This window comes from Ictidomys tridecemlineatus, chromosome 10, assembly GCF_052094955.1.
Source record: "Ictidomys tridecemlineatus isolate mIctTri1 chromosome 10, mIctTri1.hap1, whole genome shotgun sequence".
Taxonomy (NCBI): domain Eukaryota; kingdom Metazoa; phylum Chordata; class Mammalia; order Rodentia; family Sciuridae; genus Ictidomys; species Ictidomys tridecemlineatus.
The window spans coordinates 2,401,925-2,672,598 of NC_135486.1; the positions used below are offsets into that span (position 1 = coordinate 2,401,925).

At 49.4% G+C, this 270,674-nt stretch overlaps 5 protein-coding genes and 1 long non-coding RNA gene across 13 annotated transcripts; 3 read left to right on the plus strand and 3 right to left on the minus strand.

Moving 5' to 3' along the window:
* Window positions 1–25,951: 25,951 nt before the first annotated feature.
* LOC101955749 (flavin-containing monooxygenase 5) lies at window positions 25,952–39,549 on the plus strand. Its single transcript, XM_005319852.5, has 9 exons — window positions 25,952–26,199; window positions 27,582–27,736; window positions 28,996–29,184; window positions 30,013–30,175; window positions 31,546–31,688; window positions 33,035–33,234; window positions 36,066–36,418; window positions 36,532–36,604; window positions 38,894–39,549. The coding sequence occupies exons 2-9, from the start codon at window positions 27,602–27,604 to the stop codon at window positions 39,264–39,266; spliced, it is 1,629 nt and encodes a 542-aa protein (XP_005319909.3). The 5' UTR covers window positions 25,952–26,199; window positions 27,582–27,601; the 3' UTR covers window positions 39,267–39,549.
* Window positions 39,550–57,312: 17,763 nt separating this feature from the next.
* Window positions 57,313–149,159, minus strand: LOC110597626 (uncharacterized). The gene is made up of 5 exons (XR_013426319.1): window positions 144,312–149,159; window positions 99,903–100,075; window positions 65,021–65,216; window positions 61,161–61,333; window positions 57,313–58,212 (listed from the first exon to the last, which is right to left on the minus strand). It is a non-coding gene; the product is annotated as an uncharacterized LOC110597626 (long non-coding RNA).
* LOC101973493 (flavin-containing monooxygenase 5) lies at window positions 86,242–100,053 on the plus strand. Its single transcript, XM_078022231.1, has 8 exons — window positions 86,242–86,376; window positions 87,461–87,649; window positions 88,098–88,260; window positions 89,506–89,648; window positions 89,725–89,924; window positions 94,867–95,216; window positions 98,169–98,241; window positions 99,690–100,053. Exons 1-8 carry the CDS (start codon window positions 86,242–86,244, stop codon window positions 100,051–100,053), a joined length of 1,617 nt encoding a protein of 538 aa, XP_077878357.1.
* Pogk (pogo transposable element derived with KRAB domain) lies at window positions 149,094–162,119 on the plus strand. 3 transcript variants are annotated; one of them, XM_078022227.1, is made up of 7 exons: window positions 149,097–149,291; window positions 149,826–149,985; window positions 150,446–150,579; window positions 155,382–155,508; window positions 156,193–156,291; window positions 157,639–159,108; window positions 160,428–162,119. In XM_078022227.1, the coding sequence occupies exons 3-6, from the start codon at window positions 150,448–150,450 to the stop codon at window positions 159,078–159,080; spliced, it is 1,800 nt and encodes a 599-aa protein (XP_077878353.1). In that variant the 5' UTR covers window positions 149,097–149,291; window positions 149,826–149,985; window positions 150,446–150,447; the 3' UTR covers window positions 159,081–159,108; window positions 160,428–162,119. The 3 variants fall into 3 exon arrangements, with proteins under 3 accessions (XP_077878354.1, XP_077878353.1, XP_077878352.1); XM_078022228.1 differs by lacking the exon at window positions 149,826–149,985 and having other exon boundaries at window positions 149,094–149,291; window positions 160,413–162,119; XM_078022226.1 differs by lacking the exon at window positions 149,826–149,985 and having other exon boundaries at window positions 149,099–149,291.
* Window positions 162,120–163,569: 1,450 nt separating this feature from the next.
* On the minus strand, window positions 163,570–175,971 carry Tada1 (transcriptional adaptor 1). Its single transcript, XM_078022229.1, has 8 exons — window positions 175,817–175,971; window positions 172,742–172,833; window positions 172,442–172,507; window positions 168,719–168,816; window positions 167,333–167,542; window positions 166,047–166,198; window positions 165,099–165,261; window positions 163,570–164,748 (listed from the first exon to the last, which is right to left on the minus strand). The coding sequence occupies exons 1-8, from the start codon at window positions 175,888–175,890 to the stop codon at window positions 164,596–164,598; spliced, it is 1,008 nt and encodes a 335-aa protein (XP_077878355.1). The 5' UTR covers window positions 175,891–175,971; the 3' UTR covers window positions 163,570–164,595.
* A 37,815-nt stretch (window positions 175,972–213,786) lies between these two features.
* Window positions 213,787–269,515, minus strand: Ildr2 (immunoglobulin like domain containing receptor 2). 6 transcript variants are annotated; one of them, XM_078022232.1, is made up of 10 exons: window positions 268,817–269,515; window positions 254,098–254,430; window positions 253,168–253,287; window positions 234,997–235,053; window positions 232,447–232,593; window positions 231,261–231,437; window positions 222,963–223,076; window positions 219,271–219,487; window positions 217,813–218,422; window positions 213,787–216,768 (listed from the first exon to the last, which is right to left on the minus strand). In XM_078022232.1, exons 1-10 carry the CDS (start codon window positions 268,860–268,862, stop codon window positions 216,733–216,735), a joined length of 1,857 nt encoding a protein of 618 aa, XP_077878358.1. In that variant the 5' UTR covers window positions 268,863–269,515; the 3' UTR covers window positions 213,787–216,732. The 6 variants fall into 6 exon arrangements, with proteins under 6 accessions (XP_077878358.1, XP_077878359.1, XP_077878360.1 ...); XM_078022233.1 differs by lacking the exon at window positions 234,997–235,053; XM_078022234.1 differs by lacking the exon at window positions 231,261–231,437.
* Window positions 269,516–270,674: the final 1,159 nt, after the last annotated feature.

Genomic DNA, 270,674 nt, shown 5'->3' on the forward strand with positions numbered 1-270,674 from the left:
TTGGCAGCCATTCATTGAAAACCCCCACACTGATGGAGGAAGGGGTTGCCAAATGCACGGTGACGAGGAGGAGTTCTGAAGTCGGGCAGGCAATGGTTTGCACCCCAGCTCCGCATTCCTCAGGTAAGTAGTACCCTTCAAACCTGTTCTCATCTATGAAATGGAGATGATGCTTTTTGTAATTAAGTCTTCATGAGGATTAAATGAGTTGATGCTCACAGTGGGATTATTACATTTGGCACATAGTTAATGCTCAATAAACAATAACTCCTCCCTTAGCTGAATGAAGCCAAAGTACATCAGCATAATGACCCATGCCTCAGAAAGATCTGCCAGTACCTGCATAAAGCACATGGTCTGCCGCGTGGCAGTTTTTTTAAAAGTTGCTTCCAAAGGTTTCCTTGAGACAGACTTTAGGAAAAGTAGGAAATTTTTGGAAATATTTGTGGGGGGGGGAGTAAAAGTTATTATGAGACAAAAAGTGTGCTTTATGTATTAAAGACAGAAAAGAGACAGAAGACTTCAAAAGAGGTCAAACCACCCTCTAAGCAAGCCTTCGCCACCAGAGTTCTGGGCAACGGACAGTCAGCAGAATGCTCGCCCCCGGGCCTCAGGAGCAGGGCCACGCAGCACCCACCCTGCAGACACCTCCTGTGGAAAGCTGTCCTGCCCCAAGGGACAGACCAGGGTGTCATCCCACACAGGCTGAACATTCCAACCTGCTTTCAAATGAATAAAAATATGTCCCGACTCCCGACTCAAGGTGCAGGGACTATCAATAAAGAAATCAGAGCTAATGAAAAACTAAAAAAAAAAAAAAAAAGTCCCGAATGGAAAGAATTAAAATTTAGAGCAAAAGAAAGATTAAAAGAGGATAAACAAGCACTATTAGACCTTGACTCTGCCCCGTCCCCACTCCTCCCCACGGAGGTCCCCCGTGAACAGGGAGCACGTGCTGCAGGGAAGGAAGGCAGGTCCAGCCCCGTTGGGCTGTCAAATCTTGGTCAACATACAAAATTAACATGTGGGAACTAAATACCCACGACGTCAGGGCTATAAATACCAGACGTGGAGGACTTGGCCGCACACAGGAGTGGATGGCACCACGCCGCAGTAGGAACCTGGTGTCCAAGAAAGAAGCGGCTGCCTCAGTCACAGGGGACACTGCGTGGGAGGCTGGGGCTGCTGACCCGGGGAATCTGCGCCAGCAGCCCCGGGCCCGCAGTGCTTTATCCAGCTGTCTAGTGACTTCCGTGTTCTGCTGAAACCGCAATCCTTCTGTGCTGCCAACGTCCGGAAGTGGAACCCCCCCAGCAGGACCCTGCAGTCTGGGGGCCTTGGGTTTGTTTTCATGCGGTTCCTGCCACTCACCAATGTGTGACTTTGGGACTTGGGCACACTAGTCAAGCTTTTCTTATCTGTAACACACAGACGACAGTAGCTACTGTTAGAGCTGTGGGGACGTCTAGATGAGACTCCAAAAGCAGGAAGAGACCTGGTTGGCAATATGTCAGACACGACAGCTGCTGTGTGGGTGATGTAGATCTGCAGCGCTCTGGTCCCTCGGTGTCTGGATTTCTTCCCAGGGGACTCGGAGCATGGGGTAGCGCTCAGGGGCTGCAATACATTGGTTTCAACATCCCAGATGATCCTACTGCTCAGACAGGTTGGAAGCCACCAAAAGGGACCATTGTTTAAGTTACAAGCTGAATTTGTAGTTCGGGTTTGATTCTTTACAATACCCTTTTATGCAAATCGTATAATGACTCGATGAGGTAGGTGTTCACACTCTCACCCTACGGGGTCAGTGCTGAGTCTCCCACAGGAGACAGCAGCACAGGCCAGCCGTTCTGACCTCTGGGCCAGTGCCCAGGATGCTGCCCACTGCTTCACTTGGATATTTACTATCTGTTGAGATATCCCAGACGGGTTTAGTGGTCTTTAAGGTAAGACACTTCATGTGACTACCAGTGATTTACAGATGGTGTATTTTGTAGTGGAAATGTGTACATGTGTCTGTGTTGTGCGTGTGCATGTGTGTATGTGCGTGTATATGCATGTGCATGTGTATGAGAACTGGGCACTTAGGATATAATATAAAATAAGCTTCCAGTCTGTACCTTTGTGCATTCAATTTGGAAGCTCTTAAAGGAGCTGAAGGTGGGATATTAGACCTTACCTTCTCCGTCTCCCACAAACCTCCATATCCCTAGTGACTTTCACCTTGTCTTTTCTTAATTAATCATAATAACTACATTACCAGGTAGATGCTCAAGTTTTAATTAACCGAAGAGATATTGGCAACAGGTTTAATTAAAGAGCTCATGAGATGGAAAGCAAAGTTAATTAAAATGTGATTATAATGTCACAGTTATCGTGAAATCGAGTGTATTGGAAACAATCAGATAAGCCTTCAGCTTATTTTCATCATCTATGAGGCAAACCTGAGTCAGGTAGAGGAATTTGGGGTGGCTTCAGTCCCTAGAACTGCTTTCGCAATTAGACCTGCTGCCAGAAATCTGTGCTTCTGCCCAGGGGGCAGCCAGAGGAACTGGTGAGCAGGGCAGCTGGTGTGCTTCCAGAGAGCCTGCCTGCTGGCCGGCTTCTGCACTCATTCTGCCCCTGAGACTTGGATCTCTAAACCACATGGCTTCCCCCAGGTCTGGTTCCGAGGGGCCTCTGCCCTGCTGAGTCTCAAGAGCCCAGTGAACACTTGCCCAGTTCCTGTGTCCCAGGGTCGGCTTCACCTGGTTTCTGCTTTAAGCTTGTTGGTGCCTTCTGCATGCCTAAGGCCTTCTCAGCTGTGCCCTGGGATTCACGGACCTCAAGATCAGTCAGTGGGGTCTTTTCTTCTGTTCTGAGACCTTCATTTTGGGGAATGGTCGGAGGATAATGAAAACAGCACAGTTACTCAGGTTTAAGAAAGCTCGCCTAGCTCCCCCAGCCGGGCCCGTGGCCCACAGCTCAGGCCCCTTAGATGCAGTGAGGAGTCCCAGTGGGCTGCGGTCCCTGGAGTGGAGCACACCACGGCACGCTGCCCTTACTCCAAGAGCACTGCTTCTCCATCAGCTGTGAGTGCTCGCTGCGCAGCAGGAAGACGGTGCACCACCTCCCATGGCACTGCTAGGAGGGAAACCTGTTCCTGAGTGGCTTGATATTCTCTCAGGTTGTTTTCTGATGATTTAATTTCACATATTTTGGGGTTTCTAAGACTTTAGTTCATTATAGAAATGGATCTTTTAACATTTTTGTATCTCATATACCTTAAAAAAAAAGATGAATGCCCTGGATACCAGCCCCCGAAAGATTCACATGGCATGTACACAACCTTGGCACACAGCCCCAGGAGGCCCTGCACCCTGAGCTCTTGGGTGCACCCCACAGAGCATGAGCTTGTTTAGTACCACCTGCGTCCTGAGTTCTAACCACCTGAGTTTTAACCACCTGCGTCCTGAGTTCTAACCACCTGCGTCCTGACTTCTAACCACCTGAGTTCTAACCACCTGCGTCCTGACTTCTAACCACCTGAGTTCTAACCACCTGCGTCCTGAGTTCTAACCACCTGCGTCCTGAGTTCTAACCACCTGCGTCCTGAGTTCTAGCCACCTGCGTCCTGAGTTCTAACCACCTGCGTCCTGAGTTCTAACCACCTGAGTTCTAACCACCTGCGTCCTGAGTTCTAACCACCTGAGTTCTAACCACCTGCGTCCTGAGTTCTAACCACCTGAGTTCTAGCCACCTGCGTCCTGAGTTCTAGCCACCTGCGTCCTGAGTTCTAACCACCTGAGTTCTAACCACCTGCGTCCTGAGTTCTAACCACCTGAGTTCTAACCACCTGCGTCCTGAGTTCTAACCACCTGAGTTTTAACCACCTGCGTCCTGAGTTCTAACCACCTGCGTCCTGACTTCTAACCACCTGAGTTCTAGCCACCTGCGTCCTGAGTTCTAACCACCTGAGTTCTAACCACCTGCGTCCTGAGTTCTAACCACCTGCGTCCTGAGTTCTAACCACCTGAGTTCTAACCACCTGCGTCCTGACTTCTAACCACCTGAGTTCTAACCACCTGCGTCCTGAGTTCTAACCACCTGAGTTCTAACCACCTGCGTCCTGAGTTCTAACCACCTGCGTCCTGAGTTCTAACCACCTGAGTTCTAGCCACCTGCGTCCTGAGTTCTAACCACCTGCGTCCTGAGTTCTAGCCACCTGCGTCCTGACTTCTAACCACCTGCGTCCTGAGTTCTAACCACCTGCGTCCTGAGTTCTAACCACCTGAGTTCTAACCACCTGCGTCCTGAGTTCTAGCCACCTGAGTTCTAACCACCTGAGTTCTAACCACCTGCGTCCTGAGTTCTAACCACCTGAGTTCTAACCACCTGCATCCTGAGTTCTAACCATGGAATGGGACAGGGGGCAGGGAAGGGTGGATCGCAGTGAGCCGGGGGACACTTACATTTGAGTTTCTGGTTCTGGAAATGTCCTGGACAGTGACTTGGGTGCCATACGGAAGCCCAGTGAGTGTGTGTCCATCATTACAGAATTCAGTTAGCAGGTGCTCTAGAGAAGACGGCGGGTGTGAACCCAGGTGTGGAGCACCACTGGGCATCAGTGTCGAGTCGCACTCCTCAGAGACGGAAAGAAGGAAGCCTCACACGGAAACTGGTGTGTCAGGGGCCAGAGGACAGCACTGAGGGCCAGAAAGTGTAAGACCAGTTGGGAATGGGGTTGGTGGTAAGGGCTGTAGGTAGAAGAGGGACGTACGTGACTAATGCTTTCAAAGGGGAGTGGAACGACTGGTCTCAGCAGGGTTTCTCGGTCACCATCACCACCCATCCTTGGGACAAGATTTATGGCAGGTGACTCTGCCAGGCTGTCCTGCTGTGAAGAGTTCTGGAGTCTGGACCTTCCACTCACTGCTGGCTTCGACCCCTTTGGGGAGTCTCCTCTGCGTCCCTTTGTGGGAGAACGTCAAAGCCGACGCAGCCCCCGGCACCCTCTCCACCATGGTGCCTTGCGTTGGACTTCAGGCGTGGGCTCTGGTGGCCACCGGACTTATCCACGGCTTTCTGAACTTCAGTCGTAGACTCAGGCACCTCCTTCCTTAATTAACAGCTCCCTCTTTTGTCAAAGTGGGAAGGTTAACCTGGGCTTGTGACATCAAGCACAGGTTGTCCTCAGGGCTTCCATGCAAATGGAGATTGGCCTCCTTGTGATTCTGTACCACACCTTTCACTCTAAGGTCAAGAGCCAATCAGTGGATTCCGTCCAAAATCCATTGTTAGGAAATGGTGTCAACCACATTGCAATGAATCTCTCATGCGTCTCCCTTAAGAAGCTTCTCACATTGGCTGGAACATTCTGTGTTTCTCAAAAGGAGGAATGTCACCCATCTGGAGAACAAATAAGAGTTGTAGGAATGAGCTTGCTAAATTTTGTCCAGTGAAGACAATCACGAGGTGAAGTGGCACCCCCTTTCTCCACAGAAAAGCCCTCTTCCCCATGGCTGATTTTAGGACTGTCAGCAAAAGAGTCCATGTAGATAGACTTCCTATTTTCATGTCGCCCTGTTTACCTGGCCACTGACCGAGAAGATACCTGCACTCCAGGTGCTGGACACCCCCTTACTAGTTATCACAAACGCATCCAGTATAGTACTTTGTAGAAATGTGCAAACAAGGCTCTGGCCTTGAGCTGGGCTTCACAGAGATGCCTACATTTTTAAGATAAGTTACAATTGGGCCCATGGTAACAGCTGGCAGGGGAGGAAAGAAGGGGAGAAGAAGCTCCCCCCTTCTCAGGTGTGGTCCTTGAAGGGTTAACTTGCCCAGAACAGTGAAAGAAAAAAGCTGCTTTTATGTGAACTTCTGCAGACTGCGAACTTCTGAGCCCCTCCCTTACACACTGGGTATAAAACTGTAACTCCCTGAACTCGGGGTTCAGGGGATTGATTGATTATAGCAAAGGCTGTGCCCTCTGAACCTGGCTGCAGCCCAATAAAACTGTTTCCTGCTGTCTTTGGTGCCTGGCCTCGTCTGTCCCTACAACAGAGGTACAGAGTTACCATTAGCCAAATCCGTCTCTGTAAACTGAGTCGTGGTGTAAGGGGGCTGCAGTGGATGCTCTGGTGATGCACGGTGGGCTTCGCGGTGTGCTACTGAACGCTGTAGGTGAGTGACCAGGACACGGTGTGCATGTGGCAGGATTGTGCACCTGATAGAGCCCAGGTGGAGGGCGCTCACAGCCAGTCGCCCCCAGCCCTACCACCTCACCAGAGGTGATCTCCAAGACTCCCTCAGGGCACCCAATTCAAGTGGAATTTCTTTCCTAAGACCAAAAAAATTACCTTCAGTGACTTGCATCATGGCTGACGTAAGAAAGAGGCAAAAATCATTTTAAAGGGTAACCTGTTTCCTGGTGGAGCTCGGCCACAAGTCTTCAGGTGGAGCTGACCACCCATGGATACCCGCTGGGCATTTTTAGAGACTCTGGGTCCCTTTGCCTAGATGAGTCTCACGTCCTTCACCCGCTCACTCACTCTCTCTTAACCTTGCGTTTCACATGGTACAGCGAGTCCTCCACAGAAACTTGCAAGTCTCATTTAAAAAGCCAAAGGAAACGAGACAACATGCAGGTACAAATTTGTTGTGGCCTGAGAGACAGAGGCATAGGAACACGGAGCAGAGAGTCACTCTCCATTCTTTGTGGAGTTTGAAAGATAAATCAACCTGAGAAATGAGTTGGCAAATCACGGCAGGATCTGGTTAAGAGTGTGATGTGGGGCCAGAAGCTTGTAGATTGCGCCAAATCTTCTTCATGGAAAATTGGTCTCAGCCATTCAGGCTGGGAATGAAGTCTATTTCTGTACAGTAAACACCTGCCCAGAATCTGCACCGTGTGCATCACAGCCCGGTCTCTAAGGCCAGAGGACTTTCGACCCAAGACGGTCAGTTATCCAGCGAGTCTGGTCTAAGAAGATGGGCTGGGAATTGCCCTCAGTAATATTCGAAAGCAAACGTCACATGTGTCTAAATAACAGACCGATGCAGTCCACGCGGCAAGTTCTCACCACCAGCTCACCAAGATGAGATTGCACTCTGACTGAGAACCAAATGCCTGGCAAAAAGACAGAATTTAGAAAAAGAAAAGAAAAACACCGCTAATAATGATCTCCCACCTGCTACTCCTCAGAGTCCTTCAAAGGACTGGAGGGGGAAAGTACACCTGCCGGAATATTTTGTTACAAATCTCTGGGGTCAGAGCATCTTGAAAACGAGGGACTCGTCCTCCTCTTGCTGTCTGGGAGCCGCCCTCAGCTGACCTTCCCTCCCTGTGGGCGGCCCTCGCCCAGTGTGCCCCAGGCGTAGGAGAGCCACGTTTGCAGGGAGGAACATCTTCGTCGGACTCGGGGTTTGGGACGCTGCCCTTTCTGTTTCAGATTCCCAACTGATCCCCGTGCTACCCAGAGCGCAGCACGGGGTCACACAGGCGAAGTGGTCTCCATCAGCCACCTGCTCTCATCCTTCCTCCAGACCCTGGAGCAGACAGCTCCCAGCGCTGCCTGCAGGGTCGGGGCCCAGGGAGCCACCCTGACCCAGAGAGCCCTGTTCACCAGGCCTCTGGGGGCTGCCTCCTGGGACCAGCCTCCACGGCCTGGGCCACTTTGGCTGGAAGTGCCGGGCTAGCCTGCTGCGCCTGTCCTCGAGCTACCATGTGCAGCACCTGGCTGTCGGCACAGTGGCACAGCTCAAGGCAAGGGCTGGACCCTGTGAGCATCTTCCTCTATTCAGGCTAGACAAGCAGAAGCTCTCATCTGCAAATATGTTGGCCAAACTGGCAATTTCTTGGACAGGGATTTCAAATGTAGTGATTTGCATAAAGTTGTCTTTTGAAGTCCCCCTTCAAATAAAAATAGAACCACCGTACGTTCCAGCAACGCCACCTCTGGGCATATGCCCCAAGGAAGCCAGCTCAGTGCATCCAAGAAACATCTTCATTCGTGCCTTTATATAGAGAGCAGTATAGCAATATTCACAGTAGCCAAGAAGTGGAGTCAGCCTGTCAGTTGATGGACGAATGGAACCAGAGAAGGTGGTATATTTACATAATGAAATGCTGTTCAGTCACAAAAGGGACGGAATCCTGCCATTTATGTTAATATGGGTAAGCCTGAAAAAACAACAAAGTGAAATAATCCAGGCACAGAAAAACAAATATTGCTTGCTTCTACTCATTTGTGGAATCTAAAAATCAGCGGTCTCAGAAATAGAGAGTAGAATAGTTTTTGGCAGAGGCTGAGCCAGGCGAGTAGAGGCCAAGGTCAGCCCACAGGTGCAGAGTCACGGGAAGAATAAACCCTAGGGTGCGGTGGCACAGTAGGAGGACCACAGTGACCAAACAGATGATTGTGTGTTTTGAAACAGCTGGAAGAAACGACTTTGGAGGTTCTCATTACAAAGAAATGATCAATGTCTGAAAGGATGGGTATGCTAACTGCTCACATCAGATCACTGCCCACTGTGGACGTGTGTGAAGACACCATGCTGTCCCCCATGAATTCCACAGTGACTATGGGTCAATTAAGAGTTAAAAAATCAAAGGTCTACCTCTGGAATGCACATGATTTCTAGAATATGAACATGTTCTTGGACATACCATGTCCTCCTAGGCACCTCTTTATAGCAACACTCAGTTTGTCAACTATTTACAATTAGCAAATTTATGGTTTTGCCTCTAAAGCACAGTCTAGGAATGTGCTTTAGAGGCAAATGATCCAGAAAAATCAAGCGAAGAGGGTTACATGGCTGCCATCCTCAGTTCCAGTGGCAGTGGGAAGCTCCGGGCCTGAAGGAGATCGGAGGTAAAGGGGGCATTAGTAAGTGAGGCTCCTTGGAGGTAGGAATTCACACTCCTTCGAGAGAGCAGGTGGGAGAGAAGCAGGTGGACGGGGCATTCAGAGTCAGCGCAGACATGGAGGGAGGCTCCCTCTGCCACGGTGAGGCTCTGGAGAGGGCGACCAGTTCAGCCTGCTGAGTGTGTGTCATTGCGGAGGGGAGAGACCGTAGCCTACCCTACTGGCAAACTCCCTCCTGAAGGAAGAAGCCGTCTGTCCACCAGGTGCACGTGGCCTGGAGCGGGGGCCTTCCTGTGAGTGGGAGGGGAGTGGAAGGAGCCCCTCCAGAGTCTCAGTGCATGAAGGGGTGAGAGGAGGAGAGGGGGAGAGTCCTGAGCAGGGGAGGAGAGAAGCAAGGTTTAAGATGAGCACGTGGAGAGTAAGACTGGATCTTCCACCAGGGAAGGCGACGGGGGTAAGAAATGTAAGCCCTGGTAGGTGAGGAGATCCTCTAGATGATGGAGTGCAGGATGGTGAGTGGGCCCCAGAGGTGAGTTTCTTTGACTCCTTACTGAGTAGAGAGGCTGCGGAAAAAGTTCGTAGGCAGGGGGCCCATCCTGAACAGTAGGGTCAAGACCTGTAGGGCATGATGGAACGTGGGGCATGTGGCATCAGAAAAGAGGAAACCTAACTTACTGGCCGCTACCCACTTCCCAGGCCTGGGGCCACCTGTGGCTAAGAGAGCACCTAGCGATTAGCCAGAAGGCATTGCCGTGAGCTGTGATGAAGAATGGGACCACCTCTAGGAGAGGCTCAGAACCCCTCTGCCCTCACGGACGGCTTGGACAGCTCCGTCTCCCATGACCGCCTGTAGGATGGGTGTAGACGCGAACTCCCCCCACCCTGCTGACCTTTACCCGATTGGCTCCTGTACATCACATTAGCTGTGTGTGTTTTCTCATTAAACGAGATCCTGCTTCGACTGTTCTCCCTGGCGGGTCTGATTGTCCTCCTGCCAGGGAGGGCTGGGTGTGGGCGGCCAGTCGACCTTTACCTTTCTTGGTTCTTCCTGGTCGGGACGTGTTCCCCCAATCTCTCCCACAGGTCAGGAGGGAACTGGGGGCCAAAAACCCGCCAAAGTCCCTTGGATAGATAAGCCATAGGGGCAAAGGTTGGCCCCAGCAAGTATCCGAGGACCCCTAGAGCAAATCCCTGCTTTTCAGCCACATAAAGGTGAAAAGGGCGTGTGAGATCAGGGAGACAGAGAACGTCTGTGTGGGAGCCAAGAGAAAAGTTAAATAGCACTTTTTTCCCCTCCTTTTTTCCCCTTAGGCCTCTTACCAAGCCTGCTGAGGGTGTCCTTTGTATTTCAAAGTCAGCTTCAGTGTGGCCGTGGCCAGGGAGATTGCTGCCCAGGGCTTCACGATGTAGGAGAGCTCTGGGTCCCTGTGTGTCTAGGAGTAGGGTCTCTGGAGGAGTCCAGAGCTTTAGTGGCAAGTAGAAGGTGGGCGGGGAGCAAGAGGAGCCAAGGGAAGGCTTAGAGAGGAGAAAGGAGAGAGCCTGCTCCCACGGGAGGGATTTCCTTCCGTTTTCCTAGTGCTCCCAAGAGTCATGGAGATTGGAAGGGAATCAGTCGACGGGCCTTCAGATCAGGAGCCAAACGGAGTGGGGCTAAGTGGGCGAGGAGGCAGCCCAGAGGAGAGTCAGGTGGGCAGGCCGGAGGCGAAATGACCGCCCGCGGGAGCTGGACTGGACTGGCCGAGGAGGGCCACGGGGCTGCCCTGGAAGGCGTGTCCCCCACCTGCCTCCCCTTGTTCTCTGACCCCACCCTGAGCTGAGCAGGGTCCCCCCCAGGCCCAGAACAAGAGTCAGCATCTGTGGATGGAGGCTCTGAAGCTGCGAGCCCCACACAACGTTCCCTCCAAGTCCTTCCTGTCTGTGGTTTGGCCACAGGGAGGCGGAAGCTCTCTCTACTTCATTCTTACACTGGATGATCCTTTTTAAGCTGCACGGGGAACCATCACAGCTCACCTATTTGCAGTGTATGTTCTTGTCTTTGAATGTTCTGGAAGGTTCTGCCCTGGTCTGAAGGGAGAAGTGGGCTGAAGTGGGGTCACCTGCCAGGAGCCATGCCACTCCTGTCCTGGAAGAAGCCTGTGACTTCGGCACTTCAGCACAGAGAACCGGCTCAAGCAAGAAGGCTGCTGGCCTGAAATCGGCAGGACGGCCAGGAGGCTGGAGACGGGGAGGCTGCTGGCTGGACCCCATGGCTGGCTGGAGGCAGGGGGCTCCTTATCAGGCAGCTCAGTCTTCTTTTGAGGCCTTCAGCCTACTGAATGAGGCTCGCTGATAAGGAAATGTCACCTGCTTCACTCAGAACCAGCTGATTTAAATCACTTCTTAAAGAAGTGATTTATCACTAGACTGGCAGACCCCAGCCACGCGGGCATGTAAAATCTCCCATCACAGCCACAGTCTGTCCTGCACCAAGGACCGACAGTGAGCAGGGTGGCCAGACTCATCATCTTAAGCCACACACACAAGGTGAGGTCAGAGAGCATCACCGAGTGCATCACGCACAGAGAACAGACAAGTGCGGACACCAAGCACAGAGGAAGCACAGGCCTGGCAAGTGCATGGCCGCCAGGCCTCGGGGGCTGGTGGGGACTGGTGCGCCCCCACACAGGCTCAGCAGCACCCTGTCCGGCAGTGACACGGCTGAGGTCCTCCTTGCTGCTCACAGCTCGCGGGTTGGCGGGGCTAGCTCCCCGCAGCGAGCACAGGCTGACCCCCAAGCACCTCTGGAAAGGTGCTCAGCCGAGTGGCTTTGAGTCCTTTCTGCGTCGCTGAGGTCCTCACTTCCTCCTACTTCCACCCTCTGCAGGACTCACTGAGAGAATAAAGGGAGATGCACTCCCCTAAGTGCCATTTCAACTTAGCCACCAAGGTTTGGCCGCAGCCCCTGCCTGCAGTGCTGGGGTCAGCTGACAGACTCGTATCGCTGCCCGTCCTTTAGGCCAAGCATGTTCTCTGGTGGGGCTCGAAGGTGAGCTTTCTCATGACATAATCACCTTAAGCCCTTTCCAGATGGCTCAAGATGCATTTATGATCTCAGAGGAGATAAAGTGCCACGTTGATCCACTTGAGCAACAATTAAGGAATTACTCAAGAAGCCCGGCGACTTGGTCCTGGGAGTTTGAGAGTCAAGGTCTGTGGGAACACTCTCACCCGGCCAGACGCTCCCAGGGTGCCCCTGGGCCCAGCGGCTCCACACCCTGTGATCTGGGGGTGTGCCTCCTGCCCGCCTCCTCCTCCTGTTCAGATTCTGGCTCTCAACCGTACCTCATGTGACTTCATCTACTGCCCCCAGTGCCAGCCCCTGCTCTCTAACCCCCCCATAACTCTCTCTGATTCCTACGGGATCCCGTCATCCCAGCTGTTTCTGTTCATCCAGGACTTAGTCCAACTCCTCAACATAGCCATTCCACATGAAGAGCCCACGCTCTTGCTTTTGTCAAATATCTTTCCAAGACAAACACTGATGCTTGTACACAGAAAGGAAGAAATAGAAACAAGTTAAGCTGACTTCCTATCAGATTTACTTCGGTCCTATACAATATGCTTATAATTACATTAGACAACTCTATTTAAATCATGAAATGGTCTTTCAAGCTTAATTCTGAAACATTTCCCTCTTCATATTGCCATCATCTTAAACATATTTAAATCATCAGGACAACTTGACACCTTTGCAAATTTGGGCACTGCACGCTATCATTGAAATGATCAAGGCGGGAGAAGAGTCAGCTCAGAGGCCCATGGAAGCTCAGACTACCTGACAGTGGCACGTGGTTGTAACCAACAACACTACTGGCCTACACAGAGGTTTTTAAAATAGTGAATCAAAAACTACATTGAAAAAGCAGAAAGGTGCAAGTGCCTGCTTTGTGCATAGTTATTATTATTAGTGGGTAGTTCTGGTGTGTTCTTTTTCTTGGCAAGATAAACAGCACATGTTAGTACTTTTAAATTAAGGGGATCAAAAGCAAAAGAAAAATTGCAGGATCAGAAATGCCTGGAGCACAGAAATTTGAGTATTTCTTCCAAAATGCAGTCATCAAGCATGTGGATCCTATTTCTGCTTTTATCCTTCTTGCATTTTTTTAATTGTTCATTTGTGTCTTTCTTAGTCCTCCGTTGATGGCATCCATCGGAAAGCACTTATCAAGAGACTACCACGGGAGGTCCCGCCAGGCCCAGAACTGTCCACACTGGCCTGCGTGGGACCCAGGCTCACAGTAGGCTCGGGTCCATCCTGCCACCAGAAGACACCCACCCGAGCCCAGCCTCTGGCACAGGACCACCCCTTCTGACCAGCGGACTACCACAGGAGGTCGGGCGTGGACCAGATCTGCCTTCACTCACTTGCGTGGGGTCCAGGTCCAGGTCTGAGTTTGTACCCCACCCCCTGACCTGGGAGCCCAAGCCTAACCCACTTCCTTCTTGGGACACTGCAGTCATTGCCAAAGCCTTCCCCACACAGTCGCCCCTACTTTTTGACAACAGACAGGGTCTAGAAGCAGCTGCATGTCAGAGCAGGCATCCCAAAGCCAGTGTAAGGCCCACCCATTCAGCCCCATCTCTGTAAGACACTGCATCCACCTTGGGGCACCTCCACTATTATCTCAAGTTACCTCGGCTCTTGCTGCCACCACCTGTAGTTGCAATGGAATACACTGAAGGACACCAGCAGGGTCTGGAAGCCCAACACCAAGGTGAGGTACAGACAATCTGCGCAGGTACTACAAGAACATAGAGCAGAAACTGTGATACCTCAGATCCACACTGCAAGGAAGGAAGACACATAGACAACATGAAAAAACAAGGGAGGAAAGTGCCCCAAACAAACCAGGACACCACAATAACAGGACCCAGCACAGCGAAGTTGATGAAATGTCAGAGAAGGTTTCAGAAGGCTCATAATTAAAATGATCTGTGAATTAAAGAATGACCTAAATGAGAAAATACAGGCAAAAATGGATCACTCCAACAAAGAAATAAGAGAGCAAATATAGGTAGCAAAAGATTACTTCAAGAAAGAAATGAGACTCTGAAAAAAAACGGTCAGAAATCCTTGAAATGAAGAATACAATAAGTCAAATAAAAAGCTCAATAGAAAGCATCACCAACAGACTAGATCACTTGGAAGACAGAGCATCAGATAATGAAGACAAAGTACACAATCTGGAAAATAAAATTGATCACACAGTGAAGATAGTAAGAAACCATGAACAGAATAGCCAAGAATTATGGGACAGCATCAAAAGATCAAATCTAAGAGTTATTGGGATACAGGAAGGCACAGAGTTTCAAAACAAAAGAATACACAATCTCTTCAATGAGATAATATCAGAAAATTTCCCAAACATGAAGAATGAATTGGAAAACCAAATACAAGAGGCTTACAGGACACCAAATATACAAAATTACAACAGATCCACACCAAGGCACATTATAATGAAAATGCCAAGCATGCAGAATAAGGAGAGACTCTTAAAATCCACAAGAGAGAGGAATCAGATCACATCTAGGGGGAGACCAATTCATATCTCAGCATATTTTTCAACCCAGACCCTCAAAGCAGGAGATCCTGGAATGACATATACCAAGCCCCGAAAGAAAATGGATGCCAACCAAGAATCTTATATCCAGCAAAACTAAGTTTTAGATTTGATGATGAAATAAAAACCTTCCATGATAAACAAAAGTTAAAATAAATTACAACTAGAAAACCTGCACTACAGAACATCCTCAGAAAAATATTTCATGAAGAGGAAATGAAAAACAATGATGAAAATCAGCAGAGGGAGGGATTACACTAAGGAAAATCTAATCAGAGGAAAAATCTAATCAGAGGAGAAAACAAGTCACGTTAAAATGCCTGGGAATATAAATCATATTTCAATAATAATCCTGAAAGTTAATAGCCTAAACTCACCAATCAAAGGATATAGACTAGCAGATTGGATCAAAAGAAAAAAAAATCCAACAATATGCTGTCTCCAAGAGACTCATGTCATAGGAAAAGACATCCACAGACTGAAGGTGTAAGGTTGGGAAAGAATCATACCACTCATATGGACTGCGGAAGCAAGCAGGGGTGTCCATCCTGATATCAAATAAAGTAGACTTCAAGCTAAAGTTAATCAAAAGGGATAAAGAAGGACACTACCTAATGCTCAAGGGAATTATATACCAACAAGACTTAACAATTATAAATATATATGCCCCAAACAACAGAGCAGCTATGTTCATCAAACAAACTCTTCTCAAGTTCAAGAGTCAAATAGACCACACACAATAATTTTGGGTAACTTTAACACACCTCTTTCATTCCTAAATAAATCTTCCAAACAAAAGGTGATCAAAGAAAATATAGAATTCAATAATATAATCAATAACTTAGACTTAACTGATATATATATATAATATTTCATCCTTCAACAAGTGAATACACTTTCTTCTCAACATCACATGAATCCTTCTCTAAAATAGACCATATAATATGCCACAAAGCAACTTGTAGCAAATATAAAAAGTAGAGATACTACCCTGCATTGTATCAGATCATAATGGAATGAAATTAGAAATTAATGATAAAATAAGAAATAAAATCCACTCCAACACCTGAAGACTAAATAATATGCTACTGAATAAAGAATGGGTTACAGAAGATATCAGGGAGGAGATTTAAAAAATTTTAGGGGAAAAAGAACATAGACACAACATATCAAAATCTCTGGGACACTATGAAGGCAGTTCTAAGAGGAAAGTTCATTGCATGGAGTTCATTCCTTAAAAGAAGAAAAAGTAAAAAAATAAATGACTTAACACTATATCTCAAAGCCCTAAAAAAAGAAGAACAGGTCAACACCAAAAACAGTAGAAAACAGGAAATAATTAAAATAAAAGCTAAAATCAATGAGATTGAAACAAAAGAAACAAAAAATTGACAAAGCAAAAAGTTGGTTCTTCAAAAAAATAAATAAAATTGACAAACCCTAAGCCATGCTAATAAAGAGGAGAGAGAAAACTCAAATTACAAACATATGGGATGAAAAAGGAAATGTCATAACAGACACTACAGAAATATGGAAGATAATTAAAGATTATTTGGAAAACTTGTACTACAATAAAATATAAAATATCAAAGGCATCAAAAAATTTCTAGAGTCATGTGATTTGCCCAAATTGAATCAGGATGCTATATACAATTTAACCAGATCAATTTCAAGTGACAAAATAGAAGACACCATCAGAAGTCTACCAACCAAGCAAAGCCCAGAACCAGATGGATACACAGCCGAGTTCTACAAGACCTTTAAAGAAAAACTAAAACCAGTACTCTTCAATTTATTTCAGGAAATAGAAAAAGAGGCAGCACTTCCAAACTCATTCTATGAGGCCAATATCACCCTGATCCCAAAGTCAGGCAAAGACACATTAAAAAAAATAAAACTTCAGACCAATATCCCTACTGAACATAGATGCAAAAATTCTTGATAAAATTCTGAGAAATCGATTACAAAACCATCAAAAAGATAGTGCACCAAGATTAAGTGGGTTCATCCCAGGAATGCAAGGTTGGTTCAACATACGGAAATCAAGAAATGTAACTCATCACATCAATACACTTAAAGATAAGAATCACATAATCATCTCAATGGACACAGAAAAAGAATTTGACAAAATACAGCACTCCATCATGTTCAAACCACTATAAAAACTAGGGATAACAGGAACATATCTCAACATCGTAAAGGCTATGTATGCTAAGCTCCAGGCCAACATCATTCTAAATGGAGAAAAATGGAAAGCCTTCCCTTTAAAAACTGGAACAAGACAGGGATTCCCTCTTTCACCACCTCCATGCAACATAGTTCTTGAAACTCTACCAGAGCAATCAGACAGACTAAAGAAAGTAAAGGAATACACATAGGAAAAGAAGATCTCAAATTGGCACTGTTTGCTGATGACATGATTCTATATCTAGAAGACCCTAAAAGTTTTATCAGAAAACTTCTAGAACTAGTAAATAAATTCAGCAAAGTAACAGGATATAAAATCAACACCTATGAATTAAATGTATTTCTGTATATCAGTGACAAATCCTCTGAAAGAGAAATGAGGAAAACTACCCCATTTATAATGCCTCAAAAAAATAAAAAATAAAATACTTGGGAATCAACAAAAGAGGTGAAAGATCTATATTATGAAAACTAGAGAACCCTAAAGAAAGAAGTCAGAGAAGACCTTAGAAGATAGAATGATCTACCTAGCTCTTGGATAGGCAGAATTAATATTATCAAAATGACCATACTACCAAAAGCACTATACAGATTTAATGCAATTCCAATCAAAATCCCAATGATATTCCTCATAGAAATATAAAAAGCAGGCATGAAATTCAGAATAGCTAAAGCAACCCTTAGCAAGAAGAGTGAAGCAGATGCCATCACTATACCAGACCTTAAACTATATAGAGAGCAACAGTAACAAAAACAGCATGGTATTGGCACTAAAACAGACTAGTAGATCAATGGGTCAGAATAGAGGACACAGAGACTAACCCACAAACTACAATTATCTTATATTAGTCAAAGGCACCAAAAACATGCATTGGAGAAAGACAATCTCTTCAACAAATGGTGCTGGGAAAACTAGAAATCCATATGCAACAAAATCAAATTAAACCCCTATCTCTCACCATGCACAAAACTCAACTTAAAATGGATCAAGGACCTAGGAATTAAACCAGAGACACTGTGTCTACTAGAAGCAAAAGTAGGCCCAAATCTCCATCATGTGGGATTAGGCCCCAACTGCCTTAATAAGACTCCTATAGTGCAAGAATTAAAACCAAAGAATAAATAAATGGGATGGACTCAAACTAAAAAGTTTCTTCTCAGCAAAAGAAACAATCTGTGAGGTGAATAGAGAGCCTACCTTTTGGGAGCAAAATTTTACCCCTCACACATCAGATAAAGCACTAAATAAATAACTCAAACAAATAGAGGACTCAAATAAATAAAGAACTCAAACAGCTAAACATCAAAATAAATAAATAAATAGCCCAATCAATAAATGGGCCAAGGACCTGAGCAGACACTTCTCAGAAGAGGATATACAATCAATCATCAAACATGAAAAAATGTTCATCACTGCTAGCAATTAGAGAAATGCAAATCAAAGCCACTCTAAGATTTCATCTCACTCCAATCAGAATGGCAGCTATTATGAATCAACAATGAGTGTTGGTGAGGATATGGGGAAAAAGGCACACTCATACACTGCTGATGGGACTGCAAATTGGTGCAGCCAATATGGAAAGCAGTGTGGAGAGTCCTTGGAATATTGAGAATAGAACCACCATTTGATCCAGCTATCCCTCTCCACGGTCTATACCCAAAGGACTTAAAAGCAGCATACTACAGGGACACAGCCACATCAGTGTTTATAGCAACACAGTTCACAATAGCTAACCCATGGAACCAACCTAGATGTCCTTCAGTGGATGAATGGATTAAAAATGTGGCATATATACACAATGGAATTTTACTCAACAATAAAGAAAATAAAATCATGGCATTTGCAGGTAAATGGATAAAGTTAGAGATGATAATGCTAAGTGAAGTTGGCCAATCCCCAAAAAACCAAATGCCAAATGCTTTCTCTGATATAAGGAGGCTGATTCATAGAGGGGTAGAATTTTAGGAATAGACGAACTCTACATAGGGCAGGAGTGGGAGGGGGAGGGAGGGGTATGGGGTTATTAATGATGGTGGAATGTGATGGACATCATAATCCAAAGTACAGGTATGAAGACATGAAGAGGTGTGAATACACTTTGTGTACAACCAGAGATATGAAAAGTTGTGCTCTACATGTGTAATAAGAATTGTAATGCATTCTGCTGTCATATATAAATAAAAATAATAATAAAAAGAAAGCACTCATCAAACTGTGAAAGTGTGGGTCACAAAGATGAGGAGAGGTGTGTGGAGCAGAGCAGACCAGCCAGCCTGCCTGGCCCAGCCCTGACTTTGGATACCTGGTGTCATCATCCTGGTTACGGTGCTTGCCGGAGGTCAGAACAGTTCTTACAGAATGTTCTGAGGTGCACTGTCCAAGGGATTAAAGGAGGAAAGCCGAGTTGCTGATGCGTGCCAGCCCGAGAGTGGCTCAGCTGCTCCATCAGCTCTGATTACTGCTGACAGGATAGCTGGGTGTCATGAAAACCTTTGCCCACTTCTCTTTGATCCTTATTGGAAAACTGCTGACCCTGCCCAGGTCAGCAGTATTCTGTGTTTTCTCTTTTTTCCCAAGTAACTCAGGACACATAAGCTCCGCAGACCATTAATTCTTTGTTCCTTATATTGTATCTTTATTCAGAAATACTTAAGGCAGATAATTGATTGGTCCTGCATTTGCAACACTAGTATGGAGAAGGAAAATGGTAACAAGTTACTGAGGTTAAGAAAACAAATTAACTTTCTCGGCGTAGCAATCATTTCATTATGGATGTGTATATCAATACACTATGTCAGTCTTAACTATATTTTTAAAAAAGAAATAAATTATAGAATAAGGCACACACAATACACCCGACCAGTTGTACTTTAATCACGTTGACTATTTCTTTTTCCAAGCACTCTGTACCTACCCACGTGCTATGTGCTTAATTTCTGTGTTGATGGATTGCTGACAGATCCCTCCGGCATGTGACTCCACAGGGAAGGCAGCTTCGCCTTCGGTACTTGTGTGTTCCAGGGTCCACACCAGTGTCCATCACACACTCAGGTAACCAGTTTTGTATAATAATGGAAACAGATCTTTTATGTTGAAAATTTATTTTATATAATATATGAGTTACACAATCTGTCTTCAAAAGCCATAGGGTGCCAAACTTTTGCTGTGAGGACCAGGCAATGAGTAATTCAGGACTTGCGAGCCCTACGGCTGTAGTTGAAGTGCAGTTGCAGCTGTAGGTTACAGGTACGAAGTCAGCCCGGCTGTGTTCCAACACAACTTCACCAATAGCTATCACATGTAATTTTCAGGTGACATAAAATATTCTTTCCCCAGCTATTTAAAATATAAATGTCATCCTTGGCTGATGAGTTAGAATGGGCCCCTGGGCCACAGTTTGACAATCTCCATTATAAACCATGCTTTGGGGAGACCAGTACAATTAGAGGAAAGGGTGGGGGGAGGAGAAGAGGGAAAGAGAAGATGCTGGGGGTGACACTGACCAAACTTTGCTGTGACATTGTGTGCATACACATACATGACAGCAAATCGCACCTTTAGGTATAATAATAATGCTCCCAAAATACGGAAAAAATAAACCACCCTTAGCAATTTAAATCATATCATGAAAGAAAAAGAAGCTACTGTGCACTCTGCACCGTGGGAGGGTTTTGTTGAGGTAGGAGACCCTGTGAGTGGCTCCCCGGGGCCCCTCTGTGATGACCGCTGAGGCGGACTTGAAGAAATGGGTGACAGCTCCATCACTGCTCCCTCTGACCAGGGCCGAGGATGAACGTTTGGCATCAGAGCGGAGTCAGCTCGGACTTCTGGTCACTTGCCTGGGATCACCACTGACCTCACTGAAGATCACTAAGTACAGGAACCAGAAGCTAACAGAACATACAGGGAACCGGAAATAATTCTCCCCCGGGCTGGGGCTGTAGCTCAGTGGCAGAGCACCTGCCTGGCATGCGTGAGGCACTGGGTTCAATCCTCATAAAAATAAACAAAGTAAAGGCATTCTGTCCATCTACAACTACAAAAACAAATTAAAAAATGAAGAATCCTCCCTTTCAAACTACCCCAATTCGTTAAAATCTCCTGCTAAAAGCACGTTCCTGCTTTGCGGCTCTCTTCCTTCCCTGGTCAGCAGTGCTCAGGCACGGTGCCACCTGCAGCCTCAGTGGAGCTGAAGGGCATGTGGAGTGCACGTCTGTGCAGCTGGACTGCCCTGCGCACTGGCCACTGGCATGCTTTCCCAGTCCCATTCACACCACACCCTGCCAGAGGTCAGCTGGACCAGGTGATGCTCACCCTCCTGCAGCGTCCATGTGGCAGAGTCTTTCCCCAGGACTCGGCCTGTCCCCACCCCCTCCTCTTGAGGATCGCCAGAGTGAAACCCCACCTGTGGATATGGAGGCCTGGGCAGAGCTCGCTCGGTGTCCAGCCTCAGGGCTGCCTGGCCATTCACACACTCATTCAACAGCTAGGTACCAGGGCCTACCGTGGGCAGTTTCTGCCCACAAGGAGAGCACGGCAGTCAAAGCAGGTGGAGGAGGAGCTGCGCGTGGGGGGACCAACACTGGATGGACCAACCTCAGCTATTGAGCAGGATGCGGTAAGCGGTGTGCAAGAACGTGGTGAGCTAAGGGCTTTGGAAGTGAGGACGCTGGGGCGTGCAACTTCAGACAGTCCTCAGGAGCAGCCTCGCTGGGGACACCAACGCGCCTCTCGTCACAGCCCCCTTGCCTTGCTCTCAGGGACACCCGTCTCCCGCCTCTTCCCTCGCATCCCAGGTGAGACCTTTCCCCAGCGTTGCCAGGACACGGCCTTGTCCCTCGTGTTGTTAAGAGCCTGGCTCCGCTCCTCAGGGTCCCCAGACTGTGAGCAGCCCCTCTGACCACCACCTCCTCGGCTGCTCTCCAAGCAGGCTCCTTCAGCCCCGGCCACTCCGCCTCGCTGTCCCTCACGCTCAGACCTGCAGAAGCCTGCTCCTTGCCTGCTTCTCCTTTGGAACCTGGAGCAGTGAGGGTCCAAACCAAGAGGAAACAACACTGGCCTAACTCAGAGCCATGACTGATGACGGCTAAATCATCGTGAGGCTGGACGGAAAATAAAAACGCATGGAGAGTTGCATTCATCAAACACTGAACCCCGAAGCAGCCCCTGCCCTGTGCGTCAGCCCAGGCCCACACCTGGGAGGCCAATTCTGACCAGACCTTCCTCGCTGGCCCTCTGTGACCTCTTGCCCGTGGATCACCATTAGCCTTTCTCTCCCTGGCACAGAACAGCAGGGTGAAGAGATAACTCAGGAGCATCTCACGGTTCCCACGTTGTGACGCTGTGTGTGTACAAACCTGCAACAAGAGATCCCATCAGTACCTACAACGACAAGGCTCCAATAAAAACAAGGAAAGACCAAAAAGAGAAGAAGAGCAGACGCTTGTGAGAACCGTGGAGATGGTCTGAGGCGGCCCGAGGAGTGGCCATCTTCAGGAGTGGCCGAGTGGCAGCCAGCCCTGGTGGCACCATGGGTTACGCTCACCCTGCTGCCCTGCAGTATGAGAAATAAGGTGATGAACACATTGAAGAAAAAGTGAAGGCGCCGTGGGGCTGCGTGAGAAAGCTGAACGTGTGTTCAGCAGAATGTTCAGAAACACAGAATCAGGAGAGTGACCGAGGCGCAGCAACCAGAGGAACGACCAAGAGTCTTTCAGAATTTCTCAACACGGATCCTCAGATGCACAAATGGTTTTAGCAGAATAAGTTTTAAAAGGAATTCAACTCAAACATATTACAATGACAATCCATAATACGAAGGACAAAGGGGAAAAAGATTGATACACACGGACTGGAAGAAAAGAGCCACTATCACCAAAGTAATCACGATCATCTCGATATGTTTCTTATCGATAGAAAAAAGGAGGGAAAAATCCTTACTGAGGGAAAAGCCGCTGTAAATCAACCTCTACTGAGCCAGACAAATTCACCAGGGAAACCCAGCTTTGCTTTTTGCTTCTTGCTTTTCTTTAACCAAGATTAAGAATTTACTATTCACAGATCCTTAGAAAGACTTGGAAAGATGTCTAACGCAAATCTTCAAAGTAAAGGAAATTTAACCAGAAGAAAACAGTAAGACACAAGAGACAGCCGTGTTAACACACTGGTGGCCACTTTACCTGATGAACAGTTCACCACAAGTAATGTGAATTATAACCTAGGAGGAGGTTTAATAGGTGAGAACAAAGTTTTAGAAAACAAAGTTGGAGTAAGTGAAAACTGGAAGAGTAAACAGTAATTGGAAATGAGGTTTTCTGAGGTTTTCACATTATTCATTAGCTGCCTTGTTATGTATTCATGTTAAAATTCAAGAGTGGGCTGGGGATGTGGCTCAGGCGGTAGCGCGCTCGCCTGGCATGCGTGCGGCCCGGGTTCGATCCTCAGCACCACATACCAACAAAGATGTTGTGTCCGCTGAGAACTAAAAATAAATAAATATTTTAAAAAATTCTCTCTCTCCTCTCACTCTCTCTTTAAAAAAAAAATTTAAGAGTAATAAGTGAAAAAGTATAAAGAGAATTTTATCTCCCAAGTCAGCAGAAGGAAAGCATGTGTTGAAAGAGAAATGCCGTAACCTGAAGGGTGAATGGGAGACAATAATAAAGAAAAGATACGCGAAAACACAGAAAACACGAATTTATACAGCAACAAGAATACATCAGTGACTCTAAAAGTGCAGGTAAGTCAGACTTCAGTTCTAGAAGTATGAGACCTGAGTGAACGTGAGCTGTGAACACGTCCTTGCAGGGTGGAGCCTACAGATGAGATCCACTGGCACAGCACCTGCGTGCGTGCGTGACACCATCACGCACAGGAAGCAGCACACCACTTGCAGGAGGCGGTCCCTCTGGGGAGGAGGAAGAGGGGGAAGAACATGGAGCTGGAGCCCTCTCGTCAAGAGGTGTTCTAGAACAATCATGGCAAAATGGCAGTGCACGTCCAACCTGGCTGTGCCTGGGACAGGGCTTCCCGACACTAGCACTCCAAGGCACACCCCAGCTGTGTTTACGGCACACAGAGGGCACTTACCAGGCTGCTGGGAGCTCAGTGAGGCTGGCCTGGGAGCCCCAGGACCCTGCCACCAGCAGCACGAACTGCGAAGAGCCAAAATGTCCCAGCACACCCTGTGTCCCCCACAGTTGGGAACCTCTGCTCTGTGTCCTGATCAGCAGAGATGCACTTCTCTGGGTCCTCAGCAGCAGGCTGGACACGACAGGTGGGTCCGACATGGGATGCTGGAAGATTCTCCCAGGCCGGGCACAGCTGGGGCCATCACAGCAGAAGCGCCTGGCTCCGGCCAGACTGGGTGGGTGGTCACATGTGACACAGAGGGCTACAGGGAAAACCACGGGGGCCCGGATGCTGACAGACCACGCTGACAGACACAGGCCCTGGGCGCAAAGCCTCGAGCCGGCTCTGCTGCTGGGATGCACGTCTCCCTGGCTTCTCCAGAAGGGCCTCTTTCCTTCCAGTGACACAAGGTGCAGCGGTAGGTCACGCCGGAGGGGAGCAACGTAGACAGGCCTATGCAGAGCGCTGAACACTAGCCCGCCTGCTCAGGGAGCAGAGCCTGCCCTGGCTGCTGCTGCAAACTCCCCAGGTCCCTTCCCCTCCACGTTACACCACCGGGGAGCCGCCTGGACTCTGTGGTCCTGCTGGAGCCCATGGAAGAGGAGCGTGTAAAGACGTACACACACATGTAGACACAAGAGACAAGAGGTTCGCAGACTCAGAGAAAGTTTCACAAAACAAGCTCCGCCCCAGGTGGACTGGCAGCTCAGTGCGCCCAGAGGTGACTCCAAGAAGACTTCCTGAGTGTCGGTGATGGTGACCTGGGACCAGAACAGCACAGCAGTTGTGACAACATCCTCAAACAAATGCGCTCTCGTGCTATTTCTTTCGGCTCTTCTCATGAGATTAAACTCTGAATTCACGGATTGCTCCTTCAGGCCATACCTGTAGCTCACTTCTGTCCTGCCACCCATGATGCTGGGTCCAGACGTAGTGAGAGCGAGCTCGTTCCTACAGGTGTGTCGGACTCAGAACCAGGAGGAGGTCCTCATGAGAGAGGATGAACTGAACCCAGGCGAGAACACCGTGGGAAGCCCACTCTCTCATCCCACTCGGGCAGGAACAGAAGTTCATTCTCTGCCATACCAAGGGCTTGGAGTCAAGTTTCCCCTCTCCAACTTAGGGTTAGCTTGCTGCTTTTTAGATTTCAGAATCAAGGGATTTGCACATGCTTCATTAAACAGTCTCCACCTGTGACAGCCATGCTTCCTTCTCTCCCCGCAGCTACTTCCTCAAAGGAGTCTTGGCCGCAGATGAGAGAAACAGCGCAGAGGAGGGGTGCTATACCAGGGCAGGAGCAGGGGAGCCAGCAGGCTGGGGGTCTGCAGGACTTACAACCTCAGGGGGTAGAGTCCGCCACAGATGGAGAGAGAGCTGGACCATGTTTTTGGAGGCAAGAAAACCAAACTCCGAAAAAGTAAGAAAATAAGACATGTTTCCAAACAAGAAACCAGGGGCTGGAACAGACCTGTGGGCCCACCTCCTCCCCCACAGCTTGCCTCACAGACCAGGAGGACACCACTGATGTCACTGGGGACGTTAGGACATAAGGAGTCAAGAGCTCCCGTGCAGGTGCCCTCTGCCTTCTGCTCATTTCTGACTCGCCAACTGTTCACACGTTGACATCATGGCCACCACAAGGTTTCCACTCTGCTGTTGGGTATCCCCAGAGCGCGAGTGACGGGAGGTCGTCCGTCAGGATAAGGTGTAAAACGCATTTACAGGGTCACTGCGGGTCACAGAAGGTGGGGAAGGAAATTGGGGTAAGCAGAATTCTATGCTGACCCCAGAGACTGAGGCCTCTGTAGAAGCCCGTTCTGCAGATGGTCAGAGCCAGTGACGGGTCTCTCTTCCAGGGCAGCTCAACAGACACCACAGCAAAAGTAGGTACTGTAGTAAGTAGACGTTGAGAACAGTGCTATTGAGAAGAGTTGTTTTTTCCTTTCTGTAGTTTATTGTTTGATATATCTCTTCTTGTCATTTCAACCTGTTTGGATTTTTCTTAAGGGTTATATTCTCAGCATTAACTAAATATTATTTTCATTTTCTACAAAGTTTTCTTAGCATAAGAATATCTAAACTGATAAAAATGTTTGTCCTTGGAAATAGTGATTTAACAGCATTGCTTATTTCCTGAAATGTTTGTTCAGCTTTCTCTAGCCAATTTCCTTGTGGGATGATGACCTTTACACTGCATTAATTGGCATCAGAATGCACTGCACACCAGTTGGTTCCTTTCCTAAAAGGCTCAAGGCAATTTTTAAGTCCAAATTGGAAGAGTCAAGGGAAGGGTTCATCCATTAGCTAATTCAGGAAGCTATAAAAGTCTTCGAATTGCTGCAGAATAGCTTTATTTTCAAAACAGGAGGAGCATTATTGTCTGCTTTAATTGAGAAGCTGAATCTAAACTTGAATTTCCTTCTTTTCAAAGGTTAGTCTCTTATCTTTTCCTTACACTGTTTTATGTGTGGAAATTTTTGGATGGTCACTAATTTTTGTTATGTGATTATAATTGTATAGAATAATGCCCAACTACAGTAACAAGTTGAAAAACAGATAATCTTAGAAATTAATGTATTCACTCATTTCAATCCATGGATATTCACTAGGTATCAACCAGGCAGCTTAGACCTTCTAGGTGCTTATGACTCGGCCAGTGTAAGACAAATTATAGAAGTTTGTGGTAAATGCGTGAACAGAGATCTGGCCGTCACTGGTCACCAAGAAGGATGGTGTAAGCCTGCCTGAGAAGTCCAGGGAGGGCTTCACACAGGAGGTAGCCAGTGGGAAAGGGAGGACCCTTCCCCAGGGGAAGCAGCCTTTGTGACAATTGGCACGTGTGTGCAGAGGCCTGGGTCTCACAGTCGCCATGAGGGTTCAGCAAGACTGACACACAGCTTACAGGTAAGTACCTGCCCTGAAGTCGTCATCTTTACCTGCAGGACTCCCCATTCGACTGAGGCTTCAGGGCCCAGGACTCTGCCGTTTCCTCCCGTGACCTCAGCGGGAAACACAGTCCTGGTGCACAGTTTAGAAGCAGTCAGTGTTTGTTGAGCAGACAAATAAGGGGAAAATGAGGGAATGAATGCAGCCTCAGACTCAGAGATGCTGAGTACTGATGCTTCCTAATAATTCTGAAACAGCCAGGGACTTCCCAGTCAGCTTTTATTTTGCCATTAAAGAAGGGGGAGAAGGTCAATGTGGGATTCCCTTCCGTAGGCTTCTGTGGCCCGTGATTAGCAGTTACTGTTTCTGTGTTTACGGGCCTTATTTCCTCCCAGACTTCTATAAGAATGTCCCTGCCCACCACTGGAACCCCTGTCGGAGGTCGTGACTGACCACAGCCCTCTGCAGGAGGGCCCTCCCGTCCTGTCTCCCTGAGTCGGCGTCACGCACCCCTTGGGCCTGCACACCCTCTCACTTCTGCCTTCTTTTCGTCCCCTCTGGACACCCCAGACGTGCAGAGACCCTCCGCTCCTGGCCCACACCTGGCCGTTCCCCCCAGTCGCCTTGTGCTCACACCTGGGCTGCCCCTCCAGCAGGCCGGGTATGGCCTCCCTGTGCCACCTACTGGAGCCACGGGACACAGGCATCACTGCATTCACCAAACAGCCTGCAATTCCGAGTCTGTTTCCCTGACTGTGAAGAGAACTGGGGCTGGGGAACAGATTTGTGTCCCAGCTCTGTGTCCCTTGATCTCTCCTAGTCCCTGAAAGGTGATCAACACACTGGTAATCCGTACACGACGTTAGTGAGAATAACAAAATTTAGGGCAGCAAACTGCAGACCGTTGTGACAAGATGGTTTGTTTAGAATCGCATCCAGCTGGGGACATGGCCAGGAAGCGGATCGCCGTGATTGGAGCTGGGATCAGTGGACTGGCTGCCATCAAGTGCTGCCTGGATGAGGGTCTGGAGCCCACCTGCTTTGAAAGGAATGACGACATCGGAGGCCTGTGGAAATTTCAAGTAAGTTTGGGTTTTATCTGACTTTAAGCCGTGCTGTCTGGAACTGTGACAACCAGGGTAAAGTCTGACTAGGTGGCATGGACAGCACTCTGCAGGTGAAGAACTGGCAACGACCTCAATCTTGTTTGCATTCTGACTGAGGCAACAGCTCTGGAATAGGCACTGGGTGCCTGGCCAGCTGGGAATATGGTTTCTTTCTCTTCTTAACTGTTACTTTTTACTTTATGTATTTGGAAACCATGTCACCAGGTTCATTTCAATGTACTATCTTTGTACCTCCACGGAATGGCCCTGTATGTCGCTGTGCTCTCTGGCTCATTATCTCCCTGGTTGCCTCCCAAGGCAGCCACTCCCGTTGCTTCTGCCTGGGGTTCTCCCGTGCAAGCGTCTCTGGTGCAGCCTTCTCTCTTACAGCTGGCCTAAGGAAGGTGTGCCTCTGTGGGAGGGCCCTTCCCGTTAGTGCTATAGGAGGGCCACATGTCATGGGGTGTGAATACGTGGAGGTCAGACTCGCTGTCTTGCATCTTTGTTTCACACCTTTATCATTTTTATTCCCCCGTTTCTTTCTTCTGGTTGTATCTTGGTATGGTTCAGCCTCTGTTTTCTTCGTGCACTGGTCTTTAGATGTCCAGCCTCACTCTCTGGGGAATGGCTCCCTGGATATCACAAAAGCACCCTGACAGTGCTTTCCACTTTGTGGGTGCTTTCCCCACTTTCTGAGCAGAGCAAGGATCTTAAAACAGGGTGGCCTCCTTTCCCTTCCTACCTTCCTGGTCTGTTAGGAACCCCATGAGCAGGATCAGTGGTGTTCACGGCCTGCAGTCTCCGCGGCGCTGCCCTCAGCCCTCCGGCGTGCCCCTGTGCTTGCTCCCCTCAGTCCTGCCCCTTCCCAGTCAGCCCAGGAGCTTCCCCACACTGTCCCTGGTGCTGGGCCACCGCAACAGACGCCCAGCTTTCCTCCTCAGGAGGCGTGTGAGCCACTGCCACTTCTGAAGGGCGTGTCGCTGGGCTTCCAAGTGGACGTGGACATTCTTATTTTAGCATTTTAAAGGCACGTTTCTGGCTTCCATCCTGCTGAGAAGTCTTGGGGGTCTTCCTGCCGACTCAGGGTAACTTGGCTCCAGCAGGAGGGACTTAGAGAGCTCAGAGGAATCCAGGGCCAGGTACCACTTATTACCTAGGAGGCCATTTCTCTTTAAGATAGTTTATTTTGATTGTCTTATAAATTTCATTATATCAAGAGAAACTTTCTCCTGTAGAAAAACCCTTCAGAGAAAATGCCGAGTATCTACAAATCCGTGACCATCAACACGTCCAAGGAGATGATGTGCTTCAGTGACTTCCCCGTACCGGACCATTTCCCCAACTACATGCACAACTCCAAACTCATGGACTACTTCAGGATGTATGCCAGCCACTTTGGCCTCCTGAAATACATTCGCTTCAAGGTAGACACACAGTGTTCATTGTGTGTGTGTGTGTGTGTGTGTGTGTGTGTGTGTATGCACGTGCGCACCCACACTCACTAGCGCTGGCTGGGCAGTTAACCTGGCCTCTTCTGTGGTGACCAGAGGAAGCCATCCTCCCGAGTGTCCCCTGGAGGGTCACAGCTTGTCATGAAACGGTTTCCAGCCTCTCCCTTGGATGCGAGATTGGAAGGTTCTGCCGTCAGAGCCTGTCCTGGTGACACTCCAGCATGGCACGGTCACGGCCCTCTCTTTCTGTCTCCCATTCGACATGTGTAAGAACGTGAAATAATGGCAGCACTGCCTGGCAAGTCACGTCCCTGTAGAGTGGGACCACAGCTTATCACAAGGAAGGGGCTCCTCAGGACCCCGAGGCCCCCACCAGGGAGCAGCCCCTCTGCTTGGGTGCAGCCTGGTTCCTCTCTGAAACCCTGAGCCACAGGCTGGGGCGAGCACAGGCCTGGGGGAGCACAGCCAAAGGAGGACAGATCTGGGGGGCACAGGCCTGGAGAAACACAGCCTAGGGAGGAGCACAGGCTGAGAAAGGACAGGTCTGTGCTGAACCTGCAGAGCCAGCTGCGTCCTGGGCCACTGTGGCTCCATCACCCCCCTCCATCCACAGCCAGGCTCCTCTGTTTCTGTTCCCTGGAAAACTAGGTTTTAGAGAAATCCTCAGAATATCTTGAAGATGTGCTGCAGAAAGTGGAGAGGGGCCGGGAGGGCAGGAGTGCCGCAGGTGACTGCGCAGAGCTGGGGCTTGGGCAGGGACTGGGCTGGAGTGACAGCGAGTCCCCCTGTGCCTGTTCTCAGACCAGAGTGCAGAGTGTGCGCAAGTGCCCGGACTTCCCTGTCAGCGGACAGTGGGACGTGGTGGTGGAGGCCGAGGGCCAGCAGGAGTCCCTGCTCTTCCATGGGGTCCTGGTCTGCAGTGGGCACCACACGGACCCCCACCTGCCACTGCAGGCCTTCCCAGGTGCGTGGCCGAGGCTGGGTGAGAAAGTGCTTTCCATGTCAACGAGGGGCACAAGGACGGGACGGATTCGGTGAGTCTCAGTGCACTTTCCCTGGGAGGACACAGCCACGGCTGCGCTGCGCTCTGTTGGGGGACAGGGGAGCTCCCGAGACAGGAAACGGGTGACAAGCGGCTCCTACTCTTGGCTCCTATGGTCTCCTGCAGCTTCAGATTCATGGTTGACATAAAGTGGCCACATGGAAGTGGTTTAGTTTCACGTGTATTTGTTTGATTTCACTCAAAGAGAAAGTGAACTCAATTTTTTAAAAAGGGATAAACGGCAAGCGCAGCCGAGGGCCAGAGCCCCTCAGACCAGAGCCCTGAGCCCACAGAGGGCCTCCACCAGCGCTCTTGGCATGGGCCTTCCTGGGGACTCAGACCCAGCGGGCTCCGGCCTCCCCCCCCCCCCCCCCGCATGGCAGTGCCTCCCAGGACCCGCTTCAGCTCCCCCCAGCCTCCTCGCCCCTGCCTGCTCGGCGCCCTCTATCCCCCACTGCCGCCAGGACCCAGCAGGACCAGCTGCCCTCTGTGCCTTCCCAGGGCTCAGGAGAAACTCTGGAGGACTGAAGAAAAGTAGAGGGGGATTCAAGTTCAGTCGAGCACTTGAACGTGGATTTTGGTTGTTCAGCTGACGAACACCAACCTTACCATGTCTCCCCACAAACATTTGCAATATAAACCTACTTGGCCTTCTGAATGCTAACACGCAACGTATTCTGGAGACCCTCCATAATCACGGCATGATCGTGGATTCTATGACCCGCTATCATATTTATCAGCCTCCTTTTGACTTGCTTCCTGGCTGAGAAAGAGTACCCATGGGGAGACACGTGGGTGTGCATGTTCGGACAGTTGAGGGGAGAGACACAAACTGTGCAGAGTAGGACGCAGCCTGGGAATGCTGGCAGGGAGCGGGCCGCTGTGAGAGTCTCGGCCCAGCCAGCTCTAGGCACTCGGAACAGCGGAGACAGCCAACGAAGAGAGGGCCTCTGTGCCCCCAGAGCCTCTGTGCCCTCTGTCCCCCCAGAGCCTCTGTGCCCTCTGTGCCCCCAGAGCCTCTGTGCCCTCTGTCCCCTCTGTTTACTCTGTGCCCTCTGTCCCCTCTGTTCCCTCTGTGCCCTCTGTTCCCTCTTGCCCTCTGTCCCCTCTGTTTCCTCTGTGCCCTCTGTCCCCCCAGAGCCTCTGTGCCCTCTGTCCCCCCAGAGCCTCTGTGCCCTCTGTTCCCTTTGAGCAATCCACTCACCCAGACTCTGATCACTCATAACTTCTCTGCGTGCTGAGTAGGCTGTGAAATTCCTCCTCACGTGAAGCATTCTCTCCTCCCTCCACAGGCATTGAGAAGTTTAAAGGACGTTATTTCCACAGTCGGGAATACAAAAGTCCCGAGGACTTCTCAGGACAGAGGATCCTTGTGGTTGGCATAGGGAATTCTGGTGTGGATATCGCCGGGGAGCTCAGTCGAGTAGCTAAGCAGGTGTGTTTGCTTTCAGTGGCTTCACTACTGGAACCCTGCGTTTTGGGGGTGGCATCCAGAATGTAGGTTAGGTTTGTGAAGGGCCCTGGCCTCAACGGGTCGAATTCATGCAGAGCGGAGGGTGGGTACAAATTAGACCCCTCCTCTTCCCAATGGGGAAGGCACGCAGACGGACTACTGAGGACGGGGCCAAGTGGGTGACGGCAGCACAGATAAGGGAGGTGTGGAGCAAATAACCTGACCTTCCCCACTTACCACAATAGACCCTGGTCCTGGTAGGCTTCAACCAGCAGCAAGGACCAGAAGGAAGAAGTCCGCCCAGGGTCAGCAGATTTGGGGGATGGAATTAACAGAGAACTGGGGACGACGGTAAACATATGATGGTCTTTAGCTAAAAGTATTGATGGGGAGGGATGCAAGGAAACAGCAAGTGCTGCATGTTTCACTTGGTACGAAAGCAAGTTACCCAAGAGCTTCATTTGTGTGCTCATTCAACATTCTTTTCTGTCAGAAAATTAATGATATTTGGAATTTAGAGGGAAGAGAGAAATTTTGCATTCGTTATTGTTGAGCACATTTCATAGTCTTAATTAACGGAATGCCCACTAGACTGTTCCAGTATTCCATCTTATTTTCTTTTTTGTTATCTTTTTAGGAGAAATTGCTGATAACAAAGATACAAAACATTTAGTTTTTTAAAATAATATTTTCACAATAATGTAAAGAAGTAAATACTTGACCTCTTGCACCCATCTAATTTCTCTTGTACTTTACAGACTGGACCAGTAAGTACTGAGATTCAGCATCATGATCTGACGTGTGCAAAAGCACCAATAATCTACAATATTAATTGCATCAGAATGAAGAAACATGTACAAATACTTTACAGAAAGATTTGAAAAGTGATTCTGGCCATGTTCAGTTCAGTGGACACTAGTTCTGAATAATTTGATTCATTAAAATTTTTAATGTCTATTTTTATTTTGGAGCAAGCAATATAGAAGTATATGGTAGTTAATATGATAGCTAATTTCTAATCCAAATCCTTATTCATGCATGAAGCACAGCTGGGTCAACATCCAAGTCTACAGACAACATCCAGAGGCATAGACCACCGAGTAAATATTCTGATTTTCATTCACAAGTTTGGTGTCACAGGAGCAACTTCTTTCTGGAAACTAGTACACAACTCTGGCAGAGCACAGCACGGTGACCACTGCACAGTATCTCCCTTCCTCGCCCTCGGAAGTCAAGCTCTAAAACTGGAGATGGGCGAGGCCTTACCAAAATAATATCCTGCACGTTTCTGACTCCTCTGTGGGTTTGCTTTCTGTCTCCCTCCTCAGGTATTCCTCAGCACTAGACGGGGATCATGGATCTTGCACCGTGTTTGGGATAATGGATACCCTATGGACAGCTCATTTATCACTCGATTCAATAGTTTTATCCAGAAGATATTTAGTACAGCATTAGTAAATAACTATCTGGAGAAGACACTGAACTCAAGATTCAATCACGCTCACTATGGCCTGCAGCCACAACACAGGTGAAACCCCGGACTTAGGGCATGGAGCCAGGTGTGGGTGTGAAAGGGAAATTGCTTTAGGGACAACTGCAGTTCTTGCAATTAACATGCATTTGCTCAATTAATCTCACACTTCATTAACATAAAGCCCTTGTAATGCGAATATAGCGCATAAACATGAGAACTTATTTCTAAATTTTTTATTGTTGCATTACAATTATACATAATAATGGGATTCATTGTTACACACTTGTACATGCACACCATAGAACAATATAATTTGGTGGATTCCATTTCCCAGTATCTCCCCCCACACACACACACTCATTTATTCAGCAATCATTTAAAATTTGATTGCTAAGTGTGCTGCGTGCACACGCGCGCGCACACACACACACACACACACACACACACACACACACACACACAGAATAACATTGCCCCTCCTCTCAGCTGGGTGTCAAGTTTAGCGGGGTTGGAAAGACTTGAAAGCATGTTAGAGCAAGGAAAGCCAACGGGTGCGGTGATGGCCACCAGGCAGTGTGCATGAGGCCCAACAGGACACGGTCAGTGTGGCTGATGTCGTTTGGAACTGTCAGGAAAGTGCACCTGGAGGAGGAGCTCTGGGGCCTCCTTAGTGAGCACACCCCTGTGACTGCAGGCCACCCCACAGGGTTTCTAGCTTCAGAAATCGCCTGCAGCTTCCAGTGAGAAGGTGAAAGAGAAGTGGGGTCCACACTGGGTGGAGTTAAGAAAAGAGAAAGAGCAGAATGAAAAAAATATACTTAACAGAACAAAGTGCCCCCGGATTCATGTACCAGAAATCCCCAGTCACATGTCAATGGTGTCTGGAGGTGGGGCCTTCGGGAGGTCATCGGGACTGGGTGAGGACATGAAGCTGGGGCCCCTGATGGCTCTGTGGCCTTATAAGGGGAGGAAAGGGGACCCAAGTCCGCATGCTTGCTCTGCCGCAGCACACGTCCTGAGCTGCCTCTGCACTCTGCTGTGTCCCCAGCAGCTCCAAGGCTCTCGCCGGATGCGGTCCCTTGACATGAACCTCCAGAGCTATGAGCTGTTATTTAAGAGAGAGAGAGAGAGAGAGAGAGAGAGAGAGAGAGAGAGAGAGAGAGAGAGAGAGAGAGAGAGAATTTTAATATTCATTTTTTAGTTTTCGGCGGACACAACATCTTTGTTGGTATGTGGTGCTGAGGATCGAACCTGGGCCGCACGCATGCCAGGCGAGGGCGCTACCACTTGAGCCACATCCCCAGCCCACCTTATTTCTTTATAAATTACAGTCTCTGATACTATGATAACAATGGAAAAGAGACTAAGAAAAAATATTTCATGTTCCTTATATGAGTAATTGATTGTCTCTAAAGACAATTCTAAAACAGAAATCGCTCAAATGTTCATCAAATGTGGCAAAGGCATATGGCATTTATTGACTCATTCATTAAAAATATTTATGGTAGTCTACTAAGCTGTGGACTGGGAACAAAATCATAATAGCAAAAACAAAACTCTTTCCTGGAAAGTTCTTCAAGCCAACCTTGGCTCCACTGGTTTTCTACGTGCAGACATAGGTGGCTTCATGACAGGGGCATGTTCTGAGAAAGTCATCTTCAGGGGACCTGCCATTGTGCCCACATTATAAAATGTGTGACAGAAAGCCAGGTACCAGCATGGTTCATAGACACAGTAGAAAGAGAGCAAACACAAGGTTCATGGGCCTGCACAGGTGGGATAAGACTTACTGGTGACATGGACTTTGTTCTAAGCAGGAGCACCCTCTAAGGCTAGGTCTAGTGGAGGAAATGCATAAAATGTGGTCACCTATTATCATTACCAAGGAATGTGCCCTGTGGCATTGTACATGCTCTGCTTTTACTGACCGAGAGTGCAGGAGGCTGGTTGATGCCAGCATCTGTACACGCCCATGAGAAAGTACTGTATTGTGCTGGCTAGAGATCGCTGAGAATCAGGGTTTTTCCATGTTTATCTTACAGGAAGACTGTGTTTCTGCCGCCACCGTTGCCCTAACGGTTGGGCACGGTTGGGCCATGGTGCCCGACTGCCTGGCTGCCAGCCACCTGAGCTTTGTGCATCTCCTTCTCTGCCTCTCCTTCTCAGTCCAGACCTCACCATCCTGCACAGACACCCCTGGTTGTTAACCACAGAGCTCTCTCTTCTCCAGCAGAGACTGTCTGGGCAGAGTGGTTGGGTGCCATGGTTTTCCTCCAAGAGAGTAAATGGATGTCTGTGGAATGGAGCTTTGGGAACGCCAAGGTTCCCTAGGAGAAGAGTCACACACAGCAAACCCACATCTTGCCCTACCCATTTCTTCTTCTTCCTCTTTGAAACATGGATCCTTTGGGGTACTTACTTGAACAATTTAGTCATTTAGCAAATATTGTGTTAGATAGTGTTATGGCCTATTGTTACAAGTGTTTCTACCTCTAGCCTGGAGACTGATTTGCCGACAAGTGATAATTTGGCAGAGATTGAGATGGAGGAAGACTAATAATAGTCGAAGACTTGTATTCCAAAGGAGTCGTAGTCAAACATCGTCTTTCCTAATTTTAAGAGGTGTAAATAACTTAATACTAAAGCAAATAGGAGTATATGGTACAGACTGTAAGATATAAATGTTTTCAAGCTAAAATATATGAGAAAAACATAGAACTGAGATGACCACACTTAGGGTACAAAATCCTCACCTCTGCCATTAGAGGCAGATGGGGGACCAGCGCAGGGTTGGGGGAAGCCTACCGCTGGCTTTGATTCCTTCCCAGATGCAGTGCTTTCTTTCTGTATATTTGCTCACTTGGGAATTTTGTTTCTACCTCCAGACCTCTGAGCCAGCACCCAACCGTCAGCGATGACCTGCCGAACCACATCATTTCTGGCAGGGTCCAGGTGAAGCCCAACGTGAAGGAATTCACGGAGACGGACGCCATCTTTGATGATGGCACCGTGGAGGCCAACATTGATGCTGTCGTCTTCGCCACAGGATACAGCTTTTCTTTCCCTTTCCTGGATGGGCTGATTGAAGTCGCTGATAATGAGGTGTCCCTGTACAAGCTGATGTTCCCTCCCAACCTGGAGAAGCCCACACTGGCCGTCATCGGCCTCGTCCAGCCCCTGGGCATCGTGCTGCCCATAGCAGAGCTGCAGTCTCGCTGGGCTGCCCGGGTGTTCAAAGGTGAATGAGGAGAGGCCAGAGCGAGACTGGCAGCTCACCCTGCCTGCCCTCGCTTCTCTTGGCCCTGGTTGTCTTGCTAGAGATCCTGACAGGCTCTGCATTTTGTCTTGCAGGGCTGAGCAAACTACCCTCTGCCAAGAAGATGATGGCAGACATTGCCCAGAGGAAGAGGGCGATGGAGAAAAGGTAAGTCAAGTCAAACCAGAGTTTGAGACAAAACTCCGTGCTCTACCTGGCTGGTGGGTGGGTCTGTGTGAGCTGCAGCCCTCCACAGCCCCTTCTAGCATCAGCAGCTAGCCACAGCAGGAACGCTCCTGGCGTCAGCGCCAAGGGTCGCAGCCAGCAAAGCTGGATTCTTCTCCACTACCACAGGGTGGCATGTGGCAGCTCTTGGGTGGCAGGCTGTTCCCCAATGTCACAATGGACTTCAGCAGTGCACCTCCAACTTCTTCCTGGGTTCTTGCCTCACAAATCCAAGGAATGAAATTCACAGGACAATAAAGACAAGAGTGAAAGAGTAGAATTTATTCAAGTGTGAATAGAAACAAAACTCTTCTAAGGCCAGGAAGAGGCTCAGAAGGGGCTGCTGGTGGAGTGTGCGAGTCTAAGGTGTACAGAGCACTTGGGCCAAGCTATTGGTCCCAGTTTGTCTAATCAGGGGTTAGAAAAGCACCAACACTACAGTTAATCCCCGACTCCGAACCTCCATTCAGGTCTGTCCTACTTCCATTTTCCCACTGCTTGTGGGGAAGCAGGAGGTTGAAGCTGTTGGATCTTGGATGCTAGGGGGTTCTGCTGTGCAGAGTGGGCATCTCCCCTTGGTGGGCTGCCTGGGCGTGCCGGTCACAGGCCCTAGCTGACGGGCTCTGTAGGGCTGTGCCCCTGCTCACTGCCTGCGCTCCAGCCCGCCTAGGCCCCTGTTCCACAGCTCTGGGACAAGGACTCGGCTTCAGAAGCATCAGGAACAGCTACTCAGAGACCTCTGCAGGATCTGCAATTCCTCACTGGGGACTCTAGAATCATGCTTCCCCTACTCAACCTCATTTTTCTCCATTTCCTACACTACATTGTTGTGCAGCACAAAACATCCCACTTCAGTTCTTCAGTAAATACCTTTATTTGTCCTTTTTAATTCACATGAAATTTAGAATCATCCTCTCCCTCAGCCTCAGTGGGAACTAGTGTTTCCTGAAGACTCACTGCAATCCAGGAGCCTCGAGTGCCTGCGTGGCAGTGGATGGACTGCCCCAGGTGGCTCCGCTTGCTGACATCCGCGAGGCCCAAGTCGGAGCCACACTTACAGGCTGGAGGCTTCTGCTGCTCTGTCTCGAGTAGGGTGCAGGACTCTTTGCTGAGGGTGGGTTCTGGGGAGGGTGGGCTAGGGGTCCAGACTCCCACACCTCCACGCAGCTTCCCTATGAAGTCTGCCTGGGTTCCTGGACTTTCATCCCAGACTTCCCCACACTGAAATCCCTCCCTCTCCTCCTTTGTTGCCTCAGAGACTTGCATCTTATTCTCTTTCATGAGCCAAGAGTTGAAGGAAACAAGCCAAGAAGGAGTCCCCTGCAAGTCAGGCATTTCTTTGGTCTTGTAACAAAAACTGTTTGCAATAAGGGAACCAAAGGCTTGTGCATGTCTTCACACAGGGAAGGAAGAAGAGGGAACATGCAAATCCGTAACCCAGCAATCTCCTTGCACATTTTTGTCAAGATTCTAAAGACATTGTGGTGTGTGTGTGTGTGTGTGTGTGTGTGTCCATAAAAAGAAATGGAATTCATTCCAATTCACCCCCCACACAGAGACACATACAAATACACACGTACACTATAGTTTCACACATTTTGTAGCACAAAGAAAACTGTTCATTGACAAATTCTGAAGGAGAGATGGAAAGTGTCTAGTTCACTCACTAAACGCCCATGTTACTAAGCATTTCCAGTTCGCCTGTGCAAAAGGCAAGAGGAGAGCCATGCGAAATGGCAGCACTGCCGTTTCTTGTAGGCACTGTACCCGAAACAGCCTTCCAAGCACAGGTGGAGGCTGCTGACTCCCACTCTGGGGAGGCCCCACGGCATGGAAGGAGTGCTCAGCTCATGCAGCAGAGGTGCCCGCTCCCACACCTCTGCCCTCGCCCCCTGTTGTGCAGCCAGTGCACACAGGCTCCTGTCAGCCCACAAAACAAGTTCTTGTGCAAAGGAGACAAAAGAACTCCATCCTTAAGACACACCATTTCCAAACACTGGAGGTGCACTGCCACGGCAGACATCAGGTCCACACCACCCACACGAGGAACAGATGTCCTGGGCTGTGCAGTCCCTGCCACTGCCCCTCAATACCGAGAAGTGTGGGTGTGTTGGCTTTCTACTGTTTCTGCATCTTAAAGCTGCAGAACTAATTTCTTTTGGCTCTGGGACGATGTGAATCTGTCCTCTGCCTGCCTGGAGGCTGCTGGCCTCACTTCCGCCTGTGTTTCAGGTATGTGAAGACGGCCCGCCACACCATCCAGGTGGACCACGTGGAGTACATGGATGAGATCGCCTCCCTGGCCGGGGTCAAGCCCAGCCTGCTGCTCCTCCTTCTCTCAGATCCAAAGCTGGCCATGGAGGTTTTCTTCGGCCCTTGTACTCCATACCAGTTCCGCCTCCAGGGACCAGGGAAATGGGATGGGGCCCGGAGAGCCATCCTGACCCAGAGAGAGCGTATCATCAAGCCCCTGAGGACTCGGGTCACCAGCAAGGACAGCCTCTCGTCCTCCTCGGGGCTCTCCTTGGTAAAAATGGCATCGTTAGGCCTGGCGTTGCTGGCTGCTGGCTTGACGTACATATTCAGCACGCAGAGTGCGGAATGAACACTGAGCAGGGAAGCACGTATTTCTGCTCATCTGGGATCGTTACAAAGCTTCCATTACTCAGTGACACGTGCGAATATTATTTGGGATACCATACTGCTATGGAAAATGTTTAGATATGCTCTGCAAGTAGGCACATTCCCTTAGGGAACACAACCTGAGATGGGTACCACTGCTCCTACAAGATAGTATCAATGCACAAGAAAATCCTATCATTTAAATGGAAACTGTTTAAACCTTAGGAATATTTTTCAACATAAAGTTCACCCAAATGATTTGACAATGCTAGATTATCCTTATAGGAATTTATAAATAAAAATTTGCTTTCCACTGATTATATTTTCTACATTATCTTTTATTTTCTTCATTATCCTTTCTTCTTTCCAAGTAATTCTATCAAATTCTCATTTATGCATAAAAGCTTCAGTTTACAGGATAGAATTTAAAAGGCAAATTAAAATATTTTATGTTTCACACAAATGGTTAATACTTAAAAAAATGTTCAACATCCCTAGCAATCAGGGAAATGCAAATCAAAACTACACTGAGATTTGATCTCACTCCAGTCAGAATGGCAGTCATCAAGAATACAGACAATAATCAATGCTGGCGAGGATGTAGGGAAGAGCGCACTCATACATTGTTAGTGGGAATGAAAATCAGAACAACCACTTTGAAAATCAATGTGGAGATTCCTCAAAAAACACGGAATGGAGCTACCATATGGCCCAGCTATCCCATCCTTTGTACTTGTCCAAAAGAACTAAAATTATATACTATAGCAATGCAACCACATCAACATTTACAGTAGCACATGCACATTAGCCAAGGTAATGAACTAGCCCAGATGCCCACTGATGGATGAATATTTTAAGAAGATATTGTACATATACACAATGGAGTTTTCCTCAGCCATAAAGAAGGATGAGATCATGACCTTTGCCAGGAAATGGATGGAAATGGAGAACATCATGCTGAGTGAAAGAAGCCAGACTCAAAATCAAGAATCAAAAGTTCTCTCTCTTATGGGAAAGCTAGAGCGAAGTAAAGGGGACTAGGGGTGGCAGGTGATATTGTAAAGACATAGGGGAGGTCAGCAAGGCAGAAGAGGAAACTGAGGGGAAGGAAGAGGGACGGGAAAGGGGAGGAGGAGAGCGATGAACTGGCAAAACCACGCTACAACATGTATGAACACACCACAGCGGATCCCACCTTGTGTACACATGTAAAACACCAATTAAAATGTAGATAATGAGTGCAAGGTAGACCAGTGGACTAGAAGAGGAAGAGGGGAGGTAAGAGGAGAGGGAAGGGGGGCTCTGGGGACCAAAGTGGACTAAATCAGGTTCCACGCAGGTGTAATGCTGCCAGAATGAATGCAACTAGTATGTACAATTATAGTGCACCAGTAAAAGAAAATGAAAAATATTTTGTTTCAACTTATTAGAAACAGTAGAAATGCTTTTTAAAAAATTGTTTGCAAAATATTGTTTTGAAGAAACAAAGAAAAAGTGCATCTATTTCAGGGCTTTGAACAATCTACTCTATATTTTCAATGTTTAGAAATGAGGATCACTACAGAATGCTCGCCTGGGGCTGTTCCCCCACCTCGGTAAGAAGGCAGCTGCACATGGCAGTTCTCCTCACCCCACCAGCCTCGCGACCAGCCCTCTCCCTAGGGGACAGCTGGCTTCCTCACTGTTGGTACGAGAGCTGCACCAGAAGGTTCTCTGCCACAAGCTCCTTCTCTCCCTCCCCCTGTGTCTTGCTAAGGACGGTCCTCCCTGCCTCCCTGTTAAAGGCCAGGCCACCGTGGAGTGAGGACGGTAGACTGAGGGTGTGCACTGAGAGGAAACACCAGTAGATACCCTCAAAACATCACAAAGAAATGTCAACATTTAATAAAGAAAAACTGAAAGTTCATTATGCTCAGAAAAAGAAAATCCACCCATCTCCCCGGGACTTCCACGTCACAGAGACATCTCTAACCACAGGACCCCCGTGGCCACCTCCAGGGGCACCACCAATGCACCTGATGGGACCACTGACAACTGCCTGTGGTGGTGCGGATGTGAGGTGTCCCCAAAGGCCCGTGTGTGAGACAGACAGATGGCTCAGAGGAGAAATGGTCACATTGTGACAGCCTTAACCCAGGCACTGAATCAATCCCCTGACGGGATGAACTGAGTGGTCACTGAAGTGGCAGGCTGTGGCTGGAGGAGGTGGCCATTGGGGGCGTGGCTTGGACGTATCATATTTGAACAGCAGAGTCAGTGTCTCTCCCTCTCTGTGTCTCTCTCTCTGTCTCTCTCTTTCTCTCTCTCTCTGTCTCTCTCTCTCTGTCTCTCTCTCTCTGTCTTTCTCTGTCTCTCTCTGTCTCTCTCTATCTCTTTCTCTCTCTGTCTCTCTATCTCTTTCTCTCTCTCTGTCTCTCTCTCTTTCTCTCTCTGTCTCTCTATCTCTCTCTGTCTCTCTCTGTCTTTCTCTCTCTCTGTCTCTCTCTATCTCTTTCTCTCTCTGTCTCTCTCTATCTCTTTCTCTCTGTCTCTCTATCTCTTTCTCTCTCTCTGTCTCTCTCTATCTCTTTCTCTCTCTGTCTCTCTTTCTCTCTCTGTCTCTCTCTCTCTGTCTCTCTCTCTCTCTCTCCCTCTCCGTCTCTCTCCCCCCTCTGCTTCCTGTTCTTCGTGTGAGCTGCTTCCCTCCACCACACTCTTCCGCCATGATGTTCAGCCCCACCTGGAGCCACAGATGGAGCCAGCCTTCCATGGGCTAAGCCCTCTGGAACCGTGAGGCCCTAAACAAACCTTTCCTCCTTTACAGTTGTTCTGGTTGAGTCCTTTCGTCACAGCAGCGAAGAACCCAACTAAAACATGCCACAAGACCAATTGTGAGGACCTGGGCATGGGACCTGTGGAAAGAGGGGACCTTGCAGAGGTCGTGGTAAGGACCCTGGGATGAGGAAAGTGCCTGGGTTTTCCCCGGGGGCCCAGGGTAGCCACACAGGTTCTCACAAGGCAAAAGGGTGCAGGAGAGTCAGAGGAGATGTGACTGAGGAAGCAGAGAGCAGATGCCATCGTGAATTTGAAGAAGTGTGGTGGGTGGACCAAGAAAGGCAGGCAGCCTCGGGGCTGAGAAAGCGAGGGGTGAACCGGCCTCCCCCACTCCCTCCCAGACCTTCCCCAAGGATCCAGCTTCCCACCTGGAAGGATCAGGAAGGATCAAGTTTGCTCTGGACCTTCTAGAAGGATTGCAATCCCACTCGATAAGGAAGACAAAGGGCTCTTTGAATCTGATTGAGATGTATGCTAGTGTTAGTTCTCTCAAAGGTAAGTCGGGAGGGTTGCGACACAGGAGGCCTGAGAACCATCACCAAACGCTCCGCCTCAGCCACAAGTTTGTTCTAAGTCAGCTGTGACTGCAGATCTTCCTGCCTCCTTGTGTTCTTCACTGGCATTGTTTAGCGCTGTAAAAGATGTAATGTGACACATGGGAGCTCTAGCCAACTTCTCCAAGGAGCCCTTGCCATGAGGCCCTTCTTTCCACAATGCCAGAACTTACTGAACAATAATAAATCCACAAGCTTCACCACTTTCCTTAGTGGTCATTCACTCAGTACTTGTGGGTCACCTGGTAGTCACTGGTGGGCAAACCCAAGTTCTCTATTCCCATCTTAATTTCTAATACCTGTAACATTCAAGTCACATATACTTTACACAATGAAACTTAAGCAGGTCACAGAAAGACTAAGAAAGGGTTAGCGTGGCCCCGGGACCACAGGATGCTGAGCCAGGAGCACAGGCAGAGATATGAAGGCAAAGAGTCAAAGAGTCACTATAGGTGGTCAGATGAGGACTTTAACCAACCAGTTCCACAAAGGTGTCAAAGCAGAGGGCTGGGGTGGACGGATGTGTTTCGGTTCAGAGTGTTAGCCTGAGGTGTCCTCTTGGAGTGGGCCTTGTGGTCATCGCAGGCAGGAGAAACCACGTGTGGCTGACTCTCCATGGGGACAGGTAACTGGAGGTTTGTTGCAGATTTTCCTGGACAAGGCTCCTGATGAGCGACCGGTGATGGAGTCAAGGGGTACTGCCTCCAGCCTGGGTAACTCCCCATTTTATGGTCTCAATTCTCACCTGATGCGCTTGCCAAGTTCCCGTGTCTGGTGTTCTTGACATGATTTGGAATGCCCATGTGTCTAGGTGTTCCTTGATTTTGTTTGATAAGTTGACACATATAAATTATTTATTGATTTGTGCTTTGTGGTGGAGCTGGGCAGACAATGGCTGTTTACTTTTACAAACACGGTGTGCGGTCATCCCACCTTGGAGCTGGACTAACACTGGAGTTTAAACATGGCAAGCTACTGCCTTCCCAATGCAGTAGCTCAGGTGCAGGCACAGCCTGAAAAGTGCCCTTCCATACATCACAGAGTGATTCGGAGCAGGACACAGCCTGCTGTCCACAGCTACCAGACACCCTAAAGGGATCCCTCTACCAAAGAGGTGACACCCGTGAAAAAGCCGTTATACAAAAATCAGACCTTATTAGCTGTCTTAACTACAGCTCGAGAGAATACTTAAAAGACAGTCTAGAACCAAACTATGTGTATGTTTCTAACAGCGCTGCTCATGTTTCCGAAGTCTTAAACGGCCCCCACGCACACATTAGTGCCACGTTACACCCCACCTAAGCTTGAATAAGTTACCTGCTCATGGTTTTCAGGGACTGGCTGGTAACACTGAGTGCTCCTGTGCTAATTGCTTTTAGAAAGCAATGCTTTGCTGTCTTGTTCATGATGTCTTAGCATGATCAGAAGCTTCTTAGGAGGTTGGTTTTTTTGTTTTTGTTTTTCTTTTCCTGCCAGATTTTCTAACCATCATCCCACTGTTCAGGAAAGCGCAAATTAATATGTGTAACACATTTTTCTCCAGAATTAAAAGTGGGACCTAAATTTAGTACAGCAAATTATGAAACAGTTTAAACATCTGGCATAGTCATGTTGTAGGTGATAAAGAGTGGGATTTTTTTAAATTAAATAATGCACTTTTGAATAAACAAAGAACAACCACTTTGTGGGGGAAAAGCCAAGACATGGCCAGGAGACAGGGCGGGAGGCCAAGTGTTGGCTGGGCCAAGTGTTACCTCTGTGTTTCAAGACGATCTCAACCCAGTCACACCGGACCTCGTCCCAGGCCCTCTGCGTTCTCCGCTCTTTGTGTTGACGATGCACATTGACTCAGTTATTTATTTAGAATTGTCAGAGAAACGCTGGACACTGTCCCTTGTTCTAAGCCTCCCTCTACATGCAGTGAGCCGGTAACCCTACCAATGTGCCTCCCAATCGTTGGTCAGATCCGTTCCCTTATTCTACCTACAATGCCCTTTTATGTGTGTGTGCGTGCGTGTGTGTGTGTGCGTGTGTGCGTGCGTGTGTGTGTGTGTGTGTACTTTTGAAGTAGCCCACCACTCTGGCTGTTCCCTCTCCTCTGAAAGCAGAGTTGTCTTGACATTTTCTGTCTGATCACCTTCTCTTGCCTCAGTTCTTCCCTGGAGGAGGCGCCCCGAGGCCCTGGCCAGGACCCTGATAAGGCTCTGGTGATGGCCCCGGCTTCCTCCCTGCACCCAGCGCACACCCAGCCCTGAGATCCATACTGCTCCGGGCTCTGGGCGGTGCCACCTGCCGGGGACCCTCCTGAGGTCTGACTTCCTTCTGTCCTCCTGGTGGTCTTTTGAAACTCTGCAGGTATGGAGCCCTGGATCTCTCACATTCAGAGGAGCTCACCACTTTCTCCCAGTGCCACTTCTGAGCCTGGCCCCGGTCTCTGGCGGGTGTAAAGCTGTCTGCAGTCTGCTGTTTGCACGCCTTATCCTCTCCGCCCTTTAGTTCCTGAGGCATGGAAGACGTTTTAATTCCTCGAATCAGAACTTCCCAGAGTAAAGCCCCATAGAGGGAAGTGCCCGGTGGAGTGATGCCATTCATTAATCACACCAACTCAAGTGCGGCAGAAAGCCTGAAAACCCCTAGAATTCCCAGGTGGGGAGATGAGCCAGGCGGATGGAGGTGGAGGAGCCTGGCGCACAGGCGCTGGTCTCAAGCACTCTGCTCCAGGAGTCCAGGAGGAAACTGGTGCCCGAGGGACTTTTTCTCCTGGTTGGGATGACCTTCATGGGTGGCGCGTCATTCCCTGATGCGCCCAGCACAGGTGGCTGGCAGTGCTCCTGCTCCCTCTGTCCCAAGCCTTAGGGAACAAGCACCTGGAGACAGAGTGGTCCCCACACCCAGGCTGACGCACAGCGCTCGCTTTCCCTCCCCTCGCAGGCCCACGTGGGTGAGTCTAGCTCCTATTGGGCAGAAGAGTAAAGAGCCCATCCACCCACAGACAGACTTTAGAAAGCTCCAGGCACGGGTATCATCGGCAGATCTGAAATAATCCAGATGGCTCTTCATGGAGCCTGCAGACAAAGGGCGGGCATGGGGAATGGGAACACGAGAGCCAAGTGCAGGCGGCCAGGCCACCGCCAGGGGAAGTCACTGCTGGCTTTTGACCTGAATCACTGGATGAGCTTGCCTGTCCCACTCCATGGAGACTGGGACCTAAGATCCCGGCACTCTAGAGATGATCATGAACGCTACCCTAATCTGTCGGGCTCAATGGCTGTCTGCCTGGTCAGATGTTGTCGTCCGGCTTTTCGTTTGTTAAACCCATCTCTATCATCAGGCAATTTGCTCCCATTTGCAATTATGGTAATCTGCATAAGGACCCCCCAAAATGTCCAGGTCATAATCCTTGAAATTTGTGAACATGATATTTGACACAGCAAAAGATACTTCCAAGTTCTAACTACATTAGTTCTGGGAAGTGGGGAGAGAGCTTGGATTGTCAAGTGTGATCCAAGGTAACAGCAGAGTATTTGAGGCAGGGAGTCAAAGTGGAGAAAGGGGTCCTGAAAACAGGGGCAGGCAGGGGGGACATGCAGGGCCACAGCTGAGCACCCTGAGTTTTTCTTCCTTGTTTGCTCAATGGGGTGGGGGATCATTGAGAGCGCAGGGAGATCAGTAGAGGAAAGGGACCAGGGGGTGAGAGGAGGGGACAGAGGAGGATGGGCTGGGAGTGACGCTGGTCAAATTACATGGTCATATTGTGCACACCTACTAATATGTCATAAATCTCCCATCATTTACAGTACCACCACCAACAGGAAAATGGGGAGGAAACAATCAAATAAAGTGAAATGAGGATGTGAAAAAAAATAAAACTTATGTACATTTTCTGGTGAGAAAAAAGGGAGTGCAAGGTAGTTATACACACCAGCAACAGCCACGTGCCAGTGAGGGAAACCAGCCTCTCCTTCTTACATGGTTAAGACAGTTTTCCTTGACTAAGTTTTCAGTGGGTGCCTTGCAGTCACACAGAGTGGAGCTCACTGCGATGTGTTTAGGCACACGCAGGACACCACCTGGTCAGGGTCACTCTGCCTTCCTCCCTTTCCCTGCCTCCTCCCTTCCGCTTCTTCCCCCTCCTCTTCCTCTCTGTGCGCCCTCCTGTTTCCATGGACCCCCTTTCTAAATCCTTCTTTCCACCTGCCTTCCACATAGGAGAAGAGAAGCATCTGCTCTGCGTCTTCCGGAGTCTGGCTTGCTTCACTCACATGAGCTTCTCCAGTTCCAGCCACGCACCAGCAAATGGTGGACTGCACTCTTTAAGGCTGAGTGAACTCCAAGTGTCCGCACAGCAGGTTTTAATCCACTGCACCAAGGTCTGTAAGTTGGTCGTGTGGATGACCCTCTGAAGACACTGCTGTGCCTGCATCACTCTAGGATGCTGATTTTAGTCTCCACGGAGCTGCTCCCCAGCCTGGGCCGCCTTTCAGAGCTGCACAGGGGAAACGGCTCTGCTCCTGCACTCCCACAGGCAACCCGCCTCCCTGGCCCCTGAGGCTTCCCACCGCCAACTCTGAATCTTTAGGAGTGGGGCTGGTAGATGCTGTGACGGGATCTGTCATCTGTGGAAGTCTTGGTCCTTTGTAGCAGCAGTAGGAAAGAGAACAAGTCAACTTACGTCCCACTAGATCTGACTCTTTGACATAGCTTCTCCCCAGATGCATCCTGAGCTCCTTAAATGGGGCCGTGGGACTATGAGTGGCCCTGCCTAGCAAGCCGTGACACTGCCAGTCAGAGCCTCCGGTCACACTGACTCTGCACACGTCTGTAAGGGTGACACCACAAAGCCCAGGGGCCTGAGTCCAGGAGCCCCTCGCTGAGACCCCTGCATCCAGGTCTCAGTAGGGCTGGGAGAGTCCTGGTGAACTGGCTTCACCTGGCATCACCCTTAAACCGTCTGTTCGCCCAGAGGCAGCCTTGCTGCCCGTCCAGCTGTGGACGTCCCTGAAGAGGTGCCCTCAGCACGAGGCCTGAAACTTGAGGTGACTGACACTTCTGGAGGAAGTCTGCACGGGGAGGGAGTGAAAGGGAGTCACAGGACGGGGCGGAGGGACAGGGCTGAGAAGAGGCCAGCAGCGAGCCCCAGTGACAGACGCCGAGGACGCACACCTGCTGGAAGGTCCCCACCACGCTGGCTCTGGCCAGGGCCCTCACCACACACTGGGCAGGGCCAAGGGAGGGCATTCTGCTGCCCCTGACCTGCCAGCTGAAGTGGGCACGCTGGGCCTCAGGTCCCGGAGCCTCACGCACTACAGAACACGCACTGTCCAGACCTGCCCCTGAGAAGACACGCAGCTCCCCAAAGGCCAAACGGCAAGAGGACTCCAGGGGAGGAGCGTCCAGCCTCTGCAGGTGCACCCCCATGGCCGCCTCTTCCCTCTTGCCCCCGTCCCTCCAGCAGCGAGTGCAGTCCCCACTCTGGACACGCCCCGTGCCAGCCTGGAACAGACGGGGAGGCCATGCATTCACTCCAAGGGAGTGGGGATAGGGCAACGAGTGGGGACAAGTGTCTGCGGGTGACTTTTCAAGAATTTCGGGAAATGTCTGGGCGAATGTCACAGTTCAGATGACGCAGATGAGATCTAATGCCATAAAAGCCCTCCCCCACACCAAGCTACAGGTGGTGACTCCAGGAATCATGAAGAAAGTGACTCACCCAAACTCTGCACCTCTGGCTGCAGACTTGGAATGTCTCCGCAGGTAAGACAAAGTATTTTAAATATTTCTGAAAAGAAGATGTCCAAGTGGCCACTAAATATATGGAAAATGCTCTATATCACTAATCATCCTGGAGAGCAAATCAAAGCCGCCATGAGATATGACTTTAAATGTCTATAATCAAAACGCCATAAATAAGCATAAGGGGAACTTCAAGACACTGCTGGGGTTTGGTACGGCCCCGTGGAAAAGAGCATGGACGTGCCTGAGAAAGTCAGAGCTGCCACGGGTGCCACGTCCCAGTCCCGGTCACCTCAGGGAACGAGATCCACCATCAGGGATGCCCACTCCCTGCCTTTTGTAAACAGCGAAGGCAGGGAATCGCTCGAGGTGCCCATCAGTGAAAGAGTGGATACAGAAAGGTGGTGTTTCTACACTGTGGAGTAACAGTCGACCATAAAAGGAACATAACCCTGTCATCTGTGACCAGGTGAGTAGAATTGGAGAACATGAGGTTACGTGAACTAACCCAGGCCCAGAAAGACAAATGCCACCTGTTCTCACTTGTAGGTGGAAGTTTAAAACTTGATACCATAGAACTGGAGAGAAGATCAGAGGAGGCCAGAGGCTGGGCATGATGGGAGGGGGACACGAAGCTGCAGAGAGTGAGACACAAAAATACAGTTCCTCATTGAGAGGAACAAGTTCTACTTCTCCAGAGCACGGTTAATAGTAACTTGCTGTACATTTCAAAATAGCTAGAAGAAACATTATGCATGTTCCCAAGACAAAGAAATGGTGAACTTTTGGAATGATGAATACGATTTCTCTGATTTGATCATTACTTGCATACACATATCAAAATATCACATCCTATCTCACACATGTGTGCAATTCTATGCCAATTAGAATAGTAAGAAATTTCAAAAGGAAAGAAATAAGTTTACATAGTGTGGACCAAGGACAGGAAAACTCAGCCTGTGGAGACAAGAATTTCCCCCATGGTTCAATGTGCCATTAGTGCAGGGTGGAGAGAGTGACTGTCCCCTGTATTTCCACGACAGCACATCTCTGCACTGTGAACCAATAAGAATTTTTGTGGTCCATGTTGGTTATGCGAATCCGTAATTACAGATTCTCCTTCTGAGGTCTGATGGTGAATTTGAGGTGTCGTTCTGTCTGGATTAAGGAGTTCTCAGAACACTGGAAGAGGAATACTTTGTGCATGTCGGTAGGGTGTGTGTGGAGGAGACTCTTCTGTGAATCAGTGGGCCCAGTGGGGAGACCCTCCCTCCCTGTGGGCAGCACCATCCGTCCATGCGGCCGAGAGCCTGGAGAGAAGAAAGGGCAGAGCGGAGGTGAATTTCCTCTTTCCCTTCTAGATGTGGGATCCTCTCGTAGGCAGCAGGCTCAGGCCCTCCAGGGGACAGCAGGACGTACACCAGTCCTGGGTGCTGCCCCGCCTGCGGCACCAGACAAGTTGCCACTTGAGAAAGCCAGGGCTGGCATCACCTCAAGAGCCCGGGGCTGCTCTCCAGACAAGAGTAGGCAGGCCCAGGCTGAGGGCACCTTGGTCACCTGTCCCAAAGGCAGCAGACTACGTGAGCCCACAGTGCAGAGGATGACTGGGCCCTGAGAAAGGACCTCTGTCCTAACCAGCAAGTGCCCAGCAGGCCTGGGCCACCAGCCCCTGTCTAGGCCTGTGGCCAGCACAGACAGCCACCACAGGCCCCCAGGGAAGCACCCTGGTTCCAGGTGAGCCCTTCAGCATCAGCAGGTGTGGAAGGCACGCAGACGCAGCAATCAGGGGAAGGAGCAGAAGGGCCAGTCAGCTGGACTCCAGGGCTCTGGACTGTAGCAGGCCGAGGCAGGACTCTGGCCAGCACCCGCCAGGCCTTCAGTGGCTCACAGTGGCCCTCGGCCTTGGCCCTTGCTCTCCTGTCACCTCCCAGAGTCAGTTATTTTGCTGTGACCTGGTAGAGGTCTGGGGGTACCTGACCTCTAGACCCAGACCGGCCCCCCTGGCCTGAGCTCATCTCCAACAGGCTCCTCCAGGCAGGGGAGGCCAGGAGCTGACTCACTGCCCAGAGGGCCAGTGAGTGCAGACGAGGAGGCCACAGTGTGCTGAGCCTTGGGCAGAAGGGAGGCTTTGCTGTGGTCTGCGTGGTGTCCCTGGATCCAGGCGCTCAGGCTTGGTTCCCAGACGGCGCACTGGGGAGGTGGTGAGATCCTTTCCAGGTGGGCCTGGTAGGAGGTCCTCAGCCCACAGGGGCATGCCCCGGAAGGGGGCGGTGGGACCACAGGCTCTTCCTTTCCCCTTTGTTTCCTGGCTCATGAGGGGAGGGGTTTGCTCCACCAGGACATGCTGCCCTCAGCAGAGGCCCAAAGCCCTGTCAGAGGTCCAAAACAAAGAGGTCACTCCATGTGGCACTGGAACTTCCAGAGCCCTGAGCCCAAGGGGACCTGTGAAATGGCCTCGGGCTAATATTGCAGGTATAAAGTGTGACTAACACAGCTGTTTGGCTTCTAGAGGCTTCCCTCCAACCCCACTCTGCTCCCTCACAAGCCCCTTCTGAGCACAGCCCCCCCTTTCCCAAATATCCCTCTGCACGGATCAGGTCAGCTCTGCTCCCGATGTCCCCAGATCAGGTTCATTCTCACCAGGGGCCCACCTTCTCCTGGAGAAACCTCAGGGTCTGGGGTATCTCCAGGCCCCGACTTGAGTCACCTTTGGTCCCAGTGCCCCACACTGGGACCCCTTATTGTTTTTGTTTTACCTGAAGAATCAGGGACAAATGGTCACCAATGTCACAAATTTTGGACCTGCAATGGTTATTTTGGGTGTTAACTGGACGGGATTAAGAGATATTGAGATAGCGGGTGAAGAAGCAATTATCCTCAAAGTTCAGTATGCACTGTGCATTCCTCTTTTCCTGAAATGGAAACACAGATAGTTTGCTATTTGATGGGAAAGATAGGGTTGCTTCGGTGGGTGGGTGTGTGTGAGGGTGTTTCCAGAGGACACAGGCCCGAGACTCAGGTGACAGGGAAAGGAAGACCCACCCTCTACGTGGGCAGGCCCAATCCTACAGGTGGGAGGTAAGAACAGAATAAAAGGCAGAGAGACACCCACCTTCTCTCTCTCCCTAGAGCTGGGACACCCTTGGGCTTGGACGTCAGAAGGCCAGGCTGCTGGGCCCAAGGACTCCAGGACTCGCCCCAGCTCTTCCCGTGGCCCCAAGAGAGGTGCCCCATCCCCGCCCTGGGTCTGCAGCCTCCATTCCTGGACGGAGCCACACGACCAGCACCACAGGGTCTCAGTCCTGAGGACAGGCTGTCCAGGCGCTCCTGGCCTCCAGCAGCACGTGAGCCACTTCCCCGGGCACCGCCCTCCATGTCTGCCCCCCCCTCTGTGCCTCCTGCTAGGCTGCTGGCTGGGTCTCTCTGCAGGAGCCTGACTAATGCGTGGGGGGGGGGGGGCATGGCACTGGGGGATGAGAGCCCAGACTGCACTTTCTGTGGGTCTTTCTGGAAGATCGCTGGAGGGGCTGCCCCTTGTGGAGCCCCAGGGGAATGGAGGCTGACCTCCTGCACAGGGACAGCAGCAGGCATGTGGGAATGGGCTGCGGCATCTCACTGACCCACTGGAGCAGGAAGTGGGCCTCTGGAGCAGCTCTAGGGGACCTGCCTCCCAGAACAAAGGGCCCAGGCTGAAAGAGGGGGGGATGGAGCAGACCACAGGCCAGGCTCCTCTGGAGGTTGGGGGACTCCGGGGAGCCCAGAGACGGCTGGCCAGCAAGGAGGGTGGACTGGCTTCGGAGCACAGGCCTTGGCAGCCAAGCCCCACACCCGGGTTAGGACAGGAGTCAGCAGCCCGGCTGCTCACAGGGCCACTGCAGACAGGACGGGCCCTCCTGGAGGGCCTTCCCTCTGGGACCGCAAAACTGAAAGAATTCCCCTTCATTTCAGAGACCATGAAAGCAAAAAAAATTGCAGTGATTGGGGCCGGGGTCAGCGGACTAGGGGCCATTAAGAGCTGCCTGGAGGAGGGACTGGAGCCCACGTGCTTTGAAAAAGGCAGCGACATTGGAGGACTGTGGAGATACGAGGTAATTCTGTGCTCCTCCCGTGAAGTGCAGCCGTGTGTGAGAGACGCTTCCTCTCTGACAGGACCCAGAAGGCCGTCCACTCTGAGCAGTTCCTCCTTCACTCCTTGGTGTCCCTTACAAGTGGCAATGTCTACACTGAGACGGAGCTGAAACTCCGGGGCTTGCAGGACCCTCTTCCCTGCATTTCCTGACAGCCCCCAGGAGCACTGGGCTTCTGCACATAAAACCGACATGTCCTTCTGCTTGGCAGACTTGGGGACAGGCCGGAGGTCCCCTGCATGCGGACTCTGGCCCTTCCCTGCACACCACGGGTCACCTTCTCGCTGCTCTGTGGGCAGGTTGGATGCAGTTGAGAGCGTTCACTATGGGCCCTCTATGATGCACAGAGGCAGCTCACGCTTCTGAACAACAGCGAGACTTTAAGCACGTGGCACACAGTCTTCACACAGTGTCCCCTTCGTGGCCCTGCCTGATTTCACCTGGTGTGTCAGTTAGTGAGCTGAGCACACCACGTGTTCATGACTGCTTCCTCCCAGGTTATGTGGTGCCTATCTCCAGGGCCTCCTCCTAATCCATGTTCCTCCAGCTGCGAGGCTGAATCTCTCCTTGGGAAACTTCTCTTCACCACTCGGTTTTATGTTGCTTCCTTTTTGGTTGGTTTAGAATTTGTTTCTTGGGTCGTGTTTTGATTACTTTTAATGTTTTTATTAGGGTGTTATATTTACGAATAACAGTGGGTTCACAGAGACATATCCATAGGTATAAAGTACATCATTTGCTCCAGTTCATTCCCGATACATCCCTTTCCCTCTTCCCCTCCTCCCCCTGTCCTTCCTGGGTTTTCTGATCTGTCTGGACATTTTCCTGTTGGGAGACCATCAGGGCACACTCAGGGTCCATCATCATGAAGAGGATTCTACTCGTCTCATCTCCACACGGGCTGACTCCAGCACCTCCTTCCTGCTCAGCTCCATTGTAGAAACCCACAAGGACCACGAGTCCCAAACCCACAGGCTGAGAACCCCCCTCGTTCCCCACTGTGTGCCTGAACACTGGAGGCCATGGCCGGTTTGCTTCCCACAGGAGACCCCCGACACTGGACGAGCTGGGATATACAAATCCTTGACCTGCAACACCTCCAAGGAGATGACAGCCTTCAGCGACTACCCCGTCCCTGACCATTTTCCCAACTACATGCACAATTCCAAAATGATGGAGTATCTCAGGATGTACGCCAGGCACTTTGGTCTCATGCAACACATCGAGTTCCTGGTAAGGAAGGCAAACCCTGCTCAGCACCTCCACGTGGGTCCTGGCAAGTCTTCACCAGCCAGAGCAGGCAGAGGCGCCCATCCAGTGTGCATGTCCACCACAGTTCTAGAGAGACCTGGTGTCTCGGCACATTCTCTACGTTAGTGAAGACATTTCTAAATCAGGTCCCCTCCAAGGTGCACTGTGTCCACATTGGTCCCTAAGCTGAGGTTTCAGTTAATTATATTAGACGTAGAATACAGGGTTAGGAATGGAATTTTATGTATTATGTTGCCCAAGGTACCTCGATCCTAGGGAAGAAACAATTCTAGGAGGTTGTTGTGCATAAAATTATAAACTCCCAGGAGCTATGGAGAGAGAGCCACCACCCACTTTATTGTGAACCCCAGAGTTCTCTGGGGAAGGAGATGAGCAGTGCTCTAGCACTAAGGCTGCCTTGGCCCCTTGGTTCCCAGGCGAAGGTGTGCAGTGTGAGGAAGCGCCCTGATTTTTCATCCTCTGGCCAGTGGGATGTGGTGGTAGAAGCTGATGGGAAGCAGCAATCCTACATCTTCGACGGGGTCATGATCTGCAGCGGCCATTACACTGAGAAGCATTTGCCCTTACAGGAGTTTGCAGGTATTTAACTGATGAGTGTGAGGGAAGATCTTTGGATCCAAGAATCTCGGTGCCCACGCTATCATGGGCACAGGACAGAGCCTTTTCTGGCACAGTGGGGTGCAGAGAGGAGCGCTCAGATGATAGAGGTAGCCCTGGGACTGGAAGCCCAGCCTTCCCCAGGCAGCCAAGGCAGGGGTCTGGCCTTCCAGGAAGAAGAAGCAAGTGAGCAATGGAGTGTGGCCTGGCCAGGAGAACACACCCTTGCTGTGGGAGGAGCAGGTGTGTGGGCAGGAGAGGTAGGCGGGAGTCAGTGAGCAACCAGTGCAGTGTGTGAGAGTGTGTATGTGTGTGTGTGTGTGTGCGAGTGGGTGCATGTGTGAGTGTGCATGTGTGTGTGCGTGTGAGTGCATGTGTGCCTGTGTGTGTGCACCTGGTGCGGACTGCTACCTGAAGCATTTGTACTTACACAGGTCTGTCTTGCAGTGGTGGGAAGATGGTTGGACAGGGAGAAAGACCAAAGCAGACACATCAATAACGAGGAGTTCTTGAGAGTCCCCAAGGAGAAGTGAGGGAGGGCTGAGTGAAGACGGGGAAAACACACCTGTAGCCACGTCTGTGATATGTGTGGAATACAATCAGAATTGTCAAGAACCTCTGAAACTACTCATTCGCATTTGTCCTAGTCAACAGAGCTGCTGGACTGTGACACACACACACACTCGTTTACAATATACGCGTTGTAAAGACGTGGCACAGGCGGAAAAGCCTAGGAGCACCTCTGTGGGCTGATTATACACTAGCCTGTTAGATTACGCCAGTTAAATAAATATTCCATTAAATCTTCCACACAGTATTCTGCTGACCACTCTAACCTCTAAAGCTGCGGTCAGCTTCCTTGGACAGCACTCTGCACGCTCACCTGGCTAAGGACCTTTGTGCATAATTCCTTCTCAGTGTTACAAGAAGGGAAGGCAGTTCCTCCTATATCAGTGGAGAATCAGAAAAAGACAAGAACATCCTAAGGTAGCACCAGTGAGCACAGTGAAAAAACTTCAGGTTGGGTTTGAAGGGACATTCGTCTGCTGGACTTTGGTCTCAGCCTCTGGACCTTTTGTTCCCTGCACAGTCTCGTTCTGTCATTTCGGCAGTGCCTGACCCACAGCAGCAAAGGGGGTGGAAGAGACACAGCCTCAGCTTGGAAGCACATTGTGCCAGGTCCCGTTCCCGTCTGTGCTGCTGACATGGCTGGGTCTCTCCTCCCAGGCATCCAGAAGTTCCGGGGCAGGTACCTGCACAGCTGGGAGTACAAGCATCCAGACGCTTTTGCGGGGAAGAGAGTGGTTGTGATTGGCATCGGGAACTCTGGAGCAGACGTGGCTGGCGAGATCAGTCGTGTTGCTGAGCAGGTTGGCATTTTACCCTCATTCTGACATCAAGGTGAGAAGACACAGTTCTTACTGGGCGGCTTCTCCTCTCTCGCAGGTTTTCCTCAGCACGAGACGAGGCGCGTGGATTTGGAACCGGGTGTGGGATGACGGCAACCCCATGGACACCGCCCTCTTCACCCGGTACAATAGGGCACTCCAAAAACTACTGCCCTCATTCCTCATCAACAGGTGGACAGAGAAGAAACTGAACGCAAGGTTCAACCACGCCAACTACGGGCTGCAGGCTGCACACAGGTACGTGCACCTGGGCTGGGACGGCCAGGCAGCTCAGCAGAGTCTGTAAGTTATTTGCAAAGAACCAGGATCAAAGGAGACCATTCTAACTGATGTTAGAATGCACTTTGATTGATAATATTCCAGTTATTTTCTTCCAATGTTCTTGGAATTCCACTAAGGTATAATTGATCTGTGTTGCGGGGAGGGGGACAGAGACTCAAACATCTGCCTTATTTGAGTCCTGACCATGTGACTCTGCCTTACATCCTCTGTTTGCCATCACCTGTCATCTACTCTGTTTGCTCTTGAATTCAGAACTGTCATTTCACCGGGCTTGGTGGCCCGTACCAGTAATCCCAGCTAGTCAGGGGGAGAAAGCAGGAGGACTGCCTGGGCACTTAGGAAGACAGGTTCTCAAAGTAAAGCATAAAAGGGCTGGGGCTGTCGTCAGTGGCAGAGAGACTGCTTAGCACACACCAAGCCCTGTGTTTGACCTGTGGAACCCCAGGGCTGCCAAAGCCCCAAGCCGACTGTGTTAGGATCCCAAGGGGAGGTTGGAGGACTCAGTGGAGAAGGCTGGGACATTTGATCACTTACTGCTCCGCAGGCAGTGGGCAGAGACACGATGAAGGGCCACCCTCACAAGCAAGGGGCAACCATGGGACTCGTCACCTGCCCACTGCACAGGTGGTTTCCTTCAGAGGTTGATGGTTTATGGGTGCTTTCCATGACTTTACCACCAGGTCACCCCTTTCAGATCCCCTCCAAAAGATAAAGATGAGACGGGTAGCCAGCCCCCCTCTGCATCTCCCTCATTACTATGTTAAGTGGAATCTGGCCTCACTGCAAGCTCTCCTAGGCACTGAAGAGTATTTGATGCAACAGATCCCCAGTACTACCAAAAGAAAGAAAGAAAAAATTCCATTTCACCCCGTAGATCCTTGAAAAATATTAATGACCAACTAACATCAAAATTTACATATTATTAAGATGAAATAAATATGTTAAAAAATCAAAGCAATACTTAAGTTTTATCTAATAATATTTAGTATATATTATCACCTGATTGGCCCAATCTGATTTTGCTATCGTATCATTTTGTTTTCGCAAATTTAGAAACTGAGACTGAAGTGTTTTGGAATTTGACCAAGGTCTCAGTGGCTAATAGGTAGAACCAATACAGAAGCTGACTTCTGACTCTGAAAATCAAGTTCTTAACCAATAAACTAAACTACCTTTGTAAGAATAAAATAATTAACATTATTGAAATACTGGGGTGGCTTCCTGAGTAATTCCAAACACAGTTTCTTGAAGGAGGAACTTTATTTTCACTTCCTTAAATTTCCTTCCTTGTCGTGCAGAATTTTTTCATATCAAACAGTTGTCAGTGACGACCTGCCAAATCACATAGTCACGGGAAGAGTGCGGATGAAGCCAAACGTGGAGGAGTTCACCGAGACGTCCGCCCTCTTTGAGGATGGCACTGAAGAGAAGGTCGACACTGTCCTCTTTGCCACAGGATACACCTTCTCTTTCCCCTTCTTGGAGGATGACTTAGCAATCCTGGACAGCCAGCATTCCATGTATAAGTTGGTCTTCCCTCCTCAGCTGGAGAGGCCAACGCTGGCTTTCATTGGCCTCCTGCAGCCCGTGGGGGCCCTCATCCCCACAGCAGAACTCCAGAGCCGATGGGTTGTGCGCGTGTTCCAAGGTAGGCCGGCTCTCCTGGGTGAGCAGCCGGGTTCCTAATTATGCACGAATGGCAAGGCACCCGGAGCCCCTCTGCCAATTTACCTCCTACCACAGCACCTGAGATTTCACCATAAGAAATTACTTTTTTCCATAAGAAATCTAGAAAGTCGATTTTTCATTTCTAAAAGAACTCTGTTGAAAAGGAAAGCATCCAAGGGAAGAACAGGGGAATAGCTTAGAGTTGTGTGCCTACTTCTCTTTGTTCTGTCCCTCATGTTGCTGTGTCTTTTCACACTCAGACCTTCATTCTGCCGTGTTCCCTCGGCCCCCGACGCTCACATTCACACCCAGGCCACTTTGGATTTTCACTTCTTACCAAAAGCATCATTGCAGCCTTGGGATGTTTCCCCTCACTGCACAACTCCTGAAGATACAGTGAGAAGAATGATTTCCCACCTGCTCTGAAGCCTGAGGACTTGCATTTGAGATGTGAGCTCCAAGCCAGGCAATGTCTAGAGAGAAGATTTTGAGACGTATCAGTATCGTCTGAGTATCACTGAAAGATTAAAAACACATTGGGGAATTCTTGCTATTCACAGATTTTGTTATGAGTTTAAAGTGAGGAACAACTCAAAGCCTGTTTCTCTTAAGGGAAGTTGATTCCTCTCCTGACTCCTGAAATTGATAGGAAATTCTCTTCCTTGGGATTTTATACAAAGTGCTTTAATTATGAGTTCCATAAAATGATGATTATTACAACTCTTCTCATTCAAAATTTCTTTTTTTGTTGTTGTGGTTTACTCCTCTCCCAGCCCTCCTTACATTTCTCTCTTGCTTTGTCTTAGGACTGAAAAACTTGCCCTCAGAGACTGACATGCTGGCTGAGGTCAACAGAAGGAAAAGGAGAATGGCCAAAGAGTAAGCACACCATCCCTGGCTGAAGGACACCAAACTCGTTCCGCAGGTCCTACTGGACCTCTGTTTTTGAACAAGGCACCCTAACAAGACCCCTAAGACAATTGTAGCCTGTGACATTATGGTGACAATGCACATGGGGACAGGTGTGGAAAGCCTGGCCAGAACACCAGTCTCATAGGGTGTCCAGTCCCTGCCCTGAGCAGCCTCAAAATGAGGACACGAGAATATGCCAGAACCAAAGTCAGAACACAAGAGGAAACCAGCTCAGTTCAGAATAGAGAACACACACTGCACCAGCGCTCACCCAGAGCAGCCTAGGGAGATGCGTGCTCCTTCAGTGTGGTAAACACAGACTCTGTGCGCTTGGAGGAAGACCTATGCTCACGAGCACACTCGGGGAACTCTGGAGGATGTGTCCTTCCTGCAACTTCCTAACTAGGCTTTCAGTTAGGCATAAAATTAACAGCATATGTGAATGCCATTCATGTCTACTTCAGTCTACTCTTGGTAGTTTACAGCTTTGTTGCTAAAGGAAATGGATTTCACCTGTGTTTTCTAATTGATTATTTCTAGGCTTCATTAAAGTTATTATTTCAGGTACCATTATGTGGTGATGAGAACACTTTACTCCTTTATTAATTTTAATGATTCTTTACTTGGTTATCTTAGGAGGGTAAGTGACCATGAAGTTGGTTCTAATTTTCACTCTTCCTTTCCTATACCTGGATCTTCTTTCTGGTATCTCTTCCTTGGCTCTACCTTAGGAGATGACCATAGTGTATAAGGAGGATCAGATGTTCTTGTTTTATTTATGGATTTATTTAAACTATTATTAGTGTTTTACTATTGAAGATGATATTGACTACTTTACTTAAGAAGGTGTCCTTGGATTCCAACTTAGGAAAAGAAATGCATGTGGATTTTACCAAAACCCACTTGAACAAATTCTAAAATGACAGAGATTTCCACCATTGTCATGTTAATGGCATGAATTATAGGAGTACATTTCCTACATTAAACATGTCTTAATTTCTAGGGATAATTACTAATTGGTCATTGTGTGTGATTATATTCCAACACTGTTAACTGTTGGAGAGAAGTTCATTTGTGATTTTTTGAACTTTTATAGATGGGAATTGTCTGAGATTGTCCTTTCCTCACTCACCCTGTTTCTAATTTTGTTATGTTGTTTTGAGGCTTAGAAACTAACAAAATTAATGAACAGTGCTTTTATATGCTAAATCATAGCTAATGATTAAGACTTCAATAGGATAAGGACTTCATGCTACTTGAAAATATCACATATATGTATGATATGTACATATCATTGAATAACATATGTATCATCAATGTAGATGTTTCAGTTAAACACTTAAGAAAAAATTCTCGGGCTACATTTTTCCATTGTTTCCAGCATTATTGGTCTAAGTTAAACACTTAAGAAAAAATTCTCGGGCTACATTTTTCCATTGTTTCTGTTTTCATGAGGAAATGTATTCATGAATTTTTTAGGAAATTATCATTGTCATTTAATTCTGCAAATCTTAAGAATCTTCTAACATTTCTTCCCAACATTTTGAAACATTTAGATATTTTTCAGATTGTCAGAAATTCCAGTCTTGTTTTTCTTTAACCCAAGAGTGATTTACTGGAGTGGCTTTTGTTTGTTTTGTTTTGTGTTTTGGTTTTGGGGGGTGTTTTAGTTGTAGATGGACACGGTACCTTTATTTTATTTTTATGTGGTGCTGAGGATCAAACTTAGTGCCTCACACGTACTAGGCAAGTTCTCTACCAATGAGCCACTACCCCAGCCCTGGAGTGATTTTAATTTCTGAGTAGGTGGAAGAAGTCCTAGGTAGGAAGCAAAAAGTGCATCCTGACTGTCTGAGAGTCCCAGGAACTGATGTCTAGAGTGAACACAGGCAGAGACAGCTCCCATGGCCTGAAGATAGCTGTGAGCCGGGCCGTGACGCTTCCCGCACTCACTCCTTGCTAGTCAGAGCTATGTGGCGGGAATGGGGGCTCTGGGGTGGAGCTGTGTCTGCCAGGGAAACGGACATCTCAGCTTCCCCTGCGCTTCCCTCAGCCTTCCTACATACATGTCCCCCTGCTGGGCACTCGGGGAAGTTTACACACCTCAGGCATTTACCTGTGAGGCTAAGACCATAGCACCCTAAGGAGGCCACGGCATGTGCAGGACATCAAGATGGTTTGATAAGCAGAAGACAATGGAGTCAAGAAAAAAGCAGAAATAAAGTCCCTTAGAAACTCGGGATGATGCTGACAGAAATGTGACATCGGGCTTCCAACGTTGTCCTTCTTATTCCAGGTTTGTGGACAGCCCAAGAGATGCATCTCGAGTGAACTACATCGACTACATGGATGAGATTGCTTCTGAGCTAGGCGTCAAACCCAACCTGCTCTCCCTCTTCCTCTGGGATGCCAAGCTAGCCAGGGAGGTTTTCTATGGGCCCTGCACCCCATACCAGTACCGCCTACAGGGGCCCGGCAAGTGGACCGGGGCCCGGGCAGCCATCCTCACCCAGAGAGCCCGGATCCTCAAGCCCCTGAGAACACGTGTGCTCCAGCACTCTGGCTCCCGTTCCTCTAGGTGGCTTTGGGTCACAAGTGCATGTGCTGTCATCTTTCTCTCTGCTTCCATGGTCATCATCTTGCAGATGACCGGTCATTAAGATCACGTGGACACAGATGGGCCTGGAACCAGAGAAGAACAAAGCCACTCAGGTTTGAATCTACCAAAGGAAAGCAGTCAGTGGTCTGGGGAAAGACATCCTTGGACAGGCCAGCTCACACACAGATTTTTCAAAGGAAACAGAATTGCCCCAATGATGTTTTCCACGTGCTCTACATGAAGGGAGGTGTGAAATGCACAGCTTTGCTCCCCTTCGTTTCAGTAGGAATTTGAAGGTTTGACAGGTTTACCCAGAGGACAACGAAATGACAAGTGGGGCCCCATTGAAAACCAAGGGGTGAGACAAAGCGAAGCCAGCAGGAAAACCCAAAGTGTGTCCTGCAGCCTCCAGCCTCCCCCAACCCCGTTCCTACTGCACATGGAGACCTTGTGGCCAACAGAAAAGCCCGACGGTCTCCACCTTCACCAACTGACCCAGCAGCCCTGTTACAGGAGAGTCGACAGCCCCCGGAACTCCAGGGTTCCACCCTGCCACAACGAGGGGCCAGCCCACCTCCTGGTCCAGAGGCCAACATTCTTCCACTGAGGTGCAATGGAGGAATAACAGAAATGAAGAAAGAGAATGTTCTCAAGATATTTTCCTTGCAGTCTAACAACTGCAATGTTACATCCACCTACACTTTAAGAACAACAAGCAGAATCGACAGTGTTAATAGAGACTCGGGGGACAGAATGACAAGACCCTCTGTGGGCACTGACTGCTGGTTTAGCGCAGAGGGAACTCAGCCTGCACTGCACGGGAGATGGTCCTTCTAACTCACGACACCGCTGGCTGGCGGCATATTGTGTTATGGCTGTGTAATAAGACACGCTCAGTTTCAGAAGGTACATACAAAAGCAGGAATAAAGTACCATGATATCCACAATTTATGTGCAACAGACACGAGAATAACTGTGTGCCTGTGAGTGTGACAAAGAGGGATTGCGTGAGAAGGATCAAATATCCACAGCAGGGTCTTCTAGGAAAAAGGGATTCAGGAGCTCTTCACACTTCTTCTTCAAATCCTGTCTATGTCACTTTACATTTGGGAACTTCAACACAAAAACCTTAGAGAAACACTTATTTTCTAAAATCACTTATGTTTGTGCCATCAATAGCCCACAAATTTGAGTTTAGCCTTTTATTAATCAATCAAAAAAGGGAACTATGGAAAAGCAAATAATGAGCTAATTAGATAAGATCACACCCACAACACTGTTAGGGATTTAAGTGGAGGAGGGATTTCACCATGGACTCCTTAAAAGCCATGGCGGCTTGGTAATAGAAATATCATCTGTGACATCTATACTCTATATGTGCAGACTCTAAATTGTTTGGGAGCATCCCCATCATAAATTAAGCATTTTTGCCATGATATGTTTTTGAATAGCTGACCTGCTATTTCTTGGAGACTCTGCTAATTAATATTTCCATCAACAGAAATCACCATGAATATTGAGAGTTTACTTTCAGAAAGTGTCTGGAGAAGAACAACTTTGTAGGTAGCCACTTTGATTGCCTGAGATCCTTACCCAAGGGGACCCACTCTGGGGGCCAAGGATTTTTTAAACTTGATTTTGAATCTGTTCCACACTGTGAATGGCTGATCAAAGCCCCTATTTAGTGTGACCAAAAGAATTTTAATCGGAAAAATAATTATCATTCCTCTCTGAATGCCCGCTGAGCCTCCGAAGGCAGACTGTGAAATATGCCCCAGTGTAAGTGAGCGACCTTAGGGGGACACCACAGTGTATAAGACAGTCAAAAGCTGGGCTGGAGCCTCCAAGCCTGCCCCTGTCCCTTCCCTCCCTCCCCTGGCCCGGCTCCTACTCTGCCTACTGATGCTGTGTCCCTCTCAGTCACAGCTATGTTACCTTCTCCCAAAGCCCCGCTGAGGCCACCATCTCTCCCTCTCCCACTCCACTACCAAACTACCCAACAGCCGAATCCAGCTGCAGTCTGGCTGGGCACAAATCACCGAACTGCCACCAAGCACTTGTATTTTCAAACAGGACACTTTATTGCCTGAACTCCAACAGCACTCCACACACTCTCCTCGGGAACTCTCCCGAACGCTACCCACATGGCTCCTCTCTGGCACACCACACCAACTGGAATTCTCTCCACAGGAACTTCCCCAACCAACTCGAACTGCAAAATAGCGGGCGCCAAGGCGAACAACAGGGGTCTATATTCAATTGAATCAATCCAGCATCATTTTAATGGCTCGCCTCTCACCCATTGCTTCTGGCAAAATGCCAGGGGCCATTCCGACTCAGCTGTGGCTCTCAACATCTCCCCCCTTCTGTTTAATTAAACAACAAGCAATGTGGCTTAGGGACCGCGCCCGTCTTAAGTTGTCCAATATTACATATGGTCCTTACCAGTCATCAGATGAGCTGACCTCTAGGTGTCAGCCTCCTGTCTTAGGTTGGTACCGTTGCATTTGGATCTTACCTGTCATTGACTACCGGTCCAGCATACAGCCACACCTGTGGATAGGCCTTTGCACCAGTGGGGAGATGAGGTTCTTTGCCTCACCTCTGTTGGCCCCCAAATTTGGCCTTGGTGCCAGTGGGGGGAGTGAGGTTCTTTGCCTCACCTCTGTGGCCCCCAAATTTGGCCTTGGTGCCAGTGGGGGGGTGAGGTTCTTTGCCTCACCTCTGTTGGCCCCCAAATTTTAGACCATCACTAACAGAAGGGAGGAGGATGCAAAATACCACAACACCAAGCCAAATGACGGTTCCTTTTGGAAAAATTGTACCACCGATGACACCATCCAGAAAGATACCCCAGCAATACCACAATTTGCTGCACCAACAGATACTTCACAATGCATACAAGTGATACATAGTCCAGGCAAGTTCTGAAAGCAGTTCAAAGCAGAGGAATCCATTAAAATGTCCATTTCCTCCCAAAGTAAATGGACTCCTTGATTGAGCATTACTTGTTGAGTTATTATTCATTGATGCATCAGTTTATACAGTTTGTTGTAATAGCTATCATAGAAGCTATAATTTGGTTTTCTCTTTGTCTTCACTGGCACTGGGATGAAGATAGGAATTATGGCAGTGATGGCTAAAAAAAAAATATGTAACATTCCAACAGGTACTAAGAAAACAATTTTCTGAACAATTGACATTATCCTGAACAGAATTATTAAATATAATGAAAAGGAAAGGTGAAAGTAAACAAACAGATCTGTTAACCTCCTTTTTTGTTCACAGATTAAAATAATCCTCAACAGCTGTTTACCCAATTTAAATTAAACCATTTAAATCACGTGAATAAAAAAAAATATTTGGAACCATTTTTTCATGAGCGCTCCTCATATATGATATATGACATACGCACATACAGACATACAACACAAAACACAAGTGTGCACACATGATACAATACATACAACACATAACATAATAATAAAGGCCTTGTAGCTTTTCACAGGTGAAATCCCCATTGCAATGTTTAAAAACTCCACAGTAAAAAAATAGAACTGATCAGAAAAACATTAACCTAGGTCTGTATGAGCTCAAAAAATAAAATAGAACTTCATGATGTGGGAAAAGGCAATAATAAACTAGATATTGAAAAAGGCATCCTGGTTACCACCTGGGTTTGACTCTTCTGTGGATATCCCATCCTTTTTCCTGTAACTTGCATAATGGGTCTGAAGGTATTCCCACAAGCAAGCCCCAAGGTTTCTTACATTTGAAATAGGCCTTAATGGTGTTCATTATTCATTAGCCTCCAGGTGTGGGAGAATCACTGTCGCAGATGTAAGAATAGCCAAACTGGAGTTCTGAATATCAGCTGTTATGGATTTGAGTCAAATCATCTTCTTTTTGGTCTGTAGAAATCGCTTTGGTTAGTCTCTCTGGAATCCAAATCGGCTGCTGTTCTTCCTGTGGAAACACACAAACAGATTCCCAACTCCAGACAATCACTGGGTCAGAACCTTTCCATTGTCCTGTTAGAATATCCTTCCAAAGTACCTTGGGCTTATGTACATTTTTTGGACACATATGCCTTTCCGTAGCACTAAGCCCTGATGAATCCAAATTTTAAAAGTTTAGAGTAAAAAAAGTTATTTTAAGTTTATCTTTGGGGGATATATACCCCTCCCCAATTCCCTCTTTTTGCTTTAATAAATACATTTTAATAATTTGATGAGCTCTTTCAACTGTGCCTTATCCCTGTGGATTGTATGGGATTCCTGTTATACGAGTAATGCCAAATGATGAGCAAAATTGCTTAAAAGAGGTAGAAGTATAGCCAGGACCATTATCTGTTTTTAACTGTTTTGGAACGCCCACAGTGGCAAAATTTTGTAAGCAATGAGCTATAATATCTTTAGTTTTTTCTCCGGCATGTAGGGATCCCATCAAAAATCCACAAGAAGTATCAACTGTAACATGCAAATATTTTAATTTTCCAAATTCTGGCAAGTGTGTGATGTCCATCTGCCAAATATAGTTAGGTGTCAGTCCTCTAGGATTGACTCCAAGATTAACTTGTGGTAAAAAGGTCACACAATTTTGACATTGTTTTATTATTTGTCTAGATTATTCCTTAGTTATTTTAAAACACTTTTGTAAAGTATTGGCATTGACATGGAACCTTGTATGAGAATTTGTAGCTTCTTCTGGTGTAGAAAAAATATGTATGTCATGTGTAGTTTCATCTGCTAAATCATTGCCCAAACTAAGGGCTCCAGCATCTTCAAGGGATACTATAGCATTAACTATATACTGACTAATAGAAAATAAATTAAATACAGAATCTTTAAACATCACAAAAGCTTGTAATACTGCATTAAGCTTTTGAGCTGATTGTTTGGGTACTAAAAATGTAAAAGTTTGATCAGGGGTAACTACTGCTGCTGTACCATTATTTGACCCATCAGTGAATATATTTGGAGTATTCATGATAGGTGTTTTTCTTGTAAAACCTGATGGTGTTGTTGGGTTCCTCCATGGTTTTGCTGGGTTCCTCCAGTGCCCCGTATATTTGTGGTCATGGGCTCTGGAGCATTGGGTCCCCCGTCCTTTTTTGGCAATGGAGCCTGATGCCTTTCTCCACAATATTGTGGGTAAACACCTGGTCCTTGTCCATTTTTTGATAATGGAGTACCCTCTATGGTGGTTTGAGAATGGCATTCATTAGCCCAATGTCTCCCTCTACGGCATCGTGGATAAATACCCGGTATTCTATCCCTTTGATACCTAGTTTTGTTAAACCCTCCTCCTATGGGGCAATTCCTTTTAAAATGTCCTGTTTGTTCACAATTGTAGCATGTTTTTGGCCTGGCATCTAAAGCCTGTTGTACTGCAGCTGCCAAGACTTGCCCTTGTTCATTAATGTCTCTACATAATTTAATATATGTGTTTAAATCTTCATGTTTCCATGGTCTAATGACTTCTCTGCAGCAACGATTTGCTTGCTCATAAGCCAGTTGTTTTATTAATGGTATTGCTTGTTCTGTATCCCCCAAAACTCTGGTAGCTATTTGAATATGCCTATCTACAAATTCAGCATAAGGTTCATTAGCTCCCTGTATTACCTTAGATAATTGACCTTTTAAATCTCTATGTCCTTGTAAAGTCTTCCATGCCCTAACTGCATCTGCAGCAATTTGTGAGTATATAGCAGGATCATATCTAATTTGTTGCTGCTGATCCTCATAAGGTCCTTTTCTTAACAACATATCTAGATTTCTCTGAGGATAACCAGCTGCTGCATATCACTTAGCCATCCTGTGCAAAATTCCTCATTGGCAACCTTCCATAACAAATATCGCCCTCCATTTAGCACAGATTTACACATACTAGCCCAATCTGCTGGCGTCATGTCCAAGTTGGTAATGGTTTAGACCATGCTTACCGTGAAGGGTGCTTGGGGACCATAGGTTGTTGCAGCCTCCTTTAACTGCTTCACTGTTTTGAAATCTAAAGCACGGTGAATTTGCTGCCCTCCTGCCTGCTCAAATACAGGGCATGCTAATCTTTGAGGTCCTGTCTCAGGATCCTATCTATCAACTATGGGGGTTGGGGGCCCCCCAGCGTATTGTCTCTATGGGTGGAGCTGTTGGTTGGACACTTACGCCCTCTGGTGATAGAAAGGTGTTAGTAGCAGCCTCCTGTTGTAACTTATCCCCTGATAGTTCTTCCTCCTTTAAATTTTCTTCCTCTGTCTGACTAGCTCGAGAGACCTTCTCTTTTACTTGGTCTTCTACTATAGTCTGAACTGAAGGCTTTGGACTAGGCAAACAAAATCATACCAACATCCATAACGGTAATGTGCCAACTGGCAGAGTTCCTGGGTTTTTCTTTTCTTCTTCCCTTAAATCTTCACCATGACGGTCCCACTGTGATATATCCAACAACTCCTCCTTAAAAAGCCATGGGCTACATTTTAGTATTGTATCAACATATGCCCTGACTGTTTTTGGTTTTACTGGGGTGCCTCCTTCCTCTAACAATTTACTTAACAATCTTTCGGTTTGTTTTTTGCTAATTTCTGACTCCATATTTCTGCTACAAGGATAACACAACTCAACAAGATAACTCAAAACAAAACCGAAGCAAAACGAAACAAAAACGGAACAAAAAATCATTGTATCAATTTTCCTATTTTCTTGACATGTATTTTCGTGGTCTATCTCTATCTCTTACTCAGGGCTGAACAACTTCAAACCTTGAGCCAACCATTTTTCCCAGTTTGCCTGAGAAAGTTCTAGGGACAGGCAGCTTGAAACAAAAACAAAACAAATCAAAACAAGAACACACTGTTTTTTGAAATGGTCACCCATTCTTTCGCTCTCCTTCAGGGGTGAGCAATTTCACTTACCCCCAAGCTTAAGCGTTCCCTGTACCGGCCACCAAATGCCGCAGTCTGGCTGGGCACAAATCACTGAGCTGCCACAAAGCACTTGTATGTTCAAACAGGAAACTTTATTGCCTGAACTCCAACAGCACTCCACGCACTCCCCCCCCCCAACTCTCTCCGAATGCCATCCACGCAGCCCCTCTCCAGCACACCACACCAAACAGAACTCCCTCCACAGGAACTTCCCCAACCAACGCGGACTCCCCAGGAAATCCCCTCGAGAAGTAGCGGGCGCCCCAGGCAGACAGCAGGGGTCTATATACAATTGAATCAATCCAGCATCATCTTAATGGCTCGCCTCTCAACCATTACTTCTGGCAAAAATGCCAGGGGCCATTCTGACTCAGCTGTGGCTCTCAACATAATCCAACCAATATTATTACTAAGGACAACCTAAAGACGTCCCTGACCCCATCCCCATCCTTCTGGACCTTTCAAAGCCAGGCTGGTAACAGCACAGGAGAACCTCCCACCATGCTCTCTCCTTGGACTAAGGCTGAGCCAAGGCCTTCCCCAAAAAACTCCTGATGTGGTCACAGACCCCTGGGACATGCTAAAGGGTGTCCCATGGTAACACACACCTACAAACCAAGTTTTCCTCATTTTCTTCATCTTTTCCAATGTTAGTGACCAAAAGCAGAGCAAATGAATGGATTTCTGAAGTCAAATGGAGGAATCCTTCGGGACATTTTCATAAACATACACTTGGAGCTTTAAATCAGGCCCAGAAACCAGCCCAGACCCCTTTCCAGATAATGCCTCAATTTTTCCTAAGGTAGCTGATTGGAGTAAAATCCAATGGTGCTCAAATCCTGAACTCTCCATGCTTGACTATTCTGAAAGGTTTGCAAATGCTTTCAGGCACGGAAATCATACACTTCCAAGACACCCACCAGGTCTCTCTCTTTAATGTCACCTTGAACTGGTTAGGTGAACCAGCTACCAAAACAAGACGGGCCCCACTGAGCCACTCTATAATCCCTGACCTTTCTGACCTGGCACACCAACTCTAAGCCCTTCAGAAGTCGGCAAAGAAGAAACACCACTCTGACTTTGATTCGCCACTCCAGCAAACTGTTCATCAGGTGACAACTGCCATCCTCTCCGAGGGACGTGCAGCGACCTCACAAAGTCAAAGGGGTGCTTCTCTGATCAAAGCCCTCAGCCGCTTCAGGAAGGGCTGCTGTGAGCTCACTGCAGCTAGAGCCACCAGGAGCCCTCCTCAGCCCCCGAGGGCTCTCCTCTCCCTGGTGGCTCTGGAGTCCAAGGGGAAATCGGAGCACCTGGATGGAGGACGAAGCAGGCTCCAGGAGCCCCTGCAGTGACGCTGCCTGTTCAGGCCACCTCCTGGAGTCCCGCCCTGGGAGCATTAAGGCTGGGTCGGTGGTGGCAGCCTCTCACTGCCTGGACAGTTCACGAGTCTCACCTGCAACACACTAAGCAGGGCCCCTTCCTGGCCCTCCCCCTTTCTGCTCATTCCCCCACACCGACTCGTGTCCCTGGAAGAGATGCTTCAGAGGCTGTTGGAAGGGGAATTGTTTCCAACCCTTGACCCACCAGGATGGCAAACAGAGCAAAAGCTGAGCAATTAATTAGAACAAGTAAAGCCACAGGTAAGCCTCTGGGTCCTCTGGATAGATCCACTTCTCAACGACTCTATTACCCAATATTCAACATCAAAGTCATTGGAAGATGGTGTTTTCCAGGCCCACTAAGGTCATTTTTGTTCCGGGTCCTCACAGACATTGGGAGAATTCACTCAACCACCCAGATTAGGAGGGGAGGAAATCCAGCTCAACGCCTCCCTGACATCAGACAATGTTCCTGTAAGCAGGGGCTATTTCTGGAATAAGACCCACTAAAAAGGCATATAAAGCGTTGGTAATTCCATGCACCAGTCCCTAGAGATCCCAACTCTTCATGTTAAAACGTCTTCCATCAGAGGATGCGTTCTGATCAAGACTTAATAGTTAACTATGCCCCTACCCTCAGCACCCAGTGGTGCCCGCGTCCAGACTCCTGGCTGGGACCCCAGCAGACAGCAAGGCACTCATGTCGTCCCACCTGTGCAGCACACTTCCAGCCAACATCCCTGCTTTTTCTTAGGACAACCACCAATATACTGGGACAGTCATGCTCCTGGGCTGCTCTGAGCCGCACTTATTTTACCCGGATCTTCAAATCCAAGAGATGCCTAGAGATGATGCTAGGATCATCTGGTTCACTGAAGATATTTTTATTTAGAGCATTATACACATCAGTGGGTTCATTTGGATGAACTCATGCATGCATGGGATTTGACTTCCTCCATTTAAATTCCACCTTGTTTTACCTCCTCTTCCTTCCCCTATTCTCCTTTCTCTTCTCTACTGATCTCCCTTTGCTCATTTATTTGGATTGGTGCTTTCAACATATGCAGAAAGGTGGAACCCCTGGGACATATTACATACATAGCATGATTTCGATACACTCATCCTGCATTTCCTCCCTTCCCCATTTCTCTTCCCTCCTTCTTCCACTCCACTGATTTCTGTATCTTCAATCCCCCTCCTCTTTTTCATCCTTATTTTGCTCTAACTTCCATATATGAGAGAAAACATTTGACCCTTGGTTTTCTGAATCTGGCTTATTTCACTCAGCATGATGTTCTCCATTTCTATCATTTTACTGGCAAATGCCATAATTTTTCTTCCTTTTTTATGGCTGAGTAAAACTCCATGGTGTGTGTGTGTGTGTGTGTGTGCGTGCGCGCGCGCGCACATGCGTGCATGTTTGTTTTTGTATCCACTCATCTATTGAGGGCATCTGGGCTGTGATCTCTCTACTGTGAATTGTGCTGCTATAAACATTGATGAGGCTGTATAGTATGCTAGTTTTAGATCTTTCAGATAAAAACCAAGGATTGGGATAAGTGGGTCATAGGGTGGCTCCATTCCCAGTGTTTGGAGGAATCTCTACATGGCTTTCTGGAACCGTTGCTGTTATGGTTTGGATGTGAGGTGTCCTATAAAGGCTCATGTGTGAGAGGAAGCAAGAAGGTTCAGAGGATAAATGGTTCGGTTCTAAGAGTCTTAACCCAGTCAGTGATTTAATCCCCTGATAGGGATTGACGGAATGGTAACTGAAGTGGTGGGTGTTGACTATAGGAGGTAGGAATCGGGGCGTGGCTTTGGTACACATTTGTGTCTGGCCAGTGGAGTCTCTCTGGGCTTTCTGATCACCATGGTGTGACCTGCTTACCTCAGCCTCCCTCTCCCCGCTCAATATTTACCCTGACTCAAGCCCTGAGGAATGGAGGAGGCCTTCTGAAGACTACGGAGACCTCTGAAACAGGAGCCCTCCAATAAACTCTTCCTCTTGGACAGTAGTTCTGATCAGATCCTGTAATCAGAGCAGCGAAAAGCTGCCCAAAACACTTGTTCTAATCTGTAATCTCGCCAACAAAGTGCATTTTCCCACAACAACTGCCAGCGTTTACTATGTGTACCCTTGATAACTGCCAGTCTTGTTACCGCTGTTGACCGGTGACGAGTTCTTGCTCCCCGATGTTGAAGAATAACACCAAAGAAGCACGCCGAGGCAAGGCCAGAGTAGAAATTAGAAATTTATTAAAGGACAGAAGAAAAGACTTCTCCCGGAGGAAGAAGGGGACCCAGAAGGTGGAATCCGTGGAAGTGCGGTTGTTTCCCCTTTTTATAGTTTTGGTGATGGAATGTAGGTTGGAAGGCCTGAGGGGTGGGACACAGGTGGGCCTAATTATCACCTTTTGGGATGGGATTATCACTTCTCTGGGATGGGCTATTTCCAAATCTGTTGGAGCTGTTGGTTAACACTTCTTTGAGGTGGACTTTGGCCTAGGGCCTTTTCAGGACTTCATAAACATTCCATGAGTTGTCCTGTTTTCCCTGAGTCATTCCCAGCATGGCCTCCATTTTAGATTTCACTCGATATTAGACCCGATTTACCTAACTACACTGACTACCTAACTTTAAATCTGGCTTCAGTCTGACTGGAGGTGAAACTCTAGTGCAGTTTTTGTTTGTATTCCTCTGATTGCTAGAGATGTTGAATACTTTTTTATATATTTGATGCCTATTTGTGTTTCTTCTCTGAAAAACCGTCTTTGCCCACTTATTGCATGGCTTTTCTTTCTTTTTGGTTCTACCGTTTTTGAGTTCTCTGTTTATTCTAAATCGTAGCCGTGTTAGAGGAGTAGCTGGCCAAGCTGCTCACATCTGGGGTCGCTCCGTTTACCCTCGGGCTTCCTCCCTGTGCAGAAGCGTCTTAACATTACGACACCCCCTTATTGATTCTTGGGGTAATTCCTGAGCTTCAGGGTCTTGCTGAGGAAGCCCCTTCCTACACCTGTATGATGAATTGGTGACCCTGTGTTTTCCTCCAGCAGTTACAAAGTTTCTGGTCTCATTTCTAGGTCTGCCTTCCAGTTTGCTTTGACTTTGTGCAGGGTGAGCAGCAGGGTCCTAGTTTCCTTCCTCTCTGTGTGGATACCCGGTTTTCCCAGCACCACTGGTTTAAAAGGCTGTCTTTTCTCCAACATGTGTTCTTGACGTCTCTGTCACATGTCACCTAACTGTGTCTGTGTGGGTCAGTCTCTGGATCTTCTACTCTATTCCTCTGCTCTTCATTGCCATGACCAGCACAGCAACAGCAGAAGATCACAAGTAGAGGGCCAGAGGTCAAGAAAAGCACAGGGACAGCTTCAAGGAAAAGTGGGGCCAGGTGGGACATCCTGGACAGAGGAGCAGTGACCCAGAACTACTTGGCAGGTTTAGTACATAGGGTCTCACGATCAGGAAGTGGAACTACAGAAGTCTGCAAATTGTTCAAGGCCTGTGAGTTGTCCAGGGGCTTCTTTGTGTACTAAAAGTTACAACAGTGTTAGGCACCCCTTGTGGCCCTCCTGCTGTGCCTAGAAAAGCCCCGGTACTGGGATGTCTGATGACGGCTGGCGTCAGAGCCTCGCCTCCTGGCCAGCAGTGTTTCCCCGGCTTGACTCCTGCCAGCTCCACAGGGTGGGCCCGGGATGGAGAGGCACCCACCCTCCGCCCGTGCTCTCTAGGAGGTGTCAGTTCCACGCTGTTGCTGCACCACACCCCTGTGGAGTGACTCGAGGGCAGGTGTCGGACACTCCACCTGTTCTAGCAGCTCAGGAGTGCCCTGCTCATCTGTTATTCTTTCAAATGAATTTGATTACTGTTTTTTCTATTTCTGTGAAGAATATCATGGACATTTTGATGGGATTTCAATGACTCTGTATGGTTTGGGTAGAATGGTCATTTTGACCATTTAACTCTACCTGTCTAAGAACACAGTCTCGTCATCTTCTGAGGTCTTGTTCAATTTATTTTTTCAAGTTCTGTAATTTTCATTGTAGAGATTTTTCAGTCCTCGATTGGGTCAATTCCCAAGTTTTTTATCGAGGCTATTGTGGATGGAAGATGATTTCCTGACTTTATTCTTAACAGAATCACTGTATTGATTAATGAATGTTGATACCATATCCTACCAGTCTGCAGAATTTATTTATCAGTCTTTGTTTTTGTTTTTGTTTTTTTGTGGAGGGATCTTTTACATATAGGATCATGTCATCAGGAAACAGACAATTTGACTTCTTCTTTTCCTATTTAAATCCATTCATTGGTTTTCTCTTATGTGCCTTTTTTCTGATTGCTCTGACTAGAGTTTCAAGGACTATATTAGAGAGGAGTAGTAAGAATGAACATCCTTATCTTCTTCCTGATTTTATAGGAAATGCTTTCAGATTCTGTATTCAGTAAGATGTTGGCTTCGGGTCTGTTATATATACCCTTTATAATATTGAGGTAAATTTCTTCTATCCCTAATTTTTTCCAGATTTTCAACGTAAATGGGTGCAAGATTTCACCAAAGCCCTTTTCTGCATCAGTTGAAATAATTATGTGATTCTTGCCTTTCATTCTATTTAAGTGATGAATTGCATTTATTGATCTGCATTTACCACGTGCCAGTGAGGGAAACCAGCAGTGTACTGTGGCCTCTCCTTCTTACATGGTTAAGACAGTTTTCCTTGACTAAGTTTTCAGTGGGTGCCTTGCAGTCACACAGAGTGGAGCTCACTGCGGTGTGTTTAGGCACACGCAGGACACCACCTGGTCAGGGTCACTCTGCCTTCCTCCCTTTCCCTGCCTCCTCCCTTCCACTCCTTCCCCCTCCTCTTCCTCTCTGTGCGCCCTCCTGTTTCCATGGACCCCCTTTCTAAATCCTTCTTTCCACCTGCCTTCCACATAGGAGAAGAGAAGCATCTGCCCTGTGTCTTCCGGAGTCTGGCTTGCTTCACTCACATGAGCTTCTCCAGTTCCAGCCACGCACCAGCAAATGGTGGACTGCACTCTTTAAGGCTGAGTGAACTCCAAGTGTCCGCACAGCAGGTTTTAATCCACTGCACCAAGGTCTGTAAGTTGGTCGTGTGGATGACCCTCTGAAGACACTGCTGTGCCTGCATCACTCTAGGATGCTGATTTTAGTCTCCACGGAGCTGCTCCCCAGCCTGGGCCGCCTTTCAGAGCTGCACAGGGGAAACGGCTCTGCTCCTGCACTCCCACAGGCAACCCGCCTCCCTGGCCCCTGAGGCTTCCCACCGCCAACTCTGAATCTTTAGGAGTGGGGCTGGTAGATGCTGTGACGGGATCTGTCATCTGTGGAAGTCTTGGTCCTTTGTAGCAGCAGTAGGAAAGAGAACAAGTCAACTTACGTCCCACTAGATCTGACTCTTTGACATAGCTTCTCCCCAGATGCATCCTGAGCTCCTTAAATGGGGCCGTGGGACTATGAGTGGCCCTGCCTAGCAAGCCGTGACACTGCCAGTCAGAGCCTCCGGTCACACTGACTCTGCACACGTCTGTAAGGGTGACACCACAAAGCCCAGGGGCCTGAGTCCAGGAGCCCCTCGCTGAGACCCCTGCATCCAGGTCTCAGTAGGGCTGGGAGAGTCCTGGTGAACTGGCTTCACCTGGCATCACCCTTAAACCGTCTGTTCGCCCAGAGGCAGCCTTGCTGCCCGTCCAGCTGTGGACGTCCCTGAAGAGGTGCCCTCAGCACGAGGCCTGAAACTTGAGGTGACTGACACTTCTGGAGGAAGTCTGCACGGGGAGGGAGTGAAAGGGAGTCACAGGACGGGGCGGAGGGACAGGGCTGAGAAGAGGCCAGCAGCGAGCCCCAGTGACAGACGCCGAGGACGCACACCTGCTGGAAGGTCCCCACCACGCTGGCTCTGGCCAGGGCCCTCACCACACACTGGGCAGGGCCAAGGGAGGGCATTCTGCTGCCCCTGACCTGCCAGCTGAAGTGGGCACGCTGGGCCTCAGGTCCCGGAGCCTCACGCACTACAGAACACGCACTGTCCAGACCTGCCCCTGAGAAGACACGCAGCTCCCCAAAGGCCAAACGGCAAGAGGACTCCAGGGGAGGAGCGTCCAGCCTCTGCAGGTGCACCCCCACGGCCGCCTCTTCCCTCTTGCCCCCGTCCCTCCAGCAGCGAGTGCAGTCCCCACTCTGGACACGCCCCGTGCCAGCCTGGAACAGACGGGGAGGCCATGCATTCACTCCAAGGGAGTGGGGATAGGGCAACGAGTGGGGACAAGTGTCTGCGGGTGACTTTTCTTCAAGAATTTAGGAAAATATCTAGATGAATGACGTAATTTAACTGATGAAAATAAGATTCTAAATACTGTAAAAGACCTTCACCCCTGAAAGAGCTTTAAATATGCAGAACTTCGTGTCCTGAATAAATGACCCACTTCAACACTGCACAAATTGACTTGAAGATTTTATGTCCCTTTAATAATAAAAATATTTAGGAATTTTTCTTAAAAGAATGCATACAAATAGTAAACACTATATGAAGAAATGCTCACTGTCACTAATCATCAGAAAAGTGCAGACCAAGGTCAGAAAGAGATCATCTGGACCCATTTGGAGTGGCTGTGTAAAGATGCAGTGAGGGTACAGAGACCCACTTCTTCACCATAGGGCAGCACACAAACACTGTGCGTGTTCCTCAAATACTCCACACAGAAATCCCCCCAGGACCCGTGTGCCCCCAGGAGGTACACATCCAAGGAGAATGGGACAAGTGTAGCAGAGACCCCTGTATGTCATGTGTTCTGCAGCACCATTCACAGCCAGCCAAGATGGGAACCAGCCTGGGTATCCATCAATAGTTGGATAAATAGAGAAAATGTGGTAGAAATACACAATAGAGAGTTATTCATCCCCCCAAAAAGGAGGGGGTCACCTTGTCATTTACAACAATAGGGATCGAACAGAGGATATAAACAACACAGAGAAAGGTAAATCCTGCAGGTTTTTATGCCAAAGCCCTAAGAGGCAACTTCACGGGGGGAGAGGCAAACAGTGGTCACAGAGTCCACAAAGTGTGAGCACAGAAAGAACTCAGCTCCTGGGAAGAACACTACATGCAGCTAAGAGGAGAAAGTTCAGCTTTCTGTAGCACAGGAAGGCATGTAGAGCTGAGTTACTGTGTCCTCAGTCAGAAGGAAGGACTGTGGGTAATCCTAACACAGGGAGGAGAGACTGTAAGATTAGAGATATACCTACTACCCTAAATTCGTCGTAACACATTGAATACATGTGTCCAAATCATGCACTGCACCCCATATGTATGTATAATTATGTACCAATAAAATAATAAGAATTTTTAAAAGAAAATAAATCAAACGAAAACAAAGTATTTTGAAATAGCATCCCTGGGTGAGCGCTGGAAGCTCACTGCTGGCCAGACGACATTCTCCGCCCGGTTTCCGCTGTGCTGCTGGTGGAGGGAACCAGAGGGCGTGCCTGGCACGTTTCTCCCTGGAGCCTATTGCTACATATAGAACCAACAAAATAAGTTGTGGTTCCGGGTGGGATTTTGGGAATCCAGAATTTCAGAGTCCACCTAATGAGTGGAATAGTTAATCTCAGCCATCAGCTCACATGGAATTTGGAATGCAAGAAAAAGCTGAGAAGGCCATCTTCCTGGGTGTGGCTGTGAGCATGTCTCTAGTGGACTGAGCAGAGAGGACTCACCCTCAGGAGGTCGAACAGCTGTCAGTCAGTCTGAGACTCGGAGCAGAACAGGCGGAAGAAGGGTGCTCTTCCCTCTCCGCTCCACCCTCAGCTGGGTGCTCTTTTCTTATGCTTTTGGATATTCTACCTCCTGGACTCCAGAGTGACATTAGCCCAGGACAGGGACCCCCAAGGGAAAGGACAGAGGACTCCGCAGGCGCTGGGCATTGAAAAGCACTGGTGCCGAGGTGCCTGAAGAACGTGAAGAGGCCATCTTACAGCTGGAGTGAGAAGAAAGGCAGCCGCGGGACCCCAGGAGTGCTGCGATCCCCTGCTCTCCCTGCTCAGCCCAGCTGCTGGACAGGACATTCACGACGTCGGGGAGGCTACAGCACACCCTTGAGAGACAGGATGTGGTGTGGTGGGGCAGGGCATGCCCCTCACAGAAACTGACAGGAAAGAGGGAAGAGAAAAGACACGGGGGCCATTGAAGCAAGAAATGGATGTGGAACGGGCTGCTTTGTGCCCGCGCCTCCAGAGGAGAGATGGCTAAAGCCCCGATGCAGTGCTGGCACTTCGCAAAGGGAGCTCACCGGCTCCAGCACTCCCGCCTGCCCTTCTGATAGAGAAAGGTGGATGCCCAGTGCACTGGCACTGCCAGCTGTGAGGCAGGGTCCCCTCCCCATGATGAAGGGGGGTAAGGTCACACCAGAATGAAGGACACAGGGGGTGCATGAGGTCTCCCCTGGAAATCACTGTTTGCTCATCCTCCAAGGACAAAACCATAGATGAAAACATTTCCTAGTCCTCCAAGGACAAGGAGATGACCAAGAGTAAAACCGGGCTGTCGCACCTGGGACTGGGAGAGTGCACCTGCTCCACTGGAGCCCATCTCCAGGCCCTTGAAAAGTTCTCGGGATGGCTGCTCTATTAGGAAAGACACTACAGACCTCTGTGGGGAAGTTCAAGCTCAATGTTTGGGTAGTCAAGGTCATGTTAAGGGGGAGAAATAGGGTCCTGAAAGCTTCTTACTCCTAGTGAGTGGCTTCTTCCTTCCTTCATACCAGGAAGGACAAGCTGGCCTGTGGATATGCAAACATGGAAGCAGAGGAGTGGGAACTGTTCAGTGCACACAGCTTCGATAACCTTGTATGCCTGCTGAACATGCAGATGGGACCCAGGACTAGCTATGGACTCTAGGAGCTAAGTGCTGCATCCTGTCCACACCACAGTACCTAAGATCACTCAGGCGCCGGAGAAAAGCACACCATCCCTCAGCTCTGCTGACGGCACTTAGCTAATGCCCTTTCCAGCGCCCCTCACAACCAGACTTGGCAAGCCAGCTTGCCACCCCTTGGGAGGGAAGACAATGGGCATTACAGCCACTGCCTTAGAGATGCCGACCCAGCCGTACTATCCACCACAGCATGGTGCCTAGGACCTCACTCTGTTCTCATTCCCTGCTGATGTTACGTGGTCCCATTACAACATTGAGGTCATGCTAATTGGTGAAGATTAGACTCTTGCAGCATGCAACAGAGTGTGCACTCACCTGTGCAGGAGAGGATGGGCTGCCAACCTCAACAAGATTCAGGGCACGGAGTGCCCATAAAGCTCCTGGGTGGTGTGCATGAGTACATCTGAGTTCAGGTGCAGTGAAGACCTCCCCGTACCCACTGGTGGCACACAGGCGTTTACAGGACTCCCAGGTTGGTGGAGGGCTTCATTCCTCAGCTAGCCCAGACCTACACCTGCTGCGCTGCTTCACAGGGAGCCACACAGGGCTGATGTGGTGCCAGCAGGAAGCCTGTGGAAAGGCCAGGACTTGCCAGCCCAGGTGCATGTGCTGGACACCTCTAGCAGGCATGCTATGAGACGTAATTAGATGTCACCTGTACATCAGAAGGCATGCACTGGGCTTGCTGGAAGAACAACAAAAACAAAAGTCACCTCTAGGAGCTTAGTCACAGCCCCTGGAGGGGGCTGAAACCACATACACCTAGAACAGTATTCTCAGCAGTGCACAGAGCCCCACCACAGGTGGAGCACGGACCAACACCGCCGTCAGTGCGACAGCTCGCTGGCAGGGCTGGGGAGGCCGGTCTCCATCCATCGCTCGTGCACAGGCTGCTACCCTGGATAAGGGCTTATTCTCAGTACTGTCCTCCCCACAGCTCATTCACTCCTGACCCGTGGATGACATCAGCCTCAGTCACCTACAAATCACCTCGTCACCCCAGGTGGTCACCCCTGTGCATGGGACCTCCCAAGTGCAAGAAGAGCAGTCCCCATCCCTGAAAATGTGTGGCATGCAGATGTCCACAGGAACCTGAGTTGACCTGCAGCTGTCAACCCACCCCTGGTCCAACTGTAATGTAAAAGAACCAAACTAACGCCATCTTGTTCTGACCTGACTCCACTGTGGGCTTGCTTAAAATATTTTCTTTCTAGCCTCCTGACAGCTGTATCTATGCCCTGACTACAGCAAAAATGACTCTGAAATATATAATCAAAGCAATTTTCTTATGTAATCAAAATATCTGTCTCAGCAAGGATGACCTACATCCTTATGGTTTTTGTGGTTTTGGACTTTATAACCTCTGTACTTCCAAAATTCAGGCACTGGAAGTTCGCTGAGGCACCAGCCTGCTCCCAGTCACTTGCCTGGATTGCTCATTAAAGGACTTTTTTCCCTTTCAATTGGGCTCAATAAGTGTGGTGGTCTGCAGTTCTCAGGTACTCTGTAACAACCTGGACAGAGACAGGCGAAAATGAGAGCAGCAGTGGACACGGGTGGATGGCTGGTAGAAATGCACGCACACTCTCTGGCTGTTTGAACTGACCATGTGCAGTGTCCCGAGGCCTTACTTTGAGGATGGCACAATGGCAAGTGGACTGGCCTTGTGCAACTCTTTTCTCACAAGAGAGGTATACAAATAGCCACTATCAGAGATCTTTAGAAGTGAAGTATGATCAAGGGAACCTGTGCTGGATTGACAGTGACCAAGGCACAACATGTCATAGGATGTGCTGCCCAGAAATGGACCCACATCCATGATGTATCATGGCCCTTCATCAACCATATAATCCTCAAGCAGCAGGTTGGTGGAGACAAAGAATATTTTCTTTTTTCTAAGCATGAGATACAGGGTCTATTTGGCAAACCTACCCTGACAGCTGGACTGAAGTCCCTGAAGGAGCATTAACAAATGTAAATAATCCCTATGAATGTCTGAAAGAACCCAAGCTGTACATCCAGCTCTGCACCTACAGACCTGGCTGGAGCTGATCCATGGACACAGAGCCCTGCTCTTTCACACTTTGTAAGCATTAATCCAGGGAGGGGACAATTCAGCAGGTCTCAAGTGGCTTGCTCCCTCTGGAGAGTGGCTATTTCTTGCCACCATGTGAGGAATCTCTGGCCCTCGACTTGGTCCCCATGATCCTGTTGGACTCTGGACCTGCAGTCTAGGCTTATGCTGAGTGGGATGCAGAAATACAGGACAGTCCAGACCAAGACTGTCATTCCATCAGGAGTTCTGGGAATTACACGACCCTGTTCTGTCCTCTGAGCAAACATGTGGTCTCCCCACTTCACCTGGCCCAGCTGCTATTGCTGTGATAACGCCAGCAGCACGGCCTGGCTGGGTTATGCAGGCTTGCCTGTGCAGGCCAGGCTCAACATTTATTCTCCATCCACAGCCGCAGTCTTCTGCTCTTTTCCCTGGAAACTCCACTGTTATCCAACCCTTGTTACCATGTCCCATCTGATCCTGTCCCTTCTGGAGGAGAGATGCTAAGCTGGTGGCCTGATTTCTGGGAGAAATCAGGTGGAAAATGTTAGGAGTCGCCCTGGCTCCAAAGACTAACTTCCCCATCCCCCGAGAAGAGCCGTCCAATGGTGAGCCCTGCTGGCTCACATGATCCTTACCCACCAATCAGACTAGCCTTTCTGGTTCACATGATCCTTACCCACCAATCAGACTAGCCCTGCTGGTTCACATGATCCTTACCCACCAATCAGACTAGCCCTGCTGGTTCACATGATCCTACCCACCAATCAGAAAGCACCCCATGCCAACTGTCAAACCCTTCAATCATTAAACTGTCCTAACTGTCATAACCCCCGGCTCTATAAATATGCAGAGCTCTTCCTCAATAAACGGGCATTTTCTCCTACGACGAGCCTTGTTCGTTCTTTCAGAAAACACCGATTGTTATTTCCACCTGGATAAGTGCTCTGTCTTTTGGTGCATGTGCCTCTGCTGTGGCGGTGGACTCTCTTCACAAGCCAGGCAAACAGGGTCACAGCACCTGCCTACAGAGTGCTAAATCCTGGCAGCATCAGGGTCCATCTCAGAAGAGGGGACAGGTGATACTGTAAAGCCAGTTACAAGAAGCGCAATGTGTGGGTTCAGCTTGACATGCCTAGAGCCGTCCTGGCACATAACCACCGTGATTTCCCCTGGCAACCCTGGTGGTTCTTCCCTGCACAGTTCTCCATCCGAGTAATAGGTGGCACTCACCACTGGATCACGGTGCCAATATCTTTGGTGTTAGCTTGGATAAACCAGGTACACTACGGCTTGGATAAGGTCACTCTTCTCCTGACCACTTCATAAGCCCCCATCTTCTGACCCAAATCACAAGGATGCACTTGGTTTGCTCCTGCCTCTGATGACGCTTCCTTCAGTAAGTCCTGCAGCAGTTGCCCTCAGCACAACCCTGGGCCTGTCCACCTGTTCCCTTGTGCCTCACACTGCCTTGCCGTGGTTGAAGAGCACACCCCGGCTGTAACCTCCCTGTATGCCGCCTTCTGCTGGTGGACACGCTCAGCCCTGCGTCCCTCCTTCATCATCGGTGACCCAGGTCTGGGGGAAATGGTTGCGGCAAGCTGCTGCAACCAGGGCCTGCCAGCTTACTGCTGTCTTAGGAAACTAAGACACACTAAGGCGTGATTTTTTTATCTTTAAATTCTTTTTCTTTTCTGACTAAACAAATGGTTGTAGAAGAAAGTAGTTATGAATACCAACTCCAACCATGTGGTCAGTTAGCAAAACCATGGCTGCGATTGTCATGAACACACTCTCCTAATTTTGACTAAGAATGTGTTCTTGTTGGACACCAGAGGGAGTAAAGGGACAGGATGAAAGTGACAGGGAGACCCATGGGGCAGAGGAAGGGGGCAATGGGAGGGAGGCTGGGGGGCAAGAGGGAGGGCTGGAGGACAGAACTCATCAAATGACCTCACAATCACGTCTGAAGATGCCACCGAGACGGCCACAACTAAAACGCAACAGTACAAAACACACACCTGTGGTGCTGGTCCTGAATCAGACGTGAAGACCAGCGGATGGACAAGAGGACACAGGCCATTATGAAACAGTCACCTGGCCCTTGACAAAGGAGCCACAAGCGAGCGCTGGAGGAAGGATGGCCTGTTTAAAAAGTGGTGCTGGGAAGACCGCAGAAGAATGAGACCAGACGCCCACCCTCACCCAATGAAAATCAACCAAAGACTTAGGAATTAGACCGGAAACGGTGACGCAGTGGAGGAAACATACAGGCAGCACTCCAGCCCTGGTGCAGGCACCAACAAGACCCCAAAAATCCCCCATAAAAAGGAGAATCGATAAGTGGGACGGCGTCAATTTAAGAAGCTTCTGCACAGCAGTGGAAACAACTGAGAGTTGCACAGAGAGCCTCCAGAGCGGGAGAAATCTCTGCCAGCCAATCCTCCAACAATAACCAGAAAACACAAAGAATTCAAACACAAAATATAAAACAAACAAATAAATAACTCAATCAATAAATGGGCAAATGAACTGAACAGACACTTCAGAGACAAATAACCAAAACAAGTATCAATCAGTGAGATGGAAATCAAAACCACATTGAGACTGGGTCTCACTCCAGTCCCAATGGCAATCATCAAGAACACAAGTTACAATAATTGTTGGCAACAATGTTGGGGGAAAGGTACACTTAAACATTGTTGGTGGGACTGTAAATTAATACAACCACTTTGGAATGCAGTATGGGGATTCCTCAAAAGACTAGGAACAGAATCACCCTATAACCCGCTCTTCCACCCCTTGGTATTTATCCAAAAGAACTACAATTAACATACTATGGTTAACCACAATTAACATACAAATAACATACTACAATTAACATACTATGGTGATACACGCATACCAATGTCCACAACAGTCAAGGTATGAACCAGCCTCAGTTCCCACCAACAGATACCTGGTTAAAGAAAACATGGTTCCTATACACAATGGAATTCTCTTTAGCAATAAAGAAGAATGAAGTTAGGTGATTTGGTGGAAAGTTGATAGAACTTAAGAACACCATGCCAAGTGAAATAATCCAGACTCAGAAAAGCCAAGGTTTGACTATTTTCTCTCATGTGTGGAAACCAGAGATAAAAAGGAAATACAAAGGAGGATCTCAGTAAAAGGGAAAGGAAAGCAACAGAGTAGAAGCAGGGGTTAGAGTGGGGAAGGACCAAGAGAAAGGGGAAGAACTTCACAATGAAGCTGACCAGATCACGCTGTGATGAATATACCACAGTGCGTCACAACTTAATATAGAACTGCAAGGCACAGGTTTAAAATACTCCAGTTAGAATGCCAATTATCAAGAATACAAACAACGTAAGTGTTGGTGAGGATGTGGGGGAAAAGGCACACTTATACACTGCTGGTAGGACTACAAATTGGTGCAAACACTCTGGAAAGCAGTATGGAGATTCCTTGGAAAATCTGGAATGGAACCACCATTTGACCCAGCTATCCCTCTCCTCAGTTTATACCCAAGGAACTTAAAATCAGCATACTACAGTGATGCAGCCACATCGATGTTTATAGCAGCTCAATTCATAATAGCTAAACTATAGAACAAATCTGGGTGTCCTTCAAGAAATGAATGAAAAAAGAAACGGTTGTATATATACACAATGAAATATTACTCAGCCTTAAAGAAAACAAGTCAATCCTCAAAACCCAAAGACCAAATGTTTTCCCTTATACAGATGCTGAACCATAATGGAGAGGAGAATGGGAAGAATGGAGGAACTCTGAATTAGGCAGAGGGGAGTAAGTAGAGAGGACAGGGCATGAGGGTAGGAAAGATGGTAGAATGAAATGGACATCATTACCCTACCTAGATGTAGATGTATAATTGCACAAATGGTGTGACTCCACACTTGGTACAACCAAAGAAAGGAAAAGTTGGCTCCACTTGTGTTCAAAGAATTAAAATGCATTCTGCTGTCATGTTTAACTAATCAGAATGAATGAATGAATGAATGAATGAATGAATGGAAGGTCGGCAGAGCAGAAGAAAGGGACCAGAAGGAGAGGAAAGGAGGCAAACTGGGGAATTAAAATGGAGCCAACTATGCCACATGAATTCACAAATATGTCAGAAATAAGCCCATTATTATGTTTAAGTAAAATGGGCTAAAAATATTTTAAAAATATGTTGTTGCTATGATGATTCCTGGTGGATGTGCACATGTAATGTTTATAACACAAACATTACAATTGTTTCCATACTTTTTATTTACTTATCGTGTAAAATAAGATTTTTTTCTTCTAAGGCAGTATTTAGGAACATTCCGTTGCATTTCATGATAGCTGAGTCTGAGACATCATGAGAGCAATTCACCACTCAAGGCCTTCTCCTCCTCTTTGGAAAGGACCAGGGTTCTTTAAGTTGTATGCAGGAGACCTCAACTGAGGTGGGATAGAAACCTCTCCATGACTTCTATTTTAAGATTAATCACGGTTTAAGGAGACATATAAGGTGTCACATTAACAAGGGTGAAATTATGATAATTTTACGTGTCAACTTGACAGGATGAATGAAGACCCAGATACCTAGTGAAGTATTAATTACCATCAAAGATTGGTACACACTGTGCCCATTCCTTTTCTGCAGGAGGAAAATCCAGTGGCTTCGCATCTGATTAGAATGATAAGCTGTCCAGGTGTGCAGGTGTGTCTGAGGTGTTGCCAGAGATTAGCATGTACTCAGGGAACTGAGAAGGGGGACCCACCCTGGACATGGGCAGGCCCAATCCTACAGGTGGGAGGTAAGAACAGAATAAAAGGCAGAGAGACACCCACCTTCTCTCTCTCCCTAGAGCTGGGACACCCTTGGGCTTGGACGTCAGAAGGCCAGGCTGCTGGGCCCAAGGACTCCAGGACTCGCCCCAGCTCTTCCCGTGGCCCCAAGAGAGGTGCCCCATCCCCGCCCTGGGTCTGCAGCCTCCATTCCTGGACGGAGCCACACGACCAGCACCACAGGGTCTCAGTCCTGAGGACGGCCTGTCCAGGCGCTCCTGGCCTCCAGCAGCACGTGAGCCACTTTCCCGGGCACCGCCCTCCATGTCTGCCCCCCCCCCCCGTGTGCCTCCTGCTAGGCTGCTGGCTGGGTCTCTCTGCAGGAGCCTGACTAATGCATGGGGGGGACATGGCACTGGGGGATGAGAGCCCAGACTGCACTTTCTGTGGGTCTTTCTGGAAGATCGCTGGAGGGGCTGCCCCTTGTGGAGCCCCAGGGAATGGAGGCTGACCTCCTGCACAGGGACAGCAGCAGGCATGTGGGAATGGGCTGCGGCATCTCACTGACCCACTGGAGCAGGAGGTGGGCCTCTGGAGCAGCTCTAAGGGACCTGCCTCCCAGAACAAAGGGCCCAGGCTGAAAGAGGGCGGGATGGAGCAGACCACAGGCCAGGCTCCTCTGGAGGTTGGGGGACGCCGGGGAGCCCAGAGACGGCTGGCCAGCAAGGAGGGTGGACTGGCTTCGGAGCACAGGCCTTGGCAGCCAAGCCCCACACCCGGGTTAGGACAGGAGTCAGCAGCCCGGCTGCTCACAGGGCCACTGCAGACAGGACGGGCCCTCCTGGAGGGCCTTCCCTCCGGGACAGCAAAACTGAAAGAATTCCCCTTCATTTCAGAGACCATGAAAGCAAAAAAAATTGCAGTGATTGGGGCCGGGGTCAGCGGACTAGGGGCCATTAAGAGCTGCCTGGAGGAGGGACTGGAGCCCACGTGCTTTGAAAAAGGCAGCGACATTGGAGGACTGTGGAGATACGAGGTAATTCTGTGCTCCTCCCGTGAAGTGCAGCCGTGTGTGAGAGACGCTTCCTCTCTGACAGGACCCAGAAGGCCGTCCACTCTGAGCAGTTCCTCCTTCACTCCTTGGTGTCCCTTACAAGTGGCAATGTCTACACTGAGACGGAGCTGAAACTCCGGGGCTTGCAGGACCCTCTTCCCTGCATTTCCTGACAGCCCCCAGGAGCACTGGGCTTCTGCACATAAAACCGACATGTCCTTCTGCTTGGCAGACTTGGGGACAGGCCGGAGGTCCCCTGCATGTGGACCCTGGCCCTTCCCTGCACACCACGGGTCACCTTCTCGCTGCTCTGTGGGCGGGTTGGATGCAGTTGAGAGCGTTCACTATGGGCCCTCCATGATGCACAGAGGCAGCTCACGCTTCTGAACAACAGCGAGACTTTAAGCACGTGGCACACAGTCTTCACACAGTGTCCCCTTCGTGGCCCTGCCTGATTTCACCTGGTGTGTCAGTTAGTGAGCTGAGCACACCACGTGTTCATGACTGCTTCCTCCCAGGTTATGTGGTGCCTATCTCCAGGGCCTCCTCCTAATCCATGTTCCTCCAGCTGCGAGGCTGAATCTCTCCTTGGGAAACTTCTCTTCACCACTCGGTTTTATGTTGCTTCCTTTTTGGTTGGTTTAGAATTTGTTTCTTGGGTCGTGTTTTGATTACTTTTAATGTTTTTATTAGGGTGTTATATTTACAAGTAACAGTGGGTTCACAGAGACATATCCATAGGTATAAAGTACATCATTTGCTCCAGTTCATTCCCGATACATCCCTTTCCCTCTTCTCCTCCTCCCCCTGTCCTTCCTGGGTTTTCTGATCTGTCTGGACATTTTCCTGTTGGGAGACCATCAGGGCACACTCAGGGTCCATCATCATGAAGAGGATTCTACTCGTCTCATCTCCACACGGGCTGACTCCAGCACCTCCTTCCTGCTCAGCTCCATTGTAGAAACCCACAAGGACCACGAGTCCCAAACCCACAGGCTGAGGACCCCCTCTCGTTCCCCACTGTGTGCCTGAACACTGGAGGCCATGGCCGGTTTGCTTCCCACAGGAGACCCCCGACACTGGACGAGCTGGGATATACAAATCCTTGACCTGCAACACCTCCAAGGAGATGACAGCCTTCAGCGACTACCCCGTCCCTGACCATTTTCCCAACTACATGCACAATTCCAAAATGATGGAGTATCTCAGGATGTACGCCAGGCACTTTGGTCTCATGCAACACATCGAGTTCCTGGTAAGGAAGGCAAACCCTGCTCAGCACCTCCACGTGGGTCCTGGCAAGTCTTCACCAGCCAGAGCAGGCAGAGGTGCCCATCCAGTGTGCATGTCCACCACAGTTCTAGTGGTGTCTCGGCACATTCTCTACGTTAGTGAAGACATTTCTAAATCAGGTCCCCTCCAAGGTGCACTGTGTCCGCATTGGTCCCTAAGCTGAGGTTTCAGTTAATTATATTAGACGTAGAATACAGGGTTAGGAATGGAATTTTATGTATTGTGTTGCCCAAAGTACCTCGATCCTAGGGAAGAAACAATTCTAGGAGGTTGTTGTGCATAAAATTATAAACTCCCAGGAGCTATGGAGAGAGAGCCACCACCCACTTTATTGTGAACCCCAGAGTTCTCTGGGGAAGGAGATGAGCAGTGCTCTAGCACTAAGGCTGCCTTGGCCCCTTGCTTCCTAGGCGAAGGTGTGCAGTGTGAGGAAGCGCCCTGATTTTTCATCCTCTGGCCAGTGGGATGTGGTGGTAGAAGCTGATGGGAAGCAGCAATCCTACATCTTTGACGGGGTCATGATCTGCAGCGGCCATTACACTGAGAAGCATTTGCCCTTACAGGAGTTTGCAGGTATTTAACTGATGAGTTAAATGAGGGAAGATCTTTGGATCCAAGAATCTCGGTGCCCACGCTATCATGGGCACAGGACAGAGCCTTTTCTGGCACAGTGGGGTGCAGAGAGGAGCGCTCAGATGATAGAGGTAGCCCTGGGACTGGAAGCCCAGCCTTCCCCAGGCAGCCAAGGCAGGGGTCTGGCCTTCCAGGAAGAAGAAGCAAGTGAGCAATGGAGTGTGGCCTGGCCAGGAGAACACACCCTTGCTGTGGGAGGAGCAGGTGTGTGGGCAGAAGAGGTAGGCGGGAGTCAGTGAGCAACCAGTGCAGTGTGTGAGAGTGTGTATGTGTGTGTGTGTGTGTGCGAGTGGGTGCATGTGTGAGTGTGCATGTGTGTGTGCGTGTGAGTGCATGTGTGCCTGTGTGTGCACTTGGTGCGGACTGCTACCTGAAGCATTTGTACTTACACAGGTCTGTCTTGCAGTGGTGGGAAGATGGTTGGACAGGGAGAAAGACCAAAGCAGACACATCAATAACGAGGAGTTCTTGAGAGTCCCCAAGGAGAAGTGAGGGAGGGCTGAGTGAAGACGGGGAAAACACACCTGTAGCCACGTCTGTGATATGTGTGGAATACAATCAGAATTGTCAAGAACCTCTGAAACTACTCATTCGCATTTGTCCTAGTCAACAGAGCTGCTGGACTGTGACACACACACACACTCGTTTACAATATACGCGTTGTAAAGACGTGGCACAGGCGGAAAAGCCTAGGAGCACCTCTGTGGGCTGATTATACACTAGCCTGTTAGATTACGCCAGTTAAATAAATATACCATTAAATCTTCCACACAGTATTCTGCTGACCACTCTAACCTCTAAAGCTGCGGTCAGCTTCCTTGGACAGCACTCTGCACGCTCACCTGGCTAAGGACCTTTGTGCATAATTCCTTCTCAGTGTTACAAGAAGGGAAGGCAGTTCCTCCTATATCAGTGGAGAATCAGAAAAAGACAAGAACATCCTAAGGTAGCACAGTGAGCACAGTGAAACAACTTCAGGTTGGGTTTGAAGGGACATTCGTCTGCTGGACTTTGGTCTCAGCCTCTGGACCTTTTGTTCCCTGCACAGTCTCGTTCTGTCATTTCGGCAGTGCCTGACCCACAGCAGCAAAGGGGGTGGAAGAGACACAGCCTCAGCTTGGAAGCACATTGTGCCAGGTCCCGTTCCCGTCTGTGCTGCTGACATGGCTGGGTCTCTCCTCCCAGGCATCCAGAAGTTCCGGGGCAGGTACCTGCACAGCTGGGAGTACAAGCATCCAGACGCTTTTGCGGGGAAGAGAGTGGTTGTGATTGGCATCGGGAACTCTGGAGCAGACGTGGCTGGCGAGATCAGTCGTGTTGCTGAGCAGGTTGGCATTTTACCCTCATTCTGACATCAAGGTGAGAAGACACAGTTCTTACTGGGCGGCTTCTCCTCTCTCGCAGGTTTTCCTCAGCACGAGACGAGGCGCGTGGATTTGGAACCGGGTGTGGGATGACGGCAACCCCATGGACACCGCCCTCTTCACCCGGTACAATAGGGCACTCCAAAAACTACTGCCCTCATTCCTCATCAACAGGTGGACAGAGAAGAAACTGAACGCAAGGTTCAACCACGCCAACTACGGGCTGCAGGCTGCACACAGGTACGTGCACCTGGGCTGGGACGGCCAGGCAGCTCAGCAGAGTTGGTGGCCCCAGAGGCATAGGAGCAGGGCATGCCCCAGGCTAAACCTGTCAGGACTTTTTACTCCTTTGGTCATTCCTGCTCCTGTGCCTCTGGGATGCCACAGCAAAGCCAAGGAGGGGGGACGCAGGGAGCTCAGCGCTGGTCTCATGAGACCTGTGCCACCTGCCATGCCACCTTTCACAGCACGTGCCCCTTCACTCTGAATTCTAAACAAGATCCACAGCGACCCTCCGGCTGACGTCCACCAGGAAGACTCCACTATCCACACGGACAGGCCCCACACTCAGGCCCAGCCCCCCCTGGCCCTCCTCACTGCTGTGGCCTCTGTCCTGCTCCTCTAGGACCCATGACCATGGCCACCCTAGAACTCACCCCCAGGCGTGCAGTGCCCCTGGATGTCCCAGGACCCTCTTGCTTGGGACATCTCACCCCAGCAGTTCTGACCAGGAGCGGCCCTCCCCCCTGGCCACACTCGCCTGGCTCTTCCCCCTCTGGGGCCACTCCTCCTCTGTGGCCTTTGGTCCCTCCCCCACCTGACCCAGGAGCTTGGTGTTGTCCCTGTCTCCATTCCTGCTCCTCTCCCCTCCTCCCCGACAGGTTCCTGGATTTAAAAATAATCAAGTAAAATATTATAAAGACTTCATCTAGGCCAAGCAGGCAGCGACAGCAGAGAATCAGTTCTCACAAGTGTGTGCAGGAAAAAATCACGTAGCTCAGGGCTGGGCTCACGAGGTGGGTGTGCGACTCCAGCTTCTTCCAAAACACGGTGTTTTCAGGATGTAGAAGACAGGTAGTGACAGCAAAGGACGCCTGGGAATAGAGGGACTCACAGCTCAAACCTCCTGTGCAGTCACCAAGCGTTGGCTGTCTCTGAGCCCACTCTCCCCCCGAGGGTCACACTGTTTGAGTAGCCTTGGTTTGGGGTTTTGGCCACACCGTTTTTCTGTTTTGTCTTTTTTTTTTTTTTTTTTGTTCATTTGGGAGCAAGTCTTAGGAAAGGATATATATGAAAGAGTACGTACAAATATGCTTACTCTTTTATCTGTATTCTCATTTCTTTCTTGTCCTTAACCCACAGGAATCCTGCAGATGTGCATCTCTCTGTGCGATCTGCACACAGGCACGTCTTGTCTTGACTGTGGCTCCCCTCCCTCCCACCCTATCTTACCCTACATCTCTCCCCTTCCCATGGTTCCCTTTCCCTTCCCTCACCTTTTTTTCCAGTGTATGAAAGAAAATATGCAATTCTTGGGCTGTTGTTTTTGTTGTTGTTGTTGGCATATTTTTGCTTAACATGATGTCCTTCTGTGCCATCCATTTTCTGACAATGACATGATTTTGTTCTTCCTCATGACTGAGTAATACTCCTTATATAAGTGGACCACATATTCTTGGTCCGTTTATCTACCTCCAGGCTCCCAAGCTGATTCCATTACTTGGTTAGTTTGAATAGTGCCAGTTGACATCGGTATTCAGCTTGTAGTAGACTTTCAACTAAGATGCTGTGACGTGTCCAGCTTGGATGTTTTGGCTCAGGACTGTTCTGGCTGTTGAGGGTCTTTTGTGCTTGGGTCTGAATTTAGAATGTTCTTTCTAGTTCTGTGGACAATGTCACTGGATCTGTAGATCATTTGGGGTGGGACACTTTAACGCGACTGTGTCACTCCATGAACATGGGAGGCCTTTTCACATTCTACCGTCTCCTTCAGCCTCTTTCTTCAGTTTGGGTCATTTTGTAGAGGTCTTTACGTTTTGTTGGTTGGGTTCTAGAATTTTTTTTTTGAGGCTCTTGTGAATGGCGTTAATTCTTGGAGATCTCATTACTGACATATAGAAAAGCTCCTGAGTTTCACAAGGGGCTTCTGTGTCCTGCTGCTCTGGTTCTAAGTGTCTTGAGAGGAGGCTCAGCGTTTCCTGGGGGCGTGATCCTATCAGCTGCAACCAGGACAGTGTGGCTTCCCCCTTCCCTGCTGACCTTCAGTCTCTTCCTCTCACCCAGTTTCAGAGGCTAGAATTTCATGGACTGATGCATAAGAGTGGTGAGGATGCACTCCCTGGGGTAGCTCCTGGTTCAGATGAGAGGCTTCCACTTCTCCCATTTGCCATGTGAGGTCTGTCACGTTGCAGTGGGACCCTCCATACCTAATTGGTTCAGGACTTTATCCTAAAGGAATATTAAGTTTGTCCAAGGCTTTTCCTGCTTCTGAAGATTCTTCAGTTTTATTTTGACTCTGCTTTGATTCCCTATTACATTTTCAGTTTGTATATAGAGAGCGAGCCTTGCATCCCTGGAACGAAACCGACTTACTGTGATGGAGATCTTTTTGACGTGCCGCTGACTTCACTTTGCAGCATTGAGGATATTTTCATCTAAGTTCAACAAGGATGCTGGTTTATACCTTGCTCTCTTTTTCTTTTTGTTGTATCTTTATCAGCTTTTCACACTAGGATAATCCTGGCTTTGCAGAATTGGAAGAGGCCCTTCGCTCTGTGTCTTAGGAACACTTTGAGGAGCACTGCATTAGTTCTTCTTTAAAAGTTTGGTGAATTCACAGTGAGTCCCTCCAGTCCTCATCTTGCTTGTTAGAAGACTTTGTATTACTGCTTCAATCTCAATGCTCCTTATTGATCATTTAAGTTTTTACATCCTCTTGGTTCAATTTTGGAAGGTTTTATGTGCCCAGAAATGTGTGCATTTTTTTTGAGATTTTCTACTTTATTGACATATCATTACTCAAATTTTCCCTGGTAACATTTGAATTCCAGCAGTTATCTGTTGCAATGTCCTCTTTTCACCTCTAATTTTGTTTTGGAAGTTCTGGCTAGTTAAGGGTTTGTCAATTTTGTTGACCTTTTCAAAGAATTCTTTGTTTCATTGATCCTTTGTGTTGTTCTTTTAGTCCCTATTCTATTTATTTCTTCCATGATCTTTATGATTTCTTTCCTTCTACTGACTGAGTTTAGTTTGCTCTTTTCCTAAGACCTTGAGATGCATCCTTAGGTTTCTAGTGGAGGTATGTTTTAATGCAGGCTCTCGTGGCTCCAACCTCCTCTTTGTGCTGCTCTGCTGTTTCCCACAGTTTCTGCTATGGGTTGTGTTTTCATTCAGTTCTAAGAATTTTAAATGATTTTTAGTGATCCATTATTCGTTCAAAAGTGTATTATTCCATCTCCATGTGTTTGTATAATTTCTGCAGTTTCTTTTGCCTTTGATTTCTAGTTTTATTACATTATGATTTGATAAGGTATGCAAATTTGTTTCAATTCTTTGTTTGGATAAGACTTCCCTATGGCCTAATATATAATCTGTTTTGAAAAAAGTTTCATAGGTTGACAAAAAAATGTATATTCTGCTGATGTTCGATGGAATTTTCTGTAGATGTCTGTTAAGTCCATTTGATTTATAGTATAACTTAGATGTTCATTTGCAGTATTGTTTTTCTTTTGGGGGGGGTGTTGAGGTTTTGTTTGGGTTGATTTGGTCATGATGCCCTGTGGGTGAGAGCGGGGTATTGGATTCACCCTGTTCTTATTGTCTTGGGCCCTGTCTCTCTCCCTTTATTGTTAATAGTGTTTGTTGATAAGATTGGGAGCCCCAACATATGTTTATAACTGTCATATCTTCTTGATGAGCTGCTCCCCTTATCAATATGTAGTAGCTTAAAGCCTGTTTTGTCAGGTATGAGTAGGGTGGTTCCTTTTAGAGTACATTTTCTTGGAATACCATTCTCCATCATCGTTTTCAAGGTGTGAACTTTTTTGCTGATGAGGTGAGTTTCTTGCAGAAAGAAGATACAGGCTTTTCTTTTTTAAACTAATCACACAGTTTGCATATTTTAATTGGAGAATTAAGACCATTTATATTCAGGAAGGTCTTTTTTTCAGTTGTAGATAGACTTTATTTTTATGTAGTCTGAGGATTGAGCCCAGAGCCTCAGACCTGCTAGGCAAGTGCTCTAACACTGAGCCACACCCCAAGCCCATCCAGGGTTATTTTTGAAAGGTATATATTTGTTCCTAACGTGTGATTTTATTTTGGGTATTTTACATATCCTATATTCATTTCTTCATCTCTTATTCTTCTTGGAGCTTGAAGTTTTTGTGCATTAGTACTGTTTGATCCTTTACTAATTCTCCTTTGCTAATCTTATATTCCAGTGAACTCCACTTTTCGTCTATGCCTTCATCATTGTCTACTGTTCTTCCTCTTCAGGGTGTATGATCTCCTTAAGTACTTTCTGTAAAGCTGGTTGACTGGTCACGAGTTGCCTTACCTCGAGCTTCTCTAAGGACTTCATTACTTCCTCTATTCTGTGTGGTATCGACTTCCAGTGCTGAGACTCAGTCCCTCACCTCCAGGAGAGTAACAGCTGTGGTTTTATTCCCATCCTATGGAGCAGCAAACTAGTGTTGGCTCTCTCTTCCACCTTCTTTCTGTTTTCAGAGATTCACTGTTCAAGTCCTTCAGTAGCTCTTTGTAGATCACTGATAAAGATTAATGATGAATTCATGCAGATCTTTATTTGGTATCGAGTAAGTTAAAATTGAAGGACTTTATTCCTGATGAACAGATAAATAGAGTTCATGTTTATTATCACATACTTAGCACAGTCTCATCTGGTTGTTGACATCATTCTAATTACAGATTAGGAAACCAAAGATAAAATGTTTCTTGCCTTTTCCAAGATTTCACACCTGGTAAGTGGCACGATCAATGCAGAGGTAAAATTCTGTATCTAAAACCAAGTTCTTAACCAAGAAACTATATTTCCTTACCTTTCTAGAGATATCAATTAAAAATAAAACAGATACTATGGTGCATTTGAGATCATTTACCACAACTTCTTTATAAGCAAAATTCATGCACACTTCTTCATATTACATTCCCTATAATGCAGATTTCTCAGCCATCAGTCTACCTTCAGTGACGACCTGCCAAATCACATAGTCACAGGAAGAGTGCGGATGAAGCCAAACGTGGAGGAGTTCACCGAGACGTCCGCCCTCTTTGAGGATGGCACTGAAGAGAAGGTTGACACTGTCCTCTTTGCCACAGGATACACCTTCTCTTTCCCCTTCTTGGAGGATGACTTAGCAATCCTGGACAGCCAGCATTCCATGTATAAGTTGGTCTTCCCTCCTCAGCTGGAGAGGCCAACGCTGGCTTTCATTGGCCTCCTGCAGCCCGTGGGGGCCCTCATCCCCACAGCAGAACTCCAGAGCCGATGGGTTGTGCGTGTGTTCCAAGGTAGGCCGGCTCTCCTGGGTGAGCAGCCGGGGTTCCTAATTATGCACGAATGGCAAGGCACCCGGAGCCCCTCTGTCCACTTTACCTCCTACCACAGCACCTGAGATTTCACCATTAGAGATTCATGGCTTTTGGACTCTCTGGAAGTTTTAGTTTGATTTTCTAAGAGAATTCTGTTAAGAGGAAAGTAACCAAATAATAACAATAGAAAACATGTAAAACTGTCATCAGGCTACATTTGAGTACTGGATATCCATTCACTTAGTTCTTTTCAGTAGAAAGTTGATTTAAGGGAGAGCATTATGGAAGCAGAAATTGGCCAGGGCAGAAGGCCAGCAGGGAGACCCTACCTGTGAGCAGAATGCAGAAGGTTAGAGAAGTCACTGTATGTTTCAGGTAAACTCCAAATACCTGGCTCTTATTCTGGCTCCCTTCCCAAGTCCTTACCCAGGCTGATGCCCCTGAACCCAATAACCCTGGGGCCAGACAGAAGCCAGGCTCCACTGGCAGAGTGGCATGACAGCTTCTGAGAGCCAGAGAAGCTGGCTGAATCCCATGTGGCCCCCTCCCTTGCATCCCCAAATAACTTTGATATCTTCCCCATGCTCCGAAGAATGAGAAGTCAGGGTTCCATCTTCTCAGGACATGTCTTCCCTGATGGGTCACCATGGGCATACAGAGTGGCTGCCCTCACCGAGTCCTCTGCCTTCTGAGCCATGCACTTGCCAGTTAGGTGAGTCAGGAAGCTATCTACTGCCTGCTTTTCACTGCATGAGGCAGGAATGTGATCCAAACTTTTTTTTAAGACATGAGCCTAAGGTAAGGATCTTTTCAGACAGACCTGCCTCTGTGATCCTTCTCTGTCTAACCTCATTTCCTGAATGAGGATGTGTGATCTGGACACATATACTCACAACTTGTCCATGCCATGCCGATGGCCACTGAGGATGACTAGAAACAATGATGCCATCAACAACCTAACACCTGTGATTAGTTGAGCATGTGCATCTCTTGGGGACTTACCTAGAAGGAAAACTGATGCTCCACAAGGTGTGCACATGTGAAACAGCTTTTAATGAGAGATGCCCTTCCATTTCCCAAGTCTGCTCATGCGCATACACTGCATCCTCTGAAGTCTGTGTTGTAGGACATTTCGTGGTTCTCATGAGGAGATCACACTTCTGTGCTACATCTGTGGCACCCGAGGGTTTGGAGAGAGCCCAGGTAAACGGGGTTCCAGAACCATGTGGCTGGCAGCCTGGCTCTTCCTGGACGTGCATGGGAGCTGGCCGTGGTACCTACCACCTGCCTTTCCCAGGATGCTTCTTGACTGGATCTCCAGCTGTCCATCAAGGGGGCAGGGAGGCACACACAAGACACCCGTACATGATGGCAGACACCCCATGGCTCCAATCTGACTGGCATCCAGTTTATACCACCTGACGCTGCTCTGGTGCTGGAACCCAGTGTTGTTTCCTGTTTGGAACCTAGGACAACCAGGCCTGGGTGGCCCCTCGCTCCTCTGAGAGATGTTCAAAGACTTACCACTTACACTTCCTGGCAGAGGGCGGAGGAGGGAAGCCTGTACTTTGTGTGCAGGTCACCGCAGACCCGACGCACAGTAGGACTCAGCCTTTAGAGTTGGTGGGACCCAGCAGTGAATATGAAGGAACGGGGTGACTGCAGGCCAATGCCTAAGGGTTCCCTTAGAGGAGGCAGGGGGAGCACAGAGCCCAGACTGAGAGTGGGAGGAGCCTACAGGTCCCTGGTCTGCCTGCCCTGGGTGGAGCTGCTTGCTTTAGTGGCTCCCTCCAGTGCCTGAGCAGCAACCTCACCTGCTGTCCCTGTAACCCTGACGAGGCGCAAAGCATGTAGTTTAGAAGTCAGTGCACCTGCTTCTCCTGTGCTGTCCCCATTCCCTGTCTCCTCCTGACCTGACCTGCACTTCCTCACGCCTCCTCTCCCCCACGTATACACGCACACGCCCCACCTTTCACTTTAGCCACTTGTTTCCTTATAAAATGCAGCAGCTACTGTTTGTCCTGGGAGATTTTGCATCAGCGTATGTTTGTGAATACACATAAGAGGTGACATTTTTCCAATGCCTCTGGGGACTCAGAAAACTTTTTTTTAAGACATGAGCCCAAGGTAAGGATCTTTTCAGATAGACCTGCCTCAGAAGCTGGTCACAGTAGAGTTTGAGGATCTCTGGAAGATAAAAGTGACCCAGCAATCTCATACTGGGTATATATATCCTTCAAGGAAATGAAATCAACATGTCAAAAAGACCCCTGCACTCCTGTGTTTACCACAGCACTGCTTACAATACCAGGATAAGGAAGTAGTCTTGAGCAAAATAAATCAGACCCAGAAAGACACCCATGGAATGCTCTCTCATGAGAGGCACCTCAGAGGTGATCCCACAGAGGCTGGGAGATGAGCAGTGGTGGAGACCAGAGAGCCGTGAAGGGCTGCACCCGGATAGGAGAGGAGCTCTGGTGCTCTGTGGCACACCAGGCAACTGCAGTTGACAAGATGCTCTGTCAATCTCAAAGTAGTGGAGAGAGATCTTCAAAGTACCCACTTTAAAGAAATGACAAAGATGACGGTGACGCATACCCTAACTTCCCTGCATTGAGGACCCCGCACACACGGATGCAAACCTCACACTTTAGCTCATAAATCTGGGCAAACATCATGTGTCAACCACAAGCCACATGTTTGGGGGAATTCTTGGCATTCAAGAACTTTCACTGTGTATTGCAACTGAGAACCACTCAACAGCCTGCGTCTCCTGGGGAAAGCTGACTCCATCCAGCCCAATCCTGAGAATGCCAGGAGGGAAGTTCACAGGGGTCCCTAAGACCCGATTATGACAACTCTCCTCTTGGAAAACCTCTCTGTTTACTCCTCTCCCAGCCCTCCTTACATTTCTCTCTTGCTTTGTCTTAGGACTGAAAAACTTGCCCTCAGAGACTGACATGCTGGCTGAGGTCAACAGAAGGAAAAGGAGAATGGCCAAAGAGTAAGCACACCATCCCTGGCTGAAGGACACCAAACTCGTTCCGCAGGTCCTACTGGACCTCTGTTTTTGAACAAGGCACCCTAACAAGACCCCTAAGACAATTCTAGCTCTGTGACATTATGGTGACAATGCACATGGGGACAGGTGTGGAAAGCCTGGCCAGAACACCAGTCTCACTGGTGAACACACAGGATCTCCAGTCCCTGCAGTGAGAGGCCTCTACAGTGAAGACCAGAACACGCAGACCAGCCTGTGCTCACTGCCAGAAGCAAGTCAGAAAAACAAAGGAGAAATAATCTGTTCAGAATACAGAAAACACAACACACTCCTCAAGACACAATCAAGAGTAGTTCATCGGGGCTGGGGTTGTGGCTCAGTGGTAGGGCGTTTGCCTGACACATGTGAGGCACTGGGTTCGATTTTCAGCACCACATATAAATAAACGAATTAAATTAAGGTTCATCGACAACTAAATATATTTAAAGAGAGAGAGAGAGTAGCTCAGGAACAGGCGTACTTACTTCAGTGTGGTAAAGACTTACTCTGAGTGCTTTGCAATAAACCTGTGCTCACTCGGGGAACTTTGGAGATGATCAGGTGCCCTTCTTACCATTACCTAACTAGACCCACAGTACAGGCCATACAACTAAACAGGACATGTAAATGCCATTTGTCTACTTGAGTCTATTGTTGGTTGTTTATATTTTCATTGCTGGAAAAAATGAATTTCCTTTCTGGATTTTGGTTATAGCTTCCTGTATATTTATTTGTAATCAGAACTTGATTTTTTACTATTTTGTCAGTTATAATAGATATTTATATGTTTTTAGATTTAATATATAGACTAAAAAATTTGACTAGATGATTAATTCACATTTTTATGATTTGTTTCTTCAAAAGAAATTAATATCCACCAAAATTTGAAAAGTTTTGGTACTTTTAAAATAGTCTTTAATAGTTTTTATCACATATCCCCAAAAATACCTTACCAGCATTGTTTTTTGGTTGTTTTGGTTTTTGCTACTAGGAATTGATCCCAGTGGCACCTAACCACTGAGCCCTATCCCCAGCCTTTTTTTTTTTTTTTTTTTTGTATTTTATTTGAAGACAGGGTCTCACTGAGTTGCTTAGGGCCTCACTAAATCGCTAGGGCTGGGTTTGTACTCATGACCTCCAGCCTCAGCCTCCTGAGCTGCTGGGATTACAGGCATGCACCACCATACCTGGCTACCAGCATAGTTTTTAATGTCCAAAGTCTGAAATAGTTTGCAGTTGTTCAGTGTTCAAGGATACAGTTACTGTACAGAATCAATACATGGAAACATGCATTAAGAAATTTAAGAAAAGTGTTTTAAGAAATAAGTAGAAAAGAAGTTCCCTGGAAACTCAGGGGACAATATGGACTCAAATATGACATAGGGCTTCCAACATTGTCCTTCTTATTCCAGGTTTGTGGACAACCCAAGAGATGCATCTCGAGTGAACTACATCGACTACATGGATGAGATTGCTTCTGAGCTAGGCGTCAAACCCAACCTGCTCTCCCTCTTCCTCTGGGATGCCAAGCTAGCCAGGGAGGTTTTCTATGGGCCCTGCACCCCATACCAGTACCGCCTACAGGGGCCCGGCAAGTGGACCGGGGCCCGGGCAGCCATCCTCACCCAGAGAGCCCGGATCCTCAAGCCCCTGAGAACACGTGTGCTCCAGCACTCTGGCTCCCGTTCCTCTAGGTGGCTTTGGGTCACAAGTGTCTGTGCTGTCATCTTTCTCTCTGCTTCCATGGTCATCATCTTGCAGATGATTGGTCATTAAGCTCTCGTGGGCACAGATGGGCCTGGAACCAGAGAAGAACAAAATCATATAGATTTGAATTGTAGCAAAGAAAATTGATTAATTATATGTACACTGGGGCCAATTGGTTACATGGGGAAAGAGTTTTATCACATATGCCCATTTAAATCAGAACCAAATAACTCCAATAATGATTTCCCGGGGTGCTCTTGTGAGGAGGTATTTGTAAAATGCATAGCTTATTTCTGCTTTTCCAGAAACTATCTGACTTTCCTGACAAGCTCACACACAATGTGGCAGCAGGGCGTGATAAACTGTGGGGTCAGTGAACAAACAAGGGTACAGAAAACAGCGAACCAAGCGTGGGTTCAAAATGGCACTCTAGTCTCAGAGCATCTCCTCACACATACCCCGAGTTCCACAGAGACTATCTCTTCAGTGGGAAACGTGACGGCTAACCTGTCACCAGCTGATGGAACAGCACTAGCAATGGGATACCAACCTGAAATTTTGCAAGTGCAGACAGGATGCAGTGAGAACATCACCTATCTGGTGTTTTTGCTAAAAATGTTTAACTTGAGCTAAATCACGAGGAGCACTGAGAGAAATGAAGAAGAGCTCCATGCACAAGACATCTTACATGTGCTCAAGGAAAGTCAATGTCCTTGAGAAGTAAACTAAGGAGACTAGGAAAATTCCCTGCCTCAATGGAGACTAAAGAGACTTGATAGCCAAATGTATGTTCTGGAAAACTGGTGGTTTAATCTAACACCATGGGTAGATGGTCTTACTGAGTTACTGATAGCATTATCTGGCACAGCAAGGGCTTATGCATATATAGTGAAATGAACTTGCACTAGAGGGTGTATATAGAACTAGGCAGAATAAAGCACTGTGAGATCTACAGCTCGTCTGCAAAAGGTACAGAAAGAAGTGTGTGGGGGTTCTCCAGGAGCATACAGGACGGACCACAAAAGGGACAAGGTTCTAACAGCTGGCAATGGCAGGTAAAAGGCAAGGCACGTTCATTGTTGTATTACTTCTGCTCTTTTGCGAATTTGAAAGGTTGAAAATAAAACATTTTAGGAAAGAATTTCTTCTCTGTAATGATTTAAGTCTGTGCCAAAGGCAGCTCACAAATTTCACTTTAACTTTTAGTAACCAAACCAAGGAGGAAATCTTAGGTCAGCAATGATAGGGCTTAGGCAATAAAAGCAGACCAACTGCTAAGAAGAAGAATAGCCACATTAAGTGTTAAAATGAGACGGGATCTCTACTGGGATTCTTATAGATGAGGAGACTATTGTTTAACCAAAATGACTTCTAGAGTCACAGCCTAACCCGGAGTGGTGGCACGTACCTGTAATCCCAGCCACTCAGGAGGCTGAGGCAGGAGGACGGCAAGTTTGGGCATTTTAGTGCAACCCTATCTCAAAAAGAAAAAGGGCTGTGGGTGTAGATCAGTGGCAAAGTGCCCTGGGTTCAATCCTTGATCTGGAAGGCAGGCAGGCAGGCCAGCCAGCCGGTCAGCTGGCCAAGACTGACTGCACGGCTCTCAATATGCATGAGAACTTTCATTGTGATCTTTTCCCCATCCTTTTTTTTTAATGATTTTGTAGTTGTAGATGGACACAATGCCTTTATTTTATTTATTTATTTTTATGGGTGCTGAGGATGGAACTCTGGGCCTCACATGTACCAGGCAAGTGCTCCACCACTGAGCCACAGCCCAGCTCTGTTTCCCCATCTTTAACCAAATTTTATTACTACCATACGTTTAGAACAGCTGATCTAATGTCTTGTGAACAATCTTTAAAATACTACTCCAATCAACAGAAGTCATGGCAGAGACGGGGTGTGGTTGGGAGAGTGCCTGGAGAGCAACGTTTAAGGCAGTTATTAGCAGATGATGGGTGGGCTCATGCCCTTTTGTGCTCCCGGGAAGCTGGGCGCTTTCCTCTAAGGAAGCTCTTCTCTCCTATTTGAGACCAAGCCCAAGGGGGAAACCACTCTGGGAGCCACAATCTGCTCCACACTGAAAAATGGCCGAGTAAGGCCCTCTGCACTACTGCGTTTAGCCCACCCTAGAGTTTTAACCTGAAAGCAATTTTTATCAAGGTTCCTGAAGAACTTTCATCTCTGAATTTTCTGTTGAACCCTTTAAGGCAAACTTAAATGTAACCCAATGTAACTGAATAACTTGATAACTTACTGTGAGAAGTTACATTAAGACGTGAGAAACACCTGTCAAACAGTAAGTTCTGTATAGCTGGCCTGCATCATTTTTTTCTAGCAATAATCAACTATCAGGGTCATTTTTCTATTTAGCCCCCTTGAATTTAGAAATTTTAACATTGCCTATACTTGAAAAATACTTAAAATTTAGAGAGAAGTGGGGGATATGAGAGAGTGAAATGTTCTGGGATCCAGGGTAAGGCTCCAGTATCACCTTCTAGAAAAGTCCATGGCTTTGCTGAGTTGCTCTCACTTTGACCTTTGACTTGAATCAAAAGGGCCAGTGGCTTGGAAATGCACAAGGCCTGACTTTTTTCCTTATAAGGTATAATGAGCTAAATACAATCTTCAAATGAAGATTATTTCAGGGTAAGCTGACTTTGGGGGTAACAGGCATAGCCTTTTTCTCACATGGGTGGAGACTTGACAGCATCAAGAGGAGACCGACGTTCTGCTGGCCTCCTGCTCCATTGGGAAGCTTCCACTAGAGGACTTCCACCTCCTCCTCCCTTTCCCTGGGCCCATCCTTTGCTCACCTGTCAGATGTGAAACCTCTCACTTTCCCCACCCCTTGGGATCACAGGTGTGAGGCAGCCACTGGGGGTAGGAGCACCTGCTGTGGAAATCTAAGCTCTCCCTTCCTGGGCACTGCAGGCTCAAGAGAAGCACAAAGGAGCCCAGGGCAGCTGCCTGTCACAGCCAGTCTCCTCCACTTCATCGCTATTCAGCTGACCTGTCTGGGCCGTATACTTGTCTCCAGTATCCCACCCCTGAATTGTTTCTGACTTCAGAAGGGAACTAAGGATGTGGGCAAGTATGACTCAGACTTCACAAAAACGTGCTATCATGAGGAATATGGAGGCAAAGAAACAGGATGAATAGGAGGCCACAAACAGGAGTGGAATTGGACCAGCACTGCGACACAAAGCAGGTAGGAGACGATGACTCTGTCAGGTCCCAAATGAGGAACCATGATGCCAGAGGAGACCCTCCAGCCTCACACCATCCACAGCACCTTTGCCAAACCTTGGAGGAGAAGAAAGGGGACACTTCACTACCAAATGGATATGAGTTTGTCTTCATGTGAAGCATCAAATCCTAATTTTACTATTCTAGGAAGTCTGCCAGCACCCTGCCCTTGAGGGTAGTGGTAAAGTTTACTAGACAAGATCCTCCATAACACTCCACTGTCCTTAAGATTCCAGTGACAAAAAGTGGGATTCCACTAATTCTTCCTATGCACTCCAAAAATCAATGCCAAGAGTCTACGCATGTACAAGGTTTCCCCTAGAAGTCTACAAGTGGGCGACCAGACCACAGGCTCTGAGTCACCCTTTCTCGCCCCACTGAAGCAGCAGTGTCCACTGTCCCCAAAACCACCAGTGCATGAGGAAGCAACAGAATCTGGTCAGCAGCTGCCCACAGGAAGCCAGGCCCCGACCCCATGTGGACTGCAGAGGGCACCAGAAGGCTGCAGCCCGTGCTCCCCCAGGACTGCCTGCTGCACTGCGGCCGGCTCCTTCCCCTGAAGGTTCGAGCTCAGGCTTCACCCCAGGGCTGGCCCTTCAGCTTTTCGTTTGGCTTCTGCAGGGAGCACCCCCCCTCCTCCCATTTGCTTCCCCAGGTTTACACAAAGTCCCCAGGGGCTCTCCCCTGAGCTCTTCTCCACCCAGGCAGCAGGTTCCCAAACCTCACAGCCCAGAAATCACTTCAGATAGCAGTGCCTTCTCTTGGTCACCTTGCCATGGTTGACAGCATAAAAGAAAGTGGAGCAGAGCCTTGGCGGCCCCGGCCCCAGGCTCGTCCTACGCCCCGCACGCACGGGTGCCCATTTCTCAGCAGCCACCTTTCTACAACTTTTTGTGAACAGTTCAGAAATGTTCTTCAACACCTTTCCTGACTTCTTCAGAAAAACACATAAACGAGTAAATGTCCTGGAACTTCAAAATTAAAATGCTGGCCCCTGACTTGTTTCTTTCTCTGATGATATCAAAAACTCTCAGTATTTTGGAGAAAATCACCTATCAAAATTCATTCTCTTGGGCCTCAGGCAACTGGAGTTCATAACATTGGTATAACTTTTCTAAAAGAGGAAGACGGGCAAGCTGCCCTGGCACTCGGCCCGGAGCGGCCGCCCAAGGGCGTTTCCCCACACCTGCACCTTCAGTTGACAGTACTTCTGTCACAGGGAGCGGCAGGCCTACAGCCTAGAACACCTGAAGCCTGAGACCTTGAGAGACTCTCCTGGGAACGCATCCTTTTCCTGGCGTGTCCTGCTTCCCCTTCTGCGTGCAGCTCTCACAACCCTCTGGGTGCTCTGGCTCCAGGGTCTGACACCTGTGCTCTGGAGACAGACAGCTGACGAGATGGAGGCTGCTGGCTCTGCCTGCCAGGTCTGCCAGCTCAGGCAAGCTGTGCAGCACCACCACGCTCAGTCTCCTTTTCTGAAAAATGGGGGCAATGGCAGTGTGTGACAATAAACTCAGCGACATGAGTTGATACACACAGGGGTTTAAAACAGCACCTGCCACATCCTGAGCAGTCAGAAAAGCAGCTCCGTTACCAAATATCAGCTTTATTTTCACCTACACTTATGTGACATGTGGCCAATTTGTTCCACACAAGGTCTGATATTCTTTGTGTGTGTGTATGGTACTGAGAAGAGACCCCAGGGCCCCCTTCACACTCAGCAAGCATTCTACCAGTGAGCCTCACTCAATTGCCCAAGCTGGCCTCAAACTTGTAGTCCTCCTGCCTCGGCATCCCTAGTAGCTGAAGTCATGGGCATATACCACCACTCCTGGTGAGGATATAGTATTTTCTGAGTGTAAAGAAAATTTCAATGAAACCTAGGTGGATCAACTTAAAAGCAGTTGAAAAGTTCATTTCTATTCCCAACCAATATCATGATTCTGTGCACTGAGTTCTCAAATTCCTTCAAACACGACCCCTCACCATGCTTGCCCTTGGCATGTGCTTGTGCACTAGGTCAGCAGCTGTCAAACTGCACACCTGTCTTTGCAAGACCCCCAACTGCTGTCTTGACCTTGGCCCATGTCCCTGTCCACTGGGTGTGCCAGAGTCTCAGAACAGAAGCTGAACAGCAGGTCCATCTGCAGTTCCCAGGTAACCCTCCAGCTTCTGGCCATCAGTCACGTATTTTAACTCCACTTGGCCACATTTTTTCCAATACTGACTCTTCAAAGTTGAATCTATGAAGACATAAAAAGCCATGGTGCCAATGGCCCAAGTCCACTGTTTTCTGAAAATTGTGGTTTGTGAATTAGCACAGAAAAATTAAAGTTCTGCCTTAAATACATCTCAAAGTTGATGCTGGTTTGGCTTCCAGGTCTGGGCCAGAGCAGTGGAGGGGGAAAAAGGCTGCCTGAGAGCTGCTCAGAGCCAGGCCAACACGCCAGCCAGGTGCCAGAGGGCTGATCACCAGCAAGCCCTCTCTCATGCCTTTTTGACATCTTTATTCATCAAAAAAGTACTGTGTTCAACTTTAAATGTTATAGCAAATATGCTTGCAGGATACGGTATGTCCTAAATTGCTTTCAGCTGCTCTATTTCTTACTTCATTGAATCAATTTTAGCCACGTCCTCCTTGACTCTTCCTTCAGCCTCAATACCCAAAAAATGTTAGCCGTGGAGGGCTCTGGAGACACCTTTCTGAAACCTCAAGGCTCCGTGTCTGATGGACACCGAGGCCCATCACAGTCCCACCTCATTTTGCCAGTAAAGCTGGACCAGTCACCTCGCGGAGTCTCCATGTCCTTCTTAGGGTTTTCCCGAGGGGAAAACACACACACACACACACACACACACACACACACACACACACACACACTTAACTTTAAGAGGCATTTTATTACACTGTCTCGCAGGACCAGAGACTAGTAGTTGCACAATGGGCATCTGCAGGCTGGGGAGCCAAGGAAACCAGTAGCGCTCAGTCCAAAACCCAGTAGCCTCAGAATGACAGGCCAATGACTCAGCCTGAGGGTGAAGGCCTGAAATGCCTTGGAGAGCCATGGTGCAAGTCTGCATTTGAAGGCTGAAGAACCTGAGTCTTCACGTGACAGCTGCAGAGAAACACACCTACTGGAAAAGTGCCAGAGCGGCGAGAGCGAGCTGGTCCCTTTTGCTTTGCCATTACACCTGGGCCCCCATCTGTTGGATGGTGCCACCCACTTTCAGGGTAAGAACTACTCTGCTTCCCATCAGTTCACAGACCCACAGGCCAATCTTCTTAAGGAACATCCTCACTGACACACCCAGGGGTATGCTTTACCAATCACCTAGGCATCCCTCCATCAAGTTGGCAACCAAAATCATTCTGGTCCTCAGCTAGGACAGGTGGGAAACAATATTCCCTGTGCCCACAGAGAAGAGCATGGGTGGAGTGCCACACTGTGCCTGGCACCAGACTTCCTGACACTGTGGTCTGGATCTGGAGTGCCCCTGAAAAGCTCGTGTATTGAGAGCAGGGTCCCAGTGCTGTAAGGTTCAGAGCTGGGGCTGCTGGCAATGGTCATCAGGGCCCTGACCCTGCCATCATCAACGAATTAGTCAATGCGTTAGTCCACTGCGAGCTGGATGAACTCCTGAGAGGTGGACATCTGGAGAAAGGAGTCACCACGGGAATGCCCTGGGGGGATTCATCTTGTCCCTCGTCCTCATCTCTGACGGCTGTTCTTTCTCTCCCCTCTCCACAGAGCAGTTCCATGCAGAGTGGAATAGAGCTGCCCACCTCCTCTCATCTGCAGTGATAGGCCAGCAACATGAGGGGCATGCATGTTCCTGCAACATCTGCTGCAAATCCCCATGAGGAGTGTGGATGGTTCGGCTTGGGTCAAACTCTCTCAGAACCAAGCAACCACGGTTTTCTAGAGAGGATGGAGTTATGTTATATGCACATGACTACTTGGAGCCCACCACCCGAAGCAGGAAGGAACAAACAACAAAGTTGTTGAGAATTAGGCAGGTTCTATCCAAAAATATTCACAGTAAATAACACAGAGGATCTCCGATTGTCATGCAGTACACAGAGACAAAAGTCAATTTTCCTCTTGCAAAGCCTTGTAACTGTGAGTCCCTGTCACAGGAAAGCAGTCGACTCTTAGTCCATGTACTTGCTCCATCTCCTGAGTGTGTGCAGTCTCCTTCAAACATACGCTCCCTCTGCGCTCTCCAGACACTGCCTTCTTCCACCCCAGAGGACCTGAGAGGAAGAGGAGCCATACAGCTCCTGTGTGACACCTCACGTCCTGCAGTCCTGCTCCTCAGCGGTAAGCCACGTGTACAGCAGAGGCCTCTGGCAGATGGAGGCACGGCTCTTCTTGAGCCCTTCTCAAGCACCTTTCTATTGGCTCTGGAGCATCAGACGGTGACATGGGCAACGTGTTCTTTAGGCTCATGACCTTCTGAATCTGGCTACTTCTATGCCACGAACTACAGAAGCTTAAAAGCTGAGAAAAAGGACAATGTGGTGCTTTAAAGAGGTTGTCATTTCAGAGCACTTTGATAAATTTTCCAGAATGAATTGCTACAAGTGATTGGTTCTGCCAAGCAGTGATGGGTGACTGGATGGCACCAGGTGGGCAGACCCCCACCACAGAGCAGGTGCCCGGCCTGTCCCACGGCATGTTCCATCTCTAGGGCCCTAGTTCCTCTCTTGCTCTGTCTCGCTATTTGCTACCCATGATAGGACAGAGAGCCCTTTATCCCATCACCTAGAAAAGCAAGCCACACACAGCCGCGTGGACTTCTGGTGAGTGAAACAGAGCAAGCGCTCCAGCTGCAGAGAGGAGTCCTAAGACAGGTTCCAGGGGCTCAGCTCAGCAGAGGGGCCGGAGAGCCCTGTGGGCAGCGTGAGGCGCCTTTCTCAGCTGCTCTCTGATTGGCAGGAGGGCTGGGCACGCGCCTCAGAACACAGGTGACCCGAAGGCTTCACAACGTGACAAGGACACTTTTTCATTGCCGGCAACTGTTTCCTCTTTGCACTGTGAGACTGATCCAATGGGAGCCTCGCCATTCTCTCCTGGAGAGGCAGACTCTGTCTGGAAGCACACACAGCCGTGATCCAGGAGCTGTGCAAGGACAGCTGGACACGCAACGAGAGCGCAGTCGAGGGACAGTACACAGCACTGACAGAGTGGCCGACAAGGAGCACTCGAGGAGCGTCTAACAAGACTCGATTAAGAGAAAAGAGACTCGACAGCTGAGGAGAGTATTCCCAAGGCGGTTTGCTAACCATGAAGCAGGACTTAAATCTACAGACAAATATTAGAGAATATTGGTTCCTGGGCCCTTTCAAAATTAAACAAAGAAATCTGAGCTTAAATTGCTGAGTGTAATCAATGCCAGTTAAATCTCTGTGGCCTTCTTTCTAAGTTTTTATAGTGTTAGAAAACCTGGAATTAAAAAATGACCAGAAAATGCTAAAACCATGTTTTACATTTAAATCTTCCAGGAACTATGATTATGAGCTTACAAAATTCTAGACACCCTTGAGCCCTGGAGTTACAGATGGGACAGGACGTGGCCCTGCTCTCAGGAAGCTTACAGTCCATTTTTATACTAATTCCTTAAAATTGAGGAAGCCTGGACTATCACAGACCTCTAAAGTTTACTCCCTATCCCTTATGGGTCTCATCAAAGCCATTCCACTTCTCTGCACATGCTCATTCATCAAGGCAAGAACTCTGAAGGAAATGTCTACCCCTGCTGTTAATATCATGTACCTTTAATAATCCATAAAGTACACCAGAAAGAAAAGTCAAGTCTGGTGAGAATCAGTGTAAACAATAAAAATTCATCAGTCTGGTATCAAATGATTAGACGTTCACATATTTGCAGTCAAGTTAGAATTTCCTTTAAAACTTTCTCAGATAGCTCAGAAACTCTGTGGTGCCCCTGAGGTCTAGCTGCATGCCTTCATGGGAAGACCTGAGAGATCTCTCATGTCCCTTGGCCAACTTCCATGTCTGGAGCCACAAGTGGGTGCTCAGGGTCTCATGAAATGTCTTGTTTACAATTTCTTCACTAAATTCAGTGTCCCTGCTAATGAGAGTTAAAATGCAAAATCCAACTCCAGTGGTTTAAAGAAAATATGCCTAAAACAAATGACCTGAAAAATTAAGATTAAAATTATCTGATCTATCAGACATTTGTATAAGAAAAAGCAGACTGGTTGTATTAAAATTAGATAAAGATTAAACAAAATATTAAATTGTTTAAGCAGCACAATTCAAATGGACTAATAGCTACATATGAAGATTATTTTAGTCCATATCTTCATTTCAACACATAAGGCAAAGTTAGAAATTAAGAAAAATAAAATGCTACACTTGTTGCTACTTTTCACTATGTCTCAGTCGATAATTAGTAGGATCCCTAGATAGTTTGACAAAAATCAAGTATGAAATCAGACCAGTGGAAAACATCAACAACCTAGTGAGTATACAGAACTACAGAGGAAAAAAGTGACAAAGTCAGTTTCACATAAGAGGAGCAGAAAATAAAAAGTTTTGAAACAACCCTCAGGGATGAAGTGTGAGGAAACATCAGCTGCATTACTAATATGAAGGTGAATGGGTACAACTGACACATGACCAAAGTTGAAGAAATATGTACTTTACCACCCACAAGCTCCACTCCTGGTACTCAGCCAATGGAAGCCTACAAATCACAACAACACATAATAGAATGTCTACAAAAACATGCTCTGAAGTGTGAATTTATAAGGGAAACATTCGAAGTGGTATGAGTAAAGAGACTATTTAAGTTCACACTCTCCAATACCATACTAAAAGAGAAACTAGAGTACATTTGTCAAATGGGTCCATGTGTAGGTTTATATACAAGCTTAAATTAATCTATGTTCTTGGAAGTCCAGCAATTCATCACTCCTTGTGATAATGTTCTGTATCTCAATCAAGGTTTTGATTACAAAAGTGTGTTTAGTTATGAACATCTATTGAACTGATATGTATTATTCTTTTCCATATATATTTCAATGAAAAGTTGTTAAAGTGTATGTTATTTACCTTACCTAGCTGACTTGCAAGATAAAAAAAATTGGGGGGCTGGTGTTGTGGCTCAGAGGTAGAGCACTCACCTAGCATGCATGAGGCACTGGGTTCGATCCTCAGCACCACATAAAAATAAAAAATAAAAGTATTGTATCCACCTACAACTAAAAAAAGTGTAAAAAAAGAGATACAAAAATTTAATAATGCACTTGCCTAACAAAGATATGGAAAAATAGGTATCCTTGTGCTTGCTGGCATGAGAATAATATAGTACAACTTTAGGGTAAAGAGCAAACTTTGTTCCAAAAGCACCTCTTGGCCCAGTAATCTATTTCTAGGGATTGACCTAAAGATGCATGTTTGTTGAAAGAACGAACAAGGCTCGTCATCAGAGAAAATGCCCGTTTATTGAGCAACAGCTCTGCATATTTAGAGAGTCAGGGGTTATGACAGTTTAACAGTTTAATGGTTTGACAGTTGGCATGGGGTGCTTTCTGATTGGTGGGTAAGGATCATGTGAGCCAGCAGGGCTAGTCTGATTGGTGGGTAAGGATCATGTGAGTCAGCAGGGCTCAACATTGGACGGCTCTTCTCAGGGGATGGGGAAGTTAGTCTTTGGAGCCAGGGCGACTCCCAACAATCCCCCCCTCTTTGTTATTAATTGAGGGTGGGCTTCGACTCATTCTGGCAGCTTCCTGCTGAGATGGCACAGTGTGGGAGAATAGGAGGGAAGTAGGGAGCCCCCATAGGAGAGCAGAAAGGACCCGTATAACAGGAACCAGATCAACAAAGGTTCCTTGCCACCACAGATCCATGATGACGTCAGTCCATTCGGCATAGGTCTCGACTGGAGGTATCATCAGTAGCTGGAGTTGGTAATCCCTGAGGAGAAGCTGGTTAAAAACTTGATTAGAATTTTTTTTTACCCTCCTGAGTCTGAATGAACTTTATGATGGGGGAAGGAACAGGCACAGGGAGTTTTTGTTTTATAGCCCAAATCTAATGGGGTCTCTGGGTCTGCAAGCTGCCTTGTTGGCCCAAGGGGGGTTGAGTGTTCAGCCTTGAGTGGGGGCTTGGGCGTTTGGGCTTGAAGCAAACAGGTGATAAAGAACCAGACAGAGGGTTTGAGCGGCCAGGTCATCCTGCAGCTAACTTTGTTTGGCATGACCTGCAGACCAGCCTGTCCTGCACCTAACACCCTCAATTCCACTCTTCCTTCCTAGTCCAATCTAGCTAACTCCCCTCTCTATTAAGGCTGCTCTTCAAACTCTCTCCTACCTGGGTGTCTCTGAAACCAGCTTGCTTCTCTCTTTACCTTTCTCAAAATATCCCAGCTTTCCAAACCTGCTTGCTTCTCTCACTTATCACAGTTCCCAGCTTTCCCTAGTCATACCAAGAAAGCACAGGCTTTGTAATAAAGAAGGCAGCTTCTCCCACGCTCTGAACAAAGGTGGCCAAGGAGGACGGTGGCACATTGTTACCAGATTTCCCTTTGAGAGCAGTCAGCGCTCTCCAGGTTTTATGTGAAACACCTCAACTTTAAATACTGATACTTGGAATTCTTATGAAACTGGGAGGGTAAACAACACACATGTTCCTCCTTAGGCTTAGAAGGCACCTGGTACAGTGCTCTCCTATGATAAAGGCAGTTCACACTTATTCAGGGGTCACCATGCTCCAGACACCTAAGTGGTTTGTGGTTATCTTCAGAAGGACAACACACAACGGTCCCGCTACCGGACAGATCCAAACAAGTGGGGGGCTGTAAGAAGGAGAAGGGGGTCTGGCTGGAGGGGGCCCTTAGAGTTACTTGCTTTGAATCTCCAGACATAGGGCAAAGAGAGGACCCAAGAAGGGCCAGAAATGAGGGGGAGCATTAGGTACTGGGCTAAGAATGGAGACATGGGAGAAGCGGAGCTTGAGGGGATCTTGTGGGGAGGAATGACAAGAGTAGTTAATGACAGGTGATGAGGGTTGGCTCTTCTGATGAAGGTGTAGGAGCACCGAGCTTAAGCCTGGAAATGTGAATCCACGGGGTAAGTTGGTTGTTAGACAGCTTGAGTTTGGCCGCCAAGGGAGTGCACATAATCATGAGCAGGACCCTCTCGTTTGGCTTTAGAGGGGGCTTTTCCCCCAGTGGGTGAGAGTGAACAAGTTGACCAGGTGTTAGGAGGTAGGGTTTTGAGAGAGACTGGGGTCAGGAAGGAGCCTGGCTTGATAGCGCCAGAGTTCAGAGCGTAGATGGAAGAGGAGGGGCAGGGCATAGGTTTCGGAGATGGGTAGGGGTTCTGTAGGCAATCCGGGAGGAACGAGGGGACGGCCATACATGACTTTGAAAGGTGAGAGATTAGAAGGCTTCTTTGGCAAGGCCCTAATGCGCAACAAAGCCAAGGGGAGCACCTCTACCCAGTCCAGGCTTAATTCCATGGTGAGCTTGGTGAGGGTCTCTTTAAGGGACCGATTGGTCCTTTCAACCTTTCTGGAAGCCTGGGGGCGGTAAGGGCAATGGAACTGCCAAGGGAGTGATAGTGCATGAGCCAGTCCCTGAGTTATCTGCGAGGTGAATTCTGGGCCATCGTCTGATGGGATAGAAGTGGGCATCCCAAAACGGGGGATTATGTGAGTAAGCAACAGATCGACCACCATAGAGGGAAGTGGGAAAGGCTTCAACCCATCCCAAAAAAGTATCTACTAATGCAGGGAGATATTTTATGTTGTTTACTTGGGGCATGTTGGTGAAATCAATCTGCCAGTCTGCAGCCGGGGTACGACGGCGGGCCAGATGAGAAGGGAAAGGTTTAATGGCGTATTGGTATTGGTTCTCTGGCAGATCTGACAAGCGGAAGTGATCTGTTGTAGGAGGGTCTTATCACGTGGGGAAAGGGTGAAAAAGGAGTGAAGGAAAGTAGTGAGACTCTGTGGACTAGAATGGAATAGAGAGTGAGGAACTGGAAGAGTTAACTGTTGGGGATTCTCAGGCCGATCCCTGTGGTAACCAAGAGTAGCGGAGAGGAGGTAAAGCTCTGTAGATGGCTGATGGAGCCGCTTGATCGGCCTTGGAATTCCCCATAGTAGTAAGGGAGGAGTCAGTTTGGGGCCTTGCAATGGATCATTCCCAGTTGGGAAGGCAGCTGGAGGCTCCTAGTAGGCCAGAAATAAGTGTGGAATTAATGACTGCCATCCCTCTGGTGGTCAATAGCCCCTTTCTTTCCAAATGGCTGCGTGGGAGATCAGGATATGGAAGACGTAGTACATAGGGAGAGGGTTTTTCCCTCCACTACCTCGCATGCCCTGGGGCAGCTCTGAGTTCAGCCTGTTGGTTGGTGGTATTGGGTGGGAGAGGTTTGCCTCCATGATGGATGAGAAGGAAATGACAGCATACCCCGCCACTCTAACCCCTTCGTGTATAAAGGAGCTACCATCTGAGAACCAGATGAGGTCCAAAGAGGGCAGGGGTCCCCAGAACTGGTGGCAGGGCAGGGTAAAATCATCTCTAATACCTCCAGGCATTTGTGGATGGGATCTTGTGAGGGAGAAGATGGGAGCAGGACTGAAAAGAGATGGAGGATTTTCAAGGAATGAGACAAGGAGGGATAGGACCCTGGAAGGAGGAAGTGAGTGTCTGTAGCCCCTTGTAAGTGAGGAAATCCTTTAGATGGTGAGGAGATGAGATGGTTATCAGGGAGCCAAAGCTAAGCTTGTGTGCGTCTTTCTGGAGGTCATGGGCTGCTGCTAGGGCTCTTAGGCATGGGGGCCAGCCCCTGATGGTGGGGTCGAGCTGTTTGGATAGGTAGGCCACTGGTGCAAATGTGGGGCCATATTCCTGACACAGAACGCCAAGACTTTGTCCCTGTTTCTCATATACATAGAGGGTGAAGGGTCGAGAGAGGTCGGGGAGATACAGGGCGGGTGCCCAGAGGAAGGCCTTTTTAAGGATTGTCTTTCCTTCTGCTGTGGGTGGTAGGGGTTCATGCTGGGGGCCCTTGGACAGATTACATAGCGGCCTGGTGAGGAGGAAGAAATCTTTGGTGTAGGTATAGACACAATAAGCTGTTTTCTGTCTACTGTAATGGCCTTTTTCCCTTGAGAGATCATCTGTTGAGCACCCTTTGGATGGGCTAGAGAATTTGTAGAGGTTTGCAAGAGGTGCAGAGAGCAGGATTGGATCGGGGCAAGAAGAAAGCCTGGACATGAGCAATCTCTACCCTTTTTTTTTTTTAATGTTCGCAGTAATTGTAGAGATCCTTAGAATGGAGGGATCCAGGGACTCAAAAAGGGGCCATCTGCTTTGGTTGTCTAAGGGATAAGTGGGCCAGGCCAGGGTGCTATATTTGATCCAAGAGGCATTGTAGGGGAGAGTCGACTGGCAGAGAAGACACATTACCCATGTAAGGAGGAGGGAAGAGGACACAATCGTGGTAAGAGAGAAGGAGGAAATTGATTTATTGGCAAAAGGGGCATCCCCGCTAGAGCCAAAAAATCAGGAGTGCCTAAGTGGCAGGTTCGAGCTGCAGAGATTGGTCGACACTGAATCCTGACAGTCGAAGCTCTCATCCTGGACGGAGACGGAGCAGTGGAAGACCTTGGCCAAGGCTTTTGGGACCCCTTCTGGAGAGGCCGGATACTCCCAGGGCCAGAAAGGGGAGAGGCAGGGCAAGAGAGAGGAAGGGGAGGGTAAGTGTCTCTCTAGCGGCCGAGTCTTAAAGGTGAGAGGACTGGGACTTTCAAATCTGCCCAAGGAAGGAGTGCTTTAATCAACATATTGCAAGAGGGTGGATTCAGGGCACTGGGGGTGAAAAGATTGCAGGTCGGAGGCCAAAGAGGTGTGGACTATCTCAAAATCCCTGAGGAAGGACAGTCCAGGTTAGTTATCGAGAATATCTGGTGGTGGGATCTGACCAGGTAAAGGCAAAAAGATCTTGTGATTTGGGGGCAAGGGGAATGGAGAAGAAAGCATCCTTTAAATCTATGGCTGAGAAGTGATGGCACTGTGGGGGATCTGAAACAGCAGAGTGTATGAGTTGGGAACCAAAGGACCTATGAGCCTAACGGAGGTGTTGATGAGTCGTAGGTCCTGAACTAAGTGATAGGGCCCGCTGGGCTTTTTTACTGCTAGTATGGGAGTTCTGTAAGGGGAATGAGCAGGTTGGAGGTACCCCTTGATAAGAAGTTCCTGAATAATAGGTTGTAGGCCCAGAGAGCTTTTGTGGACAGGGGGTATTGAGCCTGATTGGGGAAGGTGTTGGGATCTTTGAGATGAATGTTAACTGGTGGGCAGGAGGGCTGGGTATGTGGATCAAGCGGTAGCACCCTCGCCTGGCATGCGTGCGACCTGGGTTCGATCCTCAGCACCACCTACAAACAAAGATGTTGTGTCCGCCGAAAACTAAAAAAATGATTAAAAGTTCTCTCTCCTCTCCTCCCTCTCTCTCTCTCTCTCTCTCTCTCTCTCTCTCTCTCTCTCTCTCTCCCTCTCCCTCCCTCCCTCCCTCTTTCTCTTTAAAAAAAAACTGGTGGGCAGGAAACAGTGGAGGGGGTGTGGGTAAACTTCCAGCTTCCAGCTGATGATTGGCTCACAGCAGCATCAGCAAACTTCCAGCTGCCAGCTGATGATTGGCTCACAGCGGCCCCAGCAAACTTCCAACTGCCAGCTGATTGGCTCCTCTGCAGTGATGCTCATTGGGCTGTTTCCCTGCCCTTTCAGACCACGGAGCTGCTCATTGGGGGACTCTTTTGGCTCTGCCCACATGACCCAGCCAATCGGCCTCAAGAGCAGGAGGAGTAGGGGGGTTGAGAGGCTTGTGGGAAGCCAGTGGTGGCAGTTGGGCTCTGAGGGAATTCCTGAAGAGCTCGTGTGGTGTGGCCTGTGTGTTCTAAAAATAAAGTTCATTTCTGCTTGATAAGTGGGCTCCTGAATTGTGCCCAGCCAGACTGTGGCAAATGAGGAATTTGATTTTAGTTTTATCTTTGCATACTCTCATAATTTTTCAATGAGCTTGTGGTTTATAGGTAGAAAATTCACTTCCATTTATAAAGTACATAAATAAGCACACTTTGAAGGTTAGGGAACCTGTTGAGGATCCGAGTTCATCTTTGAGTGAAACTTACACATGGGGTTTCTGCTGTGAATTGTGACTTTTCCTTGACAACACAGGAGCAGAAAGGAGGTCATACAATTGACTACACAGCCCACAGTGCCATGCGATCGCTGTATCTCTCCACCTTATCTGATTAGAAAGTCGCTGCGTTACACCACTTTCACCCAAGATGATTTGTAGGATTCTCAAACACTTTCAGGATGAGACATTTCTATTTCAGGAACAAGAGCTCCCCTAGTCGTCTCAGATATTCACCAGGACTAGGAAGCTCTAAATATTTACACAACATGATCTATAATGTGCAAATATATCAGGTGTGGGCAATGACTATGAAAACAATTCAGAAAAGTAATTTCTGAAATGCTGTCCTTCTGTAGCCACATGAAATCTTTTGACAAGACACAGCCACCAGCATTCAGACATCAGATTTAGAAGTCGAAAGCAGCTCCCACTGAAATGCAATGAAATCCTCCTCTCCACTGCAGAGAGAGGCAGGGCTTTGAGCAAACAAATAATAATGAGAAGTTTTGTGTAACTGCAAAGTTAAAATGCAAAATTAAATTTAAAATGACATATGTGTCATCAGGGGATAAATTCTTGCCTGAAAATGCCTCCACTTCCCATTATGCCTATTGAAAGCTAAGATGAAGCTCGTCCACATTCAGCAGGCTTCCAACTATTTTTATGACATAGACAAGGGAAATTTTAAAAGATCCACAAGCAGCTATTTACTGAAGTCGAAGGACAGCAGTGAATATTAATCTCAGAATCAACCAATAATAACATATTTACTATACAAATGCTACACATGCAGGAAAGCTAAGTGCTCTGAAGTTCGGGAATGGAGAGGACGGAACAGCCTGAGGTCACAGCCCTTGGCTGCTCCTCATCTGATGGCACAGCAAAAAACACTTGGAAATTCTCATCAAAAACGTAAACAGACACTTATTTAGGAGAAGCTACACAATATGCAGAACTGAGAAAGTTTAATTGCAGAAGAACTTAGTGTAAGGGAGCCTGTCTTGGCCTTTAGGGATGCAGGTGCTGGGGAGCAGGAGGGCTGAGCCTCAGAGTGTCTCCACTTAACTGAAGGAGCGCTCACCGTCCCAGGTCTTCCCAGACCGACCTGGAGCGAGGGCAGAGGTGACCTTCCACAGGAGCCACAGCCTGTTAAGAACAGAGTAGCATTTTTTAAAGGCAAAATGTACTCTAGCCTGAAGCAATTTCTGAAATGCTGTCCTTCTGTAGCCACATAAAATCTTTTGACAAGACAGAATTTCAAGTCTAGCTCCATATTTTTACCTAAACTTAACAAAATCTGAAGAAGCCCCTTCCTGCAGCAGACCACTGACTGTCTTCCCAGCTGCAAGCCCCTCCTGACAGCCCTGAGCTTCTTCTGCCTGATTCCAAGGGCACAGTGTTGGGTGGGCAGCTTGGGAGGGCACAACAAAGGAAGCTAAGCCAACTGGGTACATCCCCACTTGGTAAGAGCGGTGCAGCTGTTGTTAGGGATACATTATAAATTAAGTCTTTTTTCTATAAGTTTTTCTATTCTCTATTTTTGTGGTTGATGCATTGTTTGTTTTTAAACCATGGATTTTTATTAACCAACATATTACCATTAGTTGCAGTTCAAATGTTATTTCATTCTTTCTGCTGTATTGTCTGTCTTTAAATTTTTCTCATCTTATTTGGTTTATGTCTGCTGATTTTGGTCTCTTTCCTCATTTTAAATCTGCAGGCTCAAAGCATGTGCATAAGAGAAGGGCGCAGAAGAGAAGCCGTGGGCACCATCCTGAGCATCAGATACCACTGTGAACAAGCCAGAGGAGAGAGTTAAACAACACAACATGGGAGTCTTCACAGATACCAAAGATGCAAACACAAACCTCCCTACAGCCAGAATATTAAAATGTTGACTCTGGGTTGTTCAATTAAGTATCCAATGTCTTAAGAATAAAGTTCCTCTACACAAAGTAAGAGAAAACACAAACAAAATTGAGAGAAAAAGGATATAAAAACAGATACAGCAAAGCTCAAAAAGTTGTGCAACTACTTTTATTCATTAATAAATATTCTTAAAATCTTAATTAAGAATGATAATTTTCTGAGAAAATAGTAATTCCTAGAATTTAGAAAGACTAAATACTGGGACTAGACCAATAACCAAAATTCAGGTGGAAACACATCAAGGAATTATTCTTTAAAAAACTCTGAAGTCAGATATCTATACAATTGCTTTAAGCCTTTGCAGATGATAATTCCAACCCTAATTATGACCAAATATTTAGAATGTACAATATGTAGTTCCCACATAAAGAAAGTAATATAACCTCCTAAAGCAACCTAAAGAAATATAAGAACATGAGTATTCCAGGAGGAGAATCTATTCGAATGCATGTCTGAAACCCAAGATCTGAGAAGAATGGGTTGCTGCTGCTGTGGTATGCATTCAGAGGGCGAGTGGAGCCCTGAGAAGAGAAATTACATTCACACTAGTGCACACCGCGCTGCCTCTACAGCGCATGGAATAAAAATCATCACTCAAAAAGACATTTGTTGGCCAGACGTATACAAAGCTGGTTCAACATTTGAAAACCACAGATCAACTATGTAATTCTTCACATCAACTGTCTAAAAGAAGAAAAAACGCATGGTAAGATTATCAATGGATGCAGAGAAAGCATTTAAAAAGATCCAACAGCTACTCCCAAGAATGGGAAGACCTGGGACGGTGAGCGCTCCTTCAGTTAAGTGGAGACACTCTGAGGCTCAGCCCTCCCACTCCTTTTATTATTCTTAATAAACCAGGAATAAAAAGGAACTTTCTCAAGTTGATAAAGATCTACAGTGGGCTGTGGATATAGCTCAGTTGGTAAGGCAAGTACTCTACCAACTGAGCTATATCCCAAAAAAACCCTATAGCTCCAACCTACCTTTCCATTTTGAGAAACTATGAGACTGATGAAGAGTAAGGAAATATGGGAAAACACAATGTGCAATCACAGTTAGAATTCTGAAGGAAGGGAAAAAAGAATATTGGGTGTCTATGCAACTACAAAAGTGCAGTATATTAGTGAATAGTATTGTAAACATTTTTTTCTTGATTTAGTTAATTTTTCTATGATTATATATGCTGTTAACATTAATGGGTTATGAGAAGTTCACATATAGATAGTGCATTACCAAGTGTAAATTTTATTTTCAAATAAAATGATTTAAACAATCACAAAAAATTACAACTAACATTATATTTAAAAGTGAGAAACTAGAAGTTTCCCCCCTAAAACAGGAAGGCAAAGACTTCCCCTCTCCCCACTTCTTTTCAACATCAGACCTTAAGTCCTAACTAATGCAATACAACAAGAAAAAAAAAGGATTGGAAAGGAAAAAATAAAACTATCTTTGATCACAAGCGACACGATTATTTATGTAAAAATCTGAAAGAATAGACAAACTGTGGTTTGGCTGTGACTTGATAGATATGACTCCAAAGCCCAATCTACAAAACAATCAATGAGCCGGTTTTCAGGAAAAATAAGAAATTTGGCCTGAGAACGATGCAGTCAAGATAATGAGAAGACAAGTCACAGTCTGGGAGGAGATGGTTTCAAAAGACTATTATTCAAAATATATAAAGAACTAGTACAACAATAAGAAAACAAGTGAATCTTTTAAATGGGCCAAAGACCGTAACAGACTCCTCACAAAGAAGACATAGAGATAGCAAATGAGTATATGAAGATATGCAGCACATCATATGTCATTTGGGAAATGGAAATTAAAACTCTGAGATACCCCTGAATGCCTGTTAGATAGTCAAAACGCAGAGCACTGACAACACCCAGCTGCGGGACACCTAGCAGTGGAATATTATCCAGTGCTACCAACAAATGAGCTACTGAGCTCAGAAAAGACAGAGAGAAATGGAACAACATGTCACTAAACGAAAGACACAACTTGAAAGTTACACACTGTAGAACTTCAGCTACATGACCTTCAGTAAGGACCAACTATGGAGACAGTAAAGAAAACTGGTTGCCAGGAGGCAAGTAGGACACAGAAGATTGTGGTAAACTTATCTATGTGGCACTATAACATTATAAATTTGTCCAAACCCACAGAATGTACAAAACCAAGAGTCAACTCTAACGTAAACTCTGAACTTTGAAGAATAATTATGTGTCAATACAGACCCACAAATCACAGTGAATGTTCCACTCTGGTGAGTAATGTTGACCATGTGGGCAGGAGATATGTGGAAATAGATGTCCCTCTGCATCTGAACCTCCTGTGCACCTCAATCTGCCCTTAAAACTTGAGTTTTATGTATATATTATGTCTATTGTATAATATATGAAAGTTACATATATTTGTTGAATGAATGAACGAACCTAGGATGATGCCATCCCAAAACTACATGCTCCTAACTCCAGCTCCAGGTGCTGCTGCCATATCACCTACCCAGGTGCTGCTGCCATATCATCTTGCTGGGAACGTGTGTTTACCTTTGTGAGTATTAACTGAACCTATTTAGAACAAGAGTTCTCTGTGGTTTGGGGATCTCCTATTAGAAATACTGGAAAAGTTACAGACTGAGAGTTACTTGAAAGACTAACAAAAATAGGTTGGTGACAGATACTGTTCTTTGGAAATAACAGAACCATCTGAAAATTTTTCAGACCATCATGAATTAAGTTCCTAATGCATTAATAGCACTATATATAATTAAAAATTAAATATAACTAAATATTTGTAACTGAGTCCAATTTCTAAGGGAACTTGCTATGAAAAGGAACACACAGTGCATCTTTTTTAAGAGAAAAGAATCCACTTGAAAGATGAATATTTACTTCTTAAATTTTGTAGGATCAGGTTCTCCAGGGCTCTCTCACCCCTTGTTTCCTAAGCTCTGGGATGCCTGTTGTGAAAGGAGAGACACATTCCACATGTTGGGAGAGAATCAGCTTGCCCTGTGGGCCCAGGAGGTGCCGTGAACTGTGCGAGGCCTTGGTACAAAGACAGCTTCAAGCCTGCTAGTCCAGAACAGCAACCACCGATTTTAAAAAGAGGTGTGCAGTCACTGCACAGGGATCCAAGATGCAAACCCACTGCCCTCTGCCTGGGAGGAGTGAGGAGGTGCAGTGTCCTGGAGAGCTTCCTCAAGAGAAGATTCCTTGAAAGGCAGTGTGGAGGGTGAACAGCAGGAGAAGCAGCTCCAGCTGACTCTAGCCAGACACTGTGGCAGGTGCTAAATGCAAGCATGTGACCTAATTAAATTCTCATTACCTGTAAGATGGATGTCACCATCCTCATTTCATAGAGAACACAAAGTGACAGAAGTTAACTTGTCCAAGATCTTATAACTAGTGAGACCACACAAACCCAAATCCCTAGTGCCACTCAGCACATTAAATCACCCTTCCAACAACACTCTTCTTTCCACTATAATCCAACCACTGTATCTTTTTAATTTTTTACTTTTTTTGCCATTTTTCTTCCTTTTTATGAGAAGCACTGCTGGATCAGTTTATTTTCTCTTATTATACATTGTATTTAAAAAAAACTGGCATTGAGGGATTGCACATTAGTCCCAAGACTCAAGGAAGTTAGTTAGAAAATATGAATTCTCTGCCAGGCGCAGAGGTGCACACCTGTAATCCCAGTGGCTCGGGAGACTGAAACAGGAGAATCGCAAGTTCAAAGCCAGCCTCAGTAAGAGCAAGACACTAAGCAACTCAGTGAGAGCCTATCTCTAAATAAAATACAAAAATAAGGCTGGGGTCTGGGGCTGTGGCTCAGTGGGAGAGCACTTGCCTCCATTTATGAGGCACTGGGCTCAATTCTCAGCACCACATATAAATAAATGAATAAAATAAAGGTCCATCGACAACTAAAAAATATATATATAAATAAATAGGGCTGGGGATGTGGCTCAGTGGCCAAGTGCCCCTGAGTTAAGTCCCCAGTTAACAAAAAAAGCAAAGAAAAAGAAAATGCGAATCCTCTGGAGCAGGGTCTCATAACAAAAAATGTGAGGACAAAGAGGTCTCTGGATTTTTGAAGTGTTGAAAAAGAGTCTGAAACTATACACACCACTATTCAAAATATATCAGGGTAACTACTAATATCTCAAGGCACAAGTTTTTGTTTTTGTTTTTTTAATTGAGGATAAAAACAAATAATCTGTTCTACACAAAGAAAAAGGGGATATTTGCTTCACAACTCTCACAAAGAGCCAGCTCTGGGTCCTTCCCCCGAGAGGGCAGAGACAGTTCCCTGTGCGAGTCCTTTCTCTCTAGCCCTCTTCTCTTGACTGAGTTCTTTGCCTGTAAAATTTTCTCCAGATTCTGGGGCTGGGGCTGGAGCTGGGGCTGGGGCTCAGTGGTAGAGCGCTTGCCTCGTACACGTGAGGCACTGCGTTCGATTCCCAGCACCACATATAAATAAGCAAAATAAAATAAAGATATTAAAAAACATTTTTTTAAAGTTTCTCCAGATTCTGAATATTCTTTCCCAGGGCTGAATAAATTACCCTTTGAAAATGACATATGGGCCATCATCAGACAGAAGAGAAACAACCCAGGAAAACTAAGAATGTTTTCGAGGGTGCGGAGTGGGGGTGGTGCTGGGCATTGAATCCAGAGCCTTGAGCAAGCAAGGAAGTGCTCTGCACTGAGCTCAGAGCCAGCCCCAGAAGTTCAACAGAACAGAACTGAATCAATTTCTTTATAACCCTCATGGAGAAATCAGAGAGACTGCTGACACTTGATATCCTCAGAAGTCACGTTCATGGTGAGTAGCACCATGCATATGAAGGGTACCTTAACTTCAGTGCTGCTTTTGACACCCAGAGACTGAAAATAAGCCAAGCAAAGCTGGTAACAAAACCTACATTAAGAAACAAAGGAGGACATGAAGCAACAATTTATTCATTTGAAAGCCTGACCTCTAGCCAAAGAATGAGTAGATAAAATTATTCAGAAAAAAAAAATGTGGACTGAGTTGGAAAAGTTTTAATAGAGTTAATCACAACAAATTTTTTCTCAAAGATCAAAATCAAGAACAGGTTTAGTAACTCAGTAGTAGAGGGCTTGCCCAGCAGGCAAGAGGCCCTCCCTGGGTTTGATCCCCAGAATCTCTCTCTCTCCCTCCCTACACACACACACACACACACACTCACACCCACACACAAGCCTCCAAGACAATAGGCGGCTTTGGTTTTCCTCCTTGGTCTGGCTGGCACAGCACAGAGAAGCTGGCCCGGACTACTGAACCGCAGAGACCGTGGGGGAGAGGGAGGGCCTGTGAGGAGCTCCGGTGCCAGAAGCAGTCCCTCCAGCCAACAGACTCTTCACACATCAAATTATCTGTACTTTGAAATCCAAATCATGGGAACATATGGTAACTTTGATTGCAGAAAGGAAAATTCTATTTCACAGAAATCTTAAACAAGCTAATTATTCGCCTATGCTGAGCTAACACAGGCATCTGATTTCTGTTACCAAAGCTGTTTCTTACGATTCGCATGTCAGTGAATCACCTAATGGCCAAGTCAGTCAATGATACAGTAACAACCAACTTTGCAAAAGCAGACAGATGGCCTAAAATGCAGAAACTCTCAACGAATATTCATGAAAATGCCAAAAATTCACATAAATGCCTGTGACTATGTAAAAACTGCAGTTGACAGAGGACAGAAGACATCTTTTAAGCCAACACCTGAAATGTGTGGTTATTTCATTGCAACCAATTCATATGCACAAAGATGAGGCTAAATTCAGCTAAGCTTCTGCATCTCTCCAGTTCCATGGGTGCAGGACAGGGAAACAGAAAGAGAACATTGCCAAGAGCTGGCCACAGGTAGACCGCTTTTCACTCTCCCTAACAGTCAAAGAAGCACATTTCTAAGATGCTCATCACTTGTTCAATAGACATTTTTTTGAGTGTGCTAGGCACTGACGTCATAGAAGAAAGTGAGACAGAACTAGCCCTTACAGCATTTTAAGGACTCTACTATGCAAATGACGATTTTTTTTTAAAGTAGTGACAAGATTTCACATCCAATCCAAACCCTAGTGAGAAGTGTGCTGTAACCCACCGTCTTAAGGACCTGGAAGCAGGCACATGAAGGAGGTTCAGTGTGCTGTGCCAGGCAGGCCCGGCGAGGCCAGCGGGAGGCTGGAAGGCCGTCCACCACAGCCCTGCGGAACGGCAGGTGGTCTAGACTCTGTGATCAGGGCAACAGTGCACTGCTAAAGGTTTAGGGCAGAGTAATGACACAATCGGGTATTTGGGGAAAACGACTTTAAGCTAAAAGAGAACCGACTGGCACAGGCAGAGGCCAGCTCCAAGGGTCCACAGGGCTCTAGCCAAGGGTAAGGGCTGGGGCCCCTTAGCTGTAAGCTCAGCCAGACGCTGTTTTCTCTATTGCTCCTGCTGCTGGCCTTCACATCCCTGCTCCTATCAAATCCCTGATCCTACAACTCCCCAACATTCTCTTCCTCCTGATTTATTTCCACTGGTTTTATGATTGTTACAATACACGTGACTTTTAATGTAGTTTCTACCTAACCCCAAAACAAACACATTTATATAGTTTCCCAACACCAAGACAATGGCCAACAAGCAAGACAGTTCAGCTACCCAGACACGGCAGATCTTTTCCTGCCCGTGTTCAATATACAGTTCTGTCATATGTGTTTAACATTTCTGCATTTCTATAAAAAGCTATTAAAAGGTTCTAAACATAATCAGCCTCACTTCAGTAGTTATCTTACACAAATTCAACAAAGATTACCAAATTTTCATTCTAGTAAAAATTGAAACTCTCACCACAGTTTTGCTTTTCATTCAGCAAACATCATTTTCAAGCAGAATACTCCCCGTGCATCTCCTGGGTTTTAGACACAGGCTTCTGTCTTTACTGTGCAGCAGCAACTCCATTGCCCTAAGCTAACCGGAAGCAGTCCCCCCGGCCAACAGCCTGCCTCTTCTCTGCCTGTTAGTTGTTTCTTGGCCTGAGGAGCCCAAACTGCTCAGTGTCAAATGCTATGGGACCACTGATATGTCCAACTATTTCTGTGCCACAAAGCACCCCAAACTTAATGGCTTAAAACAACAATGATCCATCATGTCCCACAAGGCAGGCTCTTCATGTGGCATCAGCTAAGATCACTGGGCTCCATTCACCTGTGGGTGGCTGGGATGGAACATCCAGAAGGCTTCACAACAGGCCTGGCACCCTGGGGCTCCCCACAGGCCCTCCCCTCTCTCCCACGGTCTCTGCAGTTCAGTAGTCCCAGCCAACTTCTCTGTGTGTGAGAGCCAGACGCCAAGGAGGAAAACTGAAGCTACCTATTATCTTGGAGACTGGGCTTGGAAATCCCAGAATATCACTTTTGATACATCAACTGGTAAAACGGGTCACAAGGCCAGCTCCTATAGCTCCGATTCCAGAGGAGGGAACGCAACTCCAAGTCTTGGTGAAAAGCAGAGTACACAAAGGAAGACCACAACAGTTGTGCTGGAGGCCATCTACCGCGGCCCTGTGGAAGCACCAGGAATGAATCTCCTCACCCCAGGATGAAGTTTGCTGAAGAAACATCACCCATTCTATATTTCAAGCTACGGTTTGCTGGCCTAAGAGTTTGGGAGGAAAACACCAGTTTTGTGCTGTTGCTAAGCCTCCCTTTGTCCCAGGCTTAACTCAAACCGCGCAACTTGACTTGGAAAATAAGATCACAAAGGCATCCCCGCACGTGGTGTAGTGGTGTACATTGCTGCAAAGTCAAACAATGGCTCTTTCCCCACAGCACTGTGCCTCGTCAGCTGTAGGCACGAGCAGATGGAGCAACTTCTTTTTCACTTTAGAAAGGAGGTCCTGACATGCCCTGGACCTTTTTGCCAAACCTTCACCAATATTTCATGGGTTCATCCCTCACCAATTGGCACCCGAGTCTTGCTAAAGCATTGAGGGTACATACTACTTTCCATTCACCAGGTGCAATCAATGCGTGTTCAGCACTCAGACTCTACTATTCTGGGATACTGTCATCTTGAAATCAGGGTCACTAGATCAATGGTGCCCTCTGCAGTTGTCCTCCCTGGCCTAGAAAGAATCATATACAGCCCCACAGGGATGCTCATGTTTCCCTCCCTAATGCATCATCAGTGTCTTAATGACTTTTTCTCTGGCTCTCCCAGAAACCATAGTGGAAGTAAGCCAAATGTGCATATAATAAATCTTATTTCCCTAGGTCCTTAGATCCCTTCTTCCACATCATGTCAGGGAATGCAGGATATTGGATCCACACTTCAGTAGTCAACCAACTAAACATGAGGGCTTTTCCACATGCAGGAATGACTGCATTAAATCCAGGTGTCAAGCAAGAGCACCCACAGTGATAACCCAACAAAACACTCTGTTCACCATAGACTAACATTTCTAGAATCCTTTCTTACACGTTTTCAGCTTTCTCCTTTCAACACAGATTAGCAAGACCTTTGTGTGTGCATGTGTGTGCAAGCTCAGAGCAGAAGGAGATGGAATTCCATTATGAACTGGGACGCAATGAAAAATATTTAGGATCTTAAGCTTTGATTCTAAGTGTGATCACTTACTAGAAGCAGCATAATTGCCTGAGAAATCATTAGAAATGCATTTTTGGGGGGCCATTTTGCTTTGGTTTAAGTAGAAAAAGAGAGTCAAAGGCTTGGGGAGATCAGAAAATTAGGGTAGATTTGCCATTTATGACCTACTCACCCATATTTGGGTTCCAAAAACATTCCTTTCATCATTACTATGGGAAATAAATTTGTGAAGCAAGCTGCAACATTTTTTAAGAGCTCTGTGATCACTCTTCTGTGTAGTCCAGATAGAGGTGTGGGAACTCGGTCACCATTTGGGAACCCTAAATGCAGTGAGAGTCACTGACCCCACCTGCAAAAGAGGCCAAGTGGAAGCACTCAGCTTCCAAAGGCAAGGTCACTGTAGTGGGCGATAGGGGCATGGCAGCCAGTATTCATGTGGACTCATGGCATTGGCTAGAGGAGGAGGAGGAGACCAGATGCCTACTAAGTTCCTACATGATCTGTACAAGTGAAAAGTTCTACGTGGAGTTAACAGTCTATCCAGAATCATAAAAACAGCCATAGTCCCTCAGTGTCCACACCTGAAGGGGCTAATTATAAGATATACTTCAGGGAATGCCCCTCCCCAGTGAGTTACTTCCACCGACTAGTCCCCACCTCCTATAGTTTCCACCACCATGCCCCCAAAATACCATCAAGTTAAAATCCATCAATGGAAGAATCCACTGATGAGGTCAGAGCCCTCATGACCCAATCAGTTCCAAAAGCCCCACTCTGAATACTGCCACTTGGAGAAGCAAGCCTTCATCACGTGAGTCTGGGGGGACATTCCGGATCCAACCATAACGGTACTGCATCTCAAACAACCCAGCAGCCCCCTTCACAGAGAAACTATTTTTCTATATTATTATCACCATTCTCTTTCCCTGGTTTCCACCAGATATAGAAATGGACCGGGTGAGTCAAAGGAGGAGAAAATGTTAGTTGTCTGCTGCCATAGCACCTTCACCTGCACCCACGCTTAAAACTTCCTGATGACCAGAAGCAGAAAGAAGCCTTATACTTCTTATTTGCTCCCCTCCCCATCCTCTCAGCTGTCGGTATAGTTATTCCCCTCATTCACCGTACAACCACTGGGACTCCGCTGCGGCCTCCACATTACAGCCAAGGAAGCAAGCTCCTGACTCTCCATACAATCCCCTTTCCTCTGCATCACGTTTCACCCTTTCACACCCATAAATTCATGTTTCTGCTCTAAATATCTTCAACTGAAATAATTCTCTAGAAGCCAAATCTAGAAAATTAGGGGCAAAAACATAACTTGAGTGTTCAAAAAAACAAATTTCACAGGCAAAAACCTTAATGTCAGGAGTAATTTAAAACTTGGATTATAAAATAAATAAGCTTGGGTTCTGCATCGTTTTCTTTGTGTATGAATGTGAGAAGCACATGGAGCTGAACAGTGCTTTAGCAATGATGCTCGTGCAGAATCCCTGAGTCACAGCTTCTTTGGAGGCCCCTGCACAGTGTCTCACATTCCATGATAGATCCAATTCGCTAGAGAGCTTCTCAAAACATGTACTCCTCTGTGTAGAAGCTGAGGAGAGGACGGCGGTAATTTCCACTGGGAAATTATACCAATAATATCCTTCATAAATACTGTTATTAAGAGGTTGTTGTGCATCACACTGAGATGACCACTCAAAACTGATGGTCCTTTTTTATATGCATAGTAATGACTACCAAAATGCCCTACCCCAATACCAAGAGCCCAGAGAGGTCCTACCTAGACTCAACTGTGCCTAAAGGAACCAACTCCAAGTATGACTTCACTTGGGGCTGATGGTTTTCATAACTCTGCCAGTAGCTCTCTTTTAAAGTTGAAGTTTTATATACACAATACAAATCACTGTCACATAATATAGACCTGAGATGTTGGCAATTATTACGGTTCAGATACAAAATGTCCTTCAAAAGCTCACAGATTAAAACTGTAGTGTTCAGATAGAATAATGTATCCTGTGCAAGCACAGGAGTCCCCAGCTGAAAACTATTGCAGTTCCTAAAGGAAAGCCATGCCCCACATCCCCAAAACTCACCCTCAATTTCTTTTTTCCAGATTCTTGGACAAGTAGTTCTTAAATGTGTGAATTTAACTGTGCGACTTATCCAACAGCAGAACAAAAACAATACTCCTGCTCACAACACAAAACCCATTAACAGACTCCCCTGCTATATAACTGGCTCTAAGGGTTTATATAGCACTTGGTTCACTGCTATTGGTCCAAACTTATGCTAATTAGGGTTTGAAAAAGCGCTAATGCTATTGGTCCAAATTTATGCTAATTAGCATTGGAAGCACACTAACGCTATTGGTCAAAGCTTATGCTAATTAGGGTTGGAAACAAACTAATGCTATTGGTCCACTCTGGAGTCCAGACTTTCTTTTAGTTCTGCCCCACTTCCAGTTTCTGCGGGCAGGTCTGGAAGCGGCAGACTGAAGTTCTTGGGCTGTGCTGGAAGGTTCCTGGGCTATAGCACTGTGTGGAACGGGCTTCTGCGGCAGGTGTCCTCACCAGGTCCTGGCCACCAAAGGGTGGCAGGTCCAGGCACCTTGGCTCCCAGCGACTCAGGCCTGCCACTTGCATGGTGGGCTCCTGCCACCCTCCAACCCACAGGAGCCCACTGCACTGCCCTCCCACCACTTCTGGGCAGGGCAGTCAGCAGGTAGCCTGGCTTGGAAGCCCCAGCGCATTGTCAGTGTGAGAGAATTCAAGAATGTTCGGAGGATTGGTGATTGGATCAGGAGAGGTGTAACCTAATTAATCCAGTGAAGATGGATTAACTGGGTGGTAACCACAGGCAGGAAGGGTGTGACTGGAGAATGGAGACCGCAGGTCCCTGAGATGTGCCTTTGGGTGTCTATTTTGTCACAGTTAAATTGCCAAAGGTACAAGACAAAAAAAGAATGTTAAAATCTGTGAGCAAAGCACCAAAGTCACACTTAAAGGAAACCCCATCAGATTTCTCGGCAGAAACCCTCAAAGAAAGGACATGAAATGATGTATTTCAAGACCTAAAATGGGGAGATTCAAGGTGGCAGATTAAGGAGCATGTCCAGCTGCTCCGTGGCTCAGGACTCAAATGGCAGGAGTACTGCTTCTCACTGAGCTGCATTTGCTACCTCTGAAGCTTTGCTCCTGTTTCTGTCCTCTCCTTGGGAATGCTTGTCCTGAAGGCCTTTCAGTGCAGTTCTGTAGAGTATCCTGGGGCCTCCAAGCCACTGATAAAATGGTCCTCCATTAGGAAATTTCACTTAGCAACTCTTGTGTGAGCAGATGCAGAGCAGGAGCGCAGGAAGCAGCAGCAGAAACTGCAGGCCCCTGAGTTCCAGCAGCAGAGAGTGCTGCCCCTGGACTCGAGACATAAACATCAGCCTGTTCTTCACCTTTTTCTCTGCCACCCAGGTGCCCATGGAGTCATTAAGATCAGAGACTGCCAGGTGCAGGGGTGTATACCTGTAATCCCAGCTGGCCAGGAGACCAAGGCAGGACGATCACAGGAGTTCAAAGTCAGCCTCAGCAAAAGCGAGGCACTAAGCAACTCAGTGAGACCCTGTCTCTAAATAAAATATAAAATAGGGCTGGGGATGTGGCTCAGTGGGTGAGTGCCCCCGAGTTCAATCCCTGGTACTTCCCCCCTACACCCCCCCAAAAAAAAGATCAGAAACAGAAGAAGTGGACAGAAGAGGTTTATAACTTTGGGTAAACAGTGGCATTTTCAAAGCTACAGATGCATACAGAACGAAAAGTTAACTCATAGGCTGGGAATGTGGCTCACGCGGTAGTGCGCTGGCCTGGCATGCGTGCGGCCCGGGTTCGATCCTCAGCACCACCTACAAACAAAGATGTTGTTTGTGTCCGCCGAAAATTTAAAAATAAATATTAAAATTCTCTCTCTCTCTCTCTCTCTCTCTCTCTCTCTCTCTCTCTCTCTCTCTTAAAAAAAAAGTTAACTCATCATGATCTCCTGCTTTGTCTCTTATTAAATATTTCCCCATTTTCACAGCCATTGCTGCCCCTTTCCTCCTCTCACTGGACCGCCGTCTCTGCTCCTGTTTTCTTCCAATCCCCTGGTCCTGTGGCTACCGGAGGCATTTTCTTAAATGTAAGGCTGATGGTGCACTTACCTCTTTCATTGGCTCAATGGCTACCCACTGGCCTTCACATAAACTTCATAAGTTGAAGGATAACTTACAAGGCCCTGTGTGACATGTCGTTGCCACTCTCGGGTGGTGCTCTGCCCCCTCTGTGGTTGACAAACACTGGGTCGTGCCTGCATGACCAGGTCTTTGTCTTTCAACTCTTTGGATGGACTCGTGATGCCTTCCCTGACTTCCCACTTCTGTGAAACTTGGCCTCTCCCCTCTGTGCGTCCACTGCCCTCCATTTTCACGCTCACTGAAGACCTCATTGATGTGTGACTGTCCGTCCTCCATGCTCCACAGCTGGGCGAGAGCCTTCTTGCCATTGAATCTCCACGTCTGGCCCCAGTAACTGTGCAGTAGTGACTCTTGAGCAAACAAAAGCTATGATGTATGGACTGTGGCCTGAGGAAAGAATGAATCCGGGTCACAGTTTCTTGGGAAATCTTCAGTATAATTACTAGATTTGGTGCATTCCCTAAACATCTCTAAGAATTCAGTTTATGTAGTCATTGATTCTGATGAAACATTAGTCTCGTGAATCATACCATAGTAATAAAATTTTATTACAAACTAAATCACTATTATTTAGTTTTCTCTTATGATTAGTATCCTTAAAATGAATAAATGGGAGAAGCAATCAATTAATAATCTAGCACTTATAAATCCACAAGCCTTGACTAGAAAGTTCTCTGGTTTTACATTTTACTAGCAATATTTTATCTAAAAAAGAAAAGCAGCCTAAATTTAAGGATGACAAGGATCAAAGGGAATGAAACAAATCATTTTTTTCCACTGTTATTATAGTTCTTTTACCCAAAGCCCCTCAATGTTCTTGCTTTCAGAAATGGGTCTGGTGGAGAAGAAATGTAGAGTTATCTGAGATAAAATTTTATTATGATGTTTTATTCTTTTAAATAAAATTTCTTCATTAAGAACTACCACCTAAAAAAAAAAATCTGAACAAATAACTGATAACCAAGATTTTTGTACCCAGCAAGACTAACCTTCAGAGTGGAAAGAGAAATAAAGATCTTCCAAGATAAGCATAAACTAAGGGAATATATGACCCCTAAAACAGCCTTACAAAAGATACTTAAGGGAACCCTACACCCAGAAGAAATGGAGCCACCATCATGAGAGTTTGTGGAAGTGTAATCCCCGCTGTTAGGAGAGACACACAAATGAGAAATAAGAAAGACTCAAATGTTATCAATATAGCAAACCATCAGCTTGAAAGATGATTAGGAAAAGAAGAAACAATATTTAAAACAACTCAAAGGAAAACAAGATGCCTTTCAAAGAAAAAGTACATACCTTTCAGTAGTAACTGCGGATGTAAATGGTCTTGATTAAAAGACAAAAACTGGCTGAAAGGATTAAAAAAGAAGACCCAACAATATTGCCTACAAGAAACTTTCCTCACCTGCAAAGATATTCACAACCTGAAAATAAAAGCAGGAAAAAAGATATCCCAAGCAAACAAAGTCCAAAGGCAGCAGGAGTATATCTACATCTGACAAAGTAGATCTGGAGACAAAACCAAGAGAGATAAAACAAACCATTTTATGTTGATCAAGAAAACAATTCAAAGAGACATAATAACTATAAATTAATATGTATCCAGTGTGGAAATTTCACAAAACCAAATTCATAAAACAAACACTAGTATATATAAAGGGAGAGATAGGCCCCAATGCCATAGTAATGGGTGACTTTAATACCCAACTCTCACTATAGGTAGAACATCCAGACCCCCCCAAAAAATCAACAAAGAAATATTAGAATTAAATTAGACTACAGATCAAATGGACACAGTTACAGAATGTCCCATCCAACAGCTACAGAATGCACATTCTTTTCATCCACACCTGAATCTTTTTCTAGAATAGACCATATATCAGGCCACAATGCAAGTCTTAACAAAGTCAAAAAACTTGAAATGATATCCTTCATCTTTGATCAGAAACTAGAAAGCAATGGCAAGAGAGAACTTACAAACTACACAAACACATGGAGACTGAACAACACACTACTGGATAAACACCGAGTCCTTGAGGAAGTGACGGGAAAGGTTAAAACTTTTTGAACCAAACAACAATGAAAACACAACATACCAAACCTATGGGACACAGCAACAGCAGTACTCAGATGGAAGACTGTACACACACACACACAAAAATGGAGAGATTTAAATAGCCTAACTGGAGGTCTCAAAGTCAGTAAAAGGAAAGAAACAATAAAGATCAAAGAATAAATAAATGAAATAGATGCTAAAGAACAATAAAAAGGATCAAAGAAACAGAGTTGGTTCCTTGAAAAGATAAACAAAATTGACAAACCTTTAGCTAAACTAACCAAGAGACAGAGAAATAAGATTCAAATAAACTAAATAAAAAATTAAAAAAGATATTGCATGTTACAACACAAAATCAGAAGGACCAATATGAAACATTTTGATCAACTATATGACAATAAACTGGAAAATCTAGAAGAAAAGGATAGTTTCTAGACACAAATGACCTACCAAAATTGAACAAAGAGAATTTGAAACCTAAATAGACCAATAACAAGTAATGAGATTTAATCAAGAATGAAAAGTCTCTCAACAAAGAAAACTCCAGGACTGAATGGATTTACTGCTGACCTTTCCAAACATTTAAAGAGGAATTAATATCAGTGCACTTCACAGTATTCCATAAAACAGAAAGGAAAGAAACCCTTCCAAACTCACTCTAAGAAGCCAGCATTATCCTGCTACCAAAATTGACAAGGGAGACTCGGGCAGAGCACTCGCCTAGCACATGTGAGGCATTGGGTTCGATCCTTAGCACCACATAAAAATAAATAAAATAAACATATTGTGTCCAAATACAACTAAACAAATATTTTTTAAAAAACTTGACAAGGATACAAAAAAGAAAATTATAGGTCAATATCCCTGATGCAATAGATGAAAATTTTATACACAAAATACTTGAAAATAAAAGATAAACAAAAATTCAACAGAACATTAAGAAGATTATATACCATGATCAAGTTGGTCTCATTCTAGGGATTTAAGGAGGTTCAACAAATGGAAATCAATAAACATAATATGGCACATAAATAGAATTAATGATAAAAATTATAGGACAATCTCAATAGATGCAAAAAAGCCTTTGATTAAAATTTGATATCCCTTCATGATAAATTCCCTGAATAAATAAAGTACAGGAGAATCATACTGCAACGTTTTAAATAAAGACTACATGTGACAACTGCACAGCCAACATCACACTGACTGGAGGAAACCCAAGACATTCCCCTAATATCAGGACAAACAGAGGGTCCCGTTCTCATCACTAACATTCAAAATAATACAAGAAGTTTTAGCTAGAGAAATTAGGCAGGAAAAGAAGCCCCGTGCATAGGAAAATATGAGATGAAAATATCCTTCTTTGCAGATATGACGCTACACATAAAAAAGCCTAGCAACTCCATCAAAAGATTCTTAGAACTGATAAACAAATTCAATGAAGTGGCAGGATACAAAATCAACATACAAACATCGGTAGCTTTTCTATATACCAATAATCAATTCGCTGAGAAAGAAATCAGGAAAGAACCACCATTCACAATAGCCAGACTGAAATAAAATAAGTGGAAATTAAACCTACCTAACGGGGCAAAAGACTTTGAAAGTGAAAATCATAACACACTGATGAAAGAAATTGAGGAAGATTCTAGAAGGTGGGAAGGCCTCCCGTGTTCACAGAGAGGTGAATTAATATCGCTAAAATGACCACACTACCTAAAGCAATCTACAGATTCAATGTTACCTGTCGAAATATCAGTGACATTCTTCACAAAATTAGAAAAAAAAAATCACAACATTCAGATGGAACACAAAAGACCCCAAATAGCCAAAACAACCCTGGGCAAAGTCAGAGGCATCACAATATCTGATTTCAAGGCCTACAGAGCCATGATATTGGCATCAAAACAATCACGTAGACAAATGGAACAGGACAGAGGACCCATAAATAAATCCACACATCTTTAGCCAAGTGATTCTTGACAAAGTTGTCAAAAATAGACACTGGAAAAAGGACAGTCTCTTTGACAAACGGTGCTGGGGAAAACTGGGTATCCACCTGTAGAAGACAGAAACTACACCCTTATCTCTCTCACCCTACACAAAGTCAACTCAAGACGGATCAAAGACCTTAATGGAATATCTGAAGTTTGGAAACTACGAGAATAAAACACCAAGGGATTGGTACAGGGAAACACCAAAATATTAGTACAGGCAACAATTCCCTGGACTCAAAAGCACAGGAAGCAAAAGCAAGAATGGATGGTGAGCTCCCGACGGAAGGGCCATTCTGGGGAATTTAAGGCTTGAGGTCGAGTTTACAGGTGAGAACAGTCGGCAAATTCCAGCTGAGAGCAGCACCCTAGAGGAGGGACGTCTCCGTGAGAAGCTGTTTGATTCCTTCTCCGTTCACACACTGCAATGACTACCATCAGTAAAAGCATTTTGGCTAATGAATTCTTTTAAATGAGAACAGAAGCTCATTTTTATATAAAAGATAGCCCATCTTAAAATTTTCTCCTTTATAATCATATAAACCCAAATTTCTGCCTCTGGGATTTTAAGATGTTCTCTATTTGACTTTTTCCTTTGAAATTTAAGAGATTATTTCCTTTACAGCCCTGATTGGTTGTGTTGTATACTGATTTGCTATTAGATATTTAACATATCCTTAAGAGACTATCCCTAATGAGTAATATTTTTTATAAAACAAATCACCCGTTAGTTTTTTATTTCATAAAGTGTACCAATTATATAAATTATCTGAAATGATGTCAAAAAACCAGTAAATGGCCAGACTTCTACACTTATTCTAAATGTCAGTGGTTCTCAACTCCATTTAAACACTTAAAACTGTCAAAGATCCCAAAAGAACCTTTTTTTATGTGAGTTAAGTCTATTGGTATTTACTCAATTAGAAATTAAGAGACATTTTAAAGATATTTATTTATAATACTTGTTCATTTAAAAATAATTAACTGGAGCTGGGTTGTGGCCCATAGAGCGCTTGTCTTACACATGTGAGGCTCTGTTTGATCCTCAGCACCACATAAAAATAAATAAACAAAATAAAGGTATTGTGTCATCTACAACTAAAAAGTAAATATATTTAAAAATAATAATAATAATAAACACATAGCCTGGTGCAGTGGCACACGCCAACATTCCCAGTGTCTCAGGAGACTGAGACAGGAGAATCGGGAGTTCAAAGCCAGCCTCAGCAACAGCCATGCGCTAAGCAACTCAGTGAGATCCTGTCTCTAAATAGAATACAAAATAGGGCTGGGGATGTGGCTCAGTGGTCGAGTGCCCCTGAGTCCAATCCCCAGTACCAAAAAAAAAAAAAAAAAGAATGCACTTGTTTCCTCAAAAATAATAATAATAAACACAATGCATATTAATGTAAAAAAGTTCACGAAAAATAATTATCTGTTACGAACAAGGAAGTTTTAGTGAAAAGAGTGGCACTGTTTTGCATTTTGCAAAGCTAATGTCTGGCTTGATAGAAGACAGCTGGATTATAACATCTGCTTAGGCATTTAGTCTTTTTACTTATGTTATTTTGATTGAAGTTTATGAAGGAAAATCAACTTCACTCAGATGTGGATGGGAAAGTAGATCATATTTTAATTGTCTCTGCAGGTAATTGTGTGTATTCCCCTTTGATTTTTAAAATAAAACGTGGTAAGCTACCGCAGTCCGGCTGCAGCAAAATAACCGGGGGGATGATGAGCAACTTGTGTAGATCGATACAGCAGGAGTGGGAGCCGTTTATTGTAGGACAGGAGGGGTATCTATACATTCCACACAGCTTATCTTAATTACCATAAACTAGATAGAGCAGTCAACCAATAAGGAATCTCCACACTTAATGGCTCGCTGGCGTTACTTCACAAACCACTCCCCCTGGCAAAATGCCAGGCGCCATCCTGACTTGTTTACAGACCCTAACAGTAAGCTACAATGAAACCATATAGATGACCTTTTTCTGGCCTGTTCCTTGAGACCTATTGCTCTGTCTGGCCCTTTGCGTGCATGTCTCAGGCGTTTTGTGACATCATCATTGGTGGTTTAGGAGAACTGGTTTCCAGAGTTACGCACCTGTTCCTAATGTTGACCTTCAACCATGACACAATATCAGAGAATCGCATTCATTTCTCATCAGAAAGGCCGATAAGTATTGGGAGACTATCAGCTCATGGTGCACGTACAAGTCTCCCCCTATTCTAACGTCTGCTTGAAGGCTCTAATGCTATTTTTGATGACAGATGCCGCCCGATGTTTTCCTTGAATGACAGGCTGCTTCCTCCATTGTTCAGACACTGACTGCCAAACACCTGGGCACAGCAAGCACAGTTTGCCTGGCAATCATCTTTCCAAAGTGCCCTTCCTGAAGAGAGCCCTTAGTTCAGCTTCCAACTTAGACAGCTGCACACAGGCTTTCTCCCGAGAGCACAGCACAAGGGCTCCCTTCCCTTCTTACTGGGCAGAACGTTACAGACTCAGGGGCCGAAATAAGTGAAATCAGTAATTCACCAAGGACATTGTTGGGTAAAACTTGACTCTTTCAACCCACAGATGCTTGGGTGAGCAACGCAGTGACCACAGCACCCTTTGGTGTCACCGTTTTGGTTTGTCCCAGGCACCTGCACTTTACCCGCCCTTGCTTTTGTGCCATGATTGTGAAGGTCAACAGGTGAAAACGACAAATAAAGACGGCAATGCCACGAGGCCCATTTTCCCCTCGGACCTGTCGTCTGGGGACTGGCCCTTGAAGACGGCTACTGTGCACATATGCAGTTCAGCGTGTCTGAGGCACAGTCAGCTTCACAGCGGGCTTAGACAGGGTGGAGAAGGGACTGGAAAACCACCGGAAGAACAGCCCTTCAGCAAAGCGAACTCCAGCATCAGCTGGAACTGAAAGTCGGACCACGTGGTGTGGCAGCAGCCGTGTTCCAGGGGGTCACAGCCACCAGTGGGTCACAGCGATGAGATGGGACCTTTGGAAAGTCCATCTGGAAAAGCTGATGGCTGAAGCCAAACCCTGGGCGGCTTCCCACAGCCGGACAGCACAGACAGGAGCTCGAGCTTCTCTAGTGGAGAACTGGGCGCCACCTGGCCTTCTGTTGGGCTCAGCTGGGGAGGGGTGTGCTCCAGGGAAGAGCTGAGAAGTTGAAACATACCCTTTGAACTGTATAAAAGTTCCAAAGACATGCAACCAGTTCTCGGGAACCACCGTGAGAGCAGCACCAGCCACACCAGCAGGCGCCAGGTGATCCCACTCTCCTTCTTGAGACTGTCTGGAAACCAGGGCTGGTGGAGTTGGCACATATGAAGTTTCAATGACTCCATTCCATCAAAAGAACAGACTGGCTTGCTCTCCTAAACCAGTCCACATTCTATTGGGGGGATCTTAACAATCTGACAAATAATTCTCATTATTAGAATGAAGATACATATGCGGTGGCTTCCAAGGCATGGTCTCCATGGTCCACACAGATGACCAGTGCATATATGACCATGTTCATTATGACACGTGACCATTTACATATCATGCTCATATATGTACTGATATATGTGAAAAAATTACACACACAGTATTGAAATTACATATTTAATGATATATAATTATGAATACATAAATATATTATTTATCATATAATATGTTGCAAATAGTGTATGATGTTATAATCATAAAGTATTATAGTTTTTAAAAACTAAGAATTGCTTCTTCCTGAACATAACATAAGTTATTTAGGGTCTCACTAAGTTGCTGAGGCTGGCTTTGAACTCATGGTCCTCCTGCCTCAGCCCCCCAAGCCTACAAACATATTCTAACATATTCTGTATGTGTGCAGGGGCCGTACAGAGTCAGCCACTCTCACTTAGTGCTTAGTGGCTCTTTTCAAAGTCAGTTCAAGAACTGCTTCCAGGTGGGACGTCCAAACAGCAGCAGCTCTTCAGCTCCACCTCAGCAGCTGGGAAGAACAGGCACTTCGCAGAAGTATTGGTGTTAAAGACACTAAAGAGCTCAAGAACTGAAACCTCAGAGTTGGAGCGTTCTTTAGCTGAACAGAAGTCATCAGGCTTTTTCTTCCATGGAGACACCTGCTAGCATGGCACGAGAGTCCAGAGGAGTCTCAGTGAGGGAGCCCATGTCACATGCCCAGTGCTGCAGTGGCATGGGACCCCAGGTGGGAGGTGAGACCTCGTGGCCTCCTGTGGCTTGAGAGACAGCGCCCTGCCAGAGGGAGAGGACGGCCAGGAGTGTCATCCTCAGGGCAACTGAAACCAGAGTTGGCTGGTCTAGCAGATTCTACAGCCCAGCTCTGACTTGGTTCCTGCCCCTCCCCGTGCCCGTGCCTGGCGAAAGGGAGACCCTCCTGGGGAAGGACAGCACTGCTCAGTCTCTCCCATCCTTTATGTGCAATGCCCAGCACCTACACAGATTTACAAGATGTGGAAAAGGTGAGAAAATTCACTGAAAATCAAGAATAAACACCAACAATAAAAGGGGTGCCTTGGTGGGGCTGGGCGCCTGGATTTAGTTCCTCCTCTGCCTTCTATTTGGTGTTATCATGAGAAAGACTCTCAGTCCACCTGACCTCAGTTTTCTCATCTATAACAAATAGCAAAAATAGTAACGGTCCTGCCAGCGACTTAGGATTATTGCAAGGATCAAATAAGGTAACAAGTGACCATGCTCTGAAGAGTCAAGACTCTCTGCATCTTGCCAGGGTCACCAGCGAGGGGAGAGGAAAGCGCCAGGGAGCTCAGGAGGGCAACACCCAGGTGCACTGTGCTTCCCCGGCCAGGCAAGGTTCAACAGCCCGCTGTGTGTTAAGGAAGCCAGGAGGACCTACTGACCATCTGATCTGGTCTGATCATCTTCCACCCCAGGTGGAAGCCATGGGGTGCCATTTTCAATAAGAGAAAAAGAAAAAAACTGTCTTTGGAAATGAATAAACTCAGTCCTGACATGGAATGCATGGAAATGCTCTTTCATATTTTTAAGTCTCATTTTCCTTTCAGTAAAATGGAAATAATCACATCCACTTTGAAGGTTATATGAGGTATAGTTCCTTCTTAGTTTTCCCCTTCCTTTGGCTTTGGTAGTTTGCACTCATTGACAGTGAGGAGAACACAGATCCAAACCATCAAGGGTGGAGCCTCAGGCTCCTACAGGAGCCACAGACCTCTGGGGTCTAACAGAATTAGTTAGCAGCACACCCATCTCCCCACTTACATGAATTTCTGAGCATGAGAGCAAATTACACACGCCTTGACGCAAAAATGCCTTAAACAAAATATTAGTAATTAAATTAGAAGAGTCTATAGTCTTAGGCTGAGCATCATTCACAATTGGAAATCTTGGTTTCAAATAAGCTGCCTAATTGTTTAGCTATGCTCCTTTTGTAACTTAATATTAGGCATTCTTCTGATTTTTGGATTGAAAATAAAGTCACAATTTTTTATAATTGAACATCATTTCTTTAAACAAATTCTAAATGAATATAGGGAATCACTTTAACTTTTTGTAGGTTACATGTAGGTTTTCAACAAACATGGGCTTGGGTGCCATCTAGTGCTGAACTTGTGCTAACACACCGGCTGCAGAATCAAGGAAACCTGGTCTTCAGATGCCATCTAGTGCTGAAATAGCAGCAGTAACCACAGGCTCAGAGAAAATAAGAAACAGCCTGCGCCCCATTTCCAGGTCAGGTGCAAAGCCTGATTGCAAAGACTGGAATCAACACCTAATCCTACAACACACATGCATCGTGTATACCAACAAGCTTTGAGAGGCATGGGCAGTGGGACGTCACTCTCGGGCCAGCCAGAAAGCGGAGCCCTCCAGGGTCAGGGAAGCTGCCCACCTGTTGCCACTTCCTGGCAGCTGCCTGCTGGGCTCCTTTCCTGGCCTCCTTTTCTGGGGCTTTATCTCCCTGATCAGCGCTGCCTTATACCCCAGCTACTTCCCGCCCCAGACTGAAGGAGTCCATAAAGAACAAGCCACAAATCCGTCAGGCATTGTTCAGGAAGACTTGTGCCGCAGCGTTAAACGTGGGGCCTCACTATTTGGCAGAAAATAAGAAGGTTGACACCAACTCCAAGATGAAAGTGGACATCTTGGAGCTTTCAGCTCCACATGTAATACAGTGAGTCTCCTCACTAGGAAGGTCAGCTGGAGAACTAATGCTGTCAATAAGAGGGCTCGTGATGAAAGACTGCGGACAAGGGTTCACGTTTCCCTTCTCAAGTGTCAACATAACCTGGGACAAATCAGCACTAGGAAGATTCCATGATCAGGTGGACTTTCCAAAAGCAAAGCTGTCTTGCCAGGTGTTTGCAGGAGATCTGCACGTTCCTGTGTTTATCAAGAAGCAAGTTGTGAGTGAATGCAGTCCACCCACAGGCTGAAGAAGGTCCAGGCCTGTCTGGCACCTTCAAATGAGATTTCAGCAGAAAACCTCCATTCTGAGCTGTCTCTGGTTACATTGATAAAGCTCTTCAAGGAAAAGGACTTTGTGCTGTTTAGAAGACATGGCCAGGCACGGTGGCACATGCCTGTAATCCCAGTGACTCAAGAGGCTGAGGCAGGAGGATGGCAGGTTCAAGACCAGTCTCAGAAAATTAATAAGACTTTAAGCAACTAAGTGGGATCCTGTCTTGGGGATGCAGCTCAGTGGTAGAGCATCCCTGGGTTCAATCCCTAGTACAAATAAATAAATAACACACAGGGAGCTGGGCATGTGGCTCATTGGTGGAGCTTTTGCTTAGCATGCATGAAGCCCTGGTTCCATCCCCAGCCTTGCAGAAGGCAAACAAAGCAGTCTAAAATGTCAGGAGGAATGGAGTTCAAATGCAAAGATTTTTACTACTTTTTTTCTTTTTCTATCTTTATGATCAATGTTGCTACTATTTTAAAATTGATTGCTAGGATCAAAGGTGTTCCTTGTAAGCCTCATAGTAACCACAATTTAAAAACCAAATAATAAATACATCAAAAACAATAAGCAAAGAACCAAAATACACTACTATAGACATCATTCAGCCACAAAATAACACTCTATGAGATGGATAAAGAAAGGAAGGAACTATAAAAACACTAGAAAACAGTAATAAAATGGCAGTAATAACACATTACCTATCAATAATTACCTTAAATATCAATGAATTAAATTCTCCAAATTAAAAGACACAGTGATGAATAGATTTTTTAAACATAAGACTCATCTACAGGGGCTGGGGACGTGGCTCAAGTGGTAGTGCGCTCGCCTGGCATGGGTGCGGCCCGGGTTCGATCCTCAGCACCACATACAAACAAAGATGTTGTGTCTGCCGAAAACTAAAATGTAAATAAAATATTTTTTAAAAAAGACTCAACTATATGTTGCTTATGAGAAACTCACTTCATCTTGACTGAAAGCAAAGGACAGAAAACGACACTCTATACAAATGTGACCCAAAGCGAAGCAGGAGACTTATTTAGAGTCTCAAAGCAGATCCTGCAGCTGGAGAGACATCTCTGCTCAAGAACCCACTGCCCTTCCCTCTGCGCGGTGTGAACTGCGGGGAGGGAGGAGCCGCGGTGGACAGGCCCAACCCAGGGTGGTCTGCAGCCAGCCAGCCAGCAGGAGGCAGGAAGCCAGAGGTCACCTCTGCTCTTCTGACAACTTCGCTGTGAAGCCCCCATGCTCTGACAGGGAGGGCCGGGAAAATCACTGCCCCATCCTCCAAGGGCCAAACTCCGAGAACGGGCAGGCCTTGGGCCCACCAGGAGCGGAGGCTGCAGGACAAAAGGACTCCCCCGCCCCGAGAGGAGCTGCACAGGTCACAGCTGCAGCCCACTGGGAGCCAAGCCACGCGGGACCCTTCAGGGCGAAGCTCTGAGGCCTGAGTGTGGACCAGCTGGACACCAGAACTCCAGGGGCCTGCGCTGGTGGGCTCCCCATCTCTGTGGCAAGCTCCCGGAGAGAGGTCAAGCTCAAGGAGGAAACCCTGGCTTGGCCCGTGGTCCCTGAGGTCCACCCCGTCCCTCGACTCTTGTGTCTGGGCCTGTGGTGAGCCACAGCCTGTGGAGGGGTGGTGGCAGAGCCAGGCTGGCTGCTGGTGACCAGGAAGCAGAAGGGAAAGCAGGAGAGCCAGGGTCAGCACAAGGTGTACCTTCCAGGCCACATCCCCAGGGACCACCCTCTCCAACCTGGCCCCGCCCCCAAAGTCCAGTCACCTCCCCGTAGTACCCCAGCTGACACGGGATGGGGAACAGTCCAGGGAACACTGGGAAGAGCACCCCAACTGTCCTGAGTTCTTCCTCCAGGAACCCCTCCAGGTTCTCAGGGTAAAGATCAGGAAAAAATCCCCTCAGGCCTCTCGTAGCGGGAAAGAGACAGGGCCCTTCAGAAAGATGCCCAGAGCAATCTTCAGTCAAGGCGCCCTCCAGGGGAGTCCAGCCTGGGCCTCCGGCCTTTCAGAGGGGAAGGGAAGAAACCAACTCCAGCCCTCATCCTGGCCCACTACGGGGACAGGAGGAGCCGAGAGGCTCCTGTGAAGGCCACAGCCCAGGGTCACAAGCCCACTAGGACTGGGGCCTACAGGACTACAGAACGTCTTCCCTCTCTGAAACCTTAGTGGCCTGTCATCAGGCTCCTGTGTAGTCACAGGGACTTGCCTCTCAAAGAACTGCAAGCCTGACCTAAGGAAGGGTCTTTTTTGGCCAAACTGTCATACTGTGTGCATGTACCGATGTGTGACATCAAATCCCAATGATATGTATGACTATAACGCACCAATAAAAAGGGGGAGGAAAAAACACACTTAAAAAAAAGAGTCTCTAGACATCAAAGACCATGGCGGGAGAGGGGCCGGAGCAGAGGGAGGCAGCAGAGGGAGCTCTAGCCTGGCCCCAGAGCTACAGCCAGCAGCCAGCTCCTGCCCAACAGGCGACCTGGCCACCTCACCTGAGAAATGGCAGAAAATCAAAGGCAAGAAACGCAGCTGGAGAGGAAAGACAAGTATCAGAACTAGACTCAGACCTGGCAGGATCCGGGGGCCATCAAGTCTGAGTTGAAGTAGCCATGAGTGGTGCGCTCAGGGCTCCTGCGGCAAGAGGGAGCCCCACGCAAGAAGAGGTGGTGATGTCCAGAGAGGGGGTCTCAGGGGCAGTCTCGCACACTGTCACAGCAGTGGAGAACTTTCCACGCCATCTACTGACTGCACCTCCGCAGCTGAAGTATGTCCACAAAAACTTCCAAATGGAAAAGCAAAACAGTGAGGAGATTACAAAAAGTACATCACAGAAGTGTCTTCAGGTGTAGGCGACGCCCCTTGGGCTGAATCACACTCACCCGACCTTGCATCCCTGCTCCTTCTGGCCTTTTTTAGATGGAACTTTCTAAGATAAGGGTCCCCCCCAAAAAAGCCCACTTCTGAACGTGCTTGCTCTCCCTCGCCAGCCTCCGTGACTTTCTCTTGCTCTCCCATGGGGAGCCTGAGGCCCAGAGCAGAGAAGTTGCCCTGGAGATTGTGTAAAGGTATAGTGGTGTCTGGGTTTTATCTGGTGTCCCTGGAAATTCACACGAGCGACGGGGGCAGCACATCTCTTCAGAGACCTTGCAAGCAGAGCGACAGAAGAGCGGAGATGTTTAAATCATTGAGAAAACCATCCTTGTGGCAGGAAAAATCCAGCCTGTCCCCCTTTTCCATGTATGGAACCGTCAAAGAAAACAAGTGTCCAACAGGAGTGTCCTTATAGTGTGGATGTAACTGATCCTTACCATCAAAGCATGAGCAGAAGAGATATGTGTCCCTGCAGAGCCAAGAACAAGGCTACCTGCTTCTCTTTTCCTTTTGACCTTGGTAGATGAAAAAAACTACAAGGCACTGGGTTGAGGTGGAGCCTTGTAAAACAGGTGGAGCTCCTGAACCTTCTGGTGTGCTCTAACCACAAGCCTCCTCCCCAGGAACTGCTAAGCCCTAAGAAATATCCAGAGCAGGGCTTCCCTTTCCATCCTGCCACCATAAGATCTCCCAAAATATCTTGTCTCAATTAGCTAAGGCCACAAAAATGCTAGGCCATCCTGCAGTAGCTTAAAACAGCAATGACCCCTCCTCGTAGTCACTGGCCTTCACATTGACCAAGGCAGCTCATCACAGGTGTCTCATTCTGGCCCCAAGGACAAAGGCCATGGCTACCCTCCAAGCTTTTTGCCATGGCCAAGGTCCAAAGCTCGAAAGGTGCAGGTGGATACATGAAACTCTCAGGACCACACAGGCACTTCCACCCACACGCCACTGGCCAAAGGACCTCACGTGGCCAGCCAAGTACTTTCTGCACAGGCTGCCTCGGCAAGGATGTGATGGGTAACATTGCTGCAGGGACAGAGCCTGTGGAGGCTGCAGAATCTACCACCGGCCTCGAACATGGAGGAACGTGCACCGAGGCCCCGGAGCTCTGCCCAGGAATCGGAATGTGTGTTTGCCAGAGGACACAGGAGTTCACAAGGAGTACTGTGTGGGACCTGGAGCTCTTTGGAACCCCTGGTGTCCTGCAGTAATTCACTAGGAGAAAGGATGAGGTCAGACAGTAGGTCACTGAAGGACTGTCATGTTGATTATGCAGGTGTTCTGCTGAGGTTATCAACCACCTGCCACCAGAAACCCATCCTGTTGACTTGTCAAAGCCGTGCACTGTCTCAAAGCCTTGCTTCTGTCATTCCAGATCAGAGATGAAGCCTAAGAAGATGCACTGCGGAGTCAAAGTGGGGGGACCTTGGAGAGTAGGCAGCTCAACTCTTTCAGCAGATGGAGTAATCCAAGCAGAGAAGTGACGAGATTCAGAAAACCACTTGATGAGGTCTGCAGTGTGCTGGGCCTACACCAGCACTTTGCTCCCAGAGTAAGTTGCCCTGGAGATTGTGTAAAGGTAAAGTGGTGTCTGGGTTTTATCTGGTGTCCCTGGAAATTCACACGAGCGACGGGGGCAGCACATCTCAAGTATACACTTATGGAAGAAGGGTCCTGAGACAGGTGCTGAGACCAGGGGACTGTGGGCCACAGGTCTTCCCAGGGGCACCTGGTCAAAGCTTTGTAAGGACATGCAGGCTCTCAGGGACTGAAATCCTAACACCATGTTGTCCTCTGATTACATCAGGACCTTTCTCAGAAGTTGAGCTTTTAAAGTTGAGGCGCGGACCTCATCCCCAACAGTTCCCCTTCCTGATGCTCTTCTCGCTTTTCCGTTTGAAACATTTCTGTTTCCTCAGAAAAGGTGGGAACATTGAGTTAAGCTGATGCACCTGCTCAAAAAATACTAAAACTACACAAAAAAAGGAAATATTCATTTAAACCTATACAAATCCTAACCTCTTCTCACAATACCTGAAGTCTCCAGCCAACCATCAGGCCTTCTCTGGCCTGGGCGGCAGCAGTTCCACCACTTGGAAGATGTGTCTGATGTAGTTTATTCTATAGTTTATGGATTGAGAGCAAGCCTCCGCAGGAGCCTCTCCTAAATCCACATATAAACAAATAGGAATGGGCCCCCAAATGTGAAGATTTAAAAGATCTTCCTAACAGCAGATAGACTTGAGATAGACACGAGATTAAGGGAGCAATTCTGCAAAATGGGCCCACTGTGTAACCCCCACATGCTTTCTTTTCCAAGAAGCAATTTACCTGCACCCCTGCCTGGCCTGAGTGGACAGGACATGTCACATTCCTCAGCAAATTACCCGTTATCTGCAGGAGAAATGAAGATAATGTCCATAAGAGGAATACCAGTTAGCCTGAAGGTGGACACTTCAGTGACCCTTTTTATGGACCAGATCCCCAAACTTAGGGAGATAAAGATAATTCCTCCTAATCATAAAATCTGTAAGAATTTATGGTTAAGAATCATAAACCATGCTGACCATGGTCAGCATGGGCCAAGGTGACCCAGAGTCAGTCATGGCAGTGGGGACTTGAAAGTCTGATGCCATCCTACTGTCAGTCAAAAGTCAAGAGGGGCTGGGGTTGTGGCTCAGTGGTAGGGCACTTGCCTAGCAAATGTCAGGCACTGGGTTTGTTCCTCAGCACCACATAAAAATAAGTACATAAAATAAAGGTCCATCTACAACTAAAAAATTAAAATTAAATTTAAAAAAATCAAGAGGTGGACCTGGGCAGGATCTCTGGATATTTCTCTGGGATCCCCAAGAAAAATGGAGTGAAGAAGCTCCTTGTTCCTTCTTTTCTGAGAGGAAGGACCCACTCTCCCCCTTGAGAGTGTCCCCACTCCCTTTTCCTGAACCTTCCATAAACTCATGCCTGTTACTCTGAGTGACGTTTTGAAATCCCTCTGATTTAAGAACTGGGTTGGAATGGGGGGCGATCTTCATGCTCCCCCAGTTTCCCAGAAGGTCCCAATTTTGTAACATTTCCAGAAGGTAGGCAGGTCTCAGGACAATCCTAAAAGTGACAAAGATGTACTCTTGATTCCGCCAGTTACTGGTGACGAGTCCTGCTTCCCGCATGTTGAAGTCCAGCATTAGAGAAGCAGTTGAGGAAGCATATGAAGCAGGTTTACTTAAAAAGGGGGAACAGACTCTCCCAGGGGGGAGAAGGGCCATAGCTGGTGTCCTGGTACCCAGGAAGGTGTTCCGCCTTTTTGATGTCTTAGGCTTCCTGGGTTCTCCTGCTCTCTTCCCTTTCTCTTTCTCCTTCCTACATAGGTGACCTCCGAGGCCTCAGGGTGGCCTAACCGCGGGAAACAGGTGGGCTGAAGGGGGAAGGGCAGGACATAGTAATTAACAACTTTCACAACTCAAGGTAGGGAGGGGCATTCCCCCCACAGGTTACCTTAGCAACAGGTTGGAGCAGGGGATGGAGGAGGAGGAGGGAGGAGGAAGGGCTCTCAAGGGATTTCACTCCCTCAGGGAGGAGTCTTTTATCTGTCTATGTGGACTGCTGTCAAATTCTGGCTTCACTCCTTGACCTCCGTCCCCACCTTCTCACTGACCAGCCTAGTTTTAGGAAGAATCCTGCAAAGCTGATTCGGAAAACATCCCCACCTTGGGGTCTGATCACCCCTCATCTCTGACCAAGTACCTCACCTCTCGCCACCCTGGCCTGCCTTCAGCAACAATCCTGTTCAATCGGTTTAGCAAAATCCCCCCTTGGACGTCCTGGTGATTTCCCATCTACTGGCCCCACACACTCCCTAGTTCTACTCATTGACTATAAAGCTCCAGCCTTGGGTGCTGTATTCCTGTTGAATACCATTTCTCTCTGAATGAAGTCCTTCTTACTGTTTTAATAAGTGCCAAAGTCATTATTCCTTAAGTTGCCAACGAAAATCCAAACCCAGAGTCTTTTTGAGGAGTGCGCGCTTTCTGGGTCGCCGGTTATGTGGGCCACGGAGTCGCCAGCAAGGACTCCTCCGAGCACTCAGAGGCAGAGGCGTCCACGCACAAGGACTTCGTCCACGGGGTTCTAGGCTTGGGACCTGGCAGGGGACAAGGCAACCAGAGGCGCGCGTTCCGAGAAGCGGCGGGAACAAGCCTGCGGGGACAGGGACGCTCCCCCGTGGCCCAAGGGCCCGGGCCTCCGCAGCGCACTGCGGGGGCTCCGCGCGAGCGGCGGGCGGTCACCCAGCAAGTGCACGTCCCGGGGGACGCGAAGGAGCGCGCTCGGCGAGGCCAGGCCACCGCTCTCGCCCGCGCGCCGAGGGGCCGCGCCGGGGGGCCGCGCGGGGCCCGGCGGACCGCGCAGGGCTCGCAGCGCACCGCCGGCCGGAAGCGGCGGGAGGAGGTGGGCGCGGGCGGCGTCCCGGCGCCGCCAGGCCTGCTGACATCCGCCGCTCCTCCCCTCGCCTCCCAACACGCTCCGCTGCGGCCGGGCCCTCCCTCCGCCCACCACGTGTCCTCCGCGCTGCCTCCGGCGGGGCCGCGCGCACGGAAGCCGGCGGCGGGCAGGATGGCGCCGTGACAGCGGCCGCGGCCCTCGCGTCCCCGGCGGCCCGGCCTGCGGCGGCGGTGAGTGCGCGGGCGGCGGGCGGGCGTGGCGAGCGGGGCCGCCGCCGCCTTTGTTGGGGCCGCGGGTGCGGGCGGCGCGGGCTCGGCCGGCAGGTGCGCGGGGCCGCGGGGCAGGGCCGGCGGGCGCGCCCGGGACGCCGAGCGCGGGCCCGGCGGGCGCGGAGGGCCTCGCCTCGCCGCGCCCGCCTCGCCCGCACCCTCGCGCCGGGCGGAGCCCTCGCGTCCCGCCCCAGCGGCCAAGGGGAGGCCGCCAAGTTCGGCCCCGGCTGTGGGCGCTGACGCCCCCGCGCTGGTCCTCTTGGAGATAGGCAGGAGCGCGAACTCCGGAAGGACCCTTTCTTTGGAAGGCTGGGCGGAGGTGGCCCGCGATGCACACACTGCACGCCCAGGAATTGCCCGCGCCCCTAGAGGGCAGAGCGGGCGCTTTGTACCGGCCCGCCAGCCGGCCGGGCGGGTGGGCCCGGCGGATCCCTGCGCCCTCCTGGGCGTCCAGGCGTCCCCCTCACTGTGTATCACCGACTCTCCGGATTGCAGAGTCCCTTAAAGCAGAATGACTGTTTTCTGAACTGGCTCTTGGACGGAACCTTGGAAATTGGAAAGTCCAGATGATGGGTATTCTGGGCCAGCCATCCTTCTTTCTTAACTGGCCTCTGGTACACACGCGTGCGCGCACACACACGCACACACACACCAGGTGAGTAAGTGCCCTGTGTCCAGACACCTTCAGGTATAGAAATTCACACCCATCTTGTGTGATGGTTCCCTGCCTGGGCAGCCCTGGGTACGGGAAAGTTCTGCCTGTAAGTTTAGTGTTCAAAACCTTCCCAGCACACTTACCCCTGGCCTGGGTTCCACCCTGCCATCTCTACCAACCGGTCTGGCCTCTCTGTCACAGAAAGCTTTTCTTAAATATTTGAAAGCATCCAGATAGGTTATCTGCCCACAGTCCCTCTTATCATAATTAAATATGCCACCTGCCAGCTTCCTGGTGTTTTCACTGAAGTCCTTCCTGCCCAGGCCTGACCCTGTTCCCTGCCTCCCTTCTAGCCTGAGCAGTGCTTGGGCTGAAGAGGAAGGAGGGGCTGAGCCTCCTCTTGTGGGCCTTGGAGAGTACACACTGACACCTGATGGTCTGAACTGCATCTTGCTCTTAGATATGGAGTCCACTACCTACCCTCTCAATTTGACCCTGAAAGAAGAGCAAGAGGAAGAAGAGATCCGGAGCCGGGAACTGGAGGATGTCCCCACAGACATGCAGAGAGTGAGAATCTGCTCAGAGGGTGGATGGGTGAGTAAGATGGTGACATGCAGAGTGAGGAACAGGCCCAGGAGCCAGGTTCCTCAAGCAGAGGTGGGAAGTAAAAATAGCCCAGCCCTGAGTGTTTGCATTCCTGAGGAACAGCCCTGTAGCTTTAAAAGGCAGTGCAGAGTGAGGAGGCCAGGAGGCCTGTCATTGGATGGCGAGTCTCAGGAACCCAGACCTTGGCTCTCCTTTCCCCCTTTCTCTGCACCGAGCTTGCGGCCATGCACCTTGTGGGCAGTAAATGGACATTTGCTGACTTACTGCTGGCTGAAGGGACCCATTCTGAGCAAGATTTGGATGTTGAGCTCCACAGGAAAGCTAGACATATAGTAGTTCCCCTGGAGAGCTGATCCTCTGCTGGGCCTGGAACGGTAAGCAGTCAGGAAGAGGGAGATTTAGCACAGGCAAACAGAAAAGCGAGATAGATGCAAACAGCAGGTATTTAGAGTCAGAGTTCCAGCTAGTTATTCACAGTATTTACTGGACTTCTTAGAAATTGGGCATGAATGGTAAACATTTTAAATAAGCAACACAATGATATTTTTCTGCTTAGCTTTCCGATGTGTATAAACATTATCAATATCAGTAACACATAAGAGCCATGCCACTTGCAATTGTCCAGTCCACTCCCACAGACACACGAGGGAACTAAAGTGTAGAAAAGCTGTCTTGCTTTTGCCTTCAGGATGTATATGTCCACTGGTATTTGTTCTTTAAAAATAGGGCCCCTTGGGTTGTGGCTCAATGGTAGAGCACTCGCCTAGTACAGGCGCGGCCCTGGGTTTGATCCTCAGCACCACATAAAATAATTAAAGATACAACTAAAAAATAAATATTAAAAAAAAAACAGCAGGGCTCCTGAACTATACCCCTAACACGAGCACTTCTTACTGAATGTATGTTGTACCTAACTAAAGACAAACAGTGAACACCAGGCTCTGGTCAGCTGGTCTGACTGTGGGGGCCACGCACCTTTGCCTCATCACTGTTCTTGGCCCACCTCCCCAGTTCTGATCCACGCAGGAGTCAGCTGCCTTTGGCCAGGAAGGAGACCTCAAGGCAGTGGAAGCCCTGGGTTTTAAGGCTAAACTGGCCAGCCCAGAACATCTGACCCTGAGTGGAGGACCCTGGGAAATGGGTCCAGTAAAAGCAGGCATCTGAATGTGTTGGGGCAATGAGGAAAGAGCCAGGTGAGGTCCCTGCTTGGGCGGAGAAAGAAAGAACCACCAGAGGAGACTAGAGGGGGAGCTGGCAGCTTGGCGGTGCTGGGGACTTGGCATCTGGCCCCCAGGCAGTCTACCACCCATCCGTGGTTACAGCACAGAGCTGGGTGTTAAGGCAAGACCCTTACACCCATGGAGTTTCTAATCTCATGAGCAAGACAGGGAAGTGAACCTAAAGTAGTAAACAGCCTACAGAGTGCATGGTAGAGGTGAGCTCAGGATGCTGTAGCAGCCAGGCGCAGGAAGGCCTCATTCAGACTGGAGGATGCTTCTAGAGAAGGCCTGGTCTTGAGCAGTAGGCTGTTTTGCCCCCTCCCCACCCTAAGCCACTTAGCAGTAGTGGAGACACTTACGGTTGTCTTGACTCAAGATAGGGGGGATATCCTACCAGCACCCAGGCCCAGGATCTATCTGCACATCCCAGTGCACAGGACAGCTTCCTGCACAATGAAGAATTACTGCCCAAAGTGTCAGTCACGTTAGGTAGAGAAGTACTGCTCCAGAGCATTAAATCAGGAAAGGAAAGAATTGAATCTGTGCTTCAGATATACATCTTGGCTATAGAGGATGACGTTATGGTGATCAGTAAAGGCCATTCAAACATAAGAACTATGCTCTGTTATAAAATTCCAGAAAATTAGAATAGAAATAAATTTCAAGGAGAAAAAAAAATGTATGTTGAAATCAGCCTTTGTCATGGGTGGAGTTGGCCAAGGGAAGGCAGGGGTTTGTACACAGGCAAAGGCCTCAGAGAGCACCTCTGTGCAGTCAGGAGCTGCTGGGAACCAGGCAGGGAGAGGAAGGAGACCTGGGGGAGGGTGAGCTCTCCCTCCTCAGTAGCTCTGAGGAATGAGTCTGTAGCCATCTTTTCAAGGGAAGCTGGCTCTCCAGCTACAGCGCTCAGACTGACAGAGCTGCTCCAGCTCTAGACACCACTGCCTCCTTACCGTGTAAGTGGGGTCCGCATCCGCAGGTCCCTGGCTTGCTTGTCAGAGAGATGCTGTTATGGACGTGGGAGTGCCCCGCACCAGGCCTGGCACAGCAGGCATGGCAGAGTCAGAGGGCAGGGAGCAAGCAGGGAGTGGGCCCTGCCTGCCAGTCCCCAGGAGAGCAGCCTGGCCTCGGTGTGCTGCAGGCTGCCCTGTTTACCTTCTGCTGTGTTCACCAGGTAGCAGGCCTCTGGAGTGAAAGGGCTGCCGTGGGGGATTCCTGAGCCTCTGCACTGTGCCTGTGCTGCACAGCCTGGGCTTGTCCCAAGGTCCTCCAAGGCCCCATCATCAGACCCACACCAGCCTCTAGCCTTCTCCAACCAGTATCTGAGGCCGAGAATGTGTTACCCTCCATGGTGACCTGCAGAGCCAGGCTGTGTCCTGATTTATCAGCAAAAGGAAAGGGATTATAAATAGGAATGGCCTAGATCCGAAGCCTCCCAGGGAGGGACTAGACCAGAGGGAGAGATGTTTAAAAACCTGGGAAGTGGGAGGGAGTCGGGTGGAAAATTCCTGGGATGTCTGGCTTTCCAGACTGAGTAAGAAGTCTCAGGAAAACCAGAGACCAATCCATTTTTACCTCCTACTATTTCACACTTAAGAGATTTTTGTCCATTCTTACTCCTAAGAGTTGGCTCCGTTTTGTGACAGATAAAACTTAATGATTCTTTGAAACTGTTCCAAGCACAACAAGAGAAGGGAAATCTAGAGATTATTCGCCTGGATCGTTCATTCAGAAACACGTTTTAAGTGACTGCTAGCTACAGGAAGCGTCCTCAGCAAAGTGGGTACGCACAGGCTCTGCCGTTCTAGTGGAGAGAGCAGATGAGGAAAGCCAAACAGGGCTGAGGGGCCTCCGTGGCCCTGAGCCCAGGGTATCATGGGGACATGAGCGGGCTGCCTGGGGAACAGGATGGACAGGACCGAGGCTAGGAAGCTGGCTGGGTGTTCCTGAGGCCAGGATGGTCCAGGAGATCTCAAGGCCCAGGATGGAGTGGGCAGAGGTGTGGAGGCGGCAGGGATCACAGGCAGCTGAGCATATGTGAAGCAGAGAGGTTGAGGCTAGTCACCAGGGAGTCAGCTTTGGGCTCCCTGGCCAGAGCCACAGTGAAGTCACACGGTGCAGGGTCCTGATCTCAGCCTGGCCGTTTATTAGCTGTGTGACTTTATCCTAGAAACGGGTGAGCCTCTTTCCTCCTTCATTAACTGGAGCATCTGTGCTCCTTTTCAGGGTGTTGGGAGAAATCAGTGAAGCAACCACAGGGCTTGTGTTTGGTATGTGGAAGGTGCTGGGGAGAAAGGGAGGCCAGGGCGCCTGACACCTGACCAAGCTGGTTTTCCAGGCTGAGGGAACAGTGTCCCCAGGCCCAGGGACAGCTCCGGGGAATAGCTTTGGAGGCAGGAATACAGCCACCAGCTTGAAACGAGCTGTTTGGTGATTTCCCACCACTGAATATGGTGAGCTTTGGAGTCGGGTTTTTAATGACTGAGAGAAAAAACGTAGTAAAAAGAAAAGTAAACCAATTTTAAAAAACAAGGAGGGGGTTGGTGCCTTGGCTGCCCACAGCCCCTGAGCACCCCTCCTGCACAGACATTGCCACCTGATGTAGGTGTCCAGCTGAAGTCTGTCTGGCATCTCATCCCATAAACAAGGTGCTAATTGCCTCCTCCTCCTCCTCCTCCTCCTCCTCCTCCTCCTCCTCCTCTTCCTCCTCCTCCTCTTCCTCCTCCTCCTCCTCCTCCTCTCCCTCCTCCCTCTCCTCCTCCTCCTCCTCCTTCTCCTCTCCCTCCTCCTCCTCCTCCTCCTCTCCCTCCTCCCCCCCTCCTCCTTCCCCCCTCCTCCCCCCTCCTCCTCCTCTCCCCCCTCCTCCCCCCTCCTCCTCCTCCCCCTCCTCCCCCCTCCTCCTCCTCCTCCCCCTCCTCCCCCTCCTCCCCCTCCTCCCCCTCCTCCTCCTCCTCCCCCTCCTCCCCCTCCTCCCCCCCTCCTCCAGTTCTCTGGGCTGCAGAAGCCAGCAGGGCTCCTCCTCTCACTGGCTCCTCTCTTGCTTTGGGTTCCAAATCAAACACTAGGGTTAGTGCCTTGAAAATGGAGTATCCTGGAAAACCCCAGAGATCCTGTGGGAAGAGGGGATGCATTTAAATGTGCAAACCCAGCTCCTCCTGCTGGTCTGAGGGTCTTTGGGAGGTAGGGAGGTGCGGTTGGATGAGAGTGCTGATGGGCACGCTCTGGTGTGGTTGGCCTCCACCTATGGAGTGTGTGGGCTGTGGGCTGCGGGCTGCTCTCACAGTGCATGAGGATAGGACGTCCAGTGTCCCCCAACCTGCTGATGGCTAGAGGTCGTTTTCTTTTCAAAGTGCTGCTTCCTTTGTTTGTGAACTAAAGAGGTGGTGGCCACTGGGAGTGGGCATGGGAGGGCCTGTGCTCTTGCCCCCAGTAGCTGAGTAGCTGCATGAACACAGACAAGGGGGGGCCTGACCTGGCCTGTGAGGCAGGGATGGGGAGGGACCCTGTGGGACCAGAAAGTCCATGTCTGCATGCGCCCACGTCACTGAGAAAGGCCTGTTTATGTTCCAGGTACCGGCCCTGTTCGATGAGGTGGCCATATATTTTTCCGATGAGGAGTGGGAAGTTTTGACGGAGCAACAAAAGGCCCTGTACCGGGAAGTCATGAGGATGAATTATGAAACCGTCCTGTCCCTGGGTAACGCTTCGTTTTCCTTTGTGTCCTAGAGGCTCCGCACCCAGAGAACTGTGTCCATGTCTCTCTTCTCTGTGTATCCAGCGTCCTGAGCTTGGATTTCTTGGATTCTGCCCACTCCTTGCCAGTGCCCATTTAACCCCCTGGTTTTGATTCAGACACGATATGAATATTATGTCCATCCCACTCGGCAGTCCTGTTGAGTCCTTGTTCAACCCAGGTGGGCATTCACATGTTTTAAAAAGGCGGCTTAGCTTTGGAAACATCACCGTGGATCTGGGCCTGTGCTTTATTCTCCAGAAAGGAAGCAAGGTCTTTTCGTTGGTATATCCTGTCAGCCTCAGAAATGTTGGGACTTGCCCCACTCTGACTCTGGCACATCCTCCTATCAGAGTTGGGCCTTTGGAGCCCTCCCCAGTGTGCTCGCTCACGGTGGTGGTGGTGGTGCACGTCGCCTGCTCTTGAGCTGTACTTCCCTGGTGGCTGCTGACCAGCTCTCGCCTGGAGAGGTCCAGCATCCCCTGGACAGACCTCTTTTCCATCACGCTTTTTACATACATGACCAAGCTCTCTTCCCCATCTTTCACAAAGTAATGGAGACACGGGGGGTTAAATCAAAGTACTTATTTGGGGACTGCTCTGGAGCAGTGACACACAGCTGTTCTCTCTTTTGTTTTCTACAAACAGAATTCCCATTCCCCAAGCCAGACATGATCACTCGGTTGGAAGGGGAAGAGGAGTGCGGTAACTCTGATGAGTGGCAGCTCCAAAGAGGAACCTCCACAGGTACAAGTAGACCAGTTCCACCATCGTCTGAAGGGAGCCCCGTGGAGCTGGGTTTCCAGCCCCCGCGGATGTTCCGTGGTGTATTTAGGAGCGAGACACAAAGGTTATGGGCTTTGGCATTTAAAGGTCTTCCTCCTTCCAATGCTTTGGCTTTAGGCAGCTTCTTTCATCTCTTTGAGCCTCAGTTTCCCCATTTGTCTCCTGTGGGTCTAAATAAGACTTGGTGTGCAGCCTCGTATGTGGGAGCAGCTGGATGGGGCTTGTGTGCCGTTTGGTCCAGTGCGCATTGTGGAAGCCCGGCCACTTCTCAGCACACCTGATGCCTCTGCAGACTAGGAACCGGGGAGCATGCTCCCAGAGCCTTTGTCTGGCACTGCCATCTCCCACTGGGTGGGAAAAGCAGTAACAGCTCCCGTGCTCATCTGAGCAAGTGTCTGAGAAGCACCTAATCCCTTGTCGGGAGAAAGGGGTCACAGTGGGATGAATATAACATACCTTCCAGACACCAAAGTGGTCTTTTCTCTAGGTAAGAATTTAAAGTGCCATAATTCATCAGTTCTAAGACATGTTTTCCCCTGTAACACCTCCAACTCTGAAATGCTCCTTAAAATTGATGGCATGTGATAGTTACAATTTGTGCCATTTTATTTTTCTTTTAATGGCTTGTAGTCATGCATCCTGCAGTGTGGCATTTGGGTTTTGGTGAAATACAGTAATTTTCTCAGATCATACTCAGTTTCTGCCACCTTCCAGATACACACACACACACAGTGAGTGGACCAGTGTTAACATTGGTGTTCAAGAGTTTTCTGCCTTATGAACTTAAGGTGGTTTTTGTTGTAGTTTTCTTGATTCAAAGGAGATGATTCAGTGCTGGGTGCACCTAAATCTCTGTAATATCATGTGGTAGTATGGGTTACCTTTATCTTCTCATCTACATAGACTTTTTTCCTTTTGATATTAGGGATTGAACCCAGGTGCACTATACCACTGAGCTACATCCCAGGTCCTTTGTATTTATTTTGAGATGGCCTCAAACCTGCCTTCCTCCTGCCTCATTCTCTAGAATCATTGGGCCTACAGGTGTGTTCCATCACACCTGGCCATAAACATTATTTTTACCCACATGTGGCCCCCAAATTATGTAGTCCAAGTTGGAGGTCAGTTCCTCCATAGCCTTCTTCTTGCAGAGGGTGTGCAGTTCTTAGAGAGGTTGGTGGACTCGGGTGGGACTTAGGCACTGTGACCTACTGAGAGAGTCACTGTCTTGGTAAACCTCAGGTGGAGCATTTTGACCCAGAAGCTCTGGGAATCGCTCTCTCTCACTGGCATTGTTCTGTCTCCCAGAAAACGAGGAGTCCGACGTGAAGCCTCCATACTGGGCAGGCCCCGCGAACCCCCACGCACAGTTTCCTCAGCCCCAGCACCTGGACAGCCTAGGTCTCGCCGAGCTGCCCGAGTGGAGCGAGGGGTACCCCTTCTACATGGCCATGGGCTTCCCGGGGTGCGACCTGTCTGCCGAGGACCTGGCGGGCAGGTTCCAGTTTAGCCGGGGCATGCGCCGCAGCTACGACGCGGGCTTCAAGCTGATGGTGGTGGAGTACGCTGAGGGCACCAACAACTGCCAGGCGGCCAAGCAGTTCGGGGTGCTGGAGAAGAATGTGCGGGACTGGCGCAAGGTCAAGCCGCAGCTCCAGAATGCGCACGCCATGCGGCGGGCCTTCCGTGGCCCCAAGAACGGGAGGTTCGCCCTCGTGGACCAGCGCGTGGCCGAGTATGTGCGGTACATGCAGGCCAAGGGGGACCCCATCACCAGGGAGGCCATGCAGCTGAAGGCGCTGGAGATCGCCCAGGAGATGAATATCCCCGAGAAGGGCTTCAAGGCGAGCCTGGGCTGGTGCCGGAGGATGATGAGAAGGTACGACTTGTCCCTGCGGCACAAGGTGCCGGTGCCCCAGCATCTGCCCGAGGACCTGACCGAGAAACTGGTCACCTACCAGCGTAGTGTGTTGGCCCTGCGCAGGGCGCACGACTACCACGTGGCGCAGATGGGCAACGCGGACGAGACGCCCATCTGCTTGGAGGTGCCGTCCCGGGTGACCGTCGACAACCAGGGTGAGAAGCCCGTCCTGGTGAAGACGCCGGGCAGAGAGAAGCTCAAGATCACGGCCATGCTGGGCGTCCTGGCCGATGGGCGGAAGCTGCCGCCCTACATAATCCTGAGGGGCACGTACATCCCGCCTGGGAAGTTCCCCAGCGGCATGGAGATCCGCTGCCACCGCTATGGGTGGATGACGGAGGACCTGATGCAGGACTGGTTGGAGGTGGTGTGGCGGCGGCGGACTGGGGCCCTGCCCAAGCAGCGGGGCATGCTGATCCTGAACGGCTTCCGCGGCCACGCCACCGACTCGGTGAAGAGCTCCATGGAGAGCATGAACACCGACATGGTGATCATCCCCGGGGGCCTGACCTCGCAGCTGCAGGTGCTGGACGTGGTGGTCTACAAGCCGCTGAACGACAGCGTGCGCGCCCAGTACTCCAACTGGCTTCTGGCTGGGAACCTGGCCCTGAGCCCCACCGGCAATGCCAAGAAGCCGCCCCTGGGCCTCTTCCTGGAGTGGGTCATGGTCGCCTGGAATAGCATCTCCAGCGAATCCATTGTCCAGGGGTTCAAGAAGTGCCACATCTCCAGCAACCTGGAGGAGGAAGATGGTGTCTTGTGGGAAGTGGAGAACGAGCTACACGGAGGAGGTGAACCCCCTGCGGAGAGCATGGCGGAGAGCAACTGAGGGGCCAGCTCCTTGGTGGCTGGTCAGAGTAAGTGCTCAGGGCTCTGCCATCCCAGGCTGCCAGCCAACCTACCTCTCTCCAATATCTGTTTTGAGTTCTCAGAGTCCACGGGGCAGTGTGCGGGTGCCAGACCAGGCAAGGGCTGTCTGACGCCCTTCATGGGTACTGTGCCCTGGGGCCCAGATCAGGAGCACTTATATACTAGTGAAATGAACAAAGGGTGAGCTGCCCAACACGGAATCTGACAGCTGTAACTCTGTAAGAAATTATTTGGACCTAAAAGGGTCTGATAATGTGCAGCTCAAAAAAATTTTTGTCTGAAAAAGACAACTTTTTTCTTTCCCTTATAATTCACACAGAATGTTTAGGGCCATTGTGTGCCTGATGTCCTTGAAGGACCAGGACACAGGGCAGGAGGCCTGCCTTCAGTACCGCATCTGCTGAGCCTCAGGTCTCCGTCCTGGGCTGGTCTACACCTAACACCTGCCAGAGAGTAAACACACACTTCACATCTTCAGTCTCATCCTGGCCTTGGGGTGGGCGGGCTGTTATGCCAGCAGATGTCTGCAGGATGGTGCTGTAAAACCGAAATCTTTGCACCAGAAACAAAATAAAGCAGGGTGCCACCTAACACTACAGATGGAGGGCCTGGGATAGGGCCGAGTGCAGAGCAGCAGCTGAGAGGAAGAGGGAAGGAGCCTCCCTCACCCACACTCCCCTGGAGGGAGCAGCAGGCCGCAGGCAGCCAGGAAGTGCCCAGGGCAGGCCACTCCAACCTCCTTGCTTCACAGGAGGTGAGGTCATCCCTTAGAAGACTGAACCACCTTGATGTGGTTCTGTATGTGAAAGTATAGTTCCATCGGTGTGGAAGAGTGGCTCAGGCCTCCTTGCTCACCCCCACATCATCAGTTAGTCATGTCCCTACCTACACTGTCACTCTGGGCCCCTGCAGTTAGCACAGAGCAAGACCTTATTGTATACTCGGGATCACAGAAATGGCCTGTTGCTTCCTCATGTCCCCCACTTTGATAAGCCAGTGTTCTCACCTTTTGCTTTTCCCTCTACTTGTCAGATAACATGGGGGGGGGGCATTTTCAGTTTCCCGAGTGTCCCCCCCCCAGGGCCTCGATCAGGAACTTCCAGAAGGGAAGAAAGCTGACTACCCTGCAGCTGTGAGCAAGGCACCTCCGCACACCTCAGCCTGGGCTTTCTTGCCACAGACACAGCTGTCTGGCTCCTCAGGAGGCAGGGGAGGAGACAGGGACATAAAACTAATGGAATTGCTATTTTTGTTAAGATATCCAGAAATCCAAAGGTTAATTCACATTTAGTTCTGTGTTTTCCAGCAAATGGCACTGACAGCAACAGAGGGGGGAAATGACTCCCGAACACGGTGGATGTACAGGGAGCAGCAGGAAGAAGTGACAGGGCTCTCAACAGCCCAGTTCTGGACAGCGAACAGTGTCCATCCTGGGACACGCCCTGCCTGCCCCTTGAAGTGTCCGCAGCAAAGTAGAAGACCCTTAATTTCATCAGCAACAAGATTAGGAAAGAACCCTTCTGCCCATTTCTTGGAGATTATCTGCCTCTCCATCAGAAGGAGCCTGTAAGTAGGCGAGGGCAAGGTGCTCCTGGGGAGCAGGACCCCACACCATGGAGACCCAGCATGTGGGCACAGCTCTGGTGTGTGAAGAAGCTTTCTGCAGAGAAGACCTCGAGTGGGTGTGTGTCTTGCCTTGAGAATGCTTCCAGAAGCACAGCCCATGCCCACAGGGTCACAGGTTTTATGGAAGGGCATCATAAGCCCCTTAGGGAAAATGATACACTGATGCTAACAGCAAAATTAAGACACCGTGGCCTGGTGCCAGCAGGTGGCTTTTCTGAAGACAGACTAGGTTAGTATGGAAGACATGGTTAAAGTAAACTTGCTGTTCCATCTTCGCAGTCTGGATGGCAGCTAGACTGTGGGGTCTTGTCTGGTGGGCCTGCCTCTTCACTGTCCTGCTTAATGGTGAAGGCGGCACTTGGTGCGCAAGCTCCTGCTCTCGGGCCACCTGCAGACATCCCTGAGAGGGGTCTGCTGTCCACGGGGTACAAGGCCTACAGACTCATCTGGTACTTTTTAATGTTCTTGTAACAAGGGCTGTGGGAGGGCACAGGCCTCTACCACAGCTGTTTGGAGACCTGTGATCATCCATCCTGCAAGGACAGCTGGAAGGTCGTTGAGTTTTTACACAGTGGTCACTACATTCCCATCAAGTTGAGTGTTTCGAAGACATTCCTTCAAACCCGCCTGAGCTGCAGAACCTCAGAAGAAGCCGTCACTAGGAGCCGTCACTCCTGGATGGGGCCTGCTCACTGGCTGCTGCAGTCACTCCTAGACGCAGCTCACAGCTGTCTTACAAGCTTTTCTTGGCATCTTGAAGCGCCTATTTCTACTCAGGTACTCCTCTTCCTTTAGTGATTCACCTTTCTGATCTTTTTAAACCCGTCTCCCCATAGGAAGAAAACTCCACTTAACTTCTAATATCCAAATAACTTTCACTATCTGAATTGTTCCCCTATTTGCTTTATATTCTATATTCTTGCACATCCAAAAACAACACCCAGAACCTGTTACTTTTCATTCCAGAAGCTTCCATTCCTTCCTTAATTTTTTCTCCAGTGGCCCAGTTCCTGGCCCTTCTCCATGTCCTATTTCTCTTGCTTTGGAAGCTTAAAAGATGCTATAGGACCTAATTTTAGGTTCCTCTGTGGGAGCCAGTTACCTTGCGGAGATAACAGAAATGGTTCGACCCGTCTTGACCCGTACCTCACGTCTCCTCGCCAGCAGAGACGATGCCTTACAGGCTGCGCAGCACCCGAGCGTTCCTGGAGGGACAGCACGCCGCCAGTCTCCTGGGCTTCCTTCCGCGGTCTGTGCCTAACAGCCCCAGCACAGCCGTTCCGCAGAATGACTATAGCACACTTGGACATAGTGTACTCCCTGGTAGATAGATAGGAAGTGACCCCAACAATAAACTTTGATAATAAAGTCACTAGGTCATGGTGCTTTTATTTACCTGCTGACAGTGTCAAAAGTCACTTACATTTTAAGCTTTTTGTCTATATTCCCCACCTAATTCTGTACCAACACACTATCCTTTGAATCCAAGCGTTCATGGGATACAGTAATACTGGTGTCCTTGAAGGCAAAGGAAGAAAATATTTGTGGTTTTAAACTGGCTTTTAAAGGTGGGGGAGGTCTACCATGAATAGCTCTTTTTCTCCTTTTGGGTGCTCAGGAATGGAATGTTACCAAACCACATAAGGAAAGTCCTTAAAGGATATGAATTTACTTTGTATCTTGTTCTCACAAATGTCTTCTAAAACAAAAGCATCATGGGCCCGTAGTTCCCTTTATCCTGTGTAAAATGAGTCCTGCCCTGTTAATGTACCATCTGCTCTCCAAGAATCATCTAGACAGTGTTTTTCCTTTTTAAACCTTCAATTAAATGGACTGTTCTGCTGGCCACACTGGCCAAGCCTGACCCCTAAGGCTGCTTTATTACCCTTCCTCCCAGGGCCATTTTGAGTCAGACCTAGTAAGACAGGTGGCCAGTGGAAAGCAAGCACTGAGAAGACCCTTGGGAAATCCGGGAAGGTCGGCGACCAGTCAGTGCAAGGGAGTGTTTGGCACACACACCAGCCCTCCTCACCCTGGAAAAGGCAGGCCTCGAGTGTGCACACCTGCAGCAAAGACTCATCCATAGTCCTACAGGAGAAGTCGCTGGGATCCTCCTGAAGCTACCTGGGCTCTGGCTGCTTTTCCCCCACTGAACTGTTTTCTGAGTAACTCCTGATGGTAACTGCAGAAGACGCCCTGGGACCTTCCAGCTACAGGTGGCAGGGTGGAGCCGGTCTTTGGCACTAAGGTTCCCTTTGAGGGGCTCTCCTGAAACCCCGTTTACTCTGTCTTCCTGCCTTACCTCACTGCCACCTCCCAGTTTGGAGTCCTCTTGAGAATTGTCACGGAGGCAGACGTTCTTATATCAGCGCAGAAATGAACCTGAAGCACAGGGAGCAGGTCCAGTGGCATCCTGAGTTTGCTGTGCACAGGCTCCACGGGGCCCTGTGGCTATGGCAGAAAGACAGCGGCTCCTGGCTGCGTCTCCATGTGGGAGCACAGGGGACGCCGGCATGCTCCTGGGCAGCGGAGGCCCGGGGTACTGCAGTCCCAAACAAAACCTCCATACTCACTTCTGAATCAGCTCAGATTCTTCCAGATTCTAAAAAGTCAAGAGTCCTGCCTTACCGAGTACTCTAAATGGCTTATGCAAAAGCTGAAACTAAGCTGCCTTTTTTTTTTTTTTTTTTGGTGTTAAAAACATCACAAAAGAGAAATGGTAGAGCTTAACGGGAGCCTGCCCTTCAGTCTTTCTCGTCTAGTACACTCTGAAAAGTCTCCGCCAAGATCTCACAAAACAGGGCTTTACTATTTCTGTATGATATTTTTCCTTATGTATTTACTTTAATAAACAACAAAAAGGTTTTCTGCCAAAACATTTGTCACGCTTAAAGTACAAAATCAAATACAGAGCTTCAGACGTATGAACTATATACACATACCCATACATCCATTCCTCAGTCCTATACAAACCCACCTACAGTCTAATTTGTCCATCAACACTATTGAGTAAAAAGCATATATATCTCTAGAAAACAAAATGGTTTTCAGTAACACTGTCAGTGGATTATTTTCAATTTAGCACTTAAAAGGGTAGAAATAGATATTTCCTACAAAGAGAATTAACAACCATAAATCCAATTTGTAAGATTTCTTAAAACGTGTTCTATAGGAATAATTAGTAGACGTGCCTTCAGTCACCTCTGGTCATATTACAGATTAGCTATAGCAAGACACCTTTTAAGGATCATTAACAGAAGCACCTGCCAATCATCCTACAAACGAAGCCGCAGGAAGACGTCTTCTAAAGCAGACTGCGTCCAAGAGGGTGGGTTGCCTGGGCTTAATTTTGTCCAACAGCACAGCATCTGCAAGTCACGTTTTCTGTGGAGCTGAAATGGTGGATGGCTTGGAGGCTACCTCAAGGTGTTAAAAACTAAACCCTTCACTAAAGGAGGTGTCCGAGTTTCAACACTGGATAGGTTATACCAACAAAAAGCAAGAGTGTAGAAGTTTATCTGGCCAGACACAGAACACAAGAATGTCCTGCCAGTCGAGGGGACACTCTAGGATGGTCCATCTTACACAGGGCCTCAGACAGGCGTCCTCTCCAGGCACAGGACTTCATCATGCCTGCCCCCGTACCTGGGAACACGCAGACACGCAGACGTAACTGGCCTGTATTTACACGAATGGCCTTGCAGCAGCAACAGAAAACACACTCACTGTCCCATTTCCATAGGAAAGGTTATATGTACACTCCACACTTCAGCCTCGAAATGCGGACCCCAAACATGCCCTCTTCAGCAAGCAATGACCCGTGAGGACCCCACACCCTCCAATCGCACTTAGCAGAGCAGAAGCCCCTCCTTGGCCGCCAGGCGCTGGCGGTGGACTTGGTCTTGCTGCAGCTCCTCGTGATTCGGGTGCCAGAGCCTCATGATGATCCTCTCGATGTTGAGGGCATACACGGTGTGTGTAGGGATGACTTCCCGGTGTACCTGGGGATCAAACATCAGCAGTCTCCGGTTATCCTTCAGCAGGCTTACTTTTCCAACATAGAGAATGGGTTTACGTCAACACACCACGGACAGGACACTACCCAGAACCTGAACGAGAGCCTAATGCATCCCAAGTCAGACAAAAAGGAACGAGGCACCGCCGAGTTCTGAATAAGCGGCAAGCACGCCATTTCCTTTTTTTGGAGAGGTCAAGGATGAGGGAGGTAAATCAGGAATTTAATAATAAACAAAAAGCGAAAAACAGAACCAAGAAGTAGAAACAAGCCAGCACACGACTCCGCAGACTTGAAAAGCCGCCAGCCTGTCCGACCCGAGGAGCCGAGAGTTACCTGCAGAGCCTCAAGGAGGTCGTACATGTTCACTGGAGGCAAGGGCGCAGGCAGCGCGTCCCCAGAGCAGGCCAGCAGGAGTGCGGCCTGCTGCTCAGCAGCGTCCGGGGGCAGGTGGGCAGCCGGGTTCTGACCCGCACAGGGAGTGGACACAGCCGGAGGGCTGAAAGACATAGCAGAAACACTCCCAGCATCTCCCACAGACAACCCGCCGATGGACAGAGGGGCTGGCCAGGCCACAGCTCCCTACAACTGCCTTCAACTCCACAGAAACCCATCCGTGCCCACGTCAGGCTGGACACCAGCACACTCGCACTGAGTTAGCTCGGGGGCTGAGCCAGACTGTCTCCTGCCCTGAGGAGCTTTCAGTTGAAAGAGAAAGAGACCGCGAAAGGGGACGCTGGCCAGCACAGGGCTGCGCGTTTCCAAAATTGCCCAGGCAGCGCGCCGAGAAGCCGGGCGGGATGTGTACGTCAGAGAAGCTGGAGAAAGAGCGCGGTTCCTCGGAACACCAGGACAGCGGGCAGCATCCAGCAAGAGCAGCCCCCACGCCCTGGCCAGCAGCCCACCACGAGGAGCCACTTTCTGTTTTCGTCAAGAGAAGCATGACTTCAGTGAAAATCCCAAACAGGTGGCAGAATGACATCAGACGAGAACCATCACTTGTGGCCCAGGGCCACTGCCCCCAGGCGGGTGCTGCCCAAGGAGCCACACTCCACCACACAGCAGAGAGAGGGTCACAACAGACCCCAGGCAGCAGCCCGACCCTGGAACTGATAAAAATGACAGTAATTCGCTGGATGGCCTGCGAGCCTAAGACTGAAGAGAACAGAACCGAAGAGTGGGCGGAACTCCTGCCACACTACAGGAACCCAGTGACCAATGACCTGGCGAGAGGTCTGCCACCAACAAGCCGGGGCAGAGGGAGAATCGCGAGAAAGCACTTACCCTTCGATTAGGCTATTGTAGGCCACCACGCTGTTCTTCAGGTACGGCTGTGGGGTCACATTGCTCCCGAAGGCATACTTAAAGTGGCCATCTCGCAGCCGGTGCGCTTTCCTTCTGGACACAACTGACGTCAGTATGTCTTTGAGGTGGCTCTGAAAAGCAGAGGGAGAGCACCACCACCTCAGAGCAGACCACGGCTTCCATGACCATCTGCAGAGTGTGGGACTGGCCGGCACAAGCCAGAACCGCGTGAGTGGTCAGCCAAGAGCCAGCAGCCGCTCTAAAGAGAAGCGGCACGGGGAGGAGGGCACGCGCATTTGCATCCAGTTCCCTTTAAAAATGGTCTTGCCCTACAATGAATTTTTAAAGTTTTCATTACTCTAAATTGGCTCGTTTCTCTCAAAAATGATTTTCAATAAATAATTTATTTTTAAAGCTACCTGGAGACTTGGTTTAACATGGGAGGAAAAGTTTCAAGATCTAATATTTACTGGTTATACGATCCTTACGTGAAAAGAACCTGTGTTCTCAAAAGCCACAGAAACAAACATAGGATCTCTCAGAGAAGTAGACACAAACAATGTCTATTTAATTTCTTTTTGCCTTTCTAAAACTATGTATTTAACTTCTTCTGTGAGAGCCAAGTGTATGAGGAAAGGTTGCAGAATGACTATGAAAATAGATGTAGAACTACGCCAGCCTATGGTCACTAACAGGTGAGCCGGACCTGGGAGGGTGTTCCCTTACACCAGGAGGACCATCTTCTATCAAGTCATATTTAACGTGATTCAACACGGGTTTCACAGAGAACCCATGACTGTCTGTAACTTCATGAGCCAGCTGTGGTTATCTCTGATGTACAGAGGAGGAAAATGGGGCTCAGGAATTGAAAGGAATTACCCAGTGCTCCCTGAGCACCTCCAGGTCACAGTACAACGTGTAATTGTCAAACAGCTAGATAAGTAAATGGACGCATGGGCTAGCGTGCGAGGCACCTCTGCTACTCCGACGCCACGCCCAGCGTGCTACACACGCAGAGGCCCTTGGCCTCACTCCGTCCTTGACACCACTCCCTCAGCGCTGCACATCAGATCAGAAGTGTTAGGCCCTACCCGAGCTTCCCAAGAGCCCGTCCATCAATGGCACAGTTCTCTGGACTGTGACATGTGACAGAGACGGCTCTCTGACACCAAGGTGGCGCCCGGCTCTTCGGCGACAGCGTCACTTGCCACACACAGGAGCGCCTCACGCTCAACCCGCAGCCCCTCTGCCGGCAGCACACCAACCTCCACCGCATAGACCACGGCTGAGACGGCGTCCTCGGCCACGTTGTCCAGCCCGTGCTCGTAGGCCGTCACGATCATCCTCCCCTCGAGCTGGCCGCGCGTGGGAAGCATCATCGTGTGGGAGCAGAGTTTCAGGTCGTCGTCATCCTGGGGGTCCTTTGCCACGAACTGCTGTGCTCCGGAGAGGGGGTTCTGGGGCTGGAATCTATGCTGAGTGACAGAGGATGCAGGGCCACTCGTCACCACAGCAGCAGACACACAAGAGGGAGCCATGTCTTAGACCCGAGACCCTTCAAATGAATGCCACCAAAACGTGACAGTGGCAAAAAAACAGTGACTCACAAATAATCACACACTCGGGCCCATCACACTGGACAATGGAGACGTGAGCTCAGGGACACTGGCCACAGAGTTCCTTCTGTTCAGCAAGGACCATGGTGGCCACATGCTCTATGGTCCTGTGCTAAAGATCACAACTCAGGAGCAAACAGGACACAAAGTTATGTTCAAAGAGCAGAGAACTCTCAGCACCGCCCTTTGGCCTTCCACCTCGCTGGCCAATGGCAGACCCAGTAACAAGCCCCCTGAAGACGCCTGAGACAGCGCCGCCTACCGACTGTTGCTGTCTACTACAATTCTCAACAGAGCCTCGGCCTCGCCACACTACCCGAGTCGATGTTCTCAGTCTCCCTTCGTTCATACCACTCAGCCTTCCTCAGGACTGTCCACCATCACTGGGAGACAGGCTCCTGGCAGCTCTGGCTAACGCCCAGATCCTGCACTGAAGGCAGTGTTCCTGCTCCAAGCCTCTATTATAAAAATAACCACTGTCGATTTTCCTTTTCCTAAGCATAAAACTGCACTCCACAGTGAATGGGCCTATGTGAACCCCGTGTGCCTCTGGACATGCTGAGGCCCTCCAGAGTGCACACTGTTACTGATACAAGGGGGAGAAATAAATGTTTGGTGATATTAGTCGACAAAATGATTACTTCCCAGGCCAACCTCAAAGGAGGACATTATCAAAAACTTATTCCCCTAGAGATAAACTTTTTGAAAAATACAGGTTTTTCCAAATATTCTCAAACAGTTACGAATTTTATAAGCAAAGAGGCTGAGCCCAAGCAGGCACTGCAGGGGCCTGCAGGGGCCTCCAGGCTGCTAAGCGCCACCCGGGATGCCCTCAACCCGGGAAACCCTTGGGTATGAGTGAGAACCTATTAACCCTGGAGAAGTAACAGACCACAGTCTTGAGACCCTTTCCTCCCTAAACCACACCCTTTCTTCAGCCCTCCCACCAGTTCTGAAATGTTCATTTCAAATAGAGCCAGGTCACCACACTGCCACTCGAGTCATGACCAGCCGTCACTGTGAGGGAAGACCTACGTCAAACTTCTGGCGAACAGAAGAGAGCTTTTTCTTGCCCTTGGGCTTTCCAGGCTTGGCCGCAGATCCCCCCGTCCAGGGCAAAGATCCAGCACCCTCTGTGAGACAGAAAACAGCAATCGTGAGTGAAAGCGACGACGATGCCTACTGCGGGTCTGTTTTCACTTGGAATTTTAAAGCATGGAAGCTCACGTAATGAAAATAAGGAATGAATGAATGCTCAAATTTGGATCTTCTCTTTCTACTTTCCTGAACAAAATTATAGACACTTCAAATCACATTTTTTTCTAGCCGTAACCAAAAATATTTTAGGAAGACAAATGTGATTTTTCTGCTTTAGTTAGTATTTCCTGGGCGTTCGTCCCTTGGGGCATTACTGTAAAGGCAGGACAGACCTCCAGCCCTGTGAGCTGAGCATGAGCACACATCTCCTCTCCTGCCAGGAGCAGTGGAACCCAGCAGGGGCAGCAAGAGCGAGAAGCCAGCAGGGAGGAGGCAGTGGCCGAGGGCACAGCACCGTGCCAGGCAAGGGGAGGACAGGGCCAGTGGACATAGGAGGCAAGGACACCAACTAACCAAGGCCTGCACCCAGGACAGCCCAGAACAAATGTTTAGCCGCTCATTCAAAAACTGACCATCTCAAGACCATGGAGGTAACATCCCAAACCAAGTGTGGGGGCCCCACTCACTCCCGGGCCCAGGGCACGGCAGGGTGGGTGGTAGGAGGAAGGAGGGACAGAGGGCTCTTCTCTAGGCACACTGAACAAAACTTCCAGGACTGGCTACCATAGCTGCTGCAGATGTTCGGGCCCAGCACAAAGAACAAAGCTCTCTGTACACTGATTTGGGGAACTCCCACCAGCTTTCTCCAAAGTAGTCTCCTGGCCATCACACACTGTACTCTTATAATGAAGAGGACAACAAATCACCAGATGCTGGACCCTGCTTGGTAATACACTGTATTAGTCCATTTTTCATCACTATAATAAAATCTCTAAGGCAAACTGCTTTACAAAGAAAAAGGTTTATTTGGCCCACAGTTCTGGAGACCCCAGGGCATGGCTCCAGCATCAGCTTAGCTCTTAAGAGAAGCGCATGGCCAAGGGCAGGAGCACATGCAAGAGAGAGGTCACGAGGCACCAGAGCACTCAAGAACTCAGGAGTCCCGTCAGCTCCCTTCCGCCCTTCTGAGGCCACTCCCTCAACCACTGAGGGCCTCTGGCCAGGCCCCACGTCCTGAGGGTGCCACCTTAGGCACACCTCCACTGAGCACCACTAACAGTGAGCCCTTGGCGGACAGACCACATCCAAGCCACTGGACACCGTAAGTCGACCAAGCTACCCACGCAAACAACAGAGGTCCTATAGAGCTGGCACCGGCAGAGGCCGAGACCCACGTCCAAGAGGAGGAGAACGCCGTAAAAAATGCTGAATCAAAGAAGGGACTGGAGGGGCTGGGGCTCTGGCTCCGCAGTACAGCACTCACTCGCCCGGCAGTGCCAGGCCCTGGGCTCCATCCTCACACGCATGAAAATAAGTAAATAAAGGAATTTTAAAAAAAAGGAACTTGACAGAAAGGCAGCAGTTAAGGGTTGGGGACACCCCAAGCAAGAGGGCGAAGGGAGAAGAGGCACGCCGTCAGACTGTGGCCGCCCCGGGCAAACCCCCGTGAGGGGGCAAGCAGGAGGCCAGCGGGCTGGGCAGGCGAGGGGGGCGGCTCCCGGCACCTTCTGTGCCACCGAAGCTACGAGAGAACAGAGCTCAATGCGAACACCAGCAGCAGGAGCTCCTCAGAGTGCACCGAGAAAAGTGCCTCCAGAATTAAACAAAAAAAACACCCATGACCCAGTAAATGCTCTTTTTTGGAAAAAAGGAGTTTTTATAACTTTTGGGGGAAAACATATCCAGGTTCCTCGTTAAAAGAGGACTCTTGGGAAGTCAGGCCCTCCTGTCCATCACCCTTCACACACCCAGGTCTAATATGATGAGGTCAGCTTCTCCTGGTGAGAGAGGGTGGACTGGCCAGGACAAGTGCTGGACAGGTGGAGAAGGCGCAGGCTGGACCTGCACCTGGCGGACAAGCTCGGGCTGAGGACGAAGAACGCGCAGCGTGGCCCTGGCTGGGGGCTTCTCCAGCGTAGATCCTGGTTTGGATCAGCACCTCCATTTGGCAGGCGGGACAGCACCTCAGCCAAGTCTTGGGTTTCTGTTCTGTTTTCTCTTCTCTGAAGCTGTTCCTCATCTCTAAGAGCAGCCTCACTGCCCTGCGTCGTGCTGTGACACTGACCAGGACAGGCGCAGGGTCCTCAGGCTGCAGCCACCAACACATGGCGGCTCAGTCACTGCTCCTGCCTGCCTCAGAAAAGCAGAAGCCCGGCCACAGCCGCTGGGCAGGCACACGCACTGCACCATCCTCACTGAGACGTCTCTACTGCTGGCCAGCATCCCTTCGTCTTAAAGGAATCAATACTGAGCGTGCAAGCGAAATATACTCTTCAGTCCAAAGAGGAAGCTTCTTATTTTAAAATAACAGTTAAACACATGCAAAAATGTCAAGTTTTAACTAACTGGATTTAGGTAATTGAAGCCGGCTCCTACACTGACACCACTTAGGTTTGTCCGGCACCTTCTTCTGCTCTCCCCTGGCTCTCCTGGGAACTCACAGGGCACACCTAGACGTGGATGTGGAAGTTGAAAACCTGCAAGTCCTTGCTCATGTGACGGAGGCTGGCAGCACACCAGCTGGACCCCATGGGCTCTCCCAACCAGGGCTCTCCCCTCTCAGCAGGCCGCTGACCTGTGGTGGCGGCACTTCACAGCAGAGCGACAGTGCTGGCTTTTCAGCTCAAAGCAGATGATGAGCAACAAAGCAGATGAACTATCTCATCCACTTTGGGTGTAAAACATCTGGCTAAAGCCCTCTTCTGCCCCTGAGGGTGCCGAATCAGACACGCAGGTGGCACAGGGGCTGTGGGGGGGCGGGGGGACAAGGACCCTTTGAAGCTTCTGTGCAGCGCTTGGGGAGGGCAGGCGTCAGCTGGAGACGGCCTGGGGACTCTTTACCCTCCAAGGAACACAACCTGAAGGGGGACAACACAAATACCAGTCCTTCTTGGTAAGACACAGGCCACCGAGATGCTGAAAGATAAACCAACTGATGGACACAGTCAGGAGGTGCCTTCCAGGCCAACCTCAGTCACGAGGGGAGCTTTGCCTCATTAAATAAGATACCCAAAGAGGTACCTTACAACAGTCGGCCATTTCAGCTCCACTGTCTCAGGGGTCAGTGTCTTGAACACAACCCTGCAGGCTGACTCTCACCAGCCCCCACCTGCGGCTCTCGAAGTGAGGAGCCAACAGGCACCCCAGCCCCACCCTCCAGGAGCAGCAAGCACCCCAGCCTGCAGGTGGAGCCCAGCTCCCTAGTGCCCACAGTCCCCCACCCCATGATTTCACATGTTATTACCTGTCCCCCACCCGACCTCCCAGCCTCTCCGGCCTGCTCACTTCCTTGTGCAATCTGAACCGCGGCTGACCGCTGAGGCAAGACCAGCGGTTACCAATGAGGCAGGAAAAAAGTTTCTAGGTAAGAATTTGCACCTTTGTGAGAAAAACTTCTCCAGAGCAGCTCAAAGATCATTTCATTTGCAAATGCGGACGTGGCTTAGAGGTGGTGGAAACCCAGGGCTCCTGGGCACATGCTGGAGCACTGCCACTCCTTACCTGGTGTGGAGACCAAAATCTGACAGCGCGTGAGGATGGCCAGGAGGAAATCGTTGTGAGAATGCACTGCAAGGGAAGGCCAGCAGGTCAGACCCCAGCGCCCACGCACAGGGCTCCACGCGCAGCCGGCTCTGCGGCCGAGATCCCCCACCACCCTGCACTCCAGGCACCACATTTCAAGATGATTTCATATGCTATTAAGGCCAAAATTTTCTTTTTCAAAAAGTGAAAAGTCCTTAATTTATTGCAAACCTGGGAAGACATCCAAACAGCAGAATAACCCCCGTATTATCACCGTACCATTGTCCTGTGTGAGCAGCCGGTGGGCCTCCAGGTCAAACTCCTCCTTGCTGATCTTCTGCTTGAACCACAGCTTCAAGTTGGCCCAGTATCTGCAGAGGAGAATGGGCAGTAAGAACCCGCGCTGCCCTCCCAGGACACCCGCCTGCGCCAACTCCCGGGGAGAAACTCCGCACTCCCTGGCACTGCTGGCTGGACTGTCCCCTCAGAATCACACATGGAAGCCCCAACCCCACACCCCAAGAGTGACCACTTGGAGACAGGGCCTGTAAGGCAGCAGGGGATTTAAGGGGGACCACTGGTGGGGCCCAAATCCAACGTGACAGGCCTCCAGACAGGGACAGCGGATGGATGCCGCCCCTGGGCCTGAGCCTCCATACTGTGAGGAGTCCAGCTTCTGTTGTTTAGCCCCTGAAATCAAGAGCACCAAGCAGGAAATGCTCTCCTCCACAGGGACGGCCGGGGTCTCAGAACGGACTCCACTCACAGGACCTCCGCCCAGAGCCCACATCCACCCACGGTTCACGGAAATCCACAGGTGCTGGGCAGAGCGGGTGGCTGTTGGCACCTCCTGGGGGCAGTGCCCTGCCTTTTCATCTGCCTCGCTTGAGGTTCACCCCCAGAAGCTCCTGGAGGTAAGGAAGCCAGACCCAACCCCAGGGAGGGGACGCCTCCGCCTTCTGCTCCTCAGCACCATGGGAACAGGAGGGACTCCAGTCTCCCAGGCCACAACTCTTGTTTGGGGGCTTCTTATTCATGGAACGGGATTTTAAAAATGGCTCAGTAAATGCCTCACCACTTTCAACTCAAGCTTACCTATCTTCTAGAGCTCATCTGAGTTCAGGAAAAGAGAGGCTTCCCAAGTGAGGCTCAGCGCCCTGGGGGTCAACCGCAGGCAGGACGGAAACCCAGGACCTTTACAGTCTTAAAGTGACACATAACCTATAACACTGCCACTTTGGAGCCTATTTCAACAGCAGAACACGTTCAGCTCTACCTGACACCTTTCACTGATAACCCCGCTCAGCAGGTCACTAGCAACTTCACAAGGGTAGACACATTCATGTTTTTCTTGAAGGACAGGAACAATAAAGAAGTGAGTACAATAAAGCTCTGCAGAAAACCAGAGGTCCTGTCTCACGCAGTCTAACAGGAGACGGAAGGAGAGCCCCGCTGTGCGAAAGCCCTGGCCGCCTTCGACAAGATGGCCATGCAGCCCTTTAGGAGCGCGCGCGCTTTCCAGGACCAAGACGTGGCTCTCCCAGGCTCTCTTCTCCAGGGCCGACCTCCCAGCCCCACAGCCAGCGCCACTCAGAACCCAAGAGCTGCTCCCCAGGCCCACCCTGTGCTGACTCGGGGAGCAACAGGGATGGCAGCTGCACCACACTCAGAAGGGAGCCAGTCACTGTCCTCAAGGCAAGGGTGAGGTGGCAGTGCTCACAGACACGGGCAGGCCAAGAGCAGCTGCGGCCAAGGGCCCCCAAGACGCGGCATCTATGGGAACACGAACCCCACCATTACTAGGCAAGCTGAGTCTGCTAGTGAAGTCCACCTCCCTCTGGAACGGCCACAGTCGGACTCCACCAGGTGCGGAGGACCCGCAGACCCTGGGTGAACAGCGCAGCGCACCTTGTTTTACCCACACCCAGGATCACATTCCAAGGGCAGCTGCACACAGCAAAGCCAAGGGCCCTGGAGGGAACCTGGGCTGGACTGGAGCAAGGCAGACTGTGCAACCAGAGGCCCCAACCAGAGGCCCCGCGGCCACCCGCACTGGCGCCGAGGCAGGGAGAGCACAAGCTGAAGCACGTCCCTGAGACCTTCTCCAAAATAAGGTTCTTAAGGCGGTGGGGATGTGGCTCAGGGGCAGCGCACTCAGAGTCCAACCCTTGCCACTGCGGGGTGGGGGCTTGAAACACAAATGCATAACAGCGCCACGGCAGGACCGCCAGATCCCGCTTCAGCACCCAGCCTTGGCCCTCAGCACAGAACAGGGCGCCAACTTCCCAACGCTGCTGGGCTCCTGGGGGGACAATGGAGGGCACCTGCATGGGCTGAGGTCCCTCACACCGGCCGGCCCGGTCCTTCCGAGTCTGGGTCCTTCTGAGTTGGTGCCGGGTAAAATGAACACTTTCAAATATTTGTAAGATTCTAGACAAACCAGCGAAGTCGGCACTGGGCCCAGGAAACGTACCCCTTATCCGTGCGGGCAAACCAAAAGCGCCTAACTGGCCCAAGGCGGGATCATCAAATGAGCAGAGTCTAGACCACAACCGCGAATGCGAAAGCCTTAAGGAGAACACCGTGTGGGGAAGGCCAGGTGCTGCCCACACACGTGACACATTCTACCTTTGTCAAAGTTCGACAATCAAATCAACTGCCACCCCAAACTCACACACGAAGGAACCTCGGAAGATCACACACGGCACCCAAGCCCGCAACTTCGCCATCACAGAGCGGCTAAGAAGGTGAGGCGGCGGCGGTGCTGGGCAGACAGCACGCCTCCTGCGGGACGCCCCCCGGAGCCCGCCCCGGCCGCCTCCTCCAGGACGACCCCAGCCCTCCAGGACGCCCCACAACCCTCCGGGGCCACCTCCTCCAGGACGCCGCCCAGCCCTCCAGGACGCCTCCTCCAGGACGCCCCCCAACCCTCCAGGACGCCCCCCAACTCTCCGGGGCCACCTCCTCCGGGACGCCGCCCAGCCCTCCAGGACGCCTCCTCCAGGACGCCCCCCAGCCCTCCAGGACGCCCCCCAGCCCTCCAGGACGACCCCAGCCCTCCAGGACGCCCCCCAGCCCTCCAGGGCCGCCTCCTCCAGGACGCCCCCCAACCCTCGGGGCCGCCTCCTCAGGACGCCGCCCAGCCCTTCAGCACGCCCCCTCCACGATGCCCCCCAGAGCCCGCCCCGGCCGCCTCTTCCAGGACGCCCCCCGGGGCCCGCCCCAGGCCGCCGCCAGGGCCGACGCTCGGCAGCCCCGGGACCGCGCGGGGGCCCTCCGAGCCCGGGGCGCCGGCCCGTGCGGCGCAGGCCTCGGCGGGCGGCGCCGCGGCCGGGAGGCGGCCGCAGCGCTTACTGCTTGACGTTGTCCCCCAGCGCCTCGCTCAGGTTCTTCTTGGCCGCCTCCAGCTCGCTCACAAAGGTCGCCATGGCCCCGCGCGCTCCGCCCGCCCGCGCACGCCCGCCGCGGCGCCCAGCAACCGCGAAACCAACCGGGCGGAAGGCGTCGCCCGGACGCGCAGGCCCGCCCCGCCCCGCCCGCCGCGCCCGGGACGTGCGTCTGGTTTTCGGCCCCGCCCGCCCGGCTGTCGGGAAGGCGCGCGGCCGGCTCGGGTCACGTGGCCCGCCCGCCGCGCGTCCCTCCGGGAGCCCGGGCGGCCGAGCAGGTGTCGCGGCCGGCGCGCGCCCCCGGGGCCTGGAGGTGGCCCGCCGCCCCACCCGGCCGAGCCAGGCGGCGCCTCCTCCGCCGCCGCTTCCCGGCCCTGCGGAGCCTGCCCGCGGGACGCCTGCACGACCCCGGGCCTACAGGCCTACTGTGTTCACTTGGCGCGTTTTAGCACCGGAGGCGTCACTTGTCCTAGGACGTGGCCTTTGAGTACCAGGCCCGTTCCCCGACTCCCAGGCGGGTGGTCCGCTTTTCCACTAACGCGGCACCGCGGTTAGGGCCTTCACGCACGGAGCCCTCCCTCGCTTCGGGTCCCCACTAACGCAGCACCGCGGTTAGGGTCTTCACGCACGGAGCCCTCCCTCGCTTCGGGTCCCCACTAACGCAGCCCCGCGGTTAGGGCCTTCACGCACGGAGCCCTCCCTCGCTTCGGGTCCCCACTAACGCAGCACCGCGGTTAGGGCCTTCACGCACGGAGCCCTCCCTCGCTTCGGGTCCCCACTAACGCAGCACAGCGGTTAGGGTCTTCACGCACGGAGCCCTCCCTCGCTTCGGGTTGTTGATTCAGGGTAGAGTCCCACAAATGCAATTAGGAAATCGGATGAGGAGTGTTTGAAAGTGCCCTTGTGCCCATTGTCAAATGCCTCCCCAAATTTCACAAGAACCTACATCTAGCCAGAAGCTAATCATCCTACAAGTCGTGGAACTTACACGTTCTCGGGCTTCATCTCTGGCCCCACCCAGCCCCGCCAGCCTGCTGCTGCCCACAGGGCCACGGCTCTCCTGGGGGCACTGAATCCACTGGTGAGCTCCTTCCTCCCGGTGCCTGGCACTCCAGGTGTTGGGGATGCAAAGGTGAATGAGGAAGTCTTTCTGCGTCATAAAACTCCAGAGAAATTGTGACCTTACTATTCTCCTGCGAACAGCTCTCCCTGGCTGCCTGGGGTCTACTAACTTGCCTCTTCACCTGGCACGGGCCCTCGCTTTCTCCGCCTTCTACATGCTACTCTAACCTGACTTTCTAGGGCAATGGCATCAAACAGTCCCTTTGCACACATCTCCCCCTTTCTGGTTTTGAGACTTTCGGTCTCTGTCAAGTTCAAACATATATGTGAATGCTAAAGGGACTGTCCAACAGGACAGGCCTGACTCCTCTATCTCCACCTACCCACCAGGAAAGACAGCCTTCAAGATTTTGTTTTGATCCCTGTTTGACATGCCTACATCTGTACACACCTGGCTCAGTTAAATTTTCCTTTATTATTAGATGATATAAACAATAGACATCTGATCTAACAAGGTGCTTAATAGAATGAATACTAGAGCCACTTCTAATTTGATAGTTTAAAAAAAACTAATTCTAGATGTTCTCTTAGTTACAGCAGAGCTTGCAGAAGCATGTGTTGATAGGCAATTCTTCAATACCTTCAGAGCCCGTGTGTGGAAGCGCTTTATGAGATGTAAAGAACTTGACAAATGTTACTTTAGTGTTTTTAAATCTATTTTTCAGACCATCCCATAGTGGTCACGTGTTATAAGTGGGTCGAATGTAACTAGTAGAGTTGACTCAATAGGAACTTGGACACATAATCTAAAGGTCCGACCTTGCCTAATATTAAGAACAGTCATTCCTCCCCATTTGTGGCCCCAAATCCATGGAGAATATACTTGGGAAAATCATAGTATCTATATGAACATGTGCAAACATTTTTCTTGTCATTCCTTTAAAAAATGCAATTATTCACATACCATTTACATTTTGCTAGTTTTGTAAGTAATCTGGAGATGATTTAAAATGTGGGAGGATATGTGTAGATAATACAGTACAACTCTTCACATGAGGAACTTGAGTGTCCAGAGTTCATTATGGGGGTCGTCAACCAATCCAGCACAGACAATGACCAACAGCTTTCCTAAGAACTATGAGCGTATATGTATGTGTTCTCATTTAAAATCTGAATTTCCACTATTTACATTATCAATGTTTTAATCCATTTTACTAGGATGGATAATTGAAGATGGATGGTATTGGGATTATTCTTACATCTTACCTGTTTTTATGTAACTTCTTTCCCTCATAAAGATAACTGTATGCAAACACAATACAAAGAAAAAGTGCCTGAAGAGTTTATTTTCACAGCTATTTTACTTATATAGTCATAAAAACTTGGCCTCTGCTTGCTTCTTTCCTTCCTCTCAGTTCTATATTTTTTTAAGCACTGGTTGGTTTCCTTTGATTTTTTTTCATTAAGATTTTTCTATTTTAAGGACAACTTGGCATGGGATCTGTTTTTGATTTTAAGTGTGCATCACTGCTGACTCTAGGTACAAGGTGAACAGCAGACCTCCAGACCTATGCATCTTGCTGGACTGAAGATCTATTATCAGTATCTCCCTGTTTCCCCTCCCCCAGTTCCTGCTAACCACCATTCTGTCATGATTTTATGAATTAGATTACTTTACATGACTTCCGTAAGTGGATCATGCAGTATTTAGCTTTGGGTGACTTTATTTCACTTAGCATGATGCCCTCAAGTTTCCTCCTTGTCACATGTTGGAGAATTTCCTTCTTTTTCAAGGCTGAGTAGTACTCTGTTATATATATAAAACATTTTTTATCATTCACCTTTCATCAGACAGTGATGTTGATCACATCTTGACCATTGTCAATAGAATAGCAGTAAGTGTGGGAGCAGTAATATCGCTGTAAGACCCTGATATCAGGATATTTAGATAAAATCCGGGAGTGGGATTGCTTGATGGTGTGGCAGCTCTACTTTTAATTGTCTGAGGTCCCTGCAGTCGCCCAGTGCAGCTGCTGCCATCTGCCTTCCCCCGACGTGGGGGGCAGGGGTGCCCGTTTCCCCTCCTCACCCACACTTGCCTTTTATTGGTGTTGACGGGGTTCTGTAAGTGATTGTTCCTCCCAGACACGATAGATATTTAGGTTCTTTAGAGCTGTCTGTGGCCCACTGAGCCCGCCTGACGAGGGCTGAGACCCACGGGAGGGCTGACGGGTTAGGTCAGTGTTGATGCCTCACCTCTTCTCTGAGCCTGTCACTGCGAGGACAGGACGCTGGGGCCAGCCCTTACGTTTCCCCATGGGCTTGCTGGGAGAGCACTTGCTGCCCCTCGCGGTGCCCGCTGTGGCACCTGTGGTGCCGGCACAGGGACACTGAACACGGGGTGCCTGCACAGAGGGCACGTTGGGGTATGAGGGGCTCAGGCTCAACAGAAATGTAACAAATATTTTTAGAAAATTCTATTCCACCATGCGACCAGCGCAGTGGCTTCATTAAAGAGGTTCTTGGCATAAAAGTTAGCTAGCGAGATCAAAATAAACACACAGACTCAATTACCTTTTCTATGACCAGGTCCCAGACGGCTGTCACCTCTCTGGCTCACACCTCGCACCACCCAGTAAGGCAGCAAGGATTACTCAGGGCTAGCAGGAGAGAGAGAGGGAGCACGCCAGGGAGAGGCCTTTTATTGGGAACAAGGAATTCAGGGGAGAATTCCATCCAATGAAGGTTGAGGGGGGCAGCACTCCAAGGTCAGGGTCAGTGATTGGCCTCAGGGTCAGGGGTCAGTCACGCCCCCACACGGACAGGCTCTCGCACCAGGAGAGGGTGGGGAAAGCTCCGACACAGTTTAGCCAGCGCCTCACACCCAGTCCGGGAGGTGCCCGATCACGTGTGAGAATGGCTCCCCACAATGCCATATAATGTTCACCCCATCTACCCCGGTATCCATCTATAGAGGTAACAGAGTTAAAGCTTACGGATTTGGAATCCATTACACCCTAGTGAATTCATGGTGAATTAAGCTGATTTGCAGGGGCTGGGGATGTGGCTCAAGCGGTAGCGCGCTCGCCTGGCATGCGTGTGGCCCGGGTTCGATCCTCAGCACCACATACCAACAAAGATGTTGTGTCGCCAAAAACTGGAAAATAAATATTAAAAAATTGTCTCTCTCTGTCTCTCTCTCTCTCAAAACTGTTTGGCAGCCTCCTCGCCACGGCATTGCCTACCCTGTGTTTATTTTACGTCTTCCAGAGGAGGCTCTTAATCTTATTTGTTTGTTTTTAGTGCCACGGGCTTTACTGGCTATCTGGTGACGACCTGGACCCCTTGTGGGAATAACACTTTAAAATCCATAAATTACATAGGATTACGTTTAAACCAGTTTGATTGAAACAGCCATGTCCATGGGCCCTTTAAGGTTCAGAGGCCCCAGCTTAAGACCCTCTGAAGCATTTCAGGTGCCCGCCGTGGTTTGCTCAGGCTGCCGGGCTTAAGCAGCAGAAACTCGTGGGAGGCTAGAAGTCCATGACCAAGGGCTGGCAAGTGGGGTGTCTGGGGAGGCTCCCTTCCTAGCCGTAGCCTCGCTGCAGCCATCTACAAGCCACGTGGCTTTTCTTGCTGCATGATCATGGAAGGAGAGAGGAGGAGGGGGCTCTCTGGAGATTCTTCTTATCAGATGCTAATCCTGTCCAATCAAGGCCCACCTTACAACCTCATTCTATGTTGGTTACCCTCTTAGAGGCCCCTCTCCAAAAACTGTCATGCTGAAGGTCACAGCTTCAACCTGTGGAGTCGGGGGCACAAACCTTCAGTCTATGGCAGTACTGCAGAGAGTACGACGTTTCCACTTCCTTTTCTCAAGTGATCCTGGCGACCAAAGTCCCAGGACCCTGAAAATCGGAGGGTGTCTAAGGAGTCAACCCCCGAGGCACAGAAAAGTGGGCACTGTTTTTCTTTTTTTTTTTTTTTTTTTTTTTTTAAAGAGAGAGTGAGACAGAGAGAGAGAGAGAGAGAGAGAGAGAGAGAGAGAGAGAGAATTTTTAATATTTATTTATTTATTTTTTTTAGTTCTCGGCGGACACAACATCTTTGTTGGTATGTGGTGCTGAGGATCGAACCCGGGCCGCACGCATACCAGGCGAGCGTGCTACCGCTTGAGCCACATCCCCAGCCCCAAGGGCACTGTTTTTCAATGCGTCTCGAGTCCCTCGTGGGTGTCATCAAATCGATCAGAGCATTTTTCCTAGAGTTAGGGAGTCAGAGAAGGAATTAAGGAATAGAAGGAGTAGGCATGATCTCTGCACACAGGTGGAGACAACTAGAAGCCCCAGTCAACTGTGCACTTTAGAAAATGCAAAGAATTCTACAAACATTAGTGTTTTCAATCCTCTTGTGGAATTATCCTGTAGATATTCTCGTTCCCCCACTAGCAACGTCCAAGTCAAGTTACAAGTGTAACTTCCAACTCCACAACAGAGGTGCCCAGGGGGAGAATGGAGGGCCGGGCGGGGCCCGACCTGAGCTTCTGCCCACAGGAAGTAGCCAGCTGCTATGGTGTGCTCAAGAGTCCCCCAAAGGCCCTGGGTTGAAGGCTGGGCCCTCCACTCTGTGGAAAATGGGGGGTTCTGGGGGAGAAAGGCAGGTCACTGAGGGTGTGACCCCTCTTCCCCTCTCTGCCAGCCCTGGGAGCAGCCTTGCTCCACCCTCTCCCCCCCTGCCAGCTTGCCTGTAAGTAATGGGGCCAGTGGGACTGAACCCTCCAGCTGGGAGCCAGATGAGCTTTCCCTCTCGCCCTTGATGGATCTCAGGTGTGTATGACAGTCGCGGAAAGCCAGCACGTCCGCCACGGGCACAGTCCCAAGGCTGCCCCTGGGTACCTGTACGTCCTGAAGAGCTGCAGAAGGAGCTCTCCGTTCCTCTTCTCACTCCAGGAGCCTGCCAGGTCCCTTGGCTCCAAGATGACCGTGAGAACATGACAGGCTGTGGTGATGCCAGGGACAGCTTCAGAGCTCCTGTCAAGGTGGGGTTGGCCCGGACTGACCTCAGAGGTGTCGATGAGGCCCTTTCCCAAGCCTCCTCAAACCCGCAGGATCCAACTGCACACACTGGGAAAGAGCCTCTTCGTTCCTCTATAAGCAGTTAGCCACACTGAAATTTGGAAAAGTTGGCTGAAACCTTGGGCCACGACTCTCAGGTGGACGCGAGCTTCTCCAGGGCGTAAGGAAGCATTGCTGCACATTCGTGGAGGTCAGGCGCTGGAGGGAGGCTCGGCACTCGGGCAGGTGCAGGTCCAGACTGATGCACTGGCATGGAGGTCGCTAGTGACAGAGGGAGACTATGCCAGAAGCTCTCTGGAAGGAGGGAAGCCACAAGGCAGACCCAGAAAGAGAGCACTCTCCGGCTGCCCTAAAACGTGTCCTTCAGGAGGTGAGTTTTAGGAGGCCCAGTCAGCTCGTTGGATGAAATTTGGGGGTGTTTGCTGTCACTGTCCTGAGCGGAGCACCGCATCCACCTGCTGGTGTCCCGAGTCTGCTCCATCCAGGCCACTGGGACTTCCCCAGAGAAGGCGCTCAGTCTTGCGTCTTTGCTTGGCTTTGTGCCTGATTTCTTTTTAAAACTGTGTTGCTCCTACAAGCACATCTCCTTTGTCCTGGGTCTCTCTCCCTCCTGTTACGCTGTCCACCTTGTTGCCTGCAGTGCTTGGGGGTAGGGTGCAGGCCCCAGGGCTGTTCTGCCTGAGGCTTCAGTCCTGGCTTCTCTGCTTCAGCGGAGAAGTGTGTGACCCTGGGCGAGTTACTTAATCACTCAGTTTCCACAAAGTGCCTCAGGATGGCCATAAAATTAAATTATTGTAAGGTGCAAGAGTGTAGGAAAGCTGTGGCACAGTGTCAGACCTGAAAGTCACCCTGTGACAGCATAAAGACTCGGTTGATCTTGTATAGAGCCAAACTCTTCTATTCTAATTTCTCTGCAGATTTTCTCAGATGTTCTATGTGGGCAGTCTTTAGGTAAGGGGAAGCTTATCCCTTTTTGCTTTGTGTTTTGTTGTTGTTGTTGTTTTGTTTTGTTTTGTTTTGTTTTTGCTTTTGCTCCAGCTAGACCTGCGCCGTCCAACATAACTTTCTTTCTATGCCGGTGGGCACATTCTGTAGCTGGTTATCTAATACAGTAGCCACACATGGCCATTTAGCACTTGAAATGTGGCCAGTAGGACTCAAGAACTGAATTTTTAATTAAGTTTGAATTTAAATTTGACTGTCCACACGTAGTTAGTGGCAACCCTACTGACCAGCTCAACACTAATGCTCCACTCACTACAGCTTGGCGCACCGACAGCAGCCCCCTGCCAAGCACCTGGCTTTCACAAAGCCCTCCCATTTCACCAGGGAGCGTCTCTGCTGTTTGGCAGTATACCCTTTATTCCCAGTTCAGCGGAAGTCTCACCAGGAATTCTCACTGGATGTGTGGATTAGTTAGGGCTCTCCAGAGAAACAGCCAACAGGAGACCTGTGTGTGTATGCATGTGTGCTCACACACTCAGACTGTCCCAGACTTGGGATGAACTCCACATAGGATTTTTCAACTCCAAAATGGTGCAAAAGCAATATGCATTCAGCAAACAGCATACTGTGAGTTTTGAATTTCAGTCTTTTCCTGGGCTAGCCATATGCAATACAACACTGTCCCTGGAGGCTGGGCAGGGGCAGCAGGCCCTCTACCCACAGCTCCCAGTCAACTGGGGGATCATGAGGGGTACAACCAAGACTCCACCACGCACCGTGGAGCTATTCTAGGCTCCTCCATCAATTAGGGGAATTAGATGCTTTTCCACTCATGATACTTTCAAATAATGATGAGTTTGTCAGGACATAATGCCACTGTAAGTCCAACAGCATCTCTCCACTGGGAGAGATTTATGATAATTGGCTCATGTTACAGAGGCTGAGAGGTTCCACCATCTACCAACTGCTGGAGAATCGGGGAGCTGATGGTGTAAGTCCCAGGCCATGTACAGAGGCCTGAGGAATCAGGGAGGAAGGAAGAGGAACTGGTGTTAAATTCCTGAGTCCAGAAGCCCAAGAATCAGGAACCCCAATGTCCAGGGCAGGAACAATTGGCTGATGTAGCTCAAGAGAGAGAGAATTCCCCCACCATGTTGTTCTGTTACAGTACTCGGTGGGTTGCATAATGGGGAGGCTAATCTCTTCCTCATAGACACACCCAGAAATCACATGTACCAGCTCTCTAGGCATCCAAATCAAGGTAACACATAAGTTGACCATCACAAGACACAAATTCATTCCTGTCTAGTCAGGGAATGAAATGCGTTTTCTCCTTAGCCTTTTTGGTCTGTAACTTACACTAACAGGTTCTTTTCTGATAAAGCACACTAGTATTTTCAGGGTAAATCCTTTTTGGTCATGATGCATATTATAATACATCACTATATTTGATGTGATCATATTTGGTATCTGTGATCATGAGTAAAATTTGTCTAATAATTCTTAGTGCCTTGCACATATCAAGATTATATATTGCATCATGAAATTAGTCAGGAAATATTCTCTATTGTTTCTATCCTCAAATTGTTTTTTAAAAAGGAGGGGGGACATCTTTATTCACCATCTGAGCATGCTCTCTTGGTGGCTAAGAGACAGGTTTTTGGAAATGTCCAATTCAATTCCCTGGCCTTTGGGTTCCTGGTATCTTGGAGAGTCACCTTTGTTAATTTCTGGTTTTCTGTGTGCTCTTCCATTCCCCCCAGGCCTTCCAGGAGCTCCCTCTTGACCTGTGCTTGGTTTGCCAGGCTCAAGATGGGCTCCTGCGGTGGGTGACACCTTGGTTGCCACCACCACATTTCTTGCTTCTTGGAGGACACATGATACACTATTATATTTCCCCTACCCATGCCCTACCCTGCTTCTGGCCTAATTTGCTGTGACTATTCCAAGGAAAACTCAGGAGGGGCACCCCGAAGAGGAAGGTCATGCTCTGGGTTTCCTATTTCTGGGTGCGAGCTCTTCGGTTGCTTGTCTATCTGTCTGATTTAAAGAGGCATTTAGATTCTCGTGTTGGCAAACCCACTTTCAGTGGCTGGTCTCTTCTGGCAGCCAGAGCAATCTCTGGTCTGGAAGGTCTTTGTTTAGCCCCACAGAACTGTACAGCAGCCAAGAAACCTCTAGGGCAGCCAAAAGCTCTTGTGCAGGGAAAGCTAACCCCCCACCCCGGGCTGGTGTAGGCTGTGACATGGCCCAGACCTGAAGGTGGCATTGAAGCAGCACTGCGCAGGCTTAGGGTCTCAAGCCATCCAGCCTACCTGCTGGCTTCTGACCTGGCCCCCTGGGCCTGGATTGATTCTCTCGTGGGCTGTGACCCAGACACCTGCCCAGGCGCGTTCTGGGCTTTCTAAGTTGAAGCACGCACCTGCTCTCTGGCGCAGGGCGCTGTCCCACGTGAAGGACTCCACGAATTGTCTCTGGCTGCAACTATGGTAGAAGCACTTAATTTGCTTTGGGTGGAGAAACTGCCCAGAGCAGCTAGTAAGTGGTAGAGGTGGATGTGAGGTCTGGCAATCCTGCTCCAGAGCTCACACCAGCTACCGTGTTCCGCTGCCCAGCCTGTTACAGGTGCCCCTGCCCACTCCTTCTGAGCAAAGATTCAGAGCTGCCGGGGGCCATCAGCAAAGGTCCCTGCGCAGCCGCCTTGGCAGCAGGAAGCCGGCGCTGGCCGGCGGCCGCCAGGGGGCAGTGCGCCCTCGCCGTTCTCCTGGACGCGCGTTCCCGGGACGTGGCTCTCCAGCCCTGGGAAGTGCTGGCCTTCGCACCCACACTCCATGACCGTCCGAAGGCGGGATTTTTCAGACCCTCAGAGAACAACAGAGATGGGCTCAAAACCATTGCGGGAATCCAAACAGGGTTGTCACCTACAGGAACTTGCAGAACTCGGGAACTGAGGACCAAAGAGGACCAAAGAAAGGGAGCCTTACCAGTTGGGTGCAGGGGCCTACAGAGGGGGCTTGAGAGCTTGGCCCCAGGGCGGCGTGGAGCCAAAGCCGCTGTGCCTCTCCTCCATCAGGCCATACCAACCCGAGTCTGCACTGCCCCCTGCAAGCCAGACTCGGGCACTGGGAGGTCCAACTGCCCTGACTGCACGCCACGAGCGAGGGGACGAGGCTCAGCGAATCCCTTGTCGAGGCTGTGCCATAAGCAGCAGAACCAAAACTGGAGCCCACGGCTGACCTACTCCGCGTCCAAGGTTTATCTAACATAACCCAAAGTCCCCGCCCCTGAATGCTTAACAGCTGCCACTGTCCTAACACTGCTGACTTGGGTATCCGCAAGGGGTGGGCTCCAGGGCCCAGGCTAACAGGATTGGAGAGGCTCAAGTCCCTTGTGTAAAATGACCTCCTCACACCCTCCCATGTGCCTTAGGTCATCCCTGGATTACACCTACTACCCAATACGGAGTGAATATCATGTAAATAGCTGTTCTACTGCTTTGTTCAGTGCAGGCACAAGATTTTTAAAATACTTTGATCTATAGTTGGTTGAGACTGCAGGTGGAGAGCCCACAGGTACACAGAGCCAACTGTATGTACTTTTCAATGCTTTATTTAGTCCTCATCACAACCCTGTGAAATAGGTGGTAGCAGTAGTAGTATTTCCACTTTACAGAGAGATAAACTAAATCATAAAGGGTAAAGAAACTAGCCTACTGGTACACAGCTAGTAACTGGTAGAGCAGGATCTGAGGCCTGCAATCCTGCTCCAGAGCTCACACTAGCTACTGTATTCTGCTGCCCAGCCCGTTACAGGGGCCCCTGCCCACTCCTTCTATCTGAGACGATTTGAGACACATGAAACTCCTCGATGCTCGATCAGGGTAGCTGAAGCCATCAACCTGCTGCAACCCAGTTCCTGTGCCCACTGGAGCTGGGCTCAGCCATGTCCTTAGCTACATTCTGAGAGACCCCCCTCTACAGACTGTATTTTTTTTTAAGCACGAATATCTGATACCTGTGTGTTTCCTTTCCCCAGTGAGCAAGTGTGTTGTAAAGTTCAAACGTGGAAATTGGTATCTGAACCGCAGGCCCCATGCAGAAGTTCAGGAAGATGAAGCAGGTCCCACCCAGCTAGTTCTGCATCATTTCCATCTCCTGGAGGCCTCAGGCCTTACACTTGTGCATGAAGAGGGTGCAGCTTGTGAGAACCAGATTCGTGGAGCTCGGCTGCTTCCAGGACCATCATTTTAACCTGTGGGATACCTGCCCAAATGGACACTATGTTTCCCAGCTACAATGGGCTGTGGATAGGCTTGAACTCCAATACCTAATGTGTTGCTGCAAATGTCTGAACGGCAGGGTTTTAGTTACGGTTGTTTTGGTTTGACTTTTTGGTAGAATGCTAATAACAGAAGCCTCAGGTTTTTCTGCTGTTGCCAATGGAGGGAGGCATGTCTGCATGTGTCCTAGTGCCCAGCACAGCAAGTTTCTGGCCGGATAACTAGTGCTAATAAACACTTACCAAGCACTTAATATGTCACTCTATGTAATATGTTACTCTAATATCTAGTCTGCCCCAGACATTTCTATGTCATTTAGTGGATGCCGAGGAATGATGAACCAGGCTAGGATGAAGAATCCAGTTCCTTCTGGTTGTCATGGAGAATCCAAGGGAGACTACAGATTACATGAAGGTGTCTAGCCTCCCTTTCTGGAAACTGATATGGCCAAGGGAGATTACTGGACTGTGCTTGCTCTAACAGAGAATTATTTCTATTTCATTTGCCATACTGTGTACTAGCCTTAATAAAAGCAATGGTTCTTGACTGTGGTGTTAGAATCTCTTTGGACATGTTTTAAAACTCCTTGTCCTGGCTGTACCCCGGAGTAATAAAATCAGCATGTCTATGGAATGGAACCATGTATTTTTCAAAGCTCCCCGGGTGATTCCCATGTGCAGCCGTTGTTCCTAGTTTTCCCCAACCCTAACAGGTGACTTACTGTACAGGGCACCTGCAGAATCAGCCAGGGCAGAAAATCCTTGTGGGCTGAAACCCCCCACACTCCTGGAGGAGCCTGAACTTGGGCTAGACTGAATCCAAGGAAGCAATTTCCAAGACATTTGCAATGATTCAAATCAGAAATTAAGCCAGGCACGGTGGTGCACATGCCTAATATCCCAGCAGTTCAGGGAGCTTGAAACAAGAGGATCACAAGTTTGAGACCAGCCCCAGCAATTTATCAAGGCTCTAAGCAACTTAGTAAGACCCTGTCTCAAAGTAAAAAGGACTAGGGATGTGGTTTAGTGGAAAGTGCCCCTGGGTTCAGTCATTCCCTGGCACTCCCCCCCCCCCAAAAAAAAAGATTGACAGGGACATTTTATAAAAAGGAAAGTCTGTTTGTAAAGGGCAGGCTCTGTCATTTGGAGGAAGTTGAGCCTGGTCTTGGTGCCGAAGGCAGCCTCATCTGATAATAGACAGAGTTCCTTTTGCTTATTCCTGAGCTTCAGTGAAATTTGCACCCAAGGTGACAACCTGGTTTGAGCTGTGGTTGGAGAGTCAGAGTCTAAGGTGGAGCAAGGGGAGTGGGAGCCTTGTTCAGGCTGAGGTGGAGGTTGGACATGGCAGCAAGGGGCAGCAGTAGCATGAGAAGGAACCACAAGGAGCAGGGCCCAGAGCCAGGTGGCAGCAGAAGCCCAGTGTTGTCGGGACCACCGTAGAGCCTGTGCAAACCCTCTGCCCTGGGACCACCTGGGGGGCCTGCACCCCTGAAGTGTGGCTGGAAGCTCCGAGTGAAGGGGGCAAAGATGGGGCGTCACTGTTTGGACATAGTGATAAATGAGACCCCCCTGTGCTGGTGAGCAAGTCGGCCACATAAAGGAATCATCAGATAGCTCCAGAGCATAGCTCAAGTCCTGATCAAGTCCCATGAAAACCCAGCCCCACACCCAAACGTGTCAGTTTTCCTTGGACTTCTGTCAGTGTTGGACAGACAGACGTCTTCATGGTTGCTGCAGGGAGAAAAGTCTGACAGTCAGGCAGCACAGGGGTCAGAGCTCTGGGACACAGGGGCACCGTAAGTAATGTGTGTCGTACTGGGTGGCAAGCTCCTGAGTGGAGTCCTGTTCCTCGTGGTGTGGTCATGAGTGCAATGGCCACGTGGCGCTTGTGCTCATCCTAATATGCGTTGTCTGAAATATTTAGTCTCTAGACACCCCCACGAGAGAACACTGAAGGAAAAAGGCAATGACCTGGGTCTGGCAAGCAGCAGTGTGATTGGGAAACATCTATAACATGCTGTTTACCTTCTCCAGAGCCTCACCAGCAGTGTCACACTAGCCCTCTAGTCATAATTTCAAGCACTGTGTCTCCATAGCAATGACTCGGCTCCCGTTGCCATGGCGATTTTCTATGGGCTAAAACCTTTCCATCAATCCCTTCCCTCCTTCCTATTACCATTGTCGGTTTTTCAATCCAGCCTCTTATTATATCTTCAGGATCTAGCGCTGGTCTGAAAAATAACGGGTGGTCAGGGTATTGAAGGAACAGCCTGCTCGAGACTATTAAACAGGGCTTCCTTGTTCTCTCTGTGTCCAGGCTCAGTCCTGTGGGTTATTATACCTTGTCGTCTTTTTTTATTTACTGGGATTTTTAAATTACAGAAGCACAGGCTCATTTTAGAAAACTCAAACAATAAAAATGCCTGCAAGGTTAAAAATAAACCATTCCTGTCTCCACTAAGATCAATGCTGTGGATCAACAATTTAAGCATAAAATAAATCTCTAGAAGAATTTATGATACATAATGAGAAAGATGGTTTTAAATAAGCAGAAAAATCCAGAAATCATAAAGAAATGAAACCAATCTATTTGTCCACATAAATATTTAAAAAAACTACAAGGGAAATAATTCCATAAACAAAGTCAAAAGATCAAGGACAAATTGGAAAAGGTATTTGCAAAACAAATGATAAAAAGCTTAAGTTCTTCGATTATCAAGAACTTTTGCAAGTCAGTGTGAAAAAGAAGCCAGGAGGAAAATGGCCAAATTCCCTAACACTTACAAAAAATGGACAGGACTGGTGGGATAAGATGCACGGCCTGACTCATAGTCAAGTAAATGCAAACGATCAAAACAGCAATGAATAGAGAGATAGGATTTCTTTGCCTCTCTGATTGGTGACTAGAGATGCACAATGACCTCTGCGCTGGGGCTGAGGGGAGCTCAGGAGTCCTGGGTAGAACTGTGTGCTGTGCATTCTTTCTGGAGGAGTTGACAGCATCTGTCAGAATGAAAACTGCACATCTCCTTTCACTGGTAATCCCTCTCCCAGAAGTTTACCCAAGAGACATGATTGTACATGTTCAGCAAAATGCACATACAACCGTGTTATATATTGTTTGGCAAAAGGAAAACACTGGAAATACCAGAATTCATGAGTAGAGGACAAGTTTGTAATTAGTAGTAAATGCCGGCGATGGACCAAGAACGCCTGGGTGAGATGAACAAGGTAGCTCTGCATCCTCGAGAATCAAAAGAGCAAGTTGCAATATAATGAATAAGAACATAACCAGATGCATGGATGGTGTTTACGTGTGTGTGGAAGGAGTTTGGGAATGAATTACAGGAAACAGTTATCAGTGGCATGGGAGCGGGTGTGAAGAGAAGGAAAGCAACTTTCATTTCCATTTTGTATTTTTTACTCATTAAATTTTTCATAATTACATGTTTTCACATATGACATTTAGAAAACTGTCAGAGTTTGCTTTTCTCCACTTCCCCCAACTGCAATGGCCAGAGATACTTCTTACATTCTGTTTTTTTTCCTCTACCTACATAGGAAAGACACAGATATTGTATAAATAATTACAATTTTTGTCATGACAAAAATGGGACTCTCTATGTATATAGTTCTATAATTTGCTTTTCTTAGTTTACATATCCTTCATATCTTTCCACGTAAAAGCATACTAGATGAAATTCCATAGAAAGAATGTGCCACAACTTATTTACCCTTTCTTCTCTTGTGTTTTTCCCCCAAAATTTTGCCTTCGTATTCAATTCTGCAATGGCCACATTTTGCCTAATTTATCTGTGTGTCTGTGTATTTATGTGGGTTGATTCCCCCATGCCAAGGCCAATGTCTCCGCTTGGCACCAGAATCACGGGCCACCACACACCTTTGTAGGTTCAAACAGCAATTCTTTATTCCAGCTCTCACACCGCCTCCACACAGGTCCAGGGGCAATCGCCTTCTGCCGTCTGCCCGCACAATTCACCTACTCCACGAGGCTCTCTCCAAATCCCATTTTAATCTCACGAGAACTCAACGGGAACAAGCAGCAGGAACACCCTAATCCCAGCAATAATCTTCAATCTCCAACTTCCCTAAAACCCATTATCTTAAACTGGCAACGCCTTAAACTCAAGGAGCCGGTTACTTCCTCAAACCTGATCAGCTCTAAACTCAGATCCGCCTTGGTCCTTGAGCAAGGTCACCTTATTAAAGCATGCATGCAATGTCCCATCGAATGTCCTCTAAGCAGCATGGGGTACGCTTGGCAAGGAAATTTCGATGCGTCATTCCTACTTGGTAATGGCCCTCAGCACCCCCAGTGGCATTCAAGGTTAAAAACAGGTTAGAAGCTCAGGAGGTCAACCAACACATACACTTAAAGCTTGCTCTTATGACATCTTTTGACCTTGCACTGAGAAACGTAGTCACCCAGAGAATACAAGCCCATGGGGTGGGTCACTCTGTACCCTTGGACCCAGCAAGGACAGGGCAGGAAGGAAGGCTGGGCGCATGCGACCCGGTCTAGCCCAGTCTGCTGTCCTAGGGGGATCTGTATTTTTAGTCTTGTCTTTTGTTAATGGTGTCAGTTCCTTCAGCAGATGTTATCAGTGTTCTCTCCACAGCCCTAAGGAACCAGCACCCTTTACAGTGACCGACCTGACTCCACCCAGCACAGGCGGGGAGCTGGGAGTTCAGGAGTTGAGGGAGAACTGCTCCCAATTCCTCACTTGCTGTTTAGGAGAAGGAGACACTCTTACAGGCTCCGGGAGTTTCTGACCTGTTGCAGGAAGCAATAACAGCCTTGGCTGTGCAAATTCTTGTTTTAGATGTGCCTTTGAACCCAAACTGTTCTATTCCAAAATTCATAAGTCGATCCCTCATATGTGGAGAGTTGGGTGTAGGAATCCCTGGAACCTAGCTGTGTGACTCTAATCTAGCATATCAAGAATAAGGCACAAACTAAATACCTTTTGTAAATCCCAGACGATTCTGATACGGGATGACACGAAGTTCAGGAGAATCCTTAAACTGATTTTATTTTTACTTTCATACTAAACTCTAACAAGAAATCTCTGAGAAGAGATTTGGGGAAAAAATGAAGCAAATGTAAGGTGGCTCTTTGGAGAAAAGCAGTGTGCACTCTGCTCCTGCCTGGCTTGTATCTTCCAAACCCGAACTCCATTTCCAGGTTCCCTTTCACTTCTTGCTCGTTGTTTTCCAGGAATACAAATTTCATTCCAAGGCTCTGGTGTGCATGTGTGTGTGACTATAAAGAGAGTTACTGAGTCTGAGTCTCAGAGCACTCAATCAGTAAATAAAAGGGTTGTCACCGTTCCTGGGGCAAAGGGGACAGGGAAGGAAGAGGGTTAGCAGTAAGAGGCGGGACTGTTGAGGGCTCTGTTCCGCATGTCCTTGCTTTTATCAGAGACATCAGGAATTGTGGTCCCAAAAGATATGTACATGTCCAAACCCTTGATACCTGTAAATGTGACCTTATTGGGAAATAGGGGCTTTGCAAATGTATTTAAGGATCTCAAGATCAGATCCTGTGGGAGGTCGGTTTGATGGGTCAGCCTGGATTTAGAGTGGACGGCAAAGACTGGTGTTCTCAGAAGTGGAGGAGATCTGAGGGAGATCTCAGGGAAAGAGCCCCGTCAAAATGAAGGCAGAGATTGGAGTGACATGGGTCAGGAATGCTGAGGATTGCCGGCTGCCACAGAAGCTGGGAGAGAGGCCTGGGACAGGTTCTCCCCAAAATCCTCCAGAAAGAGCCAGCCCTGGTGGCACCTTGATGGAGGACTTCCAGACCATAGAAGAGAGGAAGTTTCTGTTGTTTCAAGCCACCTGCTTGTGGAATCTGCTACGACAGGCCCTGGGAGCCCAGGCAGTGGGGAGGGATGGGGAAGAGGCTTGGCCTCGCTGCCCCAGCGGGTCTCTTCCAGCGCTCCCTGTGAGCAATGGCAAGGCAGCACGGAGGAGTCAGCCTGCAGGGGGCTTGTGGGGGCCGGGGCAGGGCTCACTGAGGACAGTAAAATGAGGTGACAAACAGAAGCATAGTGGGGACAGACAGCTGCTCCAGAGAAGACACAGACCATGAGGAGTGCAGGTGGCCCTGTGCTCTGGGGTGGTGTGAAGTCGTGAAGGTAAAGGAGAGCATGGAGATCACCCACCCGTCAGGCCTGGATGACCCACCCTGCCTGCGGCCAGAGAGCGAAAGAACTGGACAGCAAGGACATCAGGGCTTCCTTGGCTGCGGCAGGGCTCCTCCTCCAGAAAGATCTCCACCGGCCAAGAGCCCTCCTCATGCTCCCTCCTCCTCTGGTTTCACGCCACTCTCAGAAGAGAAGCTGTCCTTTCAAGGGGGTATCTCCCGCAGAGCTGACTCGCCTGGGCACAGTGGCTGTCCTGCTCCGTATCCTGCCTGGTGATAGCAGAGCTGAGGAAGCCATGCACGCCTCGGGGCAGCTGGTCACCCCGCCTTCCCCACGGCTTTGACCCTGGAGGTCTGCAGAGCAGCAGGGGAGACGGATGGGCTGGGGCAGCGGGGCAGCGGTACCCACAAGGCACCGGCACCCACTAGGCACCGGCATGGAAGGCTGCTCCCCAGGACCCCAGGTGCTGGCAGACGTGTGCCTCCTCACCCTGTGAGGTACGTTCGTATTTTTAGAAGGTTGTTTTTGAGAGCAGTTTTAGGCTCACAGCAATACAGAGCAGAAAGTGCAGAGAGCCCCCACCTGCCCTTCACCCGGGATGTGAAACCTCTCCCGTGGTGACATTTGGCACACTGAAGTGTAGGGACGCATCTTGGCCACCCAAGGTCCAGGGTCTACCCCAGGGTTCACCCTTGGTGTCATATGTCCTTGGGGCCTGGACAAATGTGTAGCGTGTGCCACTCGGTCAGTTTCTTACAGAAGACTTTCACTGCTCTGAAATCCTGTGTTCTGCCTGTTCGTCCCTGTCCCCACTGAAACCACTGGAAATCGCTGATGTGTTTACCGTCTCAGTAGCTTTGCCTCTTCCAAACTGTCACATTAGCTGGAGTCACACTGCAGATAGCCTTTCACACCGGCTTCCTTCACCTACGTGCACTTATGCTTCCTGCTTGCTTCCTCATGGCTGGATGACCACTGGCTCCAGCCCTGAAGAGCGTTCCACCGTCCAGCGTAGGGTATTTGTCCACGTACCTGCTGACGCCGTCCTGGGGGCTTCCAAGTCTGGGCAGTTATGAACAAAGCTGCTGTGAACACCGCGTGCGGGTTTTCATGTGGATGTTTTCAGCAGGTGTGGGTCGATAACGAGAATTGCTGGATCAGTTGGTAAGAGCATGCACAGTCTTGGAGAAAACACCAAGCCGTTTTCCAAAGCGACTGTGCTGTAATGCACCTTTAAATGACTTAATCTTATGCCAAACAGTACCTACATGAGGTTTGCTTTCACTGACTCCAGAAAACCCCTGCTCGGCCGATTCCTTCTCCTGACTGGGACACCCCCTCCCTCTGCCCTTCCTATGTCTTCTTTTTAGTTTAAGTCTTTTGAGTCTGTCAAAATGCAAACCCAGTATGACTGGTGACAGTGTGCGTGGTCATCAACCATGTGTCCCTTGAATGGGAGTGGACGTTCCGTGAAGCGGGGAGGAGCCAAGCTCAAAGGGAGGCAGATACACTGCATCTGACTGGCCGGCTTGCTTCCCCTCCCAGGGACACACCCTGCGTCCAGGTGATAAGCGGGGAAGGAGTTAAGGTCACCAGGCACTAACTAGAGTCAGGGACACCAGGGTGGGGAGGAACATGTGGGTCCTTGAGGGTCGCCCCCCAGCCCCCGACATGTGCAGGCCCAATTTCATCATAACAGGAGGAGCACTGTGATCACAGAGCACTCTTCCTCGGTTCTCAGCTAGTCTGCCTACTTGCTGCCTGAGGTGTCGGTCATGGGTGCCATCTTTGATGCGGACAGCGTGGTCTGCTCTAACAGAGGCCTTAGTGCACACAGGAGCTCAGAGGGGCTCGGCCTGGGGGACTGCGGTGGCAGCAGAGGCAAAGCTGGGGTTGGACACCCTTCCCAACTGAGGCCCGGCTGAGGCCCTGTCATGAAGGCACATGAGGGAGAACAAAGCACAAACACGTATTTTTTAAAGTTTCGAGGGCCTGCCAACTTAGAAACAGAAACCTAAGCAACGGGTTGTGTATCGTTATGCTTTGGTTTGAAGAAAAATGGACAGCTGTGGAGAAGCACACCTGGAGGGTGGGGGTGTGCTCTCATGTGAGTCTGGGCGCTGGGTGTAGTGGTGGTGCAGAACCTCACGGCGGAGTGGACAGGGGAATGCCGCAGTCTGGCTGGGCACAAAATAACCGGGAGGTCACGAGCCACTTATAGGTTCAAACAGCAACTACTTTATTGCCCGAACCCAACGGGAACTCTCTAGAACTCGAGAGAACGGAAAAACCTCGAGAACCAACAGGAACTCAATGGGAACTCCGGGAGGACTCAACAGGAACTCAAAAGTAGCGGGCACCCGAGGTAGCAGGAGCCGCCCCATTGCCGGACAGCGGAGGTCCACATACACAACTGAATACACAGCTTGTTTCAATTTAGCATCATCCAGTTATAGCAATCAGTCATTATCTTAATAATTATACACAGCTTAACTTAATTATCATCATCCTAATGGCTCGCCGGTGTCACCTCTCAACCACTCCCTCTGGCAAAACACCAGGCACCGTCCAGACCTGGCCGTGGCTCCCAACAGGGGAAGAGGCATGTTCTGTTCATGGTGGCCAGGAAGCAAAAAAGAGCAAGACAAGGGACTGGGGTCCTCATATCTGCTCAAACTGCATGCTCCCAATGGCCTAACTTCCTCCCAGTAGGCCCCGCCTCTTAAAGGCTCTACACCTTTTTAGTGTTCCCCCACCCACGGGCTGATGATCAAGCCTTTAATAAATGGGGGCATTTCAGTCCCAACTACCGCACTGTGTCTCCAGGGGTAAACACGTCCCTTTCCCCTGGGCACAGGAGGACATCTCTCAAATGAAGGTTTTGAAACCTGCTTCAGTAGAGAAGGGCAGAGGAAGGTGGAACTGGACTTCCTGCTTCTGCTATCTTCTTAGAGGTCAAGGGGACATATTTCGGGGCAGCAGGTCCTAAACTCTATCAGTACTCAATATCCGGTGGCTTTCTCTGGCTCTGTTCCTGAGAGAGCTTTAAGGCAGACAGGTCCGCCTGGACACCGTGTGCTGCCGGGAAAGAGCGTGGTCTGTCTGGGGGCAGAGCCCGTGGTCAGTGTAGCCGGAGAAAACCTTCCGGTGCTGAGGGCGGGAGGGCTGGGCAGGAGTGGTGGAAGAGGTGGGCTTCACAGGCACGTGGAGGACTTGGTCCTGTAGGCTTGGGCTGCACAGCAGCAGAGCCCCACCCCCGTCCATAAATGGCTCTTGAGTGCAATAATGTGGCCAGTACAACGAGGGGCAGAATTATTTTACCCAATTTTATTCACATGAACTTAGAAACGGAAGCAGACATATTCACAGATGCTCCTCGACTATGAACAGGTTATATCCCAATAACCCATCAGGGGTTGAAATACATCAAAACTGTGCTTACCGGGCTGGGGCTGGGGCTCAGTGGTAGAGCACTTGTCTCACAGGCGTGGGGACCTGGGTTGGATCCTCAGCACCACATAGAAATAAGTAAATAAAAATAAAGGTATTGTGTCCATCTACAACTAACCAAATATTTTTTTAAAAATTGTGTTACTCCACCTGACCTTCGGAACACTGCAGCTGGAACACAGCACCGATGGACTCTGACGGACAGCAGATCATTTCATGGTTTTCAGCTTCGTGACTGTGCCAAAGTGATGCATGTTCTGGGGAAATCTTACGCCAGATTTTGAATTTTGCTCTTTTCCCAGGTTATCCATATGTGGCCAGACACTGAGGTGCTGGGCTATGACGGGGAGCCCCAGCAAGCCACTGTCAACACTCTCAGGGAGCTGTGTTGCTAAGCACGGGGTTCAGTGGGTTAGGGGTAATAAGTGCAATTTTTACTTACTTTCCATTACAAGGGGGTTTATCTGGACTAATTCTATTGTAAGTCGGAAGGAATCTGGACACTGTGACTTCTTGTGACCTCGTGATGGACAGGGAGCCATAGCTGCCTACAGCTATGGTCCAGTCTATTCAAACTGGGAGGGACTGATAAGTCACAGCTCTCATGCTCTGACCACTTCACCTCTGTATGTTCTTTCATCAACAGGAACTTTCGGGGGACACCTCATCTTCAAACCATAACAGTCTGGAGGAATTTAAACATTTACATGCTAACCGAATTATTTTGATCATGGAATTATGTGCAGATTCCTAATCAAGGAGGTAATCTCACACGAATCCATCTCATGCACTGACAGGATTAGTAGACTCAAGGTGAGGCATGGGCCCTTTTACTGTTTTCTTTAGATTTGTGCATAGAAGAAGCTAGACTTCAGAAAACCAAGCGTTTCCTCGTGTGTCTAGCTTATCAGCGGACACCAAACACTTGGCTCTTTTTCAAGGCACTTTCCATGTCTCCTCTCTTTTGCTTATAGCTAGCTCTTCCCTGTGTGGTCTCCTTATAATTCTTCCTTGCGTCATGGCTCCCCAGCTGCAAACCCACGCAGCCAGCCTCTGGGAAGCAGAAGCGAGAAGCAGAAGCACAGCGGTGGAGACGCGCAGTGGCAGCTGGGTGGGTGCCGGTGGCCAGCGTGGCATCCTTTGGTGGCCAGGCCTGTGACCTGTGGATGCTGCTGCGGAAGCCGGAACCTGTGAGCACAGAAGCAGAAGATCTCACCCTTCCACTTCCCCACCTGCCAAGACAAAGGGGGCCGAGCTGCCTGGGGGTTATGGAAGGTGCCACTCAGAGTTGACCCTGATATGTTTGGACCAATAGCATCGGTTCTTCTTTCAAACCCTAATTAGCATAAGTTTGGGCCAATCAAGTGACCCAAGTGCTATATGAACCTCTAAACCAGGACACGCCCCTGGAGAAAATCTGATATTGGATTTTTTTCTCGTCTTTAAGTTTTGTTCTGGTTTCTATGCTTCAGTAATCCTACGTTCTGGTCTGTGGATTTCATTTATCCAATTTGAGAGGCAAGAACCCAGAAGCAAAAAGTTGATGGTGAGTTGGGTGGTGTCTGTCGCAGCCCTGAAAGACAGGAGCCACCGCTAAGAGCTGCAGCCTGTGCCGCTCCACTCACCAGCGGGACTGGGGAAACGGTCTCACTTGCGCCCCTTTCCCTTGCTCTGGGCACCTTGAATGTGGACAAGGGTTCTAGGCAATGAAGAATCATCCTGGGATAAACTCCTGGAGAGCGGAGGGCAAACAGGTCGATGAGCGTTTCTCAGGCTGCTGCCTGAGTCAAGGGCGGGGCAGGACTGACTCCGACCCACCTGGTGGGAGCCACGTAGCCCGGAGGCTATTAGATGCAGAGGCTCCCCCAGACCTACTGAGGCAGGGTGTGCATTTCAACCAGGACTTCTACTGCATGGTACATCGTGGTACATCGCCTGAGCTGCCCACACATCGGCCTCCCTGCTGTTTGCTGTCCCTTGGGACCCTTGCCCAGCGCTGCCTTACCCTTTACTTCCTCCAAGAACCTGGGCCAGTGTGTCTGCACCTTCCCGTGTCCTGCTGGTGAGTCGGCTTGCCTTTGATGTTCACTCTGAGGAGAAACAGCCCAACCACCACAAATAAGCCTTTGGCCTCACTGTACACATTTAAGATGACCACAGAGAACAAACAGCAGGTGACGAAAAAGTCAAACACCACCTGCAGGACTCAGGAAGTGGTCATCTGATAGTAATCCCCACTAACATCTTCATTCCTGCTATGCGTGGGGCCTGGCTACCAGAAGAAACAGCAGGTTCCTGACCTCATTCAAAGACAGGGAAACCAAGGTCCAGAAAGGGCGCATGAGTTGTTTAAATTCAGAGCCGCAGAGTGGCAAAGATGGTGTCTGAACACAGCAAGTGTGACTCTGGGGTGGGACATCCGACACTCCTGCTGGAAGAGAGTAGTGATCCCTGGGACTCAGGTGACTGCCAGGCAGGAGGGGCCTCTCAGAGGCAGAAGAGAAGTGGAAGTGCAGTCCTCCCGTTTAGGGCTGATGAGGCTAGTTCCAAGTTATTATGTTAAAACTTGTATTCCTGAGACTATTTATGAGACTCACTTGTTTTCTAGTCTCAATGGGATCAAACTCCATTCACTGCCTCTGCCGGCAGCGGGGCCCGCACAGCTGCAGGGCTCTGAAGCTGGTATGGCCGCCCACCCTCAGCTGCTTCTCCTCTCTGGGTGCTTACCTCCTGAATTCCAAGAATGAGCTCCACATGAGTACGCACAAGAGCAGGAGTGGTTGAAGTACAGGAACAGTGTAAGGGGGGCCGAGAGAAGGTTTTCGGAGTGTGCTAGTCTAGAGGTTTGTACAGCACTTGGGTCACTGCTACTGGTCCAACCTATGCTAATTAGCTTTTGAAAAAGTGCTAACGCTGTTGGTCCAAAATTATGCTAATTAGGGCTTGGAAACATAATAGAGCTATTGGTCAGCCCGGAATCCCACTCAGGTTTGCCTTAGTTCCACACTCCCCCTACTCAGGGGGCAGGAGGTTGAGGTCATTGAAGGGCGCATGCTCAGTGAGGCATCTGGAGCGGGGAGAGCGCTTCTGCAGTGGGCGTCCCCACTGTGTGCTGGCCTCCGCACTGTGCCAGGCCAAGCGTGGCAGCTGGTGCTTGCTGCCTGTGCTGCAGTCTGCTGAGCCACGATTCTCTGCTGCACCTGGTGCTTCTCAGCAGGGTCCAGTGGGCCTGCTGCAGGGCTTGGTGGCTGGGGAGGGAGCCTGGGGAGCTGTGTAATGCCCCATCTCACCTTGGGTCCAGGGCGATTGGAGGACCTGACCATGGACTGGACCTCTGAAACCATGAGCCAAAATATGCTTTTCCTCCTCTAAGCTGTTCTTGTCAGGGACTTAGGTCACGGTAATGAAAAGCAATGTGCACAGGTAGGTACAGGGGCCGCCACAGGAGCCTTGCAGCGGGGGCAAGAGAGCATACTGAACGTCCAGCGCAGACCTTTGGAACTCTTACTCTAAACTCTTCCTGAGGGAACACAGATGAGCAGACGCAGGCACACGCAGGCAGAACAAAGCAGCGGTGGCCTCAGAGCCCTGCGGGGTCTCTGGAGCTGAAGGCCTGGAGTGCGGTCAGGTGAGCGCGTTCAGGCTCACATACCTGATGCAGGCTGACCAGGCTCCACTGCCTGAAGCTCGGGTCCTTGGCAGAAACCCCTGCGACCAGGAACAAACTGCTTCCCTCCTCTTCGGGAAAGCAGCTGAGTGAGAAGTAAGAGGGCTGCCCAGCCAGAGGCCCGTCTCCCCGGAGAGCGAGCGGGCTTTCCTCAGCACAGTGCCCTTCCTGCTGGCTCCTCCTCTCACCCCTGGTCCTGGACCCAGGCTCCACTTGCCCTCAATGGTGCTGTCCCAATTTGTTTTTTATTCCAAGCTCTGGTTTCTCAAAATGTCCTAGACCTGACCGACAAAAGGGAGACACGTTTAGCATCCTTTGAGCTCCTTCTCTGCAGACCAAAGACGGATTTCTAAAGCACAGAAAAGAGGACCAGCAAGGATTTTGTTTTGCTGCCTCTGTGCTGGCTCTCCTACAGGGCTGCGGGGACCCATCCATGTCACCAGGGACGGTCAGTGACGTGCACACACCCCTTCCTAGAGCTCTTCCGCTAGGGGACCCTGGACATTAGGAGCAGCCTTCCTCCTCCTCCACAAAGATGCTAGCATTAGGGTTCTTAGCTTCTTTCTTCTGGCAGACACAGAATCTCTCCTTCTGTGAGACTGGCCCTCCTCTAGGCATATACCTTTCCCCAGATTAAAGGAAGAAACAAGAGGTTGAAGCACATCAACACAAACCCTCGTCAGCCCCATCCTTCTCAGGAGAGCCCCACTCTGCCCCGGGCTACCGCCTGCCTCCTCCATGTCTCTGGAAACCTGGGGGACAGTGACCTCAAGCCTATTCCCTACTCACCTGAGCCAGCAGGGCACGGAGGGCCTAATCAGGATACCAGGCTGGCAGGAAGGGCACAGGCTTAGAGGAACAGCTCCTCTCTCCTGCCCGTCACATGTGAGCAAAGAAACCCGTCACCTTAGCCCCGACCACTAGGAAACCAGCTTCAGGATGAAAGTTAAACTTGATGACAAAGAGGAAGCTGCAGAGAAGGTATTGGTGATACACTGGAGCAATTGGTGATACACTGGAGTATTGGTGATGTACTGGAGGTAGTGGTGATACACTGGAGTATTGGTGATACACTGAAGGTATTGGTGATACACTGGAGGTATTGGTGATATACTGGAGTTATTGGTGATACGCTGAAGGTATTGGTGATATGCTGTAGGTATTGATGATATACTGGAGCTATTGATGATATACTGAAGGTATTGGTGATATACTGAAGGTATTGGTGATACACTGAAGGTATTGGTGATACACTGAAGGTATTGGTGATATACTGAAGCTGTTGAACAGCTAATCATTGCAGACCTACCACATTTTGTAGGCTAATACATTTCCTATTGTCTTTGCCAGTTTATGGGGGATTTTACATTCAGAGAAACCCATCCTACCCTATACTGCAATGTTCTCCACCCAAATAATCCCATCAGTTTCATTAGTTATTCAGGTCAGAGATCTAAAAATCATATTGTTTTTTTTTCCTTCATCCCCCCAAAACTTGCTCTACTTCACAATGTATTTGTAGTCTGGCTTGTATCTCCTCCTCTGCTCCTTCCAGTTGACTCCAGTGTCTCACATGAAATCTGCAGACCCTCCTGACCTTGCCCTCCTCCCCTGGTCTTTCTGTGCAGGGTGCTCCATGGGAAGTCGGAATGACCCTGGGGACGCAGGCCATGCCACTCACCTGTTTCAAACTTTCCAATGTTTCCAGCTTCAGGAAGTATACATTTCTCATGGGCTTAATTATGGTAAAGGCTTATCGAGACCTCAAAATGCAGTGCTCTCCAGACAGCAGTTGGCTCCTGGCCAGACAGCTCTGGCAAGGCACCTGGGCAGGCTCCTCCCGCCTTGTTCTCCACCTCCCCTTCTGCGGGAGGGGGCCTTATCTGTGTGGGGCTGGCTGGTCACTCAGGGAAGGGAGGGAGGGAAGCTCAAGACAAGCCATGCCCTTGGTTGGCTGAGGTGGGTTGCTCACCCCTCCTGCCACATTCCTTGGGCAGGAACTAGCACATGGCCTCACCCCTCTGCAAGGGAGGCTGGGGAATTTAGTGTCTGGCTTGGGATCCAGATAAAAGCATTTGCCAAAGAAGGAAAGGAGGACATATTTCAGGAAGTCTGCCATCTTACCGTAGCGCTCCTGGCTTACAGAATCTTGTCCCCACAGCTCTCCAGCGTCCCTCCTCCACTTCCTAGTTCACGGATGAAAGGCTTCAGTCCACTGCACAGAGCAGGGCCCAGCAGTTTTCTCTTTCTTGAGAGAGGGGAAATGTAGGTTTCTTGAAAGGATAGACACTTTTGCAGCGATGAAGAGCCATTTCCCGGTTCTGAAGACTCTGCCCTCTGAAGCACTGCCAGTGTGTCAGGGCCCTGGCGTGTCTGAGAGGAGGTGGCCTCTGACTCCCCTGTTGGCCGGGAATGGCTTCCGTGGGCTCACGAGGAAACTCCACCTTCACGAGATGAAGCCAGGAGGGTCACCATGGAGAGCAAGCCCTCTCCACGCTCCCACACACAGGCCTTGGTGTGGGGTTCGCTTCTCTCGAGGGACCTCCCTTAGCAAATGCACCCTTTCTACCAGGATTTGCTCTCTGGAATTGTCAAAGCTTGCCCATTATTTTGTTTGAATTCCTGTGTCAAGTGCTGGGATGGATCGGAAGCGCAGTGCCAAGGGCGATTCAGAGATCAGGTCCGGGTGAGGGATGGTTGCTTGGAAGCAACTATTAATTTTTTTAAATTTAAAATTCACATCATCCATTTTAAAAATTCACATAAGTGAATGTAAATACACACATGCATGCACACCCATGTATATCCGTGTATCGTGTGTGTGTGTGTGTTTTTCCTCCCATGAGCAACACTTCATACACATAGAGGGGTTCAGTGGGAGTGCACCCAGTGGCGCCCCTAGTGGCCACGTCAGAGAACGCAGCCCGGTCTGAAGGGGAGAGGGAAGCAAGGACTCCCTCGGCCCTCCACAAGAGAAGGAAGCACAAGGTGCTGGCTGTGTGGGGAACAGGAAATGGTGGGGGACATGGGACCATAAGAGAGAACGTGGGGTGCATGAGCCTCAACTGCACCCTGGGAATGTGGCACAGTGAACCTCACAGCTCGTGAAGTTGTTAGCTCTCCTTGCCTGTGGTACAGGGAATGTTGAAGAGGCGGATGGGCATCTTGGCCATTCTGAGCTGCTGTGACAAAAATGTCCTGGACTCGGTGGCTTAGGCAATGTGTATTCATTTCTCTGAGTTCTGGAATCCAGGAAGTGCAAGATCAAGGTGTCTGAACAGTCAGTTCCTGGTGAGGGACCTCTTCCTGTTTGCAGATGGATGACTTATGGCTGCATGCTCGAGTGGCAGGGAAATCCGTACGTCCTCTCCTGTGTCTTTCCGCAGAGCTCCATTACCTCCCAGAGGCCCACCCATAAGGTCACCCTGAGTTACCTAGAAGATCTACCTAGTAAGGTGATCCTGGTTACTTCCTGGTTCTACCCTAATGACTCGGGTACCTCTCACTGGTCTCCGTCTTCAGAAACCATGCTGGTGACATTGGGGTTAGGATTCTAGCCTGAGTTCAGGGGAGACAGAAACATTCGGTCCATAGCAACAGAGAAGCAAAGTCCCTGTTCTTGCCTAGCATCAAGTATTTTTCTTAAAATCATCTAGAACCTCTGGCAACAAAGTAGAAGCTGAATAATTAAGAGACAACACTGGAGGTAGGAGAGAAAAAAATGAGGGCATTAGAATAATCTGGAAAGAGACAATAGGTCTAACCAAGACAGTTGCATAGAGATGGGCTTCTGAATTCAAAATGCTACGTAACCAAGGAGATGAGCAGGTGTGCAAGTCTCTGTGCTGTTTCCCCTGAACTGCAGAGTGGGGGCCTCCCCGAAGCCCTGCTCGGGTGGCACATGGTGTCTGAGGTGTTTGGCAACAGCAGAGAGCCAGAAGGGCTGGTGTTCAGGGATCTGTGACTACAGGAGAGTCACTGGGTACAGCCATGGGTACCTGTTGCTGTCACCTGTGTATTTTCTGCTCTACATACTTTTCTTCTGTTAATAATGAAGTAGCTCCCCGGCAGCCCACAGCCAGCCCACTGGTCTCTGCTGAGAAGCAGCATCAGAGTGGTGGCCTGGATAGGTGGCAAGCACAGGCAGAGTCCACCATGCAGGCCATCCAGGGCCCAGGGCCCAGGGCCAAGGAGCACAGACCTGGCCAGGCCTGGGCACAGTACAGATTCCTGCTGCAGAAACCCACTCTGCTCGGGGCTGAAGCCTCATCCAACAACCCCAACCTCCCACTCCCTGACCCGGCACCTGAAAATGGAAGTGGGGCAGACCTGAATGAAAGCTGGGACTCAAGAGGTAACCAACAGCATTAGTACATTTCCAAACCCTAATTAGCATAAGTCTGGACCAATAGCATTGAACCAAGTGCTATACAAACCTCTGAACTACCACATTTGGGTGGAGAAAACTTCTTACAGTGTTCTCTCTTGTGGTGCAATAGTTCTATTCCTGTTCTTTAATAAATTCTACTGATATTCACACATCTTGGTCTGGGGAATTTATTCTTCAGATTCACAAGATAAAACCTGATAGCTCTGGGAACTGCTGCAACATCAGAGGACACAGTCCACTGTCAAGAGCACCAGTGCTTCTAGGTTACAGAGATCTACACCTTATGCAGACCTCACCTGCTAGCAGAAGTAGAGAATCAAGTTTTAATAACACTTCTTTACTTGGAGAAATGTTTCTATTCTACTGTGTTAGTGAGTTTTCCATCATTGTGCCAACAATACCTGGGACAATTAAGAAAGGTGGTTTACTTAGTCTCACAGTTTGGAGATTTCTGTCCAAGAGCAACTGGTCTGATGGCTTTGGGGGTGTGGCGAGGCAGCACGTCACAGCAGGAGAATGTGGCATGGCAAAGCCACTTAATGAGCCTGGAAGCAGAGATTCTGGAAGCTCTGCAGTCCCACAACTCCCTTCAAGGACACAATTACCTAAGTGACAGGCTCCCTGGCTGCCAAGCTGCTCCCTGCTGAGAAGCGGTAGTGCAGCAGAGGGCGGCCCAGATGGGCTGGAGCTCAGGCCTGAGGTGCAGGGAGCCAGCACTGAGGTGAGCCACCTGTCACCGGCAGCAGCATGGCCTGCACAGTGGAGATGCCTGCAGAAGCACACTCCATGTGGCTCCGTAGCCCATCCAACCCCTGAGCCTCCCGCTCTCAGTCCTGCCATGGGGACATGGCAGAGGGGCAGACTTGAATGAAAGTCGGGACTTCAGAATCAGCCAATAGCATTAGTATGTTTCCAAGCACTAATTTGCATCAGTTTGGACCACTAGCAGTGAACCAAGTGCTGTATAAAGCACTAGACTGCACACTTGGGTGGAGAGAACCTGTTATTGGGTCCCTTCTTGTGCTGCAATGGTTTTATTCCTGTTCCTCAATAAATCCTACCATTACATTCACTCATCCTGGTCAGTGGATTTCATTCTTCAAATTCATGAGACAAGAGCCCCCAAAGAAGCAATTGAAGATGAGCTTTTCGGGTTGGCTGCAACACTGGAGGGCATTTCCCACCATTAAGAGCTGCAACCCTTCTCGGCCAGAGACCTGCAGCGTGTGCAGACCCCACCTGCCAGCAGAAGCAGAAATGGAGTTTCATCCAAAACTCCAGTGCAGGCTGGGGTTGTGGCTCAGGAGTAGAGCACTTGCCTAGCATGTGTGAGGCAATGGGTTTAATCCTCAGCACCACATAAAGCAAAATAAAGATATCGTGTCCATCTATAGCTAAAAAATAAATATTTAAAAAAACCCTCCAGCTGTGTAAGGATTTCTTATAAGACTGAGTTCCAGAGCCTCCCAGGAGCACCACTCTGAGGACCAACCCTTCAATGTATGGACTTTTGGACTGACTTATACAAACTAAAGCACCCGTCATCCATCCACTGCCAGCCCACCTGATCATAAATGATCTCGCCATTTGTGCTGGTCATCTTTTTGCCACAGTGACCAAAACGCCTGACAAGAACAACTAAGAGAGGCGAAAGTTGATTTTGGCTTGTGGTTTCAGAGGGTCTCCAGGGTTGGCCGAATCCATTGCTCTGGGCCTGAGTAAGGCAGAATATCGTGGTGGGAAGGCATGGTGGAGGAAGGCTGTTCAGCTCTTGGTGGCCAAGAAGCGTGGAGAGCAAGAGGGGGGGGCTTCAGGGAAGATGCACCTGCCAGGACACGCCCCCGGTGACCCACCTCCTCCAGCCACATCCTGCCTGCCCACGGGGGACACCTCGTATTCAAGCCATCACACTGTCTCTCTGGTCAAACATGAGCACAGGGCTCCTGTGCGTCAATCGCGGTGTTTCTCCAGGATTCTTGACATGAGTAAATCCCTTTGTCTGTCCGGCCAAATAGCTGGGAAACCATGACCCTTGTGACTGCTACTGCCTACATTCTTCCCTTCTAGAGAAAGACTATCCTCCTTGGGAAAAAACAGATGTAAAGGGACAAGTCGGCATGGGTGATGGACAGACCCAGCACTGTCCTCTGCCCCTACACCCCTTCTCATCCCAGGAGCCACGCCAGGACCTTGAGGGTCTTTCTAATAAACCACCTCCGTTCCCTCCTGGGGTGGTTGGTTGGTATCCTTAAGTTGGTCTGAGTCAGCTGCTGACATTTACAACAAGGCTCCTGACTAATACAGTTGCCAGAGGAGAGGCAGGAAGTGATGAGAAAAGCCAGGTTTCTGGCCTAACCCACGACAGGGCCAGGGGAGGAGCAGGTGTCCACTCAACATGAACTCCATTCAGTGAACAAAGGGGTTTTCTTGTCTTTTCCCTTTTCACTTGCTAAGGGTGGAACCCAGGGCCTCCTGCAGGCTCAGAAGGTGCCCCACCACGGATCCACATTCCCCGGCCCAGACGAAGGGCTTTTCTTTTCTTTTAAACCAGGGATGGAATACAGGTGTACTTAACCCCTGATCTGCATCCCCAGCCCTTTTTATTTTTTATTTTGAGGCAGGGTCTCATTAAGTTGCTTAGGGCCTTGCTAAGTTGCTGGCTGGCTTTGAACTCAGGATTCTCCTGCCTCAGCCTCCCAAGTCACTGAGATGACAGGTGTGTGCCCCGTGCCCAACAGCATTGGGCTGTTCTAAGAAGAGTGCTAAACAGAAGTCGGCACACATGTCCTTCTGGCCTTGTTCTAGTGAGCCTGGATGTGTCAGGGCGGGGAGCCAGCAGGAATGCACTGGTGCTAAGCTGCTGCACAGATATGTAACCGAATACAAGAGAATATCTCCAGGGAGCAAGGATTGGTAAAAAATAAAGTGTTTTAATGTGAGACTGTGGAATCTTCTCCTCGGCTTGCTTCTGGAGACGGACGGATTCATCTTTTGCAGCCGAAGGCCAGAGAATGGACTATTTAGGAACCCTGTTTGTACACTTTGATCACATCACGTTGCCTCAAAAGTCAGTCTGCAAAATGAAAGTCCTGAGTGACTTTAGAAAGCAGGCAGAAGCCTGGGCTTCCCCTGGTGGCACCCACAGAAGTCTGCCCAGAAAATGAGCTTAGCAAGTTATAAACCCAAAAACACACAGAAGAATGCACCACTTCTTTGTAAAGAAGTCCTGATGCGCTGACTTTGATTTTCCAGAAGTTAATTTTCGTATAGCTTTCAGGAACACAGCTTTTACATGGCCCGAGGCACACTCGGTTCTGGAGGCCTGGGAAGGGGGCCCTGGAGGCGCGGCCCTGGGCTCCTGCCACTAGATGGCGAGTCAGGCTAACCCACTCGCCCGAGGACCTGAAGCCCCTCCGCACCTCCTGCCAGATTTGGTGAGTCATCTCAGGCCACCTGATAAACATTCAGGAAATGCTTAAATCCAATTCAGCAGAAAATGTAGCTTCCACCTAAATGGTGTGATGAGTATTATTAGAACGTCTCTGCCAAGATTTTCCAGGAGAATCTTAAACCAGCCTACTTATTTCTTAAATTGAAAGTATATAAAAATTTGGATTAGAATTAGTCAAGGGGAGGTGACAAATGACTTCATCTTGCCTCATTCTGTTCCCTCCTATGAATCTACTCTTTCCTTCCTTCTTGAATGGAATCTGGATCCATAATTTCTTTGTTCTTAACGGTTAACCCCTAAAATGGTCTTATGTCTGTAATTAAAACAGTCCTTCTCTGGCAGAGATGGAGTTCTGAACAGCACGCAGAGGAAGACTTCTTGCCATCTCAGAGAGCGGACGCGTGCCTTCCCAACCTTCTCCCACTAGCACTTCCACCGCTTTGTGGCTCAATCCCTCATTCCTCTGGGACCCTCTGGGTGGCGCTATTTTGAAGATGGGGATGCATAAAAAGCAGGAAAGTTCTTCCCTGACTGACACCAAACATGAGTTCACAATCAAAAAATAAGATCTACATAATGATAAAAGACCCACAGTGAGAGTTAGCAGAAGTAACAAACACCAAAATTAAATTCATGAAACTATTGATATTAGAATAACTAGACACAAAATTTTAAATTACTTAGAATTTTAGGGGCTGGGGTTATGGCTCAGTAGTAGAGTGCTCACCTAGCATGCACGAGGCACTGGGTTCAATCCTCAGCACCATATAAATGTAAAATAAAGATATTGTGTGTCCACCTAAAACTTAAGAATAAATATTTTTTAAACTTACTTAGAATTTTAATAGAGTTTAAGAAATAAGAGGGAATTTCACTTAAGAGTAAGGGCCATGACACTGTCAACAAGGACCAAGATTTGAAAAAGTGCTAAGTCTTTTAGAAATTAAAAAAAAAAAAAGTGTGTGTGTGGGGGGTGGCTCAGTGATAGAGCGCTTACCTAGTATGCATGAGGCACTGGGTTCATTCCCCAGCACCACATAAAAATAAACAAATAAAATAAAGGTATTGTGTGTCCATCTACAACTAAAAAATTATTGTAAAAAGTATTAAAATTGAAAGGATGAATAGATCCAGCTAAAGAGAAAATTAGTGAATTACAAGAAAAACTTGAAGAAATTACCCAGAATAGACAACAGAAAACAAAGGAGATAGAATATACAAAGGATAGAAGCTCTATGGGGGATGGAAGGGGATCTAATACACATTTAATCCAATTCCTTGAAAGAGAGTTTAAAGAGGAAATGAAATATTTGGTGTTTTAATAGCTGAGAGTTTTCCATATTTGATGAAAATCTAACCCACAGATTGAAAAGCACAACAAATCCCAACTTAGATAAATAAACAGAAATCCATTCCTGGTCACATGTTAATCAAAACCAAAGAACAAGAGGGACAAAAACAAGAACTAACAGCAGAGACAGGACAGATCACCGTAAAAGAAGGGCAATAGGGCACGGCTGAATCCAGGCAAGCAGCAGTGAAGGTCCAGAGAAAGTAAAACGAAAATCTCCATGTGTTGAGAAAAGAACTATCAATCCAGAATTGAGTGACCAGTGAAATTGTTTCAAGGCAAGAATGAAACAAAATGGCATTATGTAAAAATGTGGATGTGTAACCAATGTGATTCTGCAATTTGTATTTGGAGTAAAAATGGGAGTTCATAACCCACTTGAATCAAATGTATGAAAGATGATATGTCCTGACCTTTGTAATGTTTTGAACAACCAATAAAAAAAAGAGTAAAACATCTAAAAAAAAAAAAGAATGAAACAAAGATTTTGTTCTAGATCAACATAAACTGACACGAGTATCCTACCAACAGATCAATACTGAAGAAATTCTCCTTCAAAAAGAAGAGATTTCAAAAGGAAGATCTGAAATGGGGGAAGAAAAGAAGTATAGGAAAGACGTGGGTGATCCTAAAAAAACTCTATATGTAACCTATGTATTACATATGCAATATCTAATGTAGGTATATCATATGTAATATAATGTGTAATGTGTAATATATGTAATAATATATGTGACATATAAGACTGAAAAAGGCAAGATGGAATTAAATCATTAGCGAAAATGGCAGAAAGTCCAGAGGACGTATTCTGAGTTAAACTGTTTCAGTCTATTTTCAAGTTAAATCTATATAAAAAAGTAATGTTTTTAAGTTAATTTCTACAAGAAGAAAATTAAGCCCAGATGTTTCAAGCAAAGACAGATTTTCCATTCAAACAGGGCCCTGAAATCTGGAACTCCCTTGACAGGGCTTGGCCTCAAGAGAGGATTCATAGTTCCTGAGGAATTTATCACTTCTAGTGCTAACAAAGGTTCTTAACTGCCTTCTCTTAATTACAGTGCCATGGAACTTCTCAGCTCTCTTCAGAACATAAATGTCCTCCCACCAGCAGCTTCCTTCCTCCCTTCCCCAAGCATAATTTCCAACAACAAATGCTAGTTCCCTTCTTGAAAAGCAGCCAGGTCCCAGTGCATTGTCCACCCACCTCTCCTGCCCGCCCTCTGCCCTGAACAGTGAGCAGTCTGAGTGCCCACAAGTCACCGGCTGCAGAATATCCAAACCTGCAGAAGCACATCACAGCCAGGGACTCTGACCTGAGCGAGGAGGGTATGAGTTCAAGGCCAGCCTGGGCAACTTAGGAAGCCCTGGGTGCTTTGCCAGCATGTGTGGGGCGCTGGGCGCTGGGCGCTGGGCGCTGGGCTGGGGATCCAGCCACACACACACACACACACACACACACACACACACACACACACGTTAGGACCCCTCAGTGCTGCCTCCCTATCATCCCACGGCATTTGTGGTTGAACTTTCTGGGGAGGGTGTGTATGGCAGGACTCCCCGTCCTGCTGGGGCTACTTTGAGATCAGGATGAGCCCTGGTATGTCAATCATGAGTTCTTGGTAACATAGACGAAAACGCTTCACTTAGTTTAAAACATCACAACCAAGTCCACTTTGTCTGTGTGGTACAGAACAACGGTGAGCAAGGGTGATGCGCAAGCTCAGCGCTGGTGTGTCGCCGCGAGGGCCAGCACCCCCAGGCAGGCTCTGCCTGGAGGACTTCCGCCCCCTCGGCCCCTGGTTTCTTCTATGCCCTTGCTCACTCTTTACTTCCACAAGGACATTTCTCCTGGGCAGTGCCTGACACCTTGGCTTTTCTTCAGGTAGGAGAGAAGCCACCGTCTTTTCTAGCCTCCTCAGAAAAACTGGGAGGGGCTGAGCCCCACTTAAAAGCTCCAACAAAGCTTTTAGCTAGACTGCTACCTGGTCCCCCCCACACACACTCTTGATCTGCTTCTTGCTCCCGCTAAAACCTGCAGGGTAGCAGAGATGCCGTGACTCTCTTCCCCAGCCCAGGAAGTCTGTGTCGGGATGGAAGCCTGGCTCAGTGGTTCCTCCCCAGGGATTCCGAGGGGGAAGCACCTATTTCCCAAAGCCCTGCCCCTCACTCAAGCTGCGGCACCTGGACCCCCTCCGAGGGCAGGGGAAGCGGGGCCTGTCTGCACAGACCCTCCCCAGGGTGACAGGGAGGAGCTGGAAGCTCAGGGCTCCGCTCCAAGTGACGAGAGTCAGATGAGCCAGATTCCAAGCCCTATTTTGTATTTTATTTAGAGACAGGGTCCCACGAGTTGTGTAGTACCTCACTTTTGCTGAGGCTGGATCCTCTTGCCTCAGCCTCCGAGCCACTCGGATTACAGACATGGGCACACGCCCATGGATCCTATGCCTCAGCCTCCGGGGCCACTGGGATTACAGGCCACACGCCCATGGATCCTGTGCCTCAGCCTCCGGGGCCACTGGGATTACAGGCCACACGCCCATGGATCCTCCTGCCTCAGCCTCCGGGGCCACTGGGATTACAGGCCACACGCCCATGGATCCTGTGCCTCAGCCTCCGGGGCCACTGGGATTACAGGCCACACGCCCATGGATCCTCCTGCCTCAGCCTCTGGGGCCACTGGGATTACAGGCCACACACCCATGGATCCTGTGCCTCAGCCTCCGGGGCCACTGGGATTACAGGCCGCACGCCCAGCCCTCCACTCAGGGAGCTCTTGAAGCCGCTCACTCTCTGGCAGGCCCCGGCCTGGACCTCGAGGTCACGCACCAGCCTTCCAGGTGACCGCGGGGTAGGATAGGAAAAGACAGGCTCTTTTTCTTCCAGGGCTTTAAGAATCTGGACTACTATTTTATTGAATTTTTACAACTCTATTTCAGACTCCTTTTGGACTCAGGCAGTGCTGCGACGCCATTGTGGAAGGAGGAGACCTAACGTAGATTTTGCACTCTTGCCCACTGTGCTTTGGGTCCTAAGGTGGAAATGGTGCTGACTAGCAAGGCTAATCATCTGACGCTTTGAGACATGATTTACATCCGCCATTCCCCAAAGGCCTCCCTTCTTTCTATTCATGATCTACGTTTTGCTCAGAATGGCATCAAGGGAGTGAGAAAATTACCTGTAATTCTTGTTGTCTGAGCCGAGACTGTCACAACAGATCACTGTTCTGGGAATGCAGGCACTAGAGCAAGCTGGGAGCGGGCTCCTAACTCTTCCTCCCCCGTCGTCTCCCCTCCATTCCACTCTGGCCAGTCTCCTGGTCACCATCAAGTGGTGCCTCCCTGCTGCCAGCCCCAGGGCAGTGGGAGGGGCCTCACCAGACACCTGAAGAACCCACCCCCCACCCCAGGGAGCTTCAGGCAGCACCAGCAGGAGGTGGGACCCAGCGCAGCACCCCCAAAGGCACCCCATCAAAGGACTCTCCTGAAACGCAAGTCCAAGTGCAGCTCTTGGCTCCAGACCCCCATTCATCAAGGCAGGCCCCACTGGGACCTTGTAATCAGCAGCAGTCATGCCTCTCTCCGTGTGAGGCCATCTGTGACCATGATCCTGCAGGAAAGACCTCAGCAGGACGCTAAAGAGGGACCGACCAGGCTTGTGATTTCACTAATGGGGGTGATGTTTCTCCCTCTCTTAAAAAGGTGCGGGTGAATGCTAACCATACCTGTTTCTTCAGCCTCTCTTAAAGGCCACCTGATTGGGTTATTTACATGTCATTTTGCAGACTATTGGAAATACATACAGATGGGCCTGTGGTCTGGGAGGCAGCCCCTTCCCATTCTAGTGTACCCAGTCCTGGGCCAAGTGCAGAACAAGTACACTCTGAGAGACGAGAGGCCATGGTGAAACCTGCCTGCCTCGGGCAAGGTGGGCACAACCCCCGGAGCAGAGTGGAGCCTGGAGAGGTGGACACAGCTCACACCAGCATACCTGGGAGCAAGAGTGCCCGCAGGCCGCAGGCCCCCTGCCGCTCGCCCCACTCCCCAACCCAGTTCACCTCTTTTCAGTTCAGACTTTTGAAGACTGGCTTTTCAGATCATTGACTGAGCATGTCTTTTAATGGGATGATGGACAAACACACACAACACTTAAATATCAAAATATTCCCATTTAAAGAAACTTTTAAATCTCTGGGTTTAATGTAATTTATCCGTAGCACTATTTCCTATCATGTGCACGAACTCCAATTCTTTCTCGGGCCCATCTCACTTCCCCTATTAAACTGCATGGCCCCAGTGGACGGAGACCACGTCTGACACAGGACTTAAGCCCCGATAAAACCTAGGGAGGAAGCTAGCATCCAGGCCCTTCCTCTGCAGGACGCAGTCTTCAGGGGGAATGGAAAGGAGGTGAGAAAAGAGCCTGGCATTGAGAAGAGCTGGCTCTGCCTTGTTCATCCACCCTACACCTTGTTACACACCCAGAGACAGCCGCCTCCTGTCTGATGGGTGACTCCTGCCGCCCCACAGAGAACACGCCGGCCCCCGTGTGGCTCCAGCCATTCCACCACCTGCTAGGTTCTTTCCACAGCCCTCTACCTTTGCATTTTTTATTTCCCGTCTTTAGTTTTGTGGTCTTTGAAATTGTAGGCATCCAGTTTTAGTAACTCTTTCCCACTGCTCTCCTCAACTGTCACCAAAATCTCACATGGTCCCTGGCTTTACAAAGCCACACGTTGGGTCTCTGCAGCTGGTGCTATGGGGCTCTTTGGTGGTGAGAAACCTGGCACAGTGCTCAGTTATAAAGCCATAACGGCCACTGCGATCAGCTGTCCAGTGCTCTGCAGAATGGCCTGAGCCAGGGAGATCCAGGGCTGGCAGCATTTTCCAACTGAACTGGGGCCCAAACAGACCAGACCTAGGCTTTCTGAGGCCAGGGACATTGTCAAGTCTGAAACTCAGCACCAGGGTTATGGCTTGTGTCTTCCAGCCCTTGGAAGGGCCAGCACTGGGCTGAACTGTCCTCATGGTTCCTCTAGGACAGGCCAGAGAGACCTGAAGTCCTTGGGTAGGCCAGTTCTCCTCTGTGCAGTGATCCAGCTCATCCCTCTGATCCTCCCCAGCTGCTTCTTTGTAACACGGTAGATGAAGGGCCTTTTGGAAATGTCATGAAGGACAGAAACGAGAATGGCACTCTGTGGTCTTGGCAGGTGGCTCAGGAGAAGACCCAGGAGGTGCTGAGCAAGCTTCTTCAGAGGTTGTCCACGGACCCACGGACAGGGAATGGACCACTGCTGGGTTCAGAGACAACCAGGACGAGCCTCCTCTGGTGACTCAACCCAGCCACATGTTCCATCACGACAGCACAGGGTGAAAGGCTGTGATAAAAAGGAAGTGGAGGCCGAGAGACACCTAAAGTGGGTGGAGGAATAGAATCAGGGCAGAACATGCCAATGAGAAGAGTCAGTTTTGTCTTTGAAGAAAAAGGAACACAGAGGGTGCACCAACTTCTCCTGCCTTGAGAAAGGATCAGTAGCTGGCCCTGCTCAGCTAGGCCATTCTTCCAAGGTTTTGGCTGGACTCTCACATCTGCAATCAGCGAAGGGCAGACAAGCTGTCACACAGGGGGACGGGGTAACGAGGCCCTTTTCTCTCATCATGCAGCAGGAGAGACCAGGCTCCTTCTCTTGGTGGTGGCTGCAAGGTTCCCAAGAGCAGCAAGCGAGGACAAACTGAATGCACAAGAACCTTTCAAGTCTCTGCTTATGTGACATTTGCTACTGGGCCATGGTCAGATCAAACCACCTGGCCAACTCCAAATTCAGGGGTGCCACTTCTTAGTGAGAAGGGAAAAGTTCTTGGCTATTTTTGCAATCTACAAATTACAAAATCCAAAAGGTTCTTGCTTTGGGATTTAGGCAAGAGTAGGAACGGGAAGGGCTCCTTTCCGAGAAGACAAAACCGTCATCTACCAAGGCATCCTTGCCAGCAGCCCAGTGATGCCAAGAGCTGCAGGCTCACCCCAACCATGGCAGAACCAGGGTGGCAGAAAGAACTCAGCAAATGAAAACCAGGAAAGACTGAGTGGTAATTATGGGAAGATGCCCCACATTCCAAACATAATCAGACTGGGCATTCTTTTCCTCTCGAATTCTTTCTCATTCTTTTCCATTGTGCAGAACTTGTTTCTCCTCTTGTTTTCTCTCTCTTCTCATCCATGTGTGCAATTTAAGCATTTACCAAAGGCACCTGATGACAACTTAATCAGAGTGCAGACAGGTGGGGCTCTGTATATGGCACCAACCTGTGGCAAGTCCAGGAAGGAGAGGAAAAGAAGAGCCCCTAAGGTGCAAGACTCAGGTGTTGACAGGTGCAGCAGAATGAGAAAGAGCAGTGTTATGTCCTCAGAATGAAAAAAGAAATACCACTTAGACAGGTTTCCAAAATGGTATACTACTCTGTTACGTCACTGGAGAACTGTGATTCCGAACAGCAAACTGAAGCCACTTCTGTGACAGTCTGGGAGGTCACTGTCACTGAGGTCACCAGAAGCTCTCTGGTTCTAGTGTCGTGACAGTCACTGGCTAGTGACTGAGAAGCATTGGGGTAAAAGGGGTATTTTGCCTTGAAATTATCTCCGCCCACCAGCAGGCCTTCTAATGGGAGTACATTCTTCAGTTGCCAGGCAGAGCACGGGAGTACAGAAAAGCAAACTGTAGGCTCAGGCAGTTTCTGGAGACCAGCAGACCAGGGCTGACTCTTTCTGAATAGGAAGTGAAGTCCCGGTTCCACTCAGGAAGGAGACTGGGCAGGAGAAACTGGGGGAGACACTCGGTGTGCGCTGTTGCACATGTTGTCTTCTTGATGAGCTTCTCAAACTAGCTAGAGGGGCACTGAGGTTGGGAATCAGCCTCCTGTCCCCTGCCGAAGCAGAAATCAGTAGATCTTCCAAGGTGGTGGCCAGAGAAGGTCCTGGCCTGCTGGCTTGCATCTTGTCGCTGTAGTCTGTGTCTGACTTCTGGTCCTCCAAAGACATCTTGAAAACATCAGACCACAAGGGACATCCTGGTTGGAAACTCACTCTGGGGAAAAGCAGAAAGAGTCTAACATTAAACTAGAAGATACTTAAAGAAAGCAACAACACAAGAGTTGGCTCACTGGGCGGAGTCCAGAACCTGTTCACAGCAGGCACATCCTGACTCTGAACTTGTGTTGATGTCCCCAAGCCTCAAACGGGGCTGAAGCCCACAAATAGCAGACAGAACTCTGTTCCAGGCCTGCAGAATGACTTACCAGCGCCTTAAGAATAGCTACTATGTTTACCCCGTGCTCCCAGTAGCAAGGGAGGATGGTGTACTATAGACCTGAAGCCCCTGAAAGTTTCCTCCCTACTCACAGTACTTTGGCCATTGCTTTCTTCTATTTAAAAAACAAAAGGCAATTGTTTGGAGGGATTAATGACAGGTCAAGCCTTTTTTTTTTTTTTTTCTGTTGCTACTCCTTCTCCCTATACTCTCCATTAAGGAAAATCTCCCTTGGACTATGGAAAAGCAACATGGCCGGGAGGCGGAGTAACTGAGCAGGGGCAGAGGCACTCGGTTGTGGAGAGCTGCCTCCAAAGTAGGGCTGGAAGCCACTCTGGCACCTCACTGTGGACATCTGGGACAGACCCCCGGTGTTTGTCAGAGGTCCAGGTCTCAGGTTCGGCGGCTGAGGGACAGAGTGGGTTGTCTGCATTTAGACAGCAACAGTCTACATAGCCACTCAAGGGGGGGGGGGGTGTGGAATATAAAGGAACTGGGCAGCTGAGCTGGGACCCAGGATTTCCTGCACACCCACGAGGCACAGTACACAGTTTACACTCAGTAAAATGTGAAAGGAGGAAAGAAAAAGCAAGCTGTCCTTTGTAAAGAGCAGGGGTTCCTAACCTTCTCTGGATGGGGGCTCTTTCAAGAACTTTCTTCGAGTTACGGCGATGGGGAGTGTGCACCCAGCACCCCCGCGCTCAAAGCTCCTTCGACGCCGCCTTTGGCTTTCTGCCCTTCCCAACTCTGCAGGGCCACGTGCTCCCTCCCTTCGCCCGCTGCACCCGCGAGGACCCGGACGCCCCCGCGACCCCCGCCCACCGTTTTCTTGGCGGGCTCCTTCTTCCTGCGCTTCTCCGAGCCGCCGTGGTGCGGCAGGTCGCGGCTGCGCCAGGACGGGCCGCGGCTCAGCTCCCGCTCGCTGTAGGGCGGCAGCGTGTCGTCGGGCTCGAGTTCCGCGTCGCCGGGCCGGGACTCGAAGGGGGCGGGCGGAGACCAGGCGTAGTAGGAGGCGCTGCGCGGGCCGAGCTGCGCGCCGCGCCGCGCGGGCGTCTCCAGGCTGCCGCCGCGGCCCGCGCCCTCGGCCCGCTCGGACGCGCCGCCCAGGTACGCGTGCTCGTACTTGCGCGCGGTGCCCGGCGTGCGGCTCACCAGGCGCGGCAGGGGCGCGTCCTCCGGCCAGCCGCGCTCTGCGTCCAGCGGCTCGCGGCTGCGGCCGCGCCCGTACAGCTCCTCCAGCGGCCCGTCTTGGAGGAGGCCCGTGCGCGCGCGCTCGAAGCGGCTGCCGGCCCGCGGCTCCAGGCCATTGCCGTCGGCGTGGCGCCGCGGGCCGTAGGAGTCGGCGAAGGCCGCCAGTTCGTCCATGGAGACTGCGGGCACCCCGGGGGCGAAGTTCTTCCGCGACAGCATCTCGGACTTGGAGCGCTGCTGGCTGCGGACAGAGGAGTGGTGGGTCAGTGGGCAGAACCGCAGCCCGTGCGGGCTGGGGCTGGCCTGGAAGCGCACCGGCTCCTGGGCACCTCCCGCTGTCCAGCGAGGGCCCAAACACTCCTTCTGATCGTTATGATGAGCCCTGGTCGGCCACGCGTCTCCGTCTCACGCCACCCGCTCTACGCCCCAGCCAGCGGCAGCGCGCACGGCTGGGGCCCCAGGAGCCTCTGCAGTTTGGGGGCACACTGAGCGGCCTGTTTCGCCCTCCAGCCAAGGGCCAAGTTACCTCTTGGGCAGAGGGACCCCTGCAGTTGGTGAGAGTGAGAGGCGATGTCGACTGTCCTTGAAGGTAAAGGCAGTAAGTGCCATTCATGGGGACGCATCCGGGAACTGGGTAGACTCAGCCTCCCTATGCTTGGTCTTATCAGGCTGGTAAGTGCCTTAGCTTCTGGAAATTTGCCTTCCCAACTTAAAATGGTATATTACAGGTGGCTGCCCGTGAGTCATGGGAATTAAGTGCAACATTATAAAGCGTTGGCGTTTTACCTTTCAGGTAACAAATGATCAAAAACGATGGAGATGATGGGAGTTTTCAGAGGTTATAGGATAAAATGTATCGGGGCAGAGATACGTGAAGGTTCATTAAGGAGCCCAGAGTTCACATTTTCAAAAGGCCTGGAATGATTACTTCTATGCAGTCCCTTCAAGAGTCCTAAGGTCCCCTTGATTAATAAATGTGAGAGAGGGAAGCTCCCCACAGGATGGAAAGAGACCCAGAAGGAGGGACGGTGCTGTTTAGCAACAATCTCAGTTCTACCTGCTTCTGCTCAGCCCCCTGGCGGCCATCACCTGTGCCGGAAGCTCTCCCGATCCTCTTTGTTATACTCCAGGGCTGAGGGTCCCCTGCTGGCCCCACTGCTGCTTCCCATGACACCCGACCAGTAGTCAGGATTGCTCTCCAGGTCCCCAGACACGGGGAATTGCTTGCTCCTCATCTGATGGTAAGACTGGCGGAAGCTGCTGTCCTCTTCATGCAGGGAGCTGAGTTCTGAGATGGTGTTGTTATCTGCAGGGACAGAGATTTCCCCGTGTTAGGTGGGAAGGGCTGAGACCAGAGGCTCCACAAACTCGCGGCTGGGGGCGTCAGGCCTGTCAAGGGTGGGCTCTTCACCTGCAGGTGGTATCTGTGTTTTTGGCAGCAGGAACTGGCTCCCTTGGGAAGCCTACCTGCTTACTTAGAGGGAGGAGTCCTGCCTCTTCTTGGAACAGCAGAACAATTGTTTTTGTTCCCAAGGCTAGCTTCCCAGAACTCAGGCTCCCTGCAGCTGGCCTGGCACATCATCATCCATGTATTTTTCTTTTTCCTGTATAATTATTTGGTGAGCTGTGATAATCCCAGGTGTGTTGGACCAAAAGGGACAACGAGAGAGAGAAGCACATCTGACAGCATCTTCCCTGCTGTTGACCAGGGCCAAGATGGGGCCTCCAGAGCCAATATTGCCACAGGCCTTCGAGGACTGCTCTTCTGTCCGCTTTCCACTGAGCCCTTCCCCACGAAGCAAGAAGCCCACGAGGTCAGGGGGAGTGCATGCCAGCATCCATACCTTTAGACCACACTCACCCAAGTGGCACCAAATCCGCTCTCCAGGCCTGGAGAGACTTCTTCCCGTGGCCCAGGAGCATTCCAAGTGTGTGGCTGCCATGGGCAAGCTGCTGTTTGGAGGTGTGAGGAGGACAGGGAGTGCCTGCGGCCTGTGGGCCTCCATCTGAGCTAATATGTGAGGTGTGTGTCTAATCACAGCTCCCTCCTTCCCTAAGGGGCTTCTTGCAAAGCACTTGCAAAAAAAGGATCAGAGCCACAGTTGGGAAATTAAAGGGGGGGGGCTGGGGAGGGAGGGTGCTGCTGTTTATAGAGCTTTGAAATGGACTGAATTTCATTTTATTTAAAAAAATAAATTGAGTGAACCTATTTGTAATGTAACAGAATCCATTTGTTTTCTAAAATCTTTTCATTAGGACTTTGAAAATATTATTAAAAGCAATATTTACTAGGTTTAAAGCCTGGCTGTTGAGCAAGAGGTAAGCCAAGATAAGATGTGGGAAGCACAATGTGTCTCAGGTTCCCTCTGATTTTCCCCTCTGAGCTCCAACAGTCCTGGGAAGAACAGAGAATTCTGCCTAGCACTGCGACAGGCCCTCCCCGACACCAAACCTCCTGGCCCCTGCTCGCCAGGAAACCAGCCTTTACCTTGAATGCCATTAGGTTTCATCACATGATCAGTTGGTTTTGAATTATAATCTGATTTTTAATTGTTTTCTACCTCTCAAGAAACTTTTCTCTAAGTTTCTGCTTATTTTAAAGGAAAATAACTGAGATACTTTTGATTAATCAATTCTAGAATATTCCTTCTTATGATTCCTATGAATTCCAATTTCCTAGGAACTAGACAGAAAAGAAATTTAAATGAGACCTCTGTAAAGTCATGCTGTTGGCTCAGACCTTTCCTTAAATTTCAGGAAACATGACCTTTTTCATCCCTCAGGGAGTGGGCGCTATCCCTGTTTCCCTACTCATAGAACAAACTGTCCAGGATGTGCATTACACTAAAATTGCTGCCACTGAGCACAGACGTCAGCATCCCCACTTCAGAGACAGCCACTGAGGTAGCTCTAAGGAGAGGTAGGCAAACTGTGAAGGGCTGGGTTTGTGAGCCACAGTGTGACAACCACTCAATTCCACCATCCTACAGGAAGGCAGCCAAAGAGTATATGTAAGTGACGTGGCATGGCTGTTCCAGTAAGACTCTGTTTACAGAAACAGAAGCTGGGACATCTTTGGAGCAGGGGATATTGTTTGCTGACTCCTGCTCTACAATGTTCGGACTTGAAACATCCCAGGAGCAACCTACCACTCGTAAGGTCAAGGCAAATAAGGACCATACTGCCTAGACCTGAGCCTCAGACTCCCAGTCTGACTCCCTGCTTAACCTGAAACCATGAGATCCATGTTACAGCAGGACCTCCAGGAGGGGCCCATTCTGGGACCCACCCTAGGGTTGACTTTGCTCTTCAGAAACACTTCACCTCCATGCATTTACTATAATGTCAACGTGCAGCTTCCAGTGATCTGGGCTCCCGTCCCCCCGGGCCCTGAGTACTGGTGCTGGCCACTTTTCCTCTTTGCCTCACTGTCCTCCTCCGGATCCAACAACCTCAGAGTCCTTTCCAGTCGCAGCAGTCTGGAGCCCTCGGAACGAGGAGGCTGTGGTCACCACAGAAACTACAGCTCACAAGCTTCTTTGGTAAAGATCACAAGATTGGGACTCAGAAGAGCTGGGTTCCACCCTGCTTCTGTCACTGTCCCCCTGGCCTTCTGTTTCCTCATGGTTACACTGCAAAGGTTGGCCAGGCAGTCCCTAAAGTCCCCAGTAACTCTGAGTTTCCACTACCTTATGACCGGCTGGCCCCTGGAGACCACCTGGGTCAATCAGACAGGGGAGTCACCACCTAGACGAGAATCCATTCTTTAGTTTTAATCTTAATTGTTAACTTTTTCTCTGAGCTGTGAGATGCACAGATTTCCTGCCCAGGCTTCTGGATTCCAACTCTGTCTGCCCCTTACAGGGATCCATGACAACACTGCTACCACTAGTTTGTCAAGTGCAGTGACATCTGCATTCCTGACATTCCAATCTGGAGATGGTCTTTTTATAGTCCGCTAGGTGGGAGGGTGCAGCAAGGGCTACAGCAGACGGCTGGATTTAGAATTGCAAACTGGGTGGAATATGTTGTCCTTAATCTGAATAAAGCTCCTGTAGTCTGGGACTGTTTCCCCAACAATTCCATCAAGTCTGTCTTTGGTTCCAAGAAGAGGAGGGTTCAAAGAAAGCGCGTCGTGACCCACTGCCATGCCTGCCAGCACCCTCTGGTAACCAGCCATCCCCCTCGGCCTGCTCTGTTCTGCATCCCAAGACAGACAGTCATTTGGAATCTACCCCAAAGAATCAGCTCTGTCAGCTGCGAGTCTCCAAGGGCTGTGCGTAAGTTAGGCTGGGGCCCCACCGTCTCCAGACTTGGTAATTACAAGTTCTCTGAGGAGAGGAGCAGCCTCCTCCCAGCCCTCAGTGGCCACGTGGGGCCTGGGGGATGGCAGCTCCCTTTCCCAGAGTCACTGTGTCAGGCTCCTCTGACTCTCACGAGGTGAGTGGGAGGCTCCCTTCAAGGCTGGGCCCCTCATGCTGGAAGAGAACTGTCGCTGAGGCTCCAGACGCTGTCCTTGCTCTGCATATGACACTGGGGACGGGGTTGAATAACTCCTTCTCACCCTAGGGTAAGGAAGCCAGGTGTTCAATACTGGCTGAGCCCTGGAGACACCCAACATAAACCAAGGGTGCGTGACTGCCCTGCTCTTCACCCCAGAAGCCCCTGTGCTCCCTTTGCTGCCAGCACCCCAATAGCCGTGGCTCTGCAGGCCCCGTCGCTGCCGGAACAGCCACTCAGTCCTGTGTGACGCAGAGCACAGAAAACCAACAGATGCTCACATCTGCCTCGCATCCTTCTGGCTGGGTCAAACTGAGCCAGCTCCTTCTCCACATAGTACAGGACCTTCATGGAGTCTCTCTCTTTGTCGGCTTGGATCCGGTAACCTTTGCGAACTGTCGAGAAAGCACAAGAAGGTGAACTAAAAAGGAAAATAGGAGGATAAGGAAGCTTCCACCTTACCAAGGTGAAGACGTGGTTCCCCACCATAGCAATGCCTTTCAAATCACCCGGAAGTCATGATCCACACACACATGGCCCAGACCCAGATCCCCTCTTTCAGAGGGTGGCACTGGAATGGAGGAACTGGAGGTCGACAACAAAACTCCCCTGCAGCCTAGTGCTAGTCATTTGTCACCACTGCTCCCATCTTCTGAGCCTCTCCAGCTCCACTTCAGTCTCATCTGCTCTAAGCCTGTGAGTTCCACAGGGCAGGGCTGGGGGGTGTCTACACACAAAGGATTTTCTCGATTTGGGACCCTTGTCACCCCACAGCCTGAGGCTCACACCTCCTCTTGGTGGGAGGAGCTCAGGTACCCACACATCACCTCCAGTCACCTGGGAGGTGGCACAGACACTCCCTAATGGGGGGGGGTGCCTAAGAGCTAAGATTCGATTTTAGGCTCTACGCACAGTTGTACAGAACAAATGGGAAACACATGGGTTTCCAATCACTGTTCCACTTCATTCTTCAGCATTTTCCTTCTAGGAAAAGGAATACTATATTTTAGACACCATTAATTCAACCTGCAGCGATGTGGTTGCAAACAGGTGCTGTTTTCAGGGCTTAATAAAATACCCACCGAAAGCAGTGGAGACACATTATCTCCTCCTGCCCATCATACATTGTCAGGGCTGTGTGAGCCCTGGACCACCTGAGTCTAGCCCAGCGTCAGTCCCAAGTGTAGTCAGACATCAGCAACCCACCGCACAGTAGGAGAAGCGGGGATGAGAGACACAGGCACGATGGGATGTGGAACGAGTGGTCATGGGGGGGAGATGGCACAGGGTACTGCTCATGCGCTGGGTGCTGCGCTAAGTGTTTCCACTCATGCCTCCCAGTGCCCCAGGAAGCAGTGCTCATATCCTCTTCCTCTGGCTGAGAAAATCTGAGCTCAGGGATTTCACCTCTTCTCCAGGGATGACCTGGAGCACCCAGCTGGACCGCATGGTCCATGTGACTGAAGCTGGGCTGACCCAGGGCATCCTGCCTCTCAGAGCCTAAGGAGGCAGTTGAAGAAGATGTGAAGCCCAGGGCAGGCCTGCTGTCAGGTGAGCTGTGGCTGTGCAGTCTGCAGCTCGGACTGTTTCCCAGTCAGGAGGACTGTCCGGCAGATGGAACGCCCAAGCCAAGCCCAGGCTCCCTGATCCCAGATTGGGGCAACACCAGGAGCAAAGCATGTGCCTCCGGACACACTGCACGCACGGCGGACAGCGCTCTCTCCATGGAAGGTGGAAAGGAGAACCCACAGCCTCCTCTCCCCAAGCCAGGCGAGGGAGACAGGGAAGCCGCCCACACACCCACGGGCAGGTGCACTGACTTTGGACAGGAGAACATACTGGGCAGTCCACATCCACCTCGAATTGTGAAATATGAGAAAAAAGTTTACAAGTCTGATCACATGCTTTTCAGTGGGACCTTTCCCAGGGTTAGATCCATCATCCTTATGTGGAAGCAATTATTAGCAGAAATTATTTATCAAGCTACACATTCTCCCATCTCTGCAGAGGCGTTAGCAGAGTAGTACAGACAGTTCAATTAAAATGCAATTATCCCACGGAGTGCGCTGTCTGTACCAGGCAGCTACGTCTGATGATGAGGCAGTGGGCTAGGGATGGGGACTGGGCATCCTGGGGGCAGGCCGCTGCTGGTTCTTTGAGGGACCCCAAACAAACGATGGCCTGCAGGACTCGGTTTTCATGTCCACAAAATGCCACCGACCCTTCCCACACTTTCAATAATCTCTGGAAGAAGAAGGGACAACTGAGGCCAAGCCGGAGGAGCGCCAGGAGCGCCTTGTAATCACGAGGGGCAGCTCACGTGTCCCCTCACCCAAAAGGCTGTCCTTGGTTCTTACGGCTAGAAAAGTTCTATTTTTCTGCCTTGATATTTTTCCTAACTCACAGGTCATTCAGCTGGAACTTTTATCATGGGCCTTACTACATTCTAGTTTGTTTCCAGTTGTTTATACAATGGACTCATCTTCTCAAAGGTTCCTGAAGGAAATGAATCTGATAAGGCTTCCCGTTCCTCCCCTCCTCCCGGAGTGTGCACTGGATCTCTGCCAGCCTGGGAAAGGGTGGCTATGGGTTCTTAAAAGCCAGCATTTCCAGGAGAGTCCATCCAGAAACCCTCAACTTTCTGAAGGAAAGTACAGGGAATCTCTGTTCACCTCCACATCCCTACACCTGGCACAGAGCCGGCACATTCCAGACTCCTGTGTGTTCAAAGAATGAGTGAATGAGTGAGTGAGTGAGTGAGTGAGTGAGTGAAAGAATGAGGGAATGGATGAATAAATGGAAGCATCAATGAATGAAGAGAAACTGAGAACAGAAAAAGTACTTCATGGATTACAAAGTATGGCACAGGTGGCCGCATGGGTGGTGTGTGGAGGCTTTTGACCAGGAAGGGAAAGCTGGGGTGGTGGTAGGCTGAGGGAGCAGCAAGGTTTGGCTGAGTTTTGTGGTTACTGATTCTGGTGATTATTTCCAAGTAGAGAATTCCAGCATGTTTGTAGGATCGGGGAGGAGCGCTCCGCCTGCAGCAGTGGCTCCATGGAGAGTTCTCAGTGCGTGTGGCACTGAGGTGGTAAGCATTCAGTGGCACTGAGGTAAAGGTCACGTGGGGGCTGTTGCCACATGGAACCCGCTGTCCCCCAGTGGAGAGATGGCAGCTGTGCTGAGCAGCAGCTGGAGGAGCCTCGGTTAATTGCAACTTGGGCTGCAGCTTAGATTGTTTTCTGCGTCACCATAAAAACTGATACTCCTCATCATGATACAGATTCGAGTGTCTGGGCACAGGTTGTCAGGTTCTGCAAAGTTACAGTAACCACAGCCTCAAACAAAGATGACAGTCTTGTCTTTCGTTACTGGAGTGACAAAAAGACTCCCCAGTGCCAGATCCTCCCAGCTTTGACTTCTCAGTCGCAGCAGCTAAGTCTTCAGAAATGAAAACTCTTCTAATTGGTCAAAAAAAGTGGCCAAGTATTGACCTTCAGATTTTATGGGCACCCTCCATTTGGTTTTGGTAACTAAAATTCTAGACCACCCCCCCTTTGAGGATTTTGTTGGTGGTTGTGTTGTTTTTAATGGTAAGCTACAAGTTGGACCGTGTGGCACCTAGATCACTCTCTCTGGGAGGACCTGGCTGTGTTGCCTATGTGCCCAGGAGAGAGCTCCCGGCCCTCCTCTCCACAGACAGCAGTTTTCTTTCTGACCCTGCCCCACAGAACAGCCTTTCCACTTGAGCCTCGTAACTCTTACTCATTTTATTTCCATTCACAGTTCCCAGGCACCTCCCGCTAGCTGCACATTCCTTGAGGGCAGGGAAGATCTGTAGGCACTCATGAAACGTTTCCTGATTTGAAAACAGAGAATGGGATCAGACTGATTTTCATCTGTGACCTGAAGATCAAAGAACGCTGACATTTTAATAAGAAATGTCCTAGGCTATTGGCCAAAGTCAAAATAGATGGGAAATGGGGCTGGGGTTGTGGCTTAGTGGTAGAGGCTCACCCAACACAGATGAGGCACTAGGCTGGATCCTCAGCACCACATAACAATAAACAAATAAAAATAAAGGCATTGTGTCCACCCACAACTAAATAATATTTTTTAAAATATTTGGGAAATGACTTTTTCCTGGTGAAGTTTGAGTTTAGGACCAATGGCTGCTTTATTTCTATTTTCAAGTTAGGTCTGGCCCAGCCCTTTGGTTGGTTGGCTCTTCTAATTCATCAGCCTTGCCAGCGTGGACTTGGGAGGGGAAGCAGAGATAGTCCTGACGTCAAACCATAATTTCAAAAACTCTTACTTTAAGGGATTTTAGGATTTTGACCCAATTAAGGATCAACTACTTTTCAGCTAATTTCTGCTTTACAGCCAAAATCCAGCTTACAAAGCTTGCGGAAGAAGTCTCTGCAGTAGACTCCCATGCACATAACCCTGTTCTTCCTGTCCTGTCCTAACAAGCTAAGGAAGGCTGCTTATGGATGGTGGAGCAGCTGCCAGATTCCACCCCCAGGTGACAGCAGCTCAACTGTGGGAGAGTGATTCTTAAAATGCGCATATCCCTCTATACATACAGTAGGCATGTATGCATATGTATATATATATATATATAGAGAGAGAGAGAGAGAATCTGTATACATACAGTAGGCATGTATGCATATATATAGATAGAGAGAGAGAGAGAGAATCTGTATACATACAGTAGGCATGTATGCATATATATATATATATATATATATAAAGATAGAGAGAGAGAGAATCTGTATACATACAGTAGGCATGTATGCATACATCTATATCTATATATATAGAGACAGAGACAGAGAGAGAATCTCTGTATACATACAGTAGGCATGTATGCGCATATATATATATATAGAGAGAGAGAATCTCTGTATATATACAATAGGCATGTATGCATATATATATATATATATATATAGAGAGAGAGAGAGAGAGAGACAGAGAGAGAATCTCTGTATACATACAGTAGGCATGTATGCATATATATATATATATAGAAAGAGAGAGAGACAGAGAGAGAATATATACATACAGTAGGCATGTATGCGCATATATATATATATATATATAGAGAGAGAGAGAGAGAGAGAGAGAGAGATAGAGAGAGAGAGATAGACAGACAGACACATCCTTATTAATTTTGAAAATGACGTTTCAAGCCCGTGCTCAATTCCTTTTGACAAAGGATGCGTGGAGGCCAGGGAGACTAACAGGGCAAGAGGAGACGTGGGAAGGCCAGGAAGGAGATGAAGCACTAGGCAGGGTGGGAGGCCATGGCAGTGAGGACCGGGACAGCTGCCGCACAGAAGTAAAACAAGACAGGCCAAGGCCAGTGGAGAACCATCAGAAGGACTCAGTGACCACGGGTGATGAGCTGAGGGAGAAGGCAGGGTAAGGATGCGTCCTGTGGCTTGGACTAGGTGATGATGAGGCCATCCACTGAGGTAAGACGTGTGGATCTGAAGTGGAGGGCAGCGGGTTGATCCAGTTTCAGAGACTGAGGTTTGAGGGCCTGTAAGACATCCAGGTGGACATGGCCAGGGCACTGGATATGGGACCGCAGAGAGGCTGGGGATAATGATTGGGAGTCATCAGCGTGATGATGGGGAGCAGAGAGGACTCCCTGGGAGATGCTGGTGGGCAAAACGGGGACGTCACCATGTGGAAGACACAGGGGCAGAGGAGCCCGAACGGAGAGACGGTGGGAGGCTGCAGTGTCCACAAGGGCAAGGGGAGAGGAGGGGGCAGGGCGTGAGGACAAAAGAGCATCCAGCGATGGAGCACCAGGTGCCCTGGCAGGGACTGGTCCCCAGAGAGGTGGGGACAGTGAGCGGAGACGGTTGAGCAGGGAAACGGCACTGAGTGGTCAAAGCTTGCTCAGGAGCTCTCTGTGAAGAGGAGGACAGGGACAGATGTCTCTCAAGTTGTACCTGAATGGGTGAGATTCGAGCGCCTCTTGACTTCTGCCAGGAAAGGTACTGAAGCTGGGAAGGAGGCAGACAGGGCGGGAGCAGGTGGAGTGTGGATGTCCAATAGAGAGCCCTTGGCGGAGCAGTAGGCTGGGTCCAGGGGGCAGGAGGCTGCTCCCTCTGCTGGGAGGCTCAGGGGAAGGACTCTGGCCCCTTCTCTCTCCCCCATGCAGTGACCAACCAGACCTCTAGCTGGCTCACCAAAGAGGCCTTTTCACCCTGCACAATGTTCCAAAGAGCATGACGCACAAAGGTGATCTGAAAAATCGCTGGTGCTAGATGATCACCCTGAAACTAAGGTGGCATATAAATACTAAAAAAGCTAAATTTACATTTTTACCCACAAACATTTCCTAACATTTTTAGTGTTCTTTACAGAACAATCTACATGGGCCCAAGCCACATTTTTTAAAGGAGAATTAGCCAAAGGCCAACAGTAACCTACCTTGGGACCGTAAGCATAAGATGTGTCCATGGGGACAGTAAGAGACTAATTCCTGGTGCCAGGATATGATGATGACACAGGCCAGACTGGCTGTGACGGACACTGATGGCCATCTTTGCTGTTTGGGGGCTGACAGACCCAGACTGTGTTTGATCTCAAGGTCAATAGTTTCTTAGGCCTCTGAAGTGAGGATCGAGTAGTTTAAGCCCATCTGGCTCAGGAATGGGCATGGGCTACAACTCTGCCAGGGAAGGCTGCTGGATAGGGAAGAGCTCCTGGGAATTTTTGGTCACTCTTGGGAAATGAGGCACAAGGATGAAGCGCATCTCTCTCTCTCTCTCTCTAATTCATTTAATACTGGAACTATTGCTGTCATCCGTGGATCACAAGGGCCGCCAGCTGAGCAGGCCAGAGGGCGCGCTCGGGATGAGAGTACTGAGATGCAAAGAGCTAGTTCTTTCAAGGATGCTGCCAAACTGTCCACTAGGTGGACAAAACCTGTCCACTAGCCAAACCTGGAGCCACCACCTTACTTTGAGATTTCCTGTTATGTGGAATAATTCAGTTTTCTATTTTTAAAGCCACTTCTAATTGCAGTTAATGTGGCAGGATGGGACCAAATGACTAAACCGCAATGACCAGGAGCTCAGGAAAGGCTGAGGCCGGGAGAGAGGATGATCTGCCTCTCTGAGTTGCAATCACTGTGATGACCCACTGAGTAGGAAGAAGGGGCAAGGTTCCAGTGGGAAGGAAGGGAAAGAAATTAGGGGGACCGGGAAAGCAGCAAATAAAGAGCGTGGGACGGGTGCTCTCGTGCCCCTTTTGCCCACCCCACCCTTGGGGACACGCACTGCCCGGTCTTTATCTCTCTGATTCTCTGTGTCCTTGATCATTAACTTTTACCTCTCAGTCTGGGACTCATTCCCAGTCTCAGACGTCAGGATTCTACTAATAGTTCCAGGGAGAGAAAAGCACAAAGACCAACTCCTCACCAGGCTGCCCACCCCTTCCAGTCGGGCGGTGGCAGTTCACCAACTGGGCTGCACCCTCCCGGCTCCCCTGGAGGCAGCTTAGAAGCCTCCCGCATGAAATGTCTGATTCACCAGCCCCAGTGGCTCATCGCATCTAGGAATTTAAAAATCACCGCCTAAGTCTCCTAGACACACAAGTTTAACCTCCTCTACCCTGTAATCCTGTCCAGATGCCTCCAGGAAACTGAATTTTAACACTCTTTGCCCCGCCACTCTCCCCTGCCCCTCCACTCTCCTCTCCCCCTCCCCCTCCCCACCTACCTCCTCCAAGTCCCAGAAAGAGCTAATCATCACCCAAGTCCCTCTCCCAACCAGTTACAGCATCTCAGCTACGATCTGCAACACTGAACACCTTGGGGTACCATCCGGAGGCCCCTTTCCCTCCCTCTCCAACCCCACTCTCTCCTCCTTCCCACTCGCTTGTCCCCTGCCACCCTCTGCTTGCAGTGCTCCTGCTAACTCACGTACCAGCCCAGCCCTCTGGAGGAGCTGCGAGGGAGGCCCCTCAATCCGGCTCCACATGCCCTTCCACCTCTCCCAGGCCGCCCAGCCCTCACAGGGGTCCCCCCAGCCCTGGGATCTCACCACGCTGGCCTTCCTGCTCAGCACCCCTCTCACTTCTGGGCTCAGCCCAAACCCAGCCTCCCCCTGCAGGCTCTGTAACCACTCCAGCTCCTTCATCTCTGACTTCCAAGTAACACCAGCCTCTGATTGCCACCATCAGGACCCATCCTCTGTCCCTGACAAGGCCATGCTGCCTTTAGAGAAGCCTGCATCCTGCACACGGTCCCTCCACGTGCCTCAGACGGTCCTTAACACCAGGCGGGGCCAGAATAACATTGAACAAGGTTCAAGGTGTGCCCCAGCTCTCTGGCCCTCGTTACTGGGGTGCTTAGGAAGGAAGCAGGGTCAGCAAGGTCCTCCAGCCTGGGAAAGCCCAAGATGCACTCCAAAAGACACCTCACATGACCAGAAGGACCCCACTTTTGGAAAGCAGATAACTTTCCCCAAGATGCACCACTGAACAGACTGTGCTTATCAGCAAGGAGCTGGGCGGGGCCAGGGACAAGGCGGGGCAGGGCGGTCTGGAACTGCAATTACCACTGTGGCTTCCTCCTGTGGAGTCACTGGGTGCCAAGGGAGGTGGATGCGGCTTGTCCATCAGCATGCCAGATGAGGGGGTTCCTCCCAAAGGGACAGAGGGGATGGAGAAAGGGCCAGGGACACCGGAGACAGAGGGAGGGTACCCGGCCTTGGCCGCTTTCCCTGCTTCATACACTGTGGAGGAGACGAAGAGCAAGAGAGATTACATTGTCCCACCCTCCACAACCCTCACACCAGGAATCCCCGAGGACGCTCTCGGGGGAGCTCCTGGACGTGTGTCTTCTCCGAGGACTGAGCGGATTCAGAAGGGACACTCTCCCTGCGACCACTTCAGCTCCAGTGAAAAGTGACACTGTGAGCAGCTGCAGGAATCACCGGGCGGAACTGGCATCTGGTGCTAATGCGTTCCGGGAGCTGTCAGAGCAGCATCCCCAGGGTCAGCAGCCCACGGTCTGCAGACCGCCTGAGCCCTCTGGGGGAGGCCAGCACAGGGCTGCCTCCAGGAGGCCGGGAACCTCTTCTGGAGAGGTGAAGAGGCCAGGGGCTGCCACGTGACCCTGTGACCCTTGCTGGATGACTCTCAAAGCTAAGCAAATGACCTGAGGCCCCCCAACACGGCTACCCCTAAAGACACTGAAGGTGCACAGTGTGCCTCTCTCTTCCAGGAGGAGTCTGGTTTGTGGTAGGAAGGCCAAGCTCAGTGCCTATGTGGGCTTGGCTAGTAAGTACAATCAATCCCCACGGAGGACCAGTCCTGTTCATCATGGGAGTAAGGGAAACTCATCAGTGGCTGCCGGGTGGTGCCCAAAGGCCACGGTTGGCACATCCACTTTTAAAAAGAGGAGGTTCTCCGCATGGGAGGAGAATGAGGAAAGGTTCCTCTGGTTTGAAAGCCCTGAGGAGGGGCAAAGCCTATCCCATGACATGGCCATCCTGCACCTGCCCTTTCTCCATCAGTACTGCCCATGGGCTCCTAATGCCTGGGTGAAGGTGTGGATGGAAACATGGAGGCATGCAGGCAGCGGGTGAGCAGGCAGACAGTGGCATCCCTGAAGATGGACTCCGGCAGAAGGCGGGGTCTGAGTGGAAGGAAAGGAGGTGGAGGAGGACTCGGGGCACAGCCGTCAGATGGAGAGGGGACATTTCTTCCACCACTCCACATCTCCCCTGGGTCTTTACTCACAGGCCTGAGGGCAGCAGCAGGAGTCTGGGCAGCACGGGCAGCGGACGTAGCAGCAGCAGCTATGGGGACAGCACTGGCACCAGCAGATCCCCACCAGGACGAAGAAGAGGAAGACTCCCAGGATCACCAGGCCCACAAACACCCACTCTGGAAGGATGCACAGAGAAACCCACACTCAAGGTAGCCCACCTTCAGGACGGGGCACACCCAAAGGGGTGTCCCTGGGAAAGGAGGTCAGGGGGAGGGACTGGGGAGAAAGCGCTCGACAGGGAACAGAGCCCCACTCAACAGGAACCCTGCAGTGAGCGCAGAGTCACACTGGGCTGGCAGTGCAAAGCCATGGGGTGGAGGAGTCAGGCCTGTTACTGGGGACAGTGTTTGCCAAGCTGACCACAGCGTCAGAATAGGGACAGGACAAGTGCAGAAGGAGTCCTGGCGGGGGAGGGGAGCCGGGCTGTTGGGCTAGGAGGTGGAGGGCTCTGTCAATTCCTTTTATGGTCAAATTAATCCTGTCTCTAAAATACAGGCCCCGAAAACAGTCCTCTGTGTCCACATGGCCTCTGAGTAGACCATCTTCAGATGGTCCAGGGCCTGGGCACACTCATCTGCTCTCCCTGCAGACTGCCCTAGAACACCCTTCCTGAACTCCACACCAGGGCTGAGATCCACACCCCTTGCTTATGGCTGGACAGCGTCCAGCAGAGAAGGCACTGTCCCCATCCCCGAGAATGGGTCTGGTGTGATCACCTTCAAGCCGGTCAGCCAGCACGGCCAGGGCGCAGGCTCTCGGGGTCTGGCGAAGCGCAAGGCTGAGTGGAGGCCTGGGGAGTTTGACTCCTGCCTCTCATGGCTTGGCACAGGCCGAGCGTGAACCCCTTTCATCTGCCATCTCAGAGATGGAGAGGAAGGAAGTAGATTCTTTCTGGCTTCGATAAAAATGACTGCGGCCCTACGTGACTTGACTCAGTAGCATGCGATGGGACCTGGCAACGGGACGACTCTCCCTGGAGCCTGGACGCACTGAAGGAGCCGTCTCTCCCTTTCAGTTGAGAGCTTTCTCACCAAAAATCCCTTTACACTGGGCCTCGGTGCCCATTTTTTCTTAAATTTCAATTACTAAATAGTCCTTCGATGGACATGTCGTTGGGAGACTGAGAGGTGTGGGGCCTTGTGACAATGGCAAAGTCATCTGACCTTTAGTTAGAACATGATTCCTCAGAGAGAAAGCGAACATCCTGTACCTCCTGAAGGTCCCTCCTCGCCTCCCCGTCTGAAACGCACTCAGGTCCCCCAGGTCCCCCTGTCCCTCGGTAGGGGCAGATGGCTTGCAGATCTGGGGGCATCCCTGCTGCAGACATAGACAGCAGGCGGCCTTGGCCTCAGCACTCACGTCACTGCACAATGGAGCCCGAGGTGGACATGAGCCAGGGCTTGGATGAGCTGAGCGGAGGGGCAGGTTATGTTGGAGAAACAAAAGAGTATCACCGTGAAAGGGTTTTTGGAATCGGAGGAAGGGAAATTCAGGCGGATAGGAAATGCCTTTTTCAGATATGAAAAAGACAGTGATTCCCAGTTAAATAACTTCTAGTTTGAAACCCAGCCACGTAGCTGTGTGTGTGTGTGTGTGTATACAAATGCTTTCAAACTGCAGGAACTTTGGACAAGGGGGACTACAGAGAGATATCTCTTGGTGTCCTTGGAACCACATCAATAAGAAGAATGCCTGGTGGGGAAGGACAGAAGAATTCATGGAAGAATAATTAGTAAAGCTCACTGTGAAGGCTCCAGGTGTCTCTTGAAACATGTACCTCTGTTGTTCTCAGGAAACTCTTAAAATTATGGCAGAAACTCTCCAAAACAAGACTGAACCCCACCTTTTCCTGCCCCTTGATTTGGGTGCCTCCTCACCACACTTCCGTTGCGTCTCTGAGCCTCCATCAACCAGGAGACGCAGTGCTGCCCCAAACTGGTGCTGGCTGGTGGAGGCTGGGGCACTGAGCTACATCAGTGTGCTGGGCCGGTGGCCCTGAGCCTCCAGGGAGGCGAGGGGCCCTTGAACCCACGAAACCATGTACCAGGAAATGCAGGTCTGTGGATGGCTGTTTTTAAGGCAGGAGGAGTGGACAGCTCTCCTGGGGTTTGAAGAGATCTTTGATAATGTTACAAAAGGCAGTTCAGAGGAACAGGATTATATCATAATGAACGCGTGAACGCATCATAGGGGATGAGGGATCAGACGAGGACTGTGTGTGGGGAGGACACAGCTGTCGGGGCACAGCTGGAACACTGAGGCAGGCATGGAGACTGTCAAGGATACTGCGTGCCTGACGCTCGGGGCTGGGTCCCCACCTCAGCCTATCTTCAACTGTTATCACCTCAGGGACGAGGAACAGAAGGAATATAGTTCAAAGGCTCTTCTAATGGGCTTAGCTCACAGACATACACAGACAAATATGAAAATAATTAAATAAGTCATTAGTGACTAACGCAGAAGCAAGACAGGTGGAGTGACAGCAAATCAGGCAAATAAAGAGTTAAATGGCTGAATACCTGGCATAATCTCCACAGCAAAACTGGGCAAGAGGTCAGCAAGCAGCCCTGTCCTGCCTAGAAGAGTGGAAAGAAAGAAGGAGGAGAGAGGTTACTCCAGAGGGAAATGCAGCCCGGAACCTGGCCCCCGCTGCCATCCCCACGCGGCCACCCGTCCGCGACTTTGTGGTCCGAGAGGCACATCACGACGGCTGGGCTCGGTCGACAGAAGGACCTCCTCCTCAGCCTTGGGCAGTCGTCTAAGTGAAGCGGAGACAGAGGAAAGACTCTGCTGGAGCGGCCTCCATGCCCCCTGCTCTCACTCCCCCCCTGCCCATCCTCCCGCTAAGCCAAGCCGTCTGCATCAGTCTACATTTACATCCATCCATACAGTCCTACATCCATACAAAAACAGAAGTACATATTTGGTTTTAACTCAGGATTATCTTGCTACATGATTCTATTTATGGCCTAAAGATGTTTCAATGATTAAAATTTTCAAAGACAAGGAAAAGATAAAGCTAGATCAGCTACACACTCCTCTCCACTCCTGGCTGGAAGCACTCTGTGCATATGTAGATGGCGTGGCTTTTCCATATGGTACCCACAGCTGGCGTTAGGTACCCCAGGGCCTTCTGCGTGATATGGCATGGAGGCTCAACGGCTGGTGTCAGAACAGGTGCCCCACAGGGGCTCTGGAAGGCAAGAGCCATACGGGAAACAAGATGCTAGAAGGGGCAAGAGAGAGCTCAGTCCTTTTTAAAACCAGCCTGACCTTTAGAAAGCTATTCTGATGCCTTCACCAGATTCCCATAAAGGTAAATGAAGAGGCCTGTTAGATACCCCCACGCTGGAGCCTTGCTAAGCCACTGATGTTCTGCACCAGGACACAACTAGCAAACCTCCCTCCTCTCCGAGTTGTGATGGGGAAGGTCACTGTGCCACCTGAGCATCCAACTGAGCATCCAACTGAATTCTGTTTCACCGAGGGGCATGACATCCATCTCTAGAACAGCACCATCCACTGGAGGTGCAGCCACCAACACACACCATTATATTTAAAGTGTAAAAGTAAATTAATTCAAACATTTTTTTTAAACTTATACTAGTATCAACAACAAATCATCATTTCAAGAATTCTGTGACCCTACGTAGCTACCGGACAGCAGAGCTCTGGGGCCTGTATCTTAGCAGCTTCTGTCGTCAATGGCTTTTCTGTTGTGAGGCTCACCAGTGATTTGGACCACGGCACATGCAGACATGTCTTAAATGCTGGTGTGCTTGAGACCAAGAGTCAACACGAGCCTGGCTTCTCACGTCACCAGGTCACCAGGAGGCAGAAGGACCTGCTAATCGTCCAGGTCAAAAAACAGCAATGGAAATCCACAGCCTACATTTTCTTACACTCATTCACAGTCCTGTTTCCATACAAAAATAAAATCCATGCATGTGGTTTTGGCTCACTTAGAAAACAACTCTTTCCTGTCAATCTCTTGAGTGCTTTAAAGAAAAGGCTGCTGTGTGTGTGGGTGGGTGGGGGGCTGATATTTTGAGTCTAAAAGTCACAGCTGGTCACTAGTCCCCACTTCTAGAAGACACTCCACAAGAAAGAAGTTCTGACCAGGGGCAAAGAGGAAAGGGCACCTCCAGGGCACCAGGGGGACGTGGTAGCCAGGACACAATGTCAGAGAGTGGGGCAGCAGAGGACCTTGCTCCCTTGGCCTTTCCTCAGCTGGCCTCCACGAAGGGAGGCAAAGGTGGCAGTGTGCATCCGGGTCATGCCTCCTGCCGGGTCCCATGCAGGGAAAGTGAGACTTTTACTCCAAGGGAACAGCAGGGGTCACTCAGGCCAACTCTGCTTTAGGCCTTAGCCAGAGGAGCGTCCTTCTTTCTGTCCTCCAGCTCACACAGCTGATCTGTGAGATGGCGCTGCCGCTCTCAGGGTCCCTGAGGAGGACCAGCGGGAGCCAAGCAGAGCCCTGGGGAAGCACCCTAAGGAGACTTCCTGGCCAGCCTTTCACTGCAGCCCCAAGGCCCCCACAGTTCCCACAGCAGGAGACCAGACAGGTTTGGGACCAAAGTCTGAGCAAGTGATGAACAGTGGGCACAGTCTCATCTCGAGTGTTCTCTGCGGATATCTCTTGCAGACACAGTGAGGCCGTAGGCGGTTGGTCAAAGACTTGGGCATTTGGGATCTTAGATGGCTCTTGCAGACACAATTCACACTCACTGCCCGGCCTAGCCAATCAAGGAATCTAGGGCAGCGCTGGTCAGCAGGTCAGTCACCATAGACTGACTTAGTGGGGAACATTTGCTATGTTTTTTTCCCCCTGCCTGGACAATTGGTATGTCCGAGTGGATCTCTCATTGTCCAGCCTATGAGTGCTTCGAGATCTCTGCAGGTTCTGTGGTCCAAACCATTAATCAGAGTCACAGCAGAAATGCCACTGATGATGTCAGCTTTCTTTGTAGCTCTCATGGGACATGAGTTACGTGGTAATTATTCACCCCTACATTCCAGGAGGATATGGATTAGATTCAGCCTGTTATGTTAGGAAAAGCAGTGGATGGGAGTCAAGATAGTTAGGGCAGATAGGTCATGAGTTGATTCAGTACCTCCTACGGGCAAATTACGTCCCCTTTCTAGGTCTCAGTTTCCTCTTTCGTAAGCAATGGAAATCCACAATGTGGTGGTGTGAAAATGGGGAGACTACATGTCTGGGTTTGTTGGGACCGTCCTGATTTATGCCTATGACATGGTTAATTATTAACAACACCCCTGTTTACTCAGAGAATTCTAGTTGGGCAGTTGATTATGTGCTCACCCTATCTGTATAATTTTTGATTCTCAAATCCAATACTCAGTGATTGGAGTGGCAAACTGAAATGTGTATAGGGACCAGCAGGTAATGCAAATTAAATGAGTACGGCTGCCCGATGTGAGACACCAGGGAGGGGTCATGGGTGTAGAAAACAGCAGGGTCTTACCAGTGGACATCTGTTGCCCCCCGGAAGTTGTCCTGAGAGTGGAGGAAAACTCATTATTCAAGATTCCCTGATTCTATGTAAAATGTCACGATTTTCAAGTGTTGGGCAATTAACAAACACATTTTTTAAATGGTAGACAAGTCAAAGGGGATATGCCTGTAGGTACAGAGCCCAGGGACCATGAACCTGCCTCTGAAGGCTCACAGTGGGAAAGCCAAAAGCCAGGTTTCCCCAGAGGCCTTTAGATCACCTTGATGGTGTTCTCACATTGCTCCCACACACAGAATGACAAAAATGTAAGCTCTAGGCCCTTATGTCCAAATTAAAACTTCAAATAACAGCATGACACACCAAATTGTTAGTCTTTCTAATTTTGGGGCGCTAGAAAGGGCATCCCGGAGAACAATGAACAGGCTCTCTGTTTTTATTCTAGGCTGCTTTGCTTCTTTTAAGATAAAAAATTAAAACAAGGAGAGAGTATATCAGAAGTATGGACCAGGAATCCACCAAGGCTGTTGCTCCAGGAAGACCTACATCCAGCAGCTTCCTGAAGCCACAGTCCACACCGACCCCTCAGAAGGTGGAGACCTCCCACAGAGCTCTTGAGTACCACTGGCCCTGGGGTGGGGTGGCGACGGACACTGCAGTGAAGGGGGTGACATTCAGTGTTTTGAGTCCAGAACACGGGGAGCTGGGTAGAGCAGACACCATCACTGTATCCACAGCAGAGTAAGAGCAAAGCTCTGGCTTTTCCACCATGACTTACATTTTACTGGAGTGAGAGACTTTTTAAATATATATATATTTAGTTGTAGATGGACACGATACCTTTATTTTATTTATTTCTTTTTAGGTGGTGCTGAGGATTGAACCCAGTGCCTCACACATTCCAGGCAAGCACTCTACCACTGAGCCACACTCTGGCCCTGGAGTGAAAGACTTTCGAAACTCGGGTTTGTGCTGGAGTCCTAGATTTCTAATCATCAATTTGCTTTCGACTCTGCCCCTGACAGACCCTCAGCAATGCTACCGTTCTCTTCTCCCCCTCCTCGTCTGTGTGTGAGGGAATCTGCTCCTCCGGCATCTAAATGGCTGCGGTGAACACATTCCAGGCTTCGGCAGCACTCTCCCAACTCCCGAAAATCACCATTATTCTTCCAGGGCTTCACTCAAGAGTGGCAATTACAAGTCACTTTACAGTCTGAGGAAATGCTGGAAAGCACACCCTGCAGATAGAAGGCCACATTTACTCTTTTCAAACCAAAGCTCAAACTATCCACGGAAAATACAGTTTTCATGTAAGCACTCAAACAGTTTTCTCCAAACCTTGCAAAATCCATTACTTGAAAGAAATTTCCACATGAATACCCACAATGAATGAGATCTGCTAATGGCCTGGCATGCACACACCAGTGCCAGGTTCAGGCCGCACTGTTACAGAGTCCACCGCCAGGCATGGCAAGGTACTGTGGGGTGAATGCTCCCAGTAGAAGCAGGCACTGCCAACAAAACACCTAATATCTTATCTATATAGCTGCCGACTCCAGCTGTTTTCTGCCTCTGCCATCTTGAAGTCATCCCCAACTGAAGTGTCTGGACACGTTCCCAGGAACCAGCTCGCTCTATGATGTCTCCAACCCATTCACTCACTCATTCATTCAACACAGAAGTGTTTACTATACCAGGTGCAGACAGAAACAGGACCAGGACATGGCCCCTTGGGATGCTTAAGAGTCTCAGTGTAGCCCATGCCCACACAGCCTCCAATAGCATGAGCAGAACTTGGTTTTAGTTACCTGCCTTTGTGTCACAAGACTCACCAAAGTCAAAGGAGTTTCTTCCTGCAAATCTGCCTTTCTCTGCCTCTTCAATATCATGTTCCATCTGGCCCCAGGCCTTTCCCCAGAGACTTGGTCCTTGCCTAGCTTCCTACTCCTCTATTCAGAGTGTTATCTCTGCACCTTTCACAATGACCATGTCATGGAGATATTTCCTCCAATCCTCTAACACTCATGTCTTAGAAGGCCAGGCCCCTTAAGGCGGAATTTACCTAACTTCTTCACTAAGGTAAGCATTTATCCCGTCTGAAATGTGTTCTGACAGACTCTGTAAGGAAGCTGCATGGAGAAGCTGCTTCCCCTCCACGCTCCCTGGGACCACTGGGACCACTGTACGTGCATTCCTTATGGCTCTTACCTCTCAGTTGCAATGGTCCCCTTACCTGTGCCTCCAGTGGCAGGGAGGAAACCCTTCAGGACAAGGACTTACCCTAAGCCAAGCATCCCCAGCAGCCCAGCGCGAGACGGCACCTCAGTCACTTATCAGTAGCAAATCCCCACTGTTTGGTAGACCGGCTCCTGGCTAGGCTCTGACTCGCTGCTCACAGTCCCCTCTCTCCATTCCAGGTGGAAATAGGCTCTTAATTAAAAATCTGAAGTGACCACTCATCATCAGTTCATTCATTCCACACTCTTCTATGTGCTGCAGAACATTCAGCACCCCCAGAGTCAAGGCTTGATGCCAGGAGCATCATTCACACACGGGGCCATACAAATACTATTTGCCATCTAAGAGAATGGAATCAGCCCAACCATCATCCTGAGATTTGAGGACCACCAGGGTAGGGTATTTCCAAGGAAGTCACTACAGAGATACGACATGCATACAGATTTTAGATAAAAAGATTTTTCTTTTCTTTACTCTTGATACTTCAATCCAAGTTCTGATTCTTAGTTCAAGCCTTCAAAATGCAATGGGCAGTGCAGAAGTTCTGGATTTGGTACAAACTTGTTTTTAGAACCTAGGCCTGGCTATGCAGTCACTTGACGATAGCAGACAAGCTGTTAATGCATTGGAACTCATGAAAAAGTGGGATAAGCACATCTTCTCCACCCTCAGATACCTACAGCCCGTCTCGTCCATTTGTTTCTCTGAGAGTTTTAACTTCAGGACCGCCTAGGGTTGGCCAATATACACTGCTAGGGAACCCTCCGTTTCAGAACATGAGGATGATGAGGAGCGCCTCTCCTCTGGGCCGTGCCTCCCCTTCTTCTCCTTTCTGTTCAACACACATCTCAGCTTCATCCACTCCCAAGCTTTCCTCTGGATCTATCTTCAGGGATGTACTGTATCCACCCCCTCTTCTCTCAGCTCCTAGCCCTCCAAAATGTCTCTCTCCTGTGTCTCTGAAGGGAGCAGATGCCTTTCTCTGGCCCTTTTAAGTGTGAAGATGTTTCTATGGCTATGCTTCACGTGTTGTTTCCATGGCTATTCAAAATCCCAAATAGATTGGAAATTTCCCAAGGGCACACACATTCTCGGTTTTATTCTATATTCCCATGGCAACCATGAATTCAATAAATATGGTTTATGGTAATAAACTATAAATAAACAAATGTGGATATAGCCTCTTTTCTCTTATATATGTATTTATAAACTGTGTATTTAAGCATTTCTTGTGTTTACTTTTTCTTTTTGTGTCTTGTATATTTTAGCTCACTTTAAATTATAATCCTAAAAGAGAATAATTCTGACAGTGAATTCTCTCCATAAAATGACTAGTATTGAACCATCTGCAATTACCTGTTAATAAATGCTTCCGGCTTTTTGGCGGTGATTATAAGTTTAGCTTAAGGAGCTAACTTCTTCTATTCACACAGAATTCTAGAATCAGATTTTAGGGCCAGAAAGGATCACAGAGGTCTGGTCCATACCCACCCCATGGTTTCAGGAAGTTGGGAGAGGTTTAGAATCTCACCCCAAGCCACAGAGTTGACTAAGGACCAACCGGCAACAGAACCCAGGTCTGAGGATTCCCATCCACTGTTCTTTCTCCAATATCTCACTGTCCTCAGCTTCTGCTTATCTTTCTTCTAGAAATGTGCAGCGACGTTTTCTAGTCTAGTATTTGCAGGGAGTGACTGTGAAATTTGTGTTTGTGACATTATTGCTCTACTTATATAATTAAAGTATAATTTTTGGATGTAGAAAATGTTGGAGATTGTTGAAATTCTCAACACCTTTTCAAGCTGCGACTGGAAAATGATGACTGAATACATCATAACACAGTATGATCTAATTAAAAGGCATTCACCACGCTGCTACAAAGTAATAAACAAGGGTAAAAATGATTGCAAGTACTCTGCCTTTGCAAAGCACTATCGCGATGCAGCCTCCTACCCGCGGAGCGCACAGATGCGAAACAGTATTAGTAATAGACCACGCTCTACTTGGCCTGAGATGCGGTGCAGAAGGCAGACCTGACTCAAAATGACGTGGAGGGAGGTGGGAAGGCACGGAAGCAGGACCTTGGGCCTGTGTGTTCTCGCACCCATAAAGCAGGACAGGATGGCTACTTTCCCTAACCCAAAGGGCCCCCGGGGTCTGGCCCCTCGCGGAGGGGCACGCAGGCCCGCGGACGGTCGGGGCCAGGCGCCCTCCTTGGAGGGGCGTGCACGAGAGCCTTTCCCAGAGCCCTCCCTGGAGAGGCGATTCAGCCAGTCGGAGGCGCCGCCGTGTGAACGCGACCCCTGAATAGCGCAGCTGGCTGGGGAGGAAAAGGGACCCGCCTGTCCCTGGCGCACCCACCCCCGCGGTGCCACCCACCCGGGCTCCCTGTCCCCGCCCCCGCGCGGCCTCGCGACCACAAAGAGCTCGCGGCTGACCCGGCCGCGGCCGCCGAGTCGCCAGGCAACGGCCCGGGAATGCGCGCTGATTGACAGCCGGGTCCGCCCCGCGCGGCCGCAGCCGACGGGGCGGGGACCGCGGGCAGCGAGCCCCAGGCCTCTCGCCTTCCGCCCGCGCGAGGCGGGGCCGCCCTCAGAAGCCTCGGGAGCGTTTTTTCTGGAAATACCGTTATGTCACATCACCCTCTCCCTGGGCCCCGGGGCTTGTGCAAGCGGACGAATGGAGACGTGCGTGCGCCTGAGGTCTCCATGAATAACAGGCCACCTCGCAGCAGGGGTTAGGCCGGGGACCTGAGGGACAAGCATGGGACCTCAGGTCCTCTCCGTCTTCTTTCTTTTCGGTTCGCAGGAGACTCCTGGAGGTGGTCATCCTCTAAGGAAGGGCGCCGTCATACCAGGTTGCCTGGACGACCTCAGTACCTGCCTGTGGTCTTGCCACGGATGATTTAAAACTTCCCCTCCGCTTTTCCTCTTCAGGGCATCCTCGTTTGAAGGATAGATTCCAAAGGCATTCTATCTAAAGTCTTCGCAGACCCACCTGGATCCTAATGCAAGTCCTAGGTCTTCTCCCTACTCCTCCAGGCTTCACGGACTGGCCCGGCCCCTAATCCTTGTATTTAGCTCAGGCAGAGAACACTCTGTGATTAACTAAGGGCCGTCCACTGAGAAAATGGGGGCTTCCAATAGCAACCAAAATACAGCATGCTGGGACAGAACGCACGCCAGTCCACTCGCAGGAAGACTCCACCGGGCTGATTAGGGTCACCACTGGCAAAGCACAGGGCAGATGTCATTGAGAAAATGTGAATCTATTAGTAATAGGATTGCCAATTCACAGATGGCCCATTAAAGCCTCCGTCTATGGAACACCCGGGAAGAAAATCTGCTCTTTAGCAGGAGTCCCTCAATGTAGATTTCCCTAAAGATGGCTCTCTCAGACTAGGGATGGCACACTGGTGATGAGAGGCGGGGAATAGGGAGGGGTGGGGAAGGATGCTAACCTTCATTGAGTGCTTATTAAGCACCACTGAATCTTCACAGTAGGTCTTCCATGTGTCTTTATGACCCTTCTCTTATTTTTAGAGATATGGACTTGTCTGTGGTCACAGTATTAGAGTCCAAAGCTGGCTCCAAAACCTCCGCTGTTCACAGTGGACCTTATCCAGTATCCAGACAGACTTTCAGCACCTGGCACTGTTGACATTGGGAGCCCAGATGATTATTTGCTGAGTAGGAGAGGGCCATCCTCTGTGTTGCAGAAGGTTCAGCAGCCTCCCTGGCCTACCCACGAGATGACTTGGCTTCCTACAAGTTGTGACAATTAAAACATGTCTTCCAACTTCACCAAATGCTCCTGGGAGGCAAAACTACTCCCTTCTGAGAATCAGTGGCCTAGATATTTAATATCCAAACACAATTGTAGTCTTTTCTTACATTGTTCACTACTTCGAAACTCTAACTTTAATCTTCACAAAGAGAAATTTTTCTAAGGACAAGACAATGTCACTTATTTATTTCTTATCTTCACTGTGCTGGACTGTGCTAGGGAGATAGCATGCAAAAATACACATTAAATTTCAATTGTAATTTAAATAGATATCAAAGCAAGCTTGAGACTACGCAGGTGCGAGATCTAAAGAGTAAGGAGCAAAGGGCGTGGTCCTGACATTGGCGGCCTTGACCACCGGCCCCCACTTCTCAGTAGAATGCTGTTAACCACAGTCAGGAACCAGAATCAGATTCTAGCTGATGCCTGGTTTCTGGCTCCTCCTCCTCTGGACTTTTAACATATTTTTTTCTGATTCTTTCTAAAAACAAGACTGACAGAGGTGCCTGGGTAAGCTTAGGGCAGAGCAAACCACGGCAGGGGGTGGGGAACAGTGGGGCAGAGGCTTGAAAAGCCCCTGTGTTTCTGCATTCATGCAGCCTCTGGGGTTATCTCAGCCCCCCTGGAATCTGAAGGCACAAGTGTATGCTGAAGGAGGATGTTCTGCCCTACTAGGAGGACCAGCCCCATTTGAAATCTTCTGCACAGGGCGACAAATGAAAATGTGGGCACGGCCCAAATCAGAAGACGTTCCAAAGGAGTCGTCTCCAGATTTATGGCCAGAGTGTGGCTCTGTAATTAATTCTTTCTCTCCCTTCTGCCAGGAGTAAACTTTTTCTTTCTTCTCCCCCAATTCTTTCCCCCTCTTCCTCTGTTTGTAAATCTTCCAGAGAAACAGCAGCAGCCACTCTCAGAGATCAAAGTTTTAGCAAGCAACAAAGACCTCCAAGGAGGCTGTTGCCATGGGAACCCTGGGAGCTGAGGCCCTTCTAATGGGCAAATCTCCCTGGTTAGCAGCTCGGGGCTGGGCAGGAAAGAGGGAGGGGGTGGGGAGCTTGGCAACAAGTAGCCTTTCTGAACAGCCTGAACTACTCACCAGAGAGTGACAGACAGGCTTCAAAGGAGGCAGCCAGTGGTAGTCCAGGGGTGGGTGCTAGGGCATTTCTGCAAGCCATACAAACACACTCCTATCAGACTCCCCTGCAGTCACCTCTTGAGAGATACCTCTCCCCAAAATTCACTGGCTTCTTATTAGGTTCTTAATAGCTTTTTCACACTACTGGGCAGAAAAGTTTATACTCTATCACAATAACAATTTCAGGCACAGAGCTGTGAACATCTTGATTTAAGAACAACAACAAAAACAACAACAATCCTTGCCCACCCATTTCTTCACCACCTGTCTAGGGAATACATGATGTACTTCTAAGTCTCAGGAGGAGATGGAAGAAAAAATAGGAGCATGTTGACTATAGGTAGCAAAATTTTAGGAGATGTTTTCCTTTTTTGGTTCATTTCTGTTTTGTTTGAAATATTGATAATAAGCATTTTTTTTTTCTGAGACAGGAGTGCAAAGGTAACTCCATAACACCACATTTGAGGGGCAGCATCAATCCCCAGTTGCTGCCTGCTCACAGGGGCCTGCCGAAAACATACCTATTTCTGGCCTCTGGGATTAGTGCTGCATTTGGCCCTAAAGCAGCAAAAACTGGTGATGCATTCCACAACGTGTCACCAGTGTGTGTTTTTGCCTGCCTGGCACGCGCTGCTTCTTCATTTGGAAACAACTGCCTGCTTTCCTTTAGGAAGCTACTCCTTTCCCTCATCCCTTCAGATCTCAAGGCTTGCCTCCTCCCCGGCACACAGGCACCTCCACAACAGGACTTTGCAGAAATCACAGGAAAAGAGGAAGAGAGCTGGGAGGTCTGAGACCATGGACACTGGACCTAGAGAAAGCCTGCCTGGTCCTGAGGGGCAGTGGGAGGTGGGGATGTGGAGTTCCCTGAAAGACGCCCAGCCTGGTTTGATTTTACTACTGTTTCTGTCTCAGAGCCTAGCACTCAGCCATGCCTGAAGCCGGGAACTCCCAGGCTTCCTGATGACTTCAGCAAAGACTTCTCCTGAGCAAGGGGAGCCTCCATCCTTTGCAACCAAACCAGTTCTGGAAAATGTAACAGCTGACTATAGATAGCAAAATTTTAGGAGATGCTTGCTTCTTTTTTTTTTCTGTTTTGTTTGAAATATTGATAAAAAGCATGTATCCTTTTTTTCTGAGACAGAAACAATATTAAAATAAAACCAAGCTTCAGTCTCTACAATACCCTCTAAGGAGAATGAACTCTGAAATCTGTGCATCTTTCAAATAGAGTCAAAATCACCGAGCAGACTCTGGGAAGCCATGACTCATCCACTATCCCAGACAGGAGAACCTGTTCTAAGTCAAAGCTCCTCAGAGCAGGGGGTTCTAGAGCTTCCCTCAGCCATCCTGCATTTCCCCAGTGTGTAATCTGCCCTTAGGAATGTCTTCCTGAGCTTGAATCCACACATCCCCTGGCTGAAGTCCTCTAAGAGGACAGAGGCAAGAGTGTCCCTCCAGCCCCTGTTCTGCAGAGGCTCCTTCCCCCTTGTCCTGATTGGAGGTCTTAAAAGCCAGCTACCAGGTGGGACATCAGAAAGATGGGGTCAGGCCCTCATAGAAAGAAGTCAGAGCAGGTTACTTCTAAATTTTACAATAATAACTTCTCTGCATGAGCCTTCCTGAAATGGTGAGGCCTTTTCCTGACAGCTGGAGCTGACCGAAGGAATCCGATGCCTATCCAGACGGTGGCATGGTCTGGTTATAAACAGGCTGCCCTTGCCACTGATCCTGCACCTCTCATCTCAGGTGGCACATTTCTGGAAGCTCCCCCTCCTTCCTCTGACTGGTCTGGCCCTAGGATACCAAACGGCTGTCTAAACATTTCTAAGGTATCTGTCACTGTCATCTCAAAGCACCCAAAACACTGTGTGCATTTCCAGCTTCAGAATGACTTTACCTTCTGAATCATCAAAAAGACATTGAAGGGTGTTCGGCATGGTTTTCCTGTTTAATGTTGAATCGGTGGTTGTCCTCCCATTTCTGTGAATCTCATATCTTTGGATATTTCTGAAGCCTCTGAAAGAAGCATCCACAGCAGTTTGTGGATGGTTCAGATGCACGGGGTAGAAGGAGGGGTGAGTCACACTCAGTGGGGAGGTATTCAATCCAGACAGGAACAGCCATGCCTTTGAAGTGAGGGCCTAGGTCAGTGGTTGTAGGCAGTTTCACCAAGAAACAAAGTAAAAGGCTGAAACAAACCTGGGGCAAATAGAAATTGACCCATGGCCCCAGGCAGCAGCCACATTGTTAAAACACAGCTCATTCTATGGCTTCTTAACACATACACACACACACACACACACACACACACACACACACACACATACACACACTCACACAGGTTGCATGGTATTATGGAAGGAGATGAGCCCGGGAATCAGAACACATGGGTTTGATTATCTATAGTTCTTTTTTTAATGTCATAAAACCTGGACATTAATTTCTTTATTTGGAAAATGAGCAAAATAACGCCTGTCCTCCTCTCTTACAAGATTCTCACAGAACAGTTTGTGAACTCTGACTGGCCCTCCCTGTACACCATGTCAGTGGTACCACTGGTGAACATTCACTGCTTCTTGGGCCCCACTTGTATTCCTTTTTTTTTTCCAACAGTGCCCCAATTTACTTGAGGGGATTAATTCTTGTCTGGGTCTTGATGGACGGTTCACCAAAGCCCCTGATCTCCCAAGGCTGAGCAGCAGACAGCTGACCAAAGTGGGCCGATTGGGCTGTCTGGCCTAAGACTGACTCTCGAGTGGGAAAATGCAAGAGCAGAGAATGACATCTAAATCTGTTTTGCTCTGGCTACAGAGCCCTAAAGACATTACCCACAAATTCCTGTGACACAGCCCTGGGGCATCTCTGGCAAGGCAGAAACTACTGTGTTCAAACCCTTTTATTTTCTTCCTGGGCACATTCAAAATGTCAGCAGGTGGCACTCCTGGCACTCCCAGTTCTGGCCCTTAAAAAGTTCCACGGGACTTTCCCGTCACCCTTCCTGTGAGTGAGTGAGTGAGAATGTGTGTGTGCATGTGTGTGCGTGCGCGTGTGTGTCTGTAGCTGGGGGCAAAGGTCCCCACAGCAGAGCCAAACAGTGGGAAAGTGTAGACCCCTGGCACCACGTGGAAGGGAGCTACCCAGGTGCCTCCTAACCCGCGTCTGGCCAAGATGAAGCAATGACCCTGAGCCGGCAGTCCTTGGGGGCAATGAGTGCTACCCTGACTTCCAACACTGAGTCTCCACCTTTCTTCAACTCCCACAGCCTTCCAACAAGTTCCTTTTTGGCTGAAGTCAGCCAGTGCCTATCTCTGCTGCTTTTAAGCATAGCCCCCAAGGAAATATCATTAGTAATAATTTAAATAACCAAAGAATTCCAAGTGGGTGCCAGGAGGAAATGGTGGAAGTGAGTAGGCAGCAAGTCCCGACCTCCTTACAACCGGGAAAGAAGGCAGAATCAGGACTTTACTCTGGGTTTACACCGGGATTAGAGGAACTGCAAAGAACAACTGGAACAAGTGTTGGTCTTAAGAGTGACTAGGCCAAGCTTGGCTCAGAGGTGACTACAGTAAGGAGGGCTCAGTGTATCTCTTCAAGTGGTGCTGACACTGGGATCAGCAGAGGTCACACTGAATTAAAATATCCTTATCCGGATGTCCAGTCAACCCAGGGCTCTTAAGAAAAAGAAGCTCACAAAGTTGTTCTTCACTTAGAAGAAGTCACAACTCTACTGATCGATGGGTAGACATATGCACAATCTGAAAGGGCAGGGAACAAACTGTCCCCCCTGACAGTGGCTGGAAGGAGCAGCCACCCTGGTTCTTGGAGATGATTGCAAAACAGGGAGCAGAGAACTGTTTGGATTTCAGATGCATTAGTGATGAAAGAGACAAACTAGATGCAAAGTTGAGGAGAATTTAGTTTCCTGAGTATATTCCCAAAGGTGAGGCTGGAAAGCTGATGGGCAAGACCATGAGGTGTCATACAGGTAACACTCAGGTGTTTGGACTTTGCCAGGTGGGGTGGCGCACACCTGTAACCCCAGCGGCTCCTGAGGCAGGAGGATCATGAGTTAAAAGCCAGCCTTAGAAAATTAGTGAGGCCCTAAGCAACTCGGCAGACCCTGTTTCTAAATAAAACTAAAAAGGGGCTGGGGATGTGGTTCAGTGGTTAAGTGCCCCTGGGTTCAATCCTTGGTACCAAAAACCAAAGAGGTTTGGATTTCATCCTGAAGACGCTGAGAGCCAGTGAAGAAACCCTAACAGAACAGCGAAGTTAGGTCTCAGAATCAGAACGGTGCTCAGCAGGCGGGTAAGTGGTGCCTCAGAGAGAGGTCCGAGCAGAGGAGCAAGACCCGGGGCTGCTGCCGTGGCACAGGTGAAAAGTGTGGGCTTCTGAACCCGTGGGGAACTGAGGACAGGCACCTAGAACATTCCTGAGAGGGATGCAGAGGATCTGGGTGAGTGATGTATAAAGGGAAATGAGGAGGGATGTGTCAGACAGGGGACACGTTTCTACCTTGCTGAGAAGGAGGACAGTGGAAAAGCAGGTTAAGAGGCAGGAGAATGAGTGGGGCTTAGGACACACCCCATAAGAAGCCATGGGACACCACAGTGGTGGTGTCTCACTGACACTTGGAAAGCAGGCCTGGACCTCAGTGGGAGGCGGGATCAGAGTAACAGGTTCCAGTAGCAATGGGCAGGAGAGCCGAGTGCTCCACAGAGCTGACAGGGTGGCGGTCCAGGACAGTCCCCGCTGGCCTTGGTTCCAGTCTCGCTCTGAGAGTGGTCCCTTGGCTCTGGGTGTGTCTTGCCTTGGTTTCCCCCACAGCACCAGGAGCAGCCCGACTCTGAGTGCTTCCAAGGCGAGGACCAGTTCCTGCGCTTCCTTCTCTCCACGTTGCCTAGCTAGGTGCCAAGAGTGAAGGCGCCCGCCGTGGGGCCTGTGTCTTACGTGGGAACGGGGAGGCCCCAGAGCTGTGCTCACCTTGGGCCTCTAAGAGTCAGTGCTGAGCATGTGCATGTTGATCATGAAGAGTCCACTCCATAGACGTCAGCAGCCTCCTGGGAGGTGGCTGGTGTCTCCTCACTGGTCACAGCTCCTTGGTTGTTGGGATCCTCCTGCCTCAGGAGCCGCTGGGGTGACAGGTGTGCGCCACCACCCCCGGCAAAGTCCAAACATCTGAGTGTTACCTACATGACACCTCCCGGTCTTGCCCATCAGCTTTCCAGCCTCACCTTTGGAATATACTCAGGAAACTAAAATCTCCTCACCTTTGCATCCAGTTTTTTGTCTCTGTAGTTTGTCTCCTTCATCACTAATGCATCTGAAATCCAATCAGTTCTCTGCTCCCTGTTTTGCAATCATCTCCAAGAACCAGGGTGGCTGCTCCTTCCAGCCACTGCCAGGTGTTTCTTTTGTACACCCTGTGAGACCAGTCCTGCTAGCCTGACCTGTCAGCCAGGCCACACATCCGCCTGGCTCTCGAGCATAGGCCACAGCATCCTCCCTCTGGTCCCTGCGAGTGAGCATCACCCGCTCTGTTCTGAAACCCTGTCCATCTCTGTAAAGAGGAAGGACTTCCTGGGGGTCACCTTCTTATAAAACAGCATGTCTGTTTTTTACTTCTTAACCCAACAGTTTAGAATTGCAAATAAAGCTCACAAGTAATTAGGCTGAGTGGGTTCTCCTCTCCATAGTGCCCACTGCTGCCAAGATGCTCAATCCAGGTACAGATGTCTCCAGGTGCTGATGGGCCTTCTTCCCCTGAGGCTGACCCTCCCTGAACCTCCACTCCCAGCTTCTTCTGCCCAGCCAGGCAGTATGCTGCCAGCCCCTCCTGTACAACGTCAATTCAAATATGGGGAGACATCTTCCATGGTCCCCACTCTGAGTCCTCTACACTGGAACAAATCTTCCAAGCATTCCTCACAAAATTCAGTGACTGACCGAACTAGTGACTCATGGACGTGGTTATTGGTCAACCATGGACCCCTGTTATCTTCCCACTGATGTTTCCATTTCCTTAGTGGCTGGCCTCAGAAATAAGGTCACTCTCCTGGTCTCAAAAGAACACACCTATCAAAGAGGCCTGCAGGATACAACAACCAAACAACTAGGATGTTCAAAACTGGGACAGTGTTTTGAAATTTTTCACAAAGGAGTATCAAGGCCAACAAGGCTCAATTTTGCGTTCAGTACTTTATGCACCCAGAAAATGTTCGCAGATTGCCAACTAACCCTCTAAATGGGTAACCTGAGTCGTGCTGCCCTAACATTTCCATGGCCCATCAATCCCACTTGAGCGTTCCCACGTGGCCATGCAGAGCCATGCGGTTCCTCCCCCAGCCCTCGCCCGGGTCTGCTCAGCTGGGCTGCTTTTCCCGCCATGAACTTTGATTGGCAGCTTCTCCAGTTTCCCCTCAAGATTCTGTTCAGAGCAAGCACTGATTTCTGTCCTTCATCTTGCCTCCTGCCATTGGTGACCATGCTCTTCTGAGCCTTGCTCTCACCCACCAGTTGCGGGTCCCTTTGGCCCTCAGAACAGCATCCTTGACCCCAATTGCTTCGTGTGCTGTGATGTGGGGGAATGCTCCCACCCACTCCAGCACGAATTCAGAGGACCGCTTTCCCTCAGTTCGTTTCCCTGTGTGCAGAACAACTGGGACCAATATTTTCAAGTGGTTTTTACCTGTGGCCTCGTTCTCCTTCACAGTCAATTACTTCTCTGCAAATGGCCGCCTGGTCAAATAACCGTGCTCCCAATTAGCTAATTGCAGGCTCAATGAACCACTTGTTCCTCCAAACTTGGCTATTAGAGTTGTGTGATTAAGCAAAAATTAATCTTCTTTATTCCCTTCTGATTCATGGAGCCACAGCAGATCTCAAATTCGGCCTCCTGTGTTCTTTTGCAACATTAATATAAGCCTTTCAGTTTTTATTTCCTTTTGAAAGGAAATAAAAAAAGACTCAGCAGTTACGCTTTGTATTTTGGGCCCCAAGATTAAGTCAGCCTTCTAGCAAGGTGCCCAACGTTACCTTTAGTCCAATTTGTAAAATGCACACTAAGGCTTCAGAACAATTGTTTTGCCAAAGTTATTCGATTAAAACCACGGTTAGACATTCTAAGTAGAAGATGCCACTTTATTTCTGGCAATTCAGGTTCCCACAAAGGGTAAAAATCAATCTTCAACCTCGACTGCCTTTAAAACAAGGCGCCTTTACCCATTCTCCAAATCGCTGTCACTTGATGTCTTGGAAGCTACAAAAAACGTAATTTATTCTGAAAAATTGCTTCAAGTGGATGTCTTCAATCACCCCTTCTCCTACACTTGAGGCAGTTTTGTATGCTTTATTCTAATTTTCTTATTCAGCCAACATCTATAGAACACAAAACATGCGCTCAGTTTTCAGTGTCAACAGGAGGTCATTTCTGGAACCGGCACATTCCTTGACTCCACAGAGAAGGAGCCACCAATCAGGAGGAGCCTTCCCTTACAAAGAGACCGACAGTAATGAGGACTGAATCTATGTGCTTTTAGTCACTCAGACCCCTTTGGTTTCCAGAATTCGCCTTCCAATTAAACACGAGGACATCTCCCAAACAGCTCTTGGTGTGGTGCACCCTCTGCTAGGGGACTCTGGTCTATAGCCACCTCGTCTGTGACTGTCTTCAGGAGAGGGAGTGAGTGGGAAGGACCCTGAGGTCACTGGAGCCACTCACACACCAAGGAATTCTAACTCTCCTTGGTGTCTACGCTGCTTCAACAGTTCACCGATGAAGGGCCAAGTCGAGAGCAACAGCCAAGTCCAGGTTAAAGGGACAATGGAAAGGAGGAGAGAAGGAAGCGAGGAGAAGACACTGGGCCGAGGCTGACCGGGGCTGCAGCCTCCAGGAAGCAAGACATCCATAAAGCTGCTGCTCCCAGGCGCGTCGTCCAAAGCAGGCTGGTCTGAGCACCAACCAGAAAGGCTGCATGCAAGCCACCAACACGCTCAGGCAGAGATGTGAGCACAGGACAGTGTCCAGGCGAACCCGGGCCTTGGCGGTCACTTACCCAACACCAGCAGCTCCACCGAGTCCTCGTTCTTGCCCTCCAGGTCATCGGGGGTGGTGATGACACAGTAATAGAGCCCACTGTCACCCCACATGAGCTTTCCAATTTGAAGATCTGCATCTGTCACGAAAGAAGGACCCAGTTCTCAAACTCTGTCCTCAGCAAGAAAAGCACTGAGCAGCTGGGGACGGGAGAGGCGTCTGCAGTGTTCTCTGAGTCTGCCTGGATGGCGATTGAAAGATGTTCCTTTATTTAAAACAAAACCAACAAAACAATAGCAGAAACTGGCCTCCCTCAGGTGAGAACCAGAGACGGTGCAGTGGTGTCTCGCTCCAGCTGTGGGAGGCAGGCTTCCACCCAGGCCTGCAGAGGCCCCGAGAGATGGACAAGTTCCAGAATAACCCTGGACTCCTAGAAATCAGCTGATTTAACAGGAATTCTCCACAGTTTGAATAATCAAACAGCTTGTATCAGACTCCTGGAACTTTTTTTTATCCCAAAACTTAGGGAGCAGGAGACAGGGTGGAATTGATACAAAAACTCACGGGGCTCAGGCCACACATCCGCCTGGCTCTGCAACTTGTGTGTGACCTCCCTTCTCCCTGCTTCCCAGGCTGGGAAAGGGCCAAAAAGGCGCCCTCGAGGCTTAGGACCTGGGACTGAAGTTCCTTCACTGGAACCTACTCTGACTCAGCTCCGAACCTAAGCCCTGTCCTCCGCGGGCCTCTGTGCTCCCTGGAGGCCGCACTCGCCCGCCTACGCCCAGCCACTTTCCCCTAGAGCAATCTGCTGGGTCTCTTCATGCTCCCACCTCCTATAAAGTGGGATCTCAGGGGCTGAAAGAGTGAGAGGCTGGTGTCCCCTTGTGTCAGCGGAGAATGCAACTGACCTCCCTCCCTTTTCCTAGAGTCCAGAGAAGGGCATCCGTACCGTGAACAATGGTGATCTCTCTGCCCCTGTAGAAGTCTCCCAGGGTAACAGTGGAGCCCTGTTTTGAAGCCACCACGCGGACTGTCCTCCTGCTGTCCAAACAGTCCAAGTAGGGGTCCCATTCCAGGTTCCTCTTGCTGAGTGACTGGGCCCGAGGGGAGGACATGCCCAAGGACTCCCCCACGCGATCCTGGCAGTAGGACTTGAACTTCCACTGCACGACGGCCGGCCGATGGGAGGAGGTGGAGAAGTGGCATCGAAGCACCGCGGGCTGGAAGAGCATGGCCACCTTCCTCTTGTCGGGCACTGTCACCTGGAGGCCTTCAGCCACGGCTGCAAAACAGAACACGCATGTCCACACAGGGCCACAGCCCAGCCGCCCACCACGGCCCTCCCACTTTACTGCCCCAACCGTTCCTGCCATCTTCTCCATTGGAATTGGTGGCATCCAGGTCCACCTGGTGGTCTTTTCCAGACACCTACTTCACTCCCTAGGTCCAGTCGGTCACTGAGTCTAGCCATCGTGATCTATTAACATTGTTAAGGTTGCCCCTCTCCTCTTTAACCTCACTCCCATGCTTTTGCTTGGGCCTCTGTTTCTTGCCTAGAAGATGATGAAAACCTCCATCAGATCTCCCTGCATCCCCCCGTCAACATGCGGACCGTCCTCCTTGCTAAAACTCAGGTAACCTTTCTAAATCTGACAGTTCTCTTTCTTAGAAATGCTCCACCCCTCCTCTAGTACCTCGAGGACCCTCAGCAAAGCGTCTAAGGTGCTCCCCACCTGCTTCCTCTTCCCCTTTCAGCCTCAGCTCTTTGAAGCACCTCTACTTTGGCACCAGGCTCCAGAGTATCCATCAAATGCCTATCAGTTTTCCCGACAGGACGAACCATCTCACACCTCCAGGCCTGGATACACGGTGTTCCCTGCTTCTGGAATGCTGTCCCACTTTCTTGGGAAACTCTTCTGCATCCTTCAAAACCCAGCTCAAAGGCTTCTTGACCAACCCAGTTTGTCACGTCCTCCTTTGTGCCATTGGAATATCCAGCATTCTCTTCTAGACATTTATCACAATAACTCTGCCATTATTTATTGTCATTCCCTTTCAGGTAAGAAGGGTGATTACCTTGCTGGCTCATGAAGCCCACAGATACTCAACATAGGTTCCACAAGTAGTGAAAAAGAAGCCAGGAAGTGTGACTTGAAGAGCAGGTGACTTCCCTTCCTGCTGGTGACCAAGTAAAGCGGACAGAGATGAAGGAGAAGAGAAGTCTTTATTCCAGATCAAAGCCAGTAGACTAAGTCCAAAAGCTCTGAAGGGTAGCCAAAAGAAGAACTAAAAAGCAGATTAGAAGTTTAAGTGGCAAAAAGATCCAACCTGAGGCTTGGTGACTAAGCAAGATGGGAACACGGGTGAGTGAGAGATCAGCAGAGTGTCCAGGAGACCTTGCAGGGCCACTATGAACCTGACCATAGCATTTAGACATCCCAGGCTACAAGACCAGAAGGTTCCCAGTTGTGCGGGAGAGTTTCCAGCTTGGGAACATCTGTTAGAAGCAGAAATCGAAATATGACACGAGGCAGAAAAATGGGATCTGAAGACAGAGGGACGAGGTTCCGAAGTGGACGCAGGCACCCAAGGCAGAGTCTTGCCCGAGACCTGCAGTGGGGACCTGGGACACCGAGCAAGGTCTGCTGTCTCAGGTGCCTTGTGTCCTTGCCCACGATGACATCCCACAAAGCCACCCCCTCACTGAGGCTCCCTCCACCAGGGCAAGATAACACATCTCAGGTCTTTTGATTTCCAGCCCAGAGTTTCTCTTCAATGAAAAGCACAACGAGAACCTAGATTCTAATTCCCCTTCGAGAATGGCTTCTCCATTCCATGCAACCTGGAAGTGAACACAAGAAGGATTTGAGATGTATCAGACCTCAGCCTTCTGTACCTACCAGGTGCTCTACAGCTACCTGTGACTGCCCGGGGAACGGATGAGCCCATGGGTGACTGCGACAGGAGCCTGTCCAGGACTCTCCGGGGAAGCTGGTTCATGAGTCACCACCGTGTAGTATAGTAAAGAGCGTGGGCAGCAGAGGCGGGGCTCCCACCGTCTCCTGGCCATGTGCTAGTCCTGAGGCTCTGACGATGTCCACAGAGCAATCTGAGACTCGGGATCATCATCATGCCCACCCCCAGGTCATTAGCAGATGTGACCTCATCAGGCAACTCCATAGAGTGGACTCCACAGAGGGCGCTGACCCGGGTAGCAGGCAGAAGAGAGTGCACCCTGCCTCACCTCCCCACCTCCCGTTCTGAAGCTCCTGCATCCCAAAGACCATCCACCACCACCAGCTGAGATTATAGGCACATTAAACAGATTGGAAACTAGTCCCCACGCTCCCCTTCACACCCCCAGATGTTGTGGTCTGATTCTGCTCTTCCTGACTCACAAGGCTGCATTAGGAAAACACACGTCTGCACGGTTTCCCCTTAAATTCTACTGCACTGATTTTTACACTGATTTTCAGTCTTGAGATTCTTCTCCAAATCTTTATTCACAGCCCAATTTTTCAGATGATAAAAAGGAACAGGAAGGTGAAGTGACTTCAGTCAGAGCAGTTGGGCTGGATGATCAGTCACAGGCACTGTCCTGGGGACACTCTGTACTTGGCCATCTCCCTTCTGTTCCTCTCCCTACGAGGCTCCATGGGTAAAGCAGAGTTCTTAGGCTTCCCAGCACAAATCAACTCGCAAAGGAGACAGGGGTCCCGTACGGTGTGGTGGGGGGTTAATGTTCTTTATCATTCATTTATTTATGTTGAGAACGAGAGTTGAGTTGGGGTTTTGTTCATTAAATGACTATGAAGAATAGCCTGCTCCCTGGCTATGTTCTCTGTTAATGAGATCAGGCATTGAGCAAGCAAGCCACTGGACTCTCTCAACCAATTATTAACTAGCGTTAGTCAGTCCTCAGCCTCTTCCATGACAGACACAGACTTGCGCTCCCAAGAATAAGGACTGCTTCCTCAGCAGCCTTTGCTTTTTCACAGCATGACAGTTAAAGGTGCACACTCTGGAGTCAGGCCTGGATGAGAGCCCAGGCCTTACCACTCCAGCCTACGTCCATCCACCTAATAAGGTATCAGCCTCAGGCTGACTGGTCAACTCAGGAGGGAAACCAGAATGACAGTTACACCTTGTGGAGTCGTCTGAGGGTTAGACGACATGCTATCTTAGACACTTAGGAGAACGCCTGGTATACAGTAAGGACTCAGTAAATCTGGTGGCTGCCGTGTTGCTGTGGCTGTCAAGAGTAGCCTCTGACTTCCATGAAGCTGTGAACCCAGAGCGGGGCAAGCAAGCTGCCCAGGTGAGATGGGAAGTGTGAACGGGGCGGGACGGGCAGTTACGGCCCAGCCACGCTGGACCTCGTCATTAGGAGTGGACAGGGACAGTGTCCCGCTGTGCTTCTCAGCGCACACTGCTCAGGCACCCCGGAAACCAGGGAGAGTGCCCTGTGTGTGTATGTGTGCGTACGGGCACAGACGCGTATGTGAACACACGTGCGCACTTGTACAAATGGACTACACCAAGGAGCGTTCTAAAAAGCTGGAGAACAGGGCTAGGGATTCAGTAAATGGCAGCTTATTGGATCTGTGAGGACCACAGAGTGAAGACCAAGCTAAAACTGCCAATCCCCGCCTGGCGCTTCAGGTCTCAAACTGTAAGACCAACCAATCCCCAGCCTGCCGACCGCGCTTACCACGAACCCCATCCCCTTGAGACTCGCGTTCCTCCTAGTACCGTGAGTGACATGATGCCCACTCCCCACAGGGGCACTGTAACAGGACAGTGGACGGGGGTGCTAGCCTGCCTGGCCTCCGCCTCCCCACCTCCCACTCTAGCATGGGGCTGGAATGGCTCTGGCCCTGCCCTGACTCGTGGTGAGAGACCGGGTCTCGTGTACCCCAAGCAGCACCTCTTTCCTGCAACCTCTGTCCACCTTACATGGAGCTGCTTCCCCTTGGTGTCCTGATGTGCCACCCCATCCCCCAGTAGGACAGAGCCTTGCACGGAACGCCAGCCTGCTTTCTTGGGGCCCTGGGCCCACCCCTCTCCTGAAGGTTGGATATTGCTTCCTGTAGGCCTCACGCAGGACTGACCCAACTTCAGTGCTGTTATCCACCTGACTCGGGGGACTTCTGCCCCTTCACAGACCTGGCTCTGCAGGGGTGAGGGCTGACTGGAATGAGGATTTCCAGTCTCCAAGGACACTCAGGGTTGACTTGGAGACACCCTCTCTCTGGCTCCCATTCCCAAGAGATCTGCCCTGGGACTGGGTCAGTGTGCTGAGCTGGGTCCTAACTCTTTAGAGCTCTTAAAATATATTTTTTCCCTATTCCAATACTTTCCAGAAGCAAAAAGTGTAATACTTCTTATGCTTGAAACTATACAGGCTGATACAAAAGCATAACTACCACTGAAGCCCAGAGAGATGGATTTAAAAGTTTCTGCCTCTTTGTTAGGCCAAGCTGCTCATCGGACCTAAGAAGCTGTGTCCATCCCTGTGGTTCCAACTACCAGCTTTGTCCCACACCTCAAGTCCCTTAAGCCTCGTTGGTTTGTCGACAAGTGCTTCAAGTGGAACATGGGTAAGCCTCACTGATCATCTCTCTCCACCCAGCTCTTGTTCAGGAGCTCCGCGCCTCGTCCTGAGCTCTTCGGCCTATTTCCATTTACCCTGTGACCCAGATAAATCTGGCCTGGACAATCTCCATCTGACTATATTCAGGTGGTCACCAAGTCTCAGGCTCTCTTGAGCGATCCTTCCCTGTCCCACTGTCACTCCCTTAAATCAGGTTCCTATTTTCTCTTCCTTGACAATAGTTGTCAGCACTTAATGGGTGTCTGAGATGTGCTAAGCTTCTCGTGGCATTTGTTTTCTTTCAGTGCTGGGGACAGAACCCAGGGCCTTGCCCGTGCTGGTCACATTACATCTTCATGAATTCTCTAAACGGTCCTGTAAAGTAGGCCCTGCGTGTTACAGATGGAGACACCGAGGCTCAGCACATGTGTCTGTCCTGCCTAGCAGCTCAGGGCAGCAGGTGGCAGGCTGGAATCCCGGCTGACGGGCTCCAAAGCCTCCTCCTTACCTCACAGTTCATCACCACCAGTGCTTTCCTGTCTACTTCCAGGCTAGGCCACTGTCCGCATGTTTCCAGAGTCTTCTTCTGAAAGCACGTATCGTCCAATCATGTCATTTCAGTTTCTTGCCTTAAGGTCTCACTGACTCCCCAGTTCCTCCAGGATAAAACCCACACACCTTGACCAGGCTCACGTGGCCTGCTCTGGGACCTAGCCCACGTGGGCTCCAGCCACACTGAAATACTTCTGTCCTTGGACTGCAGGTGTGTGGGGAACCGTCAGGCGTGTGACTGAAGACGCTCCTGGGCGTGGGAGAGAGGCGCCGACGGGGGGCCTCGCCCAAGGACCACCGGCTGCGCAGCAGGAGGGCCGCTCCACTGAGGCCCACCAGGCCACAGCTTAGGAACTCGAGTCTCCAAGCTCTTACTAGATCTGCAGAGGTGCAGAAAAAATCTGTCCTTCATCCTCCAAACTACAGCATCGTTCCAGAAAACCAGAGAGGCAGTTTAGAGAAGAGAGCAGGAGACAGAGGAGGTGAAATACAGGATCATGGTGTGCACAGCACTGCGGTCAACAGTAGACCTCTGAAACGAAGGTGTTGTTGGTTGGTCTTTTAAAAACGAAATCCTGATCGGAGGCAGCCCTGAATGGCACCCTGAAGATCATGAGTGGTTTTCTGTGCTTGGGAGGAGGGGTCCTCCTTCAAAAACGACTTTACTCCTGATGCCCCGATCCCCAGGAAGACTCTAATTTTGATTCAATCAATGACATTTTTAAACTCCACCTCAAGTTCTGGCAACAAAGACATAAGACCAGCCCCTGATCTTGAGAGATTTAATATGAACTAGGTTTTTAACTATGAAGTCCCTGAGGGCATGGGCCAGTCCAGCTCCCCGTGGACTGCTGAGCGGGCTGCTGAAGGTCAAAAACCGCGGCCTGACTCTGTGAATGAGGAAATGGACCTGGGAGGCTTTTCTTTGCCGTGCACCCAGAGTCAGGGAGGGTTCTGGCCACCCCCGGAGGCTGCCTGAAGGCAGAGTGGGACGTGGGAGCTGGGAGCAGCAGCCCCCTCGGCAGTCTGAGGGGTAGCTGGATCACCAGGCTGGGGAAGGTCAGCCCCCAGGGCAGCAAGGCCGCCCTGCGAGTGGTAAAATAAGGCCTGCCCCAGTTCTCCAAAGGACTCTATATATGACGAACTGTGTTCTTGCCAGAATAACAAAGCAGACGTGAAGGCAAAGCTGTTCTTATTTTAGCACTTTCATTTTTTTCAAAGCCTTTCCTTTCCCCACTAGTTGTAAGCTCTTCCTGCCAGCACCTTTGAGAGGCAGATCTATAACCACAGCCCCATTTTAGAGAAACAAAGACTGCTGCTAAAGGTCATGGAAATTATTATTAGAGACAGGCATCTTTAGAAATTTTGTACAAAGCTCACCCATCCCTTAACTCAAGTTTCCAAAGCAGAATGTGACAAATTTGCTCATTCCCCAGGATAACTTGGCCTCAGACAACGAAGATATTTCTTTACGCAGTACGACAATACAATCCTTCCTTTTCCTGCCTTTGAGTTAAGACTTCTTTAAGAAGTTCATCTTCCATTTTTGCACTTTTAACATGTTGTTCCAACTTCCTAAAGCATCTTTTAGAAATGATGAATGGGTAGCTTTTCCAAGTGGAAGAGATGAACAGGGTGGGCTAGCCTCTCTGCTAGGACCAGGCCACCCTCCAACAAGGGAAGAGTCTGAGCATCCTTTAGTGCAGTGACTGTCGAGATGGGGACAAAGCTGACCTATAGGCTGAAGGTGTAAAGAACAGGCAGCTTGACTCTTGTTTTCCTCCAGAAACAGGAACTGCCTGTGTTCTTCATAAACTTGGGTTAAGACATAAATGGCTTTGCTAGAATAGTAAGCACTGCGTAGTGTCTGCCTATGTTTTGGGCCTTATTCTCCGGCCAGTTCCTGCCCTGGCCAGAATCAGTTTCTCTTGTTTGCTACCACGGTACCTGAACCTCCGTCTCAGGTCAGGTAACAGACGGATGGACCATTCCGAGACCTAAAATACATGATAGCATCCTTGTGTTCTCTCCAAGAGTTCTGAAGGGCAGCAGTATGTCCCCTTTTCCACAAGGATGGGGCAGATGCCGGTGCTGCCCTTGCTGCCCTTGCCCGGGTGGGCTTTGCTCATGGCCTGGCCACCATCTGCTCCGATACCTTTGGCGCTAGTGCTCACCGAGCTTGTGTCCATCCAGCTCACCTCTGTGTGTCCCACTGAACCGCCTCAGTCTCCACCACCACTGTGTGGGTAAGTCAGGAACAGACCTTCTGGGGTGTGCCTGCCCCCCACCGACCTGAATGAGCTCCTGGGAGGTCTCCCCGGCCTTCTTGTTGCTCCAATGGCAGCAAGCCAGTGCTAAGGGGGACAGTCCTTACCCTAAAGGGCAGAGGTACTTGGGAAACTGTCCTGGTTCGTTCAGTGGATCCGATATCTGGGATGAACCAGTCATCTGAACCGGAAAAGAAACTCCTATAAGAAGGTTCCTAAGGACCTTTATCAGCTCATCTTCTGTTCTTCCTGTCTAGATCTCTCCTCCGAGCTCTAGACCCAACGATACACCTTCGCTGCCCATCTGGAAGTCACAGAAGTACCTCACTCAACCACTCAGAACAGAGACACCCATCTTCCTGTCCCCTTTCAGTCACAGAACATCCCAGGTTTTAATCTGGCCAGAAAAGCCAGCCAAGTACTGCATTTCCTGGCCCCTCTTGAAGCTGACCGTGGCCATGTGACTAGGTTCAGGACACAGCTCTGTGAGCAGAAGCGATGTGTGCAAATTCCAGGTCACCTCTCCAAGACTACTGCCCCCGCTCTGCCTCACTTGCTCCTCCAGCTGGGAAGTGCCTGTGACCAGAGCGGTCCAGGGTGCCACACAGTGGGCATGGAGGACTTGTCCCCACGGATGGGAACTGAGAGAGAAATCAAGTATTCTGTGTGACTCACTGTTCTGTAGGGTCTCTTCGCTGCAGAGCTTGGGCTATGATGAAGAGAAAGAAAAGGAACGAGGAGCAAAGGCAAGGAGGGAGGCAGGAAAGGAGGGATGGAGGTGCAGGGGAGCGAGGCCCTCATCTCCCTCTCTGGGATGTTCTCTTGAATTAACTCATGCCCACAAGTGGGAGCCCCAGAAATCCTCAGCCAGAAACTGGAGGCATCTTTGACGCTTCTTCCCCTTCAACCACCACATAACCAGCCAGTCCTGCCTCCTCCCTCTCCGTCACCTCCCCTCCTCTCATGCCCGCTGCACGGCCAGGGCTCAGGGTCCCGCGCACCCTGCCTTGCTTTCTGCAAGGGTCTCTTACTTGGCTTCTGCTGCAAGTCCTATCCACCCACATGCAATTCACTTTCTGCTATAGGGTCAGCAACATTCCTAAAATGCACATTTGCCTGCACACTCCCTGGCTCTGGCTCTGGCTCTTCAAAGTCACCCTGCAGCCTCCAGGAGCACAAGGGAGCTGCTCAGCCTTTCCTGCTGCCACACTAACTGTTTCCACCCTACTTAGTTTCCAAAAGTCACCATGTCCTTGACTCTTGGCTCCTGCGCCTTCTGTGCCCTCTGCAGATCTCCCTTCCCTCCTAGTCATTCCCCTCTCACACCTACTCTTCAGGAGTTGCTCTTACTGAAACCACAGCAGCCCCGCAGAATCATGTTCCCTGGCCTGAGAATGTCCTGCTTAATCCTCTATGTCCTCCATCAATAACAAGCTCCTTCTGTAGGATTCTAAAGACTCTGGGGCAAAGTAAGTACTGGACTGTTTGACACGCTTGCACAGGTCTCTGTGGGCAGAACCCCCTGGCCACTCCATAGACTGTGCTCAGCCACATGACTTGTTCTGCCCAGTGGAACGGGAGCAGATGTGCCATAGGAGCCACCAGGCAGACTTCAGAGGCACGTGTGTGGCTCGGCTCTGCACCAGCCCGCCCTCCTAAGCATTTGCCCTCCACCAGGAGAGCAACATGCCCAGGTAGCGGCTGTCCTGTATCCAGGGTCTTAGAACAAGACAGCTGGAACTGGGCCAACTCCACCAAGCCTCGCCAACCCACAGCTGCCCGCAGTGGACTGCAGCTCTCCCGCAACATGAGCAAGAACAAGTACAGGGGGCTGTGAGCTTTTGAGATTTTGGAGTTGCTTGATCCTGTGTCAAAATGCTGATTAATGTGCCTCATCTAGGTTCATAAGTACTGAGGGCCTACTGTGTGTCTAACATCGTGCTAGGAGTTTTACATAATCTCATTTTAATTATCACAACAACATGATAAGTAGGTTAGCTCTCTATTTTCAAGCCAAAGAAAATTATATCAAGGTATCATTCAACCCAAGCCACTTAGAGCCTCCTTCCTCCCTTCACTGTCTCTGAGTCCACCTGTGGGTGCAAGGGCATGGAAGGGGGTCCTGCCTCCAACTCAGAGTGCTGCTTGCTGCAGGGCTCCAGATGCTGGAAGGGAACAGAAGAAGATGTTCTTCTGAGCTCCTCCTCGTTTCTTGGCCCATAAAGAACTCTAGTCATCCAAAATACCTTCTTTCATTTTCAGAGAGCCAAAATGGTCTCAAAGACTAAGACTTTAAGTGCACATATGCAGCAGCCATACCCCGTGTGGCTCCTGGGTGCACAGCACCAGCCTGGTCCCAGGTGGCCAGCAGCACAGCCTGCCCTCCTGTGCCTTGCTGGAGCACTGCCCATTCACTTGCCCCTTTCCTGTGCACTCAGCACTCATCTGGGGGAGATGACCCGGCATCCTGCCTCACTCTCCCCTGCTCTACTCCCCTGACTTCTACCAACTCGAAGCCTCAGGACCCCACGTGCCATCATAGATATTATCTATGTTCTCTTAAATCAAGACTTCTAGATTGATCCACTTCCACCACCAAGTATGTTTTCTCTTGGATTCAAACACTAAAAACAAACAGGTCACATTAAGTCCACGACACTGTGTTGTGCTTTTAATCAGCAAGATACCATGAGCTTGGACGAGTCACTTATTTCCTCTGAGCCTCTGTCTTTGTGGTGTAAGTGGGCAGTGCCCGCCTCACTTTGAAGGTTCAAATGGGATAAGGCGCAGGAACATCACCTAACCCAGAGAGACACATCACAGCTGGTAAATAAGAACAGCCACCCCCACATCATCTTCCTTTATATTCCTGCTTGGAGGAAAGAAGTTGGAAGGAGTGAAGAGTAAGTGAGCCCTGGAGCAAAAATTTGAGACTGGAGCTGGGCAAGGTGTGCACACCTGAAGTCCCAGTTACTTGGGAAGCCAAGGCAGGGGCATTGCTTGAGTGCACAAGTTCAGAACCAGCCTGGACAACACAGCAAGACCCTACCTCAACGAAGCGATTCTGGGACACTCTAGGTCTGGGCTGGCTGGACAAGCAGTCGTCCTATCTGTCTCCCTTCACCAGCCCCCACAGGACCACACTTCATTGTTCCGAGGGGACAATGTCCACCGAGCGCTGGGAGCGACTCCATCTGCTCTGAAAGGCCTAACGAGCACCTCCTTTCCTAGCTGGTGTTTTCATTCCAGTTGTTAACTGGACTGAAAAGGCTGAAGAAAGCGGAGGCCCCCCGATGGCTCTGCCCTGGAGAGGAAGAATGGGCCTGTCACTCAAGCTCTGATTCCCAGCCTAAACTAAAGGGAGAAAAGTTCAGAATCTAGAATCTTAGAGGTAAAAGTGACGTCAAAAAACACCTCATTCCTCACATTTCAAGACCAAGATACAAACCTACTGTGGCTGCAGGAGGAGCTGGGACTAGAACCTAAACCACATCTCCCATGCAAGGGATCTCTCCACTCACCAAGCACTGAGTACGGCACTCAGACTCTGAGCACAGTACTGGCAGCACCTCACACTAGACTGCTAGTGCAGTCCTCCATCAGGGTGAGGCCACCACCCTTCAAAAGCATGTGTCCAGATCGCTGTAGGGAGTGACTCCTCCGAACCCAGCGAGAAACATCACTTGGGGGATGGTGGGCATGAGGATGGCTGTGCTAAAAGCATCAAAGGAAGATGTCCTGGTCTGAACAGGTCGCTTCTGTGGAGGAAAGCAGAATACGGGAGGGAGAGAAATTGGAAGGGAGACAGGGTAGGCCAGGAGAACATGGAAGTTGGTGTCAGAAGTCTCCAAAAGCCACACTTCCATCTCCATGCCACTCTGTCTCCCCACTCAAACCAGTCCTCACTATCACCAGGCCACCACCAGAGTGCAAATGAGACCAGGAAATGACCACTACCCAATACCTCCTTCCCCTGAGGCTGGGTTAGGAGCCCCTTAGGCACCCACAGTACTTAGTGCAGGTCTCTGTTGCTGCTTTCCCACAACACGATCACTCCATAACTGAGTGTCCACAATTCTATAACCCTTACCTGCACCACCATGTTGGGCTCCTAGAAGGCAGTGGCTGTGTCCTGTCTATCTTGTTAACTCCAGCACAATGACCAGGATGTGGGAATAGCCCACTAACTTTGCCTGAGGAAAAGCCCTCATTCACCATCACCTCCTCTGAGAGCTGATCTGGACAGGAACCCCTAGTGCGGCCTCACTGGGCCTCCCCGAAGCTGGCCTGCAGCACCCAGGTGGCGCTCATCAGGGACCATCAACCACCATAACAAAGTGCCTGAACACTAGGTTACAACCCTCGCTCCAGGCCACCGACTGCGTCCTCTGGTGCTTCCTTCTCAGCACCTATCATCGGGCTTAGAAGCCACAAGAATGTAATACAAGTTTGCAGAATGGAGGAACACATGAATGAATGACACCAAGGCTGCCACAAGAAATGCTGACCGAGCAGGCAATCTTCATCTCAGACACCCGCCAACGTCTCCAGGAAACACAGGGATGAGCCCCCAGAGCCAAGCCCCAGCCCTTCCCCAGCCCCTGCTACCAGGAATGACGAAATGCCACCTATATTCAGGAACAAAGACCTGAGTGAACCCTCCTTCAAGCCTTGTAGCTAGAGGGCACCTGTTGCTAAAATGGCAGCTGGTAAGCATTCTGTTTTTCCAAAACAACAACAGCAAAATCAATCTACTGCAGGAAGCAGTATCACAATGACAATAAGAAATCATGGGGCTAAATATGTAGCAGGAAGAAATTCAGAATTTTAGCAGAGAGAGAAGGAAGGAGCTGCTAGAGCCTGAGGGGGGAAACCTGAAGTGTTGATTGGAAATTGCTCAGCCTGCAGGGGGAGGGGGGCCGGGGGAGAGGGAGAGAGAACAGGGAGGGGGAGGGTGGGACAGGGAGGGAGAGGCAGGACCATGTGGCTTTCTTCTTGGCTCTCTGTCTCATTTTTAATCCGTCTTTTCCTTTCTCCCTCCCTTTCTACCACCCCCTCAAGAGAGAATTCATTGATTGGGCTAGACTAAAATCTTCTACCTTTCCTCACATGGTTTCTCTGTGAGGAATGAGTCTGATTCCAACTCATCCTCCACTGCTCTTCTCTCCTCGACCCCCCTCCCCAGCCGCCATCGTTAGCTCCTCTCCTTGGCTCAGGCTGAGAGACAGCTTGTCCTTGGGCACCTCTGACACCAGCGAAGGAGGAGAGGGTGCCCGGGGTGACCAGTGGCTCGGAAGGAGCAACCCTCCCTGCAGAGCAAAGCAGCCCCAGCCATCTGACTGCAGAGGTGGCCTGATAGGAACCTGTTGCCTGCTGCCCGGTAGGAGCAGCCTCTCCAGGTGCGGAGGGCAGAAGGCACAGGCATCACCTCCTCATCACAAATTGAACAAACCCCTCCACCCACCCAGGAAGGCAGAAGGGGAGAGTGCAACAGGAACGGCCGAGGTTCCGGTGGGAAAACTGCAGTCTAGTTCCAATGACCCCTGTGCTGGGTGCATGCTGCTTCCCTGGGCCTCCTTTTCTAGAACCAAGAGAGCTGAACTAGATTTCTTGGGGCCCTGCCACTGGAAGGAGACCACAAGAAACGGATAGCCATCTAGAGAGGCCAGATGTGCTGCTCCCATCCCCTGCACAGCCCCAGAGTGCATCTCAGGAGCAGGTCTGGAAAAGCTCCTCTGGCTCAGGACCCCTCCCCAGATGCCTGGCTGACTTCGGGGAGTTGCCGGTACAGGCTGCAGGTCTAAGCGCACCTGGAAGATGATAACTGAGAAGAGACAAATTAAGGAAGCGGAATCATGAGGGTGGCAGTGGAAACGCTGGGAGGCCAGGGGAGGGGGAGGCATGGATCAGCCAAACCCTGAAATTAGAGATGATTCATATTTGAATAACGTGGGAGGGATGAACTCAGAGCAGCCAAGATAAGATGCTAGCTCTGCTAAGGGTACCCTCTCCAGCTGAAACCCAGGGGTGCAAGAGCAATGTTAGAGGCCTTTCATTTGAAAGAGAAGAAAATTGTAGGCAATCAATAATCTTATTCTGCAACAAGAGAAATGAGCATTTGCCTTTCTTCTTAAATGTATTTTACCGTCCTTCAGGCTCGCCTGGGCTATCTTAACCTCGTTCCCCTTTCCAAGTGACGTGATTTTCGTTTCCAGACCTGGTGGCAACTCAGAGGGGCAAAACTACTTCCTGTTTGTGCTGTTTTCCCCTTTCCTCTCTGCCCCTCATTGTCCCCACCCTGTCTTGTCACCTTTCTGACACCTTGCTGTTTTCTCTATCACTCTGTCCCCACTGGGTTTTGAACAGATCCCAGCCCAAGCCACCCCACCCTCATTAGGGCAGTTTTGGCCATCTCTTAGGGCTGGTCACTCCCTAGGCTACTCGTCCCTTGGGGGTAGGACATAGTGTTGTTAGCTGCCAACAGGAGCCTTTCCCAGCCCCGGAAGAATGGGAAGAAAGTTCACAAAAAGGAGAAGAGGACACAAGGATCCAGGGGGACTCCAGCGATGGATGGGGAGAAGGCCAGGGCCTCAGGACCTCTCTGCAAAGTATCTTTATTGAGTGTGTGTGGGGGGGAGAGGAGTCCATTATTAGAAAGGGTCTTTTTCTTTTACCACGGAACCACTCCCCAAATGATACCAGTGACAGAGCCAGGCCCAAACTCCACGACCAATCAGGCCTGGGTCCCCAATCCTCCCCAATCCTCCTCATTTGAGCCCTGAAGCCCAGGGAGCCACAGAGCATGCCCTGGGTCTTCCTCCTTCTCTAAGAAAGGAATTGGGGAGATACTCCCCTACCTGTCCCCCCCCCCAAAAAAAAATCATTCCTTTTTAAAGAATGAGCCTCCTCCGAGCCTTGGTTTTTTCAGCCAGGGTTTTCCCAGGATTCGGCATTACAAACTCAGGCTGAGACCAGGAAGAACTGCGGTATGGAGACAGGAACGCATGAAGAACAGAAGCCCAGAGCCAATGAGTCAAACGTGGGGCTTCTCCCCTGCCCCCCCATCACACACACACACACACACACACACACACACACACACACACACACACACACACACGGCCCCTCCCCCACCTACCACCAGCCCGCTAAGCGGCTTCAACATGGTCACTAAGGAGGAAGCCCAGGGTGGGTGAGAACCGCACCGCTGTGGGAATACACGTAAAGTTCTTCATCTCCGCGGAAACGATTCTTACCTGTTAGCCAGAAGACAGCGATCCACCCCAGCACGACCCTGTCCATTTCCCCCAACTTCCCATGCAGGTCAGGCACGGGAAAGTAAGAGCGGCCGGAAAGAGGGGTCCGACGACGTGCGGCACAGGCGGCACAGGCGTCCCTGGATGGCTGGCTGTTCGCGCCGAAGAACCGGCGGTGCAGGAGAGCGGGGCTGGGCGCGCAGGAGAGCGGGGATGGCCACGCAGGAGCGCCGGCTGGGCGCGCAGGAGAGCGGGGATGGCCACGCAGGAGCGCCGGCTGGGCGCGCAGGAGAGCGGGGATGGCCACGCAGGAGCGCCGGCTGGGCGCGCAGGAGAGCAGGGATGGCCACGCAGGAGAGCAGGGCTGAGAGCGTAGAGGAGCCGGCTGGGCGCGCAGGAGAGCGGGGCTGGGCGCGCAGGAGAGCTGGGATGACCACGCAGGAGAGCCGGGGTGGTCACGCAGCAGAGCCGGCTGGGCGCGCTGGAGAGCCGGGCTGGGAACGTGGGAGACCGGGCTGGCTGCGACGCGGGGCTGGTGGCGCCGGAGAGCCCGGCGGACACAAGCGCTGCCGCGGGCGGGCTGTGCGCGGCGCTCGGCGGCGCCTTCCCTGCAGCCGCGGCGACCTGCACGCCCAGCAGCGAGCGCGGGGGCGCCGCCCGCCAGAGCTGCCGCGTGGGGGAGCTCGGCCGTCGCCCGCGCCTCCCCGCCCGCCGCGCGGCTGCCAAAGTTTCCCGATCACGTGCCGCCCCCGCGGCCCGGGGTCAGCCCAGAGCCGCAGAGGCACCCGGACAGCCAGCGAAGGGGAGGCGCTGGGAAGCAGGAGCGACCCTCGGGTTTCCCCCAGCTGAGGCAGCGAGCGGAAACCCGGCAAGAACGTGGGCCGGAGACTCAGCAGCGCGCTTTCTGTGCATGGGCGACGAGGCTGGAGAACCTGTGGGGACTTGGCAGATATTAGGCTGCAGGTCCGGTAGACAGGAGGTTTGCTTTCCCTGGGCCCCCACCCCTGAGTCTGGCTCTCTTTTTGGCAATGCAAGGAACCAGAAGATGCTGCAGAATTGAAAAAGGTAGGCGGGAATCCCGCCTCACAACTTTTCCCTGTTAAAGAATAAGAGCATACGGCCTTTAACAGAAAACAGGCAAAACTAGAATGAAATAAACATTTATGACTGACATCTGTCCAGTATGTTTTGCAGGGCATGCTCATTGGATTTGTCACTTGTGTAGGAAAGGAGTCACAGGGTGTTGAGACAGAACTAAGGAATATATGTTTGGCTTACCAAATATGTGTGGTCTCTCCTAGGTGCTAAGAACCAAAGATCCGAGAATAAGACAGACTTCTGCCTTTAGGGAACCTCATCTTGGGTTCAAGAGAGGAGAAATTCAGACCATTAGGGTCATAATAATACATATTCATTGTAAAATCCAGCAAATGTGGTCATAGAGACACAGGGAAACTTCCTGGGGAACAGGAAGGAAGGAGCCAGTTGGTCTTGAGGGGGTGAGGATCACCATAAGGAGAGATAACACCTGCACAGTCTGCATGTGCAGAATGGGCAAGATCTGGGACGGTCAGGGATTGGTGGTGGAAAGATGTCGTGTGTGTGGGGCATTATGGGCAGACAACACAGAAAGGTCTAAAATAGTGGCCCTGGCTTGAGAAAAGTTCCCAACTCCACACCTCAGGATGATCACATCTGAAAGCAGCGGTGACTTGAGCACATAGGAAACCAGGAGACCCTGAGTGGGGGTCTTCCATGGCTGCCTGGCTTTTGAGCTCCCTTCACATTTTTGAGCAAGTCCAACTCCAGGAGCTGAAAGTCCAGAGCAGCTCCCGACTGCTCCAGCCAGAGGGCAGGT

Coding starts and splice junctions, on each gene's coding strand:
- LOC101955749 (XM_005319852.5), top strand. CDS start 27,602: ATGGCCAGGAAGCGGATCGCCGTGATTGGAGCTGGGATCAGTGGACTG. Junction 30,176..31,545: donor GCCACTGCAGGCCTTCCCAG/GTGCGTGGCCGA, acceptor CTCCCTCCACAG/GCATTGAGAAGTTTAAAGGA. Junction 36,419..36,531: donor GGCTGCCCGGGTGTTCAAAG/GTGAATGAGGAG, acceptor TTTGTCTTGCAG/GGCTGAGCAAACTACCCTCT.
- LOC101973493 (XM_078022231.1), top strand. CDS start 86,242: ATGAAAGCAAAAAAAATTGCAGTGATTGGGGCCGGGGTCAGCGGACTA. Junction 87,650..88,097: donor TGCAACACATCGAGTTCCTG/GTAAGGAAGGCA, acceptor CTTGCTTCCTAG/GCGAAGGTGTGCAGTGTGAG. Junction 95,217..98,168: donor GGTTGTGCGTGTGTTCCAAG/GTAGGCCGGCTC, acceptor GCTTTGTCTTAG/GACTGAAAAACTTGCCCTCA.
- Pogk (XM_078022228.1), top strand. CDS start 150,448: ATGGAGTCCACTACCTACCCTCTCAATTTGACCCTGAAAGAAGAGCAA. Junction 150,580..155,381: donor TCTGCTCAGAGGGTGGATGG/GTGAGTAAGATG, acceptor TTTATGTTCCAG/GTACCGGCCCTGTTCGATGA. Junction 156,292..157,638: donor CCAAAGAGGAACCTCCACAG/GTACAAGTAGAC, acceptor TCTGTCTCCCAG/AAAACGAGGAGTCCGACGTG.
- Tada1 (XM_078022229.1), bottom strand. CDS start 175,890: ATGGCGACCTTTGTGAGCGAGCTGGAGGCGGCCAAGAAGAACCTGAGC. Junction 168,817..172,441: donor GATTTTGGTCTCCACACCAG/GTAAGGAGTGGC, acceptor TCTGTCTCACAG/AGGGTGCTGGATCTTTGCCC. Junction 166,199..167,332: donor CCGTGGTCTATGCGGTGGAG/GTTGGTGTGCTG, acceptor TCTGCTTTTCAG/AGCCACCTCAAAGACATACT.
- Ildr2 (XM_078022232.1), bottom strand. CDS start 268,862: ATGGACAGGGTCGTGCTGGGGTGGATCGCTGTCTTCTGGCTAACAG. Junction 235,054..253,167: donor GGTGGAGCTGCTGGTGTTGG/GTAAGTGACCGC, acceptor CCACTCTTCTAG/GCAGGACAGGGCTGCTTGCT. Junction 216,769..217,812: donor AGGAGCCCGCCAAGAAAACG/GTGGGCGGGGGT, acceptor GCTTTTCCCCAG/AGTGAGTTTCCAACCAGGAT.